This window comes from Panthera leo, chromosome C2, assembly GCF_018350215.1.
Source record: "Panthera leo isolate Ple1 chromosome C2, P.leo_Ple1_pat1.1, whole genome shotgun sequence".
Taxonomy (NCBI): Eukaryota; Metazoa; Chordata; class Mammalia; order Carnivora; family Felidae; genus Panthera; species Panthera leo.
In genome coordinates, this window is record NC_056687.1 from 81,492,112 (window position 1) to 81,724,752 (window position 232,641).

At 40.9% G+C, this 232,641-nt stretch overlaps 2 protein-coding genes and 1 long non-coding RNA gene across 10 annotated transcripts; 2 read left to right on the top strand and 1 right to left on the bottom strand.

Moving 5' to 3' along the window:
* Positions 1-23,695: 23,695 nt before the first annotated feature.
* IGF2BP2 (insulin like growth factor 2 mRNA binding protein 2) lies at positions 23,696-180,268 on the top strand. Of its 4 annotated transcripts, none has more exons than XM_042954665.1 (16): positions 23,696-23,935; positions 25,519-25,579; positions 137,265-137,313; positions 138,416-138,467; positions 141,978-142,059; positions 144,070-144,342; positions 146,164-146,298; positions 155,026-155,148; positions 155,505-155,640; positions 157,949-158,077; positions 168,770-168,838; positions 169,683-169,799; positions 173,132-173,206; positions 174,592-174,723; positions 176,610-176,723; positions 178,378-180,268. In XM_042954665.1, exons 1-16 carry the CDS (start codon positions 23,758-23,760, stop codon positions 178,468-178,470), a joined length of 1,818 nt encoding a protein of 605 aa, XP_042810599.1. In that variant the 5' UTR covers positions 23,696-23,757; the 3' UTR covers positions 178,471-180,268. The 4 variants fall into 4 exon arrangements, with proteins under 4 accessions (XP_042810599.1, XP_042810600.1, XP_042810601.1 ...); XM_042954666.1 differs by having other exon boundaries at positions 141,996-142,059; XM_042954667.1 differs by lacking the exon at positions 157,949-158,077.
* A 12,070-nt stretch (positions 180,269-192,338) lies between these two features.
* Positions 192,339-224,000, bottom strand: SENP2 (SUMO specific peptidase 2). Of its 4 annotated transcripts, none has more exons than XM_042954921.1 (17): positions 223,718-224,000; positions 221,658-221,713; positions 217,006-217,139; positions 216,331-216,397; positions 214,228-214,318; positions 211,534-211,702; positions 209,690-209,793; positions 208,291-208,385; positions 207,760-207,811; positions 206,634-206,700; positions 204,581-204,757; positions 203,207-203,338; positions 201,369-201,572; positions 200,310-200,389; positions 197,065-197,149; positions 195,147-195,242; positions 192,339-193,651 (listed from the first exon to the last, which is right to left on the bottom strand). In XM_042954921.1, exons 1-17 carry the CDS (start codon positions 223,816-223,818, stop codon positions 193,589-193,591), a joined length of 1,773 nt encoding a protein of 590 aa, XP_042810855.1. In that variant the 5' UTR covers positions 223,819-224,000; the 3' UTR covers positions 192,339-193,588. The 4 variants fall into 4 exon arrangements, with proteins under 4 accessions (XP_042810855.1, XP_042810857.1, XP_042810856.1 ...); XM_042954923.1 differs by lacking the exon at positions 223,718-224,000 and adding an exon at positions 223,482-223,704; XM_042954922.1 differs by lacking the exon at positions 223,718-224,000 and having other exon boundaries at positions 221,586-221,674.
* Positions 224,001-224,189: 189 nt separating this feature from the next.
* LOC122198751 lies at positions 224,190-228,407 on the top strand. 2 transcript variants are annotated; one of them, XR_006193138.1, is made up of 2 exons: positions 224,190-224,276; positions 225,553-228,407. It is a non-coding gene; the product is annotated as an uncharacterized LOC122198751 (long non-coding RNA). The 2 variants fall into 2 exon arrangements; XR_006193137.1 differs by having other exon boundaries at positions 224,204-224,317.
* The last annotated feature ends 4,234 nt before the right edge of the window (positions 228,408-232,641 follow it).

The window sequence follows — 232,641 nt, forward strand, 5'->3', positions numbered from 1 at the left end:
GGTAACACATCACATCAGTAAGAGAAAGGATAAAAGCCATATGATCACTTCAATAGATGCAGAAAAAGCATTCAACAAAGTACAACATCCATTCATGATAAAAACTCTCAACAAAGTAGGTTTAGAGGGAACATACTCAAGATAATAAAGTCGTTATGTGAAAAACACACAGCCAACATCATACTCAAAAACTGAGAGCTTATCCCCTAATGTTTGGAGCAAGAGAAAGATGTCCACTCTCACCACTTTTATTCAACACAGTACTGGAAGTCCTAGCCACAACAATTAGACAACACAAAGAAATAAAAAGGCATCCAGACTGGTAAGGAAGAAATAAAATTCTATTTGCAGATGACATAATACCATATATAGAAAATCCTAAATACTCTACCAAAAAACTATTGGAACTGATAAATGAATTCACTAAAGTCACAGGATACAAAATCTATATACAGAAATCTGTTGCATTCCTATATACTAATAATGAAGCAGCAGAAAGTGAAATTAAGAAAACAATCACAGGAGTGCTCAGTGGCTCAGTCAGTTGAGCCTCCGACTTTGGCTTAGGTCATGATTTCGTGGTTGACCAGTTTGAGCCCTGCATCGGGCTCTGTGCTGACAGCTCAGAGCCTGATGCCAGCTTCGGATTCTGTGTCTCCCTCTCTCTCTGCCCCTCCCCCGCTCATGCTCTGTCTCTCTCTGTCTCAAAAATAAATAAACATTAAAAAAAATTTTTTTAAAAAGGAAAACAGTCACATTTACAATTGCACCCAAAACAATAAAATATCTAGGAATAAACTCAACCAAAGAGGTAAAAGACTCGTACCCTGAAAACTATAAAACATGGATGAAAGAAATTCAAGACAATACAAATAAATGCTCATGGGTTGAAAGAACAAATATTGTTAAAATGTCGATACTATCCTGGGCACCTGGCTAACTCAGTGGAGTATGCAAGCAACTCTTGATCTCAGAGTTTTAAGTTCAAGCCCCACATTGGCTGTAGAGATCACTTCAAAATACAATCTTTAAAAATAAAATAAAATGTCTATATTACCCAAAGCAATCTACAGATTTAATGCAATCCCTATAAAAATACCAACATCATTTTTCATAGAACCAGAACAATCCTAAAATTTGTATGGAACCACAAAGGACCTCAAATAGCCAAAGCAATCTTGAAAAAAAAAACAAAACAAAAAAGGAGGTACCACAATTTCAGACTTCAAGTTATATTACAAAGCAGTACTTAAAACAGTATGGTACTGGCACAAAAATCCACACATAGATCAATGGAATAGGATAGAAAGCCCAGAAATAAACCCATAATTATATGGTCAATTAGTCTTTGACAAAGGAGAAATGAATATACCATGGGATAAAGACAGTCTCTTGAACAAATCATATTGAGAAAACTGGACAGCTACATGCAAAAGAATGAAACTGAACCACTTTCTTTCACAATACACAAAAATAACCCCAAAATAGATTAAAGACCTAAATGTGAGACCTGAAACCATAAAAGCCCTTCAAGAGAGCACAAACAATAATTTCTTTGACATTGGCCGTAGCAACATTTTTTCTAAATATGTCTCCTGAGGCAAGGGAAATAAAAGCAAAAATAAACTATTGGGTCTACATCAAAATAAAGTTTCTGTACAATGAAGAAAACAAATGAGCAAAGGAAAAAAAACCCAGAAAGACAAAGCAAGAAACAGACTCTTAACTGTAGAGAACAAACTGATAGTTACTAGATGGGAAATGGGTGGTGGGATGGCCGAAATATGTGGTAGGGATTAAAGAGTACACTTACTATGATGGGGAAAAATAAAAGAGGAACTGAATAGACATTTTTCCAAAGAAGACATTAAATGGCCAACAGGTACATGAAAAGGTGCTCAGTATCACTAATCATGAGGGAAATGTAAATCAAAACCACAATGAGATATATCACACCTGTTATAATGACTGTTATCAAAAAAAAAAAAAAACAAGAAATAACAAGTGTTGACAAGGATATGGAGAAAAGGTAACCCTTGAGTACTATCGGTGGGGCTGTAAATTGGTGCACGTATTATGGAAAACAGTATGGAGGCCCTTCAAAAAATTAAAAATAGAGCTACCATATGATCTAGCAATTCCACTACTGGGTTTTTATGTAAAGTAAAAGAAAACACTATCTCAAAATGTATCTACACCCCTATGCTCACTGCAGCATTATTTACAATAACCAAAATATGGAAGTAACCTATGTCCATTGATGGATACAAAAAACGTGATGTCTATATCTATATCTATGCGTGTGTATAAAAAAGAAGGAAATCTTGCTGTTTGCTATAACATGGATAGACCTTAAGGGCATTATGCTAAGTGAAATGAGTCAGACAGAGTAAGAAAATTACTGCATGATCTCACTCTTACGTGGAATTAAAAACAAAAAAAACCCACAAGCTCACAGATGCAAAGAATATTGGTGGTTGCCAGAGGCAGAGGGTGGAAGGTGGGCAAAAGGGTGAGTGATCAAAAGGTACAAAAAAAAATGTTTTACTGTCTCCATGTTTTCACTAAAAGTCAGCAGTTAACTGAAGCATTGTTCCTCTGCATGCAATGTTTTCATGATTTTTCCCTTTATCATTTTTCAGCAGTTTGCCTATAGTGTTTGTAAGCATGGTTTCTTTATATTTCCCCTGCCTGGATTTCACTGACTTTAATTGGTAAATTCTACCTCTTACCAAATACAGGAAAATTTTATCTATTATTTACTAAAGTTTTTTTTTTTTAACCTCACTCTGACTTTCCTTTGATAACACATATCCTGAATTTTTTTATATTGTCCCACAAGTCTTGCAGGCTTTTTCTTTCTTTTTCCACCTTTTTTCTTTGTTATTCAGATTGCATTATTTCAAGTTCACTGGATCTTTCCTCTGCCATCCAAAACCTGCTGCTAAATTCAGCCAGTTAATTTTTCATTTCAGATATTGTATGCTTCAGTTTTAGAATTTCCACTTAGTACTTTTTTTTATAGTTTGGATGCATCTCCTTATGTTTTCCTTCATCAGGAGCACATTTTTTCTTTACTCCTTTGAACATGGTTATAACAACTTTTTGTTGTTGTTATAGTAACTTTTAAATCTTTATCTGCTAATTTCAGCATTTGAGTCCTCTCACCATTGGTCTCTGCTGATTATCTTTTCTTTTGAGAATGGGTCACATTTTCCTGTATCTGCAAATATATCTTGGATCTCGTAAATGCTATGTTGTAGAAATTCCAGATTTTGCTATACTTCTCCAAAGGATTTTTTAATCAACTAGCAGTTTTCTTGGACTTAAGCTGTAAACTCTACCTTTTGGAAGGCAGCTCAAATGTCAATTCAGTTCTTCTTAAACTCAAGTATCTCCAAGGCATATGTGGTTCAGGGGTCAACCAGTGATTTGGATAGCTTATACACAGAATTTAGGGGCTTCTCTCCATGACTCTCCCCTTTCTGAGATTCCACCTTCCCCTTTCCAGTACCTGGGATTTCCCTGAACTTTGTCCTGTGATGCTTTAGATCAGAAAGACAGAAAGAGTTCTGTTTTAGTCAGATCAGACAGAGCTGACTGTGGCTTGTCTTTAGGCAAAAAGCTCCAAAAGTGGGTAATTTTCTACGACATTCTTTCTCTGAGTATTTCCAGAATCTGCTTCCTTTTGATTACTCTCCAATATCCTCAGGTTTTGTGCTTTTGTATTTTGTCCAATTTATAGTAGTGTGTGGGAAGACTGAGTCTGCCAGAAGCCACTAAGCCAAAAAACCAATGGTGTACTCTTGTTTTGAATCATATGCTTAGGATATATTTTCAGGATGGGGCACCTGGGTGGCTCAGTTGGTTAAGTGTCCAACTTTGGCTCAGGTCATGATCTCACACCTCATGGGTTTGAGCACTGCGTCAGGCTCTGTGCTGACAGCTCAGAGCCTGGAGCCTGCTTTGGATTCTGTGTCTCCTTCTCTGCCCTTCCTCCACTCACAGTTCTTTCTCTTTCTCTCTCTCTCAAAAATAAAAAAAAAAAACATTAAAAAAATTTTTAAGTGATATATTTTCAGGAGTGGGATTTGCAAAAAAAAGGTATAAAATCTTATGTTTTATAATTTGCTTACTCATAGATATTTCTTATTAAATAATACTAAACATTTAGAGAAACTCTTAGATTTATTTTGTTTTGATTGAAATGTTTAAAAAAATGTGAATAGGGACCATAAATGTGGGACGAGTGATTAGACTTAAAGATTCACAGACTGAATCACAGTTCTCTAAAACTCACATAAGATGCCCACAGTGACTTGGTTTCAGGATCTTCCAACTCCAACCTCAAAGGCTACTGAACCTAGAACCTTATATCCTTTAGATTCATACACTTGCTGTGGCCTCATGAGGAGAATGTATTTCCATGACCTAAAAGAAAAGGACTTCCTGATGAACTCTGGAAACCAGCTTATTTCTTCTCTTTTTCTTACTGTTCATCCTTACTCTGGGCCTGGCCCACAACAACTGGCTTTCCCTACCCTAGAACTTGAGAGATTTGAGGTTTGTGCTCCTTTTCTCTCGAATGCCATGCATTTCTATGTGAATTTTTCCCTCCTCACTGGAAACTAGCTCTCATACCAAGTAATGAAGCAGTCTGCATTAAATAAAAGGCCTTGCTATCCCTTTCCCAGATGGTAAGAACTTGTAGACCTTACATTTGTATGACCAAATTTGGACTTGTATTGCCATATCAAGAGATTCAGTTTTATTGCTTAATACGAACATCTTTATGATTCACATCTGCCATAATAATTCTATATAAAATATAACAATCCATAGCTAACTTAAAACTATAATCATTTATTTTTTACTAAGTATCTTCAAGGGCACCTGGGTGGCTCAGTTAGTTAAGCGTCCCATTTCAGCTCAGGCCATGATTTCATGGTTTGTCAGTTTGAGCCCTGCATCGGGTCTGCTGTCAGCACAGATCCCACTTTGAATCCTGTCTCCCTGTTTCTCTGCCTCTTCCTCGCTGTCTCTCTCAAAAATAAATATTTAAAAAAATATTAAAAAACAAAACTGTGTACCTTCAGACTAGCTGGGATTTAAGCTTTATGCTGCAGCCTGAGTCTATGTTTGCTCCATGTATTTCTCACTCCCTTTAGATCAGAGGTTGCTTGATTGTTCTCATGGCAAAAGGCAGGAGTACAAGAAATAAGGCTCAAATGTGCTAGTCCATTTGAAGCCTTCCTTTGCATTACTTCATCCTTAACCCCCTGGCCAAAGCAAGTCACTTGGTCAAGCCTCATATCAAAATACATAGAATCCATTCTATCCATCATGAGGTCACAACAAGGGTATGAATGTAAAACACTCTTACAGGGCAGTGAGTAATTGGGACTAATAATTCAATCTACCACACTTATGGTATCACAGTTGTATTTATTTTCCACATTTTAAAAATGTTTATTTTGAGATAGAGGGAGATTGAGAATCCTGAGCAGACTCCATGCAGTTGGCACAGAGCCCATGCTCACCAACTGTGAGATGACTACCTGAGCCAAGAGCAAAAGTCAGAAGCTTAATTGACTGAGCTACCCAGGCACCCCTTCCACGTGGTTTTTAATTTTTTTTAAGTTTATTTATTTTGAGAGAGAGAGGAGGGGAGTGGGGCAGAGAAAGAGGGAAAGAGAATCCCAAGAAGGCTCCACGCTGTCAGCGCTGAGCTGGATGCAAGGCTCGACCCCACAAACTGTGAGATCATGACCTGAGCCGAAATCAAGAGTTGGATGCTTAACCGACTGAGCCATCCAGGTGCCCCTCCACATGGTTTTTTAATTTAAGGAACATTCAGCAGATGTTAGAGCATGGACTTTATAGTCAGGTAGACTTGGGTTTGAATCTTTACTCCAGCATTTTGCTACCGATGAGAACTTGGGCAAATACCCTCACTTCTCTGAACCATGATTCTATTAATTTAAACCCTATAAATATTTTGGCATGTTTATTTTTTCTATGCATATATTAATTTCCCCCACAAATATGTAATAATACAATATATTTAAAAATTTTTTAACTTCAAAATAGCATTTCCCAGACAGTAAAAATGTTGGGAAAGAACGATTTTTTCTTCTGCTCTGCTCCCCAATTCTTATCAGAGTTAAGGTCCTAGTGGTGAGGGTGGGGGTGTGTCTCAGGCTGTGCTCATGACAGAATTATATGGAAGCCTCCATAAAAATATGGACTCTGAAGGCCCCCAGACTTGCAAAGACAGAACTCCTGGAACTGGGCTTCAGTTCCCCACTCCCACCTTTAGGATGGTCTGATTTTCATAGTCAGTGGAGGAAATTAAATTCCTAAAGGGACCCAAGCCACTCTTTTCCTTCCTGAAAATCCTGGATACTCTGAATGGTTATCCACATATTTTAAACTGCCTGCCAGGTTCATGGAAAAGCATAGTTTTTAACTGCCGCATAATTTTTATCATATGGATGTAAATTTATTTTCCTTTTGCTGGGCATTTGGGTTGCTTCCAATCTGTCCCTATCTCAAGTGAATTATGTTGCAATAAACATATTATACATAATTCTTTGACCATATTTCTGATTATTTCCAGTGGAAAGATTCCTAGAAGTGTGATCACTGAACCAAAGGGTATAAACATTTTGAAGGCTCTTGTTAAGCACTATTTTGCCAAACTGCTTGACAAAAAGGTTATACCAATTCACTCTTCACACTAGCATAATCTTTACATAGTGTTGTTAGTGCTTTAAGATGGAACTCTAAAGGGATTATTTTCACTTAGGGTGAGAATGTGAAACTGTCACAGAACAGAATCAAATGTGGCACATTTAAATATAAATTTCTTTTAACAACTGAAGTTGGAAGCAATAAAATCTGTGGATATAAAAATCTGAATGACAAATGGAAGAGAGGAGTAGGAAATAAACCAGAACCTCTGTCAATACACTTCTAAGAAAAAGAGGAAAAGAAACAAAACAACAAAATGAGGTCCAGCTAGAAAATAACTTCAGGACAACAGAGGGGGCTCAGAAACATGCTGAAGAGGAAAATGATGTAACGGGAAAACACCTTATGTTCTAATCAAATTACTGGTACACAGAGGTGACCAGAGGAATTCACACTGATGTGAGAAGAGGGAAAACACTGAAGATGAAGCCGGTAGTAGTATTCGGAGCGCAGCCTGCAGATTCCACATCATTAGGGCAATCCAAAGGTTCGCTGGGCTCTGCTCATGTCTAGATCAGGTGGGCCGGGGCCCCACTGTGCCCACCCAAGGTCCACAGCCCCACCAAGCCTTCTGCTGATTCACAAAGGTATATATTTTGGAGGGCCCCTCTCCTCCCAGCTCTGGTTCTTCTGAGACCACCTCTGTTCTCCAACATGTCCATATGGTTCCCTGCTCCTCTTTCAGCAAGCTGCCACTCTCACAGAACATTAGTGTGTTTAAGTTTATGAAGACATGGAGGGTTTGGGGGAAGGGTCACGCTGCCCATTATGCCACAAAGCACTTAAAATGACATTTCAGGCTGTCTGGTTCATAAACGTCCTTTTGATCATTCCCTACTGGTTTCTCCCTAGCTTTTACTGCATGCAGGGCCCTTATTCCCACACTATCCAACTCCTCCCCTCTCTTCATTCCCCCATCCTGTAGGGAGCACCTTCTCCTCACCCTGACCCCCAAGAAAAATTAATTTCCTGCTTCTGTAAGTGCAGCCTTCTGGCCCTTTTTGGTTGCCTGAGCCCTAGCCAGCCCTTACGCCCTAGGGGCTTATCATGGTATTTCCTGAAACTAAGACAGCTACTTTCCCAAGAATTCTGCTAATAGATCTTACCGCTGAAGGACACTCCCAGAAGATGATTAGAGTCAGCACTCTGCCTTCTGCAGGTAACTGAGACTCAGATTAAATGAACTGTCCCAAATTCCTAAGAGTGAAGTGGTGAGGACTAGACTCCAGGTTTTCTGTTTCTAAAGCTGTGTCTTTTCCATGTCAAATTTATGTTTATCACGTGACGGTGGCCACTGTTTGGCTTCTGAGTTTAGTAAGTGTACTCTAAGAGCTTTAATCTCTCATCAAAAGCATCATCCCTGCCATCAATCTTTGTGCCTTTTGTTTCTGGCAGGAGTAACTGAGTTGGACAATTCAAAATTCTTTACTGCTGGATTCAAAAAGTCTGACAACTGCTAAGTTGAATACGATCATAAAGCTTGTAGATACAGTAATCATCCACTTGTACCTCAACCTCTTCCCTTCTCTCTGAAAAGCCAGCCAGACCAGATGAAAAGCTTAGAGTTGGGCATAATGCTAGTTTTGAAATTTAATCATATTTCCCGCTGACTTCCATTATCAATTTGATGATGCCTTATCACAGAAAAAAATATTTTGCGTGTAAGAAAAACAATACTTAAGACTACAGTAAGATTTAATAAACTATTCTTTTAAAAAACAATCAAAGAGAACCACAATGCATAGTCAGTGGACTGAACCAAAAGCAAATCGATATTTTATAAAGTTGCAGAAACCCTCCTTCCTCTGACTGGAGCGCAGTGAAAAGATGCTCACTGGTGTCTTGACTGACTTTTACATTTAGTCTTTCAGTCTAGGGCGAGCCCAGGATACATTTCCTTAGAGGCAGGGGTTAGAGATTTGTTTATTGCACTGACCTGGTGAGGGCTGCTAATAGGTCTATGTTAGGTGTTCTTTTTAATTTAGCAACAACCATAAAAAAAATTGCCTATAAGCAGCTGCATGTGTGTTATTTAAAACTATCCATATAAGCAATATTAAACTTCTGACAAAAACAACAATTTTCATTTTGGCATAGTACTTAGCTATTCTTTTTGCTGGTATTAGCTAATCAGATCATCTGCTCCTGAAGATCACTTCTGGGGTGATTGCTAAAAATGTCTTTCATATAAAGAAGGACTTTTTTTTTTTAAGTTACCCAGGAGGGTATATATCCAATTTGTCTAAAATGGGAAAAAGTTTCAAAATAAATGTTTAAAACTTGAGTTACCTGGGATATAAAAATAGATACCTCCCGGGGTGCCTGGGTGGCTCAGTCGGTTAAGCGTCCGACTTCGGCTCAGGTCATGATCTCACGGTCCGTGAGTTCGAGCCCCGCGTCGGGCTCTGTGCTGACAGCTCAGAGCCTGGAGGCTGTTTCAGATTCTGTGTCTCCCTCTCTCTCTGACCCTCCCCCGTTCATACTCTGTCTCTCTCTGTCTCAAAAATAAATAAACATAAAAAAAAAAATAGATACCTCCCATTAAAACTAGAATTTAGGGGCACCTGGGTAGCTCAGGTCATGATCCCTAGAGTCGTGAGATCGCACTCTGCATCAGGTGCAAAGCCTGCTTGGGATTCCCTCTCTCCCTCTCTGTCTCTCCCTCTCCCCTGCTTGTGCTCTCTCTCTCTCTGTCTCAAAATAGATAAACTTAAAAAAAAAAAACTAGAGGGGTGTCTGGGTGTCTCAGTCAGTTAAGCATCTGACTTTGGCTCAGGTCATGATCTCACACTTGGTGAGTTCAAGCCAGCTTCGGCTTCTCTGTGGTCAGCACAGAGCCTGCTTGGGATTCTCTCTCTCTCTCTCTCTCTCTCTCTCTCTCTCTCTCTCTCTGTCCCTCCCTGCACATGCACATACATGTACTCTTCCCCTCTCACTCTCAAAAATATAGAAACATTTTAAAAAATTTAAAAAAAAACTAGAATTTAGTCTACCCATTCTAATATCAATGGTCATTGGGTTTTAATATTTAGAAAAGAAAATCTCAAAAACCAATTATGAAACATGGTATGGAGGATTATTCAGTTGAATACAGTAATACATCCAGCCATGCTTCCTCCTTCCTCTTCTTAGAAACACTGAGAACCAGAGATAATTTCCCTGGCTTTGAACAAAATTATACCAGGCAGTACCATATTGTGTCTTCTCTATCAACATTACCAGAAAATGCCAACAATGCTGGACTTCTAGAAATTTTGCTTAGGTTTATTCTATTTTTTTTTTTTTTAGAGAGAGTAAGCAAGCGAGGGGGGAGAGAGAAAGAATCCCAAGCAGTTTTCATGCTCAGCATGGAGCCTAACTCAGGGCTTGATCCCACGACCGTGGGATCATGACCTGACCCAAAATCAAGAGCTGGATGCTCAACCGACTGAGCCACCCAGGCGCCCCGCTTATGTTTATATTTAAAAAAAATTTTAACATTTATTTATTTTTGGGAGTCAGAGAGAGACAGCAGGAGCAGGGTAGGGGCAGAGAGAGAGGAAGACACAGAATCTGAAGCAGGTTCCAGGCTCTGAGCTGTCAGCACAGAGCCCAATGCAGGGGTCAAACCCACGAACTGTGAGATCATGACCTGAGCCGAAGTCAGATGCTTAACTGACTGAGCCGATCAGGCGCCCCTGCTTAGGTTTATTTTAAAGTCATGTATAAGTCCAATACTTCATTTGGGCAAAACTGCTAATTAACAACTCTGGTTTGGGGACAAGTCTATTTCTTCCTTTGACATGTTCCCCTGTTTCCAACCCCCTTTCTTTTTAGATGTATTTGTTAGAGAAAAAGTTAAAATTAAATCTATATTCACAAAAATTGCTGAGCACCGTCTCTAACCTGGCACAGATGTTCCAAAAACACACAATATAAATTGTAAGTGTCCGGTGAGGAGGGCCATAGCCAAGAGGGTTATGAATAATGGCAACCAATCCTATTGCCATAGGTTACCTGCTGGTTTTGTTTAGCTCAAGTTCTTGCCTTTCTAGGTCTAATGGCCATCCCTTGTCCCAGATCTGACTCACAGATAGTCTCATTTCACCCTGCTGAAGCCAGATCACAGTAAGAATCAGGTTCAGTTCTAGGCATCACAGAATTGCATATGCAATGGTGGGTGATAGAGTGAAGAACAGACCCTCGTTTATGTGGGGGAAATTGAAGGATGGGGTATTTGAAAGAACTGGAGGCTATGATGACTGTTAACACTACAAGGCCTGGAGGAAGCTGTTCTTTGTAGCTCCACAAAGAACAATGCCTTGCCTCACCTCCCTAAGTCTCGGATTCTTCCTTTCTAACATAAGCCAGTGGGCTGGAAGATCTTGCTCTAAATGGCTTTGAGTCTATAATTGGCTGGGAAACTGATTTCAGCCCAACTCAAGGAAAATCTTTCTTCCAATCAACCAATCTTCCAGTAACAGGCAGCTCCAGGACATGGTGTGCTTCTAGTTCGTATGGGCCGAATTGGGACACTCATCTATCAGAAAGCCTATGTCAGGATCTCCTGCATCCTCTGGGAAGATGGACCAGGTTACTGTTAAAATCCTTTCCAACTTTGTCTAGAAACTTTTCCTGTTTCAAATAGTTGCCAGGAGAGAAACTCCCATTGTAGTGATGCTAAGGTGCTCAAAGTCAAGAACGTCAGGAGGAAGAGGGAAAGCAAAACAGTCTGTGTAGTAAGACCGCAATATCCTCATCTGAGTGACAGGCCTGGTGCCAGACACTTGATAAATAGTAGTTTCATAGGTAGGAATTGTTCTCCTTTTACAAAATGGAATTGAGGCTCAGAGAGGCTACACAATTTTATTAAGGTCACACAGCTAGTAAGTGGAAGTTAGGGAATTCAATTCTAGGTCTACTGACTTTAAATTCAGCACTTTCCACAATGTTTCCCTATCTCGAAGGAGCAGTGTATAGTGGGAGGAGGCAGAGAACATAGAGAAGGCGTAGAATACCAAGGAGGCCAAATGCAGTATAAATAAGAAACCATGAACTACAGACTAAACTTCCATGGCCTGTAGGCAGGGAGAGGGTGTTTACTTACATGCTGAGTTTGAAAGGCCACTGTACCAATAATGAACATCCAATTATAAAACAAGAGGCTCCTGGTGTTTCTGCTGACATGACTGTTTTGGACTGAATGTTTGTCTCCCTTCCAGAAAATCTGCCAGATTCCCTCACTGGGACTATCCCCAATCTCTTCAGGCATTTACCATTTTTCTACCTTTATTATCATTACTTGACTCATGTTCCTTTAGACCATAGATTCATTGACTACAGTTGCTTTGTTTTTTGTTATTTTATCATTTTATTATATGCTGTACATCTATACACTTAAATGCATTATACCACTGCTTGGATAGCTTCCATGTGCCCCTCCAAATCCACTCCTCACACTTCCTTGCCCTATTATGTGCTGGAAGCTGCCTCTTACAAATGGCACTAATGGGATCCCTTGCACTCTGCCTTCTGCTTTGGTTCAGCCATTAGGGGGCACAGGCAGGAGTGGGAGAAGAGTAAGACGATACTTATTCCCTCAGCTTCCAACTTGTCAAGCTGCAGTGAGCAGTGACCATGTTCTACCCAAGTCTGAGGTTTCTACTAGGTAGTCTGCCTCTCCTGCAAATCTCTTGATTCCACCAAATTGTCCCTCCCTCCCATCATGCTTGAGGCTAACCTTCCAGTTGCTGCTTGAGCAGGGCAGTTTTACCGGCCCTTGTTTATACCACCTAACCCCACCCAACACTTATAAATAGTGCTTTATCAGATTTTCAATCACTTGAGAGTGTCATGTTTCTTACCAGGATCCTAACTAACACATGTACCAAAAGTCTCAGGAAGGAAGGAAGGAAGGAAGGAAGGAAGGAAGGAAGGAAAAGAGAAAGGACTCTCACTCTCATAGCTCTTACCTTTGGTAATTATCTATGTATTTGGAACTATTTGCTTATATCCTTCCTTGATTTATCAATTTTGGCCATTATCTATCTATTAGATGGATTTCCCATTGAGGTCAATGACACTTAACCCTTCCACATCTCCCTCTTTACAACACAGTTAGAAAGCAAGGTCTTTTGTTAGATGAGACTGGTGAATGAAAAGACAGCTTCTGTTCTTAGATAGGATGATTCAACATCAAAAAGACGTCTGTTATCCTTAAGTTAATTTATAATGCAATGCAATCTCAAAAAATACCAACTTTTTATGGAGCTTGACAAGCTAGCACTAAACTTCAAATAGAAAAAGAAACATGCAGGGGTGGGCTGGCTGGCTCAGTTGGGCACGTGACTGTTAATCTTAGGGTTGTGAGTTCAAGCACTACATTGGGCACGGAGCCTACTTAAAATAAAAAGTAATAATTACAAAAAAAAGAAAAAAGAAAAACATGCATGCAAAAGTAGCAGGAATATACTTAAAAACATTTTTTATTTAAAAATATTTTTTTAATGTTTACTTATTTTTGAGAGAGAGAGCAAGCGAGCAGGGGAGGGGCGGAAAGAGAAGGGGACACAGAATCTGAAGCAGGCTCCAGACTCCAGAGCTGTCGGCACAAGGCCTGACGTGGGGCTCAAACTCATGAACCACGAGATCATGACCTAATCCAGAGTTGGGCGCTCAACTGACTGAGCCACCCAGGCGCCCCAGGAAAATAGTTTTAAAAAGAAAAACAAATGAACAAAAGAACAAAACAAAAGAAAAAGCCACAAGGAGGATTAGGTACACTGGACATGAAAACGTACTATAATGCCTTTCTAACTAAACAGTGTGGTATGGGCAAATGAACAGACCAGTAGAAAAGAAGATCCAGACAAAGAACCAAGTATCTATGAAACTCTAGTATGTGATAAAGTTGGCATCTAAGAATACCCAGCTAAAAGGAATACCCAGCTAAAAGGGTTTTTTAATACATAGTACTGGAATAGCTAGTTAGTTATTTGGAAAAAAGGGTAAACTTAGATCCATACCTTATACCATACACAAGAACAAATTCTAAATGGATCTGAATATACAAATGAAGCCGCATAAATTTTATTTTAAAAAACGAGTGAATTCCTCTTAACCTGGGTGTAGAAGAAAATTCTGTAACTATAACTCAAAATCAAATGGAATGAAAGAAAAGATTGATAGACTCCATAAAAGCAAAAAATTGTACATGGCAAAAAACACCATCAACAAAGTCAAAGAATCTGGGAGAAAATATTTACAACATGTATCACAGATAAAGGGCTGCCATTTCTCACATTTAAGGAACTCATAAAAATTGAGGAGAGGGGCACCTGGGTGGCTCAGTTAAACATCTGACTCTTGATTTCAGCTCAGGTCATGATCTCCCTGTTTGTGGGATTGAGCCCTGAATCAGGCTCTGTGTTGACAGTGCAGAGTCTGCTTGGGATTCTCTCTCTGTCCCTACCCCACTGGCTCTCTCTCTTTCTCTCAAAAATAAAATAAACATTAAATTAAAAAAAAAAAGAAAAAAATTGAGGAGAAACATAGATCAAAACCTAACAGAAGAATGGACAAAAGACATGAACAGAAAATATGCCCCCAAAAAGGAAATAAAGGTGATTCTTAAAACATATGAAAAGAAGTTCCTTCTTATAATAAGAGAAATACAAATTAAAACTACACTGAGATACCATTTCTCACCTATTAGACTGGCAAAAATTAAAACGTATAATCACACACCTTGTTGGCAGGCTGTAGGGGAATGGGCACTTTTATACACTGCTGATGAGAATGCATATTGGTATAACCTTTATAGAGGGGAATTTTCACAACATATGTTTAAAACACTCATATGCATATCATTTTTTGACCTAGTAATCCCACTAAGAATTTACCCTGAAGATAAACATCCAACAACACAAAAATGTAAAGGTTATTATTCATAGCATCAATGTTTGTAAAATTAAAAAATACTGGAAACCATTGACATGCACATATATATGGCATACAAGTACTAAGCAGGTATTAAATAAAAAAGAACGAGAAAGATCTCTATGAACTCATATGGAGTGACTTCCAGGATAAATTAAGTGAAGAAATCAAAGTGCAAACCAGTATCTGCAGTACGCGATCTTTTTTATGGGAAAAAAAGGGAATAAAATAACCATACATGTGTATGTTCATTTGTGCAAAAAAAAAAACCACAGGAAAGACAATCCAGAGGTATTAAGATTGGTTCTTCTCAAGAAACAAGACTCTTAACTATAGAGATCTGATGGTTACCAGTAGGGGGTGGGTGAAGGGTTAAATAGGTGATGGGGGATTAAGGAGTGCACTTGTTATGCGGAGCACCAGATGATATACAGAATTGAGTCACTATATTGTATACCCGAAACTAATATTTTTTAAATATTAAAAAAAAAAAAAGACTGGTTACTGTCAGGGGCTGGGTAGGAATGGGTTGGGTAGAATAGACGTAATGAAAATCATCTAATTATACCTTCTGTGTTGTGGAACCATGTTAATGTTTTATATACTCAAAGCAACAACAAAGAAAAAAAGAAAAAGAAAATTAACAATGATGGGGAGGGCAACTAAAATGTGCAAAACAAATGAACCAACCAAATTTCAAATGAATAAAATAGCCTACGCTGAAGGGGGAAATAAAACACAAGTAACTTCTGAACACTATAATTGGACTGTATACTCTCAGACTAAACACAAAAGAATTCTAAACTAATATTAGATAACAGGAAATCAGTTAATAGACTTTCTTTTTTCATGAAGGCATTGGTTAGCAATTCCATGTATTTAAGGATGAAGTAAGTAAATATATTGTGGATAACGGGAGCCAGTTTTCTCATCGTTGAGAGTTACAAATATGAAGCGGGAGAGAACAGAATGAACCCTATAATGTTTCACTAGAATCAGAAGTATCAATATGAACACATGATTTTTAAAATAGCAATAAATTGGTCAGTATAGACAGGCATACATAGATCTGCATGTGTGTATATTTACATAATCTATCTCTTAGACTTTTTGGTTGAGAGGGTCTAGAATCAACAATATTCCAGAAGCAATGAGCATATCTAACATGCAGATCTTTGTTTCTAAATACTGTTCACTGCTAAAGAAGCACCAGGGCTCCCCAGGTAAATAGCTGATTATATAGGACTGAGGCAGAGAAAGTACAAACTGGGAACAAAGTCAGAAGTTTACACGAGTCAGCTTGAAGGGGTTCTTACTAGCTAAAAGCAGGACAATCTGAGAATACTTAACGACAGTAAAAGTTTATAACACTTTGAATAAAATATGAATCCATACTGATGTATTAAATGGGGGACAAGGGAAACCTCTTCCTTTCAGTAGAAAGCCAACTAATACAAAAGGAATGATGAAATTAGCATCACCATTTGGCAACCATAATAATAATTCGTCTAGGCAAGAATCAATAATAGATACTAAAACTAGTGGTTGAAATTATGAGGAATAACAGAGTATCTCCCCAAGAGTAACTTTATAATAGAGAAACCTGGTGCACACCACTGTCAGCAAATGAGCAAAATTTTATCACCAAAGTTAGTAATGGGACAGATCAGTATCCTAAGCCTACTGATACAATGTACAATAATCACTTCTGTGGTATTCCTGCAAGGAAATCTAGAACTAAAATCTAACCATGAGGAAACATCAGACAAACCCAAATTGAGGGGCATTACAAATAAGTAAGCTTTTTTAAAATCAGTAATGTGAAAGTCTTGAAAAACAAAGGACTAAGGAACTGTCCAGATGAAGGAAATAGACAAAAGAGTGAAATGTAACAAATGATTTGGAATTTTCTTTTCTTCTAACAAATATGATTGGCACAATTGGTGAAGTCTGAATAAGGTTTGTAGATTAGATAATAGTATTGTTTATTTCTTGTTTGTTTTTAACAATTATAATGGGGTTATGTAAAGACTGCTTTTTTAAAGCAGATATAAACTGAAGTATTTAGGCATAAAGGGACATTCTGTCTGCAGTTTACTCTCAAATGTTTCAGAGAAAAGGATAAAACAAATGTGATAAAATGTTGACATCTGGGCAATCTGGGTAAACGGTACATAGGACATCTCTGTACTATTTTTGCCACCTTCCTGCAAGTCCAACATTACATATATACGTTATGTATGCTTATAAATTTACATATGTGTATACATAAACATATCAAGTTTTTATATATGTTTAAACTAAAACAACTTTTGGTTTTTAAAAAATGTAGATTCCTGGGCCCCATCTCTGAAATTTTGGGTTCAGGAGTTCTAGTGGTAGGTGTTGGGAATCTGTATGTCTAAAGTTTTTCTAGTGGTTATGATGTTTAATCTGGTTTAAGAATCATCCCCTGCCAGACAGTAATAAAAATTTTACTACTGAAGAGGTAAAAAAGAGCACCCATTTATCTGCCATCCAGCTTTCAAAACAAAAACAAAACCCAGTCACAATGGAAATTCCATGTATACCTTGCCATCTACTCATTTTTTTTCCCTCCTAGAGGTAATCATCCCAAATTTGAAGTTTGTCATTCCTATGCATGTTTTCATACATTTATACCATATAAATATGTTCATATCAGCAATAGAATTGTTTTGCATGTTTTCAGACTTTATAAGTGGTTCATAACAAACACTTCTTCCTACAATATAACTTTTCATTCAGCAAGATATATTTTGGTATTTAACATTGATACAGGTAGTCTATTACATTGATTTCATCCAGAAGAGAGGGAAAAACTAAGGATTCCAGAAAAAATGAACATGCACATTCTTTGACCTGATGTAAAATATTCAATTTATGACTATACCACAATTTTAAAAAAATCCATTTTCTTGATGACGGATCTGGGTTCCATTTCTTCATTAATCCTCATGCAAAAATGAACCTCGTATATATTTGTGCATATATAGAATTTCTTTAGAGGAGAAATTGATAGGTCAAAGGGGGTGCATGTTTATTCATTTTCTCTGGAGTCATCAGTTTTTTCCCCCTTTTTTGGATCATGTATGGTTGTCCACAGCAATAGGAGAGAAGGCAGTGTCTACGGGCACAGATGCAGGTATGTGGGCTGATAAATTTGTTGAAGCGTTCTCATTGCTTCTATTTTCTTGGTGAAACAGAGAGCAAGGTTATCAGTTGAGACCTAGGGTGGATGAAGAGCAATTGGAGGGTAGAGGATGTGGAGACAGGTGAGATACATAAAGATGATCTAGGAGAATAGGAGATTGCCAGGGAGTGCTATGGGCCTAGGTCTTCGGTCCTACTATTGACAAACTGTTCTTCAGAGGAATTATACCAACGTACACTCTTACCAGCAGTGGATGGAAGTTTCTGATGCTGTACATCTTCACCAATCCCTGTATTCAGAATTTCATAATTTTTGCCAAGTTAATGTTTGTGAATAGTTTTAATTTCCTCAATTTCTCAAGAGTTGAGCTTATTGTCCATTTGTTTCATTTTCTGTGAATTAGTTAATTCATGTTTTTTCCCATTTTTCTAACAGTTGTCTTTTTCTAATTTGTAGGTTCTCTTTATGCAGTTTGGATAATATACCAGTGTTTACATTATGACTATACAAATATTTTCACTGTTGAGCCTATGACCATTGCTCCTTTCTTCTATGACTATGTGTTTTTCCTAGAGTTAATGATTTCCTTTTCCATCTGCCTAGTTTTCCATATACCTATGATTTTTTCCCCAAATGCTCCAACATGCTTGGCATCCTATTAGAAACAATTACTATGTGTTCATACAGAAGTTCCATCTTTTCGTTCCTTGAGGTCCTCTCTTACTTAGCCGCCTATCCTCTTGTTCCAATCTGTGTTGGTTGCTCTTTGGAAAACTGCATTGGTGGCATTCTGGATCTTCTATTCATCATCTCCTGGGTTGGATTCCAGATTTCCCAAACCTCATATCTTCTTCTTCCATGGTTTGGCTGGCACTTATTCTCTGGTAGCTTCCCTCAAAATGAGGATATATCTGAATCCTTGAATGTCTTTTTTTCCCAAGTAAACTCTATGCCCAGGGTGGGGTCAAACTCAGGACCCCAAGATCAACAGTTGCATGCTCTTCCAACTGAGCCAGCCAGGTGACCGGCTCTGATCTTATTTGCTGTGCTTTCAATAAACCCTTTCAATCTGAAGAACTAGGTCTTTAATTCTGGAAACTGTTTTTGTTGTTGTTTTGGTGGGAGGCATTATTTTCTGTTCTCTTTTTCTCAAAGTTGTTTCTGAGTCAACATTTGAATCTGATTTTAGGTGTGGAGCAGATGCTTTATTATGTCTCTATGCTTTTGCATTTGTTATTCCTTCTGCCCAGCATGCAGACTCCTTCTCCTGTCCTAGCAAATCCCTGCTTATCTTTCAAAACCCATTTCTGATATCAGTTCTTCCATGACGATCCCCTCCCTGACCCTAGACTGAATGAGATGATCTTTCCTCTATGCTCAAAGTCTTTTATGGCATCTCTAATGCCATTCTATAAAGTGTTTATATATCTGCCTCTGCCCCTTTCCCCCCACCCCCCACTGATCCTAAATGCTTTGATAGGACAATGTTTATCCATTTCTGTATCCTCAGTGCCTAACAGTGTGTAATGGCATGAATAAATGAATGGATTCAATGAGGGGAGAAAAGTGAACATTTCCTCCCACTACATGGTAAGCATTGCACAAGATAGGTACAATCTCATATGCCTTCATTTAATCCTTTGAGCAAATCTTGAAGGATGTATAAGCAAATTGCTTATACAATAAATATTACCTGAACTTCTATTATGTGCAAGGTTTGATACTGGCCAAAGGATGAAAAAAAAAACAACAAAATTTCATTTCTCTAGAAATTCACCATATAGAAGACTTCTTTTTCCTCATATAATTTTTAAAAATTGACAATTCACATACCAAAAATTCACATTTCAAACACACACTTCAATGGCTTTTAGTATATTCACAACGTCATGCAACGATCACCACTAGACAAGATATTTCTTATCTGTATGAAGTGCTGTGTGTATTCTGGGGTCAAGTCAAGGGAGGAGGCAGTCTACCAGGGGAACAAACATTCCAGAGAAAGGAGATGTGCAAAGAAGTAGAGCTGAGACAGCCCAGTATTTGAAAAAAATATGAAAAATACAGAGAAGCTGGAGTTTATGTTGAAGTAGTAGGTTAGACTATTTTACAAATGAGGAATCTGAAACTCAGAGAGGTGAATTAACTCAAATAAGGTCAAACAATTTTTCTTCTACTAACTCAAGAAAAGCTGCTAAAAGACCTTACCCTACCACTACATCATTCCCAATGAGCAAACAGGTGCTAATGCCACCAAATACTGAATTGGCTCCAAATATTGCTTTCCCCCCAGCCTTCTGGCAAGCAGGCTTCATTTTCCCACCCAACTCTGTGCATTACCTAGCACCATTGGCCGTTCAGACCACCATCATTAGTTGAGCAAAAACATTTCTGGTGTGTTTTTGTAGATTCAGAAGGTTAAGGTGACCACAGTGATGCTATCAGAAGGTGCTCTGTCGATAGACAGAAATATTTTGGTCATGAAAGTCCAAGGGGTGCCTGGCTGGCTCAGCAGGTGGAACATGTGACTCCTGATCTCGGGGTTGTGAGTTCGAGCTCCATGTTGGGTGAAGAGATCATCAAAAAAAAAAAAAACTTAAAAAAGTCCAAAATGAAGACTTAACACTTCACAGACTCTGTTTAGCTAAAATATGCTTTCCAGTCCTGTTTCAATCTCTCTGTATGACCAGGAAGAAATTTTACTTTTCTGGACCTCAGTTCTCCTACCTGCAGAGTGACATTAGGAAATCTTGTCCCAGCTACCCCACTGCAAGCTTGCCCAAAGGAATCACTGAAAAAACACGAGGATCTGTACTGCCTTCAACATTCTTGAGGAAAAGGTTAATATGCCTAAAAGTAATATGCCTAATATAAAAATGTCTCCAAATTTTTGACCTCAGTTAAACATTCATAAAAATCTTGGCTTATTAGGCTTAAATTCAGTCTAGACTCATCTCCATTTCAACTCTCTAGGAGGGGATAAGTTAGGGAAACTCAGGAGAAAACAGGAGAAAATAAAGTTTTGTCAGGCAGGGGCAATGACTTCTTGATTTCTGGTTTTCCAAGTTGAGGCTGTCCTGTTCTCTACCATGTGAAAGAGCAACCCTCATTCTAGGATATGAAACTGTGGGTGCTACAAATCAGAGGGATGGTGGAAACATGTCCTCCTTACAAAATGCTGGCATGACAGAAGACACAAAGTACAGCAGTGAACAGTTACTTCTCAGAAACAATTTTCAAAGTGACCAGGTGAAACATGCTAAGAGAGTTCACCAGAAGCCACCTTGGCTAAGAATCTTTAGATGCTTGCTGCCCGCTACAGAATCCATGCTAAAACGTTTGTGGTTTTGCAGTAGGACCAAGGAATTGATATGCCTGAAAAAATTACACAAAAAGCTTTACTAACCTTTCAGAGAAGAGCAAGATTAAGTACCCCTGCCACTCTCATTTCTCTTAGAAGATGCAAATTTGAATTACTGGAAATAAATACCAATTAGGGGCATCTGTGTAAATAATCTGAAGATCATTACCTCTTGGTCTGCATAGGTTTATATACACACAGTTTTCATTTATGATTCTCCAGTACATTTTGGTAGGAAAGCATCTACACTCAGTTTATCCCACTCCAGGAGCAGTAAAATCCAATCCTTTTTTAGAGAGAGGAAATTTGAGAATATTTGAGAGCAAAGCCAGAATTCAAATAACTGCAATATCTAGGTAAAAATGTATCCATTCTTTCTCCTCTGGACAACGAATTATTTAAGGAGATCTCCCTCTCCAAAAGAAAATATTTTAAAGCTCATCAGCTCCTAAGAAAAGCATTAAATGTGTTGCCACTGTCTCAACACCCTACTCAATTATCTTTCATATGGACTTCAAAACAGCCCTTCAAGATTTGGTTGTTTTCTTCTCTTTTCTTTCTTTCTTTCTTCCTTCCTTCCTACTGATGAAGAAACTTAGGCTCACAGATGCTGGAACGTTCTAAGCCACACAGCTGGGGGCAGAAAGGAGGAAGGTCTGAGTTCTAAGCCTATAGGCCTTCCACCTGCCAGGGCGTCCCAAACAAGAATTACCTGGGAGTACTTAAGGAAAATACAAACTCCAGGCTCACAGTCAGTCTTCAAAGAAAGGGGCCTGGAAACCTGCTTTTAAAAAGACAAACAAACAGACAAAACAAACAAACAAGCCGTGCTCCCTCCTACCCCTTGGTTAATAGAAAAGCTTAGGAAAGACAGTACATCACGACCCAGCCAAGAGATCTGAAGCTGTTCCATTTTCATCAAGAGACCCCCAACGTCCCCAAGAACTCTTATTTCTCTCAAGCCATCACCCCCACTAAAGCCCCCACAAGTCCAGATCTTGGAATCATCTTCTGCCCTTTCTTCACAACTGAAACCTGCCAATTTTCTTCTTCCCTGCAGAATTTTATTTCCTGGCTGGGACTAGGCTCTAACCACCAGACTTCCAGCCGGGCCCAGGAACTCCCAACCGCCTCCAGCCCTTCTGGCTCCTTCCCTAGCCCCTCGGCTCGGGCTGCTATCAACGCAACCCTGCCTCTTCCGTCGGTCACGTTGTTTCCTCCGCTTGGAAGGACCTCTTTCCTCTCCGGGCCCTTCCCAGCGGTTGGGGAACTCCTACACAGCCCAAGCGCCTCCGCTTCCAGCCACCCTCGCCTCCCACCACCCCTGCTCTGGGACCGAACCCGGCCTCGAAATCCAGCAGCAAGCTTCCATCCTCCTGGCCGCAGCCCCTGCCCCCTCCCCGCTGGCCTCCCCACCCGCCACCTGGCTTCGCAGCGGCCGTTCGGGAAGCCCTCGGCACTTCCCAGAATAGAGAGCAGCTGCCAACGTCAGGCTGCCGCCCGCCGCGGGGTTCCGGGCGCACGGGGTGCGGGCGGAGGGGACGTGACTACGCTCTGGCCTTCCGTCTCCCCCAACGGGCCGGGAAACTGAGGCCCAGGGCTGGCGGCAACTTCTCCAGTGTGCACAGTCCCGGGCCCCAGGCGTCCCGACCCCCGTCCGCGATCCCTCGACCACACGCGCCGCCCGGTCGCCCCGGAGAGCCGGGCGAGGAGCGGGTCTCCGAGCGAGCGCTCCGCCCGGGACCGCGCAGGGCGCCAGACGCGGCCAACTCGCCGCGAAAGTTGTTGTCTCCCAGCCTGCCCTCGCCTCTCACCTCCGAGACACACCTTCCCGCGGGCCCTGGCAGCCGCACTCTCACATCCGGTCCACCTTGCGCACACCCCTCTCCACGCTCTCTCACGGCCCCTCTCCCTCCCACGCCTGCAGCGGGCGGCCGCTCCCCCGCGCCCCCTCGTGCACTCCCACCCGCGGCCGGGGCGCGCCTTCCCCGCCCCGCCGCACGCCTGGCCTCCGCGCCGCGCCCGCCCGGGCTTCTGGCGCCCGGGAGCCCCAGCCCCGGGCCGCGACCCGCTTCCGCCCGCCCGGCGGGCGGCAGAAGCCAGGGTAGCCGCGCGGGGGGCGAGGGGCTCGGCTGCGCGGGGCGGGGAGGGGGCGCTCGCTCGCTCACTCTCGGCTGCGCACACGCCCGTACAAACTCTCACACAGACACACGCGGGGTGCGCTGCCGCCGCCCGCCGCTGCTCCTCCTCCCGCCACCGCCTTGAGAGGGAGAGAGAGGGAGGCAGAGAGAGCGCTTTGTCCGCGCGCCGCCGCCCGGCCCGGGACTCTGCCCCGAGGAGGCAGCCGCGCCGAGTCCCCGCCTCCGCCTCTGCCCCCGGGCGGGCCGGGCCGGCCGCGGTGGGGGGAGCCAGGCTGAGGGTGGGGGTGGGTGGCGGGCGGGCGGAGGGCGGGGAGGGGGGGCGGAGGAGGAGGAGGAGAGACGAGGGCAGCGGAGGAGGCGAGGAGCGCCGGGTACCGGGCCGGGGGAGCCGCGGGCTCTCGGGGAAGAGACGGATGATGAACAAGCTTTACATCGGGAACCTGAGCCCCGCCGTCACCGCCGACGACCTCCGGCAGCTCTTCGGGGACAGGAAGCTGCCCCTGGCGGGACAGGTCCTGCTCAAGTCCGGCTACGCCTTCGTGGACTACCCCGACCAGAACTGGGCCATCCGCGCCATCGAGACCCTCTCGGGTGAGCAGTCGCCGCTGCCCCCTCCCCCCGCCTCGCCCAGCTCAGGCCGGGACGGCGCCCGGAGGGAGGCCGAGCCCGGCGGGCGGCGCCCGGCGGGGGCTCCCGCGCCCGCACACTCACTTCCACGCACCAGACCCTCAACTCTCGCCGCCGGCCCGCTCCCGGGACGGCCCGCTCCCCTCCCCCCACCGCTCCGGATTCCCCCCTTGCCCTCCCAGCCGCAGCCCTGGGGCGACCCCCGTGCGGCTCCGAGGGTGCCTGGGGCTCGCTCGCTCTCTGGGGGCACCCCTCCTTCCCTATGCTCCCGGGCTGCTCTCCAGAGTTTCCCCACCCCCATCCTCAGAGAACCCCCGTTCCCTCTCTTCCCTGACCTTCGCGTCACCCCCTTTGTCAGGGACCCCCTTCCAATCCTGCATCTCTTTCTCTCTTGACCGGACCTTACCCCTATCCTTGCCTCGTGCCCGGGACCTCTCGCCCTCTGGCGTCCCCTGAGCCGCACTCTCCTTTGGAGCCCCCTCCCCACCTCGCCTCGCGGTCCCCCACTTTCGGCACCCCCTCGGCGCCACCCTGATGATCCCCTCCAAGGTTTCGGGACTCCCCCAACCCCAATCCCTGCACGACGGCACATCTCTTTCGGTCCTCTCCCGAACCTTAGTCCCCTCTCGCTCGTCTCTCAAGCGCTCCTATTTTTCTCTGAATTTTTTGTCCGATTTTATTGAGAAGAACTCGGGGCTGGGGGCTTTCCGCCGCCTGTCCCCCCGCCTCCCGCTCGGCCAGAAGCACCTTTTTACGAGGTGCCCTGTCTCAACTCGGTGGGGGCCCGGGCTGAGAACCGGGAAAGAGGCGACCGGGGGGCCCGCGAGAGCGCTGGAGCCCAGACGGGAGACGGAGAGCGACACACACACACTCGCGCGCGCGCGCACTCACCAACTCTCCCTCTCGCTCACGCACCGCTCGGAGCCGCGCTCGCCCCAAGGCCGGGAGCCTGTGCCCCCCGAGCCCCGGCCCGGCGGAAGACCCTTCCCCACGGGTGCGCGGGGTGGGGGCGGGGCGGCGGCGAGGCCAAGGTGACACCCTGGAGCCGGCCGGGACTGGGCTCTCGCAGCTGCGGCCCCGGGGTGGGGGGAGGTGGGTGGGGGGCTTCGGTGCGTCTTCTCCGGGCCACCGGGTGGAGAAGTCAGGGAGGGGAGCGCAGCGGAGCCCTCGGGGCCCGGGTTAGCGGAATGGAGAGGTGGGGGCCGGGAGAGGAGCGGGGCCGCGCCAGCCCTGCAGCTTGAGTTTCAAATGAGCTCATCCTTTCAAATTGGCGCCGCTCTTTATTAAATTTGTTTTTCCGGTAATGCCACCCACAGCTATACCTGGGGTCGGATCCGGGCTCGCGCCCTTCCCACCTCGTCCCGAGACACGGGGCGCCCACCTTGCTTCCCACTGGCAACCAAGTTTGCCCAGCTCGAGCCCGGTAGGAGACCCCTTGAGGGCGCCCGAAGGCGGAGCCCGAGCGTGGAGTTCTGTGCGTGCCCCTCCTAGACCCCCGCCGGTTTGATCTAAGGAAGGTTCTGAGTGCTTTAATTTCTGTTTTAAAGGTAAAGTGGAATTGCATGGGAAAATCATGGAAGTTGATTACTCAGTCTCTAAAAAGCTCAGGTAAATATATTTTGCTTAGTTATTTTGTGATAGGGCTTAACGTATAAATACCACAGTACACTCAGTTTTTTTAAAATGTGCTTTTATAGTTAAAAAACTGCTTTTGTTTGTTTTGTTGGTGGAGATAACGCAGTTTAGAAAGTTAGATTTTTTACTTTCATTATATAAGGTGTTTACTGTACTTGGAAAATATCTGGTGCTTTATTGGGGGGTGGGGGGTGGCGAACTCTAGCTGTGTGAAATTCGCTGGGACCGTTAAACTTGTTTATCAAAACTTGCCTCCCACCCCTCACTCCCACCCCTACCCTCAGCACAGTGGCTACAAATGCTTGTCAAGACTTCCTGTGAGATGTTAAGAGTAAATATTTACTTTGTCAACTAAATTGCTTAACTAAACTTCGCGATTAATTAGTTTTCTTTTTTAGATAGCTTAATGTTGAATAATAAAATAATTCAGTAAGAGGTCAGTATTTTGCATAGCACTGTAAAGAAGTGGGTTGTTTGGAATGGGTGGCAGTTAAAAAGCCAGACTTTTTTAGTCCCTGAGACTACTGAATATTGCTTCTGAGCGTGTTGTTGTTGTTGTTGTTGTTGTTGCTTTTGAGATATGTTTGAAGCTAAACAAGTATCTCTATGAGTTCTGTAGCTACATTTAAGGGCACTGTTGTTAATGAAGGAGTAAAGAATTTTGTGGAAGTTGGATTTCTCCACAGTGATTTGCCTGCAAGAGAAATATCTCTGTGAGGAGAGAATGAGGGAGAACATCTTTGTTTAAAGCTTATTGTGGACTTTAAATTGGGCCCCTTTATTACTCATTCTAGATTTTTTTTTTCTTCTCCCATGTGTTGTAACTTAGTTTATACCCCGTTCACATACATTTCTTCACCATTAGTCATTAAGTAGCTGGATTGAAAACTCTTAAGTCTTTGATTTGCCACCTTTACATTTTCTGATACTCAATAGTGCAACCACTTACTTGATTTTTGCCAGGATTGAATAGATTCTAAAACAAACCATAATAATTTTATAAATACCTAGATGTTTTGTTGAAGAGGTTTTAAAGAACTGTGGGCTCATTTTCAGATACTTTTATTTTAACTAAGCAACAGAATATCTTCTTTGCAAATGATTGTGGCGTATCAGAAAGCTTATGCCTTTAAAAAAAGGCAAAAGTTATGATTTGCAGTTTCAAATGAAATATAAAGCTAGTTTTTCTCTCTAGGAACAGATGTAATGTGTAGTTGATTGGTTTTTCAGTTAACTCTTCTAAATTTGTATACTTCTATATATATGTGTGTGTGTACTTTTTTTTTTACCTGAGAAATCCAAGTTGAAGCTTTCTGATGTATTAAGTATTTATTAAGAAATTTTAATCACTCATCTTTTACAACACTTGAAAATTTGATGAAAATATTGAACAAGGTTTGAAAGAACCACCTAAAACATTTGAAGGGTTATTATTCTATAAATGCCTAATTCTATTGGCTGTATAGCTGTTCTGAGTCCTTTTTTGGGTTATAATTAATTAAAAAAAATCACTAGAATTTTAACTTTGGTGAGTTGGTGTCTCATTTCATGTTATGAAGTGCATTATCTCATGTTGCAATGTAAGTAAAATACTAATTTAAAGTTACTAACATCTCCTAAGACTTCTCACAAGTATACTTCTTCTAAACTTTTTCTTTCAAAATGCAGGAGTTATTTGCTGTTAGCCAGAGTGTCATTTAACTAATTTTGTTGTGTTTATGTAAGAGTTCAGAATTAAAAGCATGTCCCCAATTTTTAGTATTAGTTAAATAAAGAACAAACTAGGACTTAAACAGCCTTATTACTACAAGATTTCTTTGAACATGTGGGCAATATAAAATACCTAGGAGGTAGATTAAAATGCGCTGTGTATGATTCACTACACTGAGGACGTCTGACATACCAAATGTATGCATAAGCTGCTGTTTTAGAGGGTTGCATCATTTCTGATTGGATGGCTTTACTCTTTTTTTTTCCCCCTTTACTTTATTGGTTTAAAATGCAGGAATTAGTTACTTGTTCTGCAGGCTAAGGGAGAGATGTCTAATGACTGGTGTTGTGTACTGAGCTCAGACCCCTGGGATGAAGCAGCTGTATGTTCTCATGTACAGGGCACTACCACGGTGCTGGCTTTCAAAAAGCAGGGTACTGTGACATTTGAAACCAAAGCTTTTATGTTATATGGTGACTATTTTGGTGTTCCTTTGTTGCATTTCCATGAAATTTAACAAGTTAGAAGCAAATTTGTCAGCGTTAAGTCAGTTCTATATGTGGTTTTTGTGTTAGTTGAAGTGAAAATGTGAAGAAAACAATTCATCCTCATTGCTTGCTTACTTAAAAATCATTCAACAACTGAGTGCTCATTTTCTTTATATTGTTCTGATTTCTTTCTGCTCTCAGGAATGAGTTTTAATATTTACATTCCAAATAGACTTTTTAAAGCTAATGATAATTTGGGAGGAGATGTTTTTATCTTAAGTTATGAAATTATTGGCATGCCATTTGCTTACCAATTGGGTCTTTTGTTAAATGTCATTCTAGCATCATTTTATATGTGCTATTATAGTAGACAGACTATATAACCATTATATTCTCAGGGTCATCAGAAGTAGAAGACTCTTGTTTTTTTTTTCTTTTTGGCACATGTGTTTCATTCTTATTAGATGCAAATTATTTTAATGTAAATCATAGACACACCACCTATTTTTTACTTTCTAAGTTGGTTTCAGGCTCTGCTGAATAAAAATCTTTGGATCTTTTTTCTCTATTCATATTTCTTGGTAGTGTATATGAATCAAAGATTGCTTAAAGAGGAAGAAACTGGAAATTGGTTTAAAAATCTGTTAAAAGTTGTGGGAAATGCCTTGACAGAAATTTCATTTTTCATGTTGACTTTTTAGTTGGAAAAAAATATATATGTACATGTCTGTATATGTACCTACACACTTGCACACGCATACACACACACACACACACGTGCACCCACATCACATATATTGTTTGGAGCTAGAACGTACGCTAACCTGAATGTGCTTTGTAACTAAAGTTGAATGATTCTGTGAGAAACAAAACTTTCAAAAATGTGATTTCTGCCCACTGCTAGGAAGTAACCAAGTGGTGTAGACATGCTTTCACGAGATGGTGTGAATACTATGAGATAGTGTAGGAAAAAGCTATGAATTTGTCTTTCATGAGTTAAAAATCAGTAATTGTGTTGTCTCCAATGCAAATGAATTCAGTCTCCTATAGGAATGTTAAAGAAAACAGTATCTCAATTGTATTTTGCTTGTATGTACTACATTGTGTATAGTTGAATTAAATACCAAAAAGAAAAAAAAAAAAAACAAAACAAAAACAAAAAAAACCCATCCAACCTCAATCCCTTCCTGCAACAAAGGCTTTTGCTGCATCAATTTTTAATTTTGAAAAGATTTTTTTTAGGTTAAAATTATATGGTAGGCTTCTATTTAAAGAATTTGTTGAATTAAAAATTGATGCCTGAATTTAATTAAATAGATTCCATGTGTGGATATAATGTATATTAATATAAAATACATGTCAAACTGTAAGATAACTTTAATTTGGCTTTGAGTTGGACATTACATTTCCCATTTTAAAAAAAGCTAATAATTTTTTCATATGGTTCTAGGCTATGCCATAAACAATTACACATTTTTGTAACCTTTAAGAGATAAGTATTAGAATTAAAATAGAAGCAATAAAAAAAACAGTTGATAATTCAGGTGGTAGTGTAGGTTTAAAATTCAAGCTTACAAATATTAAAAAACTGGTCATTTGATGTTTTTACCTTATTTAGTTAAATATTAAAAGCCACTGAAATCTACAAATCAAAATAGTTTTTATGTACTGCTTGATTTTCCAATTTGTCAAATTCATCTCCATTTTAAATTTGTATTGTAGCAATTTATGAAAGTTTTAAATGGCTACATAAACATTAATTCTAAAAGGTGATTTGGTGATATGTGATGCATTTGTCAAATTGTGTTTTTTAAAATAATATTTCCTTGTAATTATGGCTGGGTATAAGATGACCAGTAAGAGATGGTCTCAAAGTTTTATTTTTTATTATTTCAACCTGAGATTACATAAAGATGAGAGAAGATTAGTAATATTTGTGTAGCACCTTTTATCCGTAATGATATAATGTATTTTCTTTAAGAAGAGTTTTTATAAAGGACATTAGGCAGTTTGGAACTAATTGCATATCAAAATCAACATTTCACTATTTTGAGTAAATGTTTTTATTTTATGGAGGTTGATCCAGTTTTTCAAGTGGGGGGGTATGTAAATGATGTTGAAATGTGCATAAAAGGATAGGAACTTGGGCACATTTATTAAAAGTCAAAACTATGAAACTCAGATTTCTACAGGAACTATTTACACATATTTGATACTTCTCAGCTTTCTAAATATTTGCTGTCTATCGCTGAATCACTCTTCCAAGTCTTCTAATGGAATTCTCAAAAGTAGATGAGCAATTGGTCAGTTGTGAGAGGATATTATTTGAGCTAAGTGTGTCATCTCTGTGATTCAGTGGGGTGTGTGCACATGGGTGTCTGTGTGCGTGTGTGCTTTGTGGGGGACAGTAGTTTCAGACAGATGGTATCAGGAGGGAAGAGAAGGAAATCTTTAACTGAGCAACGATTGCTCTGGATTTCAGTCTTGACAGGGCAAATGAAAATTGCTAGGTGTTTGAACTTTGTGACAAAGGGAATCAGTATTTGCTTTGAGTGATGCATGACTCTTATAGGTGCTTAACCTTGTGGAAGCCAGGGCTCAGGTACCTGTGTGGCTTCTTCAGTGAGCTTGCTGCTGGGAGGACCATCCAATGCACAATCTATTCTTCCTTTCTTTTGCTTGGATATCCCTTCTCACTAGTAGAGTTAGTTAGCTCAGTGACTCTGTGAAGGCTCTGGTGATCTATAAGCCATTTTTATAAATGCTAGAAAATTAAAGATTTGAGTATGCATTTTCACTTAGGAATTCTATACTGTGGAAGACAGTAGATTATTTTACATAACAAGTACTCTGACGGAATCAATTTCATTAGAAGCATAGTATTAGACTGGTTTCTTTGGAGACTTAAAAAAGTTGAACTATAAGTTTCAAAATATATTTTTAAAAATTCCACTTAGATGCCACCAACGTGTCTTCATTGTTCTTTTCTGCGTTGAAGAACAGAGTAGTGTGACTTGGCTGAGCCAGTTTTTTAAACCAGTTTCCTAAATCTTTTAGTCAAAAGCATCATGTCTCAAAAGTTATGATTGACTTCTTAATTTGAAGGATGGGATAGTTCTGTTGAACAAAACATGCCCAAATAGTTTATTAGTCAAAGTTTATCCTTTTTACACTGAAATTCAAGTCCAATTACTTTGGGTAGTCATTCAAAACACTATCACTGAAGAAAAACATAGTAGCAAATAAACAACAAACACCTACTAGTAAAGATAACAGTGCTTCCTCCCAGTTATCATCATTAAAATATTTTAAAAAATCTTTTACTTTATAATTTAACTTCATGCTTACAAAGTTATAATTTTCATTTGGTGGCATGGACTCTATGGGTTCTATTTTGGGCAGCAAAATTGCAGAGTGCTCAAAGCATTATTTTTAAGGTTTTTCTTTTCCTGTTTTGATCATGTACTTTGGTCTTTCCATAAAATAGTGAAGAAAAATTATTTTCTTTTATAGAAAAATTCAGATTCTGTTGTGATTTGGCTTCTAAAGATGAGGGAGAATATAGTAATTATTTCTTTAATTTGGTGTAAAGTTTGGTGGCATATGGAGGTAAAGATTAAGTAGACCAGAGAAAATGGATGCTTTTGCACTCATAGCAGGCAGTCAAATCTAAAAGCTAACCCAGCTAACCCATCATTTAATAGATATATGTCTCCTTCCCAAGCCTCTATTTCTCACTGCATAATAAGGTTGCATTTTTGAGATACATTTTGTTCATTTATTCCTGGATTTCCTTGCTATTTATCTGTTCTATACTTTATTCTGAAGATGTGAACGTTAGTTAGAATTGTTTACTCTCAAGAACATTTCATAAAAGAGGTGTTTTAATAAGTCCAATAAATGAAAAGAGTTCTGATGCATATTTTAGACTTTCTGATATTTACCTATATCATAAGAAATGTTGTTACCTAATGACCAGGAAAATATGCATAGGACCATTGCAGTGAGAATAGTATTTTCAGTTTTTCTCATTATCATATAATTAATGTGTGCCTTAGGGGAAGCTTCGATTTTTAATTTTTGTTTTAAATGTGCTCAGAAAGGTGGTTTCATGATTCCATGCGTTGATATGTGAATAATGCTATTGTTATCTCAGAGAGATACACATATTTTTTATGGGCCTGCATCTTATATTCATATAATACTGATGATGTCCCAGCCTCTTCACATTATTTCATTTATTCCAAATAATTATGGGAAGAAGATGGGACAATTAATATCATCCCCTTTTTCAGATGAGGAAACTTAGTTTCAGAGAAATTTAATAATTTGCCTGAGGACACATACCCATTAAATAGTAAAGCTAGGGCTAGATCCTAGTCTTCTGATCCTCAGTCCACAGTGCTGAGACTTTTTTTTTCTTCACTTGTTTAAATTAAAAAAGTCAATCTAAGTGTTGTATGGTTCAAAAGGTGCCATTCAAGAGTAATGGAAATAACTGAAAATAGATTTGTTTGTGAATGACCCTTTGCAACAATCTTACTCTTACATCATTCTGAATGATCTGTACTTTGTTATTTTTTTTAGGAAAAAAATAATTAGAACAGTCAATTTAAACATTAACAGCAGCATTACCTCCTTTTATCACCATGTTTGCCCATAGACAGAAATGGGGTTGGATTTTACTGTTGTTGTTACATTGCTTTTTTCAGTGGCTGCATTCCTTGTGTTAAGAAATAGAACACTGCCAGGGAGGATGTATCTCTCGACATCTTGAGCCGCACGCATTAGGCAGTGAGCTGTAGCCCTGGTTAAGACTAGAAGCCATGTGGAAAAGGAAAGTCTAGCTCAGGGAATTGCTTGGGTGGGTTTTTCCCAGGTTTTAACCAACCCATTGCTGGAGATCAGGACTGTGTTCTGGTTTGTTTTCCTGGTAACTGTCAGATCTTTCCCTAGATTTGGTGTTTCTCTGCTTCAGTTTCTGTACAGAATCTGGCCTTTGGCTTCTCCGTGGGGATGGAATGAGTATTAGTAGGACAGCATCCATGAGGTTTTCAGAGTTCCTCATTAATGACATAATCACTCAAAAACATATACTAAATAAGCATGTTAGGTACAGTCCATTTCCCCTTAATTGTAAACTTTTCCTGTATTTATCCTCTTGTTTCCTTTAACTGTTTTGTGCTATCATATTTATATGGTGGTGGAGGGAGGAAGGCATGATCAAGAAAACAATAGGTGAAAAGATTATTTTCAACCCCCCCCCCCCCATTTCTTTAAGTTAGTATAGTCTGGTGTAGGGTGTTGCATGTTCTGTGCACTTCTGACTTGGAAAATGGGCGAAGGAAGGTAACTAGTAGTTAAAAAGCAGCTCGAAGGGTGGGTGATGTGTATTGAGGAGGGCACCTTTTGGGATGAGCACTAGGTGTTGTATGGAAACCAATCTGACAATAAATTTCATATATTGAAAAAAAATAAAATAAAAAGCAGCTCTTGTCTTAGGTGCTACACCAGGCCTTCTGTGTATCTTATTTTATCCTCACCACAGCCGGGGAAGATCTGTACCTCATCCCTTTTACAGATAGGGCTGTGAAGCTTCTGACTCAAAAGCAGCCCCTCCTTTCACCTGACAAAACCTGCTTGCTTCAAAGAAGCAGTGGCCCTATTACCTTTCCTGCCTCCTAATTGGAACATAGTAACAGCACTACTCCTCCAGCAGGAGCTGTGATAATGTTTGCATAGGTCACAGGGTAACTTTGTATATTTTTCCCAATGCAGAACAAAAAAATCTACATGTATACAACAGATATGCTGAGGAAGATAAGAGGCTGAAGTCCACTATATATTTAATTTAATATAATTGAGAAACAACTGAAAGTGTTAGTCATAATTGGAGGGCACTTTCTGAAGTAGTCTTACTGTAGGGGCATTAGTAATTATAAAAGATAGATGTTTTAAAAAATCATTGTGGCTGAAAATGAAGTGTAAAAAAAACCAAGACATAATGTGTATGCATTGTGGGGAGAGGTCTGTATTCATGCCTTTGGCTCAAGTATATTTTCTTAAATCCTGAAAAATACAGCCTTTTTTGTCTAGGACCTAGAATGTTGCACAAAGTTTGGCATGCTTTCATTTTTATCTGTACATAAAAATGGCTTAGAGAAGGAAAATGGGGGATTCTCACAAATTGCTTTTCATAAGATGATTCATCTTATTAACATTAGAAAATTTTAAACCTTTTTGACACATGAAAACAGTGAAAGCACAAGGAGTAAGAAGATCTATATGTTCTTTTTGATACAATACTGAAACCTACTATACAGTACATTGGTGACTTTGTTTTAGGTAAACAAGGTGGAAGTTACAATCATACTGTCAATGAAATAGATATGCAAGAGTTGTGCATCTAGATATAGATGTTATTTTTTTGATAACATAACTTTATGAACTTAATTATAGTGAAAAATAAAAATAATGACTTTTCTCAGTCAAGAACCTCTAATAGAGCTTAAAATGTTATCAGAGAAGACCTTTCTATTAACTTGCTACCTCTTCTCTTTACTCCTTCTTTGCCTTCAAAAAGCACACCAAAAAAAAAAAAAAAAAGGTAATTGAACGGGGATTCTGTGGACAGGTTAACCTCAAGCCAATTCACAAAATAGAAGATACTTTGAAAAAGCTCATGTGAGGACAGGCTGTAACTAACTGTGTTATATGGAGACCTTTTACTTGAGTCCCTCCTGATCTTTGTGATTTTAACAATGCATATTTGAGAAATGAATGTTTTCCTTGTCATTGTGTGGATAAGATTTTGGAGTAAAATGTGCATCTTTGAGAGAGTAGGAGATAGAAGATTAGACAGTTTAACACTGAAAAAAAAAATGCACTTTAACCTCTTCAGTTAGAAAGAAAGAAAGGAGGAGGGAGGAAAGGAAGGAGGACAGGAGATAGGCAGCCATAGGAACACAGGTGACTGAGTGGACAGTGTCATGTAGCTTGTTCATTCTCTAATTCCAGAGCATGGGGAAAGACTGGTACTCACTGATAGTGTGTACAAGACAGTAAGTGATTCCAGCGGTGACAGCAGGACTGGAAATCTCACGCAATTTGTTCTTTTCTTTGACATTTAAAAACTCTAGGAGTATGTGGCTGGCTTGCCCCACAAAAGGTTTTGCATTTCTTTCTATGAGGCCCTGTACTGGCCACTTCCTCTCTCTCTCTCATTCTCCTTCCTCTTTGCATTTCTGTGAGGATGGCTGGGCAGGGCTGGAAGGTGCTTGGTTTGTAGGCCTGCCTCCAGCTGAGTGCCCCCTAGGTGGCTGGGTTTGGGGAAGCCAGGAAGGCATGTGTGCGCTTGCTCAATGTGTTGGAATGTATGGGTTCTGTGGCATATGCTTACCCGGAAAGTGCAGCAGGCAGGCAGACAGACAGACAGACAGGCGCACACACACACACACACACACACACACACACACACACCACACACACCACACACACCACACACACCACACACACACCCCACACACACCCCACACACACATTCCTCAGTGGTAGTGGGGGTCAAATGTTGGCTTTTTGTGAGGAGTTGAAAGTTTGGGAAGGAATTTCCCAGTGTTGAAAGTTTGGGCTACTTTCCCGCCCCACTAAAGTGCGATTGTATTTATTCTTTGTAAAGGGAAAACATCTTGGGGTGCCTGGGTGGCTCAATTGGTTGGGCGTCCAACTTCGGCTCAGATTGTGATCTCGTGGTTTGTGGGTTTGAACCCCGCATCGAGCTCTGCACTAACAGCTCAGAGCCTGGAGCCTGCTTTGGATTCTGTGTCTCCCTCTCTGCCCCTTCCCCGCTCACACTGTGTATCTCTCTCTCTCTCTCTCTCTCTCAAATAAATAAACATTAAAAAAAATAAAGGGAAACCTTTTTTGTTGTTTTTTATTTTTTGAATACTGTTGAAGGATAGAAAAAAAATTTGTGGATGCATAAATAATCTGGCCCTTCTCCTAGATCTAGCTGTACTCTTTCCTCCTTTCTCTTCATACTAATAGTAATGTCTTTGAATAAAGGACACTGAATTTTTAAAATAAGCTTTTGAAAACTTTGAGTTGTGCTGCTGCTAAAGATGATAAAATCAAGGATCTTTAGAAACCAAGTTTTAAGCTCAGAAACGTAGGATTTAGTCTCCCTCTGAAGGAGTAGATACTCCTCAACCGAAATACTAGTTGGTGAATATTATTTTTATTTGTTTGCCCTTAATATTTTTTTTAAAAATTTTTTAACGTTTATTTATTTTTGAGACAGAGGGAGACAGAGCATGAACAGGGGAGGGTCAGAGAGAGGGAGACACAGAATCCGAAACAGGCTCCAGGCTCTGAGCTGTCAGCACAGAGCCTGACGCGGGGCTCGAACTCACGGACCGCGAGATCATGACCTGAGCCGAAGTCAGCCGCTTAACCGACTGAGCCACCCAGGCGCCCCTGCCCCTTAATATTTTTAAAAACTTACATTCGTTTTTTTATTCACAAAAAGTTTGAGATGACAGAAGTGCTGGTTACTCAATTATTTTAAATAAAGGAGGTAGGGATTTAATTTTATGAAGTAGGTAAGTGAAACCAACGTTTTGTTTTAAGGGTTCTAAAAGATTGGGAACAGGTGGTTTGTTCTAATATAATTCTTTTTACATCTTAGGAGATTTGCCAGGGAAGAGTTAGCTCTTTGGCTCATTGATTTTTGTATTAATGGTTTGCTGTGCATGTCTGTTTCAATAATGATTTCAAAACAACAATTTTGATATTGAAAATTTGTGGCTTTAGTTCAAATGTAATGATTATGGTGAAGATGTTAACACTACAGCCTTAAAAATTTCCAAGCCAAAGTGCTTTTATTCCTTATGGCAGTACTTTTAACAGTATGTTCCACAAAGCCTTAGGATTCTGAGGAGATGTCAAATTTATGGGAAGGAAGGAGTGGACAATGTACCTGGGAGACCCTGGCTTCTTAACTACTTTCAATCAGAACACAGCTACATTCATTGCTGTTTTATATATTGGAGTTCAGTCTAGAATTGGGTTCAGAAAATGGATTTGCCACTTTGAGAAATAGTTTGAAAGTTATCTGTCATATAGTATATAATTTTGGGCCTTGAATCCATTCCTTGTTCAGGCATTCCCGAAGATCCAAAGCTCTTTCTTGAGGAAAGTTTAGACCCTACCTTTGCTACTTCTGAATCTACTTTCTGTGGAATGGCCTGTCACTTTTGCTTTAGTAACAAATGTTTGTTTTGCCAACTGCATGCCAGACTACTAAATCTTTGGATTTTTCTATAATCAATAGCATAGAATGTTTGCCTGTCAGGAACTTTCTAGGGAACTCCTTGGCCAGTGGTTGCACTCCGGTTCTCAACAGAGCCATTAGCGTCAACTGACTTTGTTGAGTGATGGGTCTAGTAACATGGGATCCACTCACTCATCAACAACAAGTTTTTGCTTCAGGAGGTCCAAGCAGGTTGGCCCACCTGCCTCTTCTTCAAGCACAGCATCCCTACTTGATATGGTATCAAGCAAGGTATATGGTGTGGTTCTAGGTATGAAGCAGTGATCTTCAAAATATTTTCGACTGGTGTGAATGGACTCCTAAGAAGTCAGAAAGGACATAAACCATTATACTCTAATACATCCTTGCACAGTATCAGTTCTGCATGCATGAGTCTTGTTCAAAAACAGGATGTTACTTCAAACAATATATATTATTCTCTCAGTGATTTCTTAACCTGTGATCAAGGACTCTTGGGGGCAGTCCTTAAAGTCCTTGGACTTTGCTTTCTGTGTTATTTAAAGAGCCTTTTAGATGGTTTTCATGCTGAGAGAGAGAGAGAGAGAGAGAGAGAGTGAGTGTGAGAGAGAGACAGACAGACAGACATGCACATGGAGGCTTTCCCCTCTGAGCTCTGCTCTTTGCCCTGTACTCCATTGTTCCAGCTTCCTGAAAACTGGTCTTCGAAGATTGCTGATGTCACATCATATATCCAAGTTTTGTTGTAAGACTGTTACAAGAAACCACCATATATTTACCGGGATCCACACTCAAATACTGGCAGGTGATATAAGGGGTAGGGAGGGGAGGGGTTTCTATGAAGTACAGGATGGCTATCTCTTCAGTGGGCTTCAGCCAGCTACTACCATGTGGAAATGTAAGGCCAGTGTTCTCAAACCTGGTTTTTCAAAAGAAGCTGGAAGTCAGAGTTCTTATGTTAAATATTGGCAACAATTCAAACATTTTTGTAGATACTGTGAGGGTCAAAAAGATGATAACTTGTGGGTTGAAGCTGGCCCATGGCTTGCTGGTTTGCAGTCTCTGCCCATGAAAATCTGCAACTTCTGTAAAATACTGTTGAAGACTCTCTCCATTATGTTTAGTATCTCCTATCCTTAAGGCTTGTCTGGGAGTGAGAGGGAAAAGTTCTTCTCTTCATAAACTGGTTAAACTTGTATGTCTTATCTAATGATGATGATAGCTCTTTGGGAGCTCATTTGCAGCAACCATCCTTAGTCTAGTTAGTTTTCTGGAATAATTTTTTTCCATTATAAAGTACCTTATACTTTTGGGGCGCCTGGGTGGCTCAGTCGGTTAAGCGTCTGACTTTGGCTCAGGTCATGATCTCACGGTCCGTGAGTTTGAGCCCCGCGTCGGGCTCTGTGCTGACCGCTCAGAGCCTGGAGCCTGTTTCAGATTCTGTGTCTCCCTCTCTCTCTGACCCTCCCCCGTTCATGCTCTGTCTCTCTCTGTCTCAAAAATAAATAAATGTTAAAAAAAATTTTTTAAATAAAAAAATAAAGTACCTTATACTTTTAATTTTATGTAATAATTTATTGTGTTTCTGTTATATTAAATCATCTGAAATCCTTTTTTTTTTTTTTTAATGTTCATTTTTGAGAGAAAGAGAGAGACAGCACTAGCAGGGGAGGGGCAGAGAGAGAGGGAGACACAGAATCCGAAGCAGGCTTCAGGCTCCGAGCTGTCAGTAGGTCACAGGGCTCGAACCCACGAACCGTGAGATCACGACCTGAGCCGAAGTCAGGCGCTCAACCAACTGAACCACTCAGGCACCCCTGAAATCCTTTTGTAAATTTAGAATGTATGTATGCTGAATATGTGACAATCTTAGTTTAATGTATATGCTATTTCATAATGCCTGTTCATGAGAAAAAATTAGTCCCTGTTTTCCTATAATTGGAGGAACATATTTCCACATAAGTTTCAATTATACACTCTCCAGTTAAACACTGGGCCAACTATAGGTAATGTTTTAAACCACTTTCTAAGAAAATATGATTCTCATATGTCTGGCAAACATTTTTTTAAGTAAGAACTTGAGTTCTGCCTCCAAGTGAACATCTAGGATAAGGCAGGTAGTTTTAAAGCATAGAGTGTACTTGGCAGGAAAATTCAGTGGTGAAAAGTAGGGCTTTTAAATATTTTGAAAAATGTTTTGGTTACTCTTGCACTTTCTTGTATTTAAGTTGACAAAATTGAAAGCCATATAGATGCTGCTTCTAGGTCCGGGGTGCAGTAAATACTCATTAAGGCCAAAGTAAATGAAAACTACCAGTTACCTAAGGGACCTTACCAAAAAAAGCCAAAAAACAGACAAAACCACCACAAAACAAAAAAGCTGCTAGGACAGTTGGATTAGCATTTTAAAAATGTGTCTTTTTATTCTAAAACTTACATGAATGAAATAGCTCATTAGCAGTCACTATAATGGTGAGGTAAGTATATGTCTTGGAGAATGTGAGTTCTCAGTTCATCTATGGTAAGGCACAATAGAGTGACATGTAGGTGTCTGGGAATTCAGGATTTCATTTGGCTTCCTTCATTTGTAAAGGATCGAATGGTCATCGGTTCCATTAAAATAGCCAACTCTGTTTTTTGGACTGGTCTTTTGAACCTTACCATTTTGAAGTTCCATGAGATCTTGCTCTTGTCTTATTTTTTAATTCCACTGCTGCAGCTTGAATGCCTTGAAAAGTGGAATGAGCTGCTCATTAAATATCTTTCAAGTTTTAAAAATTAAAGCCATAATGTATCATTAATAATTTGCTTTTATTTCTTCTTTTTATTTTCAAATGGAGGGCAGGGAGAAATAGCAGTTCAAAGTTTTTACTCTTGTGAATGGGTTTTTCAGTCTTTGTACTGAATCTTTGGCTTAAGTGGAATGAAATCTTCATGGGCATTTTACGTACAAAGGCCCTTTAAAACATGAGGTATGTGGGGAGCCTGGGTGGCTCAGTTGGTTGAGCGTCTGACTTTGGCTCAGGTCATGATCTCACGGTCCGTGAGTTCGAGCCCCGCATCGGGCCCTGTGCTGACAGCTTGGAGCCTGGAGCCTGCTTCGGATTCTGTGTCTCCCTCTCTCTCTGACCCTCCCCCGTTCATGCTCTGTCTCTCTCTGTCTCAAAAATAAATAAACACTAAAAAAATAATTAAAAAAAAAACCCAAAACATGAGGTATGCTGCAAAGAACAGTTGTACAGGGCTGCAAAATGAGTATTGGAAAGCAGAACTTTAGATTTGGTGTAACCAGAATAAGTTTTGCAAATCAGTCTTTTTAAAAAAATTAAGGGTGGGTTGATCTTAGTATTGTTAGACTCAATGTGATTACACAAAAATACAACTTCCTCTCTAGGTATTTCTTTCTCCAACCCAAATTACATTAAAAATCTGCTGGGAGGGGTGCCTGGTGGCTCAGTCGGTTAAGTGTCTGACTGTTGATCTCGGCTTGGGTCTGGATCTTGGAGTCGTGAGTTCAAGCCCCGTGTTGGGTGTGAAACCTACTTAAAAAAAAAAAAAATAATAGAAGAAAAATCTATGTATATTTTTTAAGAAACAAAAACAAACCAAAACACAGAAATAGCAGTCCTCTTATTTCAAGATAGTAGGAAGATACAAGCAAGTTAAGTTGTGTTTTTATGTAGTAACTCAAAGACGATCAAGTTAAGCAGACAGTAGCTGAAGTTGTTGTGGGAAAAAATAGACAAGTGCAAAAAATGGCAGAATTTACCAATGGCTGAGATAATTCATACCCAAGGAAATGAATGATCTTAAATGTTAATTGCAAAACAAGATACTGTCAGCTGTTCTGTATTAGTAATCTATTGATGCATACAGATTACCCCAAAACTTAGCAATTTAAAGCAGCAAACATTTATTATCTCTCACATTTTCTGAGGGTCAGGAATATGGCAGCAGTTTAGCTGGGTGGTTCTAGCTCAGCATCCTTCATGAGGTTGCCATCAAGCCCTCTCATGTGGTTGTTGAAAGGCCTCAGTTTCTCTGTGGCTGTTGGCTAGAGCTTTCAGCTCTTCACAACACGGGCCTCTCCTGAGGTCTGCTCACAGCATGGCAGCAAGAGTAACCCAAGAGAGCTGACCCCACACTGCCTTGTACCACCTAATCAGTGAGTTGCACATCAGCACTTCTGCCTTATTTTGTTTGTCAGACATGAGACACTAGTCTACCCCATGCTCAGTGGGAAGGAGTTACTCAAAAAGAGAATACCAAGAGGTGGGAATCATTGGGGGGAGCATCTAGGATTTAACTAAGTCAATCAGGAAAAGTCAACAAATCAAAGAGAGACTTGCTTAGTCTGGGGCGTATACTGAGGAGAATAATCTTCTATTAATACTCAGCCCCTTTTGGAATAAAATGAATTCCTTATAAAACACCAGTAATAACAATTGTGGATTACTGAATCCTTTTATAATTCTTATTTAATTTTTCTCAACACCTTCTAGGGTGAGGAAGACACTACTGTCCTTATTTCGCAGATTAGGGAACTGAGGCCCAGACTGTTCACATTACTTAGACGGGATCGTATATTTAACATTCAACCCGAAGTGTTCCCCCCCCCCCCGCCTTTTTGACTGTTTCTTTTCTCTCCTCTAAAGAGTGAGTTACTTTCTCTTTTATAAAACGCAACTTAATTTTTTCCTTTCAGATTCATCTGAAAGAGCTGAGTTTTTAAATGTTTAATTGAAAAGTTGAAAACCCTGTTCTTGTATCAATAAAGATGTTAGCTACTTTTCTGCCAGCAGTAAAATAGCCTTTTTGCTATTTTTGTAATGGGTGAGGTCTGATTTCTCCAAAATTGTGCCATACTGTGGTTAGCCATAGTCTACAAGAGGAAAATATATTTACCCTTCTTTAAAATCATTGGTTTTCTAAGAAATATGCTATTTACCACACCAAATCTGAGTAAATCTTTCTGAGACAAAATGCAGTGGTCACTTTGATACCAAACAAGGCCAATTCTCTCCCCCACTAAAAATGCAGAACATCAGGCCTTCAGATCTTTGGTATCTACCTTTATTATACATTTATCTCTTGAGGAAATTTGATAGTGTTTTTGGTGTTAGTCATATCCATGTTGGTGCTGAAGGGTTCACTCTGTAGCGGTGTCTTGCTAAACTCATGCAATCCTATCAACATTGCCTGTAGAATGTCCTATGACTTCAGTCAAATATAGTATTTTAATAGGCCCATCTTTAAATTTTCATTGAATCTTGGTGCTTACTTTACTTGCATTGCGTATTCCCATAACCCATTTAACCTTTTCTCCTAAAGGTCCTGATAACATGATAGTGTGGAGTGAGGAGTTATTTTGGTTCTTTCCTTCTGAATTTGTGTAGACTGAGGTTTATGGAGTGTTAGGGTCCTTTAGGAGTTACTGCTCTCTAGGAAAGATAGATACTTTTTATGTTGTTAAAAAAAAAAAACCTTTGGGGTAAATACTGAATTTTTTACACGCTGTATATTCTAGTTAAACAAAGTTTATTCTGAGTTATCCTTTTTGAGAGAGGATTGCCCCTGAGTGGGTTCTTGACCCCTCCTTAGTTTAAAATCTTGATGTATTTTTTTTTCACAAAACAATCAAATGATTACATTAAAAAATTTTTTTTCTCCAGAGATTTTAGAGAGACCCCCCCCCCCCCAACTGCTTCAGTGGAAGGACCAAGTTTAAGATTTATTTCAGATTTTTGTCATCTTCAAGAGTTAGGAGTATAAAGGTGAGCATGAACAATTCTGGGAGCTCAGAGGACCAATGTGATATGTAACTCTACACCTTTTTTATTATTTCTGTAATGTTTAAATGCCAGTAGATATTTGCCCAAAGAAGTGTATTTTTTCTTATTCTTCCTCAGTGACTTATCCTCTTGTTATAATCCTAGCCTGGGGAAGAGGGAGGAGGGAAACAGTCAGAAGCCATCTAGTGGGCTGAAGTGCCTCAGATGACCTGCTTGGATCTCATATAATCTCAGTTATTCCTCCTCAAATTGCCTCTCCAGTTGGTTTGTTTTCCAAGTCTTAGAAAAGCAGAATTGCAGGTAAAAGAGAATATTTCCTGCTTGGTCACGTGATGGAGCCTGGTTCCTCACAGAGCCATGTGGGTGTCTCTACCTGCAAAACACCTCAACATAAGAGCTGTCCATATAGTTCCAGTTAGGACATCATTCCTCTGAATGTCCCTGGGTATGTGTAGTGGCCCTTGTGTATGGTTGTGTGTTTTTTGGAGACTTACATGTCCTGGTTTTTCAGAAGTGCTTCTGGGCTAATTCAGTTGTTATCTGACCCTCAGACATTCACTATTGTGTCTAACAGCCTAGGGACCACATAATGTAGAATGAATGTTGTTGGGCATTTTTCATCATCAGATGCATCGGGTCCTCTCTGAAAACAGAAGTATCAATTTTTCTGAATTTGGTTGATGCTGTTCAATTCTCAACCTGAGTTTATGGTTTGAATTAAATACATTGAAGCTTCATTGATGCAGGTTAGGGAAGATCAATGATAATTCATCAAATGTCTGAATGGGCAGATTTTTTTAAAATTTATATTATCTTCAATTAAGTATTGCAACCTGAGTAACAAAATTTTGCTAAAGAGCAGTCCTATCAGACCTTTTTATTGGATATAAAAAATGATTTCTATTCATCATATCAGTTATATGTAAATACTTCTGAAATGTGTTTAAATAGCTTATACTCTTGAGTACTTTAAATTTCCCTCTTATGATCTTGTTTGTATTGATTCTTTGGTTGAATAAGCACCCTTCCCCTCTTTTTAAGAAAAAGGTAGAGTAGATTCCAGTTTTGTGCTATAACAATTAGAATTCATGACATTTCACTCTTCAGTGGGTTATAATATAATCTCAGTTTTTTGTAGGTTTCCAGTGCCCTTGAGATGCAAATAATTTAATATCTGAGTATTATCCTGTCCTAGAAGAATTTAGGATGATGCCTTTGTAATTTTCACATGACAAAAAGCGGTTAAAAAAATCCATCCATTCAGAAGAGAGTTCAATTCAAATCATGGCAGTCCTGTGTCACTTAATTGCCAGAAAATGAAGGTAATTTTGATCAGAGTAATTACACCTTAATAAAATGGAAATACCTCTTTCAGTACTTTTATTTGGTTAATATTCATCAAGAAGAATCTAATAACCCAATAGAACTTTAATTTGGGGGCTGTTGTAATATTAAAAAAAAATTTTAACATTCATTTTTGAGAGAGACAGAGTGAGTCGGGGAGGGGCAGAGAGCGAGGGAGACACAGAATCTGAAGCAGGCTCCGGGCTCTGAGCTGTCAGTGCAGAGCCTGATGTGGGGCTGGAACCCACAAACATTGAGATCATGACCTGAGCTAAAGTCGGACGCTTAACTGAGTCACCCAGGCGCCCCTAATTTGGAGGCTGTTTAAAGTATCCAATAGAACTTTAGTTTGGGGGCTATTTTATTCTTTTTAATTTTTTTTTAAATTTATTTTGAGAGAGAGTGTGCACACACACATTCAAGCTGGAGGAGGGGCAGAGAGCGAAAGAGGGAGGAAGGGAGGGAGGGGGGTGGAGAATCCCAGGCAGGCTCCTCAGTTTTAGCACAGAGCCAGAACGGGGCGGTGGGGAGGGTGAGGGTGAGGGTGAGGGGGTGCTGGCTGGATCCCATGAACTGAACTGTGAGATAATGACCTGAGCCAAAATCAAGAGTTGGATGGAGCCTAATCGACTGAGCCACCCAGGTGCCCCTGGGGGCTGTATTAATATTTGATCATTTGACATTTGATTCTGTACTACCTTTACAGGTAAAATTTAAATACATTTTAGTTTTGAAGGAAATACTGTGGGTAACTTCTAAGATTGAGCCTAGCAAGCTACATTTTTAGAGATAGGATGATAACCTTCAATATCCAGCTGTTAAGTAGAAGAGGCTGCCTGGGAGTTGTGTTCTAGTGGGAGGTATAGAGCCTGTGGTCTCCTAACCCCTACTACATCAACACTCCAAAGGGTACTTCCGGTGTTTAACTTCTACATTCATTTCAGTTCTTCTAGCAACGAAAAAGTGTTTGTGGGTGTTTTCATCTTGAGAAAAGCTTTTACTTCTGGATTATTTTCTCTGTCAGGGGTCTTTAGAGACCTAAGCTTTGTTGATAGTGCTTCAATCTGGCTGGTGGGTAAGAGTTCCATACCTAGTTGGTGATGTTGCATTTGGTTTTGAAATTCACTGCCTGCCAGCTCTCAATACCTCAGGTGAATGTCACATAATGTCCCAATAATTTAAAAAATGTTTTTGAAACTCAGTAAGGAATTCAAGTTATTTCAACTCAGAAGAGCATTACTTGAGCACCTACTGTGTGTTTAGCCAGAGTGCAGGGCACAGTATATAGGATGCAGAAGAAGCCAGCCCTCAGTCTCCACATTAATGAGCTAGGTTTGGAGGAGTCTTACTCTTTCCAAATTCACAGAAGCAAACCACGAGGAAACTGCTGCTTTTCGCCCTTACTGTCCCTGTACCAGCTTAACGGGTTACCATATTTCTGGTTAGTCAAGAATACTTCTCAGATGTCTGTGGTGTGTTAAGTTTGGAAGAGAGCAAGACTCTCAACCTGAAATTGAACCTACCCCCACCTTCCCCACCCCACCTGTATGCATCCCTGGGTGCGTTAGGTTTCCCTTTCAGATTACATTTTTTCATCACTTACTCCCAGGTATTCATCCACACTTATGTGTGAGGCATTATGTGTTAGGCAATTATTGTTGTAAAAAGTACAAAGGTAGATAAACCATAGAATCTGCCTTCAGGCTGGTAGTAAAATTAGCCTGTAGTTCCTGATCACACCTCTAATGCCCAAGGACAAAGTCCAGGTGCACCCTCGTGGGGCAGGAAGTACACTGCACTGCTATTGTTAAATTTGTTTGGGCAGTGGAAAACTGGCAACTGGGCGATCCCCTTGAAGATACAGGTGTAAGGTCCTCTCCTGTGTAAAGATCCCCCAGCTCCTTCTGAAATGTTCCTCTCAGGTTCTCACTATTTCCTCAGCCGTCACCAGCCTGACAGTGTAGTTATCTGTGTGCACAGCAGGCCTGTCTGATAGTCTCCTCACTGCTCTAGGAAATAATGATTTACTCACGGTGTGTGCCCAGCCATCACATAGCTGGTGCTTGCTAATGGTAGAAGTGAATTGTCCGATTTTTATCCTGGTTTAACTTTAGTAACTCAAATGCTTAGGGAATGGTACATTCTGATAAACTAAGTCATCTGTGGTAACTGATGATTAAGCAGAAAATCCTTTCTTTGGCTTGCACTGTTGAAAGCGTTTCTAGAATCTTAGATCTCACCGTATGGAGGAGTGGTCTAATATATTAATCATCAAATTAATTTAGAATAAAATTAATTTAGAATATTGTTCAGCTAGAGAAACTTTAAGGCAGTCCTTTTGTGTGGTCTTTTGACCATCAGTATCACCTGGAACTTGGTAGAAATGCAGATTTTCCACCATAGCCCAGGCCTCCTGAATCAGAAATTCCTAGGTGGGTCCAATAATCTGTGTTTTAACAAGGCCTTTACGTGATTCTGATACACTGAGTTTAAGAGCCACTGGTATAGGTCAATTGTTCTGAATCCTGGATTCGTATTGTAACTACTTGGGGAGCTTTATTTGAAAAATGAAGTCCCTGAACTCATCTCCAGAAATTCTGATTTATTTGGCCTGGATAGGCCTAACATACCTATTTTTTAAGTGCCCCCAGGTGATTCTGATGTCCAGCTAGAGTTGAGAACCAGTGATGTAGGGGTGGAACAGAAATTTGGAACTTACTCCACATTATCCTCTGCAGCTCTCTTAAAAAATAAATCCGGGGCACCTGGCTGGCTCAGTTGGAGGAGCATGTGACTCTTGATCTTGGGGTTGTGAGTTCGAGCCCCACACTGGGTGTAGAAATTACTAAAAAATAATAATAATAAACTTAAAAAATAAAATAATTCTTCTTTCACCTAAAGAAAAATTTACATTTATATTTTGCTTATCAGGGTCTCATTGAACAAGCAGTCCCTATTTTTCATGTCACTGCCTTAATAAAAAAGCAAGTGTTTTTATGCCAGTGGTATTTTCCCACAGGAATAATGTCATATTTGGGTGTTAACTTCCTGATCAAGGCCTTGGCATCAAATAAATCATAGATGGGACCAATAATATATCATAAAATCAATGATACAATAATTATAAACCTCTATGGTCATTTAAAATCATAATATTATGCTCCATGTCCAATAAAATCATCATAAATGTGGTGTGCAACCTAGGATTGCCCGAGATGTCTCAGGGCCATAGAAAAATGCATGTGGTTGTGGTAAACACAGTTTCCTGAATCTATTATGTAATAAATATTTATTAACACTATTTGTATGTACTCTTAGAATTTGGAGAGGAAAGATTCACATAGGCTAGGTCTCTAAAAATGTCCAAGGAAGTCTTGGATGGATGCCTTTTCTACCAGTAGACTGATCAGGAGTAAGCTTGAGGGTAGATAAAAATACTGGGGTCCAATCACCGTCTGCTGTTGGTGGAGGTAGTTAATGTGGGTGTTTCTATCCCTGAAAAGCTCTTCTTAATGAAAGGACTGATCTAAGATTTCTCCTCTTGGCCTTAGTTCCTTCAAAGTTCTGCCTCTCAGCCAAAATAAAGGTAAGAGAAGAAATGATGTGATCAGTACACTTGACATTTGACTGAAAAGCCGTAAGTTGTTAAATTGTTAAGGCCTGCTTTTTGAGGGAGAGACTTCAGATATTCTCTTCAGGGTGGTCCAGTTGGCATAGCAAGGTGAGAGTACGGGGGAATGGTGTGGTGGAAGGATCCCTGGACTTGGGGCCTGAACACCCAGTTCAATCTGGCTGCGCTCCTTAGCACCTGTGTGACTTTTTTTTTTTTTTAACATTTGTTTTTGAGAGACGGGGAGGGGGAGGGGAGAGGAAGAGAGAGAGGGAGACATAGAATCTGAAGCAGGCTCGAAGCTGCGTCAGCACAGAGCCCAACATAGGGCTCAAACTCAAACCGCGAGATCGTGGCCTGAGCTGAAGTCGAATGCCCAACCGACTGAGTCACCAGGTGCCCCTTGTGTGGCTCTTGATAGAACACCTCTCTGAGCCTCTCTCTTTTTTCCTGTAATGTGAGCAAGAACACACCTTACTCCCAGAATTGTAAGGATTGAATAGGGTAATATAAGTAATTGTACCCAGCAAGGGAAGCTTTCCATAAAAGTTACTTTAAGTAGTTGAAATATTGACTGGGGAAATAGATGAGGAATTCTGTCTGTATAATGCCGCTCTTGACCCTCGAGTAGAAAGCCTGCTTCCTGATGGGTACTCAAGCAGATAGAGTTCTGGGAAGCTAGGGAAAACAAGGTGCAAATCCTTCCTGAGAAAGACAATAATAACGTCCATAGCTTGGGTCTTGGAAAGGCCCAGGAATGGCTGGAGTTTGAGTGTGTTGTCATACTTGTAGCCAGGTCTGCATGTTGACTCTGAGCGCATTGTCAGTTAGGGATCTTGGTGACTGTCTGTTGCTCAGTAACTAAAGTGTTGTTTGGACCAAACTGTTGTTTCAAACTTTTCATGGCAGGTATTCCCTGTTGATTCTGAGCTCAGTGGTGTGCATTGATATCAACTACTATAAAATAACCACAAATTCATAGTGACTTAAATGAATCCACAGTGACTCAGTATACAGGTACTACGTTCTAGAAAATTCTAAAGCAATTATCCAATGTACTGCTAGGGAAGATTATTGCCTGTTATATTAGTCTCAATGATTTTTTTCCTAGCTCAAGTGTTCTCCTTGCCCTTGGACTCTTGTTTCAAGAATACATTAAGTTCTTTAACTAGAAACAGTTCTTTAATTTTTAATATGCTGCTTATTCAAACAGAAGTAAAGGAAAGTAAAAAATGATGAAGGAACGTAGTACTTCTCCAAGGTTTTCCATAGATTCCTAGAACCCAAAGAATCCATAGACCTTAGGGATTACCTAGACCGCTCTCTCCTCCTACTGTCTCTCCTTAATGCCCAGAGAGGTAAAAAAAAAATGTTACATTGGACATTAATACAAAGTCATTCTCCTCATTGTCATTGCGATGCTTTTTCTTCTACCTCACACAGCCTTTAAATGAGTTCTCACAAAATTTGGTTTTTTTTTTAATGAATATAATTTATTGTAAAATTGACTTACATACAACACCCAGTGCTCATCCCAACAAGTGCCCTCCTCAATGTCCATCACCCATCTTCCCTCTCCCCCACCCTCCCATCCACCCTTAGTTTGTTGTCTGTATTTAGTAGTCTCTTGTGGTTTGCCTCCTTCCCTCTCTGTTTGTATCCGTTTTTTTCCCTTCCCTTACCCCATGGTCTTCTGTTCAGTTTCTCAAAATCCACATATGAGTGAAAACATGTGGTATGTGTCCTTTGACTGACTTATTTCACTCAGCATAATGCCTTCCAGCTCCATCTACATTGCTGCAAATGGCATGATTTCATTCTTTCTCATTGCCAAGTAGTATTCCATTGAATATGTAAGCCACATCTTCTTTATCCATTCATCAGTTGATGGACATTTAGGCTCTTTCCATAATTTGGCTATTATTGAAAGTACTGCTATAAACATTGGGGTACACATGCCCCTATGCATCATCACAGAATGGGAAAAATTTGTTTTTAAGTAAAGCTAAGTTCAGGAACAAAACAGTATTTTTCATTTTCTTGAAGAATTCATCAACCAAGATGATTTAGGTTTTTTTGTTTCCTTTGAGATACATTTCAGAATAGCACTGGTATACCATACAATCCAGCAATTCCGTTTCTGGGTATTTACCCAAAATAATTAAAAGCAAGAACTTGAACAGTTATTTGTATACCTATGTTAATAGCAGCATTATTCACAATAGCCAAAATGTGAGAGCAGCTTATATTGACAGGGGCGCCTGGGTGGCTCAGTTGGTTGAGCATCTGACTCTTGATTTCTGCTCAGGTAATGATCACAGGGTCATGGGATCAAGCCCTGTGTCAGGCTGAGAGTGGAGCCTGCTTAAGATTCTCTCTCTCTCTTTCTCTCCCTTCCTCCCTCCCTCCCTTTCTCTCCTTCTGCCCCCTCTCCAGCTTGCTTTATCTCTCTCTCTTAAAAAACAAAAAAAGTCCATTGACAGATGAATGGATAAACAAGATGTGGTATATACATGCAATGGAACATTTTTCAGCCTTAAAGAGGAAGGAAATTCTGACACATGCTATAACATAATTGAACCTTGAAGATATTATGCTAGGTGAAATAAGCCAGACACAAAAAATAAAATACTGTATGATTCCACTTGTGAGGCGCCCAGCGTATTCATGTTCAGGGAGACAAAGGAGAATGGTAGTTGCCAGGGGCTGGGGGAAAGGGGAGAATGGGGAGTTACTATTTAGTAGGTACAGAGTTTCAGTTGAGGAAGATGAAAAATTCCTGTAGATCGATGGTGGTCATGGATACACCAGACTACCACTGTATTTAATACTGTTGAACTATACATACTTAAAAATGGTTTATAGAGCTCCTGGTGGGCTCAATCAAAAGAACATTTGACTCTTGATCTTGGGGTCATGAGTTCAAGCCCCACATGGGGTATAGAGATTACTTCAGTTTTTTTTTTAAATGGTGTAAATGGCAAATTTTATGTTCTGTATATTTTGTCACAATAAAAAAATGTTGGGGGAGAAAAAGAGGTGATCTTCCAAATAAAGTCAAGACTCTGAAAGACTTAAAAAAAAAAAAAAACACAAGGAAGGGAACTAACTGGCTGAATGAGATGATAAAGTCTGGTGGAAGGAATGCTGGTCTAGGCTCTAATTCTGGTTCTGTCTTTAACCAGCTCTGTGACCTACCCATTTGGCCATTACTTTTGTCACTTTGTCATCAAAGTGAGGTTGTCGGCTAGGTCATGTCCAACCTTCCTGCCTGCTCTAGAATTCTGTGAGTCTATAAGTCCTTTGCAAAGAAATACTTTTTTAGGAACAACTACTCGTGTGAAGGTTAGGAGCCAGACACATCTGTGAAATGAGGGCAGCTCAGTTCTCTAGGATTTGTTCTGACCAACCCTTGACTCAGGCATGTTTGAAAATCTAGTAATCTTTGTAATCTGTCCTTCCTGCCACGCTGCTCGGAGGCAGGACCAAAACTCCAGAGTTGTCAGATTCTAGAGCTGTATTTTAATGTACCTGCTTTGATACCAGGCCCAGAGAAAGGGGCTGTTTCTCCCAATGTTTTTGACAGAGTGTGGCATCAGAAATCAGTTTCTGGGGGCACCTGGGTGGCTCAGTTGGTTAAGTGTCTGACTTCAGCTCAGGGCATGATCTCATGGTTCATGGGTTCGAGCCCCACATCGGGCTCTGCGCTGACAGTGCAGAGCCTGCTTTGGGTACCCTGTCCCCGCCCCCCTCTGTCCCTCACCTGAGCGTGCTCTCGTTTTCTCGCTCTCTCCCCAAAATAAATAAACATTAAAAAAAAATAGTTTCTGCCTTCAAAGATAGAGCTATTCCTCCTAAGTTGTCTTTATTTTCACTAATCGATGGAAAAGGGTTCTCTCTTACCTGGGCTAGTGTATCAGTTATGTAAAAGTTGTTTCTTTAGGCTTTGGAGCATATAGTTTTGTATGAAGTTAATCCTTCCTCTTAGGTTTCACGCAGACTTGTGTTAGCAGAGCTTTGCTTTTATTAACCATACACAAGCTGATTGGCAGGCTGAAGCTTACCTTTAGCACACTGTGAGTGCCATGTGTGGGCAGCATGTGGATATGTTGGGTGAGAAGAGGTACAGACAGCCTGGCGTGAAAAATAGAGGCCATTGACTTTGCTGGTTGTTTATATGGATTATCTCCCATCTCTCGATAGCGCTGTGAGGCATGGTGGCAACTTTATTCCTCAGAAGAGAAGATAGAGAGGTTCAGGAGGATTGCCACTCTCCCAAGGCCACCAGCAAGAAAGGTGACAGACCTTAGATCTGAACTTCTGTCTGATTGCAAAGCCTGTGTAGTCTTTCTGCTATATGACACTTTCTAATATAGGAAGACATGTAGCCATGCTATTTGATAATGTAGAACTGAAAGATTATTCCAATTCAAGAAGGCAGTAATAGAATCACTAACTAGTTTCTGTTTTTAATTTTTATCCCCATAAGGCTGAGATCTGAATAATCTGTGACTGGTGAGCCATGTTTGTGATAGCTGTGACAAAAAGCAGAACTATTCTTCCATGCCCTTGTATCTTAGGACAATAGAATATTCTATTCCTCTATAGAATGGAGGAGCAAGTGCTGTAGGCTGCTTAGGAGAGGGTCTCAGGTGGTTCAGAACTATCCTAGGAGTCTAATGCTGGTAGTTCTTCATAAGTCTATTTATGGTGTCTTTTAGGAATGCTTATGGTGTGACCAGATACTCTTCTCATTTTTTTGCACCTGTGTATTTCTAAGTAATAGTGACTCTTATTCCATCTATTTTTAACTTCTCCTCTAACAGTGTAATTTATTATAGCCTAGGACTTGGAATTTATCTTCCCTTCCTATTCCACTCATTAGTCATTCATATAGACTCTAACAAGTCAAGAGAAATAGAAAGAATGCTATTTGATATTACTAGTTGAGGTTGTGTCCCCTTTGTGTGTTCCTCCCTCCCCCACCCCCACCCCCCAGTATTTTTTCTTAAGGCTAATGTGGTATCTGACAAATAATTTGTGTTCCATGGATGAATTTGATGAATAGGTGAAGGAGCTTGCAGTTTTATAGAGAATCACTGTTTACGTCTTTGATAACACCTATGCTAAATGAATGTATATGTAATCTCTGTCTCTGTCTTTGTCTCTCTCTCTCTTTACTTTTGGTATTGGGGGAAAAGGGCAGATACCCAATTCCAGAATTAGTTAGACTTCTATTCTGTAAATCTGTGTTTGGAGTGGTCATAATTTGATGGTGTTTGAAACCAATAAAATAACGATCTGCTTTTTAACAGGATTCGCTATGATTTGATGAGTGATTTGTCTATGATCATGCATTCAAGCTGTTGGCAATAATAGTAATGTCTTTACTAAAATGGAATTCAGTATGAGAAGATGAATCTGAGTTTAATGAAGTTCAAACTTAAAGGTATAGCCACTCCCATCTTCAAATACTCAAATAGTCCATATATATAGGAATATCACACCCACCCGCATCTTTCCTTCTCATATTTTCCCACCGTAGGAGACCCCCATTGTCAAAGATGCCCTTTGTTTCTGGAGCAAAGCTTCAGAGGAGGAGAGAAGAGAAATTGGGAATTTTGAGGGCCTGTTCCTGGAACTATATAGCCTCCCTGTTAAAAATTTTTTTAGAACATATTTCTCTGTAGAAGCAGTATTATGGGAATAATTGGTTATATGATACTGTGAGCTCTTAATGGCTACTTAGGATACTTAGGTGGGTTTACAAATCACCATTCTATTAAGTTTTCCATGCCCTTCTCTCCCTCTTCCCACTTTTACAGTCCTACCTAGGATGAACCTCCTGGTGAGCTGCTAGGTCCTATGAAAGCTGGGCCTCCAGCTGATGTCAGCCCATTCTGATGTGCACATTAGGCGTAGGGGCTCTGTCATCTTTATCTGTGTGTCTCTAGCTCCTAATTTGGTGCCTGGCACAGAGGACATGCTACCCAATGCTTGCTGAATTAGGTTAAATTTAAGGAAGAAAAACATTTACATTCTCTATTTTCATCCTCATCAGTTTCTCAAGAACTTTCTTATCTAGAACTTGTCAGCACGAGAAGTAGAATATGGAGTGGGTTTATTCACTGATCCCTTTATTTACTTACTCAGCAAACCTTTATTGGTCATCAGGCACTACTAGGCTCTAAAAACATGGCAGTGGACCAGTATGGTTCTATTGCCTGCTCTCTTGGAGCTTATAGTTTGGTGGCGGGAAAGAAGTGCCATCATCAGGAAGGCATTCACTGGGTCGGGTGGGACGGTTACTGGAAATACATAAAATGGCTATTTAAAAAATACAGGGACTGGCTTTGAATTAGCCTGTGTGTCTGATGGCAAAATCTCTTTTCTTCTTTTTTTTTTTAATGTTTATTTTTGAGAGAGAGAGAGAGGTGGAGAGGCAGAGAGGCAGAGAGAGGGAGACACAGAATCTGAAGTAGGCTCCGGACTCTGAGCTGTCAGCAGAGTCTGACACAGGCTTGAACTCACGAACCGCTAGATTGTGACCTGAGCTGAAGTCGGATGCTTAACCGACTGAGACACCCAGTCTCCCCACTTTTCTTTTTTTAAGTTTATTTATTCATTTTTGAGAGAGACATAGCACAAGAAGGGGAGAGGCAAAGAGATAGTGAAAGAGAGAGAATCCCAAGCAGGCTTCATGCTGCCAGTGCAGAGCCTGATGAAGGGCTTGAGCTCACGAAGCTGTGAGATCATGACCTGAGCCGAAACCAAGAGTCATACGCTTAACTGACTGAACCACCCAGATGCCCCCAAAATCTCTTTTCTTAAATATCAGTGATGAAAAAGTGACTTTTACAATTATTTAGAATTGTCCTTAAAAATAAACTAATGAAAGATGTGATGTGGGCAGTCTGTTTTTACATTTTGTTTGGTTACAGAGTAATGCCCATTTACTTTCTTTTTAAATAAAGTCTTAAAGTCGTAATCTGCAATATTAAAAAATAAACTTTTTCAAATATTCTGCTAGTAAATTATTAATTCTTTGAGTTTTCTATTAAGGCAAGCTATCAGTTTTCCTTGCGCCTGGTGACTAATTCAGTTGCTTATTATTTCTATTCATAGTTCCCCAATCTTAGGTAAAACTGAGCGGATTTAATGTGAATAGCTTCATCAGTTTCATACAGGTAAAAAAAAAAATCATGAAAAAGAAAGTTAAGAAAATCATAATATAAAACCAGCAAGATAAAGGGTGATTAGGCTGGTGCCTGGGTTCAAAGAAAGTGAAATTTTTTCTTGATATTCTCTCTGTGATGCAAGATTTCTTTCCATAGATTAGTAAATTTACATGAGCTGTTTGAGGAGATTACATTCTTACAGGTCCCTTAAAGCTCTTTATTACGTACAGCCTGAAGCCCAGTCACTTCTTCACACTTGTTTCTGTGAGTAAATGCTTTATTAAATGTAAAGGGGCTTTCAAGATAAAAATAATTCTGTTTGTGGATTTTTGGGGAGCTTCTTTCTAAGACAAATGTGGGTAAACAGTACCTCCTGTCAAATCGGCCTATGTAAGGGATTCAAGCACACCTGGTAGCAAAGAGGTTTAACCTAGTTTCTCAGATAAAAACTTGAGGCGGAGGAAGGATGAGGAACCATCCAGGTGAGCTGAAGAGCTGTCACCTTTAGCCTACTTTCCCTGTGATGGAGAACTTTATCCTCAGGTCAGTTAGCCTCCTCAGCCCATCTATTAAGGTTCTTGGTCGCAAGGAACAGAAACTCACCTCATCTAGCTTGAGCAAAAGGGAGGATTTTTTTGCTTACTTAGCCACCTTGCAAAATGAGCTGGGATGACATAGGTCTTAAGGACCTTCAGAATGAGGGACTTGAACACAGCTGTAGGTCTCTGTTTGGCTCCTTCCCTCTTTGTTACCACCTTTTGTCTCTGCCTATCTGTTAGTGTCATCATTTTTCTCTTACCTCAGATGGGCTTTCTTTACATGGAAGGTGGTGCCACATTCAGTGTCAGCCTGTGGATGTTTTAAAGCCTGTGATCTGGGAGAAAACAGCTTGTGTTCTCTACAGTTTAAGTTTGAAAAATCTCAGTGAAGAATTCTGATTGGCCTGGCCTAGGTCATGTGCCTGTGACAGTTTGTACAGCCAAAGGGATGAGATATATGATAGGCTTGGCTTGTATCCCACACCCAGGGAGGTCACACAGACATTGCCCTGAGGGAATTGTTAAAAACAGCCAGAGCAGTTTCTTGCTTTTTTAGTCCATATAGGACCTAGTTCAAACAACTAGTTAAGATTCTTTCTCTAATTCATTGAAAATCATTTAAAGTATTTTGCTGTTGTTGTTTTTGTCAGGTTATGGACTTTACACCCAACTAACCTGTGGTTCCTCTTTGATTTTACTCTGTTTTTTCACAAGAGCACAGACTAGCACTCTGTGCTGTAGTGTGTTCTTGAGAATTATGGTTGATTTGACTAAATGAATACCACCGGAGTAAGTAGTAAAACCTTGGTTTGCGAGCATAATTTATTCCAGAAATGTGCTTGTAATCCAAAGCACTCATATCAAAGCGCATTTCAAGAACCATTGGCTCAGTTGTGATCATGTGGCATTCAGCATCTCATACCACTCTTATTGCAACACATCGCTCATTTATCAAGTTGAAATTTATTAGAAATGTTTACTCATCTTGTGGAACATATGCAGAACAACTTACTTGCAATCCAAGGTTTTACCGTATATGGAGGCATAGAATCATAAAACTTGAGTGGTGAAAGAGATACTAGATTCCATCTGCCTTTAATAGTTTCACATATATTATGGGGTCTCCAAAACACAAAAGACCCAGAGATAAGAGAGGGTGGGTACTTACAAATGTAGGCCCTATTCTGGGAACTGAGGATAGTGATATGAAACAGATAAAGGTCCTTGCCCTCGTGACAGTAAATTTTTTCTTTCAATATTTTATTTATTTTTGAGAGAGAAAGAGACAGAGTACAAGTGGGGTGGGCAGAGAGAGAGAGAGAGGGAGACACAGAATCAGAAGTAGGTTCCTGGCTCCGAGCTGTCAGCACAGAGCCCGACATGGGGCTCAAACCCACAAACTGCGAGATCATGACCTGATCTGAAGCTGGATGCTTAACCGGCTGAGCCCCCCAGGCAGCCCCCAGGCGCCGCCCCCCCCCCCTTATATTTACCTAAAGAAAAATATTTATGTATTTATTTTTTTTTACCTTAAGAAAAATCTTGACAGGCTAACTAAGGATGCCAAATTTCTTTGATATTTGGCTGAAATCATACCAGGTTAGAACTTCTCTTTTAAGAGTGGGCTGACCCAAGGGCGCCTTGGTGGCTCAGTCGGTTAAGCTTCCGATTCTTGGTTTTGGCTGAAGTCATGATCTCCGTGTTGTGAGTTTGAGCCCTGCATCAGGCTCTGTGCTGGTGACGTGGAGCCTGCTTGAGATTCTGTCTCTCCCTCTCTCTGCCAATTCCCCACTCACACTGTCTCTCTCTCTCTCTCTCTCTCTCTCTCTCTCAAATAAAATAAACCTTAAAAAAAAGAATGGGCCGACCCAGGAACAGAACTGAAGCTCTGATTGTCAATATGTATCTTTGAATAATTGTTTAAGAAGCCAAACAAATTATTAGAGAATGATGTTTGTTTAGCAGATAAAATCTTTTGAGGTATGGTGTCTGTTGGAGAAAATAAATAAAAAGAGGTCTTGGTGGTGAGAATGACTAAGAGCTCAGTCTTTGAAACTGACAGACTAGGACTCCAATCTGAGCGCTCTGCTTGCTGATTTGGTAATTCAGGCAAGTTGCTAAATCTCTTCTAGCCTCACATTCCTCAGCTGTAAAATGAAGATATCTGTTTCTTTATGGCTTCTTGGTGAGTGTTAAGTGAAAGTTAAACAGTTACTTTTTTTAATATTTTTTTTTATTGTGGTAAAATGCACATAGTATAAAATTTACAGTTTTAACCGTTTTTAACTATACAGTTCAGTGGCATTAAGTACATTCATATTATTATGCAACCATCACCACCATCTATCTCCAGAACTCTTTCATCCTGCAAAACTGAAACTCTATACCCATTAAACACTAACTCCTCATTCCCCTCTCCACTCAGCCCTGGCAACCACCATTCTACAAATAGTTACTTTTTTATAAATGGTAAGATCTCAAGAAATGTTAGCTGTTATCCCTCTAGATCAGGAGTCAGCAAACTCCAGCCCACAGGCCACGTTTGGCCAGCAGCCTGTTATGGTAGGGTCCTTGAGCTAAGAAAGGTTTTTTATATTTCTAAAGGGTTGTAAAAACAAAGCAAAAACAAAATAAGAAGAATATGCCACAGAGTATGTAGCCCACAAAACCTAAAATATTTACTATCTGGTCCTTTATAGAACAGAAGCTGTTCTAGATTTAATGTATGTATATATTTTATCATGGGGTTCTTTATGAATCTGATTAAAAATGAGTGTGTATGTGTACATACTCTTCCACGTATCTTATGGGGGTTATATGAACCTTTACCCTAGACCATGAATTCTTAGTGGGGCCATGTTGCCCCAAGGGAATGAAATTGGTTCTTGAAGGATAAGAAATGTTAGATATTATAAGGATTTGCGGCCTTCCAAAGAACCACAGTATGTAAACAGATATATAGTGTACCTCTGGTATTAAAATTTCTTGGGGAGAGGGGCTGGGGTGATTAGAACAAATGTCTAGTTAGGTGGTTAGGCTTGTTAGGGGAGTGATAATGATAAAAAGTTTTAGAAACACTGCCCAAGACTGAATTCTGGAAAGAAAGACATGCATCTCTTTTAGTCTCTGAATATACCAGCATTTAACAGCAGATCTAGAATATTTTCTTTGATCTGTTAAATTCGTTGTAGCATAGTTGAGTGAATGAAGCCTCTGATCTAGCTCAGTGATCCATTCTGTCTAGAAGTTGCTTTCATAGCAAACTGTATAGCACTAGAAATTAAGTTCTTTTTAACCTTAAATAAGTTAGTGAAATGATTAATCTTTCTGATATAACAGATGGTTCTTGCTTACTAGAATAGCATTTTTATTCATATTTTTTCTTAGACTTGTTTTTTACGCAATAAAATGAGTGTAGGTGTAAAGACCTCTAACCTTATATCTCTCTGTAACAGTTATATCAACTCTAAGTTGAAAAGAAAACACAGATATATCATTATTTTACCTGAAAAAATTAAGTCGGACTTAGAATATACAGATTTTGATAGCAGGCCACTGAAATGTCAGGAACTTAAGTGATCCTGATCTTGCCTCACAGGCAAAGACTGTCTTAGGTATCTCTGTATCCCGAGAGCCTAGGACATGGCAGGTGATTGGTGAGTGTGTTTCTGGTACTGACTATCCTGGTGATATTTCTGTACGTGCTTCATGGTATCCTGGGGTTGTTTCTACCAGCAGGTTACATTCCTGTAGATACAGTTCTACCTGTCTCACTTGGGTCCCCAGGACCAGTTGGTCTTTCCGCCTCTGTCAATAGAGTTTGAGGATGATGAACAGCAGGGCATTGTTCAAACAGCAGTCATTGCACAGAGAAAGTTTTGATGGTATAACAAATGCTAATGTAGTAGTGCCCAGCTCTGTGGTTGACTGAAGAGTGTGGTGTGGTGAATGGTACCGAAAAAGGCAGAGCCAAGGCTTCATGCCCCGTCTGGGTTGGGAGCTGGAAGTGGTGTCTGGAGAGGGGGACCTTCCATTCCAGCCTGAGTCTCTGAGGGAACAGCCTACAAGACCCAACAGGCCATTACTCAAATAGCTCTACTAATGTTTCCCTTGGGAATCAGGAGCTATCTACCAAGAAGACCTTTATGAACATAAAACTTGTCTCCTGGTACATATTCTTTTTAACATTTCTATGTGTCTACCATATATGTATCTGCTTTCGTATAAAAATATCAAAAAACATTATAAAACTTCATAGGGAATTAATATTCCAGAAGAATTAACATTCATTCATATCCTGAGCCCACTATTTAATGAATCCCTGGGAAGACTTACATTATAGATGGAGAAGCATAGTTAGGCTATTGATTGGGCATTAGCCACTTGGGCCAGTCAGATCTTGGAAGTTGAAGTGTTGTCACATAAAATTATAAAAACCAAGAACTAGCTGCAGAGGCAGTGGCCTATGGTTAGAATGACAAAGTGATAGCCCTCTTTGGGTCTCCTTGGTTTATGTCCCAGAGTTTGTAATCAACTGCTGGAGTGGAGTCTCTGGGAACCCTTTGTCCTGCTCTCAAAGATGAGAACTCTGGTGACCGTGGCAGTCCCAGTGGCCCTGGGGCTCCCCGTCACCTGAAGTCCTTCTGCACCTCTGCAGAGCTCCATGCAGCCCCAAGGGGCCCACCACTATTCTTGCTGAGGGCCAGGGTGGAATTAGGCCTTCTCAGAGTAGAGGCAACAATCTCTTTTCAGTAAGAGTCCAAATGTTCAGACACCTATATATGTGAGGGGCACACTTACTTGTATTACTGTTCATGGGTCCGTTGTTGGTTTGCAAGTATTTCACATGTCTCAAATTTGAATCAAATGTATGATAACCTCCAATCTTACAATTATCCTTTTCTATAAACCTTAAATGGCCTAGTTTCACTATGACATTTTAGTGGAATTAAACTTGAACTAAAAATTATGTAATTAATTACAACTACTAATTGAATCTAGCCTGTAACTTGATAACACAAGGCCCCCAGCTGACAGGTGGTTAATCCCTACTGCATAACTTCTTCATATGTGTTCCTTAAGATAGGATTTAAAACAAGACTTTTGGTAAAAATCTCAAGTGAGTGTTATTTGGTGACCAGGCTGGAAAACCAGTGACTTCCACCTCCCAAGCCCTCAGCCTGAGGTCCTGGTCTACCTTCATGGAGACTTCCCTCTATGAAAGTCTTGCAACCCATGAGGCTTGCACGTTTACATATTCTAGTTACTGTGTGGACACAGTTAGTCATGGAGCTATTTTCAGACAAGATCAGTGTAGCCGTGCCCATTGATTTACATTCTGAGCTTCTGGGGATGGACTGAAATTACTAGGAATAACCATTGTTTGATGACTACCTTGTAAGTGCCATGGTGTAGTGAAAAGGCTTCTTTCTCAAAATGAGTGTGTGATAATATAATTTTCAATATAAATGAATGTGAACTTTTAAAACATGCTACATTGGAGGGGCGCCTGGATGGCTCAGTCAGTTGACCGTCCGACTTAGGCTCAGGTCATGATCTCATGGTTTGTGGGTTTGAGCCCCGCGTCAGGTTCTGTGCTGACAGTTCAGAGCCTGGAACCTGCTTCAGAGTCTATGTCTCCCTCTCTCCCTGCCCCTCCCCCAATCACACTCTGTCTCTCTGTCTCAAAAATAAACAAATATTAAAAATTTTTTTTCAACATGCTACATTGAATAAAGCCATGGTCAAAAGATGAATGCCAAGCAGAGATGGTGTGCAAAACTTATTTCCAGACTATCTGAAGCAAACATATGGTGCCACTGGTCTAGTTGAGTGTCACTGTGGTGGAGAGGAAAGGCGGTAGGTTTTGGAGTCAAATAGACCAACGTTGGAAATTAGCTGTTTTCCTAAGCAGGTTGGTCTTCAACCAGTTTTTACTCATTCAAAAGAAAGAGGGGGAAGGCTAATAATTCTCTACATCATCAAAAAGTTCCTGGCACATGAAGTTCCTGGCACATAGAGGGTGTTTTTAGCAGTCTTCTGTGTTGGGGCGATCTCTTTCACTCTTCTCTCCCCAAAAGAAGAAGGAATGACTTGTCTTACTCTACTGAGTCAGGGTTTAAATTTAGTAAGATCCCAGAGTCAGTACATATATGTTTTAAATGGTTATGTGAAATGTGCCTAATATTTGAAATGAGCCGTACATGATTCATGTTTTTAGCAATCTATATATTCTGCCCAATTCTAAAAAAAATTTTTTTATAAGACAGTTAATTCATTTCTTAGTCACACTATGAACTCCCAGGACCTTATCCCACGAATGCAGTCCTGGTTAGAGCTCTTCATAGAGCCTTGAATGTTTCAAACCCACTAACCTCATTTTGTACATTTCCCAAAAGCAAGCACACACACACACACACACACACACACACACGCCCGCACGCACATACATACATACATGCAATTTATGATCCAACTTTTGGGAACAATGTTAAAACAAACAAACAAAATTCTTAGAAAGTTGTGAGGTGCCTAAAATAGTTTGATTTTTAAATGGTTTAGGAACTTTTCCCATAAGACATGGTGCTTGCTGCTATAAATAGAGGCATGCATATGTGTCCAGAGTATTCTCTGTAGTCCCAGTGCTTAAGAGGATCAAGAAGTCAGTTGTATTATCTTGATATCCAAAGTCCAGGGGCGCCTGGGTGGCGTAGTCGGTTAAGCGTCCGACTTCAGCCAGGTCACGATCTCGCGGTCTGTGAGTTCGAGCCCCGCGTCGGGCTCTGGGCTGATGGCTCGGAGCCTGGAGCCTGTTTCCGATTCTGTGTCTCCCTCTCTCTCTGCCCCTCCCCCGTTCATGCTCTGTCTCTCTCTGTCCCAAAAATAAATAAAAAACGTTGAAAAAAAAAAACTTTTAAAAAAACAAAGTCCATTGTGAGCTTTTAACCCTGTTAACTCTAAAATTAAAAAAAAAATTATTTTAACTTCACAAAACCTCCCAATTGAGAACATTTCACATGAGAAGTTTTCAGATATCTTGTCACTTTCCTTTTTTTTTAATTAATTTATTTATTTTGAGAAAGAGAGCATGCAGGGGAGGGGCAGAGAGAGAGAGAGAGAGAGAGGGAATGAATGAATCCCAAGCAGGCTCCACACTGTCAGCGCAGAGCCTGATGTGGGGCTCCAACCCATGAACCATGAGTTCATGGCCTGAACTGAAAACAAGAGTTGGCTGCTTAACTGACTGAGCCACCAAGGCACCCCCTTTCCTTTATTAAGGGCAAAACAACTAGTCCCCTACCCCCTTCACCATTTGCATTGCCACTAGGATTTTCTAATGGGCTTTGATAATTGTTAAAGCTGGGAGTTGGGTACATGGTATCTACCTACTTTCATATTTTTTTCTATATAAATTAGAGCAGATGCATTTTTAATAACTCAGACTAGCCAGAATTCACCTTTTTTTTTTTTTTTTTTTAATCTATGACTGGAGTAAGGTGGTGGTATTATTTTCTTCAGTCTCCTTGGGTTGTTCAAGGTAAGGTATTGGAAAAGAAAAGAAACTAAAAATAATTAGGTATGAGATCCCTAAAGTGTACATACTATTTTAAGATTTCTCCAATATCAGTTCTCTAATAAGCTGAGAGTTTCCAGTCTGAAGCTACCTAAAAACTTCTGGAAAATGTGGGTAAGAACCATATTTAAGTATGGCAAGATGACCAGTGTAGTGTAATTGAAGGGCAGAGGACTTGGAATCACACGTGAGAGCCAAGGCCTGGCTTTGCCACTTACTAGCTAAAGGGTCCTTGGGCATACCACCCAACCTTTCTAAGCCTGTTTCTTCAGCTATAAATTGAAGACAGTATGTGTTCTACCCCTTAGGAGTTTCTTTTTAGCTATTACTATTATACAGAGGCTGGTGAGTTACCCATTTATCTAATGTGCACCATCATTTGTTGAACCTAGAAACTGGGAATATGTAGCAATAAAAGCAATCACATAGGTAATTTATTCTCAGGTAGCTCATAGACAAATGAAGGGAATACAAAAATACACAGAAAAACAAATACCACTTTTGAAGATATTTTTAAATAGTGCAAAATATGCCCAGTACCAGCTGAATGCATGTATTGAAGAAAACAAACAAAAATGGTCCACCATATATGCAAACAAAACTAATTTCTAAATATCTTCAGTTTGTCAAAGGTCTTTAAACTTCCTATCCATCTATAGCCTTACCTTGATCATATTTTCTCTAGATAAACTCACTTGGTGTAAGAAGCTGTATAGCTACTTAAAAAATATTGTCCTACAAGAGGTACATGAATGCATTCTCCTTTCCACAGAAGAGCAAATAGATGCCCCTTCAACTCCCCATCCCTACTGTTAGTCCCCTTCATCCCTTCCCAAGTATAATCACTCTTTCCTTTTGGTATCTGCCCTTCCATACCTTTTCTCTTTCTTTACACATGCATATATGTATCCAGAGAAAATACATAGTGAAGCATCTGTTTTTCTTTTGTTTTAAACAAGTGTTGTTACACTAAGTGGAACATCCTGCAACTTGCTTTTTTCACCCAACAACATGTCCAGGAGAACTTTCCATGATCTGGCTCATTCATTTTAACCTCTCTGTGTCCTCTTCTGTACTGGTTTGTTTCACCATTTGTCTACTGATGGACAGTTAGGTTGTTTCCAGATCCAGACCATGCTGTCTACACATGTTTGTAATATCCTATTGAAGCATCTATGTAAATTCTTCATGTGTTCTTTAGGGTAGGTATTGAGAAGTAGAATTGCTGTGTTATAAGCTATATACTCTAAACTTTGACTAGTTAATGGCAAATGGCCCTTCCAAGTAAAATGAACACTATTTTTCACACTTCAGTTTTTGGCCCACCTCCTCTGAGCCACTTAAATAGTGAAAGATTTGCAGAGTATAGTGATGGTGGTCTAGAGTAGAGCAGCGCTTCTTAAATTTAATATGCAGACTGATTACCTGGGGGTTTTGTTACAATTCAGATTATGATGTAGTTTGAAAAGGGGCCCACGATGCTTCATGACTTAAAAGCTCTCAGGGAACACAGACACTGCCGATCAGGGACCACACTTGGAGTAGCAGGAATTTAGAGAACAGATCTCACTCCAGCTTGTTTCTCTGTATTGCCGAAAGTTACAGTTTTTATGGGCATGTATGTCTGTGCCTTGACATGTGGACATGAGCTGTGTCCAGAGGAGGCTCTGTTTTGCCAGAGTATTTAAGCTCTGGCCCTAGAGGTCTAGATCTTAAAGCCCTGTGAACATGTATAGTAAAATGTTGACGGTTGTTGAAACTGGGTGATGGGTACATATAGGTTCCTTGTACTGTTGTCTGTACTTTTGTGCAGAGCATTTTGTAGAGATGTTCATAATATAAACTTTAAAACAAAAGAAAGATCCTTTGAAAACTGAGTTGCTCCTAAAAATTTTCAGCTTGGTACATGCTGTTATGCTTTTCCTAGATTTCCTCTGGTAGATGATGTGAAAGTATTTTATGTTAAAAATAAGTGCAAAAAGAACTTTGTTCTGTATCTACCTACCTTAGCAGCTGCAGTCAGATTCCCCCTTCACTATTCAGAGAGGATGCCTTCCTCATTCAGAGAGGATGCCGCGAAATACGACGGATACCACGATCACAGCATGGTAGTGTGTGCGTGTGATAGCATGATAGCTCTGGAGGTACTTTGAGAGCCTCAGGGGTCAGAATGTGCATGTGCTAGTTGACTGGTGGTTATTTGGAACACTATTGGCAGGATTCTGAGGTCTTCTCAGGATTCAGCAGGGAAAAAAAAAACTCTTATGATTCATTATTAGCAATGTCTGTCAGGTGTGCTGGATTAGAGAATGATAACACAAAGGCTGTCTGTGGTTGGTTGACTGTAACTCAGTGAAAGCACTTGTTTTATAGTTGAGAAAACAAGACTCAAAGAATTTCATTGATCTGCTGTGGGTTCGCGGTTAGCGGAAGAACTAAGCCTCCGGATTCCTAGTCCGGTTTCTTCCCGCCGTTCCATTTTGATAATGGAGATCCAGTTAATGCTGAAGGGAACTTGCATATTGAAGCCGTTCGGTAGAGTAGAAGGAGCCGTTTGTCTTTTAACTGGGTGATCTTGGGCAAATGGCTTAATCGTAAGGAAGAGTATAGTCTGATCTTACAGAGGTAATTGCTGTCTTTTTACTTGAACAGCTAGGAAGCTCAGAGCCGAACTTGCACCTTTGCAGTAGCCACTCTCTAGTCCCCCTTGGCCTGCATAATTGTATTCTAATCCTCTTTTCTCTTCCAGCCGGCCTCTGCCTTCATTTCCTAATCTGATTCCATATTTTGTAGCTCTGATGTATTTGTTTCATTTTTATTTCTGTTTTATTGTATGTCTTTACCATAAGCTGCCTCAAATATTTGTGAAACAGATGGTATATGAATAAAGAACATTGGAATGTTTGAAAGAGTTGTTATTGACAAGACTGATGGGGATGAAAATAGTGTCCTAGTTTCGAGAAAATGTTGGTGTCTGGGGTATCCGCTCTTTTTTACTCCCTGGTCCTTAATGGACCCATCTTGCTCACTTCCACCCCCTTTCTCTCACTGTGGCTTTGCACCCCGAGCAGTGATGGCTTCATCTCCACCCTCACCTGAATTTACAGATACACGTCCATATTTCTGACTTCCCTCTTACCAGATGGCTCCATCTGAATATCCCACAGGTACCTCAGCTCAGCATGTTCCAAATGAAGCCCTCATCTCCAAAAACGAAGCATCCTTTCCCCAAAACGCCCTGTGCCTGGATTCCAGTGGCACCACCATCCACCTCGTTGCTACAGTCAGTGACCTGTGCTCACTTTTTACTTTTTACATTCTATAATCCACTACATCTAATCAGCATCTAAGACCTGCGACTTTCACTTCTGCACAATTTTGGGGCCTATTCGCTCTTCTCCATCCTTTCTGTAAGACCCTTTGGGGTTTTCATTATTATAGTAATGAACACCCAGTCTCCTTCCTGTTTTGTTCCCCCATTCCAGCCCATCCTATGTCCTGAAGTCAAAGGTCTGCATTTCTCTTCAGGCTGAGGTTCAAGTTACTTAGGCCTTTCATACACTTGGCTTTGCTAAGCTTATTAGTCTTATGTTTTGCTGTTCCCCAGTCTTGCCCAGAATGACCTTCTCTTTCCTTGTCCTTTGATGCACTCCAGTCTGCCTTTTTAGACTTGGCTCATCTCTCTTTCTCGGACTTCTTCAAGCTTCTTGCTTCTCAAGATCCTGTACACATCTCTATTGTAGATCTTACTGCTCTGCGACACATTCTGGCATTTGATTGGATGCTGTTTGAGGGTCTGGATTGTGGCTTTTGAGTCTGTACCTCTTGTGTTTAGCACTGTATGGATGACACATATGGTAAGTGCTCATTAAAATGTTTGCTGAATGAAGGCATTACATTCTTGGAACTCTTTTAGGAAACAACACTAGTAATAGTAGTCACATCAACAGCTATTACTACCATTATTTATTGAGCTCTTACATGCCAGATACTCTTCCAAACGCACAATCCTTTGTGGTTAGAAATTAAGCTAGCCTTATTTTACAAATAAGGAAACTGAGACACAGAGTTAAGTAACTTGTCAGAGTTTACCCAGACATAAGTGGTGGAGTCAAGATTTGAACCTAGGTTCCCTCTTGACTGTCACATATGTTGTCTATGAGACCTTATCTGTGAGAAGGCAGGACTTCACCCAGTAGTTACTTTTTGAAGTCACTTCTATCAGTGTGTGATTTTGCAGTATAGGAAAACAAGAGGATATTGGAAACCTAGTGAATGTCACTGATGCCATGTGAGCCCTATATAACAGGCTCTTTGCTTCACTCCCTTCTATTCCGGACTCTTCACTCTCCTCAGCTGTGTGGATTGGAATAAGGCTGCTGCCACAATTCTTTGCTTTTCTAGAAAGCACACGTTCTGGAGCTCCTCCAGAAAACTGTGTTCAGCACTGTATTAAGGAGAGGTGGAGAGTGGCAGGCTGCCCTCACCCCAGCGTATCAAAAGAGATTTGTTTCTCCCCTTAATCATCAAAGTCAGGACTTCCTGGAAGGGAGGGCCAGAAGTGAGAAGTCTGAGATAGTGAATGGAGCTGGACGAGTATTTGCCTTTGTCAGATCACTTACGCAAGTGTGCTCGACACGTTACAAGTATGACAAAGGGCTTCCAGAGCACTTGTTTTTTAGAGTACTCAGACTGCAAGGAATTACGATTGAGCTGATGCATTGCCATGATATGAAAAAAAATTATTTAAGCCTAAGGAGTTACATTAAGAAATTAAAACAAGAAAGAGAATGTGGCATGAAAATGAAATGATAAAAGGAATTGTAAGAAATTGTAGGGATAAGGCCAGTTGCTCATTTATCCATTTGTGATGATGTTTCTTTCTGCTGTATAAATAAGCCCCTCTTTGATTTCGCGGACTTGGTTTTTATGTTGGGAATTTAAACTTACCTAAAGTCTGTTGTTGTTGTTGTTGTTGTTGTTGTTGTTTTTAACTAATTGATTTTAGATGTTAAACACTACATTTTAAAACTATATATTTGGAAAATTTTCTACTTAAAATCTTAACCTTTTTCTTCATTATGTTTCCATTTGAATGTGTAATCTGGACTTGAACTTTATTTAGGAGCAATTTATGTTTCTTTAGCACTTCTGCTTTTTAAATTACTTACAAATCTAATAGATCATTTTATCTTAGCCAGACATTTAAGTTTGTTTTTTTTTTAATGTTTATTTATTTTTGAGACAGAGAGAGACAGAGCATGAACGGGGGAGGATCAGAGAGAGGGAGACACAGAATCTGAAACAGGCTCCAGGCTCTGAGCTGTCAGCACAGAGCCCGACGTGGGGCTTGAACTCACGGACCGCGAGATCATGACCTGAGCCGAAGTCGGCCGCTCAACCGACTGAGCCACCCAGGCACCCCCATTTAAGTTTTATAGTCTGGGTGTTATCATAGTGATTGTTCCTTCTTAATGATATACAGAAATGGGACTGATCTGTTTTACTAATCAGCACACAGAGCAGTTAAATGGCTCAGTTATAGGAGCCGGGTCAGTATCTAGGAGGTGTAAAGATTTGGCCAGCTGTCTTTTTGCAGTTTGCATGCTCCCCACCTCAGTGAAGGGATTTACAGGTGTATTGACCTGGTTTGGCCTACCGGGTGGCAATCACATGATTCGCAGTTTTTGAGAATCTGATTGAAACTGTAACAGAGTCAGCAGGGCTCCCCCAAGCACCTCCTTGTTCCCTGGCTGGCATTATTTAAATTCTGGAAGTTGTGAAGCAGGAACAAGGTCTTCTGCCCATTTGTTAATAGATGGCCTGGCCAGTGACATTATTGAGAGCAGGCATTTGGAAGGATAAAAGAGAAGGAAAGAAAGGGAAATCTAGGGATTATCTTATTGTGATGATAATAGTACAGTGCACTGTATACAACAGACGTAGTACTAAAGTACTTATCCTTAAAGGGAAGAGGAGAATCTTTCACAGAATCACAGGGAACAGATACTTGCAAAAGGGTGAATTTGAAATCTTTCAGATACCGTGTGCAAGCATGGTAAAGACCAAACTCTGCAGGGGCTGGGCCTTCTTCCTTCCACAAATGGAATGTATACACTGAATAAAACTTACTAATGGGGAAAACTAAGGCTCACAATATTCGTTATTTAGCAAACATTTTTGAGTATCTCCTATTGGACAGGCATTGTGTGGGCACTTGTGATATAACTTGTGAATGAACAAAACAGATAAAAATCTCTACCCTTGAAGAGCAAACATTTTAGGGAAGTAGAAAATAAATACATAAAATCTATGACTTAGAACCTTTTGGTTCTGTGGTAGAAACAGAATTAAGCTGGTTTAAGCAAAATGAATTGCTGCAGGGATGTTTCTGATAAGCCATCTTTGGGACAGAGGTCTACTCCAGATCAATCAGATATGGACCCAGAGACAGGGTTCCAGGACATAAACATAGCCTCTAAGAGCCCATTCCTGAGATGAAGAGGCAGTTCTTGAGAGTGTGGGGAGCAGTACACTACTGAGAGACTCAAAAATGTGTCTATTAGAGGCTTTCTATTTTTCCAGTTCTGTTGCTTTCTTTCATTACCAAGGATGAGTCTTGCAATGCAAATAAGCTGATAGGATTTGAAATGTACTGTCTTAAAAACTCCCAAGTTTGTGGGGCGCTTGGGTGGCCTAGTCAGTCAAGTGTCTGACTCTTGATTTGGGCTTAAGTCATGATCTCATGGCTGTGAGATCAAGCCCCGTGTCGGGCCCCATGTTGTCCCCCACCCCTCACCCCCACACTGAGCGTGGAGCCTGCTTAAGATTCTGTCTTGCCCTCTGCCCCTCCCTTGCTCGCTCGCACTCTCTCTCTCTAAAAAAAAAAAAAAAAAAAGGCTTAAAAACTCCCGAGTTCAAGACTGCTTACTAAAGCTGTAGGTAAATAGGGAAAACAAGAACATAGGAAGCAGAGAAAAGGATTGAAATTGCTGAGAAGAGAACCTAAGTTATCTGGAAGGTTTTGCAAAGTTTACCTCCTTGAGCAAATGTTTTAGTAGTTTTGGGTAGTAGTCTTTCTAACATGAATTTCTCACTTTCCTACTTCTTAATAATGAACATATTTTAACTGTAATACATTGATTACTAAGGTTCTTTTCAAGTTTTGTAGACCTGTTTTTCCCTATTCTAAATGGTCTCAGACTTCTTGCTTTTTAATTTCTGCAGCTGTTCCTTGGATTTTGAAATGTCTTTCCACCATGTCATTTGCTACCAGTCCTTCTCAGTTGCTCTGTGACTGCCTATGGGAGTTCCTTCTCTCCTCCCATAATGTATAGTTGCTGCTAATTAAGCCACTTCCCACTTGGGTGTCACAGGTGCTGTGGCAAATGCAGTAGACCTCAGGGTGAGTCTTGAGAGTCCGCTAACTCGCCAGGATATGCAAACAAACCATTTAAGCTTCTCAGAGTCTTCTCTTCCTAATTTATGATGTTGGAATACAGGTACTTTCTCTATAGGATCGTAACCAAAGGAGCAAATGAAATATTTGCCAAAGTACTGTTAAATGTGTAAAAAAAAAAAAAAAAAAATCTACAAATAGAAGCTACTGCTACTGCTGTCACCAATATGATGGTCTCTGTTCTCTGGTTTTGCTTATCCTGCCACATCCCATTTCCCCGAGAGAACTAGAGAGTTTCTGGTAAATCACTAGACGTGTTCCCTAGGTTTGGCCAGTCATACTTGACCAGTCCTGAATCCTACTCTGTGGTTGTATTCCTGCAGACCAAAGATGTAGACTTCATTTTCTGATGTCAATTATACACCCACCCACCACATCCCTTCTTATGAGACATGGGTTTTCTTGGCATTTGAGCTGAAGAGGGAGACAGTCTTCCTATTCTACTTATTGAGGGATGTGGAGAAGGGAGTTGTTTCTCTTCCGGGGGTAGCTGGACTTTGCCTGGTTTGTGTGGGCCTCTAGTCTACAACAGCTGAATTGTGGAAAAAAAATATATAGTGGCTGCTGCTATAGGCAGTTACCACTTTGTTAGAGATAAAATATGAAAAGATGGTTCATTCATCCTTATTTTGTGGTTTTTGCCTAATAGATAGTAAGCATGGCAGAGACATAGTCCTCTTGGTTCATGTGGTTTTGTGACTGAGATGAAATCATTTCTAATCTTTGAGGCTGTGGTTTGTCTGTAAAATGGACTTGAGAGCAAATCAAGGAATGACCTTAAAACTGAATACCCTTGTTTGATCATGGCTTTACCATTTAAGAGTTACAGGTTCTTAGTAATGTTTGCCATGTCTCCATAACTTTGTTTTTGTGGCTTCAACCTTTTAAAGATACTTATTGATCTCTCAAAAGCCTCAAAGTGAAAGTGTGATGCTCCACCACTAGAGGGCAGTGCTGCCTTAGTCACATGATCTCAACCTGCAAATAGCTGAATTTGAAGCTCCTCCCTTGAGTCTTCCACTTAAAATTTCTATTAGTTCTTTATATATGTTAAATATATATAATAAATACAAAATACAATAAATGTACAGAATACAATAAATAACTGTATGTAAGTAATATGAAATGATCTTTTTTTTTTAAGTTTATGTATTTGTTTTGAGAAAGACAGCATGAGCGGTGGAGAGGCAGAGAGAGAGGGAGAGAGAGAATCCCAAGCAGCCTCCATGAGGTCAGTGTGCAGAGCCTAATGTGGGACTTGAACTCACAAAACCATGAGATTATGACCTGAGCCAAAATCAAGAGTTGGATACTTAATCAGCTGAGCCACCCAGGTGCCCCAATATGAAATGATCTTTTAAAAAATACTTAACTTTAAAAAATAAATATTTAGCATATAGCTCTTTGTCATGGTCTTCACCAACTTGACCTGAATCCTAGAGTAAACCACCTGTCCCATAGTTTTGTGGTTTATCGTCAGCCTTTAGAGGAGCTTAGGATCATAGCACCTCTAACTACATTATCTACATCACCTAGGTTTCTTCTCCCTGCTTCATTTATGGAGATGCGCTGTGTCTGGACTAGGATGCTTACATTAATGGAGATATTCTTGGGAAAGTTTTCAACTTTCCTTGTTCCTTTTTATGCAGAAGTTAAAGAGCTGAATAAACATTTATATAGTGCCCTAATGCTACTAAGAATATAGAAGCACCTTTTTCTCTTTTCCCTGCATCATAAGGAGGTCCTTTCTCTATCACCTGATTGGAAAGATGAAGTGTAGCCCCTCTTTGTGTTTTTCTCAAGTCAGAGTGTATTGTTTTTCTTTTTCATAGACTGACAAAGGTATCATAAGAACTGAGGATCTGGGGCGCCTGGGTGGCTCAGTCGGTTAAGCGTCCAACTTCGGCTCAGGTCATGATCTCACAGTCCGTGAGTTCGAGCCCCACATCAGGCTCTGTGCTGACAGCTCAGAGCCTGGAGCCTGCTTCAGATTCTGTGTCTCCCTCTCTCTCTGACCCTCCCCCATTCATGCTCTGTCTCTCTCTGTCTCAAAAATAAACAAACATTAAAAAAAATTAAAAAAAAAAAAAAAGAACTGAGGATCTGACATTTGCCCACATTTCATATTGTCTTTTTTAAGATAAATTTCTAGAAGTGGAATTAATGAGTCAAAAATCATAAGTATTAGGACACCTGCTAATTATTGCTAAATTGCTTTCCAAAAAGGTTGTACTGATATATATCCCTCCAGCAATCTATGAACGTATTTTTTCATTGTACCACACTCCAGAATTGGGTTCCTCTTTCTACAGCCTTCTTTTAAAAAATATTTTAAAACTGTAAACATTTGTTTCTATAAACATTCAAATACTGGTGATCAGTATTTCCAAAAATGTATTACTAAGTTAATGAGAAATTAAAAAATTGTTCAGTGGTCCAATAAATTTTTTAAATGTTGCATACTTGCTCATTTTTGAAGATTTATGAAGCACACATGCATGTTAAGGCTCTGAGAAGTCATGTAGTAAAGAAATCTATTTAACTCGGTGTTTCCCAATATTATTTATCTAATTACAGAGTCTTCTTTTAAGAATAACATCTGATAATATCTTATGAAAACAGGATTGTATTTTGGAAAGTGGTGATAGCTCTTCCTGAGGCATTTAGGAACCATTATCGTATTATAAGGATTTCTTCTCAAGTTGTATTCATCTCTGATCTTCATTCTGGAGAACAGAACCCAGAGCAGCTTGATCAAGTAGAAGATAATTTATTAAGATATATAGATAGAGCACGAGATGGTTGGGCTGACTGAAGAAACAGACTCTGGGTTGAGCTACCAGGAATTCCACAGAACTGGCTGGCCAGGGGAGCTGCTGCCTTTGCTACCATCAGGAAGCTTCCGCCAGAGCTGTCTCTGCCAAGATGGGAAACCACTGAGTCCACATTTGTGTGTCTCTGCTCAAGCAAAAAGAGGGGTTGGGGGTGTGGTGTTTGGGATCCTATTTTAGGGAGGAGGGATTTTACGCTATGGTGAACTTATCAAATATGGAGAGAATGTTTAAAAGACTTTTGGCAGCCGCTGTTGGAAGACATCCAAGAGGACTAGTTGTGTAATGTGAACACCTCTGGATGTAGGTCAGAAAATTGGAGTCTAACTCTAGCCACTTAGCAGCAAAATGACCTTGGGCAAATCCATTTCAAACCTGTGTGTTCTCATCTCTTCCGAGGGGATAATAATTTCTGCTTATCCAACTTAGTCTTGGAGTAAAGGTAAAATAAGAGTAACAAGTGTGAATGTACCTGGAAAAACCATAAAGTATGAAATAAGTGAAAGGTATTTTTTCACACCCCAGATATGTCTCTGGACCAGGGGTTGGCAAACTTTTTATGTAAAGGGCCAGATAGTCTTTGCAGGCCATATAGTCTCTTTCTTACCTACTTAGCTTTACAAAAGGAGCCGTAGACAATATGTAAGTGAATGAGTATGGCTGTGTTCCAATAAAATGTTATTTATGGACACTGAAATTTGAATTTCATGTAATTTTCACTTGTTGTGGAATAGTATTCTTCCTTTGGTTTCTTTCAACCATTTTTAAAAAGTGAAAAACATTCTTAGATTGCAGACTGTACAAAAACAGGTGGCTTGGTGGCCTATGGTCCATACTTTGCTGACTCCTGTTTCAGAACATCATACTGAAAATACTTTAAAACGTAGAGTTATTTTGCCTTATTGTAGTTAGCAGATAAATTTGTGGCTTTTTCTGATATCGTCTAAACGAAGAGTGTGCTGTCTTCATTGCTGTCTAGATTGGACTTGATAGTAGCTGCCTCTTTGATAGTAGAATTAAGTTAATTTAGTTGGCATGTATGGAGACGGGGGTACATTGAGGTGAGAATATTCTGTGCAAGTTGAGTTTCCTACCCAGCCATTAAGTTCTTAGGACCTCCACATTTTCTCTCTTATCTTTTTCTGTGCCTTTGTTTTGGGAAAGGGATGAGCAATCAGGTACTTGTTTTAGGGAAAATGCTAAAGTCACATTTGGTGCCATTCCCTTTCCATGCCCACAGTTCATGCCCCCATTCCTTCTTCTAGAATGTTCTGTATTTGGAGAAGAAGTTTTCCCCCAAAGTCTTATTTTATTAGTCTTTGTAGTCTCATTATCCTTATTGGAAAACCAGAACCAGAATGTTTCCCTCCGTGGTCCTTAAGTCCTAAAGAAGTTCCTTCAGTCAACAGAAGCCCACGATCAGTTTTAAATAAATCAACTAAGGTTAAAAAAAAAAAAAAAAGCGATCCTGTAGAGCAGTTTTGGTGGCATGCTTCTGAACTAGCTTGGTTTAGAGTTTGTCACCTAAGTACTTCTCTGTGCTTCCTTTCATTTAAATGTACCTTTTTCAGTTTTTCTCTTTTCCTTCTAGGTGGAGGCAGAGAGTTGAGGGTGGTGTAGCTATATTGAAATCTAGAAGTGGAAAGCAGAGACATGGGGGTGGCAGTGAAGGTGGGGGGTGGGGAGACGTGGGAGCAAGAAGGGAAAGGGGCAGTCGGAGATTAAGATGGGGGGAAGACGTGCTTGCCTTCCTGGTTGTACTGCCACTTGGTGAAGCATGGGAGGGTAGAGGCTACCTTTGGAGAAGAGCAGTGCATCTTATGAGTATATGTGTGTTCATATGAGCTTCACTTTCTTAGCTGCTGCCATATAGACTAACTGTGGGATTTACTGATTCAAAGAAACTATATTTAATTTTGCTTTGCCTGTATCCCTTTTATTTGGGCTTTACTAAATATAGCTGGATGGAAGGGAGGGAAGGAGAAAACAGTGTGTAGAGCAGAAGTTAAAACACGCCAGAGCTTTGGCAGCTTTGGGACAGAAAAATAAAACTTTAAACCTGCTTTCTATTTTGAGGCCATCACAAGATGTTTTGTGCTTACGTTCATTCCTAAGTCATAAACAGGGGTAGGAGGGGCTGGGGGATTAAGTAAGTTATCTCTTGAAAAATATTAATTTGAAATTGAGTTAAAATTAGCAAAGGGAAGAAAGGGGAGGAATAAAACATTGGACTCAGCCTATTTGGAAGCAAAATAATAAACACCTCATGGGGGTAGAAGAGGCATGCAAATTTCCTTCCAGTCTTTGGCCTCTGCTCCTGCACAGAGCCCCATTGTCTCTGAGTAGGGGGCAAGACTGAGTGCTGGGAGAGCTGACTTGGCAAGTAAGGCCTGTCAGTGAATTTTGACACAGGTCAACCTCTTCTCCTTAAGGCTGGGATCTTAGAGTCAATATGATTTCCGATTAATAGGCACTAGCTCTCATACCATGAACCAGTTCATTGTAATATAATTATCACATACTAGATGTGGTAATTGCCTATTTTTAGACATTTCTGTACTGGGAATCCTGCGTGGTGAGGATGGTCTCTAGCAAAGCATTCTCTAGTCCTATGAAACAAGGCCCCTTCTGGAGAGGAGACTTCCCTTCCTAAAAACCTACTGGTGCTTTGCAGATAAGTCTTTCCACTCTTGCCAGGGCCTTTCAGCTTTGCTGAAGGTAGGAGTGCTTACATAGGCTTTGGTTTTGGGTTTCCCCTTCAGGTGCCACTTGCCCCTTAGGATATATTTGTGGGTCTGCCCTAAGTAGCCAACGCTCTCCTTACTTGCACAGGTGCAGAAACATAAGCAGGAGAAGCTGTGAACGAAACATGTATGCGAAAGCCTCAGCCAGCTACCTCCAGACCCAGAGAGTCTACTTTGTACTTAGACCGTCTTGTAGTTGACCTTCCTAAAGCATAGCCCTAGTGATGTCACACTCCTGCTCAAAAATCTTCCGTAACTATACACTAGAGAAAAGGCTGGAAGGGAATGTGCCAAACACATTAATAATGGCTTTCTCCTTGTGATGAGCTTCTTGTGATAACTTTTATTTACTTTATGATTTTTAGTCTTTTCCAGTTATTTTCACAAAAAAATATATAATAGTGTTTTTTGGGAAAACAATTTTGTGATGATTAAAAAGCACCATTTAAAAACCTTTAGTGGCTCCCAGTTGCTGATCATAAAACTCCCCACCCAGCATTGAAGGCCTTTGCAATACTGCTCCAGTCTGTCCAACATTTCCTCCTCCTCTCTTGGTCCCACCTTCCAGGTTACAGTAAAACAGAGCTACTCATGTTGCCAAGTACATTTGGTGCCTTGTCTTTGCTTGTGTTCCTCCCTACCTGTCAATTTTCCATTCTTCAAACTGATTTCAACTTCTTTAGAGAGTATTTTTATCATGTGCTCCTTGTAAAAGACTTGGAAATAGAAAAATACACTTGATCTTGGCCAAGAGGCCGAGAAGTGATGGAAATAGAAATATACAAATAACAAAATCCTTAATCCCACTTCCTACAGATGCACTCTGTTAACATTTTGATATATGTCTTTGAGAAATATTTTTGAGCTCTGTAGCTAAGAGTGGTCTAGCACCTCTTAGATGTCTGCTACAGACTTCATGTGCCAACTTGTGCTGTTATTCTTACCTGTCTTACATCCATTCAGGATTTGAAGTTCCTTGACTGTAAGTATAGCTACAGGAGTGATTTTTCATCTTTACAACCTCCACAGGCTTTGAGCACAGTGATTTTCACATAATAAACAGTCTCAAATCATCTAATAAATCATATGAGAGTGATATCACAAGCATGTAGGTTCAGCACAAGGCGTGGTAACAAACACAGACAAAATGGTTACATTATGAATATGATGCTGAATATATTCATAAATAGTCACAGGAAAAATACAAAAACCATAATATTGGAGGTGTATCTGGAATTGTTAAATGACTAGGGTCCTACTGAGTTAGGACCATTTGGGTACATTGCATGAAGGAGATTCATCTTTGAAGGAAGGAAACACTTACTTGAGGCATCTGTATAGACCATTGACTCTCAACCCTGGCCCACATTGGAATCATTGGGGAGTTTTTTTAAAATATCCGTGCCTAGGCTGAATCCCGGGCTATTCAGTTAGAGTCTTGGGTGGTGGAGGAGGGGGCTTAGCTGTTTGAGAAAGCTGTCCAGGTGATTCTAGTGTGCATCAGTGATTGAGAAGCACAGTCAAGGCAGAGAAATCTTCCTTTAAAAAAAAAAAGTAAACGTCTTGCTGTGACATTGTTAGAGCAACGAGGAGGTGGTCATCTTGACGATGGGAGAGCTCTGGTGTTGGTAAGAAGAGCTGGTGCAGATCATTCTGTGCTCTGTGTACTTGAAAGCATTTGGATAAAATTCATCTGTTAGCTTTTATTAAGATAATAGCCTTGGGGTGCCTAGGTGGCTCATTTGGGTAAGTGTCCAACTCTTGATTTCGGCTTAAATCATGGTCTCACGGTTTGTGGGTTGAAGCCCCATGTTGGGCTCTGTGCTGGCAGCGTGGAGCCACCTTGGGATTCTCTGTCTCTCTGTCAAAAATAAATAAACTAAAAAAAAATACATAATAGCCTTTATGCATTTCATTTTACCCAGACTTCCCCCTCACCTTCCAAATGCTGCTTTGTTCTAGAGCATTAACTGAAATAGAATACAGCTCATCCAAGTTATGTTATCATGTTTACCTCTATTATATCAGAGGTTCTTCCAAGGATTTGGCCCCTATTCAAAAACTATCAAAATCATGTTTACTCTCAGTTATGATTTTTCCCACTTTTGTGTCTTTTTTTTCACATATTAAAGCCTAACACTGCCTGCCCAATAAAATAAAACAAGAGACCGCCAAGTGAATTTTTCTTCAAGCTTTTCTAAAACCACAAAGCATGGTGGAATACCTACTGCAGTTTATCACGGGGAAAAGGAGACCTCAGTCCCTTGCTCCAGCTGTCAAGTAGCCACACACCCTAGAATAACACTTTCCACTGTGTGCCCCCTTGGATTTAATAGAGGAAATGTTATTTTCCTGAGTTGTACTTTCATGTTCTGAAACATGTTTGCCTGTTGTCATACAGTAGTGTTTAAATCCAAACCAAAGTGATTTTGTTGCAATGGAAATATTTCAATTAATGTTTATAGTTGGAACATATAAACAAAACTTGAGTTGAAATTAGTTGATTAATCATTGCATTCCTGGGTGCGGGGAGAGTTTTGTTGAACTCTATCAAGGGAAGGATTACTGTGTTCTGTCTGTGAGGTCCTTCCATGAAACTTTTCCTTGGGAAAGCCTGGGTTTTAGTGCTGCGTGGTACAGGATATTTTTCTTTTGGCAAAAGCAGAACAACCAATACCACTAAGTAAAATATGCCAGCACTTGGAACAGGGATGAATACGTCACACCTCTATCAGTAAAGGTGCAGTTCTTACCCTGAAATTCACACACACACATCCTTCCCAGTAAATGCAGGAGTCAGTTATTGAGACACCAGCTCAGCGGCCCAGAGTGATACCTGCCATGTCTCCTTCCTTCTTTTTCTTTATGTCCTCTGACCATCACCTCGGTCATGTTTAGTTCTTTAAACCATTGAATCACCCAACTTTTCCTTCACAGATTCTTGCCGTATGCATACACCTCTTCTTTGCGAGTACAGGAATAAACTGAACATATTCTCACTCAAGTCACCTTTTATGCATTCATCCTAGGACCATATTTTTGGGAATGCCAGCCTAAGTATGCATCATCAAAAGGAAATAATTACGGCCATACAGGAGAAATTTTCCTAGGCTTTTAAGGTATGGTAGGATAGTACCAAAATGTCTGGAGAAAAATTTTATGCATTCAAATCTTGTTCCAAAAAAGTATTAAACATAAATACAGAAATTCTTGAAATATAAGCAAAAAAACAAATGAAGAAAACAAAAGGAAAATTAAGGTAGTATACTCAAGTGAAGACAGAGGGAGAGTTTGGTCAGAGAACTGTATATGACAACATGCTACATAGTTATAAAAGTTGGGCCGCAAATTCAACTCTGAACTTTCTAATAGGAAAGCAAAAAGAAATGGCTGATTTTTCGCTCCCAAACTAGGGGGGAGGGGGAGCCCCTTACTGGGCCATCTTGCTGCCATGACGAATGTCAGGTACCCCAAATACCCTCCAAGGATGACGGTTCCTGCCTTGGTTGGGGGATGGGTGAGCAAACACCTAAACAATTTTAAAATAGTGTGAGAGTAAAGTAAGAATCTCCAGAAAAGGCAAAATCCACAGAGACAGAAAGCAGATTGGTAGTTTCCAGGGGCTAGAGAAGGGAGAGTGGGGCATGACTGCAGATGGGTACTGGGGTTTCTTTTGGGGGGCAGTGAAAGTGTTCTAAAGTTAGATAGTGGTAATGTTGCATAACCTAGTGGGTGCACTAAAAATCCCTTTAAATGGATGAATTTTATGGTATGTGAATTATATCTTTTTAAAAAAAAATTTTTTTTAACGTTTATTTATTTTTGAGACAGAGAGAGACAGAGCATGAACGGGGGAGGGGCAGAGAGAGGGAGACACAGAATCAGAAGCAGGCTCCAGGCTCTGAGCTATCAGCACAGAGCCCGACGCAGGGATCGAACTCACGGACCGTGAGATCGTGACCTGAGCTGAAGTCGGACGCTCCACCGACTGAGCCACCCAGGCGCCCCTAAATTATATCTTAGTAAAGCTATTATTTTTAAAAAGTTGAACATTGCAATTATAAAAGTAAAATAACAGAAGGAAAATCAGCTCATGAGTCCAAGATTCACATCTTCTACAAGATGCACACTTCTAAGGGACAGTGTCACTGCTTTAAGGAGGTTTGGGTCTATTGGGTAGAAATTAGACTGTGCCGCATCTCTAAATTTCTTTCCATTGTGAACATTCAGTGTTTGACTAACTGTAAACTTTAAGTTTATTTATTCTGAGAGAGAAAGAACAAGCGGGGGAGGGCCAGAGAGAGAAGGGGAGACAGGATCCGAAGTGGGCTCTGTGCTGACAGCAGAGAGCCTGATGCAGGGCTTGAACTCACGAACCATGAAATTATGACCCAAGCCGAAGTCAGACACTTAACCGACTGAGCCACTTTTGACTAAACTGTAAAAAAAAAAAAAAAACTATTAGGTTAGGAGACAATTGGGACATATTTGAACACTGGTGACATACTTAATAATATAAAGGGATTATATACTCTTCATTGTTAGTACATGATAATGGCATGGTGGTGAGTTGTTAAAAGTCTTCGAGAGATGCATACTGAAGTATTTCTAAATAGATGCTGGGATATCAGGGTTCAGCTTGAAAATGATCCTGTGGACAGAGTATAGATGAAACAAGGTTGGTCATATATTGATAACTGTCCAGGCTGGGTCCTTTATGCTATCTCTCAACTTGTGTGTGAGTTTGAAAATTTTCACAGTAAAATGTTGAGACCGATTTTATCATTCTCTGTGAAATACAGAAAAATCTAACAACATAGCCGGGTTTCTTGCTCATGAGAAATTATGCTGTTTGCAGCACCTGCCTCATTTGCTGATTTATGGGTGACTTCTGAGAGATTGGAAGCCTGGGTGCTGGCTCTAGGTCACACATGGAAGTAACCATGAAATTCTAGTAAGGTCATCCGCAGCTTTTTCAACCTTCCCTGTGCTTCTCAGATAGTGCTGCATGGGCTGTGGAAGGAATAGTTGCTGCTCTTCAGAAAGGCAGAGGGGAACACTTGTATCTCTTAAGGGTTGTTTTTCTCTTTAGGTTTCCTTGACTCCCTTTTCTCCCTGCTTTTCTGTGGAATTTGAGTGCTAACGTACTCAAATTTAATATCTTCTTGGGAGGGGAGTTAAGAGAATAGCATTTATCTTTGACCTCCTCTATGAACTTGAAACCCATGCAACTAAAACCATGCCCACACCCCTAAGACTGGAAAAAACAGGGTCATGTTGACAGTGGCACATGATTGCAAGTGAATGCCAGCTTCTCTTGTAGTAATTTTTTCAGGTACTTTTTGTTCTCAGGAGAGATTGAAGCTGGCCATTTACATTTCCTTCTGTGATTCTAAAGATTGGAATTGTTAGAGAAACATTTATTACATTGATATCCCAGGTGTTACATTAGACTGGGTGTACAGGGTTCTGTACATGTACTGAAACTCGTTTTTATGTTCCACAAACATTTGTCTACTGTATGCTAGGTGTGTCCTCTTTACAGTGGCTTCCATGGGAGCTGAATTCTTATACTGGTTTTGGATTCCCTCATTAGCTTCTCTAAAGAACCAGCTTTGGGTTTGGGAACAACACTGGCTTTCTGGTAGTTTACAAGCTATATTTAACTAAAGGTAAAATAAATGGAAGTGCTTTGAAGTACAGGCAAATGTTCTACCACTGACCTGTTTTCCCCAAAGCGGTTTGAATTGTTGAAGGTGCCAAGCGACTGTGATGTCACCGTAGTTGGAGATGAGTGTTTTGCTTCATAATAGTTAGGGATAATATCGCTTGTGATGTCATTGAAACGTCTGAATCTCTACATGACTTGGACTTGAATGACAGAGTTCCAAGGCCTAAGATAGTTTTATATCTGTCCATCTTAGTTCTCTAAGCCAGGTTTTCCCTCGAGCTTGTCTTGTTGGCAGTGCTAATTGGCAGCAATGCTAATGAAGCGCAGTCCCCGGCACTGTGAACACCTCTGCTGCTTGCTATTCTTCTCCTCCAACTGTAGCAACAACTTCCCATCTCCTGAATGGATACCTGTGCCAAGTTCTTTGCATGCACTACCTCATTTAATCCTCAAAGCAGCCTTGTGAGGTTGGTGGCCCTCTCCTTGTTTTCCAGAAAGGGAAGTCAAAGCTAAGCAAGGTCAGATGTCTTTCCACACCACTGGTTAGTGTTACATCTAGGAATCAACCCAGGTTTTCTTACTTTTAAAGTCCATACTCTGTTCTATAAAGTGAGTTCCCTCCTCTTGGTGTTTGGTAAATATTTGCTGAATTGATTCGTATTCTGGATGTTGGACAGAGCTTTTGCATATCTCCTAAATTTATATGAGATGAAATGGTTAGGAGTCTATAAGAAATATTGAAGGCATTACATGAATGCCGGGAATCTCTGACCAAACCCATGCCTAGACATACGAAGGCCAACCCACCATACTGTCTTCTGTTGCCATTCAGAAGTGTGCCTTCTGCTGCTGCATCAGGGTTTCACAAAGTGGTCTCAGTGCCTAAGGCAAACTACTCACATTTTCTGTGGGAAGGAAAATTATTGTTCTTGGGGGAGGTGGCCAGTTAGCCTAGTTGGTTTTGGAGCATCGTGTTACTGAAGGTTTGTCTCTTCAGATATGAGCCAGTTAGCTTGGATGCATAAATAGCTTCTGTCACAGGCAGGTCAGGGTGTGTGTGGGTGAATAGATTGGCTCTATAAGCGCTAATCAAAAATCAATCAACGAACATTTACTGACCATTTGCCACATGCCTGGCACTATGCTAGGAGTGCTGAAGGATTAAGGAAAAAAATGTGTGAGATACAGCCTCTCAAAGGTTTACACCCAATTGGTGCAAATGTGACTCACACAGAGAGAAAAATATGAACACGGGAACCATATCTGTGTGGTTTTTTTCATCTTCTCATACTCAGCAACCAGCTTAGTGCCTGGCACATCATTAGAATGTGATATTTTTTAAATGAAAGTGCAGAGGAGAAAGATTAGTAGCTTTTTTGATGGCTTTGTAGAAGTTGGATTTTAGCTGGACATTTAAATATGGATACAATTTAAGGAAGAGGAGAGGGGTGGGAAAGTGGGAAGGATATTCTAATTCCAGGAGACATTGTCAACGAGTACTCTGGAAAAACAGGAGTGCATGTACAAATGTGCCCAGAAAGAGAAGATACCAGTTTTGCTGGGCCAGAGATATCACTGGAACCCTGGAGTATCTTTAGTATTGGATGAAGACATTCAGATTTTATTCTGTAGCTATCTGAATTTCTGATCAGTGGAAAGATATGATCAAAACTGATGGCCATGGATGGAATGGACTGATGGGTGGGGAGGCCAGTTAAGAAGCTACAGTTACATTTAGGTGTTTGGGTAATAAAGACCTGAACTAGGATATTGACAGAAGAAGCTGAAAGAAAGAGACAGATGGAAGAGTTATTGTGAAGAGAGAAGAAACAGTGCTTGGTGAGTAGTGACTAGCTATGTGAGTCTAGAGAAGGCTAGGAAGAAGAATAATCAGAGATGGTCCAGTGATGCTGAACCAGGGATCTTGGGAGAAGGGCGATGGTACTGTTTTATTAAGTGTAACATGGAAATCAGAAGAGGGAGGTGGGTTTGAGGAAATAAAGTTTTAAATTCAAGGCACTGGGACACATTTGCTTAGTAGTAGGAGAGGATAGCTGTGCCCTGCTGGTGTCTTTGGACTGGGCAGTTGCCTTATCTAGGCATGGCAGGATGGCAGATCCGTGGGTCCCCCAGGGATGACTTGTTACCAGAAGTGATAAATTATATATAAATAAGGGATATTTGAAGTGATTCTATTAGATAATAGATATAATGTTTTTTGCATCTTTCCTAGTAATATTGGTCCTCCCAAAATGGGAAGGAAGACGTATGCTTTGAAGCAATTAGTGAGAAATGAGACTTGGAGGGGTTGGGTGGAGGGGGCAAAAGGCCCCTGTCAAGCATAGTGCATCCCTGTAGGTGCTTGAAGTGATATCCGTTGTGGATGTGGAGGCCATGCCTGTACGTGCTTCCTGAGAAGAATGTTGTGTTGCAATGATGATTCCTGTGCTCAGGATCATCGAGTTTTATGAGAGTGTTTTTGATAGGTACAGCATAAACAGGAAGAGTTGGATTTTTCTTCACATGGAGTCTTTGATTCTTTAACAACATCAATTAATTAAAATGTGCAGTGTTAAGACTTCGATTTGTCTCTCCCCAACCACTCTGCATTATCCCTGTAGTGAATACAGAACTGAAGCATAGTAAATAACTTTCATAAGTCTTCATTCTTTCTCTTTTTTATTAAAAAAATGTTTTAAATGCTCTTCTTCTCGGGGTGCCTGGGTGGCTCAATCAGTTCAGCATCTGACTCTTGGCTTCAGCTCAGGTCGTGATCTCGTAGTTCATGAGTTCAAGCCCTGTGTCGGGCTCCGTGCAGAGCCTGCTTGGGGTTCTCTCTCTCCCCCTTTCTCTCTGCCCCTCCCCCACTCACGCTTGTTCCCCTCTCTCTCTCAAAATAAACAAACTTAAAACAAAAATGCTCTTATTCTCTTTAGACCCTGAGGGATGTATGTAAAGTATATTCTGATTTAATTTCATTGACAAAATGAAATTTCTCATTAAAACAAAAGTGAGGAAAAAAATGTTCCACCTCCATTGGAGTATAAGTTTGTGATTACCTGCTCTCCAATATTAGAATATATAGAAACAAATAGAAGTGTTCTTAATGAATTCACGTTTTCCTCTGATTTAAGAACGTCAGTCCACAAGTTCATTAGTTAATAATTTTTTTAGCTTTATCAATCCAACAGTTCTATTCTTTTTAATTTTTTTTAATGTTTGTTTATTTTTGAGAGAGAGAGACAGAGTGTGAGTGGGGGAGGAGCAGAGAGAGAGGGAGACGCAGAATCCGAAGCAGGCTCCAGGCTCTGAACTGTCAGCACAGAGCCTGACTCCAGGCTCTAACTCATGAACCGCGAGATCATGACCTGAGCCGAAGTTGGACGCTTACCGACTGAACCATCCAGGTACCCCCCAACAGTTCTATTCTTACACATGGCTCAGTGATGGAGAGCAAGAAGAGTAAATACAATATTTATTCTGCTGGGTCCTAAATGTACAGAGCAGCATATGTGAGAGAAAAGGTTCCAAAGGGTTAAATAGGTTGTTGCCAAACCATGCCATGAAATCCTTTGCAGCCATTAAAATTAATGGTGTAGAAGAATATTTAAGGACCTGTACAATATACTACGTGGAAAAGATTGCAGAACAGAAATTGTATGATCCCATTTTCTTTTTTTTTTTTTTTAATTTTTTTTTTTCAACGTTTTTTATTTATTTTTGGGACAGAGAGAGACAGAGCATGAATGGGGGAGGGGCAGAGAGAGAGGGAGACACAGAATCGGAAACAGGCTCCAGGCTCCGAGCCATCAGCCCAGAGCCTGACGCGGGGCTCGAACTCACGGACCGCGAGATCGTGACCTGGCTGATGTCGGACGCTTAACCGACTGCGCCACCCAGGCGCCCCTCACATTCCATACTTTTAAAAAATGTTTCAGTTTTGTAACATTTTTATTAGAAAAGTGATAAATACAGAAATTAGAAAATTAAGACCACTAGTGATTCTATCACAAGATAACCACTGTTAATTATTACAGTTGTGTACGTGTTTATGAAAATGGGATCAGGGGCGCCTGGGTGGCACAGTCGGTTAAGCGACCGACTTCAACCAGGTCACAATCTCGCGGTCTGTGAGTTCGAGCCCCGCGTCAGGCTCTGGGCTGATGGCTCGGAGCCTGGAGCCTGTTTCCGATTCTGTGTCTCCCTCTCTCTCTGCCCCTCCCCCGTTCATGCTCTGTCTCTCTCTGTCCCAAAAAAAAAAAAAAAAAAAAAAAAAAAGTATGGAATGTGCACTGAATTACATAAATTTCAAAGGAAATGGCATGCTTTCAGGTGGTGCTTATCTTCAGATGACTGAATTAATAATGGCCCACACCCTTCTTCCCTTTTTTCAGAAAGATGATGTTTTGAACAGTGTTGACAGAATATAGGATGCCTGGAAGAGTTAGGTGCACGTAGCCCAGGGAGAGATCTCATACATTAGCATATATAGAGGGTCTGGATTGGAGCAGAGGTACAAGGATGGCAGGAGGACAGGAGATCCAAGGGGACTGGTAATGATGTTTTCTCAGGAGATGCTCTTTCCCATCTTGGCATCTTGTTGCAGCCTGGGTAGGTGGGAGTCGTCAGCGGAGGAAGAGATCCTGGATTACAAATGTGAAAATTCCTAGAAATCTTCAGCAAGGAGTAGGCATGATAGCATCAACCCTTACTGAGTTTTCTACGAGTTAGACCTTGGGCTAAGAGCTGTGGATATACAGTTGACCCTTGAACAACATGGGTTTGAATTGCATGGGTCCACTTATGCAGTTTTTTTGTACTACAGTATTGTAAACATATTTTCTTTATGATTTTTAACATTTTCTTTTCTTGGCTTACTTTATTATAAGAATACAGTATAGAACTCATATACAAAATATGTATTAACTAACTGTTTATGTTATCAGTAAGGTTTCCAGTCAACAGTAGGCTATTACTAGTCAAGTTTTTGGGGAGTCAAAAGTTGTACCTGAATTTCTGACTGCATGTGGTGGCGGGGCAGGGGGGTCAGCGTGCCTAATCCCTGCATTGGTAAAACGTCAGCTGTGTTATTATTTCATTGAATTTTCACAACCATACCGTGATTTATAGGTATTATTATGAGTTGCATTTTACAGATGAGGAAACAGTGGCTCAGAGATGAAATACCTTACCCAAGGGCTCACCATTTGATAAGAAAAAGAGTCAAGATTTGAATTCAAGTCCATCTCACTCTAAGAATTTATAGGGGACGAGATGCATGTTGTTCCAGGTGAGATGATTCCTAGGCTGAGGGAATTGCTCTCTTTTGCTTTGGAAGGTCTCACAGTCATCCAGAGAGGTTTATAATACATAGATTAAAGATCAACAGATAATAAATTCTCAGTGTCAGAGTGTGGGCCTATGTGGGCATTTCCTGGAGGATCCTTCACCTTTCAGCTTTCCAGTGCTGTTGAGGGAATGTTCCCCACAGAAAAGTGTCCTCTCATGTTTATACACCCCATGGAGCGTAGAAGCCAGGATAGTGATTCTGAAAGTGTGGTCCCCTCACCATCAACTGGGAATTTTGTTGGAAATGCAGGTTTTAGGCCTCTCCCCAGATCTGTTGTACCAGAAACTCTGGAGCTAGGTCCTGCAACATGTATGTTAAGTCCTCCAAGAGATTCTGATGCAGGCTGGTTTGAGACAATTGAGCTAGGATATAGCCCCACTTTTAAAGAGTTTATAGTCACATATTAAATCAGCGAGAGGGATAAAAGCCAAAATGCCAGTGTGGTTTTGGTGTACTTTTAATTTTTGTTGAAGATGTGTACATGCCTGATTTATCTCAGGAACAGGCTCTTTTCTCCCTGAGCCAAGCTAATTCATGTTCTTGGCTTGGTGTCAGGGACCCTTTTAACACACCGCAACTTTGCTAATTGTAATAATGCCTTTGTCTTTCAGTGAGAGATCATATCCTGGCTAATTCCAAGTCCGATTATAAGCCCTAATTCCGCCCCCCCCCCCCCCCCAGCCTCTCCACACTGGTTAATGAAAGAACTTGAACTTTTCTCTCAGAATTACCCAGAGGAAGAAGTGATGGTCATAAAACAACAACAGCAACAGCAACACCTTGCATTCCAGAATATTATTAGTTTCCAGAGTTTTTAAATATGTACCTGGAAGGAAGTGGCATGGGAGTTACCATAGAGATTCCAGGATAGATGGTCACAAAGACTTCATGAGGAAGAGGCCAGTCTCCATTCAGAAAAGCAATTCGCCCGTTCATTTCATTGTTTACACTTCCTGTATCAACCTTAGTTACTTGTTTGCACTATGGACTCCAGCATAAATTATAATCATTAGTGTCTAATCAGTTGATTATATGTCCTGATATCTCTGAGTTGAATCTTCAAATGAAGACCCCCATTTCTTGTTTTTTTGTTTTTTTTGTTTTTTTTTTTTTTTCCGCTCTTGAGATGTTAAGGCCAGGAGTCTAATAAATAAACTACAAGGTAATTATATCATTTATAGCACAGCCTTGGCATGTACATGTTTAGGTTAAATTACCATTTTCAATACAACCAAGCAGGAAAAGGGAGAAATTCTTGAATTACTGTACATATTTTTAAATAATTTGGATGGCTGGTGAGAGGTAAAAGCACCTTATGGAATTTCTGAGGTTATCAATGACTTTGGTGTTCCTTGTGTCAACAACTTGGGGAACAGGTTTCTCAAAATGTGATTTATCAGACTGATTTTTAAATTGTGTGGGGATAGCCAGACCTGCTGGAACAGGGTTGCCAGACATGAGGCTGTGTGGGTAGGCTTAGGTGGGGTGACAGTTGGTATATTCTAAACCAAGACTTGGGGAATTCAGCCTCTAATAATTGTTACATAATATGCTCTACCGCTTCCTACTGCTGGCCTAGAATTTGCTGGTTGGGAATTTTTAGAAATAAAACAAATTCTACAACTTGGAAGAGAGCTTCTGTATAACCTATTGCTGGGGGCAGGGGGATTGATATTTGAAATTGTTGCCATTTGACTTTCCACCATAGTAACGGCCACAGGCTTTGTGGTGTATTTTTCTGTTTGCTAGTTGCTGCTTCTGGTGTTAAGGCACAAGGTACTTATTTACTGACACACTGAGCACAGGTAGGCAGTACATCACATATCTGATGGTGTGTCCATTATGCCAATCCATTAGTCCTTCCTTTGACTTTTTTGCTGGTGCTGAGGGAAAGCTGAATAGGACTGCTTAAAAAAGTGATAGGAAGGAAACTTTTATAATTTATGTTTATGATACTCTCAACCTGTTAAAGAAACTAGTTGTCCATATGTATTTTTTTAACGTTTATTTATTATTGAGAGACAGAGACAGAGCATGAGCATGGGAGGGCCCGAGAGAGGAGGAGACACAGAATCCAAAGCAGGCTCCAGGCTCTGAGCTGTCAGCACAGAGTCCAGCGTGGGTCTTGAACTCACAAACTGTGAGGTCGTGACCTGAGCTGAAGTCGGACGCTTAACCGACTGAGCCACCCAGGCACCCCTATATGTATTTTTTTACTGTTTATTTTGAGAGAGAGGGTGTGCATGCGGGGGAGGGGTAGAGAGAGAGGGAGAGAGAGAATCCCAAGCAGGCTCCATGCTGTCAGCGCAGAGACCCACACGGGGCTCATTCCCACAAGCCATGAGATCATGACCTGTGCTGAAATCAAGAGATGCTTAACTGACTGAGCCACCCAGGTGCCCCAGTCCATATGTATTTTTTTAAATCCTGTAAGAACAGAGCACCTAGACCATAAATACCGAAGACCATCTCCAAGCCCAGGGATGGTGTCTGTACCAAAACATAAGGATAGTAAAAAGAAGTGATTTCACAGTATTACTAGCTTTCAGAGCCTTTAAACATGTTAACATCTTAAAATCAAAATTTCTTCAGAGCAGTAAAAGTGTACTTGTTTATACTTTGTATGTCTGAAGCTACAAATAAGCAGATAATTAATGTTGAAAGCATAAGAATCCTAGAAAATTAAAATGTAGTAATTTCATTGGTACTTGCTAGATAATTGATAATTCCATGGGTAAATTGTCCTTAACTGCTAGTGACTTGAAAATGATTTATTTTGGAGTTTTCTGTGTCTCTGACTTATTTCTGTGTTTTACCTGGTTTTGCTTTTGTTTTTTATTTTGCTTTGTGCGCAATCACCCTTCCGAAAGAAGGCAGGTCCAGGATGAAAAAGAGCCCACACTCAAATTTAGCACAGCCACCTTTGGGTACCCAGATCTTTACAGGTCAACTTTTCAACTTGAAGCATCAAAGAGATCCTTTTTTTGTCCTGCTTCCAGACATTAGGGCATTTTCTCTTCTCCCATAAAATATTTTGGGTAATTTCTATAGGAATCTTTAGCTCTAGAGTCTATCATTTAAATTTTTTTTTAATGCTTATTTGTTTTCAAGACAGAGGGAGACAGAGCACGAGTGGGGCAGGGGCAGAGAGAGAGAGGGAGACACAGAATCTGAAACAGGCTCCAGGCTCTGAGCTGTCAGCACAGAGCCCAATGCGGGGCTCGAACCCATGAACTGTGAGATCATGACCTGAGCTGAGGTCGGATGCTTAACCGACTGAGCCAGCCAGGTGCCCCTCTAGAAATTACCATTTAAGTGGAAATCTAAAGCTGGGCGCCTGGGTGGCTCTGTGGGTTAAGCGTTGACTTCGGCTCAGGTCTGATCTCACTGTTCGTGGGTTCAAGCCCTGCATCGGGCTCTGTGCTGACTGCTAAGAGCCTGGAGCCTGCTTTGGATTCTATGTCTCCCTCCCTCTCTGACACTCTGCTGCTCATATTCTGTGTGTCTCTCTCTCAGAAATAAATAAACATTAAAAAAAATTTTAATGGAAATCTAAATAATAGCTATATTATTATATTATATCTATAAATAGCTATCGTGCATAACGTGGTATATGTTCTTATTAGCTTTATCCCCACTTCTGTTCCACTCCTATATAGGCTTCCTCCTAGAGGCTCACAAAGCGTATAAATCCAATGATGCTTCATACCCATGTGAGACCTGCCTTTTTTGATCCAGAAGGGAGACATTCAGTTTAAGCTATGGGTCCAGTGCTGGAAAGACTAGTAAGGCTAGGAAAGCTTTTGAATTATATCCTACCCTGGCTGGCCTCCCCAGTGCTGCTCAGGAAGATAATTAATCACCATCAAGTAGATCAATACTATTGTTACCGGGGGGATGCAGAGTTGCCCGCATGAGAAGCAGCTCCATGGCAGAGCAGTACCTGCCACTGAAAGCCCCTGCCCTTCGAATGCTGACGTTTGGAACCAGGATATTTTATGTCCACAGTTACTATGAACAGTCAGTTACACCTGGCCCCAGTAGCTCTGAAAGATGGCTTTCTGTACCATCGAATGCCCCCCACTAACTCCGGATGTCCCCAGGCAAAATGTGTCATGCCACATACACTGTCTTTTATATTCTATGGAAAACGGGCTTATGTTTCAGAATGGGATGAGCTTAGTATTGACTCAGGGGCAGAAAGGGGTGGCTTTCCCAGCAAACTGTAGCTGAACATTTTGGTGTTTTCAGGTAGGTTTTGGAATCACTGTCTCTGGGGTCCTTAGATGATAGAGTAGATTCTCTAAAGTCTGGAGTGGTTTAGCTGTGGTACCACCTGAAGGAAGGTCATCTTCCCAGACCTAGGTTCTTGGCTCTTCAGTTAGCAAGGAGTGTAAAGGAACAGACATGGCCTTGCCAAAAAGAGAACTTTCAGACCACCCACCAAACCAGAGGTAGGCTAGGACTTTTTTTGTATGTACAGCCTTCCACAGCTCATGATTTTTATTGCCACCCAGTGGCATTTGCAGTATAAAATGGTGCCAGTGATATTTCAACCTGTTAGGAAACAGCTAAACTGTGTATTGCAACCAGAGCTATTTGTTTGGTCAGCTACTCCAGGCTCTCATTTTTGTGGCCAGTGTTTTGTTTATGAGTGTCCTCTCCTCTATGGTTTCCGGCTTCAGCGACCAGGGGTGGGAGTTGTGGGGGTTCAGGGGAGAGGACAGACAGAAGATGGTTGGGCTCATTTCATTTCCTGAATCATGTTAGGCGTTCTTGCATTTCTTGGTTCCATCTTGGCTGGGCAGCATTTCCCACTAGTTTGTCAGACCAGCTTTCCCAGCCACCTCCGGGGGCGGGAAGGAAACCCACACCTTGCTCTGTGTCACCAGTTAACAGGCAGAGTTTTGTTCAGTAAATATTTATAGAACCTCCCTACTAACCTCGAACCCTGCGAACCTTGTACCTTTGAAAAGTTTATTCTCCCTCCCCGGCCTCCCAAGTAACTGTTTGGACCTGGGCAGTACATCTCAGAAGGACAGTGATAGTGCCCTTTATCTCAGGCTGGGCACCACAGAAACACATCCTTCCTGATCTTAACCCTGAACTTGGTGTACTGTGCCCTTTTTTTTAGGGTGAGAGAGCATTCATGGGAAAGGGGCAGGGGTAGATTGTCTCTCACGATTTCCCCCTTTGATTTGTCAAGTTAAAACCTGTGTGATCAAAGGAAGTGCAGAGCAGTGTATGGAAAGGAATAAGCCTACAAAAACCCAGTGAACTACAGGCTGTCCTGGCCCCGTACGTAGCAACAATAAGATTACCAACCTCCAAGAGCTGTTAACTTGTCCGTGAGAGAGAAAGAAATTAGATACAACCTGAATATCCAACAATAGGGAATTGGTTAATAAACTAGATTTTATCTTTAAGAAATACCACATTGAATCTTTAATGCTGTATAAAAATGTGATATGTGGGAGAGAAATGGAAAGCATGATTCCAGTTTTATAAAAACAAAGAAGGGAAAGCATCAAGTTGTTAATAGTTTCCTTTGGGAATATGAGAGATTTTTAACCTTCTTTTCCGATTTCCTGCAGTGAACATTTGTTACCTTTTGTTCTTTTTGTTGCAGACTTGTATGCAAAAGTACATAAAACACGTAGATGATGTTTAATGAATGAGTCTAAAGTGAATACCTGTGTAACCACTACCCAGGTCAAGAATGTTAAAAACGGCATTACTTTTATCATTGGAATACTGATAATAAAAATTTTATTAAAAATTACATTTCTGGAGGCCCTCACATGGCTATGGGAGGAATAAAATAAGACTGTATGTGAAAGTGCTTATGCTTATTAAGTCCTAAAACATCCATCACACATAAGCAGTCGTCTCTCTCCTCTGAGGTGCCAAATAGGACAGGTGCACATGAGCGATAAGTCATTGCTGAAGTCTAAGGCTGCTTGTGTCATACAGAGATTTGCACTGAAAATGTATCAGTGATACCACTTGTCCTTATCTGCGTGTTTCTTCCCTCACAGGGAAGTTCTGCTGCACAGTCTTGGACACCAGGAGAGGTATTTGTGATGGACTGGATGTAAAAACCTTTTCCCTTCATTTTAGACTGGATACCCTTGGTTTTCTTTTGATTCTTTGGGTTATTGCATATGGTGGAAGAAGGGTGTGTGTGTGTGTATTAGTTGATTTCACCAAAGTCAGAATTCCAAGCAGTAATTTTTTTTTTTTTTTTGCTTTATTGAATTATCTAGTCTCTCACCTCTTGATTTGAAGTTTGATTGGAAACAGGCAATGAAATCGCTCATAATTTAATCCCTTCATCTGTTATTGTTGTCAAGACTGCTCTGCAATTTGTTGGGCCACGTGCAGAATGAAAATAGGAGGACCTTTTTTCAAAAACATGGGAAAAGTGTTGTTAAAGGTACTAAAATATAAAGCTTTTCCCTTTCTTCCATGGTCTCTTTCTTGACTTGTCATAGTGTATTTTATTTGCTATTCAATGTCATTCTAAATAAGAGAATTTTATGGGGCGCCTGGGTGGCTCAGTTGGTTATGCGTCCGACTCTGGTTCAGGTCATGATCTCATGGTTTGTGGGTTCGAGCCCTGTGTTGGGCTCTGTGCTGTCAGCTCAGAGCCTGAAGCCTGCTTAGGATTCTGTGTCGCCCTCTCTCTCTGTTCCTCCCCTGCTCACATTCTGTCTCTCTGTCTCCCAAAAATGAATAAACCTTAAAAAAAATTTAAAGAGAAATTAAAAATTTTTAATTATTATGAATTTTAGTGTTTACCCTTATTTAATACGATGCCAATTTATTTTATTTTTATTACGTTTTAAATTTTAATTCCAGTGTAGTTAACATACAGTTATATTACTTTCAGTTGTACAATATAGTGATTCAACAATTCTGTGCAATACTCAGTGTTCATCATGATTAAGTATAGTCTTAATCCCCTCCACCTATTTCCTCCATCCTCCACCCTACCCCCCTCTGGTAGCCATCTGTTTGTTCTCTATAGTTCAGTGTCTGTTTTTTGGATTATCTCTTTTCCCCCCTTTGTTCATTTGTTTCTTAAATTCCACATATGAGTTTAAAATGCAAATCTGAGCATTTAATTCATATGCAGAATCACCAAAATTATAAAATTTTTATTTCATAGCTCATACATAGCTCTTACTAGAACAGTGGAAATACTGCACCAAACTAACTTGGCTGTTTTTATTTCACTTAATATGTGCATGTTCTAGCAACACTACCTTTGGCTTACTGATAAAGGAGTGCCCTATCTTTTCCTTTCTTTTACATCAAACATCATTTTCAGTGTAAGGGGTAGCTAATGTGGGAAAGTAAAATGAGTGAAAAAGGATATTATAGGGTTCCTTGGTCATTCATGTTTCTTAGGATGGTATTGCCTTCTTTCCACCTTCAAAACAAGCTCTGGTGCCAATGGAAAGCATGCTTTCTTAGGTCTGCACCTCCACTTACTCAGTCATAGACATTGCATGCTTACCTTGAACTTGCTCTGAGTCTGGCTGAAATCGTACATGTGGTGGGTCCACTAGAATGCTGTGTTCATAGGACGTCATGAGTGCTGTATGCAAATGGAATGACAAGGTATGGCAATATGCAACATTGCATGTATCTCCTCTGCTTGCACACCTGCTCCTGTTGGACTTCACTTACAAAGCCCAGATTCAAAGACAAAATTATTAAGAATTCCTGTGTAGTACCAGGAGAGCATTAAACCAAGCACAGGCCCTTTAGAGTTCAGGGCCCTGAGTGACTGTACAGGTCGCCATGCCCAGGAAGCTGGCCCTGACTATTGTTATTTTTGTAATCCTAATGACTGGTTCTTGTTTCACCCTTCCCATGGTTTTCTATTCTGGGTTTTGAGTCCTCCTTATCTGTGATCCTGTTGGGCCCAGAATTCTGTTCGTGGTGAATTCTAGGTTTTTTGACAAAGATAAATAGCAGTTACTCGTAGTACAAGGTACACTTGCTGTTAATACCAGTTCATTTTTCATTATGTGTTTATCAGTCAGACACATTAGCCCAGGGATTCTGAATAGGAAAGAAAGAAAGCTGTGTATAAAAGGTCAAGCTCTTAGAATTTAACAAGTTTAATAATAATCAACATTTATAACTAGCAGCTTCAAAATTATACTTTTGCTGGTAGCAGGGTATTCTCCCCGTGTTACTGTTGGGTTTATAAAATCGTTGGTGGACTGGTAAGATGTTTGCAAACCAGTAACTTTCTGAGCTTATCTCTGAGACGTTTTTGGAGTATTTTGCCCCTGTACCTTGGATAGAAGATTCCTCAGAAAATATTCAAAAATTCTTTACATTTGTAACTAATCTTGATAGTCTGTTGAGTAAGTGGAGGCCACAAGCCTGGTTGTTAAGAGCACAAATTCTAGGGGCGCCTGGGTGGCTCAGTCAGTTGAACGTCTGACTCCTGCTCAGGTGATGATCTCATGGCTCTCGAGTTTGAGCCCCACGTTGGGCTCTGAGCTGTCAGCACTGTAAGAATCTGGAGCCTGCTTCGGATTCCTTGTCTCCCTCTTTCTCTGCCTCTCCCCAACTCGTGCTCGCTCTCTCTCTCTCTCTCTCTCTCTCTCTCACAAAAATGAATAAACGTTAAAAAATTTTAAAAAGCAAGCACAAATTCTGGTTGGACAGACCCTAGTTCACATCCTGGCTCTACCTCTTATGAGGTATATAACTTTGGGCAGGTCACCTATGGTTCTGAGTGTGGGTCCCTCACTTATGAAGAGGCAATAATAGAGTAGCTTAGGTCAAAGGATTTTGCTTGATAATATACAGAAAATGGGTTAGTTTGATATTTGACACAGAATGGGCATTCACTTCTGACTATTATGCTTAGTAGTATATACTGGGGAAAAAAAAAGACTACAAATGACTGTAAAGTTAGAAGGCGAATAATATAATTATTTTCAGATTAACATATGGTCTGGTTTTGTCAGAAACCCAGCAGGTAGACATGAAGCACAAAGGAGGAAATGGTATTGTCTGTATGAAACAGAGTATTTGAGAACAGAAGTTGTGAACTGTTCGTTTCAGTATCCTCAGCCCAGCACAGTGTCTAGCACATAGTAGGTGCTTAATTAAATGATGAATGAATAAATAGGTAAATATTTTATTTTTCACCTTGTATGACATCTGTCCTTCTAAATTTACAAATAAACCAAGAGATAGATATACTTTGTGGTTTTCTGTGTGTTTTTTGCGTTTTGATGACAGAAAAAAAAAAAGAAAAAAGACAAAACCTGGTGGCATCTTTACTTTTAATAAAGACAGGATAACTGATAATTTCCCATATCTGAATACAGGTTTGATCTCTGAATCCTGGGCTCAGTGGCAGATGGTCTGAGCCTCCACTAGGATCTGGGCTGCACTGTGGGCCTGGACAGAAACTGAAGCTCCATGTGGTTGCTTACCTGGGCTCTGGAGTCAGCCTTCCCTAGAGCTCCCGGGCCGGGCCAGAGAAGCTGTCCCCATCATGCATGCAGCGTCAGAGATGTTAAGTGTGTGCTCCCAGCCAAGCCCAGCTGCATTCCGGCAGGTGGTGGTGATTCCTAGGGAGACAGGAGAAAGCCAGGCTGTCATTTAGATTGAGGGAAGGTCTGTTTGCCTTTTGATAACAAAGCCTTTAGGAAGATAGTTGAGCCATAGGGTGCAATTTGAAGGACTTAAATTTAAATGAAAATAATTGACAAAGTAATTCAAAAGCCATGTTCTAATAATTTATAGACCAGAGAGGCCCTTTTGTATGTGATTTTCTGCCAATTCTATTTAAATCCTCTGCACTTTAAACATCAGAGGATTAGTGACCTGGAGAGGTGTTTTCAGCTTTGAAAATTACGGAGTAAGTGAGAGGCTTTTGACTTAGTACAGTTGCAGTTGCCCCTCAACCCCAGTTTACAAGTGTGCTACAGAAATTCATGTTCTACAAAAGTATGTTTTTCAGAACAGTTAAATCTCAGACACGGGTATTTATATTTGCCACTAATGACATGTGAAAACATATAAAAGGGTAGCTTTTATGGATATTTTTATTTTTTGAAAGTGATATGATGCCAAAATAGATTTTTATATTATTTCTGAACTGGGTTTTGTGTAGATCCAATTGACACATTTTTTTAGGAGTAGAAGGGAGCTTTTAATCTCATTTATATTCCCTCCTACCTTATTGAGAAAACTATTTTTTTTTGTTGTTGTTTAAATTCCAGTTAACACAGTGTTATATTAGTTTCAGGTGTACAATGTAGTGATTCACCACTTCCATACATCACCCTGTGCTCATCCCAAGTGCCCTCCTTAATCCCCATCACCTATTTAACCTCTCCCCTCCCCTCCAGTAACCATCAGTTCTCTGTAATCAACAGTGTGTTTTTTGCTCTCTTTCTCTCTTTCTCATTTTTTCCCTTTGCTTGTTTGTTTTTTTTTGAATGAGGAAACTAAGGGTCATTAAGGATTAAATATCCTCTTAAAGCTTGACAATCTAATTTTTAAAGATTATATTCAACAAAATGACTTCCTATTCATTTTTTGTGCAACAGTGTTCTCTGTGAAGGAAGCAGGAGAAATCTTGCACCCTTAGTTGGTGAATGAAGTAGCAGGAAGGTTTGCTGATTGCTTTTCCATGGACAGAAATGCAACTGCAAATGATAGAGATGAACGATAACAATAGAACTACCCATGAGTCTTGAATCTGGGTTGCTAAGACTTTATGTAATAAAACATATTCATGGGGAGAATTATAGCAGCTGCACAAACCGGCAACTGGTTCCTGTGCCTGGATTACTCTCCTTTTTCCTTCCTTTTCTGGTCATGACCTGCTCACCCTTCAAAATGCAACTCGGATGTCACCACTTCCTTGAAGCCTCCCTGACTGCTCTGGGCCGCTTCTTTGCGTTGCTTTTGTACATTAGATGTACTTCTCAAGGAAGGAGCACTTTCCACAGTGTTCTCCCATTATTGGTGTTTATCTTTTGTATTGGATTTATGAGCCCTATGAGGGCAGAGTAACCTTTGTGGTCTAACCCCCAGTATATTGCCTGGAAAGTAATAAGCACTCAAAGCTTCTGTTGAACATTCAACTACCAGAAGGCAACACCGAAATAGGTACCAGGTGGGAATATTTTGTGTTGGTAGAAATGAATTTATTTTAGATTTTCTCCTGTTTTTATTTATGATTTCTAAAAGCAATCCATTAGATGAGAAAAAAAGATAATACTCAACATGGGCAATAGTGTAGTAAGAGATACTCATACATTGATGATGAGGGTATAAATTGGCACACACCCTTTCTGGGAAACTGTTTGGAAATTTGAGGCTTAAATATGGGCATAACCTTTGACCTAGTAATTCTGTTTCATACAATTTGATTCTAAAATAATAAGTCAATCCAGTGTTTTAAAGCATAATCAAAGGAACAACAGTTATATGTCAGTTATACCTCAATAAAGAAAATTATTTTTAAAGTCCAGCAGCAACAGCTTTCTGATATTATGTGATCCACTGCACGTATGTAGTGAGTTCCTAAGAACTTGAGGTGATGATGATTAACTTCTTAAAGTCCTTCTTTTATGTTCACCGTATCATCCAGCCCATTGCCTTGCATATAGTAGAGTTGAATAAATACTTTTAGTGAGTAAATAAATAATTCCATACATTGAAATAAAAAGCGTCAAAGCCTTAGAATAATGTAACCATTACTCCTGACACCGCCACTGGGTTTAATAACCATTAATTGACACACTTGTTTCCAATCTTATTTTTCTTTGTTTAGGCCTTTACAGTGATACAACTAATACGTGCACATTCTTCACACATAGTGCTGTATAGTCTGCAGAATGATTTTGTATTTTATCTTCTTGTAAGCAAGTCAGAAGTATCACCCCCATTTTATAGAAGGGACAAATGAGGTTTAGAGCTGAGCCAGGATTAGAACTATCACTTCTGACTCCTGGCTCAGTATTCTTTTTACTATAGGAGTCTTTGGGAAACTCTTAGCAAACTGGGAGTACCTAGAATGTTTATTAAGGGAGGGTGTGCATCAGTTCCAGAAAGATGTTGACAGATTAGAAGGAATTTAAAGAGGAGCCAACACTGCTGGAAGGAAGGACATAGGAGAGATGAAAGGAGCTAAATATGTATAGCTTGGCCAAAGGATGATTAAAGGGGATATGATAACAGTCCCTAAGAATGTGAAGGATGTAAACATCATGGAAAGAGAAAAATGTATTTAGAACCAATCAAAGCAGTGTATAGAAAGAAATAAAAATTAATGCTAAACATCAAGAAAAGCTGTTTCATGGAGAGACTTGCTAGCTGGTAAATTGGAATCCCAAGAGAAGTATCAGAAGCCCCATATATAGGAGGCATTTACGACTGAGCTTTCCTGCCTACATTTGGGGAGGGCTTTCTAGTTCTAATTTTGATGACTGAGATCATGGCCCTTCCTAGAATGGATTTGCCACCCAGTTTCTGATTGCACAGTTTTGCATATCAGGGTCAAAAGAAAGAGTCTTGTTACACTCTTGTAGAAGCCAAACTCAGGCACGTCCCCGGCGTCATGCAGTCCAACCTTGCTGACTGTCCATGAAGCCTAAATTGAAACCCTAAGAGTGTAGCTGTTTTAACTCTGCCATCAGAAGTTGAGTGATTTCCTCCCTCCATGGTGCCCCCTGCTGGGCATTTCGGGTTGTGTGCAAGAGGAACCTCCTTACTAGAAAATGAACAGCCACATTGGGGAAGCAAGTAGAAACCTTCTGAGAGAGCCTGGGAGGCACTGCAGTCCTTCTCCTTTGAACGCAGTAAGACACTGACATTGCATGGGTAGGGAGTGATCTTGCACATATTGCATGTGTGAAGTCATGTCCCCAGGAGAGGCACCAGAACCCATGGGGACATGAAATAAAATCTGAGGCTGAAGCTGTAAAAGGTATTCACCATTCAGGGGCGCCTGGGTGGTGCAGTTGGTTAAGCGTCCCACTTCAGCTCAGGTCATGATCTCATAGTTTGTGAGGTTGAGCCCCATGTTGGGCTCACTGCTGTCAACACAGAGCCTGCTTCAGATCCTGTTCCTCTCTCTCTCTCTGACCCCACCCCTCACTCTCTCTGTCTCTCTCTCAAAAATAAATACATATTTAAAAAAATTTTTTTAAAGACATTCACCATTCATTGGGATGTAGCCACAGAATTATCTCTACCCACAGGAGTCATGCGAGAGAGATGTCTAAACTAAACAAGAATTTAGAGGGCACTCTTAAAAGGAGGAGAGTGATATTTAGAATGGGAAAAGATCAGAGGTCTGTGGGGGGCCCTTGGAAGGAGCTGGAAGGGACTGAGACCTGCAAGAGTGGGCCACCCTACCTCTGAGTCCACCTGAGGCTGGGCTCAGTGCCATCTTAGACCAAAAGATCAAAAGGTGCCAATGTAGCTTCAAGCTCCTGGTGCAGGAGCACCCAGCCTTAGTGGTGTGGTGAATTTGATCTAGAAAATGAATAGGACTGAGAATGGCAATCTGGAGTCTCTGTGGGGCCTGTAACAATAACACTAAGAAAACGTCCTGTGAGGGAGGGAAGATTCTTAGAAATCAGACCCAGCAACCTGGCCAGGCAGAACTGATTTAGGACTGGAGTTAACAAGCGTATGCTTGTTGTTGGTAAACTACCCTTTTCTTATGCCCTTGCAGCCTTCTTCAATGCTACTATTCCTTCCCGTTTATTCACTCACTTAAACTCAGTCAGCCCCACTTCACAGCCAGCGAGGAACTCAAGGGTGAGGATCAGGGGGACACTGGGTAGTGGCAGAGCTGTGAGTATAAGCCAGGTCTTTAGGTTTCTAGGGCAAGGAGCTTCCCCTCTGCTGCATAAAGCTTATTATCTCCTCCCAGGGGAACTCTGTCATTTAGTTTTTCTTTCCTGAGGACTTGGCATCAAATCAGCCACAGATAAGACAAACAGTGTCATAAGCAAGGTAGGAAAGCTATATACTCCTTAGCAATTTATATTTATACTCTGAATCCTTTAAGATAGAATTTGCTGTGCACATAGGTTGTTAAGGAATTTCAATATATTTTCACATGTACACATTGTCATAAAATGCAGTTCTGTGACATAAAGCACATTAAGTTGTTTTCTTGAGCAGTCACTGCGGTTCAGAATTCTGTCTGTCCTTTTAGAATAAGGACTGCCTTTTGTGGCTTGAGAGCTTGCTGTGTGCTCTTTCATGGATGGGTGGTATTAGGGTCTTCACTGTACCCTGTGAGGGAGGAGCAGCTCCTCTCTCCGTTCTGCAGCGGGAGACTGAGACACGCTGGAGTTGAGTGCTTGGCCAAGGTCACAGGGTAAGTGGCAAAATCCGGATCTGAACTCAGCCATCTGGCTGCCAAGACCTTGACCATTGTACTGTGCTGTCTCTCACAAGAGAAGGCCTTTGGAGTTACGTTTTAGCCTGAATCTCCTAAGATCTGTCCAAGAAATCTGAGTTTTGAGTTAACTTCCCTGTCCTAAGCAACACTTAACATTATTCTAGTTCACGTTAATGCTGCCATAGAACACTGTAGACAAGTGTCAGCACACTTGTCACCTCATTGGAAACCCATAAAAGTAATTGCCAGGTGTTAACACACACTTAAAAAACAAAACAAAACAAAACAAAACAAAACACCTTTAACACTGCAAAGGCGAGCATAGTCTCCTAGATCTACCCAGTGTCTAATTCTTTGCTGAAAGTAAATGGAAGGGATGGGTAGAGGCACTGAACCATTGAGGTATGGGTTTTGATTATGCTCTTAAAGGGAAAGGAAAATACATATAGGATTTGGAAATCAGAAGACATTAATTTGAATTTGGACTCTCTTGTTACTCTGTCTTTACCCCTGGGCCAGTCACTTTACCTCTGAGTGTGTTTCCTCATCTTTAAAATAAGATTGGTAATTTTCACCCTACCCACCCTCACAGAGTTATTGTTAGAATTACATGAGATAATGTATGCAAAAAGGGTTTAACCTGCATAACTGTGCAGATACTCATTATCTTGAGGCTCAGAAGTCCGGGAGAAGAGGTGCTTGAGCAGAGGTGGGAATTTAAGTTTCTCTTGGCTACTGTGTTAATAAGGAAGTGTGCACCCTCTTGTGGTGAAGTGTGGGGTGAAGGGAACCTTCTGAAAAATACTGGAATATTGCTATTGGAGTCTTTAAAATTTGTCACCAGAAATCCTTTCCCAGTAACGAATATACACACTCTTTCTAAACAGATCCTTCAATTTCAGTGTGAATAAATTGGTTTGTCTTTACTCAGTTTTGTTTGCAAGTGAGAGATAACTACATTTTTTTTCTCCAATCAGAATAAATGTTATGTTTTCCTCCATTTCTTTCCTGTTCCATTCATAGAGTCTTGCTGTGTTTTTTTTTTTTAATTTTCCTAGACTACTATATTTTATTTTGGCTTTCATTGTCTGTTTGCATTTACTTTTTTTTTTTTTTTTGCTCTGATTTATTATCTGTTACATTTTTAGTGTATAGTTAGAGTATATTATGCCTGCTTGTGCTAACAAGGGCCTCTGGCACCCACCGTATAGTAGATACTCAATAAATGGTCTTGAAGGGATGCTGACAATCTTCTTAAGCTTTTCCTCAGTTCCTTTCCCTTTTTTACCTGTGGGTATCCCATTTTCCTTGACATCAGTTTTCTTGGAATATACAGAGATAAATTAAGAAGTGTGGCATTGCACTCACTCACCATTATTTTTCTCCGTTCCCTTGCTAGTAAAATGAGGGTGTGAGAATAGGTGATTTCCAAGGTTCATATTCTGTAGGAGTAAGGAAATAAGATGACATTCCTTGGCAGGACCTACGGAGGTTGTGAATGTCTTATTGTGCTTGTCAGCTTTATTATATCCTCCCTCGGTTCCGAGGCAAAAAAAAAGGGAGAGGGCATCAGAACAAGGTATAGTGAGTGGAAGGAAGGGAAGGGGTGGGTTGAGCAACAAGATAAGAGAACATTGTGTGTTGGGGTGGGGGTGGGGATTAACAGGACAGTAGCAGCATTCCAGAAAGAAGCTGTAACATCCTGAGCTATGTGAAAATTTTTCATAACTTATGCACATTGTATTGTCTGTGATGCTCACAGGGGATTATCTGACTCAACATCCTTTATTCCCACACATTGCTTACATTAAATTTAGGGGAAAAAAATCTTTCTCTAATTGACTTATAAAGTCCCTGATCATGTAGCAGTTCAGACTACAGCAATGCTTTTTAATTGGCTTTATATGCTCTTCATTTTACTAAAAATTTCTTCTTCAAACCTGATTCTTTGAAAGCATTTCATTGGTTTTAGAGGACTTAGTACGCAGGTATCGCAGATAGAGGCCAGTGTCCTTACAAGGAGGGACCTTGTAGTGTGGGGAGGGCGCAGGGGAAGACTGCCTTGAATTTGGTCTCCGTTTTACAATTTCAAGATTCATACCAATCTAATAAAAGACTTGATAGTCAAAGTGTCAGGTGAGTGACATGCTGAGAAGCACTGTAGCCCTGTACTGTTACTCTTGGCTAGCCGATAGTCTCTCCCCCTGGAGAGGTCAGGTTGCCGCTACAAGATTGCTTGGTGCGTGGTGGGCAGTTAATTAGTTTCATTAATTGAACAGATCTTTTTTGAGTTTCACTCTGTGTGCCCAGTACTGAGCAAAATGCTGGATTTAAGACAAAATCTTACCTTTCAAGGCCTTATACTTCCAACAGTGAGCCACATAAGCAAATATTATAGCCACGTATGCTTGGTGCTGCAGAAAAGGGACGTACACGGTGCTTGGAGGCAGAAGGAAGAGATGAGCATGTACTGTGCCAGAAGTCTCCTTCAAGGAGAGTAAGAGTTTCTCGGAACAAGACAGAGAATGTGTACTCTCTGGGAATTGCAAAGAGTTGAGAATGATCTTTAACACTTATTGTCATTAAGCCATAAAACCTGATGAGAAATGGAGCCCTTGAAACTTACTAGCTGTGAAATCTGTGAAATGCATGGTGGCTAGTTAATGTATGCTCTCACCTGGAAAATGATGCAGCTGTACCATCTGCTCTTTGGGCTTCTCTTCTAGGTTCCATGCTGTACAGCAGCAGTTTTCAAACTTCTGGTGTCTGGACTTTATGCTCCCACAAATTATTGGGGACTCCAAAGAATATTCACCATATGATATTCACCATATGTGAAGTTAAAACTAAGAAAGTTTGAAGATATGTATTAATTCACTTAAAAACAATAGGGGGCGCCTGCGTGGTGCAATCGGTTAAGTGTCTGACGCTTCATTTCGGCTCAGGTCATGATCTCACAGTTTGTGAGTTTGAGTCCTGCGTCAGACTCTGCCTTGACGCTGACGGTGTGGAACCCGCTTGGGATTCTCTCCTTCTCTTTCTGCCCCTCCCCCGCTCTTTCTCAAAATAAATAAAAATGAACTTAAAAAAAATAACAATAGTAAAACAATTACATGTTAATATAAATAATGCTTTCTTAAAAATAGCTATATTTTATAAGGCCAGAAAATTGAGAATATTGGCTTTGCTTTTGCAAATCTCCTTAATGCCTTGCCTAAGAGAAGGCATATACATTTGCATATCTGCTTCTGCCTTCAGTCTGATATATTATTTTGGTTGAAATACATGAAGAAATCTGGGCTCATCCAGATATACAGTTGGAAAGAGTCTTTCAAAAGCCTTTTCAGATAATTGTGGATATTCTTCTTTGATACTACATCAAAAGTTGATTTTTTCTTCAAGGTTAGTTGCCATATAGTATCTGAAACCATACCAATGAACTTTAATATTCTGTTACATTAGAATCTTTTACTAATGCAGAAATTTGTGATATCATACCTTAGCTGGTTAGAAAATATTGGTTCACTGGGTTATTCAGATCTTCCACATGTTGACGTGTTATATTTTACAATATCAAAAACTCACAGTCGTTGGTATCATGACCAATCTCATCTCCGAAGTCTTTTTTCTATTATTTTTTTAATGTGTATTTACTTTTGAGAGAGAGAGAGACAGAGACAGAGATAGTGTGCAAGCAGAGGAGGGGCAGAGAGAGAGGGAGACACAGGATCCAAAGCAGGCTCCAGGCTCCGAGCTGTCAGCATGGGAGCCTAATGGGGGGCCCAAACTCATGAACAATGAGATCATGACCCAAGCCAAAGTCGGATGCCCAACCGACTGACCCACCCAGCTGCCCCAGATTCTTTAAATGTTGGTAAGCTGCAAGCTCATGATGGTAAAATACAATTTTCCCCAAATCCCGCTTTTTGCTGGAAAGGTCATATTCTCATCATTAGCAGCATGAATACTGTCAGTTGTCTTCTGTGAAGTAGCAGTTCCCCTTCATTTATTTTCAAGAGCATGTCAGGTACCCAGTTCTGAATAGTTTTCAATTCTGAATAGCCGTGGTTGCCTGTCAGGCGTGTTTTGTTTTGTTTTGTTTTGTTTTGTTTTGTTTTGTTTTGTTTTTTCAGATAGAAATGGTATTCCATGAAGAAAGTGGCTATTGCAGCTCACAGCTCAGTCACACAAGTTCTTTTCCTTGAGACACCATCTTACTTCAGTCTGCAAAAGCGCTTTATGTGTCCTTTCCATTCGAGCACGCAATATTTTGGAAGACCAGTGCTCCAGGGTCAGGATTTTTAAAAATTAGTAATTTTTGACCAGCGGATCAAGGGCTCTCTTAGGGAATACAGAACAGTGAGAATGCAATGGCTGTTGGTACATTTTGGTGCCATTGCCTTTATTCATGCTAAAGTTTCAGCAGGTATACCTATGAATGCTTTTGCACCATATGTGCAAATGCCAACACAGTGAAAAAGGCAACATTTTGGTATTATTAGGAAAATAGTTTTAGCCTTTTGCAACTGCTGAGTCTCAGGGATCCCAAAGGTCTGCAAATCACACTCCAAGAACTATGTGGGGGTAGTGGTTAAGAGCATGAGGTCTAGATTGCCTGTGCTTAATGCCTTTCTGCTACTGATTAGCTGTGTGACTTTGGGAGGATATTGAACCTCTGTGTGGCTGTTTCCTCTCTGTAAAATGGGTGTAATAATAGTACCTACCTCATTAAATCAGTTAATCAGCTTAATAGTTAACCCATCAGTAGGTAATGATAAAACTTTATTACCTAGTTGATTGATTATCTAAGGAAATGCTGAGTTGCCCAGAAACTGCCTCTTATGTTAGTCTTCCACGATGCTGGAGATGTCCACCATTATAATTAGTTTTTGGTACCCTTATGGTGGTAAAATACTATTAACTGAGTTAAAACCCACATCCTAGTGAGGATAATGTATCAGCTAACAATTTAGCAGGGGGTTGGTTTATCTAATTAACTCAACACTCTTGCCAATGGAGTCAAGACTGAGGGAATGGAGAAGAACAGTGCTTGATGAAGGGATGGGGATGAGAAAATCCACCCCCAGGAGCAGTGAGGGGTCCATTGGACACCTAGCTCTCTGGGGAGGGGATGAATGCCTCCCATTCATTGGGATTGGTCCTGATCACGTCTTTGTCCTTCGTGAGTTGCACACATAGTTCAGGCATATGTAATGTAAATGCCCCTCCCTGTGCATTCTCCAGTTCCGTCCAAGACACAATCATCTCTGGGCGGTACAATAAACTCATTAGTTCAGACCTGACTAATGTTGAACTTGTGACTATTGGGAGGTAGGTGGTGCAATGCACAGAAAAGAACATGAGCTTTGCAATGAGGCATGTCAGGACTCAAATCCTGGCTCTCTTGTAAACTAGCTGTATGGCCTTGGGCAAGGGGTGAACCTTTCTAGGCCTCGGTTTTATCTCTGTGAAATGGGGCTGCCATTACCACCAGAGGGGGTTGCAAATATTAAATGAGATAGCTGATGGTAGGTATTCAGTAAATGCCTATGACCTTCTCCATGCCATCTTCATTTATCTCCAGCTCCACCACTGGTAATTTATATTAAGGCTCTAACTACTGGTCAGTGTCATCATTGCTTTTTTCACTTTTATTAAGAAATTGAGTTTTTGGAAAAAGGTTGATACTGTCCTGGAAGGATTATAATGTGGCTTCTTCTCCAGGGATTTCCAGTAAATATTTCACAAAACCATGAGCTGTCTTCTTCACTGTTTCTGGGGACCCCGGAGGTGCTCTGATCCAGAACCCCTTGGCTCCAAGGGTCTGCCCTTTTGTTCACCAGCTCAGCCTGGAAGTAGCCCCGTTATTGTTGAGTTCATCCCAGCCACTTTCATGCTAGCTGCCCAAAGTGAAGAAGCAGAAGGAAGCCATGTGTGGGACAGCTGGCACACAGCCACCTTTCCAAAGTCCGTCCCCAGTCACCTGTTCCCTCCTGATTGCCACCCACACTGATTCTTCCCCAGTGCCTTGTCTCTCTGGCTGTTCTTAGAATCCTCATTGTTCCTGGAATGTCTTTTATTGTTTCTAGACTGGGTGGCTGCACCTTTTTTTCCATATCACCCTTGGTGAGTTTCAGAAAACCTTATGGTCATTAACGAATCTATTTTCACCGCCTCCCCAGAAACAAGCCTCTTCCGTGTTACAGATCAAAGAACCTATTACTGACACAAAAGGAATCTAGCCAACTGGCCTTCCCCGCCACGGGAGGCAGGCCCCATTCTAATCTTGCCTTGGCTTTTGACTTGCTGTGTGGCCTTTGTTTCCTCATCCAATGATAATATCTACCTCACAGGAATGTTGTGGAGTTCAACAAATCCTAAGAACTGTTCCTCTTCAAGGCTGAAAGATCAGTATCTCATCTACTACAATGCCAGAGAACTCAAAGCACTTCGTAGGAGTCTAATCTGTCCCTTATCTTGGTAAGGTAGATTAGTGGCAGGTGTTGTGCCCACTTTGTACCCTTACAGACATGCCTTTCACCATCCAAACTCACAGGAAATTGTCTATCTGAATGGATACTAAAGACTGATGTACTAAGCAGGCTTTGTGCCATTTCACTCTTCTGTTTGTATGTCTGATTCCACTTTAGGTCAGGGGTGGAGATGGTCTCCATTGACCGTGGTCCTTTCCTGGTCTCCTTTTTGGTTTCAGTCCCTTTTTCTCAATACTTTATCTCTTTGACCTCTTGGCAGCATCTGGCACTAATAATGATCACTTTTTCCAAAACTTGTTTGTGATGTTATACCTTCAGGATTCTGCCTCTGTGACTTACCAAACCTGGTCCCTCTCACCTGTTGTTCGTCTAAGTAAAGGCTGAGGTTAAAACCTTTCCTCAGCATAATCTCAGAGGTAGTCTCATCCATTTGCAAGGTTTTAACCAAAACCAGTGTTCCACTTCTAGTCTTAATTTTTTTCTTGCTTGACACTTGTTAGATTATCTGTATATCATGCAGATTCAATATGTTTAGAATGGAATTTACTTTCTTCTACCCACCAGAAAAAAAAAAATAAGTCCCTCTTCTGGACGAACTTAATTCTGTCATGGCCTCCACCATTAATTCAAACATTGGAGTCATTTACGCTCTCTTTTTCTCAGCCCCCACATCTAAACTGTCCCCTGTAAACATCCTCCCCACCCCAGTGTTCAGGCTTGCATCATATAAAACATGCCATATTGTATCACTGGTTCCCTACTGGGTCCCTCTACCACCATTGCCAGTCTACTGCATTCAGGTTAGCCATCTGGTGAAAAGTACTTTCAGACCTTTCTATTGCCTTAAAGCAATTGTAATGATTAACTGTTGCTATGTAACAAACCCAAACTAAGTGGCATAAAACAGCCACCATTTTTTTAGACTCAGAAATTGTCTGGGTCAGGAATTTGAAAAGGACACGGTGGGTTGGCTTGTCTTTGCTCTGTGATGTCTGGGCCCTCTGGTGGGAAGATTCAGAGGCTGGGGTGTGACTTGACATCTGAGGGTTTACTTACTCACATGTTGGGCGATTTGATGCTGGCTGTTGGCTGGGTCCTCAGCTGGAGCTGTCATCCAGAACACTGGTCTCTCCATGTGGTTGCTTGTGCTTCCTCACAGCATGGTGACTGGGTTCCAAGAGCAAACATTGATAAGAGAGGCAGGATACAATCTAGCTTCAGAAGCCATATACTGTCACTTTTGCTGTGGTCACAGGCCTGCTGGATTCAAGGGAGGGAACATAGAACGCCATCTTTCAATGGAAGAAGTATTCAAGTCACATCATAAGAACATGTGGATGGTTTTGTTGCTGTCGTCATGGAAAATACAATCTGCCTTTAAGTTAAGACTCCCGAATTAATGGGAATGCTTTTAATTATGGCCCAGCTTACCTTTTAAACAGAACACGAGAGTTTCTACCACACATGAGCACTTCTCATGTGCCAGGCACTGTGTTGAATGCACTGTGTGCATTCTCACCTAATCTAACAATTCTGAAAGTCTAGATGAGAGAACTGAGGTTAAAGAAGCTTTGTCAAGGGTCATCCAATTAGTACATAGCTGGGTAGGGTTTGAATGTAGAACCTTTGACTCCAGTCTTAACCTCCATGGTGTCTCCACTTATCAGGCAAAAAGCCCAAGTACAGAAAGAGATGGGGAAAATGATAGCCGTTATAAAAGCTTACTAGGAATTAGTTTTAATTTAGACACTGACCTCCCCACTTGGCCAGTTGTAGTCCTGCAAGGTTCTCAACTCAAGGGAAGGAAGACTCTTGTTGGCTGATAGTTCAGGCCAGCTTAGTCCCTGGACTGCACTGGCCCCTGTGGATGGGAGCCCAGGGAATGATCTCAGTGACTGTCTCTGTGTCTGCCCTTTCAGGCCTCAGCCAAACTGTTCCACTCATGTGCTCTCTGGGAAGCTTGCTTTCTCTTCTGTTCTCTCCCATCTGTTCATTCCTTCCTGGTCCCGGTGCCCATTTAGGCCTCCCTGCCCCTACCGTGTGTTCACTTTGACCTCATCCTCATTGCAACCCCATTGCTCCCCTCCCCACTTTTTTTTTTTTTTTTTTTTTTTTTTTTACCTGGATGATGCCTACTCTTTCTTCAAGGTTCAGCTCAGGTTTCTACTCCTCTCACTCATGGCTGGTTGTGGCCACTCCTCAGAGCTCCCAGAGTTTCCTGTACATTCTTGTAGAATGGTTTCCCCTCCATTCTGTACTTACCTGTTGTTTCGTTCCATGTGACCCTTACTAGCTTGGGAGTTCCAGCAGGGAAGAAACTGCCATTCATCTTGGAGCCCTCAGTGCCTGTTAAGAGTTGAGTGTATCAGAGACCCTCAAATCCTCCTGGGGTGGTTGGTGCCGTGCCTGGAACACCAGCGCTTGCTCATGTCTGTTAATGGATTGACTGAGGTGGGTGCTACCGACAGAGGTATTGGGGTGGGAAGAAGCTTCAAGGATCTTAAGACTCAGAAGATGTGGCTTCTTATCTACAAAACTGTTGTGTGTCTTTGGACAGATCACTTCTCTGGGATGCAGTCTTTGAGATGAAAGGGTTTCCTCTAAGGACCTTCCCAGCCTTAATACTCTATGAAGATAACTTTATCTGATAAGCTTTTGACTATCTATACAGTACCATGGAGCTAAGTAGTGAGTTCTAAGTATTGGAAATACGATCCAATATCATTATTTCCTAAGGATAGGATTTAGTTACTTGCACAATTTTGTTTTTTTTTAATTTTTTAAAAACATTTGTTTATTTTTGAGAGAGAGAGAGAGAGACAGTACACGAGTGGGGGAGGGGCAGGAAGAGAGGAAGACACAGAATCTGAAGCAGGCTCCAGGCTCTGAACTGTCAGCACAGAGCCCGACATGGGGCTTGAACCCACAGATGGTGAGATCATGACCTGAACTGAAGTCAGATATTTAACTGACTGAGCCACCCGGGCACCCCACTTGCACAATTTTGATTGTGCCCTTGGTGGGGGACTGTGGCTGACTGGATTTGATAGAATCATAAACACATCCACAGTCCATAAACCCTTTTCCTTTCCCACATAAACCTCAATGGATCCTAAATCTCATAACTTACAAGTCTCCACTGAGTTTTATTGTCTTCTCTCCAGGTTAGCCAGTAAGAAACATTTAGCAATTTTTAACTCTTAATTATCAAAGCAAGACAAAAGGACATACCCTTTGGAAAAAAGACAAAAACAGTGTTTTTATGGCTAACAGTTTTATAATGAAGTCTTGTCTTGAAAGCATGCCAACATAGTAGGTTCTTATGACTCAATTATGTACATATATAAGATGTACATAATTCTGTGTACATTACTATCCATTTACTGTATGATTACGGTATGTGTGTATGCACGTGTATTGTGTGCATGTGTGTGTTGGGTGCACACGTACAGTCGATCCTTTAACAATGCAGTTTGATCTGCACAGGCCTACTTAAATGCTTACATGCACATTTTTTGTATTGTAAATGTACTTTCTCTTCCTTGAGATTTTCTTAGTATTTTTTCCCTATCTTAATTTATTATAAGACTATGGTATATAATACATAGAACATACAAAGTATGTGTTAATCAGCTGCTTATGTTGTCCTTAAGGCTTCCAACCAACAGTAGGCTATTAGTAGTTACAATTTTGGTGGGCCAAAAATTATGTGCAGGTTTTTGACTGTGTGAGGTGGAGGGTCAACACCCTCAATCCATGCGGTGTTCAGGGGTCAGCTGAATTTACACAATTACACAGCATCAGGCCTGAATTCTCCACCCACCAGCCATGATGTAAAGAGGCCACAGAATTTTCCAGTGAGCTTACATGTGAGTACAGCTGAGGGTCATTTCCTGGAGCTTCTTGTAGAGCCTCCATCATACTGATCATTCTTAGCTTGATTATCCTAGTCTGGATCTCACAAGCCTCTTACTTTACTTTTCTGTCTCCACCCTCCCACTATATCACCTGTTTCCAAGCTCACTCTCCCTCCTCCAGAAAGCACAGAATTGGCATAAAATTGAAAACTTAATAAATCTGTCAGGGTTGCCCCTCATTAGAGTTTCATTTCACAGTTGAAGTGTGAAGGAAGGCAAATACTGTATGAGGTTCTTGTTACAATCCCTTCTTCAGTTTTTGAAAATAACCCACGAAGCTGAATTACTCTTATCTTGTATCTTGCTCCTGTGGCATGTCTTGACAGTGATTTCCTCTTCTTGTGCCTCAGTTTCGCCCCCTACAGAATGGGGATAAACAAACACCGCCACCTGGAAGTTCCTAAGGGCCGCCAAGGAGGCTGGTTAGTGGTGAGTGAGTGGTTGGTAAATAGAAGGCATTATCTGCCACCCAGAAGAAAAGTGCCTCACAGACAGACCCAAAGGCTGCCCTGACTTGCCAGAGGAGCATTCTTTGTAAGCAGGAAGAGTCCGGAAGGAAGCTAACTTGGTGAATTTTCCCCAGGGTCTGTTGGTCCTGATGACAGGGAACTCACAAGGTGGGTGTTCCTGTCTTTTCAGATGAAGGTGAAGGGAGTGGTGGTCAGAACGGGAGGAGGAACACAGGTACCTGAGAGACATACTTGAGGTTTTGACTGATAAACAGCATTTTATTAGTCTGAAGGAAACCAGTGTGAAGTACAGTTTTTGGAGGAAGAATTGATTTCCAATAAAATCTATAGTTCATTTGCTGAGATGAGCAGGTAACAAAATTCAAAGTTTTAACCATAAAAATAAAATGAAGAGACAGGAAAAAAAAACCCACCTGGAAGAAGAAGAGAGTATGAACCTATCCTTTCACATGTGATTTTACCTGGTTAAAATTTACACACTAACTTTTTGTTATTTCGAATAAGATCCTTGGAGTGTTTTGCTCTATTGACAGTACTTAGGAAGTGGCACTTGAGAATGCTTTGTGACATCTACCCACTTAACATATGCGCGCACGCGCGCGCACACACACACACACACACACACGCACACACACACACACACACAGCTTCTAGGTGTCCTCGATGAACTTTCTTTTCTTTAACCAGGCTACCCGTGGAGTACTCTGCCAGGTCTGTATTAACTGCACTTGGATGTGGCCTGTTTGTAGCCCACCTTCTCACTCTAGAGGTACTCCCTTTTTGGTTTCAGAATTTGTTTCTGATCGTGCAGAGCATGTTCCCAGCCCTGCCACATAGTCCAGCGTGAGCGGTTCTGTAGCTCTGAGCCTGTTTCCTTATCTGAAGAGTGAAGTTATTCTGAGATTTGGAAGCAAGCTTCTTCATAAACCTTTGGAGAATGTGCCCTGAAAGATTTCAGGCTCAACAACTGTGGGTGAAGTAGCTTCAGCAGCATGACCTCATGCCCTGTGTCCTCTCACGTCATCTAGGTAAGAGCTGACGTAGGCAACGTGCTGAGTGTCTTGCTGGTTTGCTGGAGAAGGCTCGCTCTGCTCAGCGGAGTCAGGTGCATCCCTGTCCAGCTTCCACTTGGTGATGTCATGTTAGTGGCTTTAAATTAGCAGTGCTAAGAGTATTTACACCACGGAAAATGGCGGAACTACAAATTGCTGCCCTTCCCACCGGGTTTATGTGTCAGTCAGTGGCCCTTGGGTCCAGTACAGCTTGCCTCTCTCATTTGAAGTCGTCTTTGACAAGGCCCACTTATTTGCAATCCATTCTTTTCTCCCCAGTCAACATTCCTGGTCACTTCAGAGTCATCACTGTCTTGTTTCTGTTTCACTCCTAGAAATGTCCATGCAGATGAGATGAGGCACATGAAAGAAGAGGTGGCCTTGGTGTCTTGAGCCTGTGGTGGCAGCAGATTCCCACACTCCAGTGATAGACATCGTCATTCTAGCAAACCCAGTCCATTTTGGGTTTTACATTATTGTTACCCAAAGATAGGTGGTATTTCCCCGTCTTGTTGAGCTTTGTCATGCCCCACTATCTGCCTCACAAATAACTGGAATTGCAGATTACTGCCCAGCTCAAATGCCTGCAATGATCTCCCATAGCCTGCTGTATTAGTGCAACGCCTCACCCAATAAGATAAGGCCTCTGCAGTTGTCCCAGCCTAGTGTTCACCTGTCTCCTCATTGGGTGTACCCATTGGCCCTTGCTTAAATGCAATCTATTATTTCTTCTCCGTACCCAACCTCACGTGTGACCATCACAATCCTATCTTGGTTCATGCAGAATATCACCTGGCAAGGCATGACTGGGGGCCTGGTTTCCCAAGGATGGTGCTCCTTTAAGCTGCAAAGGGCAGCAACTTGGGAAGGTCTGGGAAGCCCAGAATAGCCCATAACAAAGGAAGTTCTTGACACCAAAAGATGCAAAACCATTATCTCTGGTGTTACCTTGCCCCTTGTTCATCTTTCTTGCTTCTCAGGTTTCGATCATGGCTTTGCTCTTCCCCTCTTCCTGCTTCAGTTTTCCATTTAGATTTCTTACCTATCTACCAGTTCCGGGGTGGGAGCGGGGGGCAGTTTCTGACTTAATTTCTGGCAGAGTTATTGCTTTGGCCCTTGAACTATACTCAGCATTCTTCCTTGGCTCTAATATACAACACCTGGCCTCCTGGGTACAAGGGTCAGTTTTTTTGTTTGTTTGATTTGGGTTTTTTTTTTTTTTTTGGTAAAGAGCTAGGTAGTAAATGTATTGGGCTTTGTGGCACATGGTCTCCATCACAACTACTCAGTGCTGCCATCGTAGTGGCAATATATGTGTAAACAGTATGTTTACAAGGCATACAGAAATGGGAGTTTCAGTAAAACTTTATTTACAAAAATAGGCTTTGGGCTAGGTGTAGCTTGCCAGCCATAACTTTCTGGCCTTACTCTAGTCAAACACTTGTTAATATCCACTTCTTACACTTGTTCATGTAACTGTTTGCCAGCCTGGATACATGATGTTCGTTCCTGTAGCCCATGCAAGAGATCATGTCCGGGACATGTCAGCTGGGAATCCTGCAGCCTCGGACTTGAGAGTTCTAGAGAACATTACTTGTCTCATTTAATCTACTCGCGAAGGAGTACTAATTCAGAACTGGTGAGAAGCCAGAGTACTTCAGTACTACCGAAATGAAAGTACTGGTGACTTGGACATCAGATCTGTGTTCAGATTCCTGGCTTGTATTCTGAGGGCTAGTGTGACGTAGAGTAACATTTCCCAAATTTCAGCCATCAATGTTTTTTGCCATATCTCCACCACCTGCATATTAACTAGTTTATTTTCCTTTAAAGTGATCCCCCCTTTAAAAACCTTAACGTAGGGGTACCTGGCTAAGCTCAGGGGTACCTGGCTGGTTCAGTCTGTAGAACATGTGACTGTTGATATTGGGGTCATGAGTTCAAACCCCACATTGGGTGTAGAGCTTACTTAAACAAAAAGCTTAAGGTAAGTTTACTTTTAAAAGAAACTTTATATTATTTATCTAAATGGAAAATCAGCTCCATTTGCAATAAATAAAAAGTAACCATAAAAAATAAAATACACTGTGAATAAAAGTGTAGCTACAAGAAATCTAGCTACTGTTACTTGTTGAAAGGTTCTGACCTGACATCATCTGCTTTTTTAAAGAGAGAGGAGCATTAGTATTGGAGAGGTATTAAAAACCGTCCAGCTGCAGCCTCAGACTTTTTCCTTGATGTACAGAGAAATATTAGAAAATAAGGCAAATGTGATATGTTGTTTTTTATTGCTGGATCTGCTCACCTCCTGCAGTTACTGCGTGGAACCATTGGTCTCATGTTCCACCTAAAAATACTACCAGAATGAAAGGACTAATGACTTGGGCATCGGATCTATGTTCAGACTCCTGGCTTCACCTTGGATTCCCCAAGTGCAAAGTGAAAGCAGTTAATACTTATTTCACCTTCATGCATGCAGCAGATAGGAGCCACATAATGACAGGGCCAGGCTGAGCAGCAGTGTGGGGCTCTTTTAGGCACCTCACTTAGTGTTCATAGGATACCCACCACAATGCCAGTCCCTCCCATGGGCACTGTTGTCCTTGGAACCCTGTGACTTCAAAATGTCTTGTGCAGTTCTTACGGTTTCGTCTGTGAAATTTCTATAATCGGCCCCATCACATCACAGCTGAGGGACCTTGGGCAAGTTACTTTCAATCCCTGCCAGCACGCTGGCCTGTGTGAGAATTAAACAAGACGGCTGTGGGGCACCTGGGTGGCTTGGATAAGTGTCCGACTCTTGATTTCAGCTCAGGTCACAATCTCACCGTTGGTGAGTTTGAGCCGCACGTCAGGCTGTGCTGCACTGGTTTTATCCTTGGTGGTACCTTGGATGATAGGTTTTGGTGTCCGGTCTCTTCCTCGCCTCCTGGACTGCGTTCCTGGAAGGCAGAGAGTAGGACAGGAGTCTTTCGTCTACATCACCACCCCTTTGCATTTACAGCCTGTACACACCTGTCAGTGAAGGGAATGGGAAATGTAATTCCTGTTCATTTTGACTTCCTTCTCTACCTCCCGAGGCCGGAGCCTTGGCCTTACAAACTCTAATGGATCTCAGTAGCCCGTGTGGAAAATACTAGTATGGTAGACGAAGCTATGCCCATTGGTGCAGGCCTGGGATGAAACTGTGTCTGCTTGTCCTCTGCTGGCTGCGGTTGCTGGAGGATTTGTATGTGTCACCTCCCGCAGTCCCATTCTGCACCATTTGCCCTTAAGCCGGTTAATTCTCTGCCATTTCAAAGCTCACTCCCCACCTCCTGTGATCCTGCTGATTCACAGTCTTTCCTTTAGAACTTTTGTTTGTTACAGATGTTTTTACAAGTTCTTAGCCATGGGGTTCTTTTCTTCTAGCCTTTACAAACCATTTTTCTTGGCTCACAGATTAAAGTCTGTCTATCTGTGTCATTGAATGAAGATTTCTAAGACTTCTCTGAGTCTTATTCTCAGGATAAACCACTCACAGCATAGAAATTCTTCCTTCAAAGGTTTTCTTCTCTTTTCTTTTCTTTTCTTTTCTTTTCTTTTCTTTTCTTTTCTTTTCTCTTGCCTGGACAACTTAGTTCTAATACAGATTTCTATGGGAGGAAGAGACATCTGTGTGTTCTTGAGGGAAGACAGCAGGCAGGACTGGAGAATTCTTGACACAGAGGAGGTTCGTAGAAAGAGGCCATCTGGCCCCAAGAAATTAAGTAGCCTGCCATAGTCGTATATCTGGGTGGTGACCCCATGCTCAACAGTCCTGGTGCCTCACCACTCTGCCTGTGACCTCCCAATAATCTGGGGTCTAAAGGCATCAGGAAATGAGCTTTCTATCAGAGCTCTCTGTCCATCAGAGTGCTGCAAGGAACGTGGCCAGAGATGGAGTGGCCTCTTCACATTCAAATGACCTGTCCTGCCCAACGTGGGTTGAATTGAGAGGTCCAATTACGTGGGTTTACAGGGCAGCTCCTTCTGATACCTGTTCATTTGTTTATAGTCATCCCTTGAGGATGGAAAGTGCTGGGTAATGAGGTGTGGAAATCACAGGGAGCAGAGTCTGGCTGGGCAGAAAAGATGTAAACAGCGGGTGGAGATAAATGCAACAAAGAAGGCAGAGCTAAGGGCTGGGAGCACTGACCTTGCCAGGATAGGCAGCCTCCCCGCAGTTAAGGTAAAATTTTAATGCTGGCACCTACTGTTAACCAGATGATACCTGGAAATGAAGAACGTCCCCTGCCCTCATTCTGATGATCAGCCAACTCCGATGGGGTTGGTTTCCCCATGTACCAGCCTGGCCCTGAGTAAATACCCTCCATAACCAGATCAGGGAGCTCAAGACAGCCAAGGGTGTGCTCCCTGGTGCTGCTCCTCTACACCCTCCCTGAAAGAAGGTAGGAGCTGAATCCCCTATGAGGATAGGTTGGTGACATGGATATGGTGGCCAGCCCAGCAGTCCTGGCATCTAAGGAGGGCTGCAAAGTAAGCCAGCCTACTCTCCAGAGTTCGGTTCTGTGTGCTGTTAGCAGAGGCGTTAAGGAGAGACCTCTGAGTTTTGTTTTGTTTCTGTTGAATATAGAAGGAGGAAGATAAAGGAAAAGAGGCATATCCATTTTCAGCACCCAGCATATTTTAAGATTGCACTACAGACCAAACGTAGATCAGTGTTTGTTAGATAGCTGCTGAAGAAAATATCAATTAATCCAAAACACGGGGCACCTGGATGGCTCAGGCAGTTGAGCATCCAACTTCAGCTCAGGTCACAACGTCATTCATGGTTTGTGGGTTTGAGCCCATTGTCAGGCTCTGTGCTGACAGCTAGGGGCCTAGAGCCTTCTTTGGGTTTTGTTTCTCCATCTCTTTCTGTCCTTCCCCCAGTTGCATCCTCTCTCTCTCTCTCTCTCAAAACAAAATAAACATTTAAAAAAATATTTTAAAAAATCCAAAAATATGTTGGGAAGAGGAATCCTTATTGGGATAAGTAAATAGTCTTCTAAGGGCATTACTTTGATAGAGGCATTATTTATGTGGATTAAAAAAAAAAAGTGCTAGTGCATTTGTTTAAAAAAATCAATTGTAGGGGCACCTGGGTGGCTCAGTCAGTGGAGCGTCCGGCTTCAGCTCAGGTCATTACCACCTGGTTCATGAGTTCAAGCCCCGCATCAGGCTCTGTGCTGACAGCTCAGAGCCTGGAACCTGCTTCTGATCCTCTCTCTCTCTCTCTCTCTCTCTCTCTCTCTCTCTCTGCCCCTCCCCAGCTCATACTCTGTCTCTTTCTCAAAAATAAATATTAAAAAAATTTTTTAATCATGTTATTTAATCCTACCTTTCACTAGCCTAAAACATAAAACAGTCTTACTATTTTTAATAGATTTATCTATTGTAATCTCAATAGGTATGGTAAATACCTGCTAGGAACAGAGAAGTGTATTATAATGGTAGCTGGTGGCACTTAATTTGTTGGTTAAATATGCCTGGCAGCCCCATGTCAAGGAGAAGTGAGGAAGGGTCAGCAGATTTCCCCAGTGGTGGTGTGCACACGGCCGCAAGAAAGGGTATAATTAATGCTCATACCCAGATTTTCAGAGCCTCAAGGCTCTTTTCTCTGAGGAAGGAAACCAGCAAGAAGAAAGAAAGCAACAGCTTCTGAAAAGAAAGTTAATGCTGATGGCTGTGTTTATGTGTCTCCAGTGTTTCACCCTGGTGGTCACCAATCCTGCAAAGGGCCTGATGTTTCTTTTCTGGGTCTTGGTGGAAGGTTTATCATTTTCTTGTTTCAACTCAGGAAATAGTTCCTGCCAGCATCTCTAGCCTGCTCTCTTGACCTTCCTTGGAAGCATTCTTTGCTCCTCTCAAATAATGTGACCTGGCCACCGTGCCTATGTATACCTCATTGCCTTGACTAGGAAGGCGTTTCTGGACCTTTCTCTACTTGTGACCTTGCTTCTAGACCCCTTTACACTCCCAACCCTTACCTTTGTTCACGTGGCCCACTCTGTCTCCTACTGCTCAGGACTTGGCTGAGGTGCCTCTGGGGGCCCTTGCTGGGTTCCCCTCCTGCCTGTCTGAGCACCCTGGCGCCCTCCAGCATTACGCAGGCCTGTCTTGTAGCAGCGTGGCTGAGAGCACACTGGCTTCTTGAGTGGCGGTCTTCCCAACCAGACTGTTGGTGCTTCATGGTAGAGGACTGGCTCTTCATTGGTCTGATGTCTAGCATAAATGCTCAGCAAGTATTTGTCAGGTAACTGAAATGAGTGGGGTTACTCAAATCCAGAAGTCACCTTCTAGAATCCTGAAGTAAAGGAAGAATTCTATCAAGTTCCCCAGTGAAGTGAGGGAGGTTCTTCAACATACAAAGAACGATCGACCTCATAAGTAATTAAAATGCAGGTAAGATAGTACTTTTCATCTCTGAATAGGCAGAAATAAAAAAAAATGATAAATGTGTTTTCACATATGTGAAGAAACATCACTGCATTTGTATTTTAACATTATGTGACCCAGTAATTCTACTCCCAGGGGCTCATCTTCCAAGATACAGTCACACATGTGCAAGATTAGTAGCTGGCCAGATAGATACTAATGACAGCGTTTAGGTTTTTGTTTTTGTTTATTTGTTTTGAAATAGAAGAATAGAAACATTATATGTCCGTCAGGAGACCAGTTAATTATGGTACTTTCATAAAATTGACTATTCTACAGTCATCAAAAAAGAATAGTACAATTTTATGTGTTTTAGTATGAAACAGTCTCCAAGTGAAAAAAAGTGTATACAGAGCACTAACATTTTTATTTTGGGGAAAAAAGAATATATACATATCTGTTTACATATAGAATATTCTGGAATTATTTTTTAAAAATTGGTATCAAGAACCAGAGGGTGGAAGAATAGGTACAGAAGGGAGAATTGTTCTACTATACCCTTGGGTATCTGCTGAACTTTGTGCGTAGAATATCTTCCTTCCTTCTGTCCTTCTTTCTCCCTCCCTCTCTCTCTGTCTCTCTATCTCTGTCTCTCTCTACTATTTTAGAGGGAGAGAGAGAGAGTGCAAGCCAGGGAGAGGGGCAGAGGGAGACAGAATCTTAAGCAGGTTCCATATTCAGCTTGGAGCCCAACACAGGGCTTGATCCCACAACCTGGGGTCATGACCTGAGCTGAAATCAAGAGTCAGGCACTCAGCTGACTCAGCCACCAGGCACCCCTGTAGTATTTGTTTCTAAAAAGTACATTTGTTTGAAAGAAACCTGTTGAGCAGTAGGTGTAAGTGTTCAGATTTGCTGAAATCTGCAGAATCGCTTTAAAAGTCACCGGGAAGAACTCTGTAATACAAACACTTTTCCTCCTGATGTTCCCGCACACCCTCCCACCCTCTAGCCCCTGCCTTTGAAGTCTCTCTTACTTACCTGTTTCCTAGTCCCTTGTTCTAGAAGAACCTTGGACCATTCTCTACTGGTGTCTGCATTAAATCAAGCTGAACATGGCTGCTTTTCCAATAAATGTGCAATGCCTTAAGTTTCTCTCACCTGCTGTTAAAGCATGTTGCTTTAAAAATATGAATGTGGGGGGCGCCTGGGTGGCTCTATTGGTTAAGGTTTCAAATCCTAGTTTTGGCTCATGGTTCCATGAGTTCGAGCCCCGAATGCAGCTCCATGCTGATAGCACGGAGCCTGCTTGGGATCCTCTGTCTCCCTCTCTGTCTGCCCCTCTTTCCCTCTCAAAATAAATAAACAAACTTGAAAAAATTAAAATATGAATGTGGGCTCTTCAGAACTATTTAGATCAAAGTTGAAATAACAAGTAGAGTATCACTACTATACTAATTAACCGACATCTGAATTATGGGCCAGAACTCTGTTTCTGTGTAGTGGAAATACAGGCTTTGATCTGGTGGTTTTGACATCAGTGGAATTCCTTGGAAGCAATTATAGTCTCCTCATTCACAGTCCCATGCCAAGACCAACATACACCTATAGGAAATGGGCAAGCTCCTACTTAGCTGTGCGATACCCTCCGTTCCTAGTAAATATCATGAACTAACATCACACATTCAAAATCCAGATACCAGAGATTGTGCAAGAGTAATGCTGACAGTAGTGAAAGTGTGAACATAACACTTCTGTAATAAGGTAGAAAAGGGAATAAATGGGGTAAATTGTGGCTGTTGGAGTAGGCTATGATACAAGTACTGTCAAAACCCCTCCTTTGGGATCGCAAGCCATCCAGTTATAAAACACTGTGGACTCTGGGGACACCTGGGTGGCTTAGTCGGTTGAGCCTGCCAACTCCTGATTTCAGCTCAGGTCACGATCCCAGGATCGTGGGACTGAGCCCCTCATCAGGCTGTGCGCTGACAAACAAATAAATAAAATGACATACTATAGACTCTGTCATCTAACTTATTTATTGATTTGTTAAAAATTGTGATGGCAAACAGGGGTGCCTGGGTGGCTCAGTCGGTTAAGCATCCAACTTCGGCTCAGGTCATGATCTCACAGTTCATGAGTTTGAGTCCCGCATTGGGCTCTGTGCTGACAGCTCAGAGCCTGGAGCCTCCTTCAGATTCTGTGTTTCCCTCTCTTTCTGCCCCTCCCCACTCGTGCTCTGTCTCTCTCTCTCTCTCAAAAATAAAAAAAACATTAAAAAAAGTTTTTTTTAAATGTGGCCCAAACAAAATGCAAGCTTTGCTGAATTGTTTGGTTTGTGGGTTTTTTTTCCCCATTTCCATTTGTAGCTTAGATTCATGAGATATCTCTTCTGTTTCTTACCTTTTCTTTGTGACAGTTTTGTTTTGCTGCTAAAATGGAGTGAATTTTAGTTTGGAAAAGCATTTGGTCTATTATCTTGTCTAACTGTCTCATGTCTGAGGCATTAACCAGAGAGGTTAAAGGACTGGTCCAACATCTGTCTGATAATGTGTCGGAAAGGGAGCGGGATTCAAACTCAGCTGGGTGCACCTTCCACTCTGCTTCTCTCTTGTGCTGCAATAATGGCAGTCTCTGGTAACAGAATGTTTTATTAGGGATGGGGAGAATGATTGAGTTAGAAAATCCAGGGAACATATTTAAATTTATATTTTTTTCTCAAATCATTATTTCCCTAAGAAATCAGGTCCTTTTGCTTCTAGACATTACTATATAAAGTGTTTGCATTTCCACAAGTTTCTAAGGAATTCTACAAGTTTTGTATTTTCTACCCAGGAACAAAATTGCTCTCACCAAAACACAATAATCAGGGTGCTCTTAGTTTGCCAGTTGTACTCCTCAGCTTCTAAAATTATCCTGAAATGGATTTTTTAGCCTGACTTCTAAGGTGACTCTGTGTAACTTCAGTAGCTTCTGTCCTGGCTCACTGCTAGTGACATAGTTGTGACTCACCAGATGAAGTCAGATTCATTGACATTTCCTAGGAAAACCAGCTCTCCTGGGCACATCAGAACCAAAGCTGGGAATGAGAGAATGTTGGAGGCTGTTGTGCATCTCTCACAATAGCCCTACTGCCCACTTCGTAGTGTGCACGCAGTTCACGGAATGCTTTTTCATAATTCCTAGGGGTGGGGCAAGGGACACATTAAGAGGGGAGGGCAGTTGCTCATCACAACACTAAGGAGACTGGGACTCTGTGAACAGCGGAGGGGAGGGCACTCACTTATCTCTCTTCCCTACTCCAGTCCTGTTGCTGAGGACCTGACCCCAGGCAAAGGAAGAAGCAGGGTCCTGGGGTTGGGGGGCAATGCTGGGCTGCATCCAGGGAAGGGGAAAGAAATGGGGAAAGGAATTTGAAGCTGTGGTCACAGGACCTCCTATGGCCACCTTCCGAGCCAGGTAGGTTGTTCACCTTTATTCAAGTCAGGTGTTGAAGCCTCTGTGCCACTTCCCACTGATGGATCCTGCTGGGGCCCACCCAGCCAATGGTGCTGGCTTAAGAGGAAGTGATGAAAAGTCAGGAACCAACCGAGACAGATGCTCTGTTTACAGTCTTTGTAAAACAGGGAACTCAGAAGAGAGTGAATCAGCAGCTGGAAAGAGTTCTGTGTTTAAGTGCCAGAGACGTTAACCCTGTCATGCACATTCATTTGTTCATTCATTAAGTTTACGGAACGACTCCTGTACAGGCCACCAGGCTAGAAGCTGTGGCTGTGCAGGGGTAGTGATAGGGTGCGCATAGTTGAGGAAGGATACAGTTCACGAATCTTGCGTTTCTATTAGTACTCCTGGGAAAAGTTCTCTGTGCAAAAATCTAGCCTCTCAAAATTGGTTATAAATCAAATTTGTGTATTTGAAGTTTTCTCCCTGCTCATTTGTTTCATTTCAGAATTGATGTAAGGTGATCACAAAATGAATCCTTTTTAAAATAAGAGCAATTTATACACTCTTTCCCTAGTTTCATTCATATATTTTTATTTTTTTTTTAAAGCTCTGCATTTTCTTTTCTTTTTTTCTTTAATGTTTATTTTTGAGAGAGAGAAAGACAGCATGAATGGGGGAGGGACAGAGAGAAAGGAAGACACAGAATCCGAAGCAGGCTCCAGGCTCTGAGCTGTCAGCACAGAGCCCAATGCAGTGCTCGAACTCACAGACTGTGAGATCATGACCTGAGCTGAAGTCAGATGCTCAACCGCCTGAGCTACCCAGGGTCCCCTCATTCATATGTGTTAAAGTTGACTATTAGAGGATTTAAAAAGCAAATTGCATTCTATTCAAATCATGTAATTTTAAGAGCTAGTGATTTTCCTTTCTTTTTTCATCAGTACTTTATGAGATACCAGTTGGTCACTGATTTTTTTTTTCCTTTGTATCCTGTGAACTGTGTTTGTCTTTTTATTGACATGTGTGAAAAGTTGGTTTTCTTACTTCTCTCCCAATTTTGATACAAACTTTTCCCATGACCTTTTTTTATCTTCTCCAGAGCATCCTTTTGTATAGCAGAGAAAACTTTAGTGGGTCCAGTGCCACGGGGACTGCAGGTACAGCTGCAATGAAGAATACTGTGCAGAAATAGGTGCTTAAAAATACTTGGTTACTTCTAGCTAAACCCTAAAAAATTTAAGTTAGCAAAAAGCAGAATTAGCCTTTTTCCTTAATTGTTTTAGATCAAGGCACCAGCTTTAAAGTGCTTTCTTGTTTTGTTGAAATTAAGTTGAGAGTCCTAAGGCTTGCTGGGGTCAGTGTTGTCTCCTTTTTACTCTCTAGAACCTAAGCATCATGAGGATATTGGTTGTTGTTGTTTGCTAATATAATGCAGAACCTAAGACAAATGCTTGGCATACAACAGGTGTTCAGTGAACGTTTGCTAAATGACTTTGGAAAACTTTTAACTTTAATCTTAGAAATTACCCTGTTCTCCAAAATTGGATAAGATGTCCTCTATTTAATCTCCTGTCAGAACATTGGGTAGGGGTGGTTTGGATTGCTCACAACCATCCCATCTCCCAATATAGGTGAGAGGTTACTCTTTTTTTTTTTTTTTTTAAGTTTATTTTTAAGAGAGAGTGTGTGTGAGCAGGGCAGGGGCAGAGAGAGAGGGGGACAGAGGATCCAAAGCAGGCTCTGTGCTGACAGCAGAGAGCCGTATGTGGAGCTCGAACTCACAGACTATGAGATCATGACCCGAGCCGGAGGCAGACACTTTACCAACTGAGCCACCCAGGCTCCCCGTGAGATGTTACTCTTGTGTGAGATGGTGAATCCTACTTGCTTTGCAAGGCAGGGGGAGGGAATTCCTTTGTGAGGGAGGAATATGTGACTTGGCTGACCCTTTCCTGCCTTTCTCTGCTTATTGGGATTTAGGGCTATAGTGGAGATGAATTTAATTTTTCTTAATCATCATCATGACTATAATGAAATGATCAAAGTCTTTTATAACTGCTGGGAATAATTCCTTCTTTTCAGAAGTAAAATGTTGTTGGTTTATCACTCATTCCCAGACTTTGAGGACTCGGAACTTCTGGCTTGAATTTTTGTGTTAATTGTGAAACTGTTTCTTCGGTAAGTCAAGGCATGCTGACGCATTTCTTGTCTTGAGGGTAAAAACACCACCTCTATGTGAGTCATTACATCTAATCACGGGAAATGTATGTAGTGGCTACTGTGTTAGGAAATATCTTGTCCTATATTTTTCGGTCCGCAGCCTATTGCATTGAGTCGATGAGCATAAACTGGAGTGGAAAAAAAAACCAAGTGGCTTGGTTGAAGACCAGTCTGTGTCTTCAGTAAGCACATATTCCTCTTATAGTTGGAAGTTAGAATATGGGATGGAGTGAGCCAGGAAAAAGAAGCCAGCTGTCAGCAACAAATGCTTCTGGTGAATTTGCTGATTGCTGAGCACCTGCTCTGCTCCAGATGTTGCTTTGGCTGTGGAGGGGAGAAAAAACGAAAAAGGACCAGGTAGGAAGGAAGGAAGGAGTGGGACAGATTTGTGTGCTGTTTGGAAAACTAACGAAAGCAGTTATTGAAAATGGGTTGAAGAGTTGCTGGAAGGATGTCACAGTTGTGGGTGACGAAGCATGTGGCTCCCTTTGCCTTTACAAAGATGATTTTGTGTTTACCATGCACCACACAAGGCAAACATTTATATACTCAGATTATAACTTGTGTTGCATCGTGTTTATGTATATCATTTATCTTGGCTCAAATTATGATGTGTAAATATGTGTTTTTACCCTGGTTAGTCTTAATTACAGATAATGAGTTTGAGGGTCTTGTAAAGAGTAACTAATCACTTCTGTAGAAACACAGTTTGGTTTTGTTAACTGGAATCTCCATCACAGCCGAATGAAAATATTAAGGAAAATCCTTACTCTGTTTAGATCTTGAAAAGCTGGAAGTTGGTGTGCAGAGTTTTAGTTCACAAACACTCAGCCTTACCCTCTCAAAATCTCACCTTCCTGAATTCAAATTCATGTTTGTACTCTGGCACACATAAATGTTCTAGCCTTCTGAGGACCTCGTCTCCCTGTCTGGGATCCACTCTGCCTTTCCCCATACAGCCATCTGTATTTGGGAGAGGGTTCTCAAGCTTTATCATGCCTCATGAGGTTCAGCACAGCCCTGGATTTGCCCAGTGTTACTAAGCAAAACTATGAGGCAAATCTTTCCTATACTTAGTCCCACCCTCAGGCCTTTACAAAGAGGTATGTATGGCTCCCAGCCATGGGCCAAGAGACCCTGACTGTCAACCAGGAGTCAGCTGACCTGGTGAAGGAGTTTACTAGGTAATGCCTTTGTTACCTTTTCTAAAAGGCATTTGTATGTAAGTAAATTCTTTTGAGGAGCAAAGAGTGAGCAGCTTTGGTGAAGTTTTCAAAATAACCCTTCCTAGAGGAGGTGTTTTTGGTCAGAGTCCATAGCGAGGTTGACACTGAATGGGAAAGGCTAGATAGAAGTCCAATCCTAAAACCCATTTTCCTAGAATTTGCCTGAAAAGGCATATCTTGTCCAAAATTCATTGCTGTGTGTGTGTGTGTGTGTGTGTGTGTGTGTGTATATGTGTGTGTGTGTGTGTATATATACATGTGTATATACACGTGTTATATACACACACACACATACACATATACATACATATACATAAAGTGTAAATTTTGTTACTGGTGAATCAACAATTCCAAAGCGATGTTTTAGGAACAAAGATTTAAACTTGCAGAGCACAAGTCAAAAATATCACTCCCTACCTGTGAGATGTAGACAGGGCACTCATCAACTCCTCAGTTTACTTATCTGAAAAATGGGGATAGCAATGCGTACTTCATGTAGGGGGTGGTAAGGCTTAAATGAGACACTTATTAGAATCCATTAAGGTAAGTAGTAGTGGTTTGAGGATAGCTTCCTGCTGAAAATACTGTGATGAGTGTTTCTGGTGTACCTCTGAACCTTTATTAGACTTCCTTAAATAAAATAACTTGTATGAGGAAGAAATAGTGTTCAGTGAATCACATGGAGAAGTTCTGGTAAAACTAGAGCTAAATCTATTTTTTTTTCTCTCTGTCATGTCACAAAATGAATTAAGGAGGGAGATGGTAGATGGGAAAGGTGGCATTATCTGTAGGAAATTGTACACAAACCTTGATAAGAGTGGGTCACAATTTTCCTGTGTTTTTTTTTGTTTTCATTTTATTTTAATTTCCTAAAGAAGTTTTTGGCAAAGAAAAATATTAGTTTTTCCCCAAATAATTGTTTAGATTTTTTTCTCTTTCTTTAGTTCAAATTGTTCTACTCTTTGCCACCATTCCAGTAAAAGGACCCCCTTTGCCAAAAAGTGAATATGAATCAAAAAAGAGAAAGTTTTAGGTATTGACTTCTTTTTTTTTTTTTTTTTAAGTTTATCTATTTACTTTGAGAGAAAGCAGGAGGGGCAGAGAGAGAGGGAAAGAGAATCCCAAGCAGACTCCGTGCTGTCAGTGCATAGCCGGATGCAGGGCTCGAATTCATGAACCATGAGATCATGACCTGATCCTAAACCAAGAGTCTCAGACACTTAACCAACTAGGCCACCCAGGCACCCCTTGACTTCCTTTTTACAGAGCTAAAATATCGAATTTCTGAGAAATCTGGTTGTCTGCTTTACTAGAACAGTATATGGTCATTACAGCGTACATAGTAAATCCTGCTGATTCCTTTTTTTTTTTTTTTTTTAAGATTTGATTTTTAAGTAATCTGTACACCCGACATGGGGCACAAACCCACAACCTCAAGATCAAGAGTTGCATGTTCCACTGACTGATGGAGCCAGCCAGGTCCCCCATACTGATTCCTTTTAACAGGAGATTATTTTAACCTTACAATTTCCAGAGCATTTGTAGAATCCTGCAATTGAAATGAAACTTAATGATCTTTTAATGCAAATTACACTCACTGTACCCCTTCCCAGTAGGGGAATTACTTCACCATCTTGCCCAGGAATAGCAGTCTGGCCAGTCTTCTCATGAACATCTAATCATCATAAATCATCCCATTCACTCTTCTCTTTCCCCTTCTCCCTGTTTCAGCAACAAGTAAGAATCCCCAGTGTTTTCCTCAAAAGGGAAATCTGGAATTGTGTTAGCAACTTCTTAAAAAGTCAAGGCCTTTCTATAAGCTAGTAGACTGGTTAGGAGGGTGTAGGAGATTAAGTGAGTTACAAAGTCTTGGGCTACTGCTTACCATATTCACTGACTTTTGTCCTGTTCAGACAGTGGACTTTTCATGAGCTCCTGCCTCTGAATGTCAGGAAGCATGAGTATGTTGGGGCCGCTTGGGGATTTATGGTTTTGTGGACTTGAGTTTATAGAGGAAAGGAAGTTGTCAGCTTTATAACTGCAGTTCTTCTGGCTCAAAACCCTTTGTAGTAGGTCACCACAATAATACCTGATTTAATCTTTTTATGATTTGGCCCATAACACTGTTAATATTCACAAAGACTTTGATCACATAATTTTTCTTCCTAAAAAATCCCTAAACTTTTTTTTTTCACTTTTTAGCAGTTTATATATTGAAAGCATCGTTTTCTGATAACTATTATAATACATTTATTTTAGATCCCATAGAGGCAAAGGCAATTGTTCTTAATAATTTTGTAACAAAGTGACTAAACAATTTGTTTAATTGACTTTTTAATCATTCCCTGTCCCCTGCCTGTGTGTGTGTGTGTGTGTGTGTGTGTGTGTGAGAGAGAGAGAGAGAGAGAGAGAGAGAGAGACAGACAGACAGACAGACAGACAGACAAAGACAGAGACAAAGAGGGGGATTTAAGTGACAGTTGGGTAGAGGATTGGACTTGGCTATGTCTGGTGATTCATTTGCTTCCCTGAGCAGCCCTAGGTCGTAGTTCAGTTTAGCACAGAATATCCCTTGTACAGACTGTCCAGAAGTTCTGAGTTTAAGGTTTAAACACATACTAAGGAGTGCATGGGATACAGCACTATACTGACTATAGCACTATATGCTGGGGGAGGGCAACAGGAGAATCATGGTGGGTTTAGTCTTAGCTCTCGCACAGTCCTTGGAGTTGGTTAGCATACTTGCCACTCCATAGGTAATCCATGGTGCTCTAATTTCCCTCCAAGGTGAGGACTGTGTGTCATCTGATGGCACCCAGAATGGCTATGGAAACAGATGGGACCTAGTTAGGTAGAATTCTTCATTGAACCCCACAGAACTCTTTCATAGGACTCTACTTTCTATGTTGCCTCTTTTGTCCACAGTTTACCTGGGGATTCTCTAGTCCCTAGATGACCTAATTTTCAAATGGAACCTGAGATCTTATAAGCTGGGTTCTCACATTTGTGTTAACTTTGTTCTCCACTCAAGTCCCCATCATGGTTAAGGCTTGGGTTAGAGTTCCCAAGGTGGCTGATCAGACTTGTGGCTCATTACCATATACCATTATCCTCTGCACATGCAAGCATGTGTTTTACCCCCAATATAGGTAAAATGGTTAAGCTTTTTTTACCCCCCAAATATAGGTAAAATGGTTCTTCATAATCACAGAAATTCCATGACAATTAAATATGATTGTATTTCCCAAATGCTTGGCCACTTATTTTTAAGCTACAAATTCTACCACACAAAATAATTTCTGCCAGGCTATTGAAATTTATAACACTGGACATCTAGTTTATCTGAAATTCACTCAAGTTGGAACTTTCTATTTCCTCTGGGCATCTACACTACAAAGATAATAACATTTATAAAAAGTATTCTGAGGCACTTAGATGTTGAAAAGCTCTATATACCATCAACCAGGTCGGTTAGAATTAGATGAGCTGGGGTTAAGTGTATTTTGTTTTGTAGTTAAGATTTTATAGTCTGTACGTGTATACTGCAATCACTGATTAACCAGAATATAGAATTAGAGTAGCCAAGTTCCCCAGTCCATCCCCAAGATGGCTGGAGGGCTGTATTACCCCTTTCCTGGTAGTGTGGAGGCCGAGCTTGTTTCCTTTTCTCATCCTAAGTGCTTGCTTGAATTATGAGAGTGGGAAATTCTAAATTCCTAAATCCCAAAGCCACTAGGGAAGACCCTGTTTGTCTACATTAAAGAGTACCCTCTGCTTGACTATGGGTCTTGCTCTGCTTTTCATTAAAATGAAAAAGAAAAAAGTCAAAACCGTGCTCCTTACTGCCCTCTTTACTCTTGTTCCCCTGTCCCCCTTGGTTTTTGGATCTCTTTATTCTCTTTTAATCTAGAGCAATGTTTGGATTTTTTATGACATTGACATTTTGAAGAGTCCAGACTAGTTGTCCCCTAGAAGATTTCATATTGTTTCCTTTGCATTGCTCTTTTTTTGTATAGTACTTTTTTTACGGTGGTAAAACATACATAACAAAATTTGCTCTTTTAGCCATTTTTAAGTGTACAGTTCAGCAGCATTAAGAACACTGATGGTGGTGTTGTACAACCATCGCCACTATTTTCAGAACTTTTTCATCATCCCAAGCAGGAACTCTGTACCAGTAAATACTAACTATCTGTTCCCTCTTCCCCCAACCCACTGATCTAGATCTAATTAACTTAGCCAGTATAAAAGTCTGGGTGGATTGTCTTAAAATTGGTAAAAATCCAAAACATTCTTTCATGTGAAAAAAAAGTTAAAAGGAAATAAATAGAAGACCTTAACAGATGGGGCACCTGGGTAGCTCAGTCGGTTGAGTGGCTGACTCTTGACTTAGGCTCAGATCATGATCTCATGGTCATGAGATCGAGTCCTGCTTCAGGCTCCGCACTGGGCATGGAGCCTGTTTAAAATTCTCTCTTTCCTTCTGCCCTTGCCCTGCTTGTCTCCTCTCTCTGTCTCTCTCTCTCTCCCCCTCCCTCCCTCTCAAAAAACAAAACAAAACAAAACAAAACAGACCCTAACAGATTAACTTTAGTGTATGTATTGCTGAAGCGGCCACACTAACAGATTAACTTTAAAAAGCAGTGCATTGGGGCGCCTGGGTGGCTCAGTCGGTTGAGTGTCCGACTTCAGCTCAGGTCACGATCTCGCAGTCCGTGAGTTCGAGCCCCGCGTTGGGCTCTGGGCTGATGGCTCAGAGCCTGGAGCCTGCTTCCGATTCTGTGTCTCCCTCTATCTCTGACCCTCCCCCATTCATTCTCTGTCTCTCTCTGTCTCAAAAAAATAAATAAATAAATAAAAATAAAAAGCAGTGCATAGAATACAGTTTTGATACGTGCTACAACATGGATGAACCTTGAAAACATTATGTGAACTGTCATAAGCCAAACTCAAGAGGACAAATACTGTATGATTCCACTTACTGAGATATCTAGAATAGACAAATTCTTTAGTCCTGTTTTTAAGGTAGACTGAAGGCGTCAAAAGCATGCATATAAACTGCCGGTGTAACATACTACTTTTGATGAAGGGAGAAATGCATAAAGTTTGGGCAGTTTGGCAACATAAAGAGATGGGGAAGGAGACAGTAACTGGGTCGTGAAAGGGAATTTGGATGTGGTGACAGGGAGTCAAAAACGGCAAGAGTAACCAGTCATATTTGTGCTTTAGAAAGTCACTGACAGGGACACCTGGGTGGCTCAGTCGGTTAAGCATCTGACTCTTGATTTCAGCTCAGGTCATGATCTAGTGGTTTGTGAGCTCGAGCCCCACTCGGGCTCTGTGTTGATGGCGTGGAGCCTGCTTGGGATTCTCTCTCTCTTCCTGTCTCTCTGCTCCTCCCCTACTCACTCTTTCTCTGTCTCTCAAAAATAAATAAACTTAAAAAAAGAAAAAGAAAAAGTCAGTCAGTCACTGGCAGCCCAGGAGGGCTGGCTGGGAGAGGAAGGAGTGCAGTACTAGAAGACAGGCCAGCTAGGAAGCTGCTGTAATGCTTCTGGGCAGTGAAGATGAGAAACATCATTATGTGTGTTTAGGGAAGGTTGATTTCTTTTTTAAAATAAAGGAACTGTGAGATTATTCCTTTTTTTTTTAAGAAACAAAATTATTTTCTTAAAACCAATAATTTTCCTGAGTTATTGTGTATGTTTGGCTTCTTTAAGCAGGGCATACTTTTATGGATTTCAAAAGGGAAAGAGGGTAAAGAACCATTCCCTCTTCTCTTGACTACCTGGCACAGGAGAAATAAACAGTTGGCCTTTCGGGGTGGGGTCAGGGGGATCCACATCATAGGCATGCTACAGCCAGCATTAGGAGTGCTTTTCCCAGCCCTGGGGTGCCATGTTCTGCTTTTACACTAGACACTTGGCCCTGTGCTGGACAGAAGACTAGTAAATAAAGAGCTTGTCCTTGAGGAAATTACCATCAAGCAGAAGGTTGGTGGGGGAACATGACAGCCCCAGCAGAAAAATAATTACAGCAGAGAGTGAGCTGTTATAAAAGCTGAAGAGTGCAGAGGAGACAGTTCTGCCTGGAGACGCCCTGGAAGCCTCTGCACATGTGAGTGGGGTTTGAAGGACATGTGGAAGTCCCTCCCTGGGGGCTGAAGGGGACAAGCATCCCTGGCCCCTGAGTAGGAGGCATAGCATCCAGATCACGCTGTGGAAGTTAGCAGAACTCACAGGTCCTGCCCACTCCTGATCCTGAAAGATAATAGCTCAGGATAATCTTCCCAGTTACCTAAGGATCAGTGTAATTGGTTCTCCTATAGTGATCTCCAGTTCCTTTTTCAGTTCTCAGTTCTTTTTCTTTCTTTCCATCGAGACCTAAGATTAGAGATGCCACACACTAGCTTTTTTAGGGATTATTTCTCCTGGAATCGTGATTAATGAACATTCCAGTTCCTGAACTGATTGCCTGATGTGCATTCTTTACATGAGGCATTACAGGGAAACATTATTGTTTCAGACCCAGTTAGTTAGGATTTGCAGTAATCTGGATCAGACAGAGTTTGATGGCTTATACATTAGGAACAGAGTTTGCTAAATAAATTAGTATTCTGTTAAATACGATTTCAAGAATACCTAACCTAGTTATGGAAAAAGTGAGGTGTTTGGTTTTTGTTCTTTCCTTTTTTTAATTTAGTAGGTTCTAGTATACTTTTCAAAAATAAATCTTGTATATTCATTAAAGCAGACTTAGTAGGAGTTTTAATTGTTAATTTTTTTAAAGCAAGTAAGGCATGAGTACATTCTTGTTTTTTAAAACAAATGACAGAAGTAGCTAAAATTAAAAGTATATGTCCCCTTTCACCAACTGCCTGTACCTTCCTTTTTTTATGCGTTTACAAGCACACACATTTAATAGCATGTTGTATGTTTTGTGCACTTAAAAAACATGATCTGCCTTGGGCACCTGGGTGGTTCAGCCAGTTAAGCGCCCAACTTCAGCTCACATAATGATCTCACAGGTTCGTGAGTTTGAGCCCCACATCAGGCTCTCTGCTGTTAGCACAGAACCTACTTCAGATCCTCTGTCCCCTCTCTCTCTGCCCCTCCCCTGCTTACACTGTCTCTCAAAAATAAACATTAAAAACATTTAAAAAAACCAAGATCTTCCTAATCTATAATTAGCTCTTTTCTTACAACGGCATGCAGTGGATGGTTCCTTATGACCGTGCCTATATGTCGACCCCATTTTTTTTTTTAAGTAATCTGTACACCCAACATGAGGCTTGAACTCAAGACCCAGAGATCAAGAGTTGGATGCTCTACTGACTGAGCCAGCCAGGCACCCCTGCTTCATTCTTTTTATTTATTTATTTTTTTAACATTTATTTATTTTTGAGACAGAGAGAGACAGAGCATGAACAGGGGAGGGGCAGAGAGAGAGGGAGACACAGAATCAGAAGCAGGCTCCAGGCTCTGAGCCATCAGCCCAGAGCCCGACGCGGGGCTCGAACTCACGAACCGCGAGATCGTGACCTGAGCTGAAGTCGGACGCTCAACCGACTGAGCCACCCAGGCGCCCCACTTCATTCTTTTTAAAAGGTGTATAATGTTCCATCTTGTGGCTGTCCTGTGATTCATTTACTCATTTCCCTGTTGGTCAGTATTTAGATTGTTTGCCATCTTTGCCGTCACAAACAATGCTATGGTTGTCTTTTTTCAAATCTTTGTGTTCATGAATTTTTTCCAGTAAGACTTATATACTAGTAAATTCTTGGTTAGTATTTAGAGTTGATGTTTATATTTGGAGATTAAAAAAAATAGTTTTCTTTAGAAATATTCAATTTCTTAAAGATATTTATGAATGACATATCGGATAAAGGGCTAGCATCCAAAATCTATAAAGAACTCCCCAAACTCCACACCCGAAAAGCAAATAATCCAGTGAAGAAATGGGCAGAAGACATGAATAGACACACTTTTCCAAAGAAGACATCCAGATGGCCAACAAACACATGAAACGATGGACAACGTCACTCATCGTTAGGGAAATACAAATCAAAGACGCACTGAGATACCACCTCACACCGGTCAGAGTGGCTAAAATGAACAAATTAGGAAACTATGGATGCTGGCGAGGATGTGGAGAAACGGGAACACTCTTGCACCGTTGGTGGGAATGCAAACTGGTGCAGCTGCTCTGGAAAACACTGTGGAGGTTCTTCAAAAAAATAAAAGTAGAATTACCCTATGACCCAGCAATAGCACTGCTAGGAATTTACCCAAGGGATACAGGAGTGCTGATGCATAGGGGCATATGTACCCCAGTGTTTACAGCAGCACTTTTCAACAATAGCCAAATTGTGGAAAGAGCCTAAATGTCCATCAACTGATGAATGGATAAAGAAGATGTGATTTATATATACAATGGAATACTACTTGGCAATGAGAAAGAATGAAATCCTGCCATCTGCAGCAACGTGGATGAAACCTGGAGGGTATTATGCTACGTGAAATAAGTCAGAGAAAGACAAATATACGTTTTCACTCATATGTGGATCTTGAGAAACTTAACAGAAGTCCATGGAGGAGGGGAAGGGGGGAAAATAGTTACAGAGAGGAAGGGAGGCAAACCATAAGAGATTCTTAAATACTGAGAACAAACTGAGGGTTGAAGGGGAGTGGGGGAGAGGGGAAATGGGTGATGGACATTAAGGAGGGCACTTGTTGGGATGAACACTGGGTTTTGTATGTAAGCCAATTTGACAATAAATTATATTTAAAAGAAGTATTCAATTTCTTGCAAATTCTGATGTCTTTTCTGTAAATAGACTTGTGACATCTTCTGTGGAGCATTCCGTTGAGCCACTACATGGGATAGTGTCAGCAGTTTTATTGTGAACTATTGCCAAAGGCAGTGTCAGGAAAGGGACTTCATAGCGTAGAGGTAGAAATTAGTTCTTGGTTCATCGTCCTCCTTCCTATCCTGATACCAGATTAGAGGTTCCATAGACTGGCTTGCCCTGTGGTAAAGCATGAATGCACTCTCATTTTTTTAAAAATTAGAAGTACTGTGTAGGATCTAGAACATAGAAGTGCCCCACCTTTGCATTCAATAAAAACCATGAGAAAACCGGAGCCCCTGATTTACTTGATTGTTTGTTTTCATGTTTCCTCTGTGTACCTCTCTTTCTTTTCCTCTCTGCATGAATTGTTAGCATTTCTTTCTGGGGCTATTGCCCAGATTAAAGCCATGGAAAAACTTGTGGCTGTGTGTAGTTCCTCTTTGGTACCTCTGACACCAGAAAAAAAGAAAAAGTAATGGCAGGTACACTTTTGCCATTACATCCCTTTTTTTACAATGCCCCAAAATGGATATTTAGGGGAATCAGATGTCAAGTCCTTCCATTAAAATATACCTCTCTATTATTTAAATGCTGATTTGTGTTTTCTTTCTAGGATCTGACATATTCTTAAAAGATAGAAAAATTCTTATGCTTCCATTTCTTTCCTTTTCCTATGTAATTTTAATGTTTACTTAAGAAACAATCTAAATCACTTAGTTATCAGACCAGCAGGATGTCCCAGAAAAACAGAAAAATCCTCTGACTAAAAAGGTGAAAGAAGGCCCAAGGGGGATGGGTTAAATGCACTTTGGTACCCCCAGATAATATAAAATAGAATGAAGGCTCTGTCAGCATGGGAAGATCTCCAGGATTATACTGTTCAGGTGAAAAAATCATGCAGAGAGTTTGTAGAATATGTAAATATTTCTGTAAGAGGGGGGGAGAAATAAGAATTTATATTTGCATTTGCTGTTATTTGCATAAAGAAACTGAAGAGTACACAAGTGATAAGTAAAAGTGTTTATTTCTGGTAAAGGAAGGGAGTGGGTGGGAGTAAGACTTTTTCTAGCACACCTTTTTATAGTGTTCTAATTTTTAAATTATTACTCTATTACTTATTCAAAGAATAAAGTAATTTTCGAAAGGAAGTTTTACATTATTAGGTAAAGGGTGAACTAAATCTGACCTCATTTAAGTCCACTATTTATGTGACCTCACCTGTCACATTTGAGCCTTAGTACCCACTGGGGTCGGGTCAGTTGCAGGACCATCTATTTGTGGGAGGAAGGTACTAAATTCTATAATTAGAATCTGTATGGTAATTTAGGTTCTAACTGCTTTGGCAAGAAATTGAAAAGGCACATCTGTATTTAAGCTGTTTCACTTAGCGTATTCACTCTTGTTGGGTTTATTCTTTTTTTCCCCAAAGTAATTGAAAACCTTAAAACATGATGCTCATGAGTCACAGCTGGAATCTCTTGCCGATGCCTCAGTAAACAGTGAGAAAGTGAACTCAAGCTATGGTCTTGAGACATTTTGTTATTTGCTGAAGTCTGTGTCCTAGAGAAAGTGTTATAGTCTGAGCTGTCATTTTTACAGGAGCAGGAAAATTCAGATCCGAAACATCCCTCCTCACCTGCAGTGGGAGGTAAGCCAGTGTCACCTGTGTGTTTACCGTCTTCCTGCCCTCCATCCTCATCTTCCTTTTTAATAGGTCAGCAAAACCGCTCTCCCTCTGTGAGTTCCCTGGGGAATTAGAGGTCCTCATACCTCTCCACAAAGCTCCTGCGTGCTCTGTCTTCCTTTTTCAGTATCCTAATGTACGTGATCTGTCACAACTTTAGGGTTGTGTTCGTCTTTTTTGTTGTGCAAGATGTGTGCTTTGAGCCCTCCTGTTCTGTCTTCTCAGGCACCAAGCACTGACAAACTATGAAACAAAATGTATACCTGGTTTGTGATTTTTCGGTCATGATTTTGTAAAAGACTTTTTACCTTTCCAAATTCTGATTTTGGAAAAATAAGATCAGTGGAAACCCAATAAAAATAGAAGATTGTTAGTTTGAGTAGGTTTTTTGTTGATTGTGAATGAGTTGCTATGAGTAATAGTGAAGATATAGTTTCAGAGTTGTAAAACTTCTTATAAGATTGCTACCTTAAAATTCAAGAAGACAGAATGTGAGGAGTGGCCTCATTGCATTATTTAAAAACAAACTGCCCCAATGTTTATTTCCAACCCAAACAAAATCAAAACAGCCTTAAAGGAAATAGAATGTTTTGTCTGACATTTTTATTACTTAAAAAAATCCTTTATTATGGAAAATTTCAAAGTAAAAAAAAATATATATCCCACTGCTTTGTAAAATAAGGAGATCCCTAGAGAAAAACAGAAGGAAGAATGGTTAAAACTTGTAAGAAGGACAAGTAAACCTTGTCCTTTATTCTGCTTGTCCTAAAGCATTGTGCCCCAACCATCACGATGGATGTGGTTATTAACAGTAAGACTCTGAAATTCTGCTGTGTCACCTTAGTGGACAGATTACTTGAGAGCTAATAACCAAGTGCAAGTCCCATATATTTATTCATTTTTAACTGTTTTGATGGAAGACCTGAAATATCAATTTAATTAGATTATTCCTGTAACTGGCCTTGTTTTGTTTTAGTTCATTTGCTGGGAGATATCACTATACTATTTTTGTGTGTGTGAGTACAATCTTATCTTCCTGTTCTGACATGGGATCTCTCTTTTTCAGGTGCTGGATGGACTTTTGGCTCAGTATGGGACAGTGGAGAATGTAGAACAAGGTATTAAGTGAGCAAATTAGCCTATTGAATTTTGAGTGGGATTGTTATCTGTTATAGGCTGGGTCAACTCCAAAGACAAATAGTAAATTCAAATTCTTTTGAAACAAGCTTTCTCTGTTAGAGATATTCAGATCTTTTTATCCATATCTATATAATTTATTGTTTCAAAGAATATGACTTTCAGGTTTGGTTTATATATAAAGTATATATATATTCTGTTAATGTGCTCTCAAACACTGTCAGGCTGGGGTAAGCTTAATTCACTTGGAAGTAATTGAATTTATGCTGTCACAGTTTTCCTTTTCCTGGCTAAGAACAACAGATCACTAGTGTCTTAGACTGAGTGTTTCTCAAGGAGTAGGACTCCTATACCAGAATATCCCACAGTGCTTATGAAAATGCACATTCCTGGGGTTCACCATAAACTGACAAAGTAAGACTCTTTGGGGCAAGAGTTGATGAATCTGTATTTTAAACAAGCACTCCCAACTGATTTTTGTGTGTACTCAAGTTTGAGAGCCACAGGCTTAGGACATCAGTGTTGGACATCCACAGAAAATATATACCCTTCTTTCTGCTGCTCTCGCTTATATCATCTAAAACATGAAATGCTATGATTTTAAACAGTAAAAAGTTTTTCTTTAAAAAGTTTATCTTTTTAAAGAAATTGATACCTCACATAGCTCTTTAAGAGTCCCCGAAAAGTAGATTCCAAGCTCCTGATGTGGCAAGCAGTAACATGTGATAAAGATTTTTTTCTTTTGGCCTAAAAAGCAGAATGTGAATGCAGTTATTTACTGACTGTGAAGCCCTGGGAAAAGTCACTTAACCCTCACTGACTCAGTTTCCACATGTATAAAATGGGGAGAATAAATTCTATCCCTTCTATATCACTGAGTAGTTGTGGCATCCAAAGTGAACCTGTATAAAAATTTGTAGGCAACAGAGTCCTATATAATCTCAAGGGATTGTTAGGATTCACTTGGGAATGAATAATCACAGAGAACCAATTGTCTGATATGCAATCTGTTCTATCTGCCAGTATAATTAAAGTAATCATTTTAAAGTAGTAATTATTCAGCTGTTCTCCACTCCATGAATATTAAAAATATTATTATTCAATTTCATGCTGCTGACTGCCCATGCCCAAAGGTGAAGGGAAAGAGCTCAGAAAGAAGACATGATTTACAAGGATTCTGTTTCTCAGTTCTTGTTATTTCCCTCAACATGGAGAAGAAGACATTCTAATAAGGATTGGATGTAGTAGGCAAGATGGCCTCACAGACATGAGCCTGTAAAAGTTACTAGCTAAGACAATCTTATAAATTCAGGACACTGCCATGCAAGGAGGAAATACTGCAGGTCCCTGGGGCAGTGACAGCTCCTAGTGCACCTGTGCCCTGGAGACCATCCAGTTTCCAGCCGCCTCACAACTACAGGATAGAAGTGTTGGGCTTTTGTTTTGTTTTGTTTCATAGGTGATTCCTGATTCAGCAGGAAAATATTTTCAGTAGAGTTTTAAGAAACTTTTTAGAGCTTTTATGTCCAGCGAAATAAATTATTCGAATGGAGCTCAGTTCTTTCCAGAATCACAGAACTGTCTGATTTCCTGAAGACAAAGGTCTTTGAATAACAGAATATGACTAAGAAGTGAGAACAAAATCTGAGAATCTGAGAATCCTAGTGGATAGATTTATTCAGGAGGTTCAAAGCCATCCCTTTCTCCCTTTCTGGGAGTCGACAGCCTCATCTGGAGCACTAGAAAGCAGCAAATAGGAACCCTCTGGTACATTCTGTGTGTCAGCACTGAGAGAGGACGGTTGTGGGCTACTCATCCCCTGTTTTGCACTGTGAGAACTTCTCTGGGTAAGTGTGAATTAGAGGCAGCAAGAACACTCCTGGGCAGAGCCGGGCTGGGCTCAGCATTTATGACGTGTAAATCTCAATATCACCTCTTTCCTGAAGACTGTGCATCCCTTCCCTTTGAAGGTTGCAGCTGTTTTGAAGTTACTGAATAAACAATATTTTTGACTGTGGTCTTTAACCTCTTTGAGAGTCTTATGGAGATTATAAACCAGAAAAATTCATACATCCATCCACACATTTGAATCTTTGGTTGTGGTGGAGGTGGGGGGAGGAGGAGGTGTTCGTGATGGTGGTGGTGGTGGTGGTGTGAGGTTATAAAATTTCTGAAGCTCTAACATGGATCCAAATTAGGAATCCCTATACTACAAGGTTTTATTATTACTTTGGAAAGCAGCTTTATCATGGTTTTCTTGAATTAACTCTATCATTAACTTAATATGGTTAACTCCAAGTCTCCCAGGAGCTTAAATATTTTTTTAAAAAAATTTTAGTATTTATTTTTGAGAGAGAGAGAGAGCAGGGAAGGGTCAGAGAGAGAGGGAGACACAGATTCTGAAACAGGCTCCAGGCTCTGAGCTGTCAGCACAGAGCCCAATGCAGGGCTTGAACTTGTGAATGTTGGGATCATGACCTGAGCCAGAGTCAGACACTTAACCAATTGAGCCACTCAGGTGCCCCATAGCTTAAGTGTTTTTTAAAGGGAGAATCTGACTTAGTCATAGCTACTTGTTTTGGGGAAAAACAGAATTTTTGGTTTAAGTTTACTGGCTTAGATTGAGAAAGTTTTATCTTGACTTCTGAATTTATTTTTAACTTCTGATTTTGGAAGAAGAGGCAATTATGAACCAAGATAAGCCAGCTCACAAGAGTTTAATATTAGCCACTCTTAGAGTTTGTGTTCTCTCCTTCAACCAAATGACTTGCAACTTTTCTTTATTTATTATACAGTTACTAATTTAACTCAGAGTCATGGAGCTCGGTCAAAGGGAAACAAAAATATTAATAATTCTACTTTAGGAATAAATGAAGAATTAAAATACTTTCTTATTTTATATGTATATCCAGTTATTTAAAGATAAATGCAAACATAACAGACTTCTACCTTGATGGTGGTACAATAAATTGACATAAACTTTTAGGAAAGTAATCTAAAAATATGCATTAAGAAGCATTATGTTCCATTACCCAGTTATTTTTCTTCATGATTTAGCCTAAAAGAGTAATTCAGAAGAGAACACAATTCAAATGATATTTGCAGTAAAGCTGATTTTTAGCAACACGACTTAGAATAGCAAATATTGGGAATAACTCATTTGTCAACAATTGAGGAATGGCTTGTCAAAAATCATGGCACAATTACTAAAATTTTGTGTAGACATTAGAAATGGAAAATACAAACATAATGAGCATATACATATGCACATGCAGTGGTATTATAAGTAAAAATACAGCTTTGAGCTGTATATACAGTTGATTACAGATATGTATATACAATTGATTACTATTTATGAATGCACATGAATAAAGATAGAGATTCAGATATTGTGGAGTTAGGGTGATGAGTTTTTTGTGCATTCTTCTCTAAAGTTAGTCTGTTTACATTGAGCCAGAGGGTGACAGCTTTTTTTTTCTATGACAGTATAGTTTTTGCTTCTTTCCTAGTCAACACAGACACAGAAACTGCTGTTGTCAACGTCACATATGCAACAAGAGAAGAAGCAAAAATGTAAGTGGATTTGGGCTTCTTTCCTTTTAAATTTTTGGAGGGTTGTCTTTGAATTCCAAAAAGATGCCTACCTTTGACCTGCCTGAGGAGCCTCAGGGCATCTGTGCATGCCTTTGACAAGTCAGTGGAGCTTAGGGCATTTATAATGGGATGGCTGTTTGTTGGTTGTACAGAGACCTTATCGTGAAAAATGTTGAGCCTTGGCATCAAAACTGAGGTGGGACCTGTGTCTGGACATGGTCACGAATAGAGGCACCAGCTCTGTGACATTCTGTCCCTGGTCCCTGTTGACCACAGAGCTTTTACCTGGAGCTTCCTCCATGCACTATGAGGAAGAAGCACACGCCTATTTCTGTCCACACTTGGTGAAGAGATCATGAAACACCCATTTTTCCTCTGTGTAATATTAAAAAGGGGACCCGTCCCCATGACATCAGCAACAGGGGGAATTGTCTGGGAGTGGTTAGTCAAAGATCACCTGGCTTGGGTTCTCATTCCTAACCTCCATTTACTTCCTAGTCCCCATGCATGAGTACCTTGTTTCAATGATGGTTAATTTTGAGGTTGGCAATTAATGGGCATGGGATTGAGTTTTTAAAACAACTACAAGAAAACACGTTCCTTTTTGTAGGAGGTCCTTAAAATGAAATGCCTGTCAGGTCATTGTAACTACAGTTATGGTCACACATGTTTCATGCATATGGCATAACCTTGGTTCTACATCCCAGAATTATAGTTTTATTTATTTTTCAAGGTTTCAGCACACATGAAGACATATTTAACCCATCCTCATACCACTAGTCTTTAAAAAGTTAATTTTGCATTGAAAAAGGCAATAGATCATTTGCTGTTGACTTTAGCCACACACATATAAGCAAGATATATGCCAGGAACTCACCTTTAGAGTTTGTATCCAGCTGCCACTTAGGTAGGACCTCCCATAGGTGATATTACTTTGTTGCTTTTATTGAATTCAAAGGTGCTGCTTTGTAATAAATTCACAAACACTAAACATTAATATAGTAGAATAGCATTGTTGTTTTCACATATTGCCAGAAAGCTTATGAAAAAAATGTTCTACTTCCTATATAATTTTAAAAATTCAATAGTGGGATATCATTTATTCCCTATCAAATTGATAAATAATTTTAAATAATACTCCAGTTTTGAAGACTCAAGAAACAAATGCTGTCTTAACTGCTATGGGATAGTAAGTGTTGAAACCTTTACAGAAGCACACTGAGGGGTACTTAATAATATTGGAATTCTGCGTTCTTTCTGACCCAGCAATTCCACTAGGAATTTGTCCTGTGTGCAGCTGTAGTTGCAAAAATGCCCACGACACTTAATAATAGATAAATAAAAATTTTTATTATGACATAATAAAAGATTGGATATAGATATATATCTAACGATAGGGAATGAGTTGCAAAAACTATGATAAATCAATAGTGTTAAACAGCCAGTAAAAATTAAATTGCAGGACATTTAGTGACTTGGAAAATGTTTAGAGTGCTAACTCTTTTTTAAAGATTAGAAAATAGTATATGTAATATTAATCCATGTTTATAAATGATAATTATATTTAAGAAAATAAAGATACAGGATGGACTAAGATTTTTTTCTAATCTGTACTTAACCATTTCTGAATTTTCAATGATAAATATGTATTATGATCAAGCTGAGAAAAAAAGTGAGTCATAATTTTATACTAGTATTTACAAAGAGTTTTTGATGAGGAGGATACAGCCTCAGGCAGTGGAAAAAAAGCAGAATGCATAGTTGTGTATCAAGTCTGACCAGGCCTATATTTTGTGATAATTTAACTGTTAACCATCAGCTCTGAGGGAGCAAAGCAGGCACCTGCCTTGCTCACCAGGCTCTCCTCAAGGGGTAGTGCTGCTCAGGTAGGCAACTAGGAAAGCAGACTGATTGACCCCGTCCACTGGCCTGAGGGTCTTCTTTGACGTCAGGGTCTAACAAGGCTCACTTGCTGCTGCTGCGTTTCAGAGCCATCGAGAAGCTAAGCGGGCATCAGTTTGAGAACTACTCCTTCAAGATTTCCTACATCCCGGATGAAGAGGTGAGCTCCCCTTCGCCCCCACAGCGAGCCCAGCGTGGGGACCACTCTTCCCGGGAGCAAGGCCACGCCCCTGGGGGCTCTTCTCAGGCCAGACAGATTGATTTCCCGCTGCGGATCCTGGTCCCCACCCAGTTTGTTGGTGCCATCATCGGAAAGGAGGGCTTGACCATAAAGAACATCACTAAGCAGACCCAGTCCCGGTACGTGCCTCCGGGGCTTCCTTTGCTTCCTTCTGACAGGCCCCCTGAGTGCTGGTGGGCCCCAATCATCCTAGGTGGCTATCGCTTGCATCAGCAGGGGGGCTGTGCTAAATGGGATGGTGGCTTCTCAGAACTACTAACAGACTAACAAAGCTGGGGACTTCACGTGCTTTCATGCCAATAGCCTAAAGGTCATACCCTGAATTACTAAAGGTTCTTAAAGCGGCAGAGAATTATTCTCATAAGCTTACTAGTGCTTGTGAATATATCACTTTCTAAAACAGCAGAGGTATGGGGTGAACTCTGTGGGATCCCAGAAAGCAGTTACCTTAGTTCTTACATCCTCTCTTGAGTTGGAGCCCTGGATGGTAGTCATTCTTTGAGATCACTTAGGTGATCCCATAAATAGCTACATAAAAGGAGTAAGCGAGTCTGCTGTATTGAGTGAGAAATGAAGTATATTAGCCTCTGTTTAGTCATCTAAGGAGATGGAACTGGTAGTAGGAGTTGTAGTGGTTTGTTGGTTTTGTATATTCTTAAGAACACAGCCTGATGTAACAAAGTACAGGATGCAAAGACCCCTGTTCAAGATTTACCACTAAATGTATAATCTTGGGGAAAAAATTAACTTCTCCGAGAATTAATGTCTTGTTCTGTAAGCCAGGATTATTGTTAGAATTAGGACAGCCAGGCAGATTGAATGTAATAATTGCTATGAAAGCATTTAAATTGCAAAACACCAAGTTACTGGCGAACATGAGTTCCTTACACGGCCTAGTGCACTTTATTCATGTCATTCAATGAGTATCTTGTAACCCGAAAGAGAAAAAACACTGTTTTCTTCAAAGTGTCTGAGTTACTGCCAACTAATGGACACTTACAGGTATGAGTCTCAAGTTCATGATCATAGCAGTGAAATGATGACCTAGTAGAAAGAAGTACTGTCTGCTGTTCCATTTATTTTAAATTCAGCCCTTTCTTCCCCTGCAAGTTTGCTTCACTGCAAAAGTAATTTTTAGTTGTATGTCTTTTTGTTCCAAAAATTTCTTAAAGTGGCTTTAAAAGTGCAAAAAGTTTAAGTAGAAGTGTAACACGTTAGTTCTCAAAGTATGTGCCCATTTTTTTTACACGTAGGTCAAAGACTTGGATCTGGGCTTTCTAACAGCCAAAATAAGAAGGGATATGATCAATTATGTGATTTTCAGAGTCAACAAAAACAAGTAGGGCCACAACAACCCCACGGAGTCTGATAAAGTCATCAAGCTTTTGAGTCATTAGTTTTAAGAGCCTGGAAGAAGGCAGGCTGCCAGGGGCAAGGAAACCAAAAACTTAGGCAGAGAGAGGGCATGCCTCTGTTTTTAATCCACACTCAAATATACAAAGCTTGCTTGAATTTGGTGTTTGGATTTGGATTAACATGTGGCTTTTAAAAGCTACAATCAGTGCAGAGACTGGCACCATGCCAGCATGCAGCGTTACCCTACTCCCTTTACCCTTTGCTTCTATGATCATTTGAAAGACTACACAAAATACTTCATTTACCAAACTGGCTTCATTACCAACTGGGCTCAGTGCCTTTGTCCCACAGCACTCCTGCAAGGAATACTCCCTTCTAAATGAAACTGCAAAGTATTCAAGTTTGGCACAAGACCTCCTGCACTGCTTGCCACCTTATTGAAGAATGGCATTGGTTGCAAACGTGCTAATGACACTTCATGGTCTCTGTCCTTTTGCTGTACGTTGGCCCGTGCGACGCTTTCTCAAGACTAGGATCCTGTCCCAGATGACATTGTATTATGGCTTCTGATTCTTTCCCTACAGGGTAGACATCCATAGAAAGGAGAACTCTGGGGCTGCAGAGAAGCCCGTGACCATCCATGCCACCCCAGAGGGGACCTCTGAAGCCTGCCGCATGATTCTTGAAATCATGCAGAAAGAGGCTGATGAGACCAAATTGTAAGTTTGCATGTAATGCCCAGATCACTTAACAGAGAATAAGAGTAAGTTCTCAGCCTTTTAAGACAAGAAATTTTTTAAAAGCTGTAATTCTGTTATTTAGTAAAGGGACCAGAGGACAGATTATTTTTAAGAAATTTGTTCCCGGGGCGCCTGGGTGGCTCAGTTGGTTAAGCGTCCGACTTTGGCTCAGGTCATGATCTCGCGGTCCGTGGGTTCGAGCCCCGCGTCGGGCTCTGTGCTGACAGCTCAGAGCCTGGAGCCTGTTTCAGATTCTGTGTCTCCCTCTTTCTCTGACCCTCCCCTGTTCATGCTCTCTCTCTCTCTCTCTCTCTCTCTCTCTCTCTCTCTCTCTGTCTCTGTCTCAAAAATAAATAAAAACGTTAAAAAAAAAAAAAAGAAATTTGTTCCCAAGAAGGATACAGTAGGAAATAGATGTTTTATGTTTATAATATGGCTGTTTCTCCACTTACATGTTTCTTTTGGTGACCTGAAGCTTCCATCACCCATTACTAACATCTGTTTGTAGAAACATATAGATGCGTGCTAATGTTGTGCAGTGACAGAAATGCTGTATATTTGCACTGTTCAATGTGATAGCCGTAGCTGCATGTTGCTACTGAGTGTTTGAAATGTGGCTAGTGCAATGGAAAAGCTGAATACTTATTTTAATTCATTCAAATTAAATAGTCACATTCATGGCTAATGGCTGTCATACTGGACCGTGCAGGTATGTATGGAATGTACCTTGTCATCAAAACCCATCAGTTACTGTTCCGGAAAACGTTTTTACCACCATGTTGCACTCGTGTAAATTTTCCTTAAGTAATAGAAACTGGTATCCAAGTAACTACTCTTCTTCCATCTACTTCCTTCCTTTTCCGTTTTTTACAAAATACTTCTTAGGATTTCTGAGTGTCATACCAATCTGAATGGCAGGTATGGTTCTTACTAAACCCGTTGACTTTGTATTGTAAACGAATTAATGTTAATGGAATAGACAGCATAACGAAAAAAGTTCTGTCATTTTGGCAAAAATCCATTTATGGGTAGTTTGACAGAGAAGCAGTGAGGGATGAATCAAATATAAAATTAATTTAGCAAATACAGTAATCTCAAATAAGAGTGTTTTAAAACCAAGAAGATGGAAGTAGTCCTTAAAAGGAAAACATTGCAAATCTCTTCTCGGATTTCATAAGGGACTCTAACATAGGAATTATTACTTATGAATTATTTACTCTGGGGCTTTCGAAACCCCCCAGATACCATGGCTTAATTTGAATAAGCCCCTCCCTCAACCAGGGTATTGAAAACTTTTAAAAATAGCACCCTTTTTGGTCCCTCAACCTCTGTACAAGCAACTTAGAATATTCTAATTAATCAAAAAGACTGAGTTATAAATTAGATTTTTAAGTTTTTGTGTAGAGCCGACATAGAGTTAGAACATCTTTGAAATTAATGTTTTTGAGTGCCACAGTGTGGTAAGCCCTGTGCCCGGAGATGAGGCTGTAACCATAAGCAAGACCCAGTTCTTGCTTTCATGGAGCTTACAGTCCAGTGGGAGAGTCCATTTGCTAAATGGATAGTTATAGGTAATTAAGTACAGCCACAAGAAGTGTGAGAGTAGAAGGTGGTTGCCTGTAGTTGAGACCTAATCAGGGTTTTCAGAGAACAGGAAGAGATTTTGGGGGCTTCAGAGAAGACCTCCCTGGGTAAGGACATTTAAGCTGAGCCCTGAGAGGGATGAGCAGAAGGTACAGGATGTAGAAGAGGGATCCTAAATTTTCTTTTTATTCATTTATCAAGTGTTTGTTGAGCATCTACTATGTGCCGGCACTGTTCTGTGCGCCAGTGAACAAAGCCAACAAAAATCCTGCCCTCTGAATACATTCTGGTGGAGTTTCTTTTTTACTGTTCATAGTAGCAATGCATCTGGTACATGCCTTTGGTCCTAACTAGCAAAAAAAACATAACAAGTGACTTTGAAATTAAGAAACAATATTGTTCTGTAACATAATGAGAAGTCCAAAGATGGGTGGCTCCAGGGTCAGTTGAATCATGGACTCAGAGACCCACAACCTTTCTTTCTACTTTATCTTCCTCAGAGGTATCTGATGCTCCCGTGGTGATGACAGGATGGGTATAGTAATTTCAGACCTTGTGTCCCCACAAAAAAAATAGTCAAAAGTTGAAAGAGAGGGCATCCTTGTTCCTTCTGTTTTGAACATTTTTTGGTTCAAAAACACATAAAATTTATCATCTTAACCATTTTTTAATTGGGGTATAATTGATAGATAACACTATATTTCAGTTATCCAACATAATTATTGAGTATTTGTATATATTGTGAAATGATCACCACAATAAGTCTAGTTAACCTGTGTCATCATACATAATTATAATTTTACAATTTTTTTCTTGTGATGATAACTTTTAAGATTTGCTCCCTTAGGAACTTTGAAATATTCAATACAGTATTATCTATAATCACCATGCTGTACATTATATCCCATGACTTATTTATTTTATAACTGGAAGTTTGTAACTTTTGACTCCCTTCACTCATTTTGCCCACCCCTCATCCCCTACCTCTGGCAACCACTAATCTGTTCTGTGTACGTATGAGCTTGTGTTTTGTTTTAGATTCCACATGTAAATGAGATTATGCAGTATTTGTTTTTCTCTGATTTATTTCACTTAACCATTTGTAAGTGTACAGTTCAGTAATGTTTTATATATTTACGTTATTGTGAAACAGATCTCCAGAACTGTTTCATCTTGCAAAACTGAAATTGTACCCATTGAACAACTCCCCTTTTCCCTCTCCCTCTAGCCTCTGGTAACTACCATTTTACTTTCTGTTTCTATGAATTTGACTACTTTAGAGACCACATATAACTGGAATCATGCAGTATTTGTCTTTTTGTGACTGGCTTATTTCACTTAGCACAATGTCTTCAAGATTCATCCATGTTGTAGCATGCGAAAGGATTTTCTTCCTTTTTAAGGCTGAATAATATTCCATTGTATGCATACATCACATTTTATTTATTCATCCATGGATAGACTTTGGGTTGCTTTCACCTTCTGGCTATTGGGAATAGTGCTGTTATGAACATGAGTGTGCAAATATCTCTTTAAAATCCTACCTTCAATTCTTTTGAATTGAGAAGTGAGATTGCTAGATCATATGGTAGTTCTATTTTTAATTTTTGGAGGAACCTCCATACTGTTTTCCATAGCAATTACATCATTTTATAATACCAGTAATGCACAAGGGATTCAATTTCTCCATATCCTCACCAGCACTTGTTATTTTCTGTTATTTGGATGGTAGCCAAAAGAACGGGTGTGAAATAATATTTTGTGTTCACAGTATCTCTTTGGTTTTTACTTGCATTTCTCTGATGATTGGTGAGATTGAGCATTTTTCATATGCTTATTGGCCATTTGTATACATTTTTGGAGAATGTCTGTTCAAGTCTTTTGCCCATTTTTAAAATCGGTCATTTGAGGGGGTTGCCTGGGTGGCTCAGTCAGTTAAGCATCCAACTCTTGGTTTTGGTCAGGTTGTGATCTAACAGTTTCGTGAGTTTGAGCCCTACATAGGGCTTCTTGCTGAAGTTCAGAGCCTGCTTGGGATTCTGTCTCCCCCTTGCCCCCCCGCCCCCAACATATGCTATCTCATTCTCTCTCAAAATAAATAAATACACTTTAAAATTTTATAAAAATAAACAAAGTGGGTCATTTGATTCTTTTGTTGTTGAGTTGTAGGAGTTCTTAATATATTCTGGATTTAATCCCTTATCAGATATGTGATTTGCAGATATTTACTTCTTTTCCCTAGGTTGCCTTTTCACTCTGTTGATTGTGTCCTTTGATGCACAAAAGTTTTTAAATTTGATGTTGGATTTTTCTATTTCGATGTTTGTTGTCTGTGCTTTTGTGGTCTCATGTCTAAGAAATTGTTGCTAAGTCTAATGTCATGAAGCTTTCTCCTGTGTTTCTTCTAGGAATATTATAGTTTTACATTTACATTTATTCCATTTTGAGTTAATTTTTGTGTATGGAGTAAGATAAAGGTGTAGCTTCATTCTTTTTCATGTGGATATCCTGCTTTCCCAGCACCATTTGTCCTTTTCCCCACTGTGTTATCTTGGCACCCTTATCAAAGATCATTTGATCATATATGCAAGGGTTTATTTCTGGGTTCTGAGTTCTGTTCCATTGATTTCTTTGTCTGTCTTATTTAATTGTAGAGAGAGAGAAAGCACATGAGCAAGGAAGAGGGGCGGAGGGAGAGAAAGAGAGAATCTCAAACAGGCTCCACACTCAGTGCAGAGCCCAACACGGGACTCGATCGCACGACCCTGGAATCATGACCCAAGCCGAAATCAAGAGTTGGATACTCAACTGACTGAGTCATGCAGTTACCCCTATTTGTCTATGTTGATGCCACTACCATGCTCTTTTAATTACTGTAGCCTTGTAATATGTTTTGAAATCAGGAAGTGTGAGTTCTCCAACTTTGTTCTTCTTTTTCAAAATTGTTTTGACTGTTCAGGGTCCCTTGCAATTCCAAATGAATATTTCTGCAAAAAATTCCATTGGGATTTTGGTAAGGGATTGCACTGAAACTGTAGATCACTTTGGGTAGTGTGGACATTTAAACAATATTAAATCTTCCAATTCACGAACATAGGATGTCTTTACATTTATTTTTGTCTTCTTTACTTTCTTTCACCAGTGTTATATAGTTTTCAGTGTATAAATATATTACCTCCCTGGTTAGGTTTATTCCTAAGTATTTTATTCTTTATGATACTATTGTAAATGAAATTATTTTCTTAATTTTCTTTTCAGGTTGTTCATTGTTAGTGTATAGAAACACAATTGATTTTTGTATGTTGATTTTATATCCTGCAACTTTGCTGAATGAGTTTATTCTAACAGTTTTTGTTTTGTTTTGTTTTGTTGGAAATTCAGAGTTCTCTTTATATAAGATTATATTATCTGCAAACAGAGTCTTTAGATTTTCAATTTGGAATTGAATCAATTTCAATTTTCATTTCTTTTTCTTACCTAATTGCTCTAGCTAGCACTTCCAATACTAAGTTGAATACAAGTGGTGAAAGTGAGTATCCTTCTCTAATTCCTGATCTTAGAGGAAAGCTTGCAGTCTTTCAGCATTGAATATGATATTCACTGTGGGCTTTTCACAAATGGCCTTTGTTAAGGTAGTTTCCTTCCATTCCTAGATTGTTAAGTGTTTTTATCATGAAAGGGTGTTAATTTTTTGTCAAATGCTTTTTCTACATCAAGTGAGATGATCATGTGGTTTTTGACCTTCATTGTATTAATGTGGTGTATTACATTGATTTTTATATATTGAACCCACCCTGCATTCCAGAAATATGTCCTACTTGGTCATAATGTATCATCCTTTTATGGTGTAATGCTTTTGGATTCTGTTTACTTGTATTTTGTTAAGGACTTTTGTATCAAAGGATACATCAGGGATATTGGCCTGTAGTTTTCTTTCCTTGAAATGTCTTTGTCTAGCTTTGGTATTAGAGTAAAGCTGGCCTCATAGAATCAGTTTGGAAATGTTCCCTCTTCTTCAGTTTTTTGGAAGAGTTGGAGAAGGATTGGTGTTAATTCTTTTTTTTTTTTTTTTTTTTCTTTTTCATTTTTTTAATGTTTGTTTTTTTGAGAGAGAGACAGAGCACAAGCTGGGGAGGGGCAGAGAGAGGGAGACACAGAATCTGAAGCAGGCTCCAGGCTCTGGAGCTGTCATCACAGAGCCTGATGTGGGGCTCCAAACCCCCCAAAGCACAAGATCATGACCCAAGCTGAAGTCAGAGGCCTAACTGACTGAGCCACCCAGGTGCCCCTGTTGGGAGGTTTTTAATTACGATTCAGTCTCCTTACTCATTATTGATCTGTTCAGATTTTCTATTCAAGGTTCAGTTTTAGTAGGGTTTGTGTTTCTGGGAACATCCATTTCTTCTAGGTTATCTATTTTGTTGATGTACAACTATAAATAATATTCTCTTGTAATGATTTTTATTTCTATGACATGAGTTACACTGTCTTCTCTTTCATTTCTGATTTTAGATATTTGAGTGTTCTTTCTTTTCTTAGTTAATCTAGATAATGTTTGTCAGTTTTGTTGATCTTTTCAGAACAGTTCTCAGTTTTTCCTTTTTTCTCTCTCTCTTTTGCTTATCTTTGCTCTAATCTTTATCATTTCCATCCTTAAATTAGCTTTGGGTTTAGTTTATTCTCTTCCTAATTCCTTGAAGTTGTTGATTTGAAACCTTTCATTCTGTTTCTTTGTGGTTTTTTTTTTCTTTTTTTTTAAATCCATTCAGCCAATCCATGTCTTTAGATTGGGAAGTTTAATTATTTTACATTTAAAGTAATTACTCATCAGAAAGACTTACTATTGCCATTTTGTTGTCTGTAAGTCTCATAGCTTTACTGTCCCTCATTTTCTGTCTTACTGCTTTCTTTTGTGTGTTTTTTTTCTTTGTTCTTTGCTTTTTGGGTGTTTTTAGTTATACTTTGAGTCCCTTCTCATTTCCTTTTATGTGTATATCCTATAGACATTTTCTATGTGGTTACCATTGCAATTACATAAAACATCTTAAAGTTATAGGATTCTATTTTAAACTGATAGCAACTTAACTTTAGTAATATTCAAAAACTCTGCTCTTTTACAGCTCTATCCCTCCACTTTGTTATTGATGTCACATATTACTCTTTATGTATTTTATACCCACTAACAGATTTATCTTTTTTGAAATGTTATTTAAATTCTATGCATCAGAATTCTTATAGTACAGGTTATATTCTATTTGTGTGTTTACTTTTACTAGAGAACCTGATATTTTCATATGGCTTTGTGTTGCTGTCTACTGTCCTTTTTTTCCATTAAAGGACTCCTTTTAGCATTTCTTATAGAGCAAGTGTAACAATAATGAACTCCCTTAGCTTTTGTTTATCTGGGAAAGTCTTATTTCTCCTTCATTTTCAAAGGACACTTTTGCCAGTTACAGTATTCCTGGTTGATGTGTTTTTCTTTAAGCATTTTGAATATATCATCCCACTCCCTTCTGTCTTGCAAAGTTTCTGTTGAGAAAACTGCTAATAATCTTATGGAAACTCCCTTGTATGTGACTAATCACTTTTCTCTTGCTGCTTTCAGGATTCTCTCTTTGACTTTGGACACTTGAATTATAATATGTCTCAGTGTGGTTCTCTTGGGTTTTGTCCCAGTTAGAGTTCTTTGAGCTTCTTGAATCTTTGTGTCCATTTCTTTCCTGAGATTTGGAAAGTTTTCTGCCATCTTCAAATGAGCTCTCTGCCTTCTTTCCTCCTTCTGGGATTCACATGAGTATCCGTTAGCATGGCCCATAAGTCCCTTAGCCTTTCTTTGTGCTTTTTGGGGGCTTTTTTCATTCTTTTTTCTTTTTCCTCCTTTAACTTCCTGATTTCAAATGACCAGTCTTCAAGTTTGATCAGTCTTTCTTCTGCCTGTCAAGTCTGCTTGTTGAACCTCTTTAATGAGTTTTTTTGATTTGGTTATTATATTTTTTAGTTCCATTATTTGTTTTTATAGTTTTTATCTTTGTTGATATTCTAATGTTTTCATGCATAGTTTTCCTGATTTTGTTTAGTTGTCTGTCTGTGTTCTCATTGAGTATCTTTCTGACAGTTATATAAATTCTTTGTCAGGTAGCTCATAGATCTGCATTTCTTCAGGGTTGTTTTCTGGAGTTAAATTTTGATCCTTTGATTAGGCCATGTTTCCCTGTTTCTTTGTATGTCCTTTAATATTTTGCTGGAATTTGAACATTTGAAAAAACAACCATCTCTCAGTCTTTGTGTACTGGTTTCATTCAGGGGAAGACCTTCACTTACCAGCCCTGCTTATGGTCTTAGGGATTCTCAAACCTTTTCTCATCTCTTTCTTCCCCTGGTTTCTGACTGTAGAACTGCAGCTCTAACATACTGCTCACTTCTGTTTTCAGTGCCTTCCAAAACTCTAGCACCAGTCTCCTAAGTGCTCCAAGTCAGCAAGACAGAAACCGACCCCTTGGTGGCTCCTAGATAAGACATATGTTGAATATATGGTCAAGTCTTTGGTTTCCATCCCATGGGAGGATTCCTGATAAGGGATATTTCCTCCCATTTGCTCCTAGCTATGCTGCATAGAGGAAGGAGCATGTACAGGCACACCAAATGCTGTAAATTTTCCTACTCCTTTTGCTAGAATCCTTTCTTGGCTTTACAGTGGCCAAGGTGCTATAGCTTCTCAGCTGATCTCTAGAATTCTCACAGAGGTGTTCTAGTCTCTCTGTTGTTAACTTGATGTCTCTGTGGGGTTAGGAGAACCTGTGGCTTCCTACTCTGCCATCTGGCTGGTGTTCTTCCTTGTGTTTTTTAAGAGCAAGGAAACCTTCCTAAAGTCCTGTAACAGACTTCTCCTCTTACTTCCTTGGCTAGATTTGCCTCATGGCACCCACTTCCAATCAGTCTCAACAAGGGAATATATTATTATAATTTGGCTTATGTTAATCAGAACTCATGTACTCTGGATCACCATTTGATACCTAAACAAAATGGCTCCCATTTGTAAAGGGAACAAAAGTGGTTTAATAGCTATTAGGAGACGACCAATGTGCCCACCATAAGTGTTAAATTGTTGTTTGTCTCTTTTAGAGCCGAAGAGATTCCTCTGAAGATCTTGGCCCACAATGGCTTAGTTGGAAGACTTATTGGAAAAGAAGGCAGAAATTTGAAGAAAATTGAACATGAGACAGGGACCAAGATAACAATCTCATCGTAAGCCACCCATTCAGATTAATTGTGCCCAAAATGGAAAACTTGAGCATTTTGATATGCCCAACTCCTTCATCTACTTTTCCTTAAAATGGGAACATAATTATAAACGATGTAAATATATCTAACACCATCAAAACAAATACATAAATAGTTACAGTCAGACATTTTCTACTATGGATATGAGCTAAGTCACCTCTAAGACGCGAGATCAGATGGCAAGTATTTGATAACGACAGTGTGTGGTGAGGGAATCCAGTTTTCTCCCCACGTCCTCCACCAAGACTTGTTTGTGATCCTTCTGGGATTTTATTTTTCCTTTTGAAAAAAGGAAATCTCTCTTTTTTCCCGGTGGCCAGCTTGCAGGATTTGAGCATATACAACCCTGAAAGAACCATCACTGTGAAGGGCACAGTCGAGGCCTGTGCCAATGCAGAGGTAGAGATTATGAAGAAGCTCCGTGAGGCCTTTGAAAATGATATGCTGGCTGTTAATGTAAGTGCCAATGCTTTCTTCTCTACTGGTTTTCACATGTGTTTTCAGGCAGGACACAAGCCTCTCTAAGAATAGTTGTCATTCAGCTGGTGAGGAAGTGCCTTAGAATAGATCTGCAGAGTTATTCCTGCCTTCCTGGGACAAGAGCATTAAAACAAGCAGGAAACCAACTAGTAAATTATGATAAATGCACTGGACAAAATAGTGTGAAGCTATTAAAATCTTAACTTTGAGGATTATAAAATGACGAATTGCTTACGATATTCATTAAGAAAAGAGCAGATAGAAGTGTATTTAACTAGGGTTACAGTTATGTAAAATAGTATGGAGCAAAATGGAAGGCTACCTACAAAAATAAAAACAGCTGGTATATTAGGAAAGTGGGATTTTTTTCTACTTTACAAACTTTCTGTCATGTTGTCCTGTTACTTTTTAAATTTAAAAATGCTTCAAAAGTAAACTCTGATTTTCATCCCTGTCTTACTGATGTGCACTTCTGGATCACCCGGGAAATGTCAATCACCTTGGCTGTCCCTGATTGTTCCGGCAGACGTCTGGATTTGGGCTTATCCTTCCTGTTACTGCTAACTGATTCTCACTTTACAATGGGGAGACACCAGTCTGACCTTCAGAAATCTTAAAAATCTCGTCTGTCAGCAAAGCCCAAGCCCAACTCAGAGGAGTCATTTGTTTCATTGTTTTTTATTATAATGATGTTCTGACATAAAAGAGGAAAGGATACTGCAATAAGTCGTTATATGCCTATAGTCCATCTTCAGCGGTTATCAACTCATGGCCTGCTTTGTTTCACCTAAGCCTCCATGTGCTTTCCCAGCCTCCCTGAATGACCTGGAAGCAAATCCCAGACCTGGTGATGTTTCATAGAGGAGTAAATGTTGACAAAGAGTTACGTAGGCTAAAGCCAGTGCCATCAGTGCACCTCTTTCTAAGGACCCTCCTGCTCAGGTCAGAACACTATCCCCTCCTCGCCCCAGCACCCCCTTAGCAGCCCACATCACATATGGGACATGATGAGTACAAGATCACATTGTCACCTTCTCCCCGTTTGTGTGTATTTGTCTGTGGAAATATCCTCAGATGGCATCACTGTCTTCTTTTGGACTCTTGACATCATATGATGTCATCCAGAAAAGCTACAAAAGGGTCTGGGTGCTCTAAGTATCTCCACTTAGCGTATCGTTTAGATTCATTCATATCTGTACCAAAGTCACGCGTTGACAGATGATTAACAGAATTACTGGATCTTATATATCAAATGGGGTAAAGGTTAAAGAACCCATCTCTCCTATTCCAAACATCCTAAAAGAAGGCAAGTTAATGGGTGACCCTAGTCACAGATAAGAAAACAGAAAATGTTAGAGAACTGCTTAGTGTTCAGGGAGATGAAGGTAGGGGCAGGGTGGACACAGCCCAGATGACTGCATCCCTGTGCAGTTAATACCCACCCCCTGCCTAGGTGAGCATCCCCATGTTGAAATGTGAAATAAGTAAGCAAGTGAGATAATCACAACACTCGCAACTAAATGGTGAAAAATTCAAAGTTGTGAACCATCCTGAACCTGAGAATGGAGTTTACATGTGTTATGGTATCCTAGTGAAAGATCTGATCTTTCTCTGGATAGAGTTGGAAAAACATATTAACCCAATATTTTTTAAACATATTCATTCCACAAGTATTTATTGAGTACTTACTATGTACCAGGCACTGAGCACACAACACTGAGGAATATAGTCTCTGTCCATGAGGAAGTTATGATCTAAAAGGGAAAGGGCAACTATACAGGCAAGTCAAATACCATGTGATGAGATTTCAAATATTATTTGAAGGAAACACAGGAATGTTGGTGGGGGCACACAGAAAGGTCACTGGAGTGGAGACCTTTGGAGTGAGGAGACACCTAAGCTCAGGTGAAACCCACATGGCAAGTAGGACTTAGGTCAGGAGGAAGAGAAGCAGTTTCCCTGCATGATGGATAATGTGTGCAGAGGCCCAGAGGGGAGAGAGGAGTGGGACTGGGCATGGTGGGGATGAGTGGTTAGCAGGAGAGAAGATATGGTGGCCTGGGTCCCCCAGAGGAGCGTTGTTGGCTGTGTTAAGATGTGTAGACACTCTCAGAGAAGCTTTGAAGGTCAGCTTGAGGTTTGGAGAGCCCACCCCAGCAGCAAGGGGGTCCGTGAGGCCAGGGCAGAGCTGATTAGGAGACCGGACAAAAGATGGAGGTTGACTCAGGCAAGCTGGGCCTCTCTGGTCTCCTCCCCTCATCTTTTTCTCCATTTCTGTTCCCAGCAACAAGCCAATCTGATCCCGGGGTTGAACCTCAGCGCACTTGGCATCTTTTCAACAGGACTGTCCGTGCTGCCTCCACCAACAGGGCCCCGAGGAGCTCCCCCCGCTCCCCCTTACCACCCTTTCGCTGTAAGTAGCTCAGCACCCAGAGGTTTGCTCATGTTCTGGGCACCCCCAGGCAGCAGCGTTACTCTGCTATGTTGAATCAGCGAGCTAAAGCTTTAATTTGGAGGCTGTGCTCATAAGTGATTGTAGGATAAATCCAACATTTCTTAGGACTTCTTCCTAATGGACAGATAAATATTATTAAAAATCCTCTAAATACGTGCTCTGAAACATAGTATATGTCATACCTAGGAAAGAAACTACAGTGCTAGCAAATTCACTAACTAGAAGCCTATTATAAAAAAGGAAATTTGAATTTCTTAATTCAAATAAGAATCATGAGTATTGTTCATTTATTAAAATAATAGGGTACCTGGATGACTCTTGAATATATATATATATGTACATATATATATACACACATATATATATTACATATATTTCTCGCCTATGTCTACAACTCAAATGCATCATATTTTATTAATAGACATTTTTTAAAAGAAAATAATACACAATATTTGTTTCTAAACAGCACAATGCCTGGCATTTAGTAGGTTCTCAATAAGTATTTACTGAGTCCTAATTAACAACAAAAGAAGAAATGTGAATGTTCACAAGTTTTCTAATTGTTGCTTCCATTTACAAGCATTATAGATCAATACATTATCAAATTGGGGTTCAGGATACTTGACAGCTTTTTTTTTTCACTCCTAATTCTTCTGTATACGTATTGCTTATTTTTTAAGCAAACTTTCTTTCCTCCAACGTTCATACTTTGTAGTGGGAAGAATTAGGTTGATGAACGCTACCTTGGCCACTCTTTTCTTTTGAGAGGTGGTCTCTAGTGTAGGCATTGCAGTGTGAGCATTCCTAGTAGCTCTTTGGATTATTTGTAGAGAGACTGAAACCACTGTGCTCTTCTGCCAAGAATATACAGACATGAACTGGCACCCACATTTTTAGTCACAAGAATGTACACATTCTGCAGTCTTGTTTATGTACAGATCTTCTGAGCCATTTCTAAATCTTCATACCATTTCTTTGGAGTTATATCCATTTTCTCTTAAACTAAAGGATGGGGCCCAGTATTGAGCCATGTGTGTGGAGATGAGAGCCGGGATAAGTGGGATCTGGGATGTGACAAGAAGGATTGTGGCAGCTGTGACAATCATGTGTCTGCTCCAGGGACTTAGAACAGTGATGACAGGTGCCTGTCCCCAAGTCTTTGCTGTGAGATTTAACAATGACCAAGCTTGGGACATTTCAGTGGTGTTGAGACACATCTCCTTTTCTTAGGAGAAAGGCTGTGTCTACTGCCTACAGAAGATAACCTCAGAACTTGAGATAAACAGTGGGGGAAAGGTATGTTAAAACAGGCCACTTCTAAAATTGGTAATCTGAGGGGGTAAGCAAACCCTTACTCTGAGATTTGGCACAAGGGCCAGACTCCCCCACCACTTATTTTTGTAAATAAAAAAATTTTTTTTAATGTTTTATTTACTTTTGAGAGAGAGAGAGCACACACAGGGTAGGGGCAGAGAGAAGGGGGGACAGAGGATCCAAAGCGGGCTCTGCACTGACAGCAGTGAGCCCAGTGCAGGTCTTGAACTCATGAACCGTGAGACTGTGAGCTGAAACAAAGTTGGACACTCAACCCACTGAGCCACCCAGGCACCCCTGTAAATAAAATTTTATTGGAATATAGTCATGACCCTTTGTTTATATATTGTCTATTTGTTTTTTTTGCTATGATGGTGGAGTTAAGTAGATGCAGTTAGAAACCTTGTGCCCTGCAGAGCCTAAAATATATATTTGGCCCTTTACAGAAAGAGTTCACAGACCCTTGAAATAAAACCAGGGGAGAAGCTCTCATGTGATAGCAGGATATTTTCTAAACTTGAAAATAAGGTTTGCCAGTTGGAAAGCTCCTTTTCATCTGAGATTTTCACTAAAACAGTACAATAACCATTTTACTAAATAAAATACATAGTTCCTGTTCTTCATAAAATAGATTTTACTTTCTTTATGAAGCTAAAAGCCATGTGGTTCTGATCTTGATCACGTAGATCAAGATTCAATTCTAACCACAGCACATAGTTGCCCCAACTCTCTGTGACTCTCCTTTCCTGGGGCAGCTGTTGAAGTGCAGAGCCAGGGAATGGAGGTGGCCATCACTGCCTACCTGTGCAGGACCTAGGACAGGTCCCCAAAGCCACACCTGCAGTGTGTGCATTGCAGGTTGATGGGCCCAGGCATCCTGAGGACAGAGTGGGGTGGGAGCGATAGGCATGTTTTAAATACTTCTATTATTTTTTTGTCATGTAGGCTTTCAGATTTTCAGAAACCTTGGGTATTTCTTTCCTTTTATGTATCACAAAACACCAGTACTTTTGCTCTTGGGATCCAAAGGTCAGGAAGTCTCTGTACCTCTATACATGGAGCTTACACGTGCCAAGGTTGGTCTCTAACCTCTTCAATTTTGAAAGCATATGTGTATGTATGAAAACTTACTATTCTCTGGTTATAAAAGTAATATGTACATAGCATTTAAGAAGCAAATAATACAGGGGTGCCTGGGTGGCTCAGTCGGTTAAGCGTCCGACTTCGGCTCAGGTCATGATCTCGCGGTTTGTGAGTTCGAGCCCTGTGTCGGGCTCTGTGCTGACAGCTCAGAGCCTGGAGCCTGCTTTGGATTCTGTGTCTCCCCCTCTCTGCCCCTCTCCTGCTCATGCTCTCTCTCTGTCTCTCAAAAATAAATAAATGTTAAAATAAATTTAAAATAAAAAAGAAATAATACAGAAATGTAGAAAGTGCAAGTTTTTTCTCAATGTAGAAATAACCAGTGTTTGCACATATGAGTGTGTGTACATATAATTTCTAAATGTTAAATACATGCTACATGTACCTAAAATATATATATTCAAGGCATTCACTCTGCTGTGGAAATCCTTGTACTTTGGCTCTTTTATCCAGTTATTTCCTCAGAATAAATTCCTTGAAATAGAATTGCTGAGCCAAAGAATATATAAATTTTCTACATGATATGTAATTATAAAATACGTAAATGTTGATACATAATACATAAATTTCAATACATGGAGGATGTATACTACTTTTCCCTCCCACCAATGTGTGATACAGATTTTTTCTCCCATACTCTCATAACCCATGTGATTATCCCTTGCAGTCTGATACTTCATACATTTCTTTTGTTATTATGAGGCTCAACAGTTTTTACTGGCCATTTTTTCCCCTCTAATGAATTGTCTTTCTATATCCTTCGCCCATCAGTCTTTTGAAAGGCAGTATAGGTTCTGGAGCCAGACCACTTGCATTTTAATCTGTCTACTATCACTTGCTGTTTTTAACCTCGGACAAATGCCTTAACCTCTTTGCATCTCAGTGTCCCTGTCTATAAGATGGGGGTGGTAATTGTATATATCATGGTGTTGTTGTAAGGGTTTTTGCGTAAGTTAAAACCTGCACATAATTCTTTCTGTGTAAAATTAGTGCTATTGTCATCATCTTTATTTTCCATCTTTTTGTTACTGATTTGTAACAGCAATTACATATTAAGGCCATTATCCCCTTGTCATACTGTAAGTATTTTTCACCAGCTTGTTATTTCTCTTTGCTTTATTTGTCGTGTCTTGTGCCGTAATAATTTTAAATATATTTTGGACAAACTGTTGTATGAAGTAAATTGTAAACATGTCCCGTGGCCTGCCTTCTCTTACCCAAATTTTACCCAATAACCACTCCCCCAAAGTATAGCACCTTTATGTTTCCATTTTTCAAAAATGTTTTCTAAGCATATATACAATCATATTATTCAAAACTATAAGTGGAATCATGTCATACACACAGAATTACAAGGGTTTTGTTTTTGTTTCACTTATTATGGGCATCTTTTCACAATTAAACCTAATTCTCTTTAATGTCTACATAGTATACCATTGTATGAATTTACTATAATTTTTCTAACCAGCACACTATTTTTAGACATTTGAATTGTTTCCAGGTTTTCTCTACTACACGTAGGGTCAAAATGAATATTCCTTTTCATAAGTCTTTGCACAATGTGTGAGTATTATCCAAAAGTAAATTATCTAAGACTAGAATTATTGCATCAAAAGGTATATGCAATTTAAATTCTCACAGATTTCTCTTCACCAGAATTCATGTAGAAATTTTAAGAAGTAAAGTAGTTAAATCAGTGACGTTTTGTATTTTGGCCTTTGGTGTCATGCTAAAGAAAACATGTCCCATCCAACACTGTAAAGGTATTCTCCCATGTTTTCTTATAATAATTTTTAATTGTTGGATTTTGAGGATTGTTATTTGTATCTGTAATTCATAGGGAATTTATCTTGACTTAAACTTTGACAAAAAGATCTTTTTTTTTTTTTTCCAAATGGATAGCCAGTTTTCCCCAAATCACTTCTTGAATAATATACCATTTAATCACTTAGTTTGAAATTCCAGGTGTCTCATACACTAAATTCCCACTTAGTTGTCTTCCTGGACTCTGCTCCATTCATCTCTTTGTCTATGCTATAATTACTGTAGTTGTATACTCTCTTCGACAGCTTTAACAGCAGGATTATTTTTTTCCCTAAAAGAATGAATTGGAGAGATGACCAACTTTTAATATGCTTGGGAAAATTAAAGAATATGTAACTTTTCTGTTCCTTGAAGATTTTATCCATAAAACATCTGGGCCTACCACCTTTTGGAGACAAATCATTTATAAACTTTTCAGTTTATTATAAATTATTAACTTGGTTTTATTGGTTTTTATTTGTCCATAAAAGTATTTGTTTCATCTAGCTTTCACATGTGTTGGCATAACATTGTACAAAGTGGACTATTGCCTTTTAAGTCTCCCAACTTGTGTATTACTCTTTTGTAATTCCTAGCATCATATATTTGTGTTTTCTTTTTTTCCTTGACCACATTTGCCAGGGCTTTGTTTGTTTGTTTTTAATTTCTAAGTAGTTGATGGGTTCTTTTTTGTTATCTTGCAGTTCTTTTCTATACTTGGTATTCAGACAGTGTTATGGCAGCGTTTCTGATTTTTGTGACCTTACTCATGCATGGTCAGTATTTTAATTCGTGGGCATTTGGAAGGATGCACCTTCTCTGATGGGCTCGAAGTTGTGTTTATAGCTATGAAAGCAAGCTTCTGATTGGTGGCTCATATCCTCTATCTGATTATTTTTATCTGTATGACTTATTATGGGAGGAGTTTGCTCTTCTCCCACCATGATTATGGTTTTGTCAGATTCTTTAATAAGTTTTATTTCATGTATTTTGGTCATAGCACTCTAGAAATAATCTGGAATTTTATTCCAAACTGTTCAGCTTCTTTTCCTAATGAATACACAGTCTCATAACCTGTGGTTTAGAATTAACTAAACTGTAACTGGTTACTTTGTCCACTGCAGATGGTTTCTTGTGCTCCATATCCTCTCATTTTTGAGTTATTTGGGGGCTTTTTTGTTTGTCAGGAATGCTTCCTTATACAACTTTTTTCAGCAATTGCACTTATGTAATATAAATTCTAAACCTTTCTAGATCTGAAAATGCCCTTCTTTTCTTTTCCCTTCACATGAATGAAAGTTCAACTGGGTGTCTAGAATTTCTAGAGTAATAGTTCCTCTACAACTCTGAAAACATTACTTTTAGTATTTTTTTTTTCCAGATAAATGTGCTACCAGCCTGATTTATTTCGTAGATTGCTTTTTTTCCCTTCTGTCTGTAAGAGTTTTTTTGGTTTGTTTGTTTTGTTTTGTTTTTGCCTTTTTTTAGTATTTTGCCTTTACACTTGAGTTCAGAAATGTGAGTCTCTGCCCTTTGATCTGAAGATTCAGGTTTTTCTTTGCTTCAGGAAAATCTTTTGCTTCTGTACTTCATGTTAGTATTACTTCTCCCTCCCTCCCTCCCCCCACTTCATTTTGTCCTTCTGAAATTCCCACTTTATGGATTGTAGCTCTTCTTCTCCATTCTCATATCCAGTTCCTTCTTTTTGTTTTGCATGGGTTAATCTTCTGATGCACTGATGGACTTTTTAGGAGTGTCTTTTCTGCTATTTATACAGCCTTTGTGGAGTTTTTCCTTTCCAAATCCATCTAGGTCTCTCATTGATCTTTTCTCATAGCAGTATACTTACAGATGAATGAAGTCAAATCAAATTTTTTTTAAAAGTTCTGTTTTCTGAATGAATTCACTTGGGTCATTTGTTTGCCTTGCTCGGCTTTGCTCCCTTCTTCCATGCTCCTGATTCTTAATACACATCTAATAATTTTAATTGTCCATTCGTATACTTAAATAAACTCAACAGAAGGCATATTGGAATCCTTAGGGGAGTTTTTTCATAACATGCCATGGGCCCCACCTGAACCAGTGAATTCAGAATGTTCCAGGTGGGGCAGTATTGGGGGTAGTAGTTGAGATCTTGGGCTACAGAGTCAGATACAGATCTGTGCTCAAGTCTTGGCTTTGCCTCTTGCTAACTTAACAGTTTCTAGTTTTCCTCAGCTCCTGAGGTTGTCCCTTGAGAACACACAGAGGTGGATAAGCAGCCATTGTGGAGAGGCCCTTTGACAAGCTGGCGTAGAATGGTGTACCTTCTGAATCTTGGAGAGGCTCTGCCCATGACACTGACCCCTCTGGCCGAGTCCACTCCATCCCCCCAGGCCCATGCCCACATTCCTGGTTCCTAGGGAGAGCATCCACCGTCTTTGCAATGTGGCATCAGTCTTTCTTCACAGTACAGCTGTTTCAGTATTTGAAATTTGTATGCCTGACACTTGCTCTGTCCACTGCTCATTTCCCAGCCCTCACTCTTCCCACCCCTCACTCTTCCCACCCCGTGATTTCTTCATGCTTCAGTTTGTCACCTAAATCATACATCATGATTATGGTCATACATAGCAGCTTGGGACTAAAGACTCTGCAGTTCTTCCAGGAAAAGCAGGTCCAACTGTTTATAATTGCTTTTTTAATTTTTACTAATGCATTTGATATATACTCCTCTACCTACCCCCCCCCCTCGGAAGAGTGAAGCATAAAGGAAGAGCAGACACCAGTTTCCCTCAAACTGAGAATATAACACAAACCGGTGGATAATAATGACCACCCACCTTGCAGCCTCTGTTGGCAGGGGGTGGGGACACACTTGGCAGGGTCACCTTTACTGTAACACCCCTCCCCCACTCCCTAGTGTCATAATGCTTCTTAAATTCTTAAAGATAGAGGAGCTTTTTCACCACCCCCTCATCTCTCTGGCATTGGAATTCTTATCTTGGGATTCACCCTAAGACCAAAAACAGCTCATGTGGTTCCTGGTGGCTTCTAAACCTTCAGATGGAGGGTCTGTGGGAGCAATACATGGGGAAGGAGGCGTCTAAAAAAATAGTAATTAAAAATAATAAATAAAAGAGCTTCTCCTTTGTAAAATAACTAGGGACTCTCAAACTGGGACAGTGAGACCGACTGCCGTGTTGGGTTGGGTGGGCTTCCTTGCCGACCTCCCCCTCCTTGGGCTCTTGGTTCATCAGATGGCTGCAACCTGTTTTCCCAGTAAAGAGAACATTTATTCAAGTCATCAGCGGGTGATTTCTCTGATGGTTGTGATGAAGCGTGTTTTGAAAACCTTCCTCCAGTTGAGATTGTAGACTCCATCCATAGAAGGTTGGGAAATCGCGTGCTTTAAGCATACATTTCATTATAAATAAGTACTCTTTTAACACTAACAATTCAGTACTACAGTACCCAATGATAGATCCTTCCACTCCTGTGACCCCACTCAGTGCCACATAACGTCCTTCAGGGGCATCCATGGTACTTCATAGGGTCAGATCCAAGTTCAGACCAAGGCCCACAAGCCCTGTGTGATCTCAGACTGCCTGCCCCCCATCGTTTGCAGCTTTTACCCTACCAGCCCCTTTTCTGTTTTTCCAAAGGCCAACCCCTGTCCTAGCTCAGCATCTCTAAGAATCTTGCTTACAATGTTTCCTTCCCCAGTGCCTTGTGTGCAGTTCCTTCTCCTCCATGGAGCCCAACTCAGAGGTCACCTCCTCAGAGAGTCTTCCTGGGCCGCTCCAGCTATATTTGGCATCCCAACCCTAATCTCCACAGCTTTGCTTCCTCACGTCGTCCTGTTCGTTTCTTTCACAATACTTGTCTGTCTCCCCAATAGGACGTAAGTCCCATGGTAGCAGGGATCCTTTCTGTCTTAATAGCTGTGTCCCCAGCACCTAGAACAGTGCTTTGTATATGATAGGTGCTCAGATATCTTTTTCATAAATGAATGAACGATTGAAGGAACCCTCACAACATATTAGAAGATCTAATTTCTAAAAGATCTAGATATTTTATTTTCTAGATCTAGACATGATATTTTAACCCATTTGTGGATGAGGCTCAGAAGAGTTGAATAAATTATTCCAGCTTGTATGGAGCTGATGATTCAGACTCAGGTCTTATGAGTATTCTGATTCTGAAAACCAACTTACGTACATAAAGCCAGCACCTCTGCTAGAAATGAGCTCCTGACTGCCAAGTTTGGGATTCTTTCCCCACAAGTTTTCCCACTGTAGTAGCTCGTGAACACAAGGAGGAATGGGGAATTAGTCCTTTTAATACTTTTATAGCTAATTCTCTCTCCTAACCCAAGTGGTAGGTCTAAATTTGATACAGTGTTTATGTTGGGAGTATTCAAACCCAGAATAGGAGTCACACTGTGGCTGGTCTATTCTTGGTCTCATGTGAGTTTGTGGAGGAAAAGGCAAGTCACAATTCAAAAGAATTATTGCTGCCCTGAGGCCTGAAAGAAAGGATGTCCTGCAAGAGGAAATGGAGGGGGAGCAAGGGGAAGCATCCTTTCCCCAAGGTAGAGCTTTGAGCAGAAAGCCACAGAAATTCTCCCTTCACCCTCCATGGCTCAGGACAGGGACCTGCAGGAAGGGTCTGGAGCTGAATGCCCTTCAAGGAAGAAGCAGGACCAGGTAAGCCCTCTTCACTCAGCTTCCAGTCAGAAGTGGAAAGTGCCAAGGCAATGCTGGTCTCATAGCACCCTCTTGTGGGTGTGAGGTGTCACTACAGCTTCCTTCCAAAACCTGAGAGCAAAGGCTTGCGTCTACACAATAGTTCCTAAGCACAGCCCTGTGATCACCTAGGCCCACAGTGGGGGAAGCCCCTCCTGCAGTGCCCATGTCTCCTCTTTCCCGAGGCCAGAAGTCCACTCTCCAAGCTCAGAAAGGGAAACCCTTTCATTTGGTCCCTAGTGTTATAAGATGAAGTTGTGATATGGAACTCAAAGTCCATCTGGAGATCTGGGAGACTGAGAACACAACGGGATTTCTTCAAGGGCCCTCCAACAAACACTAGACCCCTGTAAGAAGCCTAGGAGGTCATCTTGCAGGGCGGGTCCACAGACATTGACCCCGTGGTGCTCTGAGCCATTCACCTCCTTTCCTGTAACAGGTGTGCCAGCATTTATGTGGCCTTATGCAAAGTGCAGTTAACTAGACTGTGGATTCTGTCAGTGTCCTGTCTGTACGAATGTATGATATCAGACCTATTTCTGTCTTGCAGGCCTGTTATGAGGATGAAGAGTTTGTGAATAAATTACCTACCACAGTGCCTTGTATATTAGATATTCAACAAAAAGCAGCTACTTTTTTTTTAAGTTCATTTATTTTTATTTTTTTATTTTTTAAATTTTTTTAACATTTATTTTTGAGACAGAGACAGAGTGTGAGTGGGGGAGGGATAGAGAGAGAGGGAGACACAGAATCTGAGGCAGGCTCCAGCCTCCATGCTGTCAGCATAGAGCCCGACACGGGGCTCGAACCCACAAACCATGAGATCATGACCTGAGCTGAAGTCGGGCACTTAACCGACTGAGCCACCCAGGCACCCCATAAGTTTATTTATTTTTGAAAGAGAGAGCAGGGGAGGGGCAGAGAGAGGGAGAGAGAGAGAATTTCAAGCAGTCTCTGCACGGTCAGCGTGGAGCTCGACGTAGGGCTCGAACGCACAAACCATGAGATCATGACATAAGCTGAGATCAAGAGTCAGATGCTTAACCGACTGAGCCACCCAGGTGTCCCAAAAGCAGCTGCTTTTTAAATGTTATTGTAATAGCTCTTTTGTTTTCTATCCACATTTGTCTTCCTGTTCCCTCCCGGCCCTCCCTCACACTCACACATGATGCTATTTATTCACTCATTATCACTCCTCTCTCAGCCTCATTTTCAATCCCTCCATTCTCAATCTCTCCATTCCTTTCAAAACTCTCTGAGGGAGCTCACAGACCTGGCTTCCCAGGAGCACATTTGCTGGCCGTGAATAACTCTAGATTTTGTCCTACTGTCTCTGTGCCTTTTAATCCACAGTCCGTGGCTTCCCAGAAAATAGAAGCCACTGGGCCTGCCTGTCTGAGGGAGGGCAGGTCCTAAGAGTTACTCCCGTGGTGGTAAGTTCCCAGGGGCCTAAAGCATGGTGCAGCTTAACCGTGATAAACATTCAGCCAGGCATTCAGTGCTGCGGTGGGAGAAGTGGAGCAGAGATCTGAGCTGCCAGGGACCAGGTGGAGCCAGGTGACGGTACGCTGAGCCTGTGCTGTGTGCGGGAATCTTGCCTCCCTGAGTTTGGAGAATGTCCCTGTAGGCAGCCGCTGACTGACCGACTATTTCTTTCATGCTGCAGACTCACTCCGGATACTTCTCCAGCTTGTACCCCCCTCACCAGTTTGGGCCGTTCCCGCATCACCACTCCGTAAGTGCCCCTCGGTTCAGCCCGTCGGCCACTTTTCCCTCTCCTTTGGCGGGTACCACATAGGCTGTGGTGGACTGACCAGTGAATGTCCTGGCGTGAGTGCTGGGTCCTATGTGTCCAGGGCTTCTTGTGAGTGACACCAAACTACCCCAACAGTCAGCACTCCTGCCAATGCTTACAAATCCACAGGTGGCAGGAAATGGGTACATACGAATGATCAAGAGATAAAATTAGGAGATAGTATTTAGCAAAGAAGAGCATTTCTAAAGGTCTTTGAACAAATGGGGTCATGTCATTCCCACAGACCCCTATGGGGACGACCCCTGTTCTCTTTCGGCTGTCACCATGTGGCATGGTCACGGCAGGTTTACTTATCTTCTTTCGAACCTGATGTCACTCTGGTGAAGATACCAGTCATGGCTACAAGGTGTGCAGAGTTGTTTCCTGTTCTTCTAACAAAGTGCCTCAGGACCCTGTCCTCAGGCCAGGTATATTTAATAACAGTATTGATTTCTTGGATAAAGACACAGGAGCGAGCAGTACTTATCACATTTGCATATGACAGAAAGCCTGTGAACAGCTTTCTGAATCCAGCAAATTCAGAGCTGCTCAAGAGGAGTTCCCATTTCGATTGTCATGTAGTGCTCCCTGTGCCCAGGTTTGTTCCTTAGGCCTCACACCTGCAGCTCCTAGGCCGCAGGAGCATCCCATGCACCATTTTGACCATTTCCTTGGGTATTAGGGCTCCCACAGCACACAGCTCATCGTAGATGCTAGGTACCTGCTGAGTGCCTGATGGAACAACCCAGTGGGAATGATGTCTTGTCTTGTGCTGCCCTTCCAGTACCCAGAGCAGGAGATTGTGAATCTCTTCATCCCGACCCAGGCTGTAGGTGCCATCATTGGGAAGAAGGGGGCGCACATTAAACAGCTGGCTCGATTCGCTGGGGCCTCCATCAAGGTAAAGCTGCTCTCCACAGCCACCTGTTTCCCGCCTTCTTCCATCACCACCTTCCCACCCCATGTGCCTTGTTCCTTCTGCTAGTCCTGAGCAACGCTGACTCCTTCTGGGGACAGACTCCCACAGGATCTGGCAAATTGGCCCCCAAGATTAATCCTATCTGCTCTCATCTTTACCTCTCTCATTCCTTTCTTGCTCAACTAACAACTGAATTAGAAAAATTTCTAGTAACAGACAAGCCAACCCAGTCCTGTTTGGGCTACCATAGTCTTCTTCTTAAGAAGATAAAGCAAAAAAAAAAAAAAAAAAAAGAAGGGAGGAAGGGAGGGAGGGAGGAAAGAAAAAGGCTGAGGGTTTTTTCCCCAACCTAAGGGAGCGGACTTCAGCAGAGCATCATTTTCACTTCGCTGTGCTTTGACGCTTTAATTAGTCTCTCTGCTTCACAAATTCTCAAGAAAGTAGTTGGGATGAAAAACTCTTTGGAAAGTGATAAAATTGTAGGTAAACAAAAGCTGGTATCACAGCCGGACAGGCAGTCCTGGGACTGCACAGAGCGGCTCAGGAAGGAAGGCCCCTTGATTTATGGAAATGGTGGTGAGTGTAGTTACAGACCCACATCCTGCCCCTTCGAGCGCCATGTGAAGAAGCGCCCGAGAAGCTGAAAGGGAAGGATTATTCGACCCTGGTCCTGCTCCAAGCCCAGCTATCGGCTCTGACTCACAGGCAGAATGCTGAGCACGTCCCAAGCCTCATGAAACTCTTTTGAAAACAGAGTTTCCGTTGTTACGTAAAATAATTTGCTACCATGGGACAACCCGGAATTCCGAGCGAGAAGTCTCATGACTTGGAGAGAAAGAATGCTTGCGCTTTCTCCACAAGAAGAGCTGGAATTTCTCCCACAGCAAGTGTGCTGAAGAAAAAGCAAAAACAAAACATTCTGAGTAGTACAGCACAAGAATTGCAGCGAGACCATCAAAGAGTATTATTTGGGCAAATCATTTCCCGTCTCAGGCCTCAGCTCTGTTACCTGCCAAGCGCAGAGTCTAGGCGGGAGCCCTGAGGTGCGGGCGGACTGCAGTGCAGCACACGGGGGGCCATGGCTTCTAACAGGCTTGTTGCAGCTAAGACCCCAGCCCACATGCCGGCAGCCGTGGCAGGACAGGTACAGCGTGGAGGACCACTGGGCCGGCTGCCCCCAAGGGCCTTTCCCTGTGTCCAGTCATGTGGCCTGAGATACCGTGCAGGAGACAGAATGAGATGATTTCAACTCAAAGGGGCTCAAGGGATTATGACATGAAATCCTCTCTTTTTCCCTGGGAAAAGTGGGACTTAGAGAGGCCCAGGGACCAGGCCAAAGCACGCAAGTGGCAGGACTGGCCCTGACCTCATCGGTTGTGCTGCCCTATAGTGTGCTGAACACCACTGGGACTGGCTGGAGCACTCCCTTCCCACTTACTGTTGCCCGTGAGGAACAGGGCCCAGAGGGTTTCACTGAGTGTTGAAGGTCACGAAGGTAAAGAATACAAGAGCCGACATTTGACCAGGTGATGTGATCTCTGGTCCAGTGTTTTTTCCACCTCAGCAACCTGAGTGCTATACCAGAGTCACTCCCCACTGGCCTTCAGGAAACTAAGAGAGAGGGCAATCCCTTGGGCTCCACTCCACGGCGTCCCCACCATCCTTCTATGTCCCAGCAAGGTTGAGCAGTGGTGTATCACCTGACTCATGGCCTCTGATGGGCAGACACAGCAGGGCAGGACCAAGGGAACAGAACGGGCTCTGCAGGCTGGCAGTACCCCATCACCCTTTATGCTGCACACAACATCCTGCTTCTCCAGCCGCTGCCTTCTTTCCCGATCCCTGCCTGTCTCCATAGCAGTAAAGGAGAGAAAACCACAGAAGCCAAGTATTGGTGAGACAAGCTTTCTACTTTTAAAAATCAGACCTGGCTTTGTTATTTTCAACAGGACTGAAGAAAGCATTTTCTCTAAAGCAAAATGGATAATCTCACTCTAAAGAACCCTCCATTCCTGCTTTGCCTGTCTTCAGGGACCACAGCTACAGGCACAGGGAGATGCTCCCAGGGCAGGGAGAGAGCTGTGCACTTATATGTGGGAGCTGAGTGCTGGCAGGGGCTGGGTTGAGGTGAGGTCGGGAAGATAACACCCCAAGATGCCTGGGTCACAGACAACAGCTGGGCTCCCGTCACTCTGCCCTGCAGAGCATCCGGCAGGCTTCAGAATGCCACACAAATCTCCTGAGCCTTACTCCAGCCTGTGCTCACCCTGGGATCTCGGCAGTCACCTCCCCTCTGGGTCCTGTTTGTTTCAGTGATAAAACAGGGTTCTCCTTCCTGGTGCTCTCGAGGGAGTTTGCCGGTGGAATGTCATTCCAAAGCTGCAGGAGCATACGAGTAGCTCTTGGACTGCTGGTCTTGGCTGGTGAATGTCAGACAGTTGTACTAACCTCACGCTTGACTCATTCCTAAATGGTGTACCCTTAACTCATTTTAAATTAACTTTGGTTTTGCTACACTGTTTTCATTTTCAAAGCTACCTTAATGATTTTCAGAATAAGGCAGGGTATGCAGAAAAGAATATAAAATGAGTCTAACGACAACAACAAAAAAAACCATGCTTGCTTGCTCTGTCATTGAGTTGTGTTACAAGAGAACTCAGAATCACAAATAGAGCAGATAGACTCACAAATAGAAGGCAGCATTGAGCTTGCCAGATTTCACCTCCAAATTTCACAGATGAGGACATGGAGGCCGGGGAGGGGAGGGATTTGCAGAGCAGACACTGGGACCAGGGTGACCTCATCCTTGCTCTGGTGCTGTCACACTTGGTTCCTGTGCCGTGGAGGAGCTGGTCCTGGCCACTCATGCTCTAGCTCAACTCTCCCTTGCAGCCAATTGCCTCTGTGAGCTGAGAACTAGAACCAGGGGCGCCTTTCCTGCAAGTTGGCTCCACAGTAATGCCTCTGTGGACTTAGCACTTACCCCCTCGGGGCCCTGGGTTGGGCTGGCTGAGCCTACACCTCCTTCTTCCTCCTAGAGCTCTTGACTCCCTTGGCTCGGTAAAAGGAGGCCAGTCATTGCAGGTGCTCGGGGCAGGGACGGGCAGGAACTCCTTGCACTGCTTCCAAGTCTGCCTGGATGGTCAAAGACCCAAATTTGATACTGGACACTATGGTGGTATCTTCCTAAGACCCAGAGTGAAAGCAGCAGTTGCAAAGGCAGAAACCACACCATAATCCCTTGCTAGTATGTGAGAGGGGACTGGGGACCACAGCCCGGCAGCAGCATTTTCCTCTTGCCTTGTAAACTGCAGATTGCCCCGGCGGAAGGCCCAGATGTCAGCGAAAGAATGGTCATCATCACCGGCCCACCTGAAGCCCAGTTCAAGGTCAGTGCCAGGGGCCACCTCAGCCCTGCAGTAGCTAAGGGCCTTTAGCAGGTGGCGGCCATCTCAGAGGCATGTTCAAGACTTCTTTGAGAGGCCCAGCCTCGATTTTTCTTCCTGCTGCTGCTCACTAGTCTCAGACTCATGCTGTCTTGCCTACCTCCAGGTTGTTCCCTGGAGCTCTGCTTCCTGGAGCACTCCTTCCCTTCTCTCTCATGGAAATGTAGATTGTCAGTGCCTAGTTCAAATGACACTCCTCTGGGCTATCTCTGACCCCTTAGCCACAGTTTTGAGGATAAGTGTCTCAGACTCCTTTAGTATTTTATACCCTTCAAGCTGTGGGGGCATAACCATAGGGTGTAAGGGGAAAGACCAGTAGCTTGTTGGGAGTTTGGTCGGATGCATTTTGTTTTTGCCCTTTTTTCTCCCCTGGGAAAATTATAAATTGAGTTTTCTAAAAGAAACATATTTATAAAAGTATAGTCCTTATCATTAAAAATACTGAAAATTTGAGAAAACATTAACACATGTGAAAACATTTAATAGCCCTTCAGCTCATGAGTGGATAAACAAAATGTGATCTATGCACTCAGTAGGAAATTAGCCATAAAAAGGAGCAAAATTCTGATGCATGCTACAGCACGGATAAACCTAGAAAACACTGCATGAAGTGAAAGCAGACACAAAAGGCCGCATATTATGAGAGTCCCTTTATACGAAATGTCCAGCAAAGGTAAATCCAGAGACAGAAAGTAGGGGTTGGGGAAGGGACGAATGGGGACTGCCTGCTAGGTATGGAGTTTTGCTCCGGGGGACTGGGATGGAGATGTCCTGAATAGTGGTACTGGCTGCTTAATGTAGTGAATACACAGAAAACTCCTGGACTGTATACTTCAAAATGATGAATTTTAGGCTGTAAGAATTATATCTCAATTGTTAAAGTTTTTTTGCTTTTTTTTGTCTTAAACCGTAACGTCTCAGCTTCCCTGGCTGGAGTTAAGACATCAGAAAGCATCCCCAGTCACCACCTACCTCGCCTCCATCCTTTTGTAACCCGGGGTCTAAACATACCATGATGGGAGGAAGTTAAGAGTCCCCTGGACAGGTTCATTCAGCCAGGCGTTTGTAGGTGCTGTAGATGAGGGAACTAAGACCTAGTTCTGCCCCATCACCACCACCCCCGGCCCCACACGCAAGCTTCCAAGAGGCAGCAGTCAGGTACGTTCCTTGAGTGTGGCAGGAACAGCCAGGTCTCTGAAGGAGGGAAGCAGGGTACGCAGCTCCCCCGTGGTGGCCCCAGTGAATTCGGGGCTGGGGGTGTGCAGGCCTGGGCTCCCCGGCCGGTTCTGGCAGCAGCACGGCGAAGCGGTCACGCCTTGCTCTCTCAGGCCCAGGGGCGGATCTTTGGGAAACTGAAGGAAGAAAACTTCTTTAACCCCAAAGAAGAGGTGAAGCTGGAAGCGCACATCAGAGTGCCCTCTTCTACAGCTGGCCGGGTGATCGGCAAGGGCGGCAAAACCGTAAGTTTGCTCTGAGCTGGCTTCATCTCCTGGGCCCATTCCCTGCCCCAGCCTGACCCGATTTCCTTGAGACCCCCACTGGCTCTGGAAGGACATTCTTCCAGAGCCGGGGGCCCCGAATCCGTGGTACTGGGCCAGGCCACCAAAAACACCAGGGTTCTGTGCCTAGAAATAGGACATCTCAGCTACATGCTGGGAAGTGAAGGTCCTCCCTGAAGAGGAGGCGGCTGCCTCCTGCCCCCTTTAAACCCACACAGAACAGCAGGAAAACACTAGGGAATAGAGCTCCACCCAGTGTATACCTACTTAGCAGACTGTCATCTTCTCTAAATTCACGTTCAGAGGCCTGCAGCGTCTGGAGTCCTACACTCTCCCCTCACTTTTCAAACTTTCCATCCTGCAGATTCTGTCTTCTGGCTCTTTCCCAAACCTGCCCACCTGTTACAAGGGAGCTAGGTTAGCAACCGCGTGGTGGGTAAAAAAAGGAAATACTTTAAAACAAAAAACAGGGGCGCCTGGGTGGCGCAGTCGGTTAAGCGTCCGACTTCAGCCAGGTCACGATCTCGCGGTCCGTGAGTTCGAGCCCCGCGTCAGGCTCTGGGCTGATGGCTCGGAGCCTGGAGCCTGTTTCCGATTCTGTGTCTCCCTCTCTCTCTGCCCCTCCCCCGTTCATGCTCTGTCTCTCTCTGTCCCAAAAATAAATTTTAAAAAGTTGAAAAAAAAAAAATTTAAAACAAAAAACAAAAAGCAATGAAGGTTTTCAACATGAAGGTGGCAGCAACACAAAGTAATTTGAAAAGTGCCAGAGGATCAATTCTGAAGCCTGTAGGAATGAGCAGATAGTTCTGTCAGACACAGAAGTGATCTGGAACATGACTTACGTGGTGGGGATATGACATCCCCCTTACGTGCATAGGGGATATGAGCCTATGCACACTAGCAAGGTGACAGTGTTGAGTGGCAGGAATTTGAGGGATCTCTAGAGTCGTATGTGTGTGCACGTGCACACGCCTGCTATTTGCTTTACACAGAAATTCTTACTAAGGACTCAAAGCTAAGTTCTACATACAGTGAGTCACCTTTATACAAAAGAAGAAAGTTGAATGGTTTGTGGATTACTCCCCACATCCAGGAATGTGACCAGTATCAGAGGGCACACACCGGCTCTAGGCCACTTGGGATGCCCTAGGCAAGAGAGAGCAAATGGCCCATGGGGGATTAGACTCCTGAGCCCTTTGATCTCCTATTTGGTCGTTTTAGAACCTGTCCGTGAATTCTGTTCATCAAGCCAACACTGCCCCCCAGAGACTGTGAGCTGTCCACCGGGCCTTGCAGACCCCACCTGTGTGTTCAGCACCCTGCCAGGGCCTGGGGTGAGCCCCGGGCAGTGTTGGCTTGTTGAGGCTGGTGAGGAGGAGCACCGGCGTGCAGGAGGTGGGCTGCAGGTGAGGGAGAGCAGCACGGGCTGGCCACTTCCCGCAGGTGACCGGCACGGAACTGGAGTGGCAGGGAGAAAAGGTAACAATCCAGCGGCTGAAGCAGCATAAGTAGGACTCGGAGGCAGGGATGAAAATGAAGAGCAAGCATCAGAGCAAGGTCTGATTAGAAAGGAAACTTTACTTTGGTGATTTTCCTTCCTTGGTGCTGGGAGAGCCTGGGTCACTGCGAGCGTGTGCATTCCAGAATAAGAATTCAGCCCCAAAAGGAGCTCCAGGCAGTCGGAGGCTGGACCCTCCCTGGGCCTCCCATTGATCCCATGTGATCAGGGACTGGGAAGCCCCCAGACATGTTCTAGACTGAAGGAAAGGAGAATAGCCTCTAGCTGCCTTGCCCTCCAGCACGCCCCTCTCCCACTGCCTCCTGACCCCACTTTTCTCCCTTCACAGGTGAACGAACTGCAGAACTTAACCAGTGCAGAAGTCATCGTGCCTCGTGACCAAACGCCGGATGAAAATGAGGAAGTGATCGTCAGAATTATCGGGCACTTCTTTGCTAGCCAGGTACCTGTGCTGTGAGGGTCTGGTGTCTCGTGCCGGTCTCTTTTCAGTTCTGAGCTACTGGTGGCCTGTTGGGTTGGCCGTGCCCTGCACACACACCCCACGACAGATGGAACCTCTACCTGGCTCTACAGGGCAGGGGAAATTGTTCCACACCTTCTCAGCCCTGCTCTCCCCCAGGCATGCTAGGGGAGCTTGAGGAAGAGGCTAGCACTTTGAAGTCAAGCCAAGCACATCTCAAGCCCCCTGAAATGCTAAAGCATGAAGTCTCCCCTTCCTCTGCTGTCTCCTCAGGCCTCAGTCACCACGTTCCCCTGGCGGGAACTACATACCAGGCAAGGACCCTGCCTCAGGGTGCCCCAGTCAGGCTTTGAGTGCCAGAATTCCACTGTTAGGAGTTAAACATGCTCATTGCTGGAGACCTTCACTTCTCTGCTGTCCTTCTCCATCTCACCATGACCTGCCCCATCAGAGCACAGGGCCACTTCGGTTTCATTCAGAAGGACCAGTGACCTCCTGGTTCACTGGCATCATGTACTCCTGGTTATTTTTGACGCCTTTATATACATACATTTATATACATACGTATTATATACATAACATACATTTATTTATTGAGAGAGAGAGAGAATCCATGTGTGGGGGGGGGGGGGGGGAGGGGCAGAGAGAGGGAATCCCAAGCAGGCTCCACACCATTGGCGCAGAGCCCAACAAAGGGCTTGAACTCAAGAACCAAGAGATCATGACCTTGAGCTGAAAGTAAGAGTCAGATGCTTAATTGACTGAGCCACCCAGGCGCCCCTCTTTTTGATGCTTTTTGTTGTTTGGGTATGGAGATAGAGCAGTCCCAGTCCTTGCCCTAAACCAGTGAGGGGGGTCAAAGCTTACACTAAAGCCTTGTCTGAGTGCTCCACTTGCTCTCCCAAAGCCATGCCAGGGGACCTGTGTGGGCAAGGCACTTGCACACAGCTGCTCTCCCGTACCCCTTCCTCCAGCCAGAGCCCTGGCCACACCTCCCTCTTCTGCCGTTGTGTCCCAGCTCCTCAGGTGCCCTGGGAATGTGTGTTAACTGCCAGGTTCTCACAGGCGTGCAGCCTCAGGGTTCTCCCTGTACTGGAGTACTGGGGTGGGGTGAGGGGTCAGGTTTGGGCTCACATGTTTTCTCTAGTGCAGGATAGAGTGTCTGGGCCAGTTTCTCACTTCTTCCTCATCCCATTTCTTGTCCGTCTTTCCCAGCATCACACTCGTGTTCTTCCTAGTGACTCCAGAAAGGTGGGGGTGGGGGGGAGGGAAGGGTTAAAGCTGCCATGTGTATAGTGGGAGGGGGATTGCTGTCTGACCTCCATGAGGCCCCCTCCTCACTGGTTCCCTGGCTCTGCTGCTTGGCTTATCTGTCCATCAGCCATTTGGAAGCTTCTGGGCTCCCATCTCCTTATTCCACACCCAGCTGCCTTGAAGTAGGGGTGGGGGGAACCCCGCCACTTTAGGCAGGAAAAGCCCCCGGAGTGAGGGCCTCAGCGGGTAGACAACAGTTTTCTGAGCTTCCCACTTCCTTTCCCCAAGTCCCAACCCCACCCTCCCACCCCCCGACCCCCACTGCTTGTCCTCAGAACCGGGTTCCTTTTTCTCCCCTGTCCCTTCCTCTCCCTTGCTGCAGACTGCACAGCGCAAGATCAGGGAAATTGTACAACAGGTGAAGCAGCAGGAGCAGAAATATCCTCAGGGAGTCGCCTCACAGCGCAGCAAGTGAGGCTCCCACAGGCACCAGCAAAACAACGGATGAATGTAGCCCTTCCAACACCTGACAGAATGAGACCAAACACAGCCAGCCAGCTCGGGAGCAAACCAAAGACCATCCTGAGGAATGAGAAGTCTGCGGAGGCACCGGGGACTCTGCAGAGGCCCTGAGAATCCCAGGGGCCAGGAGGATGGTGGGAGGTCAGACCGGGTCCCTGCCCGGCCTCCTGCCTCCCCCAGGGCCTCTGCAGGCTTCCCAGCCATCCACTGCACCATCCACTCGGATCTCTCCTTACCTCCTACAACGCTATCCCTTTTAGTTGAACTAACATAGGTGAACGTGTTCAAAGCAAAGCAAAATTCACACCCTTTTCTTTTTGTGGAAATTGTCTCTGTACATGTGTGTACATATTAGAAGGGAAAAGATGTTAAGATATGTGGCCTGTGGGTTACACAGGGTGCCTGCAGCGTTAATATATTTTAGAAATAATATATCAAATAACTCAACTAACTCCAAGTTTTAATCAATTATTAATTTTTTTTTTTTCTTTTTAAAGAGAAAGCAGGCTTTTCTAGACTTTAAAGAATCAAGTCGTTCTTTGGGAGGTCTAATGGTTTAGTAAGGAGCTTCGAGACCACCCACACAAATTCACCCGAGGGGAATCTCGGAAGGACACTCACAGCAGTTCTGGACCACCTGTGTATGTCAACAGAAGGGATACCGTCTCTCTGAAGAGGAAACTCTGTCTCTCTTCATCCCTGTCTAGCTCACACACCCATTTCTCTTTGCTTCACAGGTTTTAAACTGGTTTTTTGCATACTGCTATATAATTCTCTGTCTCTCTCTGTTTATCTCTCCCCTACCTTCTCTCCCTCCCCTTCTTTTCCATCCCCATTCTTTTTAATTCCCTCATCCCTCTTTCTCAATTCCCAGTATCTACGCACCCCCCCAGGCAAAGCAGTGCTCTGAGTATCACATCACACAAAAGGAACAAAAGCGAAACACACAAACCAGCCTCAACTTACACTTGGTTACTCAAAAGAACAAGAGTCAATGGTACTTGTCCTAGCATTTTGGAAGAAGAAAACAGGAACCCATCAAACCAACCAACCAAACAAAGAAAAATTCCACAAAGAAAGAATGTATTTTGTCTTTTTACATTTTGGTGTATAAGCCATCAATATTCAGCGAAATGATTTCTTTCTTTAAAAAAAAAAAAAAAATGGAGGAAAATAGCAATTTACACGAGGTCGTTGGCCCAGGGCGTTAAATTTACAGATTTTTTTAAACGAGAAAAACACACAAAAAAAGCTACCTCAGGTGTTTTTTACCTCAGCACCTTGCTCTTGTGTTTCCCTTAGAGATTTTGTAAAACTGATAGTTGGAGCATTTTTTTATTTTTTTAATAAAAATGAGTTGGAAAAAAAATAAGATATCAACTGCCAGCCTGGAGAAGGTGACAGTCCAAGTGTGCAACAGCTGTTCTGAATTGTCTTCCGCTAGCCAAGAACCTATATGGCCTTCTTTTGGACAAACCTTGAAAATGTTTATTAGAAAACAAAAAAACAAAAAAAAAAGATGACAAAGAAAAACAGAGAGAGAAAATATTGGAGATGTCCTGAATTTCAATAGGGTACGCGCCATTAGGGCTTTTTGCGCTAAAGGATGAACATGTACTGGTTTATGTGAACAAGCCATTTTACCACCAGACTGCAATGCCAGTTTCCTCTACTGCAAACAGTGTTCTGTGACAAAAACAAAAAACAAAAACAAACAAACAAAAAAAATGAAATATATCCAGCTAACAAGATCCTGGTGTCTTGGTCTCTTATTTTACTAAGCATTGCCTGTCCCGAAGTGTCAGCAGAATTCCAGCTCTGAAGGACTTAGGGGAATGGGCAGCCATACTGAGGAGGCAGGCTTCTCCAGGACACTTTCTGGAAGAAGCTAAACTAAGTCAGTGGTGCTTAAAGTGTGGCCCCCAACTGGCAACATCAGTATCACCTGGGAACTTGCTGGAAATGCAGATTCTTGGGGTCCACCTTGAATCAGGAATTCGGAGGGGCCCCTCAGTCTGCTTCAGCAAGCCCTCTGGGTGATTCCTGTGTATGCTAGAGGTTGACAGCCATGGAACTGGAGGGACGGACTGGCTGCGTGTCAAGGTAGGTAAGGCCAGCCCCTAGCTTTAGGGAACTATAAACCTGGCCAGCACGGAGTTGATTTTTATGTGGGGGAGTGCAAGAGCATAAAATGGCTGACAATTCAAGGGAGGAGGTAGTCATCCCTCCCCGGAAGCCTAAGTTGTAAATATTCCAGGAGATCAGACAGGCAGGTGTAACGTTGGATTGGAGGGCGGGGGGTGCGCTGTACTGGACACATGAACGTATTGTGAAAAGGTTGGAGGGAACGTCCCTGCTCCATTTATGAGCCTTCGTTCCTAGACCTGTGGGGTCTACTAGAAATGGATGCTAGCAGTCCAAGCAATCTTAGGAATTGCGGTGAAACTTGACTGCCAGTGGGGGTCAGTCAGGCTTTTGGGGGTGATCAGGGCACAGCAAGGACAGGTGGAGGGGAGCTGATGGGACTGCAGAATAGCCACGTCCCCCTTGCAACAAACTTCGAGGGCTCTCGAATCACTTAAAATTTGTTCCTCACTGATGTCCTGTCCCCATACCCCACTGTCTCAGAATTCCAATTTCTGTGATGCTGTTTGTACTTCTAAAGTTTCTGGCACAACGATATGCTAGCTGATCCTCTCCCTGCTATGGCTGACACGCATACAGGCAGGAACAGACTGTCCATTCCTGTGGCTCCACCATCCCTCCTCCTCCATTTCAGACTCCAGCCCATTGCCCTCTCGGAGAAATCAACCACAGGTTGACGGTGCGAGAGAAGCCACAGGGTTATTTCTGAAAGCTGTGCCCTGGGTTGAGGGGTCTTTCTTAGATGAACAGAGAAACAGCACATTTAAAGGGCTTTAAATATAGGACCATGGGCCTGGTAACCATTCCATCAAGATGAGAAATCAGGGTGAGAGAAGACACAGGAACCTCCAAAATGCACTCTTAGCTCTACTTCTCTGGTTGCATTCCTTGGCCTTTAAAATTGCAGGTGGCACAATCTGAGTTTTAACTCTAGTTCCTAAACTACCCGTTTGCACAATCGTCCCCGAACACGTGAGAGAAAGACAGGGAAAGGAGTCCTGAGGTGATGCCTGCCCTGCCCCGGTACAAAGCACCCAGAAGTTGTCCTGGGGTTACAGAAATGAAGGGGAGGTCACATGGAGAGGAAGGAGACAGCTGGCCTGGTTCCTAAGCAAAAATGTTCTCCCCACAACCCATTTTCTGAGAACCTCAGTGCTGGATGAAATGCTGTAAATAACAGCTTTGCGGGTATGTACTGGACCCTGATGAAGTAAATGCTCCCCAAATGGGCGTGAGCTCAGACTGTTGCAAACTTTGTATCCATTTCTTTGAATCCCAGACTTCCTGTCTTGACAAGACGTCCTGACATCCCAGAAAGTCCTAATTGCATGATTTTATGCAAAATAAAGGACAGTTGTTAAATGGAGACTTAGTCAATAACAGAGGGGTTTCTTCATTAGCCTGCACTCGAAAAGCACCCCCCCACTCCATTGCCTTGAATCGAACCTCTTTAAAACCCATGACCCATGGTGGTTTTGAAGGTGCTAGCATCTCCCTAGACTGGGTGAGTAGCCTTGAACATCCCTTCTGCCCTGGTTACATTTCCCTCTAACTAGGCTTCTAGGTGTTCTTGTTTCTTCCAGCATGGAGCTCTGGAAAAGGATGACAGAGATTGGTTGCAAATTAGCAGAGGGGTCCGGCATGGAGGGGGAGCTTAAAAACAGGAAAAGAAGAACCCAAAGAAAAGTTTGGAGGGGTTTTGACAAAGAATCAAAGGAAGTGATTAGCCTAGGACAGAAGGAAGGCATCCTGACAAGAGGTGAGGAGGGGAGAAAACACGGACTTCTAAGGGAATAACCTGGCACCAAGTGAGGATGTGAGCGACTCAGTGACTCAGCACTGACTGGTGGGATGAGGACGCGAAGAGTATGAAAAAGAATTGGGCCTCATCTTATTCCTACACCTCTGGGGAAAGATGCGGGCAACAGCGGTGGGCCCAGGCTAACAATTAATGAAAGAAGCCCACAGTGTATATTTTTAGAGACTAGCCCAGCCTGGTGTACGCGCATCCAGATGTCTGTCTTAAAGCCTCCGGAGGTTTCTTTGGCCTGCTAAGCACACGCGTCTAGTAACACTATTAGCATATCCCCCAGTCAGTTGTCACTGCTGCCTTTTATTTCCTTTCTACATTCCCCTTAAGGTGCTGCTGAATCGGAATTTAAAACTTTCCCCATATGCAGGTTAATTTTCTATTCTAGCTCCCATCAGCCACAGAGTCACTGTCTTTCTAGAAGCCGGGATTGCTCTTAATAACTCTTCCTCTCTCAGAAACTGCAGGCAAGAGCAGGATACCTCGTAGAACAAAATTATATTCTACCTTGATCTCAGTACCCTCTGTAGTCTTTTGTAAAAGCAGTGATTCAGTGATACATCCCCAGGCACTTGGTTTGTTTCCATTTTAGGGCACTGCCTCTCATCTCAGATACAGCTGACCATAAAGTGAAGAATATATTCATTTGTCCCCAATAACCTCTAGTGACCAAACTATGAATGAAAAACTAAACAGTCTGATCCCTATCAGTTTATCTGTAATTTCAACAGTTTCCGATATGAAAGATTCAGTGACTTCTATGACTCATGAATGTCCCTGCTTCTCCCATAGTTACGAAACTGCTTCCAGTCACCCTCTGTGAAGTCAGTAAAACCTATCCTTTAACCCTGGATTCACAGAACAGTAGTTATGGCAAAGGACCTTAGAGATCACTCAGTCCTCTTGACTAATGTAGAACATGAGTCATAGAAAATCCTCAAATCTCTCTAATAGCTGAAGGCACCATGGGGGAGGGGGCGGCAGGCAGGTCTGCCCTCGCTCGGCCCCTCACGGCTCTTCCTTCCATGATCAGAAATCTCTCCCAGCAACCACCCACACACAGTGCCTGCTCTGCCTTCCTGAAAACAACCTTCCTACTGTCTGCAGACAACTGCCTGGTCCTCCCTTCTCCCAGCTCCTCCAGGCCTCATCTCTAGGACTTGCTTTCTCTCAGCTCTTCAACACCATCTTGTGGAGAAATACAACCGGCCCCTGCATCATCCACCTTCAAGTGCTACATAACTGGTGGTAGGCATGGGAGGCCTTGCTCAAGAAACAGCAAGAGGCTGTGGAGGGAGCGGGACAGAGCAGAGCTCAGCGTCACCAAGGGCTGTCCTGAAGCGGGGGGACTGGGACTCTCCTACCATAGCTCCCTTTACTGGGGTCTCACTGCTTCATCAGAGAAAGCTCAGGCCCAGAAATTTTCTCCCTGCTTGCCTGTACTCTAGCGGTATAACCTTGGAGACCTGTCTCCTTATATATAAAATAAAAGTTTAGGGGCACCTGGGCGGCTCAGTTCGTTAAGTATCCAACTCTTGGTTTCAGCTCAGAGGTCATGATCTTATGGTTCATGGGTTGAGCCCTGTGTTGGGCTCTGTGCTGCCAGTGTGGAGCCTGCTTCAGATTCTCTCTCTCTCTCTCTCTCTCTCTCTCTCTCTCTCCTGCTCTCTGTCCCTCCCCCTCTTACACACACACTCTCTCTCCCTCTCTCAAAATAAATAAACTTTAAAAGTTTAAGCATAACAAAGTCCTTCCAAGTAAAAAATGGCTTCTGGTGGGGCACCTGGGTGCCTGAGTCGGTCAAGCATCCAACTTCGGCCCAGGTCATGATCTCACCTTGAGTTTGAGCTCTGCATCAGGCTCGGCTGACAGTTCAGAGCCTGGAGCCTGCTTCGGATTTGGTGTCTCCTTCTCTCTCTGCTCCTCCCCATCACACTCTGTCTCTCTTTCTCTCTCTCAAAAATAAACATTAAAAAAAAAAAAAAAAAAAGCCTACTGGTTACCAGCGATCAATGTTTCTTCTCATGGTTTCTTGTTAAATATTGAACAAAATGATCGGGTGCCTGGGTGGCTCCATCGGTTAAATATCAAAAATGATGAAAAGAGCACCAAAAACAGAAAACCAACTAAACAAAAAGCAAAGGGAAACTGACAATAATTATAAGCTCTACAGAACTATAGTGGTTCCGTATAGCTTATACGTACAACCTTCAATGCATGCCATGGTCTGGTTTTCATGGAACCACTTTCTTAAAAGAGAAAAACAATGCATACCTGCCATCTCCAGGATGTACCCACCACTTCCCACTTCCCGTGGGGCGGAATGCAGATGTGGAGGTGAGAGCAGGGATGGAGTAGGAAAGGCCACCTTAAAATGCAAAGTGGCAGCCAAGTGTGAAGGAAAGCTCTTGACATTATGATGCTGCTACATCAGACTGGAGGGCTTAGGCTCAAATCGGTACCTGAGAGAGAAAACTGGTTTTTAAGTCACTGCTATTTTATGATCTTTGTTATAGCAACAAAGCAGTATCTTTATACAACCAGACAAAGAGATTTGGACCTAGATAGATTCTGGCATATATTTTTGGATAGTACTAAAATTCTAATAGGATACAGACCCCAAAAGAATGATTTACAAAACAAAATAACAAGCAAAAATGAAGCTAGTTTCAGCTCTCTCTGCTCCACTACAGAGTGCCAGAAAGCACGTTTTGAGAAGAAAAAGGGCCGTGACTCGAGAATTTGAATACCCAGTCATCTTTCAAGTGTGAAAACTTCAAAAAAGTTCTGTTTGCAGGGGCTCAGATAATATTCCTATGTCTTTAAAAATATGTGAAAAGGTTTCCAACTAAAGCCAAATAAAACCCATGTTTAAAAAAGACTAAAAGCATCGAAACCAATTAAACTAGAAATGCTTAAATTGTTGCAAATCTACAATTATAACTAAGTTTAAAGCAATTTCAGTATCAACATTACCCTTGAAGAGGCAGCAAAATACAGTAATAATAAAATCCCAAAACTTACGTTAACAAAGACCAAAAATGTATGAAATATATATATGAGGAAAGGGTGTGTGGGGGGGGGGGGGGGCGTCAAAGTGTCATAAACAGGACAAAATTGATAACTGTGACAAGGTGCTGGCTGCAGAACCAAAATCCATGGTTTCCTCTTTGTAGACACCCAACCCCACTGTCTCCTAGTCACCCTTCCCTGGCAGACCGTGTGGACACATGACTAAGCACGAGATCTGGGCCACTGCTACCCTGGCCCATTGAAAACTACCTCCACGACCTCCCCCCGTGGGCTCTCTGCTGGCTGGCCAGACCTTAAGGATTGCAATAAGGGGGTTGGCAACCCTTTTTTGTAAATAGTAAATATTTGAGGCTTTGTAGATAAGACTATGAGGTGACACACACGATGCTACCTATCCCTGAGAAGGGAAATTTGGCAAATTACATATGCTAGGTATTTGACCCAGCAATTCCACTTCTAGGAATCTATCCCAAAGAGAGGTCAGCTAAAACAGAAAGTGACAGGCACAAGGCACCTGCACTGCAGCATTATTTGTACCAAAAAAAGATTGATAGCCTAAACATCCATCATGAGGGGACTGGTAATGAGGCACAGCCTCCTGAAACAATGGGTTATTTTGAAGCTATAAAAAAACTGAAGAATGAGGGGTAACTTATTTTGTAAAATAGAAGTTTTTTGAAAAATCAAGCATGTGGTTATTTTTTAATGTTTTATTGGTTTTGAGAGAGAGTGAGAGACCATGCTAGCAGGGGAAGGGCAGAGAGAGGTAGGGGAGAGAGAATCCTAAGCAGGATCCGTGCTGTCAGCGCAGAGCCTGCTGTGGGGCTCAAACTCATGGGAACTGTGAGCCAAAATCAAGAATTGGACGCTTAACCACCCCAAGCATAAGTATTTTTAACGTGGTATTTTTACTAGTGTAAAAAAGAATTATGAATGCATATATGTCTAGCTATATTTTCAAAAACACGAAGATTAAGAGATGACAGGTTATCTAAAGGCACCTGGGTGGCTCAGTCAATTAAGCATCTGACTCTTGATCTCAGCTCAGATCTTGATCTCAGGGTCATGAGTTCAAGCCCCATGTTGGGCTCTGTGCTGGGCATGAGGCCTACTTAAAGAAAAGAAAGCTAACGAGTTATCTCGACAAGGAAAGTGAACAGGTGAGGCAAGTAAACTGTGAATGTATCTTATATAGTTTTGCTCTTGGACTAATGTTTGTTTTACATAATTAAAAAAACAAAGCAAAAAGCAATCTCTCAACACCAAGAACGAATTAATCCAACTGTGTATCAAGTTGATGGCATAATTACTGGGAGAAAAAAGTAAGTGACTTTAAGAGGGTATTTTCACTGTGAATCTCTAGTGAGACATGGCCTAAAAATAAAAGAATTGCAAAGAAATCTTAAGCTGTATTTAGTGGCCTAGTTAGTTGTTATGCTGGTATTGATATTTTGAAATTATTTAAGTATACTACGGGGTAAAACAATTATGTTGATGTTGTTAGCAACCAAGATTTTCAAGATTACAATATAAAATCAAGAAAAATCTGATACTCTTACCTTGGAATTGGAAATCAGTAGAACACTTTTTCCCTTTGAAGAAAAAGTAAAGGCCTAGAAACACAAGTTAACCCAGTAGTAATCAGCATTAATAGTGCCCAAATTCTGGTCTCTAACATTTCTCACTAAAAGAAATCCTTCAATAAATGGCCAATTCCAGGTCTGGAGCAGGAGATGTGTAAGATGAGCCTTTATCATACCAGTTAAGCAAGAAAGCCATCACAATCAGACTTGTGGGATTCTGTCACAAGGACACGGAAACCTAAAATAAGGCAATCTGAACATCAAAGAGTAATAATGAGTCAAAACATACATTCTTTCCTGTATGAAATGCATCTCAGGGTAACCAAATAGTTAATAAGTTTCTTTTACAGAAGAATTCAAGAATTCGGTGAACACAGAGGCAATGATAGAATTTGTAAAGTACCATTTTGGGCCTCTTCAAGAAATAATGGGTCGGCAATTAAATTTAAAACCAAGACGAGAAAGACGGATAGGAACCCTTACAGCCCGACCTCACAGCTCACAATCTTAGCACCGCTAAACACCAGACATTTTGTGCCACAAGATTCAGTACAACAGGACACTAATGAAGTGTCCTTATCCAATTCAACCTGAATCCAATCAGGCCTCTAGATTAAACTTAACCAGTTTATATGAAATACAAGTGCTTGGTGGAAATTGTCAAACACTACCAAGCAGCTATAAGCCAAATCTGGAATGTGGGATCTTCCACAGGAAAACCCAGTTTCTCAAATAATAGTACAAGGAGGGAGACTATTGCTGAATAAGAGTCTCAAGAGCTACCATAATCAAAGACAATGTATACATCTTATCTGGAACCTTCATTAGATTTCTGATACCACTGTAACTACCCCAAATTTATTCTCTCACAGTTCTGGGGCCAGAAGTCCAAAAGCTAGGTGTCAGCAGGGCATTGTTCTGTGGAAGGCTCTTCCAGCTTTGGTGGCTCCAGGCTTCCTTGGCTTGTGGTAGCATCACCTCAGTCTCTAGAGGCTTCTGTAGTCTTATTGCCTCTTTTTTTCCCCTTAAACTCCAAAAACAGGTTTACAAAGTAGAAACTAACAGCCTATCCAGACCACCATTATTAACACTTGGTATCTTTTTCCAGATTTTGTTTCAGAGATGTGTAAACAGAATTTTTTTCCACAAAAGTGGGCATAAAATATAAACACTGCCTAGGCCCATTTTAATACCTCCTCTTCTTCTGTCTCAAAACTCAGTCTCTTGCGGCGCCTGGGTGGTTTAATTGGTTAAGCATCTGACTTCAGCTCAGGTCATGATCTCTTGTGAGTTCGAGCCCCGCGTCAGGCTCTTTGCTGACAGCTCAGAGCCTGGAGCCTGCTTCAGATTCTGTGTCTCCCTCTCTCTGCTCCTCCCCTGCTTGTGTTCTCTCTCTCAAAAATAAACATTCAAAAATCAAAAAACAAAAAACTCAATCTCTTATAAGCCCTCTGATTGCACTTAGGACCCACCCAGATAATCCAAGATAAATTCCTTTTCTCAAGTCCTTTAACTTAGTCATCTTTTGACACAGAAGGTAATATTCACAGGTTCCAAGGATTAGGATATGGGCCTATCATTTGGGGGAACACCATTCAGCCCACTGTATATCCTCATTAGAAAAACATAATAAAACATTTGTTAAAGGATCAGGAAAATTTGAATATGAACTATTAGATGATATTAGCAAATCCTTATTTTGTTAGATGTGAAAATGACAGTTTTTTGTTTTTGTTTTTTTTTAATTATTAGGGAGACATCCTTAAGTGGTTAGGTAGAATGAGATGTTAGGGTTTTGCTTTAAAATACTCCAGACTCTTCCCTCCCCTATGAAAAAGTAAATCAAGATTAGTCGTATTTTAATAATTGCTGAAAAGGGGTAGACTGTGTAGGTCTTAGGATTCCGGTAGTAAAAAGTTTTTTGTAAAGTAGTTGGAAAAAACGTAAAATTGTCCACTAAAATTAGACAGTAAATGTCTCAGAATGAACTTATCCAGAAGATCTACACATGAAAAATATTACAAGACTTAAATCAGTGGAGGGGCAACTGGGTGACTCAGTCTGTTAAGCCTTTGATTCTTGATTTCAGCTCAGGTCATGATCTCATGGTTTGTGGGATCGAGCCCTATTTTGGGCTCTGTGCTGACAATGTGAAGCCTGCTTGCAATTCTCTCTCTCTCCCTCTCTCTCCGCCCCTGCCCTGCTCGCTCTTTCAAAATAAACTTAAAAAAAAAAAAATCAGTGGAGACACAGATCATCATCTTGTGCAAGCAGAAATAAGTCAAAACACCAACAGGTGACTTTTTAAAATACACCTAACCTTAACTCCAAAATTTTAATTAGGAATTTCTCCTAAGAGAATAACCCACACATGGTGCCAGATGGTGCAACAATACTGGATAAAGTAAATTATGTTATAGCCATATTCTAGAACACTATGCAGCAACTAAATGATGTCAATATTTATTGACCTGAAAATATGTTCAAGATAAATTAAGTAGAAAAGGAGTTATATAGCCATATAGAGTATGATTCCATTATTTGTTAATAAAATATACGTGTGAACATGTACAACTCACACCTTTATTTACACATATCAGAAGGGGCAGTATACCAAAGGCCAGGATATATACCAAAATGTTAATATTCAGTTATTAACTCTGAATGGTGAGTTTGCAGAATTCTTATTCTTTACCTTTTATCAGCATTTCATTTTTCTACTATGAACACCTATTACTGATACAATTAAAGAAAAATAAAAGTGTGGCTACAGACTTTATGATCACCATATGCCCTAAAGAGGCAGTGGGGGGTGGGGGAGACAGTGCTTCCCTTGCCAATGTATTGTTGAAAGTTCTAAGAACTTTATATTACTTCTCCTGGCACTTTCCAAAATGTGTTCCATAGAACAGTTCCACAGGTGTCACACAAAGAAGGGTTCAATGTCCAAGTTTTCAGAAATGTGAGGTTAAGACATTAATCTGTTGTTTGCTAGGCATTCCAGGAGGAAAAGACATGGGTCACACACATTCTTTGGGCCACAGAACCTCTTCTTTTACATCCTACATAGTAGTAATAGGACTTGTATTTAACGTATTTTAGGAAATGCCAACATATAAACCTGAAGAAAAAGGACTATTTCCATACTTACATTGAGAATCTAAAAGCTTCTGGCCCATTTTTCCTAGACTTAGATTGATTCATCTCAAAATAGTCCCAAACTTATTATATTTTTGTGGTCTCAAGCTTTATAGTTTTAAATATAATTTGCATCCTGCCGTCAGGTGATTTAGAGCCATGTTTTTTAAACTGGATTTCTACCAGGTGTTGAGAAATCAGCTTGGTGGTCACAAAGTACACTTTTTTAAAAACTGAAATAAAACTCAAGAGTTTAGTAAGGGTAATGTCTTTGTGAGACTTTTGTGTCCACATATAATCACATAAAAAAATATATATATATAATCACATAAATATATATATATATAATCACATACACACACACACACACACACACACACACACACACACACACACTGTGTACTGGTCACAATAAAAAATGCCAAAAAAATTTTTGCCTTAAAAAAAAATTGAAAGCCACTGAACTAAAGACATGAATTTATTGGTAAATGAGTTAAAATCAACACCTACTGATTTGATAAAATACCTATTCATCTATTGGTAAATAGATAAAATCAATACCTATTTCAATACACCCAAACATTTCCTTGTATATGTTAGGTGAATTAAAAGAAAAAGAAGTTATCAAAGCAGTATAGCCAGCTAGATCTCAGACTTACAAACAAGTACCAAGTGTTTGAATATTAGGTGCTTAGAGTTTTTCCTCAAAGTAACTAGAGATCAGGTTTCCAATTAGTTCACAAAAGCCAATTTAAACTATGTAGCTTAACTATAGTACTAAGGTTATCACAGACTTAAATTGATCTTATTTGTATCTGAGGTTCAATAGATCTCTAGGGACACATTCTCTTACACCCACACCACGGTCCCAGCACCCAGCAACTCCTTACAGTGCAGGCAAACATCCACCACTCGACGTGCACTCCCCAAGTTGTGCTTAGGATTTCAGGAGAGGAAAGGATCAGAAGTTCTAACAGTCTTAGGCAACTGAGGTAGACTATGGGGGTCTCCAGAACATCTTCCAAATGCCCCAGCTCCGTGTCCCTCCCACCACATCCCAGCTCTGGAATAAGCTCAAACATGAAAGACGCTTACCAATGGTTTTTGTGTGTGTTTTTCCCATCTTTACGAATCTTTAGGAGAGACTGACTACTAAAAACGAACGGTGGTCCATTCTACCTTTTTTTCAGATCCCCAAACTACTGCAGTTTAAAATATATACATCTCACTGGCTTTATGTTGATAATTTGCTACCAGTAAGATCAGCTGTTGATTTTATCACCTGACTGCTTTTCTCATAAGCTGTCTAGATATAAAAATTCTATTACCAACAGGTTTCTCTGCACCAAGAGAGACAGGTCAGTGCCTAGAGAAGCACGGCCTGTGGGATCTCCTATTAAATCCAGGAACTCAGGGTAAACTAGAATGCTATTCTCTAGCTTAACGCTCTGCTCTTCCTGATTTCATGATGTCCTGGGAGATTATTAAGAGCCATCCTGAAGAGTACACATCAGTGGAAAGCTCAGTGAAAGCTGCTCAAAGAAGCCCCTGGGATACTCGTGTAACACGACTGCGTCACTCACCGGGACAGAATACAAACCGCCACTCCTCACAGGATGTACCCAACACAGAACGGATCTTAACAAAGGTGCTCAATTCTCAGGTGAAACCTAAGACAGCCAAGCGGGCACCAGGTTTTTAGTATAAGGCTGACCCAGTCAATCTCTCGGCTTTTTGGCTGTGTCAGCCGCCTGATCCCAAGACTCACCGGTACAGCTCCAGCAGCCTCAGGAAAGGGCTCTGTGCAGCCTAAGCTTGAGGCACGAGCAGCTCACTCTTTTCATCACCATCAAACACACGGCCTCTGGTGTGCCTGTCAAGTAGGCACATCAAGTTCAATGCAGCCCCGGGTCCCATACCAAGACTTCCCCTCAAGGGAAACCCGCTACCGGACCCTGCCTCCACCACCAGCGGCCGCGCCCTCCGGATGGCAGACACATGGATTCACGAACACGTGGCCAATATTCCCGGTTTTACACCCCCTTGCTTTTGTGCACCAGGGCAAGTGTGGGAGGTTTAAGTAAGGGAAGGGTTAGAAATCATCTCAGCATATCCTTTTCAGGTTCTGCCAGACAACCTTTATTACATCGGAAAAAGCAACACTAGGCACTAGATCTTGCAAAATATGTTCTGACCAACTCTAAACTTTCTGAAATTAAAAATGCGTAACCACTGTAAAGTTTTTAATGAACAAAAAAGTTAAATACAAACTTTCATATGCAAAATAGATTATTGTATAACTGGCAGCCTCACAGCCAAGTACTAAATTTTCTTCCAAATTTCCGTGGGGGTGGAATGGGGGGGGATGTAAATCCTAATGAGTACAAAACTTAATTTCGGCTTTATATATAGAAAAAAAAACAAACTTTGAGGAAAAATAGCTTTTACATTGAATAGTATCTCTTGAAATAAACAGCCCAGGCCAGCCCTTACAATTCTGAGGTTTATACTCAACCAGATCTGGGATGAAAATTAAGCTTTAGGGTTTATAGTTACTTCAAATCCAGTTTCAAGAGTAGCCAAGTCAGCTCATTCCCAGAAAGAGCAGTCTCTTTAGGATGACCACCACTCTTCTGAAGACTCCTGGATCGCCAGAGTTCCTAGGCCACCGTTCCACTTTTCCACGCCCCCAGGCCAAGGCCGTGGTGTCCGACGTCCTCTGAAAGGCAATGAGAGCCCTACCCAAGGAGAAGGCGTTTCTCCTCTCCGGCACTTCCAAGCCTCAAGAATGAGAGCTCCAGCTTCAAGTTGGCAGTTTCTGCTCCAGCCTTCGGGAAGTTAATTAACACTTCCTTCCTCCCCCCCACTGATTCCCCTCCTGATCTTCAGCTGGGAGTGGAGCTTGATTAACATTCCTTTCAAAAATAAATAGTTCAAACAGGTAATTCAGAGTTAACTGTGGAGCAGCAGCAAACAGCCACTGCCATTATGTTTGTAAATGAGTGAGCGAATGAACACACGTGAACAAACACACAAAAAACAAATCATAGAATAAATCCTGCATTTCCCACATTCATAGGGAAAAAAAAAATCTTAAAAAAAAAAAGTATTAATTAGCGTTTGTTCTTGTGTGGGTTGAATAGTCCAGGGCTCTGAGCAGGCACAGGCTCACACACAGGGTCCACGCACCAAGGCGGGCCCAGGGTGCAGGGAGAGGCCTGCGTGCGCGTCCTACAGCCCAGTACCTGTGAGCCAGCAGGGGCGATGCGGGGACTGTTGAACCCACGATGCATGAGGTATATGGAAACATCCGTCCTCCGTGAAAGAACCACCAGCAGCTAGAGGGACCGGGCGGGGCATTCTCACAGCAACTGCTGATGAAGGATTTCCCACACCATCTTCTTCCGGAAGAGAGGCATCTGGTGCTGCAGAGGACCCACAAACGACACGTATGTTACACATTACCGTGCACAGCGTCAACCTGCAAGTGTAATCAAGTAAATAACCCATGTCCTTTCTATAGCCTTGACTCTCTCATGTCATGGTTCAGACTTACAAAGCCAAAAAAAATGAGGCTATAATGTTATTATATTGCATGTATCATAAGCATCTGTACATGCTAAGGAAAATCTGAGCAGGATACAGAATTACACATAGACTCCAACAACTACCTCATAACACAAAAACATGTGCCAAAATGGAAACACCCAAGTGGTGGCATAATACCAAACTTTTCTACTTACGTACATTTTCAGAACATTCTAAAATGAGTATCTTCTGCTTTTTTGAGAAACAACATGAACTTTATTTAAATAAAGGAAAAAACATTAAAAATTTTCTGTTCTACCAAATGTTGTACACTGTCAATTCTGTTCAAATGGCAACTTCAGCCCTTCAGACCTCACATCAGCAGGTTCAGACAGCAAATAACTCCTTGTATTCAGAAGCATCAAAGAACAGAATGCCTTAATATTCTGCTTTAAGATCATCACTGCAGGAGCCAATTTTCAAAAGCAGCAGCACGCAAGACAAATCCAAATCACCTGTAATTCGACTAGTCCTCTTTTTAGTGAAATCAGAAGTTCACACCCTTGAGGTACTCCTGATGTCTCATTATAATAAGATGAATACACCACTTTATTATAAACTAGGGCTTTCCTACCTGGAGGGGCCTAACACATCTTAACACATGGATGCGTAAGTTATTTTAAATAGCTTGAAACCTGTAGTAAAAAATTACACATTTATTCTTAGTAAAACTAAAACTAACCAATTAATAAGTGCCTTTATTTTAGACTAGAGTTGTCTTAATTCAGCATGGGAGCCCTAGAAGCATGAAATAGGGTTATTACTCCTATTCAATAAGTACAGTTTGGTAGGCAACATTTATCAAAATGAGGTCTCTTTAGGAAAGATGTGTCTTACAGGGGGTTGTCTTCAGTTACACAAAGGTCGAGAATCCACTATTACAAATTAATTCTCAAGAGTTCCCAACACACTCTAATAATCCCTGCCCAAATGGAGAACCCCAAAGAACCAGCACAGAAGGGAAAAGCAGTATTTGTAGTCACAGCTTACACTTGTGGCTTAAATTCTCTCGAGGCCTGATTTTCCAGAGGGAAAAATCTTACATGCCTCCTCCTTTGGCTAGAAATATCAGTAATACTCAGGAGTTAGAGAGCTCCAGAGTCCAGACATATGCAAATTGTCTCACTGGTCACCAAAGACTAAACATAAGAGCAGTGGCAGTGACAAACCCTGATACCAGCAAGAGCAGGGCCATGGCCAAGGGTTACGGCAGTAACAACAGTGGCACAGCCACCGTTATTAAGACCTTAATGTGACCCAGGCACTGGTAACATGCTCTAAGTTTATCTGGTTTAGAAACAAGTAAGTAGGTGAGGAGGGATCTTCACTCACCTGAGTAAATGTGATAGGTTTGTCCCTAGAGATATAATCTGCATATTTACAAGTAAACATTCCACAATCACTCCCATTTAACTGTTGAGGAATCTCCTAAAATTACAAAAAAAAAAAAAAAAAAAAAAGGGGGGGAGAAAAAGGCATAAAATTTCATCACACACAAACTCTTTTGACTTCTTACAAATATTCCCGTGGATAAACAATATTATAAAGGTGTACGTTAAAGGTACTACACAAACACAGTCTTTATGTTGTATAAAAACCCTAACCATGACATGAAGTATGTGACCCACACAGAAAATATTTTTTTGGAAAGAAAAAAAAAAAGCAAAGTGAGAATTCCTTCTCTCAGCTCTCATATCAAGAAACCAAACTGAAAGAAAGTTTACTACTAGGAACAGGAATTCTAGTCAATGGTTTCAGAAGCACTTTATAACTTTTGAAAAGGGCTAAACGAAGGAGCACCTGGGTAGCTCAGTCGGTTAAGCTTCCGACTTTGGCTCAGGTCATGACCTCACAGTCTGTGGGTTTGAGCCCCGTGTCGGGCTCTGTGCTGGCAGCTTGGGGCCTGGAGTCTGCTTTGCATTCTGTGTGTGTCTCTCTCTGTCCTCCCCGCCACTCACACTCGGTCTCTCCCTCTCTCAAAAATAAATAAACATTAAAAAGTTTTTTTTCTGAAAAGGGCTAAATGTGGCACAATCAGAAACACATACAACACAATGAACCTACTTGAAGACTGCACGGTTTAGCTTCGCTGGCCAAGAAAATAGGATGAAAACTTTCAAAACCCACAACTACAAGCAGGAGAAAGAAAAAAGCTTCTTGATAGGCTTTAACTAACCAAGATCCTGCTCTGATGGCTCAATTTTGTCCTAAGCAAGAGCCCAGCTTCCTGCAAGTAGTGCTAAAGGCATCATAAACCGACCTAAGTGAGGTAAATTCACACACTGCCTAGGCCTCTGCTGCCCTGATCTTGGCCAGACCCTACACACTTTGGCTGCCGGCTCAGCGGAGCACAAGACAATAATAAGAGAGAGTCTGAACCCCTGCTGGAAAACATTCTAGATGACAACAGCTAATTTTTATTCAAAGAAATACAGAGGATTATTGTGAAAAAAGAAGACTGTTTGAACATGTGTGACACCCACGCACATGGTAGGTAGCTCGTGCTTTTCTCCTGAGCACAGCAGCTCTCACAGAGTGGAGAACTATGGACACCGATACACAAAGGAAGAGAAGTTGTTTTCTTTATCACGTTCCCCACACGAACGTGGCATTCGTCCTAACAGACTCTCCTTATATCTCTCCTCAGGAAATTTCAAGGCTCAACCTTTAAATCATTCAACTTAGAAAGGAAAATCCTGTGGGACAGGTGAGCCATTATACACAGCTCAGTGAGGGCTAACATTGAATTCATGTGGCTTACTTTTAAAAGAAGCCATTAGGACTCAACATGTATGCAATCTCCAACCCCGAATGAGATTCAAATCTGGCAAGTATAATACAAAGCGTATTCACAAACAGCGTACTTGACTCTTTTGAGAACCTGTGGCACGGGACCCTTAAGATCTAAATAAACAAAATTCTCAGAGAAGTAACAAGAACTTTAAACCTTCATTAGCACCAAACAAGAAACGTGGCTGACTTTAACCTATTCGCTTTTCTGAGAAACATGCTAGCATGCAGTTAACGTTTACAACTTAAACAAGAAATAAAGGCTAAGAAGCAGACATCTTAGTAAAATCTTGCCTTTCTAAAGATTTAGAAGTAGGTAATAATTCTTAAGAGTACACTTCAGGAGAATGCATCCCTAAGGGTATGAGTGAGTGAGGGGAGGGAGGAAGCCAAGTCTACTAACAGGCCTCTGTCACTAAATGCAAGAAAGCACTTCAGATACAGACGGATCATTACTTACATGTGGCTTCATGCTGTAGTGGGTCCACTCTAAAAGATTTAGATCAATATTTCTTTTGGTCTTACTTTCATCCTGTAAATACTGACTAAAAAAACAACAAAGAAGGAATATATTGATGAATGCCTGTGGAGACTTACCATTCTGATTACAAAGGACATTACAAACGATGTTAACAGACATGCTATTCACAAATCCATCTCCATTAGCTTTTTTAAAAATGTGATTGCTTCCGGTTTTTAAATTGAAGTTTTTCCTTATAAAAACTGTACATGCTTTAGAAAATTAAAACCTGTAAAATGTCATATGCAAAAGACCTTATAATAGCCACTCCAGAAGTAATTACTATTAATAGTTTGCTGTGTATTCTTCTAGCTCTCCACCCCTAACACACAATGTAAAAACATACACTTTATCCTATTTTTATAAGGACTTCATTTTACAACTCGCTTTTTCTCACTTAACAATAGACATAAAATGTGGTGGGGGATGGGTGAAGCAGGTGAAGGGGATTAAGAGGACACGTATTGTGATGTGCACAAATAATGTTCTATAATTGTCAAATCACTTAGGTTGGCTGTAGTGCACACCTGAAACTAATAAAACACTGTATGTTACCTATATGCTGGAAGTTAAACAGAAAGATAAAACAGAAGGTACCTATATACTTGTGGTAAGCACAGCATAGCTATAGAGATGTCAAATCACTAAGCTATACACCTAAAACTAATGTACCATTATGTGTCAACTGTACTTCAATTATAAATAAATAGATTAAAAACAACGGGCCTAGACTCAAAACAAAAAGAAAAACAAAAAGAAAAAAACAAAAAAAAAATGTCATTGCCATGAAAAACAAAAAAAGGAAGACTATTTTATTTTTTTTTTTTTAATTTTTTTTTTTTTTCAACGTTTTTTTATTTATTTTTGGGACAGAGAGAGAGACAGAGCATGAACGGGGGAGGGGCAGAGAGAGAGGGAGACACAGAATCGGAAACAGGCTCCAGGCTCCGAGCCATCAGCCCAGAGCCTGACGCGGGGCTCGAACTCACGGACCGCGAGATCGTGACCTGGCTGAAGTCGGACGCTTAACCGACTGCGCCACCCAGGCGCCCCGAAGACTATTTTAAATTAGACTAAAAAGACATTAAGTCCATATGTGAACCTGACTGGCTTCCTGGATTTGGAAAAAACTATAAAACATACCTGAAGAAACCAGAACATGAACCATATGTTACATATGACCGATTGCTAATGTTCTTAAGTGTGATAATGACATTGTGATTATGTAAGGAAACTTCCTTGTTCCTAAGAGATATATACTTAAGTATTAAGAGTGATTTAAGGGGCACCTGGGTGGCATAGTTGGTTAAGCATCTGATTCCTGATCTCAACTCAGGTCATGACCTTGTGGTTTGGGGGTTCAAGCCCCACATCAGGCTCTGCGCTAATGGTGCAGAGCCTGACTGAGATTCTGTCTCTCCTTCTCTGCTCCTCCCCTTCTTGCGTGCACGTGTGCACTCTCTCTCTCAAAATAAACAAAAAAAAAAAACCTATTTACAAAAAAAAAAAAAAAAGAGTGATTTAATTTTATCCAGATCTCCCAAGGGTCATCAAATTCAACCCAGGCATCTGGGTTCTCACCCTAAGCTGCATGAAAAGTAAACCAGCATGGGTTTGCTAGGGCATGCACTCTCAGTGGGAGCATTACCAGCCCCAAGCTATAGAAATTGGTTCTGGGAAGGCAAAAATCTTACATATTTCAATGGTTTGTAGCCCTCTAAACCCAACAAAACAAAAAGTCTTATTCCTTAGCACTATTTTGTCTTGCCATGGAGGAATTAAATTTTTCTCTGGGCAGGGGAACTAATAATACAAAAAAAGTTCAGAAAAGCTGAACCAGGAGCATCAGGAAAGGGAGAGGAACTTGGATACCCACAGGAGGTGGGGGGGGGGGGGTGGTGCAGAGAAAGAAGAAGAGTGAATGTAACAGAAGTATGATTTTTTTGTAACTTTTTTTGTAACTGTAACAGCAGCTTACTTTGCTGTATGATTTCAGTGAGAACATTTCTATGTATGTGATATTACACATGTGTATGTGCACATGTACGTATGTGTGCACATTTTATATACATCCTAAACAAAACAGACTAGGAGGAAATAACTGCTTTATAAACAATTTGGTGTATCTTCTGATTTTTTTAAATCTTTTTTCTCTTCTGTTTAAACTTTCTATTCAAGATAAATACCTATAAATAAAGGATCTTTTACACTAAAATAATATTGAAAAAGAGAGAATTGAACTGTTGTTAATAACAAATTTCCTTGTCGTTCATTTAAAAGGCTCCTTACTTAAGTATCCTTATGAAAATTATCCAAGTATCTGTACTAAAATTACAAACAAGAACCCCCATTTGTGTCTGGTGAGCCAAAGGGGTTCCAAATAGACTGCTCTTAGTGAACTACTTCCTCACTGTGAAAATCATGTCAGCACGTTACACAGCTAATAAGTGGCTATGGTTTAAAGGCAGGTTTCTAGCAATTACTGTTTGAAATAGTTGCCTACAACTATTTGTACTACAACTACAACTATCCATATGCTTGAATTTAAAAGTTACCTCTTGGTTATGAGATGAACCCAACCATCATGGAAAGCAGGGACATGACTGGGTTTAAGAATCAGAGAAATAAGACTCTCTAGCTAGGGGTGCCTGGGTGGCTCAGTCAGCTGAGTGTCTGACTCTTGATTCCAGCTCAGGTCATGGTCCCAAGGTCATGGGATCAAGTCCCCATTGGGCTCCAAGCTGAGCATGGAGCCTGCTTAAGACTCTCTCTCTTTCTCCCTCTGCCCCTCTCCCTCACTCGTGCTCTCTCTCTCTAAAATAAAAAATAATAATAAAAAAAAAAGACTCCCTAGCTAACAGTTCTTTAGAACATTCAGAAGAATGTATCAATCCCAAAGAAACCTAATTCAAATCACAGGATTCTAATAAGATATATTTTATATTATAACACATGATAAACTTGTTTCTAATGATGCTACTAAATAAAACTTCTCAGTTAAGATCAGATATTAGGTTCTTTTTCGACAAGAAGATGAATTCAAGTCAATTCCTGAATAACCGAGAAGATAGCCTTCACTTAACATTAGACCATCACCCAACAGAGCCTCCTAGGATTGGATAGAAGATAGACCACCTAACAAGAGCATAATGACCCAACAGTGAAGTTTTTTAGCCTTTACTTACAGGAGAATCTCACAGATCCTGTGGCCCTTTTGTCCCATAGAATCCAGATATTTGAGACACCTTTTTCGTAGGTCTATCACCTATAATGGAAAATTACAACATCCAGAAACATCTTAACCACAACAGGAGAATTTTATTTCTAAAAATAAAGCCTCTTTTAAAAAGTCAATACACATTCAACATAAGTGGATGTCTAAGACACATTTTTTATAAAATATCACAGATGATATGAGCTTCATTTCTATAAAGTTATATATTTCAATTCCTGGAGAAAAGCCTAGAAATTTACCAAAACATTAGTGGTCTTCTCAAAGTGAAGAGATTTTTTTTTTTTTTTTTTTTTGCTTTTTGCTTTATATCTGTACTTTTCTATAATAAATCTGTACCTTCTTATAAACAAAAGTAAGGAAATCAAATAAAGAGCACATATGTGTTACTAAAACCCTTTCCTGTCTTCCTGTATGCCATCTAGTTTTCTAAGCTGTTCAACTCAAGAACAAAAAAGGACTCTACAGAGTACACTTTATATGTACTACTGGACTTTAACTGGACAGAAAAGGGTAGATTTCATTATCCAAGAAAACAGCTATTACAGAGGTGCCTGGGTGGCTCAATCAGTTAAGCGTCTGACTCTCGGTTTCAGCTCAGGTCAAGATCTCATGGTTTGTGGGTTCCAGCCCCACATCAGGCTCTGTGCTGACAGCATGGAGCCTCTTGGGATTCTCTCTCTCAAAAATAAGTAAATAAACATTTATTATTTATTTATTTTTTGTTTTAAAGTTTATTTCAAGAAAGGTAGTGGGAGTGGGAGTGGGGGGCAGAGAGACAGGGAGAGACAGAATGCCAAGCAAGCTCCGCACTATCAGCACAGAGCCTGACATGGGGCTCAATCATGACCTGAGCCCAAATCAAGAGTGGAACGCTTGATCAACTGAACCATCCAGGCACACCAATATATAAACATTTACAAGAAGAGAGGAGGGGAGGGAAGGGGAAGGAAGGGGAGGGAAGGGAACACAGCCATTATATAAACTCCAACAATTACCCCTCTCAACTTACCACCAGGCTCCAATGTACCTTCCGATGAATAGGCACCAGAATAAGTTCCTGTTCAAAGAGATTGACCCCTTTGGTCCATCTTTTCACTGCTTGGTAACCACCAGACTTTAATTTGGGATAGAAAAAAGTACTGAATGCATGAAGTGCTGGATACCCTTGTTTTTTGTTTCTTTCCACCAGAAGATTCATGTAAAAATTAATGACCTGTAATACCAAGGGAGTAAACATCAGAACACAGCAAGTACATTACCCAAACTACATTTCTACCTAACTGAATTAGGATGAATTGGAGATAAGAAGCTCCAAGAAAAGAAGGTACTAGAGATGGGGATGAAAGGGCTGTTTACTGCAGAAAATGGAAAATAAAAGATAATCAGGGCAAAATGGGAGGGACTAAGAAGGAGTGAAACTGTACTTTTGAACCATGAGCCATGGGAAGGAACTCAAGGAGAAAGTCTGCAATAATGAAAAGGTGTATGTAACTATATCACACACAATAATATGCAAAATATGAAACAGAACTGAATTTTACTATTCATAAATTTTACTATATATAAAAATATTAACAGGAAGAAAATATACCTAAACATTAACATTTTGTTTATCTTTGGTGGCACTTTTGAATATTTTTCTTTTACCTTTCCTGTATTTTCCCCATGTTCTATAATAAACATATAACATTTATAATGTAAAACAAAAATTCTAGTTTTACAAGAATGTGTTTATGGATCATTAGTCATTGGGGGAGAGAGAAGGCAGGCAAAGGGGGAAAATGCAGGGACTTTGGGGAGTTAGGGAAAGGAAAGCTAGAAAACATGCAAGAAGTAAGAACTCATTTTAGCTAAGTATGTAAGGATACAAGACGACAATTAGGCAAATCTTTGCAGTTATCGCACAAATAAAGAAAAAAGACATTTTACATATACATTTATGTACAATGGTCAATCTATTTATTATTGAAAAGATAAAATGGCTCTAATAAGAATTCATCTAAAATGAAATGTCACTTGCTGCTTCCTTCAACTCATCAGCTACACCCAAGGTTTATCAAAATGTCACTGAACAGGCACCTGGCTGGCTTAGTCTATAGAGCATGTTGACTCTTGATCTCAGGGTTGTGAGTTAAACACCATGTTGGTCATAGAGTTTACTTAAAAACAAATAAATCAATCTGTAAAAAAAAAAAAAAATGTACTGAAAACTACCAGTAAATGAAGTGGTGGATGAAACAAAGCACCGATGCAGAAGAGGAAACCATTATTAATTAAAGGCAACAAATAATCAGAATTGACTACCATTTTAAGGTTTGAAATGTTTCTGGTTTGTTTTTTATTTTTATTTTTTTTTTATTGTTTTGAGAGGAGGAGAGGGGCAGAGAGAGACAGACAGACAGAGAGAATCACAAGCAGGCTCCACACTGTCAGCACACAGCCTGATGTGCTGATGTGGGGCTCAAACTCACAAACTGTGAGATCATGACAAGGTGCCCATTTTGTTTTGTTTTAATGTTTATTTATTTTTGAGGGAGAAAGATAGACAGAGCATGAGCAGGGAAGGGGCAGAGACAGAGAGGGAGACACAGAATCTGAAGCAGGCTCCAGGCTCTGAGCTGTCAGCACAGAGCCCAAGGCGGGGCTCGAAACCACAAACTGTGAGATCATGACCAGAGCCGAAGTAGGACACTTAACCAACTGAGCCACCCAGGCACCCCATGAAGTGTTTCTGTTTTAAATGAAACTAAAAGTGTGTTATTATAATTGGGTAGAAATCACTTTGGCTGTGGACAGTAACGGTTAAGCATAATGACAGAACAGGGAGGGGAGGGAGAGACAACTTACTTCATCATTGAGCCAATGATAGTTCTTCAAGGTCTGTATATCTCCTCGAGTGATTCGCAACTTGAAAGCGCTACTTAGGATCTCATCCTGTGGGCCATGACCTAGGGCATTACTGATCTCCTTTTCCATGTCCTGAATTAGAAAGTCCAGAAGTTATATTTTAAATAGAACCAACAGTCAGATTTCAAAAGTCTGAAATTTAAAAAAGCTTTTCATCTCTGTAATACAAAGTAGATTTACTAATGGTTATAAAAACTGTTAGTTCAATTACTAGCTTCTGGAAACAATAATTTGGTAATAACATTTATATTTATAATTTCAATTATCTCACTACCATTTACTGAGCACTCTGAGCCAAACATGGTACCAGATGCTGAAGCACATCATTGATCCCTGCTTGTTGGGAAAGTATTATCACCATTTTACATAAGAAGTAAAGCTCAGAGGACTTAGGTTACATGTTCACAGTTATTAAGACCCCAGCCTGGAACCCAGGGGTGTCTAACTTACTAGTCTTTGCTCCTTTCACAATACTCTTAAAGTATTTTGACACTTTCCTTATTTATCTACTAGATTTTTATTTAAACATAGCAAAGTAATAAAATTAGGACCCGTAAGAGATGATACTATGCAGTTTGGAAATGAAGGAAATAAGCAAACAGGGAGAAACTGGAAAACAAGGCACTGGTCCAGCAACTGAGTCCTCACTGAATAGATGGCTTCTTTACTCTGAAGAATTACACAGATAAACGCATATTCAAGCTACTGAGACTGAATCTATAAACCGAATAGAAATTATTTTCATTCCAGTATTTTAAATCCTGCTTCTCCCACTACACACAATTGTGCTATTTTATGGATCTCTCCACTTGCATGTCCAATATACAGTAGGTGCTCAACAGGTACTCACTGCTTAGGACTGACTACCACCTACCAATACAACATTGGAAAATAAGCCACAATGTGGGCTCACCTTTAAAATGAGAATTTACAACTATTTTCATTTCCTTAGTTTTTCACTAATCACTTTTAAAAAATACAATGAACTCATTTCTAATGCTAAAGTCATACTATATAACCCAAAATATTTGAAGGTTAGGAAAAAAAATTTACAAAGAACCCATTATATTCTGAGATACGTGACACATATGTCTGCTCACATTTGCTGAACATTAATCTGATCCTTTAGGTCACCTTCACAGATCACTAATGATCAATGTAACCAGTGACTGGACAGCCCTTAGGCCTGATTTGTTTCATACACTCATCCCTATCCTGGAGAAATGCCTCAAAACAAAACATTTGTTCAAGTCTTGAATAACTGGGGCTACTTAAAAACACACCTCTTACTCTGATCAACACAAGAAATAATACCTCTGTAAGTTCAAGAAGATCATCCATCCTTTTATCCCTCTCTTTGCCCGAGCAATGTTTTTCTTTTGTCTCAAGTATTGACATTTTCCTCCTGAGTAAGCCATTGCTCCCATTGCCCAGGCGGAGTCGGGCCGACACCTCTTCGGATAGGTCAGGTTCCAGTTGGTGTCCCCTCCTCTGATCAAAAAAGTTTCTATATTCTATTGACATGTTTGATATTTACACATATAAATATACATAACATATGAAACATAAAACAGTGCCATTATCCTGAAAGAAGAGAGAAAGCAAATCTCCCAAATAAGTAAAGGAGATTTTGTGTATCTATCTCTGCAAGATGAAACAAAAAAATGTTCAAGACCTAAGGTTCACAGGACACCTCAATTACAAACCATGAAACAGAACACTCATCACTTTCCCTGGAGGCAGCAAGGAAAGTATTTTCAGCTCTCTTATGCCAGTGGAAAAATAAGACGGTTATAGGACATTCTGAAATGTTTAAAAAAAGCAAAAAAAAAAAAAGACCCATAATCCCATCACTCAGAATAAAGCATTATGATCTTTATAATAAGTAAACTTGTTCTATTTCATCTTTTAAGAAAAATAATTACTCATATAGAAAAATGTACATTTATGTACCACTTAATTTTTTGTAAAATTAACACCTATGTAAGCACCATTTGGGTCAACAAATAGAACTCTGCCAACATTCCAGAAACTCTGACAATATCCTTCCATATTGTGACCCTATGTAATGTTTAATATTAAATTTCAGTTATCTAGTAGACCAACTTTTAAAATTAAGAAACTGAGTTACAAATAGAGCTTCAGACTAGGACCACACTAGTCTCAGCATGCTTAGCCTGTACTCTTCACTCTAGCTGACTGCCAGGTATACTGGTCCTAGGAAACTAGCAGCTGCTGGCCCCTCCCCACATTCCCGGGCAGCAAAGCCTTCAGGTTCAGCAAGAATAGAAGCAAGAGATAGTTGGGTTCTTTTGTTTGTTTTGTTTTGTTTTGTTTTTAATGTTTATTTATTTTTGAGAGAAAGAGAGAGACAGAGTGTGAGCCAGGGAGGGGCAGAGAGAGAGGGAGACACAGAATCCAAAACAGGCTCCAGGCTCAGAGGTGTCCGCACAGAGCCCAATGAGGGACTCGAACCTATGGACCACCAGATCATGACCCGAGCTGAAGTTGGATGCTTAAGTGACTGAGCCACCCAGGCGCCCCAGCAGGACATAGTTTTTAGCCAGGTTCCAAATATGCTCCCTCTCTTTCCTCTCTCAGGCTTAGTTCCTCTCTTCTTTCAGTTTGTGCTCCATAGGTGATAAATGCTAACTCAATACAAAAGGCTTCGCTCCAAATTACTGGGGATGGGGAAGTTCTGAGACCTAGAACTTAACGAATGACTTAGCCTTCATACTAATTCTTACAAAAAAGTCTAATGGGAGAAGAAAAACTTGATTAAACTGGTACTTCACATAAATCAGTGTCCCAAACTCTGGCATTTCCATGTATCCAAAATGTGAAGTAATCTAAAACTTCAAGCTCGCATTTAATTTAGTAATGTATTTCTTTTGGATACAGAGTGTTTAGCAAAGCGCTCTACTACTATTGTTTAAAATGTTAGTGTTGGTATGGGGATCACTGGAACACTTTTTGTTCCAATACTTACATAGAAAAACATTAAATCCAATTAAGCCTAAGACTGCTAATATTTTCAAATAAATCTGAGATCTTGACTCTGAAAAGAAATCCTGAACCTATTTTTCCTAGACACATACGGTTTTTAAAAATTCTCCAAAAGAAGCCAGGCAACACAGATAAGGGTTGGGATGGAGGCAACTACCATACAGAGGTAAAACCCCAGGAATTCGGAAGGAAGCCAGAAGTTGTGTATCTTCAATGCCTGCTGCTTTTTCAAAGAAAACAACAAAATTAGAAATCAAAGTAATATTTTTCATCTTTCTTACTTGTCATGAGCACCAAAACTTTAACTTGAATCAGCTGAAAGAGTAAAATGATATAAAATTGAACTAGGGTTTCCACTTACACCTTCATTTTCAAGTCTGAGTCCAACTGTCCTCTCTGTATCAGAAATTTTCCCCTTTGAACAACACCTGAGGAAAAAAATTGGGAGAGTGTAGACTGGATATATACTTTTTAATGTTTATTCATTTATTTTGAGAGAGAGAGAGAGAGAGAGAGAGAGAGAGAGAGAGAGAGAGAGAGAGTATAAGTGGGGAAGGGGCAGAGGAAGAGGGAGAGGGAGAATCCCAAGCAGGTTCCATGCTGTCAGCGCAGAGCACGACACTGGGCTCAAACCCACAAACCATGAGATCATGACCTAAGCCGAAATCAAGAGTCGGACACTTAGCCGACTGAGCCACCCAAGCACCTCTAGACTGGATTAATTTTAACCTGTAAATGATACACTAGTTTTAGAAATAAGACTTAATAATTTGTAAATAAAAACTGCCTTGAGTTTATATAGTCCTCTAAGCCAACAGTCAGCAAAGTTTCTGAAAAAGGATCAGATAGTAAATATTTTAGGCTTTGCAAGTCTTGTGGGTTTTTTAAGTAATCTCTATGTCCACCATGGGGCTCAAACTCACGACTCTGAGGACCCCAAGATCAAGAGCCACATGCTTTACCACTGAGCCAGCCAGGTGCCCCAAGTCTTAGAATTTTTGTCACATTTTCTCAACTTCCATCATAGCTTAAAAGCAGCCAGACAACATGTAAATGAATTAGCATGAATGTATTCCAATAAAACTTTACTTAAAAAAATAGGCAGGTGGACCAGATTTGGACAATGGCCCATAGTCTACCCCAAACTCTGTTATCAAGGAACTATCATCCAAAATACTAAGGGCACACAGAACTGCCTTCACTGTTCTTATACTAGAGGTGCTAATGCCTAAAGATGCCTACCACAACCACACTCCTATCCAAGTGGTACCTGCCTGCATCTCCCAACCCCTAAAGCCCAGAAAAGAAGAGCACCCTCTGAGCTAGGGTGGGCATTAGACACAATAGCTACCCGTGTACCCATATATGCTAACCAGCTACCAGAGCTGAGTAGAGTTCCTAAGTCTTTAGACATATTTATTCATAAAAATAGCTTACAAAGAAAATAATCCATCAAAAGAAAACTTAGAATGAACTGAACCATGTACCTCTTCTCACTTCTCACTGAGCATAGAGGTCCCCTTGTTTCAACAACTCTATCTGTGAAGATGACAAAGAAAAGATTGAATGTTTCCTTTAACCAACCATATAGCTAGAATTTCAACTTACGCAGTTTCCAAAGTATCAAGACATTCACTTATAATTTAGTGCCGTTAGTGAACAGCCAGTGGAGAAATATGAAGAAATTAACAAAATAAATATTAAGAAACTAACTCTAGGCTCACAAAATACTTGCTATGTAGAAGCTAAGAATAACAATCAAGAGGTATTTTATGAATCTACTTCATCTTGAAATCGCTTTTTTACTAAAGTACTTGTACTGAATAAGACCAAGTCAATGCCCTGGGTCAGACAATGTTTTAAAGTTTGGTACACCAAATTATTAATAACTATAAAAAAAAAAAAAATAAATAAATAAAGTTTGGTACACCATCTTTCACTAGCACATCATTTCTCAATTTCGTATGCACATGAACTAAGGTCAATACATGGAGATAGGGCTAAATCTGGGAACTCACACTGTTTTGGAACAAACTGAGTTGTTTTGACTCCGTGACTTTGCTCTTCCCCCCAGCCTTTGGTCTTTAATGTGTCCATGTGACTTCTTTGAGAGCTTAGAAACATAAAAAGTGAAGAAGGTCAAATACAAAAGGAAAGTCCATCATAAATATTCATGATCTCTGACTGACAAGCTTCTCGAAATAGGAGTTATTGATTACCCTGTAACTTCAAAATTATGAGAGGATGCAACATAGTAACATCTGGGACTTGGATACAAGGAGTGTAATCCTGATTCTAATACCTCAGCCAAGTTACCTAACCTCCAGTTTCTCTGTAAAATTGGATGTTCTCAATCCCCAGCACCACCCTGACTAAAAAAATCTCAGTGTGGTAAAACTCAGGTTAAAAGATGAAAAATTTTAAATGATATAATGAAATGGACCCTGAAACCAAAAGCAGGGCTGTAAACGGCAAAATAGTTTGAGGATTTTGCCAACATGACAAAAGCAAAAGCTCAGGAAGTATACTGCTGCTTCCAACAGTGGCTAATCAAAATGGAGAAAATATTAACACTCTGCCTAAGAGAATTAAAAAAAAAAAAGCTCACAGCAAAAGTTAAAATTCCTAGACAAATAATCTTCTGCTATTTGTACATTCAACAAGCTAGACAGTCCTGTGACTTTTTCACCTTCAACTTGCCGTTACATAATTTCCAGGATCTTCCACACCCCCACCGTGTATTCTCACACCACTTGTTAGAATTATCACCTGTGCCTCAATCCTGAGCTCATATATTTTTTGTCCCTTTTTTACAGGCTAATATAAGGCCAGACATCAGCTCCTTCTGCCACTGTCATCTACTTGCCCAAAGCACTAGAATATTTAATTAACAAACAAGAAGCCTTATAAGGAAAACTTTCTATGACCTGGGGTGACTTGAATCTTGTCTCTGAAGTGGAGGACTTCCAATTGTGCAAAAATGCATTCACTAACATGCCACTGGGACTGTGTGTATATCTGACAGAGAAGCTGGGGTGGGAGGGAGAACTGGGCTGAAAAGGGGAAGGAGGGAGAAAGGGACAGAGAAAGACAAGAGATTGTGGGAAATGTGTGTGCTGGAGTGTTCGAAAAACCTCTCTGCTCAGTAAGAACCTGACTTCAACCTGTAATTCTACTTTTCTATATCAGAGTTTCAAGAGTTCATGTGAACAAAAGAATCTAAAGCTGACAGAAAATTCTGTTTTGCAAAACCACTGCTGTGTGTCTCATTACTAGATACAACGTTCAGGCATAGAACAAGGCTAATTCTCTCAAAGCTAACCTCTTTTTTCAACAAAGCCCTTCTCACCAATCCCCTCTCCAAAAATAAGGAAAAAGATGTCTGGCAAAGCATTTATTTTGTTAGCTCATTTCTACCTGTGATAAGTTGAAGTTACAGAAGGAACAGAGTTTCCATGACCACCTTCTTTAAGTCGCTCCAATAACCTTCGGTATTTCTCCCTTTCCTCTTTCTGAACACCCTAAGTAAAAGAAAGCATGTTAGTTAAGTACTGTAACATTAAAACTATCATTAAATCCTAAACAGAAACTAAGAGGTCAAATGCCGCCCACAAACGTGTTTTGTCAGCATTTTAAAAATTTCTTTGAGTTCCCAACTTTATAAATCTGAAAAGAAAAATCCAAACATCTGGCCTGTTTCAAAAAACTGAATCAGCAATGTGGAGCTGTGTAGGGCTATTCTCCTTAGATGGGCCATTCACTCCAGCCCACTTCACTCATTTGTGTTACCTGCTTAACTCAGATGGCATCTAGGTTTTTGACAGCAGTTTTTTGTCAAGCACAAAAAACTCAACGGAAATAATCCAACCTGCATATTTAGAACATTCAGCTTCCACAGTGAATATGGTCTCACTAAGTCACCAATGACTTCCATGGCCAGACCCAGCATACACTTCTTCAGCCCTCATGTTACTCGACCACTGTCTCTGGCATCTTACCCTGCTGACCTCACCTTGCCTTCCTAGACTATACACTCCTGATTTCTTCTTATCTTCTTAGTCTCCACTGCCAATTATTTCTCCTTCTGCCTGCCCTCAAATACAGGCAGTCTGCCTGTCATCTCTTTTCACACTACATTCTCTCCCTGAGTCATCTCTCCCTTGATTTATTGAACACCGATACACGGAAGATACAGAAATGTGTCTCTAACCCTGCCTTCTTCTTATAACTCCCATCACCTATATCCAAGAGTCTACAGACAGGTCTTGCGGTTTCACAGGCACTTTAAACAATGTCCCAAAACTGAAGTCATCAACTTCCCCCTACACACACTGGGTATCTTGGTCAGTGACCAAGACTGAAATCTGAGACTCAGGCTCTTCTCTCTAGCTTTGTATTACACTTAACCAATGAAAATGTCCTTGCTAATATTACCTTCTAATATTTCTAGAATATATCCTGTGTGCACCTGATATATATTTGCTCAGTCTCATCTCTGACTTCTCACCTAAGAGGTACTGAAGCCTACTTCCATCCCTTCCTCCCTCTGCTTGCCTCTGTTGATTCACCTAGTTAGGCACAAGCTCCGAGAGGATGGGGGCTACATTTTATTCAATTTTTGAATTGAACTGAATTGAATTTGAATTGAATTGCTGACAACTAGCACAACACCTGAGCCTCAAATAAGTAATTCTTAGACAAATTGAACTAAGTGGCTCAGAAAACCATCCAGCGAAATGCACTAGGTGATGGTCCTGAGAAATGCCATGGATACACGAATAATTCTAAATTTTCCTAGAATAAGCAAAGATTTCAAGAGGGAAGTAAAAAGAAGACTGTTGATGAAGACATCATGCTAAGTACCCTGAAAAGGGAAGGAAAAAGCAGACGTGTTCACCATTTACTTCTCTTAATTAGCCACAGTTATTACACCTTATGAAAGAAACAAGTTAAAATAATTCAAACAGCAAAAAGGAATACAATCTCCTCCTTTCTAGCATGATTCCTTTTTCTGTCCCACAGTGAAAAAGAATCTGAAAACTGACTAACTTATATACGTATAGAAGCCTCCAGAAGTATCAGTGGTTACTTGTTTAGCATCAGACATGGTGGTGGGGCCGCACACTAAAAGGGAGACTGGGAAATTTACAGTGTACATCCTTTTCGTACCTTTTGAATTTTGTACTCCAGTACACATACTATTTATTCCCCTAAAAATTCATAAAATATTTTTTAAAAGAGATCAGGCTAAAACGGCTTACCTCCTCCACAGTACAGTGGGGACGCCTCAGACCCTTGCCAGCCTCTTCAGAAATCATCTCTGTTACAACCTGTTCCTGAGGCTTCCAGGTTAAAGAACTTTCTGAAGGGCCTTTGCTGTGGCGACGGCCACCGGGTCTTCTACTATACCCTTCTGAGTTCAAAGTAAAACTGCGAGACAGAAAAAAAGAAAAAGTTATCGCCAAACTGCTTAAATTGCCATCATTTAATCTCCCAAACCATCCTGTGATTAAGCTGTCTGTCCTAGGTTGAGCCTGCTCCTGGCAAACCAGAAAACTACCACTCACAACAGTTAAATCTGTCTCTAAAGTGGAGGGCACCCCAGCATTCCGCCCTGGAATGTCTGTTTGCAGCCAACAGGGCTGCCACACGGAAGCCTCTGCCTTCTTCCTCATGCTCACATGTCCAACCACAACTCTGGATTTAGCTGTGTTATTACACATACCCTCCTCAGACACTACACTCTCACTTTAGTCACCTGCACCAGTGGCATTACTGATTCGTGTGACTCCCTGTTTACTGTGTCTATCCCACACTAAACTTCAAATTCCATGAAAACAGAGATGACATCCTTTCACCACTGTACCCTAGTACAGGACCTAAGCCAAAAGGCACTCAGTAAATATCCACTGAATGCTGAATTAATGAATGCTAAAGAAATGGAAGCCATGAAGCCCCCACCCAGTCCTTGTTGCTGGTGACAGAGCCTGCTTCTCCTGATGTCATCAGTAATGCGTCAAACTGGTATCATACCCCTCTTGATGAGATATTTTAAAGAAGATAAACCACTGATGTAGTATTTTTACAAAATGAAAAAAAACAAACAAAAAAACACTGCATAATCTTGAACAAACAATAAGTAAACATCAGACAAAATTAAAGAACGTTCTACAAAAGAAATGCCTTCTACTCTGTAAAAACATCCATGCCATCAAGGACAAAGAAAGGCTAAGGAATTGTTCCAGATTAAAGGAGATCAAAAAGACATGAAAATTAAATGTAATACATGATCCTGCACTGAATCCTTGACCAGAAAAAAAATAATCTCTATAATGGAAAAATTTTAATGAGATTATAGAATAGTATTGTACCAATGTTAAATTTTCTGATTTTGTTAATCTGTGATTATGTAAGTGAATGTCCTCACTCTTAAGAAATAAACACGCTCATGAGCTTATGATTAAAGGAGCATGAGCCTAAGACTTACTCTCAAAAGCTTCAGAAAAAAATATTAGGTATATATGACAGAGCATGATGAAGCAAATGAGGCAAAATGGTAATAACTGGTGCAAGAGGTGGAGGGGCAGAGAGAGAGGGAGAGAATCTCAAGCAGGCTCTATGATGTCAGCACAGAGCCTGACACAGGACTCAATCTCATAAACCATGAGATCATGACCTGAGCCAAAATCAAGAGTCAGATGCTCAACTGACTGAGCCACCCAGATGCCCCTATAGAGTTTTAAAATACATAAAGACAAAATACATGAAGCAAAAACTGACATAACTAGATGGAAAAATAGACACATCCATAATTATAGTAGAAAACATCAACACTCCTCGGTCATCAATCCATAAAAAGGTAGGTACAAAATCAGTAAGACCCCGGTTGATGCTTATGGTAATTCTCTACAACAACAGTGTAGACTATATGCACATAATGGTAATTTTAGAGTGGAAACATATCAATCACAATTTGTACATATAATTTTGGAAGACATAGTGTGCCATACAATGTCTCCTAGGAATGTGTTTACTCTGCAAGGAAATTAAATGTTGTTCAACAATAAATGTTAGCGAATATAAAAAGAAGAAGAAGAAGAAGAAGAAGAAGAAGAAGAAGAAGAAGAAGAAGAAGAAGAAAGAAAATCAGTAAGACTGTAAAACATTATCAGTCAACTTGACCTAACTGGCAATCTAGAACATTCCACCTAAAAATAACAGAATACATATTCTTTTCAAGTGCACATTGAACATCATCCAGGCAGACCATATTCAGGTCATAAAACAAATGTTAACAAATTTTAAAGAACTGGAATTATACTACAGTATATCTCTGACAGTAACAGAATTAAATGAGAAATAACAAAATGATATTTATACTTTCTCTCTTAACCCTACAATCAGCTATTTATTCAACAAAGTGAGAACACAGAAAGGAGAAGAAAATTACTAATAAAAACATTTCATAAAACTGATGTGTTTAGTATACGGAAACTTATCATGGTTTCTGCACTTTCTATATGTATATTATGCTTCCAAAATAAAGTTTAGGGAAAAAATTAAGTTTAGGGGAGGTGGGGGGGGATGGGTGAAATAGGTGATGGGGATTAAAGAGTACACTTATGACGGGGAATTGAGCAATGTGTAGAAATGTTGACTCACTCCATGGTACAGCTAAAACTAACATTAACACTGTATGTTAACTATACTAGAATTAAAATAAAAAACTTAATAAAAAAATAAAGTTTAGAAGTGAGCAACAAATCTTTTTTAAAAGGTTTTCAACATCAGATGCTATAAGCATATGATGATATAGAAAGAGTAACACACACCTGAGTTCAAATCTCTCAACAGCTATATGATATCTGGCAAATTACTAACCTCGGAGTACTTCTTAACAAGATTACATAAAAGAATAAGTTTCCATTTACAGGAAGGCAGAATTTAACACTTACCCAAAGGAAGGCAGGACTCTACGAGGCTGATCTCGGGTTACTGTCACTCTGATCTTTGGATAGTCACTTATTCCATTAGGAGATTTATTACCTATTTTAAAAATGCATTTGTAATTGTAAAAAAAAAACAAAAAACAACAACCCAACCCAAAAACCTGTGAACAGTCTGCATTAGAAAATCTGTGAGCAGACTACATTGTAGAACTAAATACCCTATTCTTTCAAATTCTATTACTATATAGCACAGAGATCCAGTACAAATTGTAAAAAGTTGAAGGAAAAGCAATAGTGCTCAGTTTGCCTTGGACCTCAGACCGTAAAAATTCACAGGCAAGCTCTTCAAGTTTCACTTGCATCCTGGGACCATCAAGAAGCATGGGGAACTCAGTGATTACAAACTCCCTGTAATCTAATCAAATTGAGTAAGTTGTTCAAATCATTTCTTCTTCCCAAGAAAACAGAAGTTATTATTATTATTTTTAAACAGAAGTTATTTTTAAATGAAAACTTGCTATAGGCTACTACAGTTCACTGGAAGCTTCCAACACTTATGAGATGGTTACTATACCTCAAAAACAAGTAACCACACTTTCATCAGCCCCATTCACTGCTGGAGCTACTATAGAGGTGTAGAGTCTCTGAGGACTCCAAAATGTAAAGAGATTTAAAACTGAAAGTTTTTTCATTTAAGTCTGTAGCAGCAAAACTTAAACTGACCTGAATTCATTTGTTTGCAAAATCTGATTTGAACCACTGTTCAATCCTAATGGATTGTTAACAATATTCAATAAACACAACATATCTAAAATATGAAAGATTCTAATTCCCAAGCCCATCTTCAAGGGTTTCAGATAAGAGACTGTACAAGAAAGGTGCCCTAGGAATACCTGTGTTTCTCTGACTAGGCTACACAAATACACAGAAACATAGTGTTGGTACCTCAGGCACAAGACAAAGGTATCATCCCTTCCATATGTCCAACTTAATAATAAATAACTTTTTTAATAGTTTTTTTTTTTAATGTTTATTTTATTTTTGAGAGAGAGAGCATAAGGTGGTGGGGAGTGGGGGGAGCAGGGGATCTGAAGCAGGCTCCAGGCTCTGTGTTGACAACAGAGAGCCCAATATGGGGCTCAAACTCATGAACTGTGAGATTCTGACCTGAGCTGAAGTAGGATGCTTAACTGACTGAGACACCCAGATGCCCCAAAGATAAATAACTTTTAATATTTATATATTCAAATGATACGAATAGATTATAAAATCTAATTTGTATTGCCTCTAAAATGAAAGACTGCAAAAAAAAGTATCATCTTTGTTCCAGGTCTTTTGGAACTAGATTCTCAGACTCAGGGGTATGCATTTACTCCCCTTTGCTCTTCTCTTCTACCAGAGATACTTTACTAAAAAAGTTTGAGTAGCACTACTGTAAGGTTTTTGTCATTTCCTCAATTTCTTCTATTTTTGATCTCTGAACCCACAACTTTTCTAAAAGCTTTTTTCTCTTTCTCTCAAACTTCATATGCTGTGTGACAGAGATCACAGCCATTTTCAGGAGTCTGGATTCTTCCTATTCTTCCCCATGATAGAATTTTATACAGTATGTACAATAATTACAATTCAACTTTGGGCTCCAACAATAATATGGAGATTCGTAATCCATAAAAATATGAGAACTGGAAACTTAAAGTTGCTTCCCAATCAGATGATGTTCCTCAAAGGCAGGGTTTAATTATTTTGTTATTTGTTTTATATTTTGTTATGAAAAGTTTTAATTATTGTTTTGTTATTTTGTTATTCTTGATAACTTAACACATGCCTAGCACAGAGTAAACTCTCAGGAAATGTTTTTATTTGTTTTTTTTTTATGAATGAACCTTGAACTAAGTCACATTAAAGACACTGATAATACAAATAGAAAACACAACCAGTAAATTCAATGACAATTCTAAAAGAAAGCTACTTCATTTTTAGAATGGTAGAGACAATATGTCTATGTTCTTATCCCAACCCAAATCAGTGTTTTCCTTTCATATTCTCAAAACTCAGAAAACAGAGGCAGAAGGAGGTAGAGGAAAGCAGAAAGATTTTTGACCACCTCACCCAGTTTCAGCATGTTGTTCCAGGATCCAGAACCTGTCAGTTCACAAGATGAAGAATTCGAAAATACCTTAAAATCAAATAGAACCACCTCTGTAGTATCTAAATTTTAGAATTTAAGTAAGTTCTTAATATAAAAAAAATCACTCTATTGGTGATTATTTTGCTAGCTCACAGAAGAGACATCATTAGTGAGACCAAAGGTTTAACTGGTGAAGACTCACAAAATTATGTACAAAATAAGAATTCTAGGTTCTTTACATATAGTACTTAAATAAGAAAAGCAGATGTATTAGTAGCTGGGCTCTTTATAAATATTTTTTAACTGCATAATTTCTTAACTTTTAAATTCTTGGCCTTTATATCAACATTAATAAAGAATGGTTCTGGGGGAAAAAAAAAAAAGAATGTTTTTGGAATCAATGTTTCTGGGAAAAAGTCATTCTACTCATTAATTCCTAAAAAGAGAATATTTCTTTTTTTTTTAATAAAATGTTATTTATTTAAGTAATCTCTGTATCTAACGTGGGGCTTGAACACACGACCCCAAGATCAAGAGTTGCATGCTCTCTGACTGAGCCAGCCAAACATCCCATAAAAAGAGAATATTTCTAAAATTTAACTTTAATGATGAAGTACAAAAATCAGTAGCCCCAGTGGAACCCTATCCCCACTGACCTCTCCTGAAGGGGCCACATTCCGTGTTCCATTACAAGCAGAAGTTACCATGGGCTTTGTGGTCAGCTGGAATGGGAATCCAAATAAGCTGGCAGCATTGTAGAGACTGGTTTTCACTTGGTGAATGAAATAATCTAGAAAATATAGTATAGATTACATACACATATAGAGTAATACACTTCTAGCAAAAAATTAAGAGTATGTCTTAGAAAGGCCTCTCTCAATCTTTATTAGAAGTCCTACTTTCAATCACTGAGATAAGACGGTAACTGTAAAAGTAATTTTTCTCCTATCTGAATAACTGAAATTCCAGCATTCCAGCATTTGGAGGTTTTTTTGTTTTGTTTTTTGAGTTGCTTTTTGGGTTTTTTTTTTTTTTAAAGTAAGCTCTAGGCCCAACATGGGACTTGAACTCACAATCCCAAGTTCAAGTTCAAGAGTCACATGCTCTATTAACTGAGCCAGCCAGGTGCCCCATAATTTTTGTTTTTCAATAAAATATCTCTTCTGGGATGCTATACAAACATGAAATTATCACTTCAGCAAATCACATACTAATTCATAAAAAAAGTCCTAAAATGACAACTTTTTAAAAATGTTTATTTAGAGACAGAGAGAGAGCATGCACAAGTGGGAGGGGGCACAAAAGAGGGAGAGAGAATCCCAAGTAGGCTCTGCGCTGTCAGCAGAGCCCTACACGGGAGCTCAATCTCAAGAACCATGAGATCATGACCTGAGCCAAATCGAGAGTTAGACACTTAACAAACTGAGCCACCCAGGCACCCATTGAAATGACCACTTTTAAGCAATGAGTTCTTCAGAATATATAAAATAAATAAGCCAGAGAGATAGGGGCATAACTTAACCTGCAGCATATAGACACTAAACATGGCAGAATCCAACAGGAAGCACTATAATTTACTCACTGGTTTGTTTTTACTTCCTGGGAAGGTAACAATACACTCCTAAATAACTACTTACTAAGTGCCTATTATACATTGGCTACTTCCAAGGTGGAAATTAGTGAAGTATAAAACATGTAGCTCTTAAACATCTCTGATGAAATAAGACTATTCCTCTACTGGAGAAGACATGTTAGATCTGATGCCCCTCCCTGCCACCAAAAATAAAGATTACAAAATAAGTAAGTAAACAAATAAGGGGGAAGGGTAAATTTCAGTACTTGCCCCACTTCCTCTTTTTAGGACACTACCCCTTTCTCATTTCCTACACTGTTGATTGGTTGTCTACAATTTCCTTTCTATTTCCCAGTTAAAGTATTTTAAACCACTAGCTTGAGAGAGAAAGAGACCATCAATTTAGCCACACTCTGCTAAATTTTTTTAGAGGAAAAAAAAGCCTGAAACTGAAATGGTGGCTCTTAAACAACAAGCACTCCAGAACATATAAAATATAAAACTGAAATAGAAAGATAGGGGAATAACTTAAACAACAGGGAGATGGGGCACCTGGATGGCTCAGTCAGTTAAGCATTTGACTTCTGCCCAGGTCATGATCTCACGGGTTCCTGGGTTCGAGCCTCAAGCAGTGCTGAGCCTGCTTGAGATTCTCTCTCTCTCCTTTGCTCTCTGCCCCTGCCCCACTCGTGAGTGCACACATGCTCTCTCTGTCAAAATAAATAAATAAACTTAAAAAAAAATTCCAGATTATCCCTCTAGTAATGTATCTTATATTCTGCTGTGGTTTTTTTTTTTTTTTAATGTTCATTGATATTTGAGAGAGAGAGAACACACGCGTGGGAGGGGCAGAGAGAGAGAGAGGAGGACAGAGGATCCAAAGAGGGCTCTGTATTGACAGCAGAGAGCCCAATGCAGGGCTCAAACTCACAAACCATGAGATCATGGCCTAAGCTGAAGTCGGATGCTTAACCGACTGAGCCACCCAGGTGCCCCTCTGCTGTGTTTTCTTAAGTGAAAGAGTAAGAGTTTTAGAGATTTATGCTTAACCACTAGACTGTCATTCAGGCCCCAGAGGGCATAGTATACTTGTAATAAGTAACATAGTTAAATAATGGATGCTAAAAAGCATTGTAATACTTATTTTCCTACAAATTTGTCAGAATCTGAGTATTCCTTTTTTTTTTTAATGTTTATGCATTTTTGAGAGAGAGAGAGAGAGAGAGAGAGAGAGAGAGCATGAGCTGGGAGGCGCAGAGAGAGAGGGAGACACAGAATCTGAAGCAGGCTCTAGGCTCTGAGCTGTCAGCACAGAGCCCGACGTGGAGCTCAAACCCAGGAACCATGAGATCATGACCTGAGCTGAAGTCAGATGCTTTGACCTCGACTGAGCTACCCAGGCACCTCAAAATCTGAGTATTCCTAGAGACTAGGCCAAAAAAATCTAAATGACTCAAAAAAGAAAGGGGAGGGGGGAGAAAGGAGGACAGGAGAGGAGAAGGAGGAGGAGGAGAGGAAGAAGGTAGACGGCCTATAAAATGGGGATAAGACCACCTTACTTTCTTCACACTAGACTAGGTTAGATCTCTTAAAACCCCTCTGATCTGTAAGATCATAAGTCTGAGATTCTAAGGTTCCCCTTTTCTTTTACCCTCCTTTCTTCCTCTCTCAAAAGCAACCAAGAGAGTTGTATTATCCAACACAGTTGCCAGTGGCCACATGTAGTTACCTAAGTTTATATTTAGTTAAAATTAAATTCAGTTCCTCAGGCACACTGGCCCCATTTCAAGTGTTCAACAGACATCATCACAGAGAGGTCTATTGGATGCAGTGCTGTAGACCTTTACAAACTCTTCCAATAAGTATTATATCCTCTACCCACTGCTTCCCCCTTGGTTCCCATCTATAATTTCAATTCAGAAATTATAATACATATTTCATGGAATCATGGAGGGAGAGATCTTTAACATGGAAGTCCATGAAATAGATGATTACCCTTATTATTTAAGGAACCTTCTATAATATCGTCAAAGTTCTTTTGTTTTTCTTGTTTTGTTGAAGTATAGTTGACACACAATGTTTTGTTGGTTTCAGGTGTAACCACTGTCAAAGTTTTTTATTTATATAAATAACTTACTTACTTATATTTTTGTTTAAAATTGATTCATGTTTTTTGCTAAATAAATGTATTTGAAAGGTAATTTTATACCACTACTCTAAATGTAAAGAAACATTCTTTGCCTTATAAAGAAATGAAAACATAAAAATGTTAAGTTCTAGCTGGGCCTATTAAAAGAAGGGAGAGTCACATGTAATAGCAAGTAATAAAAACATACTAGCATTAAATCAGGATATTCTGCTTGAAATAATCAGAAAATTAAAAACAACTGAAAAGGATACAACATTTTACTATGTAACATAATTCACATGTTATTTAATGCTATGAAATGCTGTATCCCCTAAAATCCTTTCCTAAACTGATACCCATCTTGTGCTTTGAGAAACACTGTCCCAGTGAATTTAATATAAATTCCTCGCACTCAAAGTCCTCTTTAATTTGACATACTTCTCTTTAGCCAACTTCTCCCCTGAATTCTATTCACTATTTCCTAAATTGCACAACTCTTCCATACTGTTCCCTCTGCTTAGAATGCTTTTCCTTCCTATTGCTCTGCTGATATCCCATCCACCCTTTAAGATCCATCTTACACACTAGCTCTTTCATCAAATATTTACTGAGACTTTTAATCAGCTGAAAATTGGACACTATTTTGTTACTATCTTTCTTATTTCATTTATCACATCCCTACTGACATTAGTAATAATTTATATGCTTGCCTTATACCCTCTACTATACAATTATATACCTCCACAATTGTAAGGTCCTTAAAAATAGAGACCCTGTCTTACTCATTTTTCTATTTCCTGTAGAACCTAACACATTGCTTAGCAGTAAGACATGCTTAATAATTGCTCATTGGATTTAAATGAAATCTTTTTTTTTTTTTTTTTAAGTTTTCTTTATTTATTTTGAGAGACAGCAAGAGAACCAGCAGGGAAAGGGGCAGAGAGAAAGAGAGAAAGAATCCCAAGCAGGCTCTGTGCTGTCAACACAAAGCCTGATGTGGAGCTCGAACTCATGACCATGAGATCATACCTGAATCCAAATCAAGAGATGGACGCTCAACAGACTGAGCCATCCAGGTGCCCTGGATTTAAATGAAATCTTAACAGACATTTCTACTCTTAACTACCACATCTGGAGGAGATCAAAATTCACATTCATTTTTGAGACAGAGGAAATATTATTATTGCACTCCATTTTGCCTTTTTTCCTTTAATCTAGTTTTATTCTCTTCTATCAAGCTATGTCTAGCCCTCTGGATCCAGAGAAGTAAACAATTTGGGGCAACACATTAGATTCATTCACTCAGCTATTTGAACTAGATGACTCAATTTGAAGTAGTTTTTACAGTGTTTTTTCCTCAAAAATAAAAAGCACCTTTTTTTATAGGAAGATTCAGAATTTTAAAATACACATTCAACACACAGGCTTATCTATCTGGAAGGATACTTAAGACCCTGATTACAGTCCCTAGAAAGGATAACTGAGTAGAAAAGGGACAGGAAAGAGACTTACTTTTCACAGCATAAACTTTTTACCTTTTGAATTTTGTTCCATGCATATACTTTTCCTACTAAAAAAACCTAATTTTTAAAATTCATATTCAATACCTAATCTTGGTCTTTTGGCTGGTATTTCATCAGTGTCCACTGTAGAAAACAAAGTGCTGAAAAGAAAAAGAGAAAAAAATATATATATTTACATATACACACACATATCCATTTCTATAAGTAAACCTAATATGCATACAACACACCCCCTCCATCCACGTTGTCAAAAAATGAGACTCAACTGATGTTTGAAGAGAAAACACTCCTCTGTAGTAGGCCTTTACCATTTGAGGACTTAACACTCTTGTTTAAACTATTTGAAAGAGACCCAAAACTCCCTATCAAATGATAATCTGTAATCTGGCTAAAGTACAAACTTGAAATTGGCCAGAAATCATTTGGCTAGTAAATGAACATAGGTGACAGCCTAGGACTGGTCTATCCTTTTTCTCTCCAGCAATGATTTTAAAACAACAAATAACTTCCTTTTGAAAGATGACAACATCTCCCCACCCTCACAAGAAAAGCCATCTTCTACTTTACTAGAAGCAGACAATATAAGAAGCCTTAAAATATAGTTCTTAGCCATAAAAGGTGTTACATTTAACTGCATTTTTATCATGGAAACTATATTACAGTGGTAATAAAAAATTGGGGAATTCAGGAAAGTTTTTGGGCCTATATATACCTCAAGAATGTTAAAAGCTTACGGTATATTATAATCATCTTTCTAAAGATAATTATAATTGATCATTTTTACCAAAAAAAATTAACAGAATAAATCCCAGGAGAATACCATTCAGTTAATAACTTTGAACATCCCAGTAAGACCTCCTGGCTTCATTTTGACTGAAACATGGCTTACATTGTGAAGAATTGTTTTAGATAAAGGATGTGTGGTGAAGAACAGGGTTTTGATCTCCAAACCATTGTTTCACTCACTGGCAGGGATTCACAGCAGAAAGAAAGGACAAGGAGAGGAAATTAATATTCTCTTATTCAATAAATATGTACCAAGTACCTATCATGCACCAGCCTCAGCACAAGGCCGCTGAGGTAGAATAAACAAATACCACCCTTATAATATATTAAGCATCATTTAAGGCACTTTACAACATGCTCCCAAATGATCCTCTTATCAACCTCACAAAAAGGTAGAAAAGACTAAGTTGAAACCTTGGTTTCTCTAGAACACATGATGGAATGTAGCCAACAGCCTATTTCATCAATGATCTGCATTTTCAGACTCATGTATTAAATCATCTTGCTCTCTCAAGCTCCAAGAAACTATCCTTCAATAATCCTGGGCTTAATAAAAAATGAAATTAACACTTGGTCACTAAAAGTTGATGGGGGAGTAGAGAATTGGTATGGTCTTTTATTCTCTAGATTAATTCTCAAGCAAGGGGTACACACTATGAAATGAGACAAACCAAGGGGCAGATACTGAGTAAGAACAGTTTTAGTTTCCCCCAAAAATTTTTAAGCACAAACTAGTGATCTTTTTAAAGAAATGAGACACCTAATTTTCCCCCCTCATATACTAACTCTAAAGCACAGAACCATCCTCCCTCCCTCCCTCGCAAAACACACACACACAGTTTGACAGCTGTTTCAGAACAAAACAGCTGCTGTTCTTTGGTGCTAAGAGAACAATTCTTGTAGTCAAAACGGCTTTGGTCAAGCTATGAATCTCACTTCCTTTAGCTGCACTTATTGCCTACATATGACACTTGGGAGTGTGCTGTGTAAACAGTGAACCACAACACAGACACTATTCCTTCAATTGTTACTTTTCAACTAACGAAAGAGTAGCAAGATACAATAAAACCCCATTTGACAGCAATCAGCTCGGACTCTGACAAGAACATCAAAGATCCTAACCATCACGGTGCACTCCAAAGACAACTAGCTCGTTCCATCAGCAGCAGCCGCATCGCACAGTGTGGAGGGAGCGACTACGTCACCAGGATACCCGCGACTCGCACCTCCACCGCCTTGGCCTGGCCAACTGTTTCGGCAGAGCAGGGCCTGCCTGGCTGGATCAGCGCTCTCGGGGCCGAGCCCCGGGTGGGGGAGGGAGTACAGCCAGGCTGGCGCTCGGCCCCCTCTCCTCTCACCTGTTCGAGCGCCGCCTCTTCAGGAGGGCCCGGGCAGGGGGCACCGGCCGGTCACAGAAACGGAAAATGGTGCCGAGAATCCTAACCAGCCATTTGTACATACCAGGCCCAAGCAGCAGCGGCGGCCGACACACCCCGAGAAGCAAACCCCAGAGCTGTCGCCGCCGCTGCCGCCTTCGCCGCCTCGGCCACCACCGCCAAGGCTCAGTCGCCGACTTATGACGCGATTGGAGGGCCCACAGATAAAACGTCCTGAGGGCTATAGGAGGCCCCCGCCTGCCACCACTCCTGACGTCACCTCCTCCCGCCGGACCGGAAAGCATCTTCGTCCTCAATCTGCGCACGCGCAGCTTCACCCCGTACCACATCCCGAACCTAGCAACCAGAATGCGTGCGAAACTGTCTCGGTCCAATCGTTGGCGAGATCGAAAGGGCTGTGGGCGGGGCTTTCTGTTCGGCGTAGCCAGTCGTGAGACGGCCCGCCGGACAAGGCCCACAGGCCACAACAAGTGAGGCTTCCTCACCTGGGAGCCAGCGCTCCGGAGGCCTGAAATATACTGTAGGTACTCAGTAAATGTTTGTTGAGGGCACAAAATAAAGGTAGGTCAGAACAAATGTTTACCCTGCTAAGTGCCCTTTGGTTTGCATATACCTAAGGTCTAGTACTTTACGACGTACTGTCATGTTCGTTTCTCCCAGCAACCTCAGGCGATGGTGAGGAGTCTTATGCCCATTTTTAATAAATCAGGAAATCAAGTACAGAGCGATTAAGTAATTTGCCTAAAGTCACAAAGCTAACTAGTGGCGTAGCAGGATTGGAACCGGGATCTGAGAACCAGCGCCAGTCCCTCGCCTGTGAGGCGAGTTTACTGGAAGAAACATGATTAAAAATTACAAGATAATTGTGTGCAAAATGCAGTAGGAGCCAGAGAAAGGAAAACTACACCTTGGAGAGGGATAGGGAAGGGCATAATTCAAAGAAGGCTTCACAGAAACTTAAAGACAAGAGGTACCTGTGGCCTAGTACCTGCTAGTCTCCACCCCTGGGCTGGCAGGGAGTGCAAATTAACTCTCCCCGTTATCTAGAGGTCATACTTCTGGTTAATTATCAATAAGAGAAGAAAGTCCCACCCTATTTAGGGACAAGAATATCCAGTCCCCTCCCCCAAACATTGCTGGAATCCTTTTCTGGCCCCACAAATCCATCCCTGACTACACTTGACCTTTACCTCTGATTTAGTTAAGGCCAGACTTCAGGCTTCCTTGAACTTAACACAGGCACTCCCCATTACAGCCTCATCCTGTACTCAATAAAGTGTTCTGGAATTCTGGTGCAAGATACCACCTAGAACTCCAGAACCACCTGTGGCTATCACCACTCTGGCTTGGGCATATGGGAGGCAGTTCCTAGAGAGTGGAACCAAATCCTAAATGTGGACATAGGCCCCTTCCTTAATTCTCCAAAACACAGTTAACACCAGACTGGGGTTTTTTTTTTTTAATTTTTTTTTAAGGTTTATTTATTTCTTGAGAGAGACAGAGACAGAATGTGAGTGGGTTAGGGGCAGAGAGAGAGGGAGACACAGAATCCGAAGCAGGCCCCAGGCTCTGAGCCATCAGCACAGAGCCCAACGCGGGGCTAGAACCCATGAGCTGTGAGATCATGACCTGAGCCGAAGTCGGACGCTCAACCGACTGAGCCACCCAGGCACCCCAACACCAGACTGTTAATGAAAGTTTGAGAATAGAAAGACCAGAAGTTTTGTGGGTTTTTTTTTTTTTTAAGAAACTGTTTCATTTCCATCAACCCTATTCCGTTTTGTTTGCCGTTGTAGAAAAGCAGCTTAAGACCACTCGGTGTTGTTCCTATCCATTCAGTGGTCTAAGCAGTGGGAGCTGCAGAACAGTCTTCACTGGCAGGCTGAGCACTCCGGTCTTCAGTAGAGGACTGCTGAATAGGCATAGAGGGCACCTGCACACCTTCAGTTCAGTCTGCAACTTCAGGTTGAGTAGCAGTGAACTCAGGAAGCTGCTCTTCCTTTTCAATCTCTTCAAGATCTCTGTAGAAGAAGAGACAGGTAGGACCTGATGGTGCCACAGATGTGCAGAACTTCCTAGGCCAGCATCCACCACATCAGACCCACTGAGTGAGCTCTCTTGTTGTAAGCGATAGCAATGTCTATATAGCACATAGGAGAGTTTGTGTTACATGAGCGACGGTAGCCAGGTTAACATAAGATGCCTCTGTGAGAGGCTAGTGGTCAGCCCTGGGATCTGTAACCACCAGAAGTCTCGGTTCCAGGAAGGCTGCCTGGATCTACTTAGTGAAGTTTCCAGGGGTGAAGCAGCCAGCAGCAGGGAGTGGCTCCAGTAGCAGCAGCAAACTTCAGCACAGCTCTCTGGCCAGTGTTCCCAGATGATATGACACTGACATCAGCTGGGTTTTCAAGGCTCCAATGGCACAAGCTGCCAGCAGAAGCTTCTCTCAGGTTCTCTTCAGATTTATGATGTAGATCCCATCACGTTTCCTTTTGTAGGTGTACTGTTCCATTTGGAAGTCAAGGTTAGTGCCACTTAAGTGGGTTCCTGCTGCAAGGAATTTGAGGACATCCTCCTTCTTCATTTGCAGGCCATCATGGGCTCCGAACATTGTGAAAGTTTGCTTTAAGCTATGATGGGAATGTAGAACAAGACCGCTGTGTGGCCCCTCTCTGGGTAATTTGGAAAGCAAAGACCAGAAGATTTAGAAGTGGCTATTATCATCCGTAGTCCATTGCTCATTGCCTCCCAGAAGGACTTTACTCCCCTCAAGGTCATCTCTCCACTCTTTTACAAGCCACCAACAGAAGAGAATTTTCTCTCCACCTCTACTCCAACCTATTTCAGGCTGGACTCCCGGTTAACTTAAAAAATAGTCTACCATGGCATTATTATGCACAGCACTTGAGCTGTGTCCCATGTGTCCATTCCACTATAAAAGATGGCCTTTGCCTTCACTGAACCAAAAAGAACACTCAAGCATTGCAAAGGGATTTTCCGAGACAAAAGAGCAGTCTCTGTTCAAAACATAAATGGGAAAACTGCAAGGTGCTTTAGAATAGCAGCGTATCTCAGGTTTGGGCCACCAAGATTTAAGAAACATTGACATCAAGTCTCAGGCCACTCCAGTACAACACATTTTTTTTTCCTCCCTCACTAATAGCACCTGCACATACCTAATGCTGAAATGTTAGACCCCCTCTATGAAAAGTGGAGGGCTTTGGAATTACCTCAGTCGAATCTCTGGGCCTCATCAGGAAGCAATAACTCTCGAGTGTAGCAACTGCCAGCCACCGCCTGCACCTGACATTTTGCCACTTGGTGAGCTTGCTGTCCTATCATCCCCAGGAGAGGCATGGGCCGATGCCCATACAGTGGTCAAGGAGTGGGACCACGCTTACTCCAAACCCACCACTGTTGCACCCATTCCTGGACTCAGGAACTCTTCACCAGAGGGCTAGAGGAGAAAACCAAAGCCATATGGAGAAATAAGGACATTGAGGTTTGGATAACTTGCACCCGTGTACTGTTGGAGGGGCACATCCTCATTGCTTAAGTTTTCATTAGGCTATCCTAAACGATTGCCCAATTTTCTGAAAAACAAAATGACAACAAAAACTTTGTTGACAAAAAACAACAAAAAACTTCTCCTCTTCCCTCTTCCCCTCCCCTCCTCCTCCTCCTCTTCCTCTTGCTGAGATCCTCTCCTTCAAGCCTTTCCAGGACCCATCCCAATTTTCCTCAAAACCTACCTCTCCTCCACAGAACAATAAAGACCCAGCCTTCCAATTCATTGCTCAGTCTTGAACATTTTCCCTTTACCAGCATTCTCAGAGTATTAAAAGATTTATTGTCAGCTTTGGTTTTGCTGACCCCTGCCTGAACTCTGGTCCATTTGATAGAAGTAGATTGAAGCCCATAGGTGAGATGCTGTTGGTTTGGGCTTAATGTACCTAAAATCCAACATAGCTCATCACCCTAAATATTAATTTCCTTCTGGGGACCAACTCTGGTATTCAAGAAAAACGTATCCTCCTAATAATGAGGACTTTGATCTTATTCAGTCTAATAATAACCTTGGCCTTATTATCCCAAAGCAAGTGTAGTTCCTTGTCCTAGATTTTATTAGAAAAGTTGCTCACATTAACTTCAGGTTTGGCCTGCCTTGTGAAGAAGTATCTGAGCCTATTTTCTAATCTATAAAATACAGTTAATCAAATCTGCCTCTCAGATCTGTGGGCCAGTTAAATGTGCTTACGTATGTGAAGGACTGACTTCAGTATCCAGCATGGCTAAGCGCTTAATGTTTCTCTTCCCTCTTCTTCCTTCAGTTATCTAATAAGCCATTTAATTTGTCAGTTCCACAATCCTACACTTTCCTGCATTCTCCATGGATCCGCCTTTTCTCCTCTCCAAACCCATCAAACGTACTATCATTCAAGGCCTGATCACTTCTCAGGCCTTCCCAAAAGCCACCTCCTCTTGTATTCTGTCCCTTTTCTATTTGCAGGGTGATCTCTCTTGTGTTGTCTTTTGTTGTTGTTTTGTTTTCTGCTGTGGCTGTTGTTGCTAAGGAAGGTAAATTTATAGTGTTCTTATTTATTAAGGAAAGTAAATGTATAAATTAAATTTGTGGTTTTCTGTTACCATATCCTAAAACTGGTTGGGTTGATTTTAATCAAATTCCAGATGTTTGGAGTGATCTGACTTCAACTATGGGTACAAGACTCTCATGACCAGTGCTTGGGAAGCCAGCTAAGTAAACATAAAAACAGAAATCTGGTTCTAATAATAATAATATTTTAGATTCAAATAAATCTAAAATATGTGGTACCAGCGTTCCTGAGTCGCTCAGTCAGTTAAGGGTCTGACCTCGGCTCAGGTCATGATCTCACGGTTCGTGAGTTTGCGCCCCATGTCGGGCTCTGTGCTAATAGCTCAGAGCCTGGAGCCTGCTTCTGTGTCTCCTGCTCTCTGCCCCTCCCCAGCTTGCACTCTGTTGCTCTCTCAAAGATAAATAAACATTAAAAAAAAATTTTTTTTAATAATAAAATAAAATACGTGGTACCAACGGATGTTCAATATTGGCACTACCCCCAAATTTTTTATTTTTTGAAATGAATTTTTAACTAATAAAAGCATTTGCCTCTGTCTTGCCAGTGTGCATACAGGCCTTGCTAGAGCCTTCTATCCTTGAAATGCTCTGGGCAGCACTCTGCAAACAAGCAGTTATTGAAAGCGCTGGATTTGCATTTATTTTGATACATTGTTTGTAAGGAAATCATGTTTTCTTTCTTTCTTTTTTTTTTTTTTTTTTTTGACGTTTATTTATTTTTTGAAAGACAGAGAGAGACAGAGCGCCAGCAGGAGAGGGGCAGAGAGAGAGGGAGACACAAACTCCAAAGCAGGCTCCAGGCTCTGAGCTGTCAGCACAGAGCCGGAAGCAGGGCTCCAACCCAGGAACTGTTAGATCATGACCTGAACTGAAGTCGGAAGCTTAACTGACTGAGCCACCCAGGTGCCCCAGGAAGTCATGGTTTCTAAAACAAGGTAGCTCTATTCCATGAAGAATACTCCTTAGGCCAGGAAAGTAGTATACAGACATTTTCCCTCCTGTTTTGTAATAAACTACAAAAAAAAAAGTTAATAAGCTAACCTAAATGTGTTATTCTCTCTCTATATTATTTCTTACATTTGTTATATATTATTGTGGCATATATTATTTATTATGTTTATTTGTATTACATGATACTAATATATTAACATACAAAGAAGTGAACAGGAAAAGAAACTTACGTTCTTGCTGCCTTGAAGATAAAATCCACTATCTTAAGCATGGCATGCAGAGTGCCTCCTACCCTGACTTCCAGTTAGTTTATCATTTCCCTATGCATATCCATCCAAACTGGCAATCCACACTTCTTTTATAACTCCAAGTTTGTTCCCTCTGCCTGAATTGCTTTTCCTCTACTTTCTTCACCTCACAGGCTCCTACCTAGTCTTTAGAATCCAGCTCAAAAAGGATGTTCTGTGTGAAGCTTTTTCCACGGCCCCTCCCTGTGGGATTCCCAGCAACTTACTGCTTCCTCCTCGGTTCTATGGAAGGTGTATCCGTAACTCTATATCAGTATTACTAGTATCATTAATATGTCTGTCTCCTTGTGAGGAGCCATCCCCTATTTTTTCCTCATTATTTTTTTTAAATAGAAGCTTGAGAAATGTTCAATAAATGAAGGAATGAAGACATGAAACAAATACATGGATTAGGGGAAAGTTACCCTGATCTCCTTGTAGAAAACGAATCAAGGAAACATTTATTTCTCCAAACGTGGACAGCTAGTGAGATTGTGGGGTCACTGAAGCAGATGAAAGGACAAAATTCTATGTGATAGTGAGTCATATACCAGCTTAGAGCATTAAACCAGGGTGAGAGAGGACATAGGTCACCTTTCCTGACAGCTGAAGCCAATGAGAGTTATAAAAACACCTCCCTTCAGTTCATTACACTTCCATACCTGTTTTTCCTGTCCACGCATTTGGAAGCTTGCCTGCCCCCTTTCTAATCTTCTCTCTGTAGCAAGCGATTTCTAGGTTAAGAAGAAGAAAAAAAGCCAATACATAATACTAAATTGGAAATGAGGCAAACTGTGTTATTCTTAAGTTGTGATCATTTTTCAGAATCATCGTATGAAGAAAATTGATTGATGATGATGATGAGAAATAAAGACATGGTTTTCCTCAGGATACCTTTGAGTAAATGTTAACATTCAAATAGTTATGAGTTACCCCATCTTTTGGAACTTTGAAAAACTTTTAGTTACTTTTTAAATGTTCATTTATCTGAGAGAGAGAGATAGAGAGTGAGCAGGGGAGGAGCAGAGAGTGAGAGAGACAGAGAATCCCAAGCAGGCTCTGTGATGTCACCAAACCCTGAGATCATGACCTGAACTGAAACCAAGAGTAGGACAGTTAACCAACGGAGCCACGGAGGCACCCCTAAAAACTTTTATTTTGAAACAATTATAGATTCACGGAAAGCTGCAAAAATAGTACAGGGATGTCCCATGGACCCCCAGTCAGTTTCCCCCAATTGTAACATCTTACATAACTAGAATGCACTATGAAAGCCAATAAATTGACATTAGTACAATCTACAGATCTTATTTACATTTTACCAGTTTTACATGCACGTGTGTGTGCGCGCCCGCGCGCACGGTTCTATGCAATCTTATCACCTGTGTAGATTGCTGTAACCCCCACCACAAGCAGGCGACAGAACGAATTCACCTCTCAAAGATTCCCTATTCTCCAATTCTCCCTCGCTTTCCTCTCCCTCCATCTTTTGAAATGCTTTCTGTTTTTTCATATTTGATATTTCTAACTCTCTCTTCTTGAGAGGATGGGTCCTCCCATTGATACCTTGTGTTATTTTGAACACTGGAAGTAGAAAAGCACAGACAGCTAGGAAGTTGTAGGAAAACTTGTGTGCCTACTGGCAGGAAAATCAATACTAACACAAAAAGCCCTCCCAACAGAAATTATTCTTATTCCCATAATTGGCTGGTTTCCAGGAAAATGTACATTGGCTCTGTCTAGATAAAGACTTGGCATGGTACTAAACTGATAGGAGCTCAACAAATATTTATCAGACAAGTACACTGACCCAACAGTGCATTCCACAACAGGTTCCTAAGAGAATGTGGAACAATTCTCCATTTGTTCCAGAGGGCAGTTGTTACCAAACCAGTAAAGCTTACTGCAAATGGAAAACTAATAAAGCTAGCAGGCCACCTATTTGTTTTTCCTATTTATGTATCCCTAAGTTATTTCTCCAGCAGGAGACAAAAAAAAAAAAAAAAATACACTACAGTACTGACTAAAGTCATTTACCTGAAACATCACTATCAGGTGCCCTCCATTCCTAAAATCCACCTGACCCCTCTTCTCAGCACTGTGCAGACTGCCTTCTGACAGAAGGGAAAGGTGTAGACTGTGTAACCACTTAAGTAACATAGTTACCAAGTGCTGAGTGAGCTTACCTTGGTAGCAGACTGTAACGCTAAGAACTTTACTCATATTAGCTCATTTAATCCTAATAACAGCCCTGTGAGATACCTGCTTTTGTTTTCCTCATTTCACAGTTGAGAAAAGTTAAGAATGGAAATGTTTTGCTTCAAGCCACACAACTAGTGAGTGGAAGATGTGGGATTTGAACCACTGCTAGCGGGTCTTGGCCTTCATTAGGTCTGAGGTGTGACACAGAATCCATATGCAATACTCTGAAAAGCACCCCCCCCTCCCCCCCACGCGCCAAGCAGGGGAAATCTGATGTACTGATTCTTTGGGAAGCACTGCTGGAATCTACTTCCCGCAAGGAATCCCCTGCTATTCGAATGGGATGCAGACACAGAAAACCGATAAACTTCTATGAGAGATAACTTTGCTTCATAAATGTGTATTTCAGGTAGACAATGCTAAATGACTAGTGGCTTTTGCCTGATGCCCTGGGTAACAATGTATTATTTTTTTTTTAATTTTTTTTTAACATTTATGTATTTTTGAGACAGAGAAAGAGCATGAACAGGGGAGGGTCAGAGAAAGAGGGAGACACAGAATCTGAAACAGGCTCCAGGCTCTGAGCTGTCAGCACAGAGCCCGACACGGGGCTTGAACCCACGGACCACGAGATCATGACCTGAGCCGAAGTCGGCCGCTTAACCGACTGAGCCACCCAGGCGCCCCACAATGTATTCTTTAAATTGTTTGTGTCTTTCTTTATAAATGCATGTTTCAGCTCATCAGACCACCGCCCCCCCGCCCCCCCCCGCTCCCCCCCCCCCCACCCCATAAGCCTGAGTGACTGCTACAAGCCCTTCCACCAGAAA

What these genes read in the sequence shown, in the direction of transcription:
- IGF2BP2 (XM_042954665.1), top strand. Translation starts at nt 23,758, where the DNA reads ATGATGAACAAGCTTTACATCGGGAACCTGAGCCCCGCCGTCACCGCC. An exon ending in CGCCATCGAGACCCTCTCGG is followed by an intron (nt 23,936 to 25,518) that starts GTGAGCAGTCGC and finishes TCTGTTTTAAAG; the next exon opens with GTAAAGTGGAATTGCATGGG. An exon ending in ACTAAGCAGACCCAGTCCCG is followed by an intron (nt 144,343 to 146,163) that starts GTACGTGCCTCC and finishes CTTTCCCTACAG; the next exon opens with GGTAGACATCCATAGAAAGG.
- SENP2 (XM_042954921.1), bottom strand. Translation starts at nt 223,818, where the DNA reads ATGTACAAATGGCTGGTTAGGATTCTCGGCACCATTTTCCGTTTCTGT. An exon ending in TCAGACTTGAAAATGAAGGT is followed by an intron (nt 204,758 to 206,633) that starts GTAAGTGGAAAC and finishes TTTTTTGATCAG; the next exon opens with AGGAGGGGACACCAACTGGA. An exon ending in ATCTTCTTGAACTTACAGAG is followed by an intron (nt 203,339 to 204,580) that starts GTATTATTTCTT and finishes TTTCTAATTCAG; the next exon opens with GACATGGAAAAGGAGATCAG.